The sequence below is a fragment of the Pempheris klunzingeri genome, chromosome 13, assembly GCF_042242105.1.
Source record: "Pempheris klunzingeri isolate RE-2024b chromosome 13, fPemKlu1.hap1, whole genome shotgun sequence".
Lineage (NCBI taxonomy): Eukaryota > Metazoa > Chordata > Actinopteri > Acropomatiformes > Pempheridae > Pempheris > Pempheris klunzingeri.
The window spans coordinates 17,738,779-18,027,136 of NC_092024.1; the positions used below are offsets into that span (position 1 = coordinate 17,738,779).

The 288,358-nt window shown below is 41.6% G+C and overlaps 8 protein-coding genes and 1 long non-coding RNA gene across 11 annotated transcripts; 7 read left to right on the forward strand and 2 right to left on the reverse strand.

Annotated features, from left to right (window-relative positions):
• Positions 1–6,787: 6,787 nt before the first annotated feature.
• fndc3ba (fibronectin type III domain containing 3Ba) lies at positions 6,788–95,623 on the forward strand. Its single transcript, XM_070842080.1, has 27 exons — positions 6,788–6,856; positions 30,032–30,177; positions 34,084–34,159; positions 49,960–50,036; positions 52,686–52,917; positions 53,618–53,789; positions 54,075–54,205; positions 66,641–66,699; positions 70,276–70,427; positions 70,538–70,597; positions 70,775–70,913; positions 71,529–71,582; positions 71,854–71,978; positions 72,993–73,167; positions 73,758–73,844; positions 75,440–75,575; positions 76,845–76,916; positions 78,260–78,378; positions 78,614–78,719; positions 79,403–79,575; positions 80,267–80,380; positions 80,803–80,952; positions 82,567–82,847; positions 86,001–86,225; positions 92,217–92,383; positions 93,343–93,470; positions 95,195–95,623. The coding sequence occupies exons 2-27, from the start codon at positions 30,061–30,063 to the stop codon at positions 95,504–95,506; spliced, it is 3,639 nt and encodes a 1,212-aa protein (XP_070698181.1). The 5' UTR covers positions 6,788–6,856; positions 30,032–30,060; the 3' UTR covers positions 95,507–95,623.
• Positions 95,624–106,773: 11,150 nt separating this feature from the next.
• On the reverse strand, positions 106,774–108,244 carry ghsra (growth hormone secretagogue receptor a). Its single transcript, XM_070842515.1, has 2 exons — positions 107,357–108,244; positions 106,774–107,087 (listed from the first exon to the last, which is right to left on the reverse strand). Exons 1-2 carry the CDS (start codon positions 108,186–108,188, stop codon positions 106,774–106,776), a joined length of 1,146 nt encoding a protein of 381 aa, XP_070698616.1. The 5' UTR covers positions 108,189–108,244.
• Positions 108,245–110,454: 2,210 nt separating this feature from the next.
• Positions 110,455–139,562, forward strand: pld1a (phospholipase D1a). 2 transcript variants are annotated; one of them, XM_070842005.1, is made up of 26 exons: positions 110,455–110,556; positions 122,283–122,483; positions 123,061–123,230; positions 123,417–123,559; positions 124,323–124,434; positions 124,680–124,745; positions 125,547–125,605; positions 125,869–125,961; positions 126,818–126,970; positions 127,810–127,959; positions 128,715–128,798; positions 130,836–130,917; positions 131,550–131,660; positions 131,776–131,961; positions 132,418–132,631; positions 132,794–132,922; positions 133,301–133,419; positions 133,868–133,981; positions 134,619–134,729; positions 134,848–134,936; positions 135,096–135,209; positions 135,383–135,432; positions 135,565–135,699; positions 136,264–136,417; positions 136,634–136,751; positions 137,081–139,562. In XM_070842005.1, the coding sequence occupies exons 2-26, from the start codon at positions 122,315–122,317 to the stop codon at positions 137,303–137,305; spliced, it is 3,150 nt and encodes a 1,049-aa protein (XP_070698106.1). In that variant the 5' UTR covers positions 110,455–110,556; positions 122,283–122,314; the 3' UTR covers positions 137,306–139,562. The 2 variants fall into 2 exon arrangements, with proteins under 2 accessions (XP_070698106.1, XP_070698107.1); XM_070842006.1 differs by lacking the exon at positions 110,455–110,556 and adding an exon at positions 112,158–112,307.
• Positions 139,563–140,748: 1,186 nt separating this feature from the next.
• Positions 140,749–198,327, forward strand: tnika (TRAF2 and NCK interacting kinase a). Its single transcript, XM_070842310.1, has 32 exons — positions 140,749–141,085; positions 152,528–152,593; positions 168,710–168,766; positions 169,804–169,929; positions 171,763–171,873; positions 173,431–173,521; positions 174,345–174,475; positions 174,571–174,625; positions 175,338–175,416; positions 175,538–175,713; positions 177,100–177,166; positions 177,258–177,456; positions 178,374–178,490; positions 180,762–180,980; positions 185,033–185,197; positions 185,811–186,077; positions 186,797–186,903; positions 187,189–187,304; positions 188,037–188,134; positions 189,212–189,280; positions 189,663–189,769; positions 189,963–190,065; positions 190,275–190,424; positions 190,540–190,639; positions 190,840–191,010; positions 191,223–191,366; positions 191,628–191,762; positions 191,976–192,076; positions 192,283–192,432; positions 194,457–194,616; positions 195,229–195,368; positions 195,961–198,327. Exons 1-32 carry the CDS (start codon positions 141,029–141,031, stop codon positions 196,042–196,044), a joined length of 3,918 nt encoding a protein of 1,305 aa, XP_070698411.1. The 5' UTR covers positions 140,749–141,028; the 3' UTR covers positions 196,045–198,327.
• Positions 198,328–199,251: 924 nt separating this feature from the next.
• Positions 199,252–206,287, forward strand: slc2a2 (solute carrier family 2 member 2). Its single transcript, XM_070842004.1, has 12 exons — positions 199,252–199,279; positions 199,866–199,961; positions 201,753–201,961; positions 202,198–202,322; positions 202,594–202,709; positions 202,846–203,008; positions 203,227–203,333; positions 204,179–204,259; positions 204,579–204,683; positions 204,833–204,934; positions 205,415–205,618; positions 205,749–206,287. Exons 1-12 carry the CDS (start codon positions 199,265–199,267, stop codon positions 205,950–205,952), a joined length of 1,527 nt encoding a protein of 508 aa, XP_070698105.1. The 5' UTR covers positions 199,252–199,264; the 3' UTR covers positions 205,953–206,287.
• Positions 206,288–206,291: 4 nt separating this feature from the next.
• On the forward strand, positions 206,292–206,492 carry LOC139211679 (uncharacterized). The gene is made up of 2 exons (XR_011585288.1): positions 206,292–206,353; positions 206,391–206,492. It is a non-coding gene; the product is annotated as an uncharacterized lncRNA (long non-coding RNA).
• Positions 206,493–207,935: 1,443 nt separating this feature from the next.
• eif5a2 (eukaryotic translation initiation factor 5A2) lies at positions 207,936–214,876 on the forward strand. 2 transcript variants are annotated; one of them, XM_070842114.1, is made up of 5 exons: positions 207,936–208,018; positions 209,085–209,252; positions 209,394–209,498; positions 210,335–210,466; positions 211,105–214,876. In XM_070842114.1, the coding sequence occupies exons 2-5, from the start codon at positions 209,091–209,093 to the stop codon at positions 211,165–211,167; spliced, it is 462 nt and encodes a 153-aa protein (XP_070698215.1). In that variant the 5' UTR covers positions 207,936–208,018; positions 209,085–209,090; the 3' UTR covers positions 211,168–214,876. The 2 variants fall into 2 exon arrangements, with proteins under 2 accessions (XP_070698215.1, XP_070698216.1); XM_070842115.1 differs by lacking the exon at positions 207,936–208,018 and adding an exon at positions 208,151–208,311.
• Positions 214,877–255,985: 41,109 nt separating this feature from the next.
• Positions 255,986–263,258, forward strand: slc7a14a (solute carrier family 7 member 14a). Its single transcript, XM_070842204.1, has 9 exons — positions 255,986–256,292; positions 256,690–256,926; positions 257,869–258,086; positions 258,232–258,378; positions 260,364–260,572; positions 260,671–260,818; positions 261,459–261,954; positions 262,052–262,288; positions 262,959–263,258. The coding sequence occupies exons 1-9, from the start codon at positions 255,986–255,988 to the stop codon at positions 263,255–263,257; spliced, it is 2,298 nt and encodes a 765-aa protein (XP_070698305.1). The 3' UTR covers position 263,258.
• A 7,648-nt stretch (positions 263,259–270,906) lies between these two features.
• Positions 270,907–274,438, reverse strand: cldn11a (claudin 11a). Its single transcript, XM_070842548.1, has 3 exons — positions 273,952–274,438; positions 273,559–273,723; positions 270,907–272,315 (listed from the first exon to the last, which is right to left on the reverse strand). The coding sequence occupies exons 1-3, from the start codon at positions 274,175–274,177 to the stop codon at positions 272,047–272,049; spliced, it is 660 nt and encodes a 219-aa protein (XP_070698649.1). The 5' UTR covers positions 274,178–274,438; the 3' UTR covers positions 270,907–272,046.
• Between the last annotated feature and the right edge of the window lie 13,920 nt (positions 274,439–288,358).

Here is a 288,358-nt window from a genome sequence, read left to right on the forward strand (position 1 = left end):
CGACAGGAAAAGTAAGGGAATCACCAAAGTCATAGTTCATCCTCTGGGCACCTTGGATATCTATACATTATCTTATGGCAGTATTTCCTCAGAAGCCAAAAATGTCAACCTGTAGGTGGCACTAGAAGAAAAGTCATGAAATCACTCTTCATCCATTGTGGACCATGAATGTTTGTAACCAAACCGGCAGTGTTTGTTCAGATTTTTACTGACCGTGCCATCCATAGAGCCATGGCACTAGAAGGATAAAACATATATATACATATATAAAAAATAGTTTTACAGCTGTGATCATTTTTGTTTCGAAATTTGGACTGATGAATTTCAGTTAGCATAGTTGACCTCAACTGATGAATCATTTTGGGATGAAGCCATTACACACTCTGCTTCCCACACGTCTATCTACCAGTGTAGATTCACACATCTTCCTACATAAAATTTATTTGTTTGTATGACTTATAAGAACTTCTCTTACACCTTTTCTTAGAGATGTAATTAATGGCAAAACAAGGATGATCATAGGCAGGCGTCTTTGCTGGGGGTTTATTGTTCTGAATGCATGGATTGTCCTTGGAATGGTGTAATACTTGGCATGCCACCATGTTGTGATTTGCACATGAGCAATTTGCCTCCCATCGAAGGTCAGAGTTGACTGGTCATTGTTTGAAATGGCACTTTGCTTGTTTTCCACAAATGTCAGGGACAAAGCAATTACCCAACCAGATCGCAGTCCCACCTCCTTGAGTCACAGGCATTCCACTGCCATGATTGCCACCACCCACCACCCTATGGTGGTGTGACCCGGCCTGTGTGATGTCATTACTGGAAGGTGTTCTGTAAGTAGGAACACATGACATGATTGGTGGAGCTGGGACAAACACTGATCTCCTCTGAACACGGAGCTTTAGATAAATTTGAGTGGGAAAGGCTGAAAAGAGTGTGAAAGCAACTGGAACCAATTCATCTTATTAAAGAGAGAAAGAGGGAGACAGAGAGATGTGTCTGGGCACTGAAAGGTCTTGAATCAGGCGGAGTGTCGTGATTGTTCCAGACATACCAGTGATACCAGAAACATGAGCTATGGATGAAAGCTGCCTGTAAAAGTCCTGAAAAGAGCGAGGAAGCAACTGGAAGCAATTTATCTTATCAAAGAGAGACAGAGATGTGCTTTGGCACATAAGGTTTTTGAATCAGGTGCCTTGCTTGTTCCAGACATACCCGATATACCAGATACATGCCAAAGATAACACAACATATCAATACCAAACATTCAAAGCCATCACGTGTACCTGTTTTAGCCATTCTAGCAATGACGATATGTCTGCCAGTCTGCTCCCCCACATTTTGCATCATACAAAATAATAATGTCATGTATTAAATCCTTTGCTTTGTTGCCAAATATATACAAAGCTAATCACATCCACACCAGCATCAGTGGTGCTCTGTGTCTGGTTTCAATAAGCACATGTTAACAATGGCAACCTAAGATGTTGAACATGGTAAACTGTACCCTCTAAACATCAGCATGTTAGCACAGTCACCATTAGCATTATGAATTTAGAATTCAGCTTACAGCATTACTGTGCATGTTTAGCCTCTCAGAGCTGCTAACGAGGCTTTGGGTGATGATTATACCAACTTTCAAATTGTTCAGATGATAGAAGTTAGAAATTAAACATTTATAGTGAAAATCGTTGGATTCCCTGCACTGCCCATTTATCTCAGTATCTGTGGGTCAGCCACAGTATATTTGATACAACCACCAGATAGCACAAAATGCAGAAGATTTCAAATCAAACATTTGCTTTTAATTAAGAATAACATTACACAAATGTAATTGTCAACCCCTATTTCTCATATATATTTGATATAAAGCATCTACATGTGACCCTTGACCAATTTACAACTGTCACAACATAATGATTCACTATGTGTGTTCCCAGTTTGTTAAAGTATAAGAAGTGGTAGATTGTACATCTTTAACACCAAAACAAAATATTTGTTTTGTTATTACATTACAGACACAGGAAGGGAAAATATTTGTTCCTTATCATTTTAATTTAAAGGGAAATATGATATGATTTAATGTGATGCGACATAATATAAAGCTGAATATAATGTAACCGTGTGTTTTGTTGTAATAGCAGGTGATAGGACTTGAAATGATAAAGTCACAACAGCTGATCGCATCCCAGATCACATCCAGCTTCTTTTCCTGTCTGTCCTGTCCAGACACATGTACACACATAAGCCCCTATATATTCCAACGAGATCCACTATTCAGGGCACGCAGGCACACACACACATCATAGAAATAGGTGATGTGAGTGTTTGATGGTCCAACCAGCTGCATTGCAGAACACTAAGAAAAAAGAGAATGGGGGTAGAGAGGGTTGACAAAGACACAGAGAGAGAGAGAGAGAATGAAAAAGAGATGCATGTCTGCTCTTGTTGGTGTGCAGAGGGCTTTGGGTTTACTCCTTTGAACTCATGATGAGCCAAATTCCATCCTCACATCTATAAGAGGAAGTACCTCTCTTTCTCTCTCTCTTTCTATCATTCTTTCTTTCTCTCTCTCTCTCTCTCACACACACACACTCACACACACACACACACACACACACACACACAGACAAGAGCATGCACACACCATCACGTTCCATCATAGTCCTCTCTGCTGCCAGACATCAGTCACCTGGTGTCTCAGACTAGCATTTCAGAGAACATATGCACACACACGCTCATGTAGACACAACACACACACATAAATACATACATAAACAGACACACACGCATGTAAGAACGATGCCAGGGCATAATTAACATCTAGAAAACCACAATGAAAAGCTGGCTGAAATCCAACAATCTCTTTTCCTGCTTTCTCTGCTTTGCTTTCTCTGTGCTGCAAGGATCTACAGTATACATGCTATCATATGGCTGGACACATTCCATTTACTTCAAAGACCTCTGGTGAACTGCGTGTGCATGATTACAGGGAGAGCTTGCTTTAAAGGGCCTCAGAGAGAAAAAAATCTAGAGGGAGAGAGACGAGAGAAAGAAGGGGAGAGAAAGCAGCTGGGTCGGTGGTAAACATCTGGCAGTTGTGGAGGCCTGGCCCTGACATACAGGGGAAATAGCAACATCGCTGTTCCAAGATCTGCTCCCTCCAGTCTTTCCTCATCCACTCCACAGATCTAATCTAATGCGACTAGCTGTCTGTAAAGGTCCAATACGTCACTCATGGTTGCCCCACTTTAGCTTTGTTAACAGATTTATTTGAATCAATAGGTGTGTTGTTGTTTTTTTCAATTCAACTGAGGAGATTAATAAGGGATGTAGATTTCCACATAGATTTGCGTAGTCCTTAGACTGCTCTGGGAAAAAAAAGAAAATTTGAACATCCATATTCATCATCCTGCTGCTGAAGATCATGTGATATGATTGAAAGCTCCGGAATAGATGCACTATAGATTGAGATTGTGTTGTCGGCTATAAATATTGTGCTGTGCCCTCTCACTGTACATCTTATATGTACTTGAAGGCTTGTGCACAGCTGTGTTTTGAATAAAATCCGCCAGCCGACTTGTAATTATACTCCAAGTTAAGATGAATTGCTTATAGTAACTATCAAAAAGAGAAAAATGTAATCAATTTTGTATCCCGATGATAGTTATCTGTGGAGAGTGATCACACTTGATGGTGATCTGTCCATTTAAGCACAACCAGACAATATAGACCAGCTGTCTGTTGAGCAGTACAGATTTTGCTATGCAGCTTCTAATGCGGTAACTATCCCTTGAATATCTCCAGCTGAACTGGGCCACTGAGGACAGTACTGCAAATCAATAAGCTGGACTACTTTATGCTTTTCTCATCAGTGCGATGAAGTATGTTGAATTTGAATGACTTTCTTAAGATTGCATATTGCATTGCTTTTTTGATCACTTTTATTTTGCCTAATTCAGTGAAATGGCCAAAAAGATGGACATCAATAGGTGGTTTTCTCATATGAAATTCCATTTTTCTTATCGATGCATTTTTCCCCCCTCTGCAGAGGATGAAATGATGAATGAGCAGCCTGTGCGTGAAGAGGAAACATCGTGGATAAAGAAGAGATTGCAAAACAAAAATGTATGAAACAATGAAATACTAATCAGCCCATGTTACAAAATTCAAAGCACCCCAGTTTGTTTCAGTGGTATCATACACTATGATTGCAGTTGGGGGGCTCCACTGTGTGTCTGTGGCCACTGTGCATGACCTGAGAGAGTACTTTTGGTGTGTGAGCATGATTTTTCTGCTTACCATACCAACTGCTTCTTGAGGACGATTAGTATCTATTGAATTGAACTAAATTTAATTCCTTACAGGCACATTGTCCTGATCCTGGGCCATTTTTTTCCTTCTGGCTTAGAATTACAGCAGTGGCTGTTTTCTTAGTGCAGTTGCTGGAATTTGTGTGTGTGTGTGTGTGTGTGTGTGTGTGTGTGTGTGTGTGTGTGTGTGTGTGTGTGTGTGTGTGTGTGTGTGTGTGTGTGTGTGTGTGTGTGTGTGTGTGTGTGTGTGTGTGTGTGTGTGCCACCAGAGAGAAATCTAGAACTCCGGGGCAATGAGTGTATTTGGCTGAGTCTGCTTGCTTGAAAATACAGAGAGAAAGAGGTCGACTATTGTTGGAGACAAACCTGCACATAACTGACAGAAACACAGTTGTTGATTTAACAGCTTGTTTCTGCGTTGTTTGCATCAGATCTTTAAGTAACTTGGAGATGTGTTATTGTAAAATCAAACAATGATCTTTAATGATCAACTGCTAAATGGGCCAAGGATTTGTCATGTCTGAAGGATCTGAGAGATCCAGTTGTGGGACAGACTGTCAGTGAGTCTAATGAGGGGCTTATTGTTCAGTCAATGATTAACATCTATACTGTTTTCTGCTGAGTGGACAATTCAACTCTCCGTAGTCAATTTGTTATTATACTTGATGTTGCATATTTTTATATAACAAAGCATCTGTTTTGTTTAAAAACTGGAAATTACTCAGGAAAAGTAGTTGGTCCTGTCATCAAATGGTGGATATGTGGCTTTGTAATGAAACTATTCTAACCATATGTTTGGCACCAAGACACTTGGAGGATTTAACGCACTGATCCTGCCGTGTAGGCTACTTGTTGACATTAATGTCTTGATTTCAAGCACCGGCACGCCAGAATAATCCCCTCCACAGATAAACTACTCTGTGTATAGATGCAACTGTGCTGTGATGCATCCAGTTAAAGGAGGCTGAATGGGTGCACTGATTACAGATCTATATACAATCTCATTCCAATACAGCATAACTAGTACAGTACACAGGATATAGTGGGCCTTTTTCTCGTTCTTCTTTTCTGGCATAAATCAGCTCATGTTTCTATCTTAAGCACCAGCGTCAGACCCTTTCCAACCCTTGGATCCGTCAGCTGAGGGATGCTGGGTTTCACTGCAGCCACCAGAGGGACTTTGGACCTGTTGTTTGAGTTGTTTTGGACGCACTGGGACCGAGCTCTGACCCAATTAACACTCTCAAAATCGTCTATAGGCAGACTATTTTTCTGTCTGTTCCTGTTCCTTTTCTGCTATACTGAGATTTGTTGTTTTTTCTTTTATCTATTTTCTTTTTTTTTGTAAGAGTGGAAAAAACACCAACGCGAGCATGGTGACACGGGTCAGAGCAGGTCATTTGCCTCCGTAGGTCCTGGTATGATGACTTTCTGTGTCATAAATCGAAGTTAAATGTAAACCAGCCTAAACGGGATTAAGCTTGCTTTTATTTGCAGAAGAGTGCACCCACCTCTTTGGACTGACATAACCCTTTCGGACACCACAGCTGATATGTAATGCAGGAGGATATGGTCTTTTAAGTGTGGCCTACATTAACTCCGAGAGTAATGATGAAAAAAACTTGTTTTCTGTGGTGCTTAGGAAGTCAAAATGAATGTTTCTTTGCATCTGGGGTTGTCAAAGTTCTGATGAATGAGTGTCAATTTAGAAAGTCAGCATATGTGATTGATGGCGGCACAGGAGAGATGCCCATGAAAGACAAAATAACTACAAAACAACTCTTTACTACATTACCCCACTTTATTTATCAAACATTAAGATACTAAAGAGAGCATAAGAAAGAAAGAGCGAGATATGGAGGGATTTTCATTTTTGGAGTTATAGGAGTTAACCAACCAGTATCAGTACCAGTATGATACAGTGCATGCTTTTTTTTGGTCATGTTCAGGGACCGTGCAGAATGTTTCTGAGGGCCGCCATTGGGCCGCAAGCCAAACTTTGGAAATCACTGCTTTGCACCCTTACAACAGCTTTCTACCTCTACCTGATCAGCGGATATCAAGACAATAAAATCATAGCTGAAAATTTGTGAGATGATACATATTTGTTCTGATGGCTGATCAGAATGGAACTGTGCTCACAATTTGAATATTGATAGAAATGTTAATATTGGGCTAAAGAATCACAAGCTGAGCCATATATTGTTCAGAGATGGCCGCATATAATCTGTCAAGTTGTTTTGATTGCTTGTTAAAATAACTACTCTGCTTGAAAAGTTCTCCTGAGGTGACCAGACAAACCCGCTGATTGTGAAGAAGCAGCTTTGCTCCCTGGCTTTATTTTTTCGGCCCCCTCTCTGCGCAGCATGTATTACGGTAAAATGGAGGCGGGCTCTGACCTACATGTGCGTCGCGTTTTGATTGACATGGCGGAGTCTCACAGTACGCGTCGCGCCGCGCCAGCAGACAGTCAAGACCCGACCCTGGGAATAAAAAAACGCGCAGCCCCGTCTGTTTGAAGATTATTTTATTGCAGCGAGGTGAGTTGTTTTACACTTCTTTCCCGGTACCAACAAAAAGATCGGGAATGGAGGCCGACGGAGGCGATGTTGGAAAAGTTTTAAAAGTGCGTGTCTGTGTGAGTGTGTGTGAGTTTGGGGAGCTGAGCGCTGACGCCGGCAGTCTGGGCCACTTGGCCAGCGCAAAGGAAAAAGGAAAACTGCTTCACTGGTGCGGAGGAGGAGGAGGGGGGTGAATCGAAACTTTTAGGCAAAAAATTTCCCCGTTTATTTAGAACCAAGCAAAACAGCGCGGATCTTCGTGGTAGTTCTCATTTTTTTGCGAGTGAATGCTTCGTGCCGTGTGTTTTGGAGCCCGCTTTGTGGTCCCGATTTCTCCGCTTTCACGAAAGAATGTGTTTTTGTCTCCGAGGACTTCAGATGGAGTGAGTGCGCAACAGGAGAAAACCTTTCCTCTTCGGCTCATTTCTGCAACAAATCGCAGTTGTTGCGCTGCGACGTGCGTTCTGGAAATAGTCGGCTGTGTTGTAGCTGCTCGAAATCAGGAAATGAGCACTTTTTATTGCTGGAAAATAAGTTGGAATGGAAGATGCTGAGGCAGTCAGATTTGACAGAGGGGGTTGCGAAATCATTGAATTGACGCTACAGGGGGTTATTTTGCTTTGGATAACTGTTGGGAAACATTACGGGGGCTGCGTTGTAGCGACTTTCCGTGGAGTTAGTGTGCGGTTGCAGAATGCAGGGAAAAGGCTTTGGAGAAGAAAAAAAAAATCTCAACTCCAGCATATCCTAGCATTCCTTCCAGCCAGTCTCTCTCTCTCTCTCTCTCTCTCTCTCTCTTTCTCTCTCTCTCTCTCTCTCTCTCTCTCTCTCTCAGAAACGACTACGTGTCTGTCTGTTTGTGCAGGGGAGACAAATCTCTCTCTCACAGCCTCACTGATGCAGACGTGGAAATCAAACATTGGTCTCCTGCTTGAGACGATCGATTATCTGCCTTCCACGTACCCACCTTTAAAGAAAAAGGTGGTGGTGGGGTGGGGGGAGAGAGAGAGAGAGAGAGAGAGGACTATTCTGCATTAAAAGCCCGTCGGTTCCTCAGTGAAGAGGAGGCAAGAGATGTGGCAGCAATAGGTCGGAAATTTTAAGATGCAAAAGATGACTTGAGATCCAGACTTTTTGTGGTTGTGCGTCAGTTTTCTTCAATGTAATAACAGGACTGAGTGGTTAATTGTCATGCTGTCATGATGAGCGGTGGAGGGGGGTATAATTGGGGCTGTGATTTGGGAATCCATATCCCCATATACCCTGCTGTGGGCTCTGGATCCAGTGGGCACGTTGGAGAATATAGGGGAAAAAATAACCCAACACATCACACACACACACACACACACACACACACACACACACACATGCACGCTTACTTTTTTCAGGGGAGAAAGAAAGAAGGAGAAATCCGATCCCAAATACATGACGTCAGATGACATTCCTTTGGTGAAAGGCTGATGTGGCCATGTAATTTTTTTTTTTTTTCTGAGAAACACTGATATCCAACTTTTTTTTAATGATTGGCTACCCGCTGAAAAGGTGTGTTTAGGTTTTAGGTGAGAGCGGAGGAATTCTGTCTGTGGTGCATGAATGGGCAATTTATTTTGCTTCCACAAGTCAGAAGCATCAGAAAGCCTCAGCATCAAAAGTTTAAGCTGTGGACTGTGACCTAAGGTATGAAGAGAGGGAAGCAGGTAAAGATGGAGAGTAGCTATGTGATATAGTGCATTTTACAGACATGTCTAAAGTTGTAGCACATATCAAATGTAAGTTTCTAGATTCTTTTTTGCTCTTAAAATCTAAATCTGGCCTTATCTCAGATGTCAGCAGTTACTTAACTCTTAGATTGCTCTACAGCCCTAGGACATCTCTTCTTGTGTCTTTGGTTTCACTTGAGGTTGTCTATCAGGGCCTGCAGCTGGCGATGAGCGTGTTACATGTGAAACAAATGCTGATGGTGCTGTGGGGTTTTACAATTGATCAGCTGGCGCAAAGAAATGGAAATGAAGGATCTCTGGGGAGAGAGAGAGAGTTGTCTGGAAGTGTTGGTCCGAGGATCCTGTGTGGCCTGAAGTTCAAGATGCTGAGCTGATCGCAAAGGATAAGAGCAATTTTTCATGGGCTAAGCACTACACCCATATCCCCATTAACACTAGCTGAACATGGTTTATATCGCTGTGCACCGTTCTCTGAAAGTTAAGCCTCTTTGGATTCAACATATATACACAATAAGAATGTAAACAAAGCTCAGAGGCCGGCATTGGAAAAACTATGAAAGCCCGCTTATGTTGTTCTTGTACTCATGGCAAATTGAATAAAAAGTTTGGATGAGAAGTCTTATGTCAGCACTTCTAATGCACTTTTTTTTTAGTTTTTATGTTTTATATTTGTGTTTAGTTATTGTGCAGAGCCAGGAATGTTGGTGCTAGAGGATGTTCAGCAGCATAATGTAAGCGGGGACTTGCACTCAAACTGATGCAATTGCAAGCAAGTGAATTTATTCACGCAGTTTTAGTTTGCCACTTGTAAAATACCCTTCCTCTGTGTACTTTTTTTAAATCAAATACTCTGCAGTTACATAACAGAGCAGAAAGAACAGTGTTTTAGACTGGAGTCAGGTTGAAGGAGGGTAGGTGTTGCTTTGGCTTTTCTCTGTCTTTCACATAAATAGACAAAGGAGTGAATAATGCTTTATATAAGTTAACAACCTGTGTTCTGTAACCATTACAGCTTTGTCACACAGGTACAGCCCGCTCAGTGTCATGGTGCGTCTTTGCTTGACATGAGCTCAGTGCAACTTTGCAGCTGCTTTGTTTGATCCCACTTAATCAGTTTGATTAATTCCACTAAAGTGCCTGAACCAGGTCTGGAGAATGGGTGCCAAGAACTCAAAACGTATCATCAGAGAATCAATTTATGGTGCTTTTTTTTTTGTCAGACATGATTTCTTGACAAGAAACACTTTTCGCGCTTTCCCCTCCAGGTGGAAATAAATCCTAAAAATGACACATACCGCCTCAGGTTTGACGGCCTGGTTGTGTTCAAGTGGAAAATGCTAGATGATTTGCCTCTAATATTTTGGGACAGGTTATTCTAAGCGCATTGAGGAAGTTGTTCCCATGTTTCATGAGGACTCGTGATGCCAAGAGCATCTAACCTCAGGCATAATCCCCGTTCTCTGTTTTCTGTCCGCACAGGCTTGTGGTTCACGTTTGGCCCAATAAAATCTTCAGGTACGCCTGGTAGAAATGGGGTCAGGGAAGGGGCAGGATGATGCTAGCCATTGTGTCTGTGATCTTGTGTGTCTGACTGGTAACCTAGAACATGTTATCCGAGGTGTACTGTTACTGAGCAGTGCTTGTGTATCAGGAACAGAAGCTGGAGCAGCTATAGAGTTACACAGACAAGACAATGCAGCTGTGGAAAGTGTGTGTGAACATGTAAAAGAGAGGACGAAGAACAAGAGGAGAGCTTCAGATAAACCTCTGCACTATGTTTCTTGTTACATCGGTTTTCCGGGAGTTAGACCTTACTTAACTGTACCATTTTGATGTTTTCAGACAGGTTATTGCCACTACTGCCAAACCTATGTGTTATACTGTACAAGTTTGAAGGCAGCGAGTGAGGAAAAAAAGCTTTATGCCATTAAATGGTAATTATCCATCAGATAAAATTCCAGATCTAGATACACAATCTAGGTCCAGCTTCTCAAATGTAAAGATTTGCTTTGCATATTTTCTTATTTTTTGTTTATTTTTGAGATACTAACATGAATATCTTTGGATGTGGCTTTGGCATCACCTTGGGCTGCATTTTTGCAATTTTCGGACATTTTATAGACCAAACAAGTATTCAGTTAATCCAGAAAATGATAATCAGATGAATCAATAATAAAAGTAATTGTTGGTTTTAGCCTTAGTCATTATAGGACCGTGGTGATTTAGCTGATCAAACAGGCGCAAAAGCCCTGGAGGCTAAGCCTCCATTTGTCAACCACCATTTTTGCTCCAGTGTCTGCAAATAGACCGTGCAAACGATCATCCATAATTACCCTCTATTTACTGCATATACTAATAATAACCATACACAATGGTCCTGTTGGCGCTGATCAGCTACCCATATTTGGAATATTTCCTCCCATTAATTAATATGCCGATTCTATGTACAGAACTAAACTGTGTCTGCAGTTTGCATAAAGTCTGCAATCAGTCATCTGTTCCTCCGAATGCAACAGGTGTGCTTCCCTGAAAGATTGCCGGTTTAGTCAAGTTAACGCGAAGCTTCCTGCTTCCTTGACTGCGATAGGAGTTTTTCTCATTGGTGGGTTGGATGTGTGGAGGCATTCTGTGGGGTCAAGGAGTTGACACCTTCAGTGCAGGAGGAGAGTCTCTGCAGTTTCTCTTCCTCTCGTCCCTGTAACCCTTCTGTCCCGATGATACGCTGCGAAGCATATGAGCTCTCCCTGTGGTGGTGGAGCAGACTGCTGTGTTTGCCCCGAAGACCGCCTCCGACTGTTATGACACATGATGGAGTGCAGGGGTGCTCGAGAGGGTTCACCAATATAAACTTATGTTGCCCAATGTTTCATTTATATTAAAAACGAGTGGCTCTCTTAAGCTGACAGAAATCTTCATGCAATAAATTATGTATTTATTATTACGGCTGATTCTAAATCTGTTATTCTCTTGATTTAAGGAATTAATCATTTAATCTTTAAAGCATAACATACAAGTTTGCAGTTGTTGGCACTGTAGAATGAAACGATGTTGAGTGTGTGTGCAAGTTTGGGTGTTTTTTGGTTCATCTTTAAGTGTATATATAAGTGAACACAGTCTCTTGCATTAGGAGTTATGGCAGGTTCCTGTTTCCTGTTTCATTTTAAAGTTTGGTGACACGAGAGGTCATATATTAGTAAAACTAAACCCACAGGTACTGCGTTATACCAAGCAAACAGGCACAAAGCAAGAGCCGCACGGAAGTGCAGAAAAAAAAATGTCCCATTTAATGGCAGCAGCTGGTTATCTGTACTTTCACTTTCCATTCCTCAGCTTTTTCCTCTGTCTCTGCTCTCTCCCTCTGTTCCTTGGTGTCTCTTTCTCTCCCACATGAACGGTGGCTTTTTGTTGAAGTATCCCAGCATCTCATGTTTGCTTGGCACAGAGCTGCAATGTTTACCCTCCTCCTCTCTTTCTTTCTGCCTTCCTCCCTCCTTCCCTTCCTCTCTCGTTCTCTAGAGCCCCGTCTCCCATTTTTTTTTGTCTCCCTTGATAATTTCCTGCATTGTTGACAGTTGATTTAGAAGAAGATAAAAGAAGCCTTTCAACTTCTCTTTTCCCTGTCTCCCTCCTCCCCTCTCCTTTCCCATTGCCCTCTACTCTTCTCTTCTCTTCTCTTCTCTTCTCTCAGAAACTCATTGACTCTGTAGCCGATATAATAATGATTTGTAGGAGTACACCTACTACTAATTTGCATTGTCTATCAATCTGTTGATTATTGCTTTGATGGATGAAGCAAAGTATTGTCTGCTTTTCTTGGTCATATATAAAAGTAAATCAAATATCTTTCTTGATTTCTCCTCAGGTGTGTATGTTGGATATTTTCCACAGTTATGTGGTGTTTTCTAAGCCAATTGATTAATCAGTCAATATATAGTGAGAATATTTGGTAGATTTAATGATAATGAAAATAAGCTGTAGCCTTACTTCTGTATCACAAAAGACAGACAGATATAATAATAATAATTAGGGAGATCTTTCATTAGTATATCATTCATTTGTATATAAAAGAGGTGGAGGCATGTATCAATTACTGCCAAAGTAATTTTTAGGCCAGATTTAAACCTGATCAGAGCTAAACAGCACCCAAGATCATCCAGGTAGTTATATGATGTAGTTAAGTACAGTAGGGTATTTTATAACTCAATGAGGGAATATAGTAGACGTTTTGTGCAAATATAAACAATATTTGTGGAGCCTTGATGCATTTGAATACTCAACATTGTTGTGGCACATGATGCAACCTAAAACTTTCACTTCTCCGGTGATTTGAGTCAGTGCTTATCACCTACTGTCGTTTGACAGCTGTGTTGCTGCAGCTGAGACGACAAGGAGAGTAGAGGTAGAATGGCACTGGAGGAGGAGAACAGATGATGAAATAAAATGATTACGACAGAGAGATAAAATGTTTGGAATCCAGAAATTGCGCTGTCAAGCTTCTCATCAAGTTCTCATCACTTAGTAAAGTTTTAGTGGATACGCGCACACAGAAAAGCTGGAAGGATTCAGATGAGCTGCGCAGCGCTCGGCTGCCCTGCCATGCTCGTGCCCTTCCACTGTTCCTCGGGGGTATCATCCATAGAAATAGCTTGTTGAAGAGCTGCCCCTGGTGTTTGTGTGTGTGTGTGTGTATGTTTGTGTGCGTGTGGTCAGCTGGCTGAAGGGATCAAGCGTGCACTTGTACACACACAGATCACTGACTTAACACATGCATGAAACATTCACACACACAGAGTTAACTTTACGTGCCTGCATTAGCATGCCAGGCGTGTTGGTGTTGCTAGTTGGCAGGCGCATGGAAAGTTCCGCCAGTCGTTAATGGCTGTTTTTATGCCTGACTGTGAGCATTATGAGTGTGTATCTGAAGGGCCGAGAGTCTGCTGTGAGCTGGGGTTCATGTGTGTGTGCTGGAGTGGGGAACTGAATCTGTAACTTGTTATATTTCTGATTATTATATGGCTGTAACTGGAATTGGAACTGGTGCATGCACACATTTTCACAAGTTTTTCTCTGTGTGTGTGTACACGTGTGCATGTTGCACACACTGGTCACATGTTGGCGGGTATGCAGGACCACAGTTGAGAGTTCTGCTCAAGGAGGAAGTAGGTGTTTTTTAATGCAAAGCCACATGTTTTATTGCATTCCCTTGTTAAACCACCTTCCTCCATCCCCGCCGCCTCCTCTTGCATGCAGACACACTTCAGTCCCTCCCTCCCCTTCCTACACTCTCTCTTCCCCCACCCGTCCCGGCTCCACATACCTGTCATTTCTCCTTCTTGTTCTTCTGCCACTCTCAGCTCATTTCCACACCGCTAATACATTTGAAAACACTAATGGACTTAATCCTCACTAGCAATTTTAGGTAGTTTTCAAAAAGAATGTCATCCACATTGAAATTCAAAAACATTCAAAACCACCACAACTAAATCAGACAGTAGACAGTAATTCCTGCACTGCTTGAAAAATCATAACTTTATCCTCTCAAAATAAACTTACACCATGAGCACATTTAGGTTAATGACAACACCTGCACTGTGTTATTGACTTTACCAACTTTCTAAATGAGTGAATTGGGTGATAAATACCTGTCCTCTTAATGTTACTGCCACAAGTGCACCTGGTCATGTCTTTGCAGACAGCACCATTTTGGAAAAAACTTAAATTAAAAAAAAAAAAAAATTCAGATGTATTCGGCTTTGTGTGGACATGGCCTCCCCTATTTTCCTTCAGTCCTCCCCTCCTTGCCCTCAAGCCAGACCCCCCACAAATCACTGAAACATCCCAAACACACATCCACCCACACACGCAGGCAGGCAGAAACACACACTACCGCACTCACACACCCACATCCCTGAACCAGTGTGTGAAATCCTGAGGCTGATTGAGGAGGAGGAATGTGACCTTGTGACCCCAGGCTGTGGGGAGGGGTGTTATAAGTGTGTGTGTGTGTGTGTGTGTGTGTGTGTGTGTGTGTGTGTGTGTTTGATGTTATGGAGCAAGTGATTGTATGCACACTGTCCACTGGCTTGCTATTCCCAGAAGTGTCCTGCCTCATTTTTTAGCCCATTTATGTTTTCTTCTAATGGATTAAACACTGCTGTCTGGTGTGACATGCATACATACACACACACTGCTACGCACGTCCACATTCATAAACACGACAATGTGTTGGTCACGGAATTGGCATGTAAAGAGCCATTCATTCATGATTTGCTCGCTCTGTTGTGAATTTTAAGGCTGCGTATGTGTGTGTGTGAGAGAGAAGAGAGTCTGTGCACTCATCTAAGACTCAGTTGTTGTCTTGTCTGTGAGAGAGGAGACAGGTTTCTCATGTAGGTGTGACTAAATAGTCTTTTTCTCTCAGCACACACACACACACACACCACCCACTGAGCAAGCTTTTTCATGGGCCATAAAACTGATGATCTGAATGTCTCTTGGTGGTTTGTCTGCATCTAGAATGTGAGTTTGTGCATCCGTCTGTATCTTTGTGTGTGTGTGTGTGTGTGTGAGGCGGAGAGAGAAAAAAAAAGGGGGGGTGGGCGTAGAATTCACTTCTTGACTTGGCATAGCTGTCTTAATTAAGACTCGTGGCATGCAGCCCTGATGGAGCTCGGCATTAGTGGCAGAGACACGCTGTGTGTGCAGGCCTGGACGGCAGCAGGTTCACTGGCAGTGAATGTGGGCTTATTGTCTGGACTATGTGGTTGTCCTGCTTCACTCGTCTTTACTCGCTGCTCGTAATGAAGAGCTGATTATGATGATTGTAGGTCATTGCATTGAAATGCATGGTAATGCAAAGGTCTTTGAGCCAGAGAGACATCTGGTCGGTATTTACAGCAAACTTCACAGCAGAGGTAAAACAACAAAACAGGTAAAAAAAAAAAAAGAAAGTTGAGTCCGGATGTCAGGATGGTGTGAAATTCTTCATCCAACTGACTTTACAGCAATATATTAAAACAGTCTCACTGGACACATCTCTTTCTTTATGTCTTTCTGGAGATGCATGCAGAATTATGCATCTGCACACTTAAACACTCGTGTGTATTGTGCCCACTGTCGGATCCCTGAGTCTCATTCTGTGGTACGTGTTTGGGTTTTTGGGGTTTGACTCCAGGGACCCATTAGCTGAGATGTTTATTGTGGATTGTACAGTTATGGCCCCACAAAAGTTTGACTTTTTTAAACTGGGTGTTACCAGAAGCCAAACTGTACACTAAATATGCTGAATGTACATGTGAAATTGTTCCTCGTGAGGAAGCATACAGTAAGGAGTCTTTAGTCCTGTGGTGTTTTATTGTGGAGTCTCGGCTCAGCTTTAAGTTTACTGGCAGGAGTGTAAGACTGAAACGCATTGTCCACTGCCTGCCAGGGTGTGCAATGTATTGTGTGTATGTCCGTCTATATATGTGCGCATGCTTGTTTTTGTGTGATGGAGTTCAAGCATGCCTGCGCACCCAATTGGTGTATGTTTATGTGGGTGTGTGCCCGCCTGTGTCTGTGTGCCGATGTGCGCAGTGAGGAGGAAGTGGCTGTGTTTGTTTAAACTAAGCACGCTCAGCCATGTGGGACAATTTAGCGGGAATGAGAACCCTGCGCAACCCCCACTCCCCTCCCTCCCCTCACCCATCCCCAAGCCTGCACCGCTCTCCTCCCCCACACTAACCCAAAACCTTCTGAATGGGCGGCTGTCTTTTGAAGGCTGAGGGGTTGTTTGGGAAGTTGGGCCAGTAGTGTGGGGGTGAGGATAGGGGGGTGCTAGTGAGGAAAAGAGGGGGCTCGGGAGCGCTCAGACAGGTCAAAGCTGAACGTGGGACAGAGGAGCGGTAGAGGAGGAGATGAGGGAGGAGAGGAAGAGGAGGAAGGCTGAGAGCGCTGGTGCATAAACATCAAAGTGGAACTAATGTTCATTGGCCAATGGTCCTTTCTTGTGAAAACCATGCAACCACGAAAGTCATACATAACACACACGCTGCCTTATCTGCCACTTGAAAAGGATCCAGTTCTGCGGACGAAGCATCATATTTGCGCTAAAGGGCTGCATTATATGGAACCAAGTGCATTTCATAGCAATAAAGGAAAGACTTGGAGGAGTTGGTGGGCGGAGCTAATGCAGAGCTGGTCCTGCATAATGTCATGCTAGCATAACATTGTCGCGTCTGGGATGTAAATGAATGTCTGATCTATGTGGAAGGCCTTCTGAGAGCTCACAGTGGGCATCATTTTGTGAATGTGTGTATGTGTTAAAGAGAGAGAGAGAGACGAAGAAAAAGACAGACGAAGAGGATGTTTGAACCTGAGTTGAGTTCACCCTGTCTTCGTATCTCCATGGTGACTGGAGAAAAAATGACACTAAAATAACGTGTATTTCTGAAACGACACATAAATATATAAAGACAATAACTCCATAACTGTCTGGCTTTTCTCCCCGTTTCTGTTTTTTCAATTTTCTATCCGTCTTTCTGGCTTTGTTATCAGTGGCTTGTTTCTGTGTTTGACTCACATTTAAAAATAAGTGTTAAAAAAAAACTCTTTTTCAATGTAAACTGCACTAGCTTGCAGAACACAAGCACGCCTGATGGCATGCACGTCTTCAGCATTTGGTCAATAGGTTAAAGATCAGTAGGGTTCAGTGGTGATGAGCCTGCAAAAATATTTGGGCTCTGGGCTAAAGGTCCTTCAATGCAGTTTGTAAGTAGACTTCAAACCGGACGACTCCAGTTCTTATGCAACATTATTAGTAAGCATGCTAAGCCAGCACCCAGATGGCTTGTGTGTGTCTCCACAGCTTGTCATACCACCTACCCACCAGTCAGCCCAACTTAGCCTTTAGTCTCCTGGCTTGAGGAACTAGCCTCCATGTGTGTGGCCAGACTGAGCCTTGGAGATCCAAGGTGTTAGGGAGGGGTTTTCTGTGAGCTCTCCTCAGGCTCAGAGCTCCTCTCTGGGCTGCAGAGTGCTCAGCCCTCAGCCTCTCTGGATATGATGGAGGAAAAAGTCTGAACTGTGGCAGGGCAAGAGTGAGGGAAGGAGGAAGGGAGAGAGAGAGAGAGAGAGAGAGAGATGGGGAGGTGGGGGAGAAAAGAACAAAAGGAGAAGAAAAATCTGGAAGCGCGGCCATGAAGAAGAGTGAGTCATGTTCATGTGCTTGTGGGAGAATAGCCACTTCCTCTGTATTAAACACTCACAAACAGCAATGAAATATCTTAAGGCAGTCTGGCATATTGACCAGAATAATGAAGATGCTGACTGAACCGATCATGAGGATGGCAGAGTTTAGACATTGATGAGGCTGACGGAAGTCATGAGGACAATGACAACAGTTTTAATGATGATTAGGGTGGGGTAGTTTTCTGTTTCTGCCGGTCTGTAAACTATTTTGTTGTGTGTGTGGTCACCAGTTTGTGGAACCAGGCCTCGAACATCTGTATATGTTAAAGGAGCTCTCAGTTGAAGGAAAGGAGTGAGAGTGTGGAGGTCCTGGCTGATGTAATTGGTGGAAACGTCAGTGTCTGTGACTGGGATAAACGGTATCACAGAGTCACTTTGTCTCCTTGTGTTTGACTGTTTGCGCTGCCTCAGTTTATGCTCTGACTCCCACACAATAACCCACTTTATTTCACTCGATTATTTTCTCCCTTCTGCTTGCATCTTTTTCTCATACACAGGAGACATAGAGAGACTATTGATCTCCTTTTCTCTCCTCTCTTCTGGAGTTACGTCGCTGCTGCGTGGCTACGTGGCAAGCATTGGTCTGTCAGGGCCTCTACTGTGGGTTTACTGCCTGCTGGCCCCCAGCCCAACCACACACACACACACACACACACACACACACACACACACACAGCCAGCCCACAGCCGTACAGCTGCAGGAGGGAGGGCTCACTGGCAGATGCACACATCTGCTGGAGCTAGCTGTGCTGTCCTAATGTGAAGCTAACGGCTAACATGGAACCCCCAGTGAAACACAGAGCTGATTGTAAATGCTCTGCCTTCATGAATAGCCAGGGAAAAAGTGGAGAGCATGTTTCAAACTCTGTTAGCTTGACTCTTTATTTGCCGGACTCATTCAATTATCTCTCTCTCTCTCTCTCTCTCTCTCTCTCTCTCTCTCTCTCGGATACACACACACACACACACACGCTCACTGCCTGCTGTCTGTGGTATGACAGGCAGGACTAATGTTTGTTCTGGAGCAATAACACAATTAGGATTCCACACATTTCTCTCTCCACACACACGAAATATGCTGCCCCCTCAATCCCCCTCCCCACTCTCTCCCTTCTCCTCTTTCCTCTCCCCTTTCCTCCTGTCTTCTTTCCTCCCCCTCCTCCTCCTCCTCCTCCTCCTCCTTCTCCCATCCTGCCGCCTTATCATTCTCTCAGTTAACAGATTGCTGTTAATTCTGCCCCGCACAGGCAGGCAACACATAATATTGATTTAATAACACCAAATTGCTTTTCTGTTTTGAAAAAAAGCTTCAGGACTGTGTCAGTCATGTGTGTGTGTGAACTTTATCTTGGCACAGTTCTTCTTTTTGGTCCACTGCTCTTCCGCTTACGGTTTGATGCAGGTGAACTTCCACCATACACCAATTAACCTTTCATTCTCTGCCTCACTCACACTGCTCTCCCATAGCTCCTGACCTGAGTGTAAAATAGCCATTTCCTCTTCATTTTGTTCACAAGGAAAACTAATGCCTCACCAACCCCTCCCTCCCTCTCTTTCTCCCCCTTTCTCAGCTTTTCTCTTCAAAAGTCTTTTTTTTCTCTGCACTCCCTCTACTGTCTCTTCACCTTTCTTTTTCTGTGACCCTGTTTTGTGTTCGGCTGTGTGTTGAGGGTGTTGTCTTGATCCTGTGTGTGTGTGTGTGTGTGTACAGTTATGTAACTGTAGTCTCTCCCTGGGAATGGACCGCTGCCTCTTTGAGCTCCGCTTTTACTTCCTCCCGCCCACTGACCGGGCAACAGCCTATGAAGTGAGCCGATTGCTTCCCGTCAGCCAGTAGGAGAGGGGAGCAGTGTTTTGACAGGGTGGTGGAATGTGAGGAAGGCGGGATCTTTCCAGGAAGTGGATGGCAATAGAGTCAGATCCTGAACTCTTTGGTTGAGCTACTTATTTGGCACCCTGGGAAAAGCTGAATGTCGATGCACTTGTTGAAACAACAGTTTTGTTTTTCAGTGTGTACAAGTGCAGTGCATGTACTCAAATATAAGAGGTGTTTTGATTCGTTTAAAATTATCTGAAGGGAAAGATGGACACACAGCATAAGATTTCATTACTGAAATCTTATGCTGTGTGTCCAAGGTTCAGTAGGTGAGAGGAGAAAGGAGAGGGAGAGGCCGAGCATGCAGACTGACTCAAAGTCACTGGGTCATCTGTTTTCTGGCCTGTGTTCCTGGAAACCAGGCTTGATGATAGGATTGGATGGGTGGGTAGATGGATAGATGGGAGGATGACAGGGGAGAAAGGCTTTGCCCAGGGTGCTCATTTTGTGTGTGTGTGTGTCTGTGGAGGGTGAAGGATGGATGTGGAGAGAAGTGCTGAGCCTGTCGTTTACTAGGCTGAGTCCTGACTTGTCGACGCTCCAGCTCCACACAATGATCTGCAGAATGCCTGGAATTTAGAGGAAACAGGGGAAAAAGGAGATAAGGGGAAAGACAGAGAAAAAACACAAAAAGAATAATTCTATGAAATTAGTAATCCAGGAAAAGAATTCATACACAGTGATGTTTTTATGCCACCTGATCTGGGACTGATTAAATGCAGCATAGCAAGATTTCATCACTGACAGCAAGATTAAGGATGTTCCTGCATTTCCTAGCACCAACTGCAGAGTGTGGACAGTTTATCATCCGCCTTTAGTTATGTGCAAGATGCAGGCAAATGACCGCAGTGTAACCTTGGAGACTCATTTGCATTCTGTAAAAGTGGAGAAATTCGCGTTCATGCGGGGAATGTGGGACGTGGCAATGACAAAACTTCCGAAACTGCAGCATTGTTGTAGCAGTACCCAGAGTTTGGAGAAAAAGCCTGTGGTGATGAGATGTTGCTAGTTTGAATCCCAGACTGTAATAAAACAGATTGTTTTGCACCCAGTTCATCTTGTTACACTTGTACAAGTGTCCTTGAGCAAGACGATGATAACTTAACTGGAAGTTCATTGTAAGTTTCCCTTGATAATAATAGTAATGCATCTTTACAATAAACTTTGCAGGAAACAGGAAACTTTGCCTCTTTTTTTTACCCCTGGTTGTCCAATGTGTGCTGATGGTAAATGTCGTCCATTGGAGCAATAAATACCTCCGTGCATGTTACACTGACAAAGAAAGTTGTATTATCCTGTGCCAGCAGCACCTACATTTACCATGATGCACTGCACTCAAACCTCTGTCTCTCAACCCCCAATATTTCTCCACTCCACTCTCTTAGGGTTAGCGTGGGCTACAAACAGCTCAAAAACGACAAAAACAGGACTCAACACACTGCCCAAGCTGAGTTCAGTGCAGCAGAACAGGCTTATTAGCTAAACTGATGGAGCGTTCAGTTCTTCCTCATCATCAGTGACTCAAATGACAGCACTGGTGGCCAGAAAGTTCAATAGATTTTGCTTCAGGAGAACTGAGTTCTCTAAGTCAATATAGCTCACAGTGAAGTATTTATTTTGTCAGTGAACTACATTTACCTACAACACTGATTGAACATCTGCATAAAATGTGGCAAAGTTTACTTTTAAAGAGACCAACGTTTTATCCAGACTTTATGATATGATTGATACAGCAGGGAAAAGACAACATGGTTTAGCAACATAGACGTATGTTGTTGCATTGAGGTGAATGTGCCTGAAGTTTTGAACGAGGCCTGTTAAAAATGAATTGAAAGCCAGAAGCAGCAGCTGATTGGTTGAGTCTTTCTTCCACCATCAGATATCTTGAGGCACGAGATCTCAAAAGGCCTCAGTTCAGGGAGTTGGTATAGAAGCTTGTTCATACATGGTTTGCAAGTGGAACGTGTGTGTGTGTGTGTGTGTGTGCGCGCGCTCGTATGTGTCCATTACATTCCACTCCACCCGTTCCGAGTTCTTCTTCGTGGATGACATATCATTACCGCAATTACAGGGCAAGAGGACTTTGACCATAGACACACACAGAGGCGTGCACACACGAAGGCACTGCACAAATGTACGTGCGCACATATGCAAGCCAAATATATGGAGAGCAAACTGGAACTCTTAATTTTGTTTCAGACACTTTGCCTCTGTCCCTCTCTTTCAGCCACTCAATGCACACCCTCTCTCTCACACACACACTGACTGCATATGTGCAGAAAGCTGCCCGCCGACGTGGGAACTCAAAGAGGTTCCATCTTTTATAAATCCCCTCTCTGTCTTCCCCAAATGTGTGTGTGTGTGTGTGTGTGTGTGTGTGTGTTCAGGCTCCCCTTAGAGTAAGCACAAGCACAGCATTCCTCTTTGCCTTCCTCTCCACCCTTCTTTCCCTCCCCCCTCCCTCCTTTTCTGCATCTCTCCCTTCTCCACTCCACCTCTCTTTCTCTCCTCTGGTAAAAAGGTACTCACTCAGCCTGTGTGTGTGTGTGTGTGTATGCGTGTGTGTGTGTGTGTGTGTGTGTGTGTGTGTGTTAGAAAGAGGGTGAGTGAGAAAGAGAGAGCAGGTCTCTCCTAGACTGAATACCTTTTGTAAAAGGAGCTGGGGTTGAATGGGAGTGGTGTTGGTGGCAGTTTCCCACCATATTTAGAAGCTACCCCCCCCCTTTCTCTGAACACACACACACACACACACGCACATACATATATCAGTGTCTGTGTGTATTAAATGCCAGCACAGATTAAAGTTGTCAGTTGATAAGATGGGTTTAAAAGGACTTGGATCAATCCCAGTCGTGTTTGGCGATGTTTGTGTGCATGTGTATTTCTGTGTGTGTGTGTGTGTTGCAGTGAATAGATATTTGTGTGTGTGTGTGTGTGCTGCAGTGAATAGATAGCCATTCAGTTCTGAGCACTGACACCTGAGAGCATTCCTCACTGCTTAACACACCCAGGATGAGAAAGAGGATACCTCCACTTATGTCTCTCTTTCTCTCTCTGTTATCTGTCTCCTTCTGTGTGACTGCATTTACATGCATATTACAAATCAGGTACACCATTGCTTTTTTAAAAGTTTGCACCAGGGTCTAATTTACTCTGTTACAGTAACACAGGAAATGTCTACTGTCTACTGAGCGTGCATTCAGTCTGTCTTTGACACATTCATATGAGACCACAGTCACGGGTTAATCTCCGGTCATCACCGAGATCAGGTCAGCAAAGGCAGATCCATACTCATGACTGTTAGTCACAGAATTACAAAGAAGAACAATACCAAAATTAAATCTCAGTTATAGTTTCAGATCCACTCTTTGTCTCTGTTAGCTCAAATTAGTGTTATATAAAATTCTCATTCCTAATTTAAACCAGGAAGTTGCAGACCTGCGTTCATCCAAGGTTACAAATGCAGGTTAAAAAGCTGCCATATTCAGACTAACCAAGTCGCTTAAAACCGCCATACTTTTGTATAGTTCAACTGTTAGTGTGAAATATGAATGTGCTATCTATACCTCTCCCTCTTTCACATCTCTTTTTTCTACTCCTGTCTGCATGTCTCAGATCTTCTGCCTTCCTCATCCCTCTTTTCCTCTTTTATTCTATCTATTTATTCTCTTTGCCAAAAGAAAAACTGTGGAAACTAGATGGGCAAATTTTGGGGATTTACAGAAATTTCTTTTTACACATTTGTGTCTGCATTCCCACTGGCCCACGGGAGCTGTAAATATTGAGCTAAATAGGTGGTGGGGAACTTGTGATGGGTAGCATCAGCACACAACTAAACTGTCAATAGTTGTTGTAGTCTTTTTATGCCTTCTTGCCTCTCTGTTTTTTTATATTCATGGTTGCTGGTATCTAAAAATTGTGGTTGTGTAAGATTCTTGCAAAGCTTGTGAGTGAGCAGTCATCAAAGTTCAGGAGTCCAAACTCCACCCCAGTATTTTGCAGCCCAATGAAAACTAGTATCTTGGTTGCAGGGCAGTTTTTGTGGTAGGAATCAAAATCAGAACCAGCTTTAAGTTCTTGAAAGAGTTCCCAAGTTCCTGGAAAAGTTGCTGGATAAAAGGGCTTAGGTTCTGTCTCTGTCTTTCTGTTAGTAGATGTAAATGCAGTCTTTAGCTGGTTATGCTCTCTGCACTAAACTGTTACCCAGGAAACAATGGCTCCATTTGGTGTACTTATCACGGTTGACCAAAAGGACACTGTGAAGGTTCCTATGGAGCCATGTTTGTTTTAACTTAGATGTAATGCTCTGACATAATGGGTTTCTTGGCTTTGTATATCAGTTGGTTTATGTATGTGGGTTTGATATCAACACATGCAAAGTTCTGTGACAGCATATGAATTTTCTGTTAATCCAAATACTAAAACAACACCAGGCAAAGACAAACAATTGAGCAGTTAATACAACCATGCAGTTTCAGTGAATTTGCTATTAAATGCACCACATTTGGTGAAAGAGTTTTTGCTTTCATACCATGTTTGCCAGTCTACCAGACAAAAGATCGGCTGCAGACACACCACACGATTTAACACAGATAGAAAAGCACTGTCCCGCCCATTTGGAACACACAGAGAGACACTTATTCCTCAGCTCCTAACTCATCTTGCAGATTAAGTCTGCTTAGCTCTCAAAGTTCAACCTGCTCTCTGTCCAAAATTTCTAGACTTTTATAGATTTCCATCATATCCACTGTCTGTCCCTTGATAATAGTTCTATGAGAGGCCAGCAGGATTGCCTCTGAAATCAATGCTTATCTCTTTTTGTGACACATTCCCTTCTACAGAGGACTTGCCACATCAGGCATGTGTGAACCATGTATTATCCTCCTATAAAAAGACTGACCAAAAGTTAAATCATCAGCAAAGATTTGTTGTAATGTCTGTGACATCCACCAGTGTGCTGTGGGTCACACAGAGGCAAATTCCAAAGTCTTAGTTAAATATATCAACCCGATGATTGGAGTCGAATCATGTTTAAAGCTGGAGAAACAATAAGCTGTTATGATACTCTAAGTGTGCAGAAGATCAACAGGAATTGGAATAATGTGATAAACAACCCTCTCTGCCCTAAAGGCAAACTGCAGGGGAAAGCTTCAAGGCTGCTTTGCTCCTGGAAATGGAACTTTACTGGACAATATTACTCCGTCTATGATAAATCGTCTACTAGAATTTCTTCTACTTTGCTGCACAAGTTGACCGCTGCTCTTGCAGTTGGGGAGATCAAAGTCAGGCTTGTCCTGGTATTTGCAATGCAGTGCACTGCTGCTGCAAACTAAATTATTATTGAATGACCAAGTAGAGATCAAGTTGTTTTAGTATTAGACAACTCGTGTCTAAAATTCTTCATATCTGAGCTTACAGTTCAATCGATTTTCAGCTTTTGTTTTTACTATTTATAGCTGATCAATCTTCTTACTGCTGTCATTAACAGCAGAGGAAAAGTACAAGCTGAGAGTCAGACATGCCGATGTACTGATTCGTCATTGCGCTGCATAACCAATACTAAGACATGGCTCACTTTGATCTCCCCAACTGCACAAGTGAAAAAGCAGCAGTCAGCTTGTGCAGCAAAGTAGAAGAAATACATGTATGGCCAATTAGCTAATGTTAGTGTTCCATCAGCTGTGGCTTCTTTCGCTGTGCTAGTAGAAACTGCCTGCTGTGACAGTGTTTTATTTTCTTTACGTCATCAACAAAATCTCGGTGGTTTGTGGTAGAAGAAGAATGGACATGTGATCACTTTCACTCTGTCTTGCCGGCGCGTTTGTTTTTATGAATAAATCATTCAGTTGCAGAAAAAGGGAAGGAGAAGTTGGCAAGAGCTCATAAGATCATTTGAAGTCTGTGTTTTTGTCTTATTTTCTTTTTTGCTGAAAATGACAAATTCAGTGTTTTCAGGTTGCACAAGTGAGTGTGTGTGTGTGTGTGTGTGTGTGTGTGTGTGTGTTTTGTATTTCTATGGCTGTGTGAATGGTGGTAGGAAAAGAGAGGTGTGAAGCAGACGACTGGAAGTAAGTCAGACAGTCTGTTAGGTGGTTGTGAATACTCAGTATGCTTCATCAGGATGGACAAACTGGAGTCATTGGGTGTGTGTGTGTGCGTGTGTGAATGATGAATGGCTGCATGAGTAATGACTTTCGTGTTATGAGGTCAGAACTGCCCCTGAATATCTAGAGCTTCTCTGTGTATGTGTTTGTGTGTGTGTGTGTGTTTGTGTGTGAATGTGTACATTACATCTATGTGTATATTTTACTCTATGCATCTTTTATGTTAGAGAGGCAGTTTCCATGCTTACACAGGTCTGTCTGTTTAATGGCACTGACACATGTACACACACACACACAACCACACACACACACACACACACATGCACAATTATACTCACACACATTCATATACTCGGACAAGTGGGTGATTGTTTTCTGGATTTAACATGGAATTTTTCAATTTAACATTTTATCCATGCTGGGAATCGACACCTTATTCCTCCCACATTCCACTGGGGAACGGAAACCACAGTGTGTGTTTGTGTGTTTGCATATATGTGTGTGTGTGTGTGTGTGTGTGCGTGTGTGTTGATGTCTAAAGCTATCAACAGCAGTATTCATCTGGTAATGATTCCACTGGAAAACAAAGGTCATTTTCATACATAGATACAACAAATTTCTAGTTATGTGCATTAGATCTTGAAGGAAACGCTACAGCTGCAGAGAACAGCTGCAAAACAAAAAACTATCTACATTTTCCCTACATTTACCTTCATGGCTGAGCCTTCCAAGGCACACGGTCACATTATCAGATGTGTCTAAACAACTGGATGATCAGTTTTTTTCCCCCCAAAGTTGCATCTGTAGTGTACAATTTCACATATCACTTGCTCCAAATTGATGCGAAAGGTTAAGTGTGTAAATTTAGAGAGTGCCAATGCCAAGAAATTAGATTATGAGACAGTTAGCTGAACACAACACATTTGTGTTTATCTGCGAGACCGGCCTACGATTGCTTTAAAGGAATAGTTTGACATTTCGAGAAATATGCCTATTCAAGAATTAGATGATAAGATCGATGCAACACTGTAAATATATGAGCTCGTAGAGGGGTTAGCTTAGCATGAGGGCTGAAAACAGGGGGAAACAGCTAGCATGGCTTTGAAAGAAGCCAAGAAAAACTGCAGCTCATCACAAATAATTTTTGTTTTATACAAATTGCTGTACTGTTCACAACTGTTTTCACGTCAAACTGTTTCTAACGTCGTATTTTTACTTGTGATTCAGGCTGACATGTATTCAAGAGTAAAAAGATTGCATAAATATAATGGATTTATTCAGGACACAAGGGGCTATTTTGAGAACATGGGGTTATTGGAAGAGATGTCTTGAACTGTCCTCGTCTTCATTCATTCTTTATTTATCATATAAGCCAATCCATCATTTACCCATTCCCTCTCTCTTCCTCCCTCCTTTCTTCTCTGTCTCGCTCTTCTCTTTTTCCTGGCAGAGCTGCGAGTGGTGTTACTGTCTGTGATGTGTCCTGAACGCAACTGTGTGTGTGTGTGTGTGTGTGTGTGTGTGTGAGTGCGTTCAAGGCAGGATGGCCAGGCTGAGCTGGGAACGGGGCTCACATGGAGAAAGAGGGAGAGTTTAAGACAGAGGAAGAAACAAAATCAAGAATTAAAAGAAGAGATAGAGTAAGAAAGCCTACAAAGACACAGAGAATGATGTGTGAGTGTGTCGGTGTTTGTGTTGCAATAGTATGAGCCACAGCTGTGTGATCTACTAACCCTTTCACAGACCTTGTCAGTGCTAGAAGACGACCAGCTGAAAGAACGGACACACAGTGACACACAGCTGTTTCCAGAGAGACGCTGTGTGTGTGTGTGCACATCTGCATACTGTGCATGTATGTATGTCAGACATGGGTATCTGAGATGGATTTCTTTTACTTGCTTCAACGAAAAGTAAATCACTGATGCATACTGCATGGTGTGTGCGTGTGTGTGAGTGTGTGTGTGTGTGTGTGAGAGTGTGTGAGTGTGTGTGCTAATAGCCATTAGTCAGCAGCTCTTCAGCAGTGGGTTCACTCACCAGTGTTGCATTGAAACACCTACGTCATTCAGTAATCTACCTCTGGCAATGAATCGGTGTGTTATGTGTGCATGTGTATGTGTGTGAGGCTAACTTTTGCACAACATTTTGGCAGGGCTTCTTTGTGGATCTGGTGTGAATCTGTGTGTATCCCCCCAGGAAACAGCACATGTATCACTGCTGTCCTTAAGTGTACACATGGGAGCTTCAGTGGATGAGTCGTGTGTTTATCTGTGTCGTTTATGCTGCGTGTATGTTTAAGCGTACACATTTTGACCGATACAATTCAGCTTGGCAGTTAGATTAAAGCCCTGTTGAGGACCAAAAACCCTTTTGGTTTTACTGCTTTTCTTATGCAAGCGAAGAAACCATATCCAAATTTAACTCTCGCTGAGGAATGCTAACACAATTAACCCCTGATGTCCTTAGAAGACGTCCTATTCTTGCTACGTGTTTGCGTGTATATATGAAATGTTTTTCTGCTGTGTGCTGTATGAACAAAGCTAACAGCAGGTGCAGCTCTCCCCCATTCACCTACCAAACTAAGACCTTATTCAATATTTCTTTTATCATTAATCCTCCAAAGAGGATATGCACTATAATCCCCCCTGTATTTTATAAGACTAGTATTGATGAAGAAGTGCTTTGAATTAGTCTCTCACTCTCATCTCTGGTGTCCTCTGCCTCTTTAATCTTTGCCTTTTATACTGACATGATATGGCTTGTATTTTACCAAAGCTAATATCCCTGTGCAAAGCCAATATAAGAGGAAAAAACAACATATTAGGAAAGTAGTCATTTCAGCCTGTTAGAAACGTTTGAATGATAATGTAATATATCTTTCTGTGTGTCTATTTTCTTTTTCTTGCACACAAGTCTTTCTTCTCTTTGTTGACCGTGCCAATAATCTCTATCTCTCCATCTCTCGCTCATTGTTCTGCCTGTGTGCACCTTTTGTTCAAATAAACCCTTTGGATTCTTCTATCTTGAGATCAGTCTATTATCCACTGTTAATTCAGTGTATCGGCCATGATTCACCTACACCTCTTTTATAAAAATCGTCGCCCATTTGAGTCCAGCTGGCAACTTTGATTGTGTGTCTTACACCCCTCTCTCTCTCTCTCTCTCTCTCTCTCTCTCTCTCTCTCTCTCTCTCTCTCTCTCTCTCTCTCTCTCAGCTGTTTCCTGTCTACCTTCACTGTTTCTATCCAATAAAGGCAAAAACCCAAAAAATAATCTTCAAAAGAAAAAAAAAAACAAGGATACCTGGCTTTTGATCCAAGTGTTTATCCTGACTGGCATGGAAACTGACCATAGTAAACCCAATGGAAACAGACAAATTTAATAAAAGCTCAACAAATCAAAAAGGTTTTCATGCTCAAATGAAGTGGAAAATTGTTTTGTCGATGAGGAAATTGTGCAATCAGCACTGATGGGAACTCACTGGTAGGCTGGCTCAGCATATTCCGGGATCATATTTCATTGTACAACAGTCAAAGGAATAATTTGACATTTTGGGAAATACGATTGTTTTTTGCTTGATATCACTCTCACTCTCTGTCTGTTAAATGTGAAGTTACAGACGGTTAGATTAGCCTAACATAAAAACTGGAAGCAGGGTGAAACAGCTAGTCTCATACAGATCAAACAAATAAGATGCAGTGTGTTATTTAGTGAGCTTTAGAGGTGTTGATCAGCAGATTTTTCACTTGTAAACACAGCCAGGCTCGCTTTTCCCACATGCTTTCAGCCTTTGTGCTAAGCTAAGCTAACTGGCTGCTGGCTGAGAATGGTGTGAATCTTCTTGGCAAGACAATAAAGAAATGTATTTCCCAGAATGTCAAGCTATCTTTCAAAAAGGTTTGGCTTTTCTTGAAAAGACACATTTTATACCTTCACCTTTGGATGAACGTTGGCAGTAGCACACAGTAAAAAATCAACAGCAAGTCACTCTTCAGTTTTTTGTTGTTGATGTTTTGTTTTTGAGATTCTGTAATCCTCTGTGACTGCTTTTAACCTGTACAGGAAAACACACCTAGTCTGTTTTGCATTACCACAACAACATTTCTATGTACTTTACATGATGACACAATGGAGATGTTCTCGTAATCACTGCATGTCCGTGTATTACTGAACAATACTGATGCTCCCTGTTCCTCATTCTCTCTTTGTCTTTGTACTTTCCCAGGTAGGGCAGTTCAGTGAATTTCTCCATGAATGTACGTCACAATGATGATGACAGACCACATTCCACTGGACTTGGCTCCGCCCCCCCTCCTGAACGGGGAGGTCCCTCTCATGCCTCACATGGTTAACGGTGACGCAGCACAGCAGGTAAACACTCTCACACGCACTTGCAAATACATTCAGATGTATGCATGCGTGCACCCAGAGACACAACACGCGCGCAGATCTGTCGCTCGCATTCTTACAGAATATATACGCTAATGCTTCTTTCAACATTTCTGTGTTGCCATACATACACACCAACCAGATGCATGTGAGAATGCACATCAGACAGTCATGCGCGTACCACTCTTTGTCATTTCGTCACATGGCTCAAGGGTTGTTGCCACAGGCAATGAGCAGCTGCTGTTACAGTAAAGCGTCACAACAGGAAGAAGAATGAACACAGACACATACAGGCACATACACTGGCATCATTCAATCCAAGAGACATTTTTTATGCAATATATAACAGGCTCCATTAATGGATCCCAGGTCTTAGCTTTAATTACTGTGGAAGATGATTCAGCTGCTTCTCTGAAAGTGACTGATCTTATCATAAGCCGCCGAGCCAACTGGATCACCTTCAAAGTACAAAGCCGTACCCACACTCTGCACAGACCAAAGGAAGCGATCAAAGTAATTAAAAGCATCATAGTTAATTGACCATGGTCTAATCCTGTTGTCACAGATACATTTTTACACCGTGTGCTTTTTGTAGATGAGAGGTGATGATGATGATGATGATGATGATGATGATGATGTTTATACATTGTCACTGACCTGTTCCCTTACAGCAAAGAGGAAACATGGTGGGAGTGTTTTGTCTGCGACACAGTTGGGGAGGGTTCTGGCTGTAACACACAGCAGTTAGGGAGCTCATTTTACTGTAACACCCTGCAGTTTAAACTAAGTTCCCGGTGTGAAATCAGGGTTCTAGACCAATGATTATAGTTTGACTCTGTATGCGTGTGTGTCCATGTTTGTGTGTATTTGTTTGTTTCTTACACTGTGTGTGTTTCATTTACCCCTTCAGTGTCTGTGTGGGCACACAAGTGTCTGTGTTGAGTCTGAGTACATACTTCTGTCTCCTTGATTGTCTATGAGCTTTCCTGTCTGTCTATCTGCGTCTACCTGCCCACACCTGTTTATGTGTGTGTTTATCTTTGTCTGTGTGTTCCGTTGAATGCGAGATCAGATACATTGTTAGTGGGTATATCATTCTGCAGTATTTAGGATTTAAAGAAATGTAATCTGCATTGTCTAGAGCATATATGTCAAACTCAAGGCCTGCGGGCCACATCCGGCCTACGATACAATTATATACGGCCCGCGAGATAATTTCATGTGACTATTAAGAATGGCCCGTCGGTAAACAGCACTCCCACCTCTAATACTACAAATCCCACAATGCACTGAACAGCTGCTGCCCCTCCTCCCGCAGGTATAATGACACACCGATCAGCGGATCAATGCATCGCTCAGCGCTGTTATAGCGACACTTATGGCGCGTTTCCACTAGTACCTACTCCGTACCTACGCCGAGTAGAGCTGAGTAGGTACTAGTGGAAACGGGCCATTAAGCTAGCCCCCCCAAAATAAATGGCTAAACGAAAAGTGTTTTACCTGTTTGTCTGTCGGAGGTGAACCTGTGTGTCTTGTTTGTGGAGCTGATGTGGCCATAATTAAAGAATATAAATATAAGACGACACTATGAGACAAAACATCAGGATAGTGCAAATGTTTGGCTGTTTAAATTCATATTTCTGGATAAAATATATGTTATTATTATTATATTATATTATATACTATAATAAAAGAGTCACTTTTAGACTCTTCACTAAATGTTGAGCCCGTTTGGCCCGCGACTTAGACCGTGTTTTAAATTTTGGCCCTTTCTTTGATTGAGTTTGACACCCCTGGTCTAGAGGTTCCAAAGAGCGAGCTGTAACTGTAACTCAATGGATTAATGGATTCTCGTTAAGGGTTTCTTTCATTTTCCTTACTGAAGAAGTGAAACTTGTTCCCAGGGTTTACTTTCATTTTCTACTAAGGTGCTGTACTTGTCAGTATTCAGTCTCTCCCCTGTCTTAATAGGGTGTCAAAGTGCTGCCAATGGGAGGCTCATTATTCATTTCAGCTGGGAATATAGAACCCTGTATATATAATGGCGTTAAATAATTCAGCCAGTAGGAGGTTCCATAATCTGTTCCATGTAAGACTTTCTATTGGCTACATTTTTTTTGCCCCGTTATGTTATATAGCTCACACGTTTGGTTGTAACACTGTACCACGGAGTGCTGTTCGTCTCGTGATTTTTGCTTCAGAGAATTCAGCACCCATCTTCACATAAAAGATTTGAGCGTCTTGATTTATTATCAAATGTTATTCCTTAACCCATGATATCCACCCAGACTCATCTAACGCCAATTTGAGTTTTTAAGTTGTTATCGAAGAAAATGTTTCTGAAATTCGGGCCTCCCTCTACATATCCGGCCACTTGATCAGCTTCGGCCTGTAAAGGTTGGTGACGTTTAATTTGCGTCAGATTGCATAATTGGATTATTATTTTGTAGAGAGTCAAACTTAAACCAGAACTTTAAACTGTAACAGCTGTAAACATACAGTATATACATAGATGCCACATCAGCTGCTGGATCGGTGGCATTTCAGTGAGTTGTTTTTATATTCAAGGATTCATTGAATAGAAAAAATGTTTATTTTTTTCTATTCCACATAAATCCTACACCCTTGAACACAAAATGACCCTCAAAGTCGATGTTTGTAGCTTAGCTGAAAAGATATCTGGAGCCAAAGTCAGGTTTTAGCTCTATATGTGACTTGACAAAACATTCATGTGTGAAGACATTCTCATCATGGCATCTATTTATTGTTTTACGTACACATGGACCAGCTTTCCAAAAAGAATAAATAAATAAATAACCCCACATAAATAACCCCACATACTATAAAACACAGTTTTAACATATTTTATGGATCAGAAACATTCCTTTGTACCAGTTAGATTTTATATAACATATGCACTCACTCTTAACACCCACCCACATGGTCTGATACAGGGGTTTTCTCAGTCCTTGGGAAACATGGGTCGCGCTGTACTATGATGGGGTTCCCATAGCAACAGCAGCCGCTGCAGTAGACAGAGCAGGAAGTGTGTGCGTGTGTGTGTGTGTGTGTGTGTGTGTGTGTGTGTGTGTGTGTGTGTGTGTGTGTGTAAGAGAGAGATAGATAGAGAGAGAGAGAGAGGGAGAAGAGCAGGTTAGCGCTGAGATGGGAGAGCATGCAGACACTACAGGAGGAACGCAGGATATGAGGATTTTACGACGGCACACCTGTAGAGCATAGACAGGGCTGTGCTTGTGTGTGCATGCATGTGTGCGTGACTACATGCACGTGTGTGTGTAATGGAGGGTCACCTGTTTCATGTATACAGCCATGTGTACACTCTCAACAATCTGTATGCGGAGAATATGACGGTAAGGTGCACGCACACTCCCCTCCGGCATATTCAGCAGAAGCACTTCAAACAACAGGGTCACATATTTTGGCTTAATACATGTTTACCACCTGCCTGTTTATTAATTGTGATTTATGCACCACTCCATGTGTGTAATATTTGTATGCTCTAATTTGAGTGGTTTTCTGCCAGTCAGCATGGTTAAGAGAGAAGAGAGGCTTTTCTGGAATCAGGGTGTTTGAGACGACAGTATTGTCTCACCATTAGCTTATCTAACACCTCATTCTTATGTGTGTGAACTCTCTGTGTCCGCCCTACTCTGGGATCCGATGGTTATTGTGTGTTATGTCACCTCTGCAAGCCTATTGGCTGCCCAGCAGTGACTCTGTCCTGTTTTGTGATTATTGAAGATGGATTATGTTTATGGTATTATGCGTGGCAGTGTTTTTTTCCCCCCTTTATTGATTAAAACTCAATTAATCTGATCAATCAATCTGATCTTTCATCTGTGTTTTCATTTTTGTGTGTGTGCACAGGTGATCCTGGTGCAGGTGAACCCGGGGGAGACGTTTACCATCCGGGCAGAGGACGGCTCACTCCAATGCATTCAGGGTCAGTCTCATGAGACATTATTTTATTATCATATTAACATGTGGCCTGGTGGCTGCTCTGATGTGTGTCACTTTGAGTATTTCCCATCACTTTAATTATACTGGCTGCATATGCTTACATGTTTCGTGGGTTGAAAATGCAATTTAATGATTTCACAAGAACTTAATTCACTATTTATTTGAATAACATCTACCAAAAAATTTCATGCAAGTTTTTCCTCCTTGTGTGGGTAAACAGTTGTAATTCCATTTTTGACAGAGTACAATGTGGCATTCATGTAGAGATTGCAAAAATTATTCACTTCTAGGAGCTAGATAAATATAAGCTAGATAAATCAAAGCTTTTTTTAATGCAGGAAACTACCAGATGATCCTCTTTTAACGACATTCTCCGTTATTACTAGTCTGGCTCATAAGCACATGAGCATCATATCAGTCCAGTCTTTCAACTGCATTACCATACGTCAGCAATGTGACCTTTTTAAAATCAGAAATTATGATAATCATGAATTACCACCTTCAAGCAAGTTTTAATTCACTGCACACTGCCTTTCAGAAACTGTGCAAAATAATGGTCTTAGGAAGGGTCAGCAGTAACGTTAACATTTGAATAACATGCAAAAACTCCAGAACAGCTCCTAATTGTAGTCTTTTAGGAACGCAATCAATACTGTAGCAGTAAGGATGAGGAAAAGGAAGTGAGGGGGAAATGCGTGCATCTAAGCGTGTTATCTTCCAAATAAAAAACACTAGATGAAAGCATAGTCAGTGACAGATTGGGACGGAGAGGGCAGCCATGGTCTCACTCTCTGGCTACATCTGATATGAGTACATGAGAAGAAATGTAAGCCACTTAAAGGCTCTTAAAGATGGAAGGAGGTGGCAGTAACATGGGAATTCCCCAAGTCTTGTGGAATCGCGTCTCACTTTGATGATGTCAGCAGAGTAAGCTGTTACTCAGAAACTTTGAAAGGGAGTCTTTGTTTTCTTCTGAATCTCTCTCCCTCTGTCCGTCTCTCGCTCCTTCTCTGTCACTCTTTCTTTGCCCTCTGTATGAAGGTTTTCTTTGAGCGAGAGCAGTTTTGGCTCTGACACCGACTCCCCCCCTGGAAAAAAAACACCCCACCGCCCCTCCATGCTCTATGTTGTACCTAATTACAGCCCGCCTCCTTTTCTCCGCCCGCCGTGTAATTCAATTTTCCCCTGAAATCAGAGGGATCGACCCAGGCAGACCTTAGAGGCACAGATAATGCCAGATAGAAACAGCACATGATAGGATGGTCGGATGCGCAGATAAAGTTGAGAAAGAACTTTGCTGATATGAATCAGTGACTTGTGGAAAAATTTATAAAAGACAGATGAAAGAATGGTTTACTGCCTACAGTGAAACGATAATACCACACACTGATTTGCAAAAATACAATGTCTTGATGTAGTTTGGATCTGGTGGTTGTCTGTTTATGTGTCTGCGTGCGTGTGTGCACTTGCATGCAAAATTTAGCATCGAAGGCACAGTGTGTATCTGTGTGTGCTTTTTTCTGTGCCTTTTACTACAGTTGACGACAGTTAATTGGGCGGGTGGCTGGGGGCCCGGGGTCATGTTTGAATGCACATATTATTAATGTGGAGGGCCACACACACACTCTTGCTCTCTCTCTCTCCCCCTGTCTCTCTCTGGAGGAGGTCACCAGGTTTAATGAGAGGTGGAGTGTGGCAGTGTGTTTTGAAGGCCAACTCAGTCGCTCTTTAGACAGAAACTCGGTGTGATTACTGAGACCTCAGAGCTCCGGCTGTGCACATGCTTGTGTACTTGTGTGCCTGCGTGTGTGTTTGCACTTCGGCGTACTTATGTGCAAGTGTGTGTGACAGAGAGCGAGATTACAGAGACCTCAGGGCACAACCAGGAACCAGCTTTTATATAAAGTAACCTCTGTTTAGCTGCTGCACTGCGGTGCATGCATGCAAACATGCATACACGTACACACACAGACACAGACGCTCTGCCAAGGCAGAACCAGCCAGGAGACGTCGACACAGCAGCCAAAAGAGATTCTTTCATACGAACCGTCGGCCCTCCTTCTCCCCTGCTCTCTTCTCCCTCATTTACTCCTCTTGGTTTCTTCTACTTGCTTGCTTTCCTTTCCTTCTTTTCCACTCCTCCTCATTTTTCTGCCTTTACCTTAAATCAAACCCGGAGCTGCAAAGAGATGATTGTATTTGTTGGATTGATGTTAAAGTGTTGCTCATTAGCCACACCACCACTAAATGCTGCAGGCTGAAGTGTGCTCTTTTATTTGGACTGAAAGTTTACATAGAATTTTATTATCCTCAATAAATTCCATAACCTCAAGGCACATGAAATCCTTTCAGAACTGCACCACATTCAAAGAATTCATGCTTGCTCTGAAAAATAGGACATTTTCAGTTGTTTTCAGAAGCTCTGTCACTTAAGCCGGTGATATGCTTTACATGCTGTGTCTGATTTACCGTTTTCTTTAAGAGGCAAACTGTTGTTTTGCTTCAGTGAATGGGACTTCCTTTGTACCAGTTTTGCAGCAGTGAATCTGTGTATCTAGATCTAAAATCCCTTCCGGTGTCTGTCTGTTACTTAGCATGGACTCTGTGTGAGAGTGTCTACAAGTCTCCATCCACTGTTTAAACAGACTGACCTCTTGGTGCTCTGGGGGTCAGCTTCAACTGACCCCACCCTCATCCTTGTTCCCAGTCTATCTCTCACCCTGTTGCTCTCATGTATACTCTCTTCTCTCTCCTTTCCCTTCCCCCTCCGTACCCCCCTCTCCCCTTTTCACTCCCTCCCCCGCTAAGACCATTCCCCTGAGCTTTCCCACACTCACATCAAAGGACAAGACTCTAGAGGGTGTGTTAGAGCACCCTGCTATGGAATGTGAGTGTGTTAATATGTGTGTTAATATGTGTGTGTGTGTGTGTGTGTGTGTGTGTGTATTTTACAAGGCTGTGTTGGTTTACTGTGTTGTTTGCTCTTTGTTGGACTTTTATGAGGGATGATGAGGCCAGGGGGTGAAGACCAGGAAGCTATGTCCTGCCAGGGAGGATGTGACATCACAAGTCTCCTGTAGAGTATTTGTACTACCTTGGTTGAGATAAAGGATGGTTAGTTGCTTTGATTTTTCCAATATAATGCAGCCTGTCACTGGATGTCCTGATCAACATCTCAATAACGTAGTGTAGAGATGGTTAATCTGTGCTGTATTTGCCTCGAAACTAATCATTTTGCCGCCAAACATTGTGGGGTTATAAAGTCACAACTTAAACGGTCATAGTTATTCCTCATGCTTGTATTATTGATGTGTTTTTTTTCTGCTTCTTTTTTGTGCCGTTTCATTTTGTGCGCGCGTACCTTGTTTTTCCTTTTCATTACGATTTAATTGGTTTCAAAATTAGTAATAATTAAATCTAATTAATAACTGTCTTATCCAGTTAAAATGAAAACAAACAATAGCTCGTGCAGACTGTTTTCTTATTAATTATTAACCTTTTCTGAACACAAAAAATGTTCAGTATTAAAGTGAATTGATTCCAGTAACAGTGATTGAGTTACTTTAGTTTTTCCGCACAGTCTAGTCTGTGAATGCAGAATACATGCAGTATATAGTCCATTCTCAATACTGCGTTACTGCAGTTGCATAATGGGAAATGTAGTCTAATTCTCTGCTGCAATCTGGTTAGCCCAGCCTGGTTTTCCGACAAACAGTGGTCATGGTGGACACTGCCTTTGTGACCTCAGTTACGTGGTCTCTCCACCAGCTGTGTGTGCACATGTTTCTTTGCATGTGTGTCATCTGGACAGAGCAGAGTGTGAATCGTGTCAAGGTCTGTTTTGTGTTTTAGCAGCAGATGCGTGTTGTTTGTTTGCACTCCCTCTTTGTGTCTCCCTCATTGTTACTCTCCCTCTCCCTCTGTAGGTACATGCAATTCTGTTATTTCATGTCTCTGCACTCTTGAAATCGATCAGGCCTATTGTCATTAAGGATGTTCCACTTACCCTATTTCTGGCGTAGATGGATGATACACAAGAGTGCCTTGGGTGGAAGTCTTTTATCAAGCAGGTACTCCCCACTGAAAATGTGTTAGTAATAGGATTCTACATGGAAACGCCATCACCGCAACATTGCATCAAATTACTGATGCCAAAATATTGTCAGATACACAGGTTGAATATTATTCCATCTGTTTGATACTGGATTATTGGGATGGGAGTGGTTATGTGATCTATTTTCACAAAATGGCTCAGCCACTAATTTTCTACACATTGTTTCTACATGTTATGATGCATCATCATACAATGGGTTTATTAAATAGTGAATTTATAAGTGAAAACAAATTGATAGATGCAGATGCAAACCATGCACATTTAGTGTCTGATCAGTAACGGATAGTAATTGATTCAGATGATTTGTGCTTCCTCCCCCCTTCTTGCATCTTTTCCTCGTTTCTATAGTGGGAAGAACAAGGGGAGTAAGGGAAAAGAGAAGATGATAAAAGGAATTATTTTCCTCTCAGCTTCTATTATCATTCAGCCTCTGAGTCCCTTTCCCTGTTTTCGTCTCACTTATTTGTCTCAATTTCTCCCTGCTTCGATGCTTGTCTCAGTTGGATGGACGATTCTGATGTTTCTCTTGCTGGTTTTGCTGCATCACTAAACAAGCATGCTGAAGTCGTCTTTCTCCAGCCTTCTGCTGGAGTGTGCACTTCTACACTCTGAGCCCTTTGATGTAAATGGAAATAGTTGGTTGAGAGAAATATGGTGGAAAGTCTCGCGGCCTGTGCTTACACCCAGCCAGATGGCACTAAACAAGCTGGGGGAGAAGACACAAATACACTTTTCTCAGAAGAGCTTAATTTAGATCACTGTCTCGGACTGTCCCGTTGCTGCTTGTAACAAGAGGTGGTTGTTTTGGGAACTTTTCAACCCTGCTTTTAAATCAAAACCTGCCAAGTCCCTCCTATATGTGTCAGTATGACAGTCAAACAGAAGGATTGAAAAACTGCTGTGCAAGTGGGAGGCCATTGGCTGACATCTGTATTCCCATTGTCCTGTCAGCTGTAAGAATTTACGGTATATTTTAGGTGTTATATGTTATGATCCCTTATTTTTTCAAACTTTTTGAAACTATTATAATCTTTATCCCAAATGTACAACAAAAAGTGTGTGTGAAACGTCTGTGTTTGATGTTTGCGTCCAATTGGTCGTTCCAGACAAGATAAAGTTCACCTTTACAAATCTGTTATATTCAGACTACAATGTATTCGAAAACAGCGTACATACAAAACGACAACCTTTCAGACGCTAAGAAGAACTGGCCTGTTTTCAACGTAGCAACAATTTTTCACATTTTCCAACAGGAATACTTTACAAAATTAACAAAAGTTGGAGATACCTGGTTTTCACTGGATTGCAGCATGCCACTGAGATTTCATTTTCAAAAATATTATACTGTTGTAGATTTCACTATGTGCATCCCACCATTACCTGCTGCTAACAAGCCAACCTATTTAGATCTCACAGAACTGTCAACTTGTCTGTCAGACCAGGAAACGGTATCATTGTTGCTACAGCAAGCAGCTCAGACAGCGGAGCCTCAGTCTTCTGTTCTGAAGAACTAATGGTAGATTTTCTTTCTCCCCATTCTGATTAAAATTGGTTTAAATTGATGACTGCTGAGTATGTATTTATGGAATATGCTTTGCTGTAAAAAAAAAAAAAAAAAAGACACATGGTGACGAGGAATCATGTAATAGAGAAAATCAGTGTGCGCCTGTGCGTGCGTGTGTGTGTGTGTGTGTGTGTGTGTGTGTGCGTGTGTGTGTGTGTGTGTGTGTGTGGTTTTTGGGTGCATGCATCTGAATGCATTTGCATGCATGTAGTTTTTGCTTGAGAGCCAGCCAGATCTTTTTGCAGAGAATTTTCCTACAAGTTTTTATATCCTGGGGCCAACTGTAAAACCAATTCTGGAGGTGCGTTTAGTGTGATTGTGTGTCTGAATTTTGTGTTATGTCCCATTGGATTTGGGAAACTGGTCACCATGGGAACTAACTCTCACTCCAGGTGGTGTGTAATGGAATGCAGCCCCTCTGGGCACTGTTTGTGTGTGTGTGTGTGTGTGTGTGTGTGGCATACCTGTCTTTTTTCTCTTTCCAGTATTTTCCACTCAAATGTACTTTGGAAGAAACAAAAGGACAGAGAGTATTGGTTTGGTTCATTTGGCACAAGGTAGTTAAGAGCTTGACTTTTGTGTGTGTGTGTGAGGCAGAGAGAGAGAGAGTTGATTGTTGTTGTATGCCCTGCCCAGTACTCACTTATAAACTCAATGCCCTCACACAGTAGGGCATGAGGAGGCAGAAGGAGGAAGGGAGGGAGGGAGGGAGGAAGAAATGGAGTGGAAATAAAATGATTGAATCAAGGAAGGTAAATAAAAAGAGAGACAGAAAGAAATAAGAGGGATTGAGTGAGAGTGAGAGAATTAGACGTTACATGTCTGGTCGTGTCTACTGGCATGCATTCCGGGCGAGGCCACTTCCTCTGTGTGATGACCCCAGCCACCCCTGTGCTGCTGACTTGGTCTGGTCTCCCAGCCCCAGGGAAGGCTGTATTTGCTGTCGGGACAGGCCCACTTGAGGCAACACGGGGGTGGGAGATGTTTGGGGCCGGGGTGAAAAGAGTGGGCAAAACTCCGTAGAATACTGCGTCTGTCTTCATATGTAAGACTGTGTGAAAGTGGATGTGTGTGTGTGAACAGCAGCTGTGAAGAGGAGAGTGCTTGCAGAATTTTCCAGAGAGAGAAAGAAAGAGAGCTTTTCCAGGGATGAAATTCTTGGCTCCCTTGAAGCTCAGGGTACAGCTGGAGCACTTCTCCCTCCCTCCGCCCTTGTTCCCTCCTCCTTTCCCTGTCTTTCCGATCTCCTTCACTTCCTCACTTGCTTTCCTGTCTCTCCTTCTCTCTGCGTTTCTTCCTTGTAGTATGTTTTTATTTCAGTCTTACCACTGAAATCGCTGGCTCCCCATAGAGTGCAGAATAGACATCAAGATACTGTTTATCACATAAAGGGCCCCACATGGCTTCACCCCTTCTCTGAACTTCTACATCCTTATTCCACCTCTAGGCCACTCAGATCATCTGACCAAGATCTCTTATTTACACCCCCTAGATCACATGAATCTGCAACTGGTTTCCAGGGTAACCCTTACCTTCATAACCCCAGTTTAAGTTTTGGTGATCTGCATGCTGTTGCCCTTTAAATGCATCGAATCCTCTCCACTCTTGCTGCCTTTCGGACTAGATCACATGTATCACCTGGAGCTTTTGTAGCTGCAGTTGGTGATGGGATGCATGAAGTTGGATTTAAAAAGGTGCCTTGGTTCCATAAGGCCTCCTGCACAGCTGCATAGAGTACACATGTGATTGTTTACAATTGATTTCAGAGGGAAGCCCCCTCTTTTTTTCTCTTTTGCTCTTATCTGATTGGATGAGGAGGGTTGTGTCAGTCAGTGGGAGGTCCCGACCACGGAGGTCGAGGAACGATCGGTAAAGAAAAAGCTATATTTTGGTGTAAAAGACAAGTTAGTTTGACCTGCATACTTTTCCTTGTTTCTCTTCCTCTCGCATATAAGCACAATCTCTACCATATCTGCACTTCCTTGCTTGTCTGATCACCCAGCAGCCATGGGACACACACACACACACTCATATAAAGACATACACACAGAACTGTGGAATTCAGAGTTGGGGAGTGGGGGGAAAGTCCCTGCTAATATAGGACTTCCAGTCTTGCTTCTTGCTTTCCACTGAAATTCACACGACTTCTCCTCTCCTCCCCTCATCCTCCCAACACACACTTTCTCTGCTCTTTGTGGTGGACACAAACTCAGTGCTGTTCAGACTGTGACTCATACACAAGGAATGCCCCACATTAACATGTGGAGAGATAGAAGGAGGAAAGTGAGGGGAGGACGGGAGAGGAGTACAGCTGGGCACAAACATAGCAGGTTGTGCACAGAAGGGGAAAAAATGTCCAAATGACTAAAAGCATTGCTGTTTCTGTAGTGGGCCAAGGTTTAAGAATTTGTTGCGTCTTGAGGATTCAAGAGAGTGAGAGAAAGAGAGGGGATGATTATGAGACTCTGGGTCTGTTTACACACCAACAGCTGTTGCACTTCTTTGCTCTCTCTCGTTCTCTCACTCTCTTTCTCCTTGTAGACATGTAGAGTTGATTAGCGAATGGATACAGTGAGTCATCAGTGTCTGGATTGTGTATATTTGCGTGTGCACGTGCATGCTTGCACATGTATGTCAGAGGTCTGCGCGTGTCCATGTGCATGCGTTTGTGCATGAATGGCAAAAGTGATAAGTGGAGTGTGTCACTCATGTGTTTCATGGTTACCAGTCCCAAAACAATTATATCTGTAAGTCCAAGAATGGCCTCATGGGATAATACTGGAAAACAGCAAGCTAGGGTGTGTGTGTGTGTGTGTGTGTGTGTGTGCGTGTTTGTGTGCGCGCATGTTTTCAGAGTTTTTCAAATGTATACATGTGTTCTTGCTTGTGTGTGTGTGTTCCATTTTGTTGTTTGTGACGAGGTGACCGTGATTTCTGTCAGTGTAAACTATTCTAATGTCAGTGTGCTCCACAAGTCAAGTGTGTATGAACAGCTGTGTGTGTGTACATGTCAGCCTGACATCTGAAGAGTTTATACACGTATGCCCAGGTGTTAATCAGGGCATGTGTCTGCGGTTTGAAATGTATTTATTCTGGTGTGTGTGAGCCACGTACGTCTACGCCTATGTGATTGTGTGTGTGTGTGTGGCTGCAAACGTACGTGTGTGTTTGTGCATGTTAAGATCTTGAGAACAAAGCATGGCTGGGCTCACTGTCCCTCCAGACGTTACGTTGCTCTCCACTGGAGCAGTCCCAGCAGCAAAAGTAGGTCGGCCGACAGCACCCCTCCTTAGGGTGGGGGAGATCTGGGCTGGGTGGAGGTATGGGCTGGCACTCAGGCTGCATGCTGAGCACAGAACAGATCTAGGCTTGTATGCTCAAGGACCATTTCCAGTGATCAACACAGGATAAGATGTAGGTTCTTAGAAATGTAATGTTTTCTTTTTCCAAAATGTTCTTAGATTGTAAAATTATTTAAAAATGATTCAACCGAGTGTCGTGTATCTTCGTAATGATGATCGTAATGTGTTTAAGTTTTTTCTATAAAACGGATGTATCACATTTGGGAGCAAAGCTTTCCAGTTGGGATTAAACCATTTTCAAAAATTAAAAAACAAAAAAGAAAGAAGAGGAGTGTTTGATTTATAATAACTTGCACATGTTCTTCATTGCTCTGGGTCTATTGAGTGTTAAACACTTAAAGCACTGCTTCTGTCTTGGCCAGTTCTCCCTTGTAAAAAGACAAAAACAAAACGTTGTTGAGCTCATTGGCACGAACTTGGATAAATAAATGTTACATAACATAACGTAAAAGTAATGAATAAAGTTTGAAAAAGTTTCTCAAATTCTTTTGGAACACCTGGAGACCAGCGCGGACCTGGAGAGACTGGAAGCTCCACACTAGAGGAAACATTTTTGACTTGGAATGTAAATCAAGCACCACAATAAGTACAGTTCAAATATTTAAAAACACATTTAGATTCATGAAATGTTTATTCAAAAATGATGTATCCACCGACATAAACATATTTGAAATGAGAGTATTTATAATAAAATGAAATGAAGATAATGATAAAATATAATGCTGGAAACCTTCATGTTCAGTTGACAAAATGTCACTTTTATTGTTATTTCAAGTCAGTAGTTATATTGAATGACTGAAATCTCACATTTATTTATTTTTGTATGTTCCTATCATAATAGATATATATGGCATTAACTCAGATTGTCAGATTTCGTTTTTTTTTCCCGGAATAAGATAAGAAATACATCTTAAAACCAAAGAATTAAAGTAACCCAGATGACTGCACTGCTCATTTTATCGATGGAGACGGTAGAGAAGCTGAAGAAGAAGGTTACAATGGAATTTAATCCCCTCGCCAAGCAGGGACGAAGATTACAACCTACTGCTACTAGCTCTGGGCAAACCACCAGGGATGGAACTGAAGACTTAAGTGCACAAGTCTGGCAAGTTTTCTTTTGCAGCACACTGCTCTACCATCAGGCCCCATATAGCATTTGACTTAAAAGGGAGATTTTGCACAAGCGAGTGTGGAAAGTTGTCCGCACTGTTATTGCAAACAAAGCTTAATACTTTTGTTTTTTTCACAATCTGTATGGAGGAGAGCTTGCATAATTTGAAATATGAGCCAGGGCCAGTGGGCTTGTAAAATACAACCTTGGTTTTACAAGCCCTGAGCAATTGTTTCTTCTTCAGCTCCTTAATGCACTGATGTCATATGAAGCAGTCATGGCATAATGGAGAATGCTTTCTCCTTGTTCTCTAATGACAATGTTATGCAACTTTTGAGCTTGGAGGCTACAAGTCGAGGGGCTCACTCGTCCTGAGGAATGCGCTTACACATGCCTGCGCGCGCACACACACACACACACACACACACACACATTTTGTATGTACAGTAAGACCCAGTATTCAAACATAGCAACTTTCCAGCTTATGTTTTACATTCCACAACAAATCAGCAGTCTGCTCAAATTACACACTGTCGCACGGCACACTCAGTATTAGAAGTGTGGGTCTCTTATGCACATGTGTATAGATGTCTGTGACATGCATATCTAGTACATCAGCTGTGTGTGTGTGTGTGTGTTGTGCATGTTTAGGTAAGTGCATTTAAGCACGAGTTAGTTTCTGCATCACTCTGCAGAGTATTGGTGTCGTTACTGAGGGCATGGTGGTGCAGGAAATCCTGACGACTTCCTCCTCCATCGCTGAGCCTCACCCTGCCCACGGCAAAACTGTTCACCGGACTTGACTCACCGGAGATGGTCCGAAGGGCTCTCTAGCGTGCGTATTTGTAGGTGTGTCTGCGTATGTGTGTGTGTAGCATCACACCAATCCAGGATGTGTATATACAGTACACTGTGCTATTTTAAAGTTGTCTCCCACATTTCCTGCAACAGCGGGCTCTCTCTCTCTCTTCCCTTGCCTATCTCACTCTTTTATCCTCTCTCTCTTCCACTCTGTCTCTTCCTCACTACACATCCCATCATGCTCCACATTCTGTTTCTCTGTCTCCTGTCCTCTCCCAGAGTGTCTAGTAGCTGTATCAGTTTACTAAAAGATCTATGGGGATTTGTTTCATATTTATATCTTAGATATGACAATAGGCCATGCTCTGCAGTGTGTGTGTGTGTGTGTGTGTGTGTGTGTGTGTGTATTGGCCAAGCAGTAGAGGAAGCTGTCGTGGGAGTGTCTTGCTCTTGGAGCTCTGAGGACAGATAACATTACCCTGCTGATGCTTACATAACTTCCAGGCAACGCCACGTCACAACTGACCCAGACACACACACACACACACACACACACAATGGAATACAAATACCAATCTAGATTGGACAGCTGCATCCATGGGGCTCTGACAGGGTTTAAATAGGTTGTGTGTGTGTATTTAAAGATAAAGTGAACATTTTTTTTAAGTCAGTCTGTTTAGTAATATTTTTTTTCTTCGTCTGTGTGTTTTTGGGAAATCCATCTGAGTCTAGCTGTTTTGTATGTAGGTCAGCTCACAAACAGGCTCCTTTGGTCTGATACCAACACCACACACACACACACACACACACACACACACACGCTTTCCCAAGAGGGTCTGCGTTTCCTTTCAATGTGGTGACCACATGTGCAGGGCAGAAATGAAGGGAAAGAGAGAAAGTGTTTCACTTCTGTCTAAAAGCTGAATACTGCCTCAGTCTGATGGACAGAAAACAAATGTGTACACACAGAAAACAAATGTGTATTGAGCTTCAATAATCACACACACTGTTTTTATCGATGGATGAGTATGACTGTGTTCATTCACTATACATAAGTTTGGGAATTATGAATGTAATTAATTGGGTGTGTTTGAAACCAGGGCTGTGTCCAAAGTCACTCCCATTTCTCATTCAACTTATTTACTACTCCTTATATGTTAGACACTAAATTGTTCAGTAGAGATCAAGATTTTGGACACCAACTAATCATTGTCATTTTGCGTGATCACCATCAGCAGCTTAGAGTCATGTAATTGTAGTTTTCACATCTTTAAAATGTGGAGCATTGCAACGTGGGATTGTTAGCAGAAAGAGCAGTTGAAGATATTTTTTTTTCGTTCCATTGTGGAATTTTTGAGGGGAACCATATAGTGGATATATTTACAGATCCAGCATTCGAACACTCAAATAAAATGGCAGAGGGTAAATTTAGTGCACTATATAGTGCACAGGGAGTGATTTCGGACACAGCACAGGAATCTCTCTGTGTCTGAGTGTGTGTGTTGTGCTTTGGGGGCCCAGTCGCAGCTGTCTTTGACAGCTGTATCATAGGAAACATCTGATGAAATGTTGCATCATCTCCTCTCTCTGTATGTGTGTGTGTGTGCGTGAATATGTACGGCCAGCTGCACAAAATCACAAGTTTGTGTTTCTTCTTTTGTTTTGGACTTGAGCATATGAAATTATCTGCTTGTCTAAGAATTTTTGTATGTGTGTGTGGTATGTAACAGGATGTTTACCATGGACATGTGGGTATATTTTTTGTGTATATCTTTGGCTACAGAAGTTAAACTTTCTGAGGTGGAACTTAAAAACTGTGTGTGCGTGTCTGCACATGTGGATGCGTTAAATGAAGATGTGGTTGCCTTCTTCTTTGACTGCAAACTTGTCTTCATGTTCTTTCTTCACCTGATAACAGTTTTCCCATGAAAACACCTGCCTGTCTTTCTGTTTGGTCTTCCCCTGTGTGTCATTGTTTTGCTTTGTCTATCATTGTTACAGTACTTTATCATCATTCCTGTGGTCCTCTTGGTTGCTCTAGACAGCAGCTCTTTAACAAATGCACATATGTCATTGACCCCCCATAAAAGTGCATTCATGGGGGTTCAGTGATGTATGTCATAGGCCATCAGTTTATTTCAATAGGAAATGCATTCAGGCATTTTATGGCAGGGAGAAACAACAGCTGACATCCAATTTGTGACAGGAAACAGCCGGGGTTATGGGATATGTGGTCTTACCGTAATTATGAGAAATACTGACACTAACAGTATTACTGATGAGAGTCTGCAAGTAATCTTGACTAAGGTCTCTTTTTTTTTGGCCACTTTAACAAGTTATAGGAGTTCGGTGAAAATGACGTATTCCTCATTTAGCTGGATTCCACCTTTGTGCCTCCCAGAGGGCCAGATTACACATCGAAATGCCCTCCAGTTGTCCAGGTAATACAATGATGTCACCCCATATGCAGGATATGACCTCATAACTGATCTCTGATCTGAACTCTGTGGCAGTCGGAAGCAGAAGAAGCAACAGATGGAAGATGAGAAGGGCCAGGGGGGGAAGGCAGGGGGTGGTGGTGGTGGTGGTGGTGGTTGTTCGCTGTGTTGTCTGGGATTCCAGCAGGATTAGGCAGAGGAAGTCGTGACTCTATTTGTGGTGCTTAAAGGGCAAAGCTGTAGGAAAGACCAGAGAGTGACGTTACCACAATGTGAATCGTCGACCACACTCACTTTTATGTGCACGTGCACACTCACAGACACAGTAACAAGCACTCTAAGACACAGGTTCAGCTGCTTGATTATCCTGAGCTCTTCTAAATGGCAAACAGACTAATATTATGTGACTTACAGTGGTGTGTGTGTGTGTGTGAGAAGGGTAGCAGGACAAAGAGTGTCTTGTATTTTGGGAAGGGGTTGGGGGGTAGTTAGGCCTGTTGGGTCCAGTCCTGGGGGCCAGGGATGGGAATGTTCACTCTAAGAGTGTGTGTGTGTGTGTGTGTGTGTGTGTGTGTGTGTGTGAGTGTGTGTGTGTGAGTGTGTGTGAGCAGAGGAATGCTGCTGTTTGCTGAGTGAAGAGCACAGAGGCAGCAGAGACTGTCCAAACACACGTCTGTTTGTCAAGTGTGTGTGTGTGTGTGTGTGTGTGTGTGTGTGTGTGTGTGTCTAAGAGAGGGTGACTGAGACAGAGAGAGAGAGTGTGTGTATTTGGGACAGTGTGAGCAATAGGGAAAGTGTGCTATGAGCAGTGATGGAAAGGGGTTTAGAGGAGCTGTGTGTGTGTGTGTGTGTGTGTGTGTGTATGTGTGTGTGTGTTCTCCCCATGCTATGACCTTCTACTCAATGAGGACTTTCATATCCACTCCTAGTCACGATGGAAGGGGAGCAGACAGGACTGAAAGAGGTCTGTCTCCTCATACCTGTGACCTGCTCACTACTCACACAGTCAAGCCCACACTGCAGACTTTGCTCAAGTTGTGTTTGTGTGTGCATAAGCGTGTGTGTGTGTGTGTGTGTGTGTGTGTTTACTGTACCTTTACCTGTTTGTTTGACTAATGAGAGGTGAGGAACGTGGGTGAGAGATGGAAGGAAAGAGGGGGTGATTTCGGGAGGTTGATGGAGGGAGGGAAAAAATCACAGGAAAGTAGTAAGGAGTAAGAAAGAGAGGAAAGGATCAAGTGAGTAATATTTGAAATGAAATGACAGAACAAAGGATATGACTAATAGGTGGAAACGGAAAGATGTAAAATCATGCAGCAGGAATTCCTGAAAATAGGGATGGAAGGACAGAGGAAAAGGGGGAATGAGATGAAAAAGCAGGATCAAGTGAATAAGATCAAAAGAGCAAAGGTATAGAAGAAGGAGGAAGGGATGAATGTATGGAAGGAGGAAGGATGGAAGGAGAGAAGAAATGAAAAGCAAGATAATTACAAAAGAAAAAAAACATACTTACTAAATTGTTATTATTATTCCAATAGAGGTAAATGAGAAAATTATATATTTTTTTTATTTGGGTGAAATGATCCTTTAAAGGATATCAGCTTTTAAAATATTTAACTGACATTTGACAAGTTTTACATGGACAGAAAATATTAGTATCATACTTATGATCGTAAGTAGTAAGGGTGTGTGTATGTGTGCGTGCATGCACATGCTTGTGTGAGTGTGTTTTTGTGTGCAGTGTGATTTATTCTGAGGCCAGGTCTGCCTCCAGCTGTCCCAACGGGGTCTCAATGACTTTACCAGACGCAGACCTCCATCACAGAGAGATGGAGGAAGAGAGAGATGGAGAGATTTTTGGGGGGAGATACGGATAGTGGAAAAGTCAACATCATTTCCAATCTGCTAATTCTATTAGATTTTCTTGCTTCTCCTCCAGAGCAGAGATTTTGTTTTTCAGTAAGAGTTTATGTGCCCTCATGTGTTGCACTTCCATCCATCATGATGTTACCGCGGAATACAGACATCATCGTCTCCAAGGGCTTTAGGTCTGTTTGCCAGAAATGAGAGGAAAAGACTGGCTTACATTTATATTTATGCTTGTGTGCTCCTTAAGGTCATGCCCGCAGATTTGAAGGGAAGAAAGTTCCCAATCAAGCAATTACCTTGAACATTTGTTTTAAACATAAACATACAGCTTGATTCTCTGAAATAAGGCACATTAAACAAGTAAGTGTTGCAAATCAGTGCCACACTTTACACACTGGCTTACCCCTCAGTGTGTGGCTGTGTTTGTGTTCCTGCCTGTGCACTGTTGATTGACAAATGTAAATGAGAATTTACTTAAGCATGAGCTGCCTTGTTAAACAAATAATTCCTCGCCTCCATTGCAGGTCCTGCTGAGGTTCCCATGATGTCCCCAAATGGGTCAATCCCCCCCATCCACGTACCCCCAGGATACATCTCACAGGTTGGTTTGTGTTTCCTCATTCTGACACTCGCACATGTTTTTGATGTTCATCATGTGTTCCCGTTATGTTGTTTTTATTTTCTCAGTCAAAACAACAGACAAATGTGTGACTGCATTTAATTAGCCTGAGTGTTCTTCTCTGAAGAAAGGGTCTGTGCCATCATGTGATCTAATATTGATTCTCAAATTCACAAGATAAGATATTCTTTTATTAGTCCCACGACGGGGAAATTTACAATATTTCTTATCATATTTTTCTTAGTAACAGCTAAGTATAAAACCTACCATAATTTAACATGTTCCCAAGGCAAATATATTCAGTTTTTAGTTAATTAAGTGTCTAGTTCACTGGTGCTAGTTGAACAGCCTGTCTTCTGGTTTGTTCCAACACACTGATACTTGTTTCTGAAAAAATCCTGAAATGCACTAAGGAAAATTAAATGAAAAATGAGTTGCATTGCAAGTATGCACAGTACTTGTGCAGTGTTTAATTTTGACAAAGAACTATCAGATATGGGTCATCATTAAAGAATGACAACCATTTATAATATGATGGTAGTCTGACTGGTTGTGGAGGGCTTATGCACCACACCACACAGAAAGCATGCACCAGGAATTACATCTATCTTTGCAGTTTAGAAAGACCAAGGCAGCCTCCTCCAGCAACAGAGCGCAGAGCAGGAATGTGCTGAATTTTGGCTGTCGGGGCATTTGTTTTTGTTTTTTTGACTCTGTGTCTGTGTGAGTGAGAGACGGAGAGATAGTGTGTTCTCTATCAGATGTCTTCACAAGAACAGCAAGATTAGAAAAATCTCCCCAAAGCGAGGTTTTTGTCTGTGGGCTTTTAGAAATAAGTTCGACATTGAAGGTTGTCATTAACAATTGAGCAAAGGTTAGGTCTACCACGTTAGTCATGTTGGGAGGGGGGGTAAAAGTTTGTGAATCAGCAAGAGCCAATGGTTTGTCCTCAAAAGTATTCAGTAGTGTTACAAATACATCTGTGGTCTGCATGTGGTGGGATTGTGTTCTTGTGCCAATGGAAGTCAGGTCATTGGCTCACCGTGGGTGTGTGTTTGTGTTTGCATGTGTGTGGGTGTGTGTGAGTTAGTAGGGACTGGGCCAAGTGTGAGCGGGAAACACTGTCACTGTTACATAAACAGATAGCGGAGACAGGCATTGGGTGGGCAGGTTTTTGTGGGGTGAGGGTTGGAAGAAGTGATAGATAGAGAAAGAGCACTGTGGTGGTGGAAAGTAGGGAACTGACAGATGGATTTTGCACTTGTGTGTGTGTGTGTGTGTGTGTGTGTGTGTGTGTGTGTCCCCTTAGTGGTTTGTGCTAATGGTTGCATTGTGATTGTGGATGTGTGAGAGCACATGTGCATATTTGTAGGTCCCTTCCTAATTTGAATTATTTGGAACATGTGTGTTTGTGTGTCTTGCCAGTAAATGTTGCGTGGGCATGTAGGTCGGACCCACAAGAACTCATGCAGGGACTTTGCCCTTGTTTTCCCGTCAACACTGTTTTTCTCCTCTGCAGCAGAGGAGGGTTACAGGGGCAGATAGGGGGCCTCCTCTTCTTCCTCCTCCTCCTCTTCTGTTCCCCCTCTCTCAGCTTTTCTCTCTCGGATTAGTTCTGTAACCCTGTTTTTCCCCTCCTGACCCTCTTTAATACCCTCTCTTCTGTCTTTCTGTCTATCGTATTCTGGCACTGAGTCCGTTGCCTCTCAACATGTATGTGTGTGTGTGTGTGTATGTATGCGTGGGGGGGATTTGTGTCATTTGGTGTCTGTGTGAATGTGTGTGTCTGTTGTTGTTGTTGTTACTGAGGACTTGCAGATAACTTCCCTTCTCTGCAGGGAGTGTGTGTTTGCTCTCTGCTTGGAATGCAGGCTGTGAAAGTGTCTGAATAGTTGGTGTGTGTGTGTGTTTGTGTGTGTGTGCGTGCCCATGAATGTGAAAGTGAATACATGTATGGAATCTATGTTAATTTTAGGCAGGTCTTTGAAACGTGTTGTTATTGAAATCTGCAGCCCATCTGAGGACAACACTGCAGGACTTGTTTTTACCACTTAAAGGGCCAAAGTATCCTGAGAGCACAATGTCTCAGTTGTTAGATAAGTTATGCAATTCATTTTTTAATCAGATATCCACCATTTGACAGATGGGCACCTGCTCTTACTAAATGATCGACAACATCATTTTGTTATAGCAGGTGCTGCAGGACATATGAATCTTCAAAATGGATAAAATAGATATAAAGAATTTTAAAGAACTACTTTGACAGTTTGGGAAATATGCTTATTTTAAAATGTTGAACTATTCCTTTAACACACTAGGCATTGTACGTACATGAAACCTAGAGTAGGCATTGATTTCCTCAAATTGATCACTTGTACATTGTCCTCTTGACTCAGATAAAATGTTGGTGTCGTGTACCAGATGAATTAAACTTAATTAATAAGAAAGTGCAAATTGATTCCTGAACCACTCTGAGCGAGCAGCATACAGAGAAACCTCAAGTCAACAGTGTATGAAGCAATCACAGGCTGTGTGCACAATGTCCCAAGTGTACCTTTAACCGTTGAATTCCAGGAACACATTTTATTCCTCTCACATTCCCCTTTTACCTCTTCTCTGCGTCTCCTACAGGTGCTGGAGGATACCACGGGGGTCCGCCGGGTGGTTGTGACTCCCCAGTCTCCAGAGTGTTACCCTCCCTCTTACTCTCCAGCTCTCTCCCCCACACACCACCTCCCCCCCTACCTGCCTCACCCTCACTTCATCCCCAACTCTCACTCTTTTTACCCCCCTGTCAGCCCTGGGGAGTTACCCCCCCACCAGTACTACCAGCACCACCTTCCCCCCATGTACGGCGATCCAGGTACTGACTGTGATGGAAATCTTTGATTCTGGTTAGCTCTGACTGTGAGGCAAAGCTCACTGGAGGCCTTGATAACTTATGCAGCAATGTTTATTAATGCTCCGCGGAGAAGAACACTGCCGGATGCCACCGAAACTCTGAAGGCTGCTTCCCGTGATCAGTCTTTTAACCCTACTAGGGGTGCCAAAATGCATGCCTGTACGAGGTCATTATACACCTACCAAGAATATGAGAGAAATGACCGTCCTGTTACCCCAGATCACGTTGTATGGAATCTCTAGGTCACCAGCACCATGCTTCTCCCACGGGAGACATGCTATCCTTCAATGTCCGGAGCACAGCACAGCTATCACCTGCGACCTTGGTAACTCCGACAACATAGCATCACTCCCTATTTCGAGGACGCCAAAGAACCCAAACAATCAGACAGCAAAAATGTGCTCCATAGACAGAAACGGGGCTTACTTAACTTTAAATTAGTTTAGTTAGTTTCACAGTTGGCCTGAATGAGACACCACGACCCAACGTGACCTGGGGAGACTCTGTGTGCAGAGGCTAGAGAAGGAAATTTAAAATTGAATTATTTATCCAGTTAAGTTGCACAGTTGCACAGATTTGTATTCTAACATAAATCCTCTCCTCTCCTCTCCTCTCCTCTCCTCTCCTCTCCTCTCCTCTCCTCTCCTCTCCTCTCCTCCAGAAATCATCCCAGTTTATGGGATGTCTAACTACATAGGCAGAGAGGAGACGTACAGTAAGCCACAGCCCAAAAAGATAAAGGAACAGAGACAACTAGAGCGACAGAATCGACTTAACTCCCCTCCCTCCACTCTCTATAAGGGCAGCCTGGGGCCAGCACACAATGGATACAGGTGACCATGCTGCTTCTGCGGCCTTTTGAGATTGGCTTTGATAAGACATATTGAGTGTATCTTTTACAGGTTAAATGATACTAATGAACTGTTTTTGTTTGAAAAACGTACTTGTTAGAGCTGCCTGTGTAGTTATTGCTGCTAGAAAGAGCAAAATACAAGAGAAAACCACGGTGTATTGGGAAATATGGGTTGATATTGATAATAAGGTTTTGGTTTGCATGATCATGTTTTTTCCCCCTAAATCTAACATAAAATGCTGTTGCACTTTTCTTTGTGATGCAGCAACAAATCACACGCCCCATCGCTTGGGTCGGTAGGGTCAGGGGGCGGAGGCAGCAGTCCAGGAGGGAAGAAGCCGGAAAGACGACTTCGCAGCAGTCCACGAAACAGTGAACCAGAGACACACACACAAGGTGGGACACACTCACAAAGCACTAAGAGAGACTGGCACACACTTTTGATGAACAGCTACCAGAAAGCATACATTGGGTTGGTGTTGTTTTGCTTTTATGCATCAAATAACACCCTTTTATCAGTAAGTGGCATTGAGCACTGACTCAGTTAGACATAGACACACACACAAGGACAGATGCAAAATCAAAGGTATTTTAAATTTTCTCCTCAAAACTAACAACAAGGAGGCAACTCCTTTTGCGTGGCCACCAGTCAGAAAGCGTTACTGTAAGGACTTTGTTGCTTATCTAGACATGCAACAAAACCAGTTCATATCTCCATGTGGGAGAATCGCTGAACTCTCCCACTGTCTCTATGCGCCTGGCTTTGTCCTCTTCAACCTTGGTGCTCCTCTGCATTCAAACAGGCCAGATAAAATGTGCCTCTGGTTCCTCCCTTTCTCTCATTCTCTTTTTTTCTCACAGAAAGTCACCCAAAAAAATGAATGGATGTATGCAGCCTCACTGAGGTGAAGGGATCCAGGGGGAATGGTGTGGTGGTGGTGGAGGGATTGAGGTGGGAAGGTTGGGAAGGGGGTAGGAGAGGTTGTCTGGGTAACCACATAGCTGAACCCGTCCCTGAGCGCTATCGTTTTACCCTTGGTACAATACCAGCCTTGTTGGTGAAGGCTGAGCCATGGGGGGTGGGGGAGAGGGGGGTGAGAGAAAGGGGAGACAGGAGGGGGAGCGGGGAGTTGCATACCTGTAGAGTCCTGCTTGAGATGAAGGAAACCTTTGAGTTCCAGGATTTAGACACCACAGCTCAGCCTTATCGCACACGCACATAAAGAAGTGCACATGTGCAAATGCACACACACACACACTTACATGTGGTAATGTTCCTCGTTAATAACATGTCTTTTGACACGTCAGATGTATGTCTGAGTTATTAAAAAGAGCAGAGTATCTCATTTATGTGCGAGCGCACACACACACACACACACACACACACACACACACACACACACAGGATTATCTGCAGAGGTGATGACAGAAAACATAAATTCACATATTCCCTCACTGCTCAGACTCTTTCTTTAAATTTACCTTCTTCATAAAAACTTCAGATCAGTTCCTCACAGCATGGTACCAGATCAGAGGAGTGTTACATCTGAGTCAGGTGTGGCTATATGTGTGTTTCCCACAAGTCATGAGATCAATGTTAAGTTTGAGCAAATCTCAAATGATCCCACGTCCTACATATAAAGTCTGAAAAGTTGGGAACATAATCAATGTTGTTGTTGTTGTTAATACATTTTTGTAGTGATAGAATTGTGTTAACACATATTTAGCATATTTTACATTGCAAAAGGATGAAAATATTATGGAAAAGTGTGTTTAATTGGTTGGTTACCATGCAGATAGTTAAAGTTTTATTTGCTTGTGTTTTATTTGTGTTTTTTTCCACCCAAATACAACAGATGTGAGTGGAATTTTGTTTGTCCTGCTTAGGGCATTGAAAAATAACATTTGAGAAAATCATCAGCAGCAACTGTAGTTAATCTGGATAATCCATAGAACATGCCCTTTTCAGTAGAAAGAGGTCTATTAAAGCTGTTTGCTAGAGCTGAGACTATTAGTTGATTTGTTAGTTGATTAACCGATTGATTTTGATAATGAATTCATTATTTTAACCATTTGTATGCAAACATACCAAACAATTTCTGTTTTCTGCTCCTCGAATGCAAGTATGGTAAATGAATTAATAATGGCAGTAATCATTAAAAGTATCTGTACACGGTCTGTAAGATATCGAGAGTAGTGAGGATATTACTTTTTAAAAGATTGACTTATTTGCATTGTGATAATAATTTGCATTATTTGCATTGGGGGGGTGATATCTGGTAACATGCAAATAAAGAACAAAAAATATCAGTATGACGAGATGAAAGTGAGAAAACATACTTTGTTTTGTTTTGTATTTGGTGAACTGACCTTTTGAATATACAGTATGTCATTCACCACACCGTTGCTCAAATGCATTTAAACCTACACACGTACACTCACAGACAGTGTGTGAGCAAGTCTGGACATCTGCCAATGCAAAACACACACATACTGTAGAGGCAGTGTTTGACTTCACTGCAGTATGGGAAACTGCACAGCTTCTTAGAGTACACACACACACACACACGCACACACACACACACACACACACACACACACACACACCCCATACTGTCATAGAAGTCATAACAGAGAATCATCTCAGATTTGTGAAAAGGAAAGCAAGGTCGACAGCCTGGCTTAAGAGTTCCATAGTTTCATGTGGCACATAGTGTAGTACTCAGACAACAGTAACACACATGACAGACAGGAGCATGTCAGCATGTCGTCGGTTGTCTGTTCTGGTCTGCCTGGGTCTCAGTACTGGGCTGGAGATCAGGCTGAGTCAGCTAGATGTACCACACAACACACACACACACACACACACACACACACACCAACACACTAACACACAGGCACACACATGCACAAACACCCCGTGACTGGGCTTCCTGTAAAACAATCAGAGCATGAGGGTCCAGAGGATTGGCGGGAGGTAGGGGGGCAACCAGAGAGAGGAGAGGAATGCAGGATTTGAATGACAGATGAGAGAGGAGGGAGATGGATGGAAGGTTTGTAAAAGAGAAAAAAAAAAACTGAAGCCGAACTCCAACATCACAGGGAACGGGGAGATGGAAAGACAGAAAGTTAAAGAGCAGAGTACAAACATTCCGACAAAGTTGCTCCTTGGCCCGGTGCATCCAAGTATGGTCCAACCCAGAATACCACACACACACACACACACACACACACAGCTGCCTACGCTTTGCCCTTGATGCCCTTGCTCTTTGTGTGCATGTGTGTGTGTGTGTGTGTGTGTGTGTGTGTGTGTGTGTGTGTGTGTGTGGGGCTATTGCCCCAGTGCCAGTAAGGCAGCAGGCTGACTTGGCGAGCACAGTGTCCATTCCCCGGTAAAGCCAGCTCTACAGGCCCTTTTCCTCAGAACTGAGCTGCTTGCTGAGGAGAAACAGATGTGGGCCCCGTCCCCTCTGTTCCTCCATCTTGGCTCTGCATCATCACCACCGCAGATCCTGTCTCTCACTCAGAGAAACTGGGCTTTCAGCAGAAACAGATGGGCCAGCACCCTCAGCTCCTCCATCGTTGGTTCTACGTCATTGCCGAGTGCTATGAATTCAGGAGAAACCAGATGTGCACAGTGACTGCTGTGTCCACCATGTTGGCTCTGTAGAATGGGATATGAGGAAAATAAGAAAAAGGGTCAAAGGGTCAGAACTATTGATTATTTATCTATCTATTAAACTCTTCTCTTTTTCCTGAAGCGCCCTTTGAGACTCAGAGGAATTCCTTAAAATGTATTTTCAGTTGCACAATCATCTTAGCAACAAAAATAAGGGAAAACATTTCCTGTACCTTCAGTGTTGACACAGTGAATCGAAACCACAGAAATTTTTAATGATTTTTCATCATTGCCAAACATAATGACAATGTGCCAAGAAGGATGTTTTGAAACAAGGAATCTCCCGTCAGTTTTTGGCACATTCTTTGAACTTTTGTATCATATTTATATGAAATCAGTTTTCCCTCCATGTAGTCATTTAAGAATATACGTTTCTCCTCCCAAGTACAATTTGGTCTCCTTTTTCTGATTTTCGGCACACGGTTTTAATAACCATATTATAAAAGTACAAGCAACGATACCAGCCATCAAGATTATGATTAACCTGAACAAGAATTGATTTTAGTTGTCGAGCTGATACTTTAAAGGTAAAAAGTTACGAATAACTGGTACCACTGACTAATAATGCACTTTTTAATGGATCTATAAGATTGCAACTAACAGCCTTGTTAGTGGTTAATAAATCATTTACTAATGCATTATCAGTCGTCACAGGCCATTAATGAGGGCATCTTTTGGGTTGCCAGGGTGGGAAAAATCTCTTTAGGTGGTGAGTCATTAATAGTCATTCCTAAACTCATTCATTATGAGTGTCTGACTTTCCAATAAGCCATTACATCTGCAGGTTTAATCTGTTTTTTCACCGTCACAACTAAAGCGTTCTTAAATCTGTGACTGATGGATTGCGGTTCAGATATTTTAAAGAAGGTCAGTGTTCAAAACATCAATTGGAGGATTTTCCAGATGAGCTTTAAGAGCTAAAAAAACAAAGCGACAAGACAAAGTGGAGGACAAACATCACCCAGAGGGATTGTCCACAACTTAGCAACAAAAGTGTTGTTCTTATTAATGGCTTGTAACTGACCTATAAAGCAACAGTAAACTATTTTAAACCATCAGTAAAAACCCTTTATCATAACCCCCTTAAAAACGGTGCTTTGTAAAAATAAGGCACCAAATAATTAAATTCCTATATTAGCAGAATTGCAAGGAAAGAGGGCATTAAAAGCAGTTGACTAAAAAAATGTAGGCAGATCCTTTACTGTGTCATGTAGACAACACCACCATTGTCTCGTGTATCAGTGACGTGGGTTTTGCTGTAGTACTATGTCTTGTTTTGCTATTTTTACCCTGACGGAGTTTCCTACTAATTAAGTTGCAGTACCAATGAACTGACAATTTTAGAACAATGGTGGCGGTAAAAGGAGGCTTATAAAAACACAATGTCCTGTAATGTTTTGGTGATGTCATCCTCATTAGCTCTAGTAGCCTTTGCCCGAGTCATGACTCAGCCCTTATATTAACATCAAACTCCTGTTCCATCTCCTCCTGCTGTAACTGTATTAACAGGACTGGAAATGTGTGAACACAGTCCCACCCTTCCCTTACTGGACTGTTTTGATGTGGATCGCCATGGCGATAATCTCAGCCCACAAACTCTAACCCCTTCCCACAAACCCAAATACGGCCATGTTTGTTGGGCGAGTTGGAGGGCAGCGGGGTGGAAGAGAGAAACTAGAAGAGGGATTGTTGATAGAAGAAAGAAAGAGATAAGACAAGGGAATAGGAAAGAAGAGAAATGATGGACACTGGGGAATGAAAGAGTCAAAAAGGGGGATGTCCAAAAAATGGAGAGCGAACAAGGGATTGCTTTACCAGCAGAGGAATGTCTTTCCCGCTGATATCATGTAACAGGACTAGTGGGATTAGAAGGGGAGGTTGTTCTCGCCAATCACAATGAGAACACCAGACATTTCCCCAACCAGCTGAATGAACCTTGTGATACAAGCGATAAACTCACCACACTATCAAACTACAGCACCCGGCCGCGCTGTATTAACCAGCACTGGGTTACATAATATATTAAGTCCTTTCATCTGCTTCAGCGGGGTAAAACTGAGTTTCACTTCAACAAATCACATAGTCAAACAGACCGAATGCACAAACCACAGACCTCTGAGGCCTACGACACAAGTCCAGTGTGTACGCTCGAAAGATTGAGCAAATTTAAAAGTTCTGTGTGTAGTATTTTAAGACCAATATGTGGCTAGTTTTGAGGAGTTATTGTGACTCCTGTCAACAAATCAGTGGGCCATAGAGCGGAGCCGCTTCCACCCTTTACTTTTTCACGCTGTGTGTCACTGTGACTGAGTTTTGTATTGTTTTAGCAGTTTGTTGACGTGCACCTTGTCATTTGAATGTAATGGTAATTGAACATAACAATCATAATGAGCACTTGAGCCACCTCTGCACAAATGGGAACTAAATGAGAGTCCTGACTTAATATCTTGTCATTAACTGCTTGTGCACTGTCAGACATCAGGATATAAGCAGCATTTATTCTTATAATGGGAAATGATGAAACTGGTGAGTGAAACTAAAGAGTGTCCCTATGCTCTCAAAGGTCCTTAACTAAATTAAGTTCACAGATTGTATGACAGGTTTGTTTCTCCTGTCCACATTATAACTCAACATTTTTTTTTTAGATTTTTAAAAAAAATTTAAGCACTTAAGTGAGTGAAAAAAATCTACAGCTTGGTGAGAGAGGGAGGTAAAACACACCAAAACACGTGTGCTTTGCATTTTTGAATGCAGTGGTGTGTACATAGTCCTGGTCAGTCTGTGCCCCGTCATTAATTCTACGTCCTCCTGTGTCTTTTTATCTCTGTTCACCTTTTTGATGGTCTTTCTCCATTTCTCTGCCTGCGTCACTCCCTCTTTCTACCTCTGTTGTCTGTCTGACTGACTGTGAATTTGTCTTCCACTCCGTCTGCCAGTCTGCAGTCGCTCTCGCAAGACTTTTTAGGCTGTGCAGGGTCGAATGGGGTCAGGGTTCTGGGAAACTCATCCCCCATAATCTCTCACTGCCCGGCCGGGTCGCTGTGCTCTTCGCGGCACGTACACATTACTTGCTCACATAAACGCACATGCTCATCCCTCACATTAGTGCTCTTCTTGGAAAAGTAGAGAATTTTTGTATGCACTGGCAGTTGGGACGCTCATGTCTCTCCGCAGTGAGAGGCTGCTGTGGATAAGGTCCCTCTGTCTTCCTCTGTCTAAGTTTATATGCACACATGAAACCCACTAATTGAGAGAAATCCAGTTAAGTCAGGGAATTGGAGAATGCAATTACATGTGTTTATACTAAGACTTATTTATTTTAGTTTCAGGTTAAGTTGGACATTCGTTTGATTATTTTGGACACAAGGACACATGAATAGTGATGTTCCTCGTGCATTTCTGCCGTAGAAATACTTTCTATAAACTTTGTTATGCTCATGCATACTTTTAGGAGCCTTTACACATGACTGAATCAGGTTTCTCCTGCAGAAATCAAGCTGCATTAACCAAATTCTTCTGGTTCCTCGGCCTGAAACTGGGTTTCTCATTTACATGAAGTCCAATAAATCAAGTTGATGCAGAAAGACAATAATAACCAGGATTCCTATTTGCATATCTGTCTCAGCCTCTCCGTTAAAGTTAAAGAGTTAGATTTTGAATTTTAATTTCATTTTATTTCTTTGCTGCCCTTATTTGCTCACTCTTTCTTACACTACTTCTCTCTGTGCCAGCCTCTCGGTCTGTCTCAACCTCTCTAATCCCCTTTACAAACGATCAGGGCTCTGGCCATGAGAACCAAACCTTCACCATGACAACCACAATTTCAGGCATGTCCCAACGACTTCTCTGGTGTGTGTGTGTGCGTGTGTATGTGTGTGTGTGTGCGCGTGTGTGTATGCGTGTGTGTGTGCGTGTGTGTGTGTGTGTGTGTGTGTGTGTGTGTGTGTGTGTGTGTGTGTGTAGCCCAGCTGTTGAACAGATGGAATGCTCACTATGCAGCAGATGATAATAGTGTGGAATCCAAGGTCTGTGCCCCTCTCCTCTACCTCCGTTCTCCTCTTCCCTCTCCTCCCTCCTTCTCCACTCTGTCCTCACTCCTTCCTCTCTTTCCTCTTCTGTCTGTCCTCCCTCTCATCTCCACATCTCTCTCTCTCCCCTTCCTTCCAGCTGAGTCTGTTACTTTGCTTTGTTCTCCTTGATTAGAGGCTCCTAAAGATGGGTATCACATCTCACTTTGTTCTTTTAGGACGGCACACACACACACACACACACACAACCTGTGGCCCAGTATGTGTGTGTGGAGTGGGGACTGAGTGAGCGGCTGTTGCCACATTTTTCACATTTTTTTCCTCGAGGCCTTAAAGGTCTTTTTCTGTCCCAGACAGACTGCGTCTCAGAACCACAGGCCGTCATGCAGGAGGAATGCAACCTCCTCTCAAAGTGACTCAGTTTTACTGTAGCTGTATTTGCTACTGCCACCACTAATCTAGCAGAGTGTAGGTGTGCAGCATTAACAATGATGTAAACATGTCCGTGTAGGACTGAGGGAGGGGGGGAAATTAGAGAGTGGAGGAAGGACATGGACAGAATTGAGCTCATTTTGAGTATTTCTGTGAATGTGCATTTTCTAATAATCCAGTGGGTGTTTTCCTACTTTGCTGTGTGAAACTGCATAGTGGTAGAGTTATGTCAGAAAAGTGCAATTCATATTTTATTTAAGGTGACTTGAATTTGGAGCACATAAGAAGCTGGGAATAACATGAAACATTCCTGTCTGAGTCATCAGTACAAAAATTAGACACTATGTTAGAAAATATCTGTTTCTTTCATGAAAAGAATTTTGGTGTGAAACTTCAAATAAGTAAACGATAATGTACAGTGAGCCAATTCTGGCGAAACGACAGGGGAAATGATTTTATTGCTTCATCTATTAGATCTGCGTCCAAAGCATCAGTCTCATCTCATGGCAACGGTCTGCTATACAGAAACACCAGACTGTAGAAGGGCATCCACAATACTGAAGTGACAAAAAAACCCTGATTTCCCAGAAACAAAGTTGAAATGGTTTACGCTGGTGGCCATAGACTTGTAGTATTGTAAATTATCTAGGTAACTCTTGTGTTTCTGTGTTAGGGAACACTGAAGATACCATCTAAAGGAAACATTGAAATGGAAAAATAGTGGGGAAAAATACTTTAAGATCTAGTGGCTCTTCCCTCTGCACAACAAACAAAGAGTCCAGTGTATTTTGGTGCCCTTTAGCAAAGGTTAGTCTCTAGTCACTGTCTAGATTTGATGGCAGTTACGAGTGATTACTAAAACTACTAGAACATCGAGATTGGTGGTGAGCATCTGAGCTGCGCCCACTGATGATGTCACAAAAGTTTGTGTAATCCTTGCCTCACATCCTCCTAAACCCTCTCCTCCCTTTCTCCTTTCATCCCTCCCTTTCTCCTCCTCACTGTTGATCCCTGGCTCGGTTTTTGTCTCTCAATTTCCTTGTGTTTTTGTACCTAATCTCTTACCCAGACTCCTCTTGCCTGTCCTCTCTCTCAGCAGTCTGTGCCTCGGTGTCTCTCTTTCTTCCCCTAAATCCCCCTCTCGCCTGGTTTTGGCTCGGTCTGCTGTCCCCCCCCCCCTCAATTCCTCATTCCTCTCCTTTTTCCTGCTGTCCATTGCGCTCCCTCGCTCCGTCTGGCTGTCCTCAGTAATCAAACACAGGCGGTCAGACACAGACAGGATGTGAGGTCAGACGAGGAGAGGAAGTGAGGGTGTGTGGGTAGCACATAAACAGAAGAGAGAGGAGGTGAGGGACAGCGAGGACGGAGGAGTGCGTGTGCGTGTGTTTGTTGAGTTACACTGGGATGAGATTCAGTTTCTTTTTCAGCTGTCAGCATCAGCTCCTTGTGGTTGTTCTTTATATTAAACACTTAAGCAGCTGGACTCAACAACCACAACGAGTCATAACACTCAGCGGTGAGGTAAAGCAGTAGTGTTTTTCAAACTTTATTACTGGTCTCCTGAAATATTAAATAAGTCTCTTATTTCTGTCCAAAACTGAGTTTGTGGATTTGCCAACTTTTTTTTTTAATAGTGCTGAACTATTAATCTCATTCAGTATAGAATTGTTTGGGCTGTGAGTATCTTTGTAATGTAGCCATTACATTTTGGGTTATTCAAGCTGTTATTTCAACCCAGACAGGGTCCTCCATTCGGTCCTAATTCAGCCCTCGAGAAATAGTGAGCTACAGGTTGACAGAGTTACAGAAAAGCATACATTTTCCTATAAATAAATATATAGAGGAAATGCCACAAAAACTGATATATTAATAGCCACTAATCTAACCATTCAGCCTGAAGACCAGTATGGAATTCCAGAATTGACTGGTTATACTGCAGTTAAACCACACAGTCACATAAAAAGTAAACATTTAAGATTGTTGTATATTGAAAAAAGTATCTTCATATTTCCTGTGGATTGAAAATGTGCCAATATAAATAGATTGCAGGTCATTTTCTATTATTTTGAAATCTGTCATCTGTCTCTGCTAAAAAAAAAAAAAAAGATGGTGTATGGCTGTCTTAGTGTTTAAACCTCATTCCTCTGTTATTCCTTCTTTTTATAAACTGCCAAATTTAACATTTCTAGTTTAAGACATCATCAACAGTCCGTTACAGTCTATACATGATTTTTTACCAATTTGCAGTCAGAGCAGAAAAATAATGTTAATTTCCCAAGAAAATGGTGAACTTCCAGAGAAGCTGTTCATCACCCATGCACATTGTTTGATTATTAACATCTGTTGTTTGCTAAACATGACAGCTGAAATGATGCGGTAATGGAATTCCTCCTCTTTACTGTGTTTGCTGCACCAGACAAGTAGCTACAGGACTGCAGCATTAAATGGGACATATTCTCCTTTTTCACTCAGCTGTGATGTATGGGTGGAGTAAGCTACGTCCTCCTGTGAGCTGACAGAGCTGTTCATGTCTGGAACTGTGTGTCTGAGTGTGCCTTTATTCCATAAAAGAGAAAAGTTCAGTTTAGTCCAAATGGATGAAAGAGGACAAGCATGTGTATGAAAAAAAAAAAAAAAAAAAAAGGGCACTAATGAGCCAATGTGTCTAGCAGTGATGTAGAATGTGTACTTCACCTGTTGAACTCTACCCACACTGCCGGCCCCAACACACGCGCACACACACACACACACACACACACACACACACACACACAGTAGCTTAACTCCCCTCCTCCTATCACCCATCACCAATCTCCTGTAACCTGATACTGGGACTCTGGAGACACACACACACACACACACACACACACGGCCTCTCTTTTGTGCTTGCTTTTTTATTCCGTTTAACACATACACATACACACACACACACACACACACACACACACACACAGAGGTCAATTTGAGGTTGTGCTTCCATGACATCACTGTTGCCATGACTCATAAGTGTACCCCCAGGCACACTAAGGCCCTCTCCTCCACAGAATCTGTCAGTGGGACTTAACCACTCACACACTCACTCAAACACACACATTTGCACACACACAATCTCCCATTCATCACTTGCTGTAGGTATACAGTGATCCTCAAAACACAAACTGCTTTTCACACAAGTATACTGTGCATGTGTGCTTAGGTGTGTATATGCCTATTTAATGCGAGCCGTCCTCCATCCTTTACCGGTGTAACACACTCACACGTCTTGTACTGCTGACCCTCAAACACACACGTACACATCCTGTGTGATTTACAGTGGTCAGGCTCAGATGGAGAAAGCAGGCCTCCTCTGGTTGGAAAAACCTTACTGTGGGGATCACACAGGGGGAAAGACTTCCATTACCCACACATGTGTACAGACACACACACACACACAGTCAGTGCCCTTGTAACAACCCCAATAAATCACCTTTGGTCATATGGTATCACAGGACCAGGCCTGTACACAAATGTGTGTTTGTGTGCATATGTTTATGCTGTGTGTGTGTGTGTGTGTTCGTGCGTGTGCGCATGTGTGTGTGCATGTGCGTGTGCCCTCACAATGGAATAGTCCACATTTACCGCTCCAAACACCCGACCACGTATGTGAATTGGCAGCTATATCTGGTCTAGTATACTATATGCCATCTATGTCAAATAATCAAATGAAATCAAACTAAATAAGGGAAATAATTGCAAAAAGCATAGCAATGCAGTCATTACATACATCTGGCATTGTGTCCAGTATTATTACATCCATAACTGTACTGAGGGGCTACAGTAACACTGCTGACGTCAGATCTTTCTGTGGATACATTTTCACAGGTGTAGGAACAACTGATTTGAAAATAATACATAATAATGATTAGGATGATGATTTCTATGACGAAGCCTCCAAGATAATCAACAGTTTCTATGTTCAGAACAGAATCGTCGCTGTGGAATATGAGTCATACTGTTTTTTCTTTGGTGATGCCCGTTTTAAATTTGCTCTAGGTCAGGAATTCGTGACTAATGCTATTCTTTGGAGCGCTGGATAATTTAGTGTATTTTCTCAAAGTGCTGTGTTCATCATGACTTGATGAGATGAAACAGACAGTTTCTGAAGAAGTGTTGCATCACACGTCATTAGACAACACACTTTTTATTCTATTTTGGGCTTTTTCTTTGTTTTTCTTTCACAGCTGACTGAATTACTATTAGGGTCAAATCTTTTCTCAGACAATGGGAGAGGTGTTTCATAATACATTTTAGCTGACCTTTTGACCGAATAGTTCCTTCTCTAGATGTAAACCTTGGCTGACCTTGGACAATAATAAGCCATAGATTTCAAGACATCACAATAACATGTCTTGGGGGAATTGGAAAATGTTGCCCTTCCAAAATTGCTAATTTGCATCTGTTTCGAAGCTTTAAATTGTGATTTTTTTATTTTTTTTTAGATGTATATAACAAAAAAGGCAGGAGTCAGAATCAAATTCCGAAATACAGGAATTGCCATAGTGATCCAACATGTGGCAACAATGCCCCGGTGATCTCTCTCTTTATATCACACCTACAGTGCCTGTCTCTCTTTTTAGCTGAGTATGTTAAAACAAATCCTCGTGTTGGTGGTTTTTGATAATAACTTTTTTTTTTCTCCTTCTGTCTCCTCAGATCATGACTCAGAGGGGAAGCGTGTTCAAGACATGCTGTCTACAATCGACAAACCACAGGTTGGTATGCATACCTTCTCCCACAGCTTTGCACACACACACACACACACACAGACACACATTTACTTAGAACCACTTTCATCAATCATCTTGTCTGATGCAGTCATAGCTGGCATGAGTGTGGATGGCTTTTCCATATTTTCATCCCGTCTCTGAGATTAACATGAAAATCAGATGCTTACACTGAAAATAATGACTGTGATGACTTGTGTGTGCAGTGCATCTCTCATTTTGAAGCCATTTTCCAGTCACAGGGACGGAAACTAGTCATTTAACCTTTGCTCACCTTGGCCACATGAGGGCAGCATCTGCTCATCAATGCCTCTCACTTCCCCACTATGCCTTCATCAGTAAAAAACACTGTAAACACTTAACAGTTTTTTTTCTTTCTCTAATGGCAATGTAATTGAATGAGCTTGGGCCATGCAGACATGGATTGGGAAAGAGAAATTGCTCACTTTACGTTAAAGCAGTTTGGTCAGCAGGCTGCGCAGTTTACCATACATCTGTGAGCTCCTAACAGGGGAAATAGACATAGAGAATAGAGTGATGAGAGAGAGAGAAGATGGAACGTAAACAGAGATAAGACATGAGTTTTGAGCCCGTCAGAAAATTAGAAGTTGATGTACATTAAACATTTATTTGCGCTCATGACCTCAAATGACCCCTGCACTGATGCGTCAAGTTTATTATAGTTGATATTGAGAAGGAAAAGAAAAGGGATGCATAAGAGAAAGGACAATTTTGTGTCATTAACCGCAGATGTGATGTTCTGGTACTCTTGACACTCCATTATCTTAATGCATTTAGGAGGCAGCACACCGGTATGGATTTTTACTGGGCAGATTGCATGAATACTCCTTCTTGCAACAGCAAAAGTGCCTCTTGATGGATTCGGCTGTGTACCATACAGACACGGCAGCAGGTGTTGCAGGGGCAGATCTTAGATGAGAAGCTTCTTCATTTTAGAAATGTTCACAATATCACCTTGTTTCGCTGGTTGTATTGTTTGCTTTCACTGCAGTAAGGTGCATCTGTTTCAGCTGAATTGACATATTAGAAGCAGTGCAGGGCTGACAAAGAAGTAAACAGGGGAAAAAGGAGCAATACGCTTGAGTTCTCCCTGTAGCAGGGTAAATCGCATTGGCCTCATTTACATACTCATGAGTAATTCATTACCGACAATATTCACAGCAAGGCATTACACCAGTTAAGATGTTAATGCAGGTTACTGATGAGACATTAATATTCCCCTTCACTATAGAGTGTCACTTTGTGTGAATCTCACTAATAGCTGTTGTGGGCTCTCTGCTTAAGGAGGAGGCGGGTATGACATAACAAGGGGCACACACTCCGCCAATCCGCCACCATGGATACCGTTAAATGCTTTGTTCATTCACCTTGTGAGTTAGTCTATCATATATTATCTCTTGTTTACCTCTAAATGTAGAAAATCTCCATAACAATCGTCGTGTGCCATAAAATAGGTGGTAAACGTTTAATGTGTTAATGTGTTTTATTTGGTTTAAAGCAGATCGCTGAAGGTCGTAGTTGAGTTAAGGGATATACGTGCTTTAAATACTCTTCTTTTATGAGAGAAAATGTTGAATATGACGGTATGAAGGTACATGGGCTCTGCCTTACTCCTGTTCTGTCCAAATTACATTATGACTAAAGCAGTACATGAATGTAGCCATTATATGGATATGTGAGTGTGACAGATTTTTTTTTACAAATAGTCATTGCTGGACAAAATGCATAACTCCTTTACTTGAGTCAAAGTATTGATACTGCTGGTCAGAGAATACTCCAATACAAGTGAAAGTTGTTTTTACTGGAGTTAAAGTAATGGAGTGCTTCTTTTAACCTTAAAACATGTAAAAAGCTTGTAGAATGTGCTACAAAGCCAATAGAAATGGCTACGGACAAGACCTGGTCCTAATGCAACAACTTGCCGGGCAAATCCATAAAAGAAAAATCATATGAATAACCTTAGCATAAAAACTGCAACTACTTCACTACTGCACAGACAACTTTGTTTGAAATGCTCATCTGGATATACAAAGAACTTGAATAGCGAATTTCTATTTCTGGTAAAAAGAGCAAATATTCAAGATGATATGAATCTTTCTTTCTTTCAAAAATCTCAAACATGGACTTCAGATATGGCCATGGGTGCTGTGGTGAGAAATCATCATCTTTATCTGCTGCAGTCATCTTTACCACCGCCAAGCCAAAATTGAACTGTTCAAAGTGTGCAGCAATGACTTTGAACTTGACAGACAGCGTAGGAAGAGAGGAGTAGTTTACTGTGATTGGTTTTTCTGCTGTGATGAACACAGTGTATGATCTGCCGTGTGTTAGAACAGAAAAGAAGATTCACCCACAGACTGTATGATTCAAAGTTTCTTTCATTTAAAGTAGCATAAAAGCCACAAGTTTGTAATAATAATAATAATAACATTCAAGTGAAGTACCGATACTTTAAAAATGTGTTTAAGTGCGGTATTCAAGTTAAGTTACCGTCCACACCTGCAAACAGTCAATAGAAGACGAGGAGTGATGATGGGTAAACTATAGATTCTCAATACCTCCCTTTCAGTAGCGTTTGCTCAGCAGGCGAATCATTTGTAGATGATGAACAGGCTGTCTCTCAGGATTAAAGGGCAAAAGGACCACAAACCTTTAAATGGTGCCCTTTGTTTTCATTTCTTTCGTTTCTTTGTTTATCTTCTTTCTTTTTCAGTCAATCTGTCTTGCTCTCTCTCTCTGTTGCTGTTTTGGACGTTAAGGTTTTGTTGCATTCATGATCACTCATCACACGGAGGTCTTGGCATCACATGTACATGTCCACTGTGTACGTACAAGCAAAGAGATTGATAGAATGAGTGTGAAAATGTGTGCTTTGTTGTGAATAAATGGCCAACAAAGGCATTCTGAGACATGTGGGCACAGTGATGTGATCTCATAAAAGCCTAATTATCATGATCAAAACTCTCAATAAAATGACATGTTTGTCTCTCTGTCTTTTCCTGTCCGTCTGTCTGTCTGTCTGTCTGCCTCATAGACAGTCTAGGCATGGTTGTTATTTGCTGTGCCCTCAAGGCACATTCATCGCCTATTCAGCGGATGTCGAGTCTGGAATAGCTGTAGACTGTGCTAAATCACACTAAATTGGCTCACCCACCATGTACTGCAACTAAAGCTCCCATAAACATGCACGCACTTGCAGGCACATGGACAGACATACAGTCAAACTCACAAGCGTGTAGATGTCTCTTTTTATCTTCATGTTTTTTCATTTTAATTTTCTGATGCGTTCCTAAACTCGAAAAAGCAACCAAATCTGGAATAAAGGTTTCAATCACAACCAGGCATACTCAAACAGAAAGACATAAAGAGCCCAATACATTCACAAACACACACATTCAGAATTAGAGCAGAACACACACCGTTAGAATAGAATAGATCATGTGTTGAGTTCATTGTCCTGTGTATATCTGCTAACCAAATGCCATTGTATTTGGCCTATTGTGTTTATAACATATAGTGTGTATGTGTATGTATATCTTATAGGTGTCCAATGTGCAGGCGCGGGCTGCACGGCTGTCCTGGGCCCCCCCGGCAGGGCTGGTGAACAGGCATAGTAACGGGATGCCTGTGTCCTGTTCCTTCGAGGTCTCTCTCTCAGATAAGGGACGAGACGGAAAGTATCGCCTCATATACAGGTAGGAGACGCCCTCCGAGCTAAAAGAATACAACTCGGCTACAAGAGTTAACCTCAAGAATCATCCAAAGTACACTGGTGTGACTTGTGGGCTTTGTGTGTGTGTTTCAGTGGCGAAGAATTGGAGTACCATCTGAAAGACCTAAGGCCAGCAACAGACTACCACGTACGGTAAGGACTTTGTTGTAGGAAGCTTTTGACGCATTCTTTTTCAATGTTATGACATTTTATACTACATACATACCTGTGGTTTTGTTACTTTTCAACAGATTAGATTTGGTTTGTCCTTATTTTTACATTCTGGCATCATCTAGCCATAACAGTTGTTGTCTGGTGTGTTTGCTGAAGGGTGTCTGCAATGTACAACTCGGTTCGAGGCTCGTGTTCAGAAGCCGGCTCGTTCACCACACACTGCAGCGTCCCCGACGTCCCGTTACCCCCGAAACTCTCCCACCGCACCAAGAGCACCCTCACCCTACAGTGGAAGGTACAGGCACAGATAGCTTCATGGTCAGACCCTCCTTTTTATCTCACAGCTCGTACAGTAAAACACTTCATCTAAATACCATTGCAGTGACTTAACATCTTTGTTTTTCTATTAGTTTTTAATGGTACAGTTGCAATTAAATGAGTATAAATCACTTATGAACACTACCAAACAAGACTCAGGTTCTCTCTGTCCTATCTCATGAGTCTGTGTCAACCACAGCCACTTAATTTGCACAGTGATAAATTTGGCAGAAAACCTTCATTCTTTGATGAATGTCAGCGGTATGTTTTGCTTCACCTGCTTTATCCTCTGGCTTGACTTTATCAGCCCTCCAGTGCCTAACAGAGAGGCATTCTTGCATTGTTGCATGATGCTGTCAGAGGGCATGCCTCCACCCTCTCTGACCTTTTCCACACAAGTCATTTTAATCCACTCACACTGCAACTGATAAAGAGTGACATCAGTCACCCAGACAGGATATGAGGCCATTCACAAAAACACGGCAGGTACTTTGTCTGTCTCAGCGTCAGATTCGTTTATCCTTGGCTAATCTCTCCGTCTCTCTCTTGTCTCTTGTCTGCCTGGCTTGGCCCCTTTCCCTGTCGTCCTCAGCTCGCAGGCGACAACGGATCCAAAATCACAAACTACCTGCTCGAGTGGGATGAGGTAAGTCCGTCTCTCGCCCTCAATGTTCATTATCTCCGCTTTCCCCTTATTTTTAAAAAGCACCCATCACAGATAAACAGATGTTAACATCAGCTCCTCAGACAAGATGTAATAAGTCTGTGTTTTATGACTTTCCAGTATATATCAGTCCCTGCTCTCCTTCTCCCTTTACTACCTTTTCACTCACTTTTTTGCTCTTCATCTATTTTACTCTTTCCTTTAATCTTCTATTGTAATTAATCGTATCCCTCTCCTCTCCTCTCCTCTGCAGGGAAAGAAGAACAGTGTTTTCAGAGAATGTTACTTTGGGAGCCAGAGACACTGTAAGCTGACACGACTGTACCCCGCCTGTGGCTATACGTTCAGAGTGGCTGCGCATAACGACATTGGCACGAGGTACTGTCGCCTGTTGTTGAATACACAAACATATGTGCTTTACACACATGCAAGTGAAATATATTCATGCACACATCATAAATAGCAGTGAAGGCAGACGCCAAACTCTTTCTTTCCTTATTCCTTATTCATATACTATAGAAGCAATACATCACTTTTCAAATGAGGACTTGACTTATGGGAGCTAATTGTATCAATGTCAGCCACAACACATGTTAAGTCTAAATAAATCTTTACACCTCACAATGATGGACAGATACGCATATATGCACCAGTCTGTCTGTGGCTATTATTCCACATGTGAGTCATCCGACTCTTTCTCATTTTCCCTCCATTTCCGCCCTCCTCCCATCTCCTCTTTGTCATTATGGCGGGGAGCATCTCGCCTGCAGTCGTTAGGGTGACAGGGGAAAGGGAGGAGGTGATAGAGGGGAATGAGTGCGAGGGAGTAGATATTAGCCCCTGGATCTGGCTGAACTCAAAGCGGCCTTAATGCATCCTTCAGCTTGATTCCCCTTTGAAGCCATGGACACACATACTCGTGCAAACATACTCGGCACATACAGGCTTTTGATTAATTGCTATTTTTTTACTTAAAAAAAACTTTTCCCAACCTCTCAGACCTTGGCTTCTGGTCATACTTTCAAATTCTTTCCCTCCTGCAGCTCATATTAGCCCCTCCTCTGTCTTTTCAGTCTGGCTTCTGATATACATATATGGTATTTTACCACTGACACGGCTCTTCCTTAAGTCCATCCCTGTTTTCACCTGCAACCTCCCCCACACACACCCCTGCACTCTCTTGAAATGAGCACTTTTTCTTTTCTTATTCACGTTTTCGTCTCCCATCCCTTTTTGGAAATGCTCCTCTCTCCGCCTCTGCTGAATTTGTAATTCATGATTCCACTGCTGTCCCTTTTCCCTCAAAAGTAATGATCCGAAAAGTCAGTAATTTGCTTCAGCATTTTAAGTAACAACAAAAATGCGAGTGAAATGGAAATGTGTTTTGTTCAGTGGCTTCAGCACAGAGGTGGTGTTCTACACCATGGGCACCCTGCCTGCTCTGCCTCTGGCACCGAGGCTGGTCAGGGCGGGGGTGTCCTGGGTGACCCTGGAGTGGGGGCGTCCTGAGGGCAGTCCAAGCGAGGAGCAGCTTAAATACACACTTGAGATCCAGGAGGACAACAGCGTGAGTACCACACACGCATGTGAACACCCAGAATAAATACCAACGTTTATAAAGTTAATGTCACTAGCAAAGATTCTTTTCCATTACATTAAAAACAGCCCTCATATATTTGCATGTGGCAGGGGCTGCAAAATCCTCAAAGTAAGCAATAGTACAATTGTAAACATGAAACCTTAATTTGGTTTTGTGAAACATACTGCTTTTCATTATTTGACTGAGCTCTGTGCTGTGCTGTCACTTGAACGCCACAGAAAGATAAAACGAAGATTAAGAAATCTCCACTGGGAAACTATGTATTTTAAGAAAACGAATTCTAAGATATTAAAAATTATATGCCTGCAAGTATACAGCAGATACACATAATCCTATAATACACAAGCATACACACAGAAACGCACACACACATATTTGTGTGACTTAGCACGAATATAAGAATGGAATTGCTCTCACACACTCCCTTTCCCCCCTCACACACATATATTGCGAAAGTCAGCATTTATTGGATCCATATGCTTAAAAATGCACACTGATGCAAATAGATGGTGAAAGAAACACACACATATAGATTACTAACAGTGCATCACCCACAGGGAACAGACTTTCATCCAAAGTACACTGGAGAAAACTTGACCTGTACTGTACAAGGCCTGAAGAGGAGTACACAGTATAAATTCAGGGTAAGTGGTGACTTGATGTGGATGGTGGTGTGTTTGTGTCTGTATGTGGTCTATCGGGAATCTTTGCATAGAAAATTATATGTTTTGTTTTTTTTTCTACTTCTGTACATTTTTCTTTGTTTTTGCAAAGATGCATACCACTCTCATGTCTGTACAGTAAATTTGAGGCTAACTTCACAGCAGTCTGTTAGCCTAACGTTAGCCAAGACCCAAGGAAATCATTGGAGGCGGCTAACCGATGCTTTGACAAATAGCCCCTGTAAAATTTGTCGACAATTTGTCGCTTTTACACCTTATTTTTGTGTATGAATTGCAAGATACAACATTTTAATAATGAGCTTCAGAGGTGCTGTTACCTTTGGAGAGAACTAGGCTAGCTGTTTCCCCCTATTCCTAGTCTTTGTGCTAAGCTAAGCTAAGCTAAGCTAACCGCCCGCTGGTTGTAGCTTCATATTTACTGTACATGAGAATAGTATCAATCTTATCATTTAACTCTCAAGCAAATGTTTGTTTCCTTGGTGTTGTACAGTTGGTGCGTGTATGTTACAATGATAGAAACTGACAATAATTAGCATGATTAGCATTAGCCGCTTTGGATTGTGAGATGAGTGGGATTTTCCATGTATAATAAAAACAGCAAAATGATGTGGTTTTCAAAGTAGGTTAAAGTGAAACTACTGAATTGCAGGTGTACTCTTGAGTACAGCTTGTAACACTGAAGACATCTTGTCTTTCTCTTGATCTTCATCTGCTTTTTACTCGATCAATTTCCAGTCAGTGATGTTCTCTTACTGTTAAATCAAAAAAAATGTTTCCTAGGATACCAACCTATCAATGTGGCAATACAACATCCATCAATAAAGGAAGGAATAGGGCATTTTATCACTATAATTGGCAGCAATCTAACTAGTAGTGAAACAAGGCAGTTCACCTGCCATTTAGCAAGAGAACATTGTCTCGCTCCGCTAAAAGCTGTGATAGCTGATCATAATATGAGGACACTGTGAAACAGACAGTAGATCTCTGTAAGCGTGCTTGCTTCTGTGTTAATGCAGGTTATCCCGTGTGTCCGGTGTATTATGATGCAATTATCTCAAACAGCACCTTACATGTACTTTCACACACACGTGTGCATGTCCTCACTCACACTCACTGAGGCGGCAGCTGTTGTAGGACACAAACACACATGCTCACACACAGAGAGCGACCTGTGTGTTCTTTGTGATGTTGTTGTGATGGAACAAAGCAAATTGATTGTCCCTTGGATGGAGTAATGGAGGGAGTAAACTGAGGAGAAATAAAGGTGGAAGAACCAGGTGAACCACAGATGAAGTAGCGAGATTAATTATTAATCAGGATAGTTCCTTTTCTTCTTGATGGATTTTTCTAACCAAGCTCACGGTGTCTCTTTTTTGTGCTAAACTCCCATTTTTTATTTCTTTCCTCCCTTTCTCTCTCTTATTCTTCATACAATCCATTTTCTGAATCCTCTCCTTCTGTCACCCGCTTCTGCACCTTATCTTGCTTCTTTCCATATCCTTTTGTTCACCTTCCACTCTCCTTTCTCAAATTATGCATTCCGTACATCCCTGCAGCTCATAGCATCGAACATGGAGGGAAAGAGCAGTCCCAGTGAAGTGTTGGTGTGCACCACCAATCCAGACAAACCAGGCCCTCCGTCTACACCCTGTGTCACTGCAGCAACGCCCTATGGATTTACAGTCACATGGGGTAAAGATGCACACCCAAACACACATGCACATGTACTATACACTGACACAAAGATGGACAATGTTCCCAACACAAACTTTGACATTCTGTAATACACAAGCACATTCAAGAGGAAATGCACCAACATGACAATTTCAAGTGTTTACATTCAGGAGTGTTGATGGATCATACATAACCCACTTACAAAAACCATGAATTTCACCCTCTAACATACTGATGCATTCAGAGGATTATATTTTTTTCCAGTCTAACAACTTTTCGTTGGCTATTCAGAACTTTAAAATCAAGATAGCCAAGAAAAAAGATAATTTTCTGAAATCGTTAATTAAATTAGTTAGCTAGTTTTCTGGTTTTCGTTCAAGCACATTCAGATCAATACTTTGAAATGGTGAAAATGTTAAAACCTTACTATGATCTGTGTACAACAATTCATTGGGCCTTGGCCCACATTCTCACCAAATTCTCCAAATCAAGATCTGTAAATATGTTGAACATAAAAAGAAAAAAACAAAAAAAACTTGTTCATCAAAAAACATGTTACAAAATAAAAGAATTGACTAAAGGCAGACAAACTGTTGCCTCTGGGGTGTTTTGACACTGAAACAGCAGCCGTTAAAGCCATCAGGAGTCAGGGCAGCCTGTCCTCTTTCAAATGCTGTAAACATGACACTGATCGGCATCCCAATCATTGATTTGACTCTATTAGCTATAAACACAAAACACCATTAGAGTGTTCAATGACTGTCTTTATCATGCATCAAGTAATGTGGTTTCCACACTAGCCACAGCTTGACCATTTCAAAGAGATATAGCTGAGCTGCATTCCCTCATTGTGTGCTGCATTTTTGCTTTAAGTATTTGTTTATTGAAGCAGCACTACCCCAGGGCATGTGTAACTGTAATTATGGCAACAGTGCTGATACATAAAGTATGAGATGGGGCACAGCCAAGAAGGTTGTTGCCAGCCGTACTGATTGCTTTATAATAAATCAGAATAAATCATCCTCAACAGTGTATTACTTTTAAGTTTACTTTACAGGAATAGTCATGAGTTATTGTATAATGATTTCAGGATTAAGGATGCAAAGGATGAATGTCAGTTGATAATGAATGTGTCTTTTATAACTCTTGTGCAGACACTGAGCCATTTTTAGCCTTTTGATACCTTTTCTGTAAGTCTTCAATTCCATGTTGGAAATTTGACATGCTTGACATGTTTATGCATGATATTAAAACAAATTAAAAAGAGTCCATCTGTCCCTCCAACAGATCCTCCCCAGGACAACGGGGGTTCAGAGGCTCTTACGTACCTGCTAGAGATCACAGAGGGATGCTCTGAAGGTACGACTCACATCTATCTGTCACTGTCTCCGTCTATCCATCCACCCATGCACCACAGTTATCTGAGCTGTCATCTGAGTGCTTGTTGTAGATTCATCTTATAAAAGAAAGCTCAGAATGTACCATCTGTCCTCTCTCTCCTGTGCTCTTTCTCTCTATGCGTCCATTTCCCTCACTTACTCTCCATAATTCACTCTTTGTTAGCATCAATCTAGCACATGGCGTCGTTTAAATTTCCTCAGATGTGCACTCCAGGAAACCAAATGTTCTCTTGTTTCTTTCAGCCCATACTGTAGGCAGAGAAAAGGGACACAACTTCTTTCTGTATTCATTCAATCACATTAAAGAAAGACGAATTAGTTGTTTATTAAAAACTTGTATGGGATATCAAAGAGCAGATGAACAGGATATCAAAGGATCATCTTCTTTTATTGTTGATAATGAGAGCATTTTTGTCATTGCATCTACTGACTAATTTGTATCAACAGCAACACCTTTAAGTTCAATGGATTGTCTAATTTAGCTTTAACTGTTTAATTCTCATTCTGGCTTGATTGTCTACAACTACTGCTGTTAAGATTAAAATATTTTAGGAGCAGAGAAGAATATCAACTTGTTAATGGACCTGAAAAAAGTATTTCTCTATGATGTTAAATATATATAATTGAATAAGCAACAACAAAAGTTCAGAAGTTCAGAAAAAAAACATCCATAGTATTTATTTATTAAGTGCCAAACATTCAAAAGCTGAGCTTATCGATCCCAACAACCCATCAACTGTCATCTGTTTCTAAGGCAAATGCTCCAGTGAGAAGAGTGCAGATAAAAAGAAAAATACAGAAAAGAAATACAGAAATATCTCACGTAAAATAGCCATCGCTCTAACTTTGGCAGAAAGTTGTTTGTTCATGCAGGATGCCTTTTCTCGTAGTAAGGTTTTCAAGGCTGTTTAACGGTTTACTTTACTTTGTGTTGTAGTCAGAGTATGAGTATATAGTGTGTGCATTACATAATCACAGTACGTACATGCCCCTCCAGCTGGGAAATGGCTTTCTGTGCTATGATGTAAAGAGGACCTGAGTTTCCCAAACACAAATACTGATTTATAAGTGGAATGATACATTTTTCCAAGCCTACGCAACTCGGCAGCACAACAAAAACAGCTACAGACAATTATGTGCGGGCACTGATTAGGTCAGTGGGATTCTGTTTCTTGGAAAATAATTAGGTCGAGTGTGGCATACATGTGAAACAGTAGGCAGTTCTGTGAATGTACTTATATTCATGTATGCAGTCGGTTATGTAATTGTGTTTTTTATATGTTCATGTGCTCGTGTGTGCAGCGAGCCAGTGGGAGGTTGCGTACAGTGGTCCAGCAACAGAATGTGTGTGTGAGCACCTGACACCTGGAACCTTCTACCGCCTACGTGTGTGTAGCATCACCACCGGAGGACACAGCCAGGTAAGATACACACACACGCGCGCGCACACATAAAAACAACTGCGGAGTGGTAATCTGATGAACATTTCATGAGTTGGGAGTGGAGCAACAGTGATGCATGAGTTTTGCTCAATCGGCACTTTGCACACACATAATCAACAAAGCATCCAAGAATAATTAACATTTCTGCCAATCATTAATCAAACTGATCTGAATCTGTAGTTCCTTTTCTGATTTCCTGTGTTTATCTCTGAAGTGCACTGTTAGTGTTCCGGTCCGTACATTAAGCATCCCGCCAGGGCCCTGCCAGCCACCAAGGATTGTGGGTAAAGCCAAACACAAGGAAGTGCAGTTAGAGTGGGGTGAGTGCAGACATACACATACACATTGTGTTTAGTTTTATTTACCAGAATGTTTTTTTTTTTTTCATTTCAGGTAGCTAAAACACCCTCTGGCTGCATAATAGGCTTCCCTGGCCAACTCTAATGTAACCTTAGTCAACCATGTTTAAGCCTAATTGAACCCTAATTTAGCCCATTAAATGCCTAACCTAGCCTCATATCTGACTCAACTCTCCTAATGTCCGTCCATTATTGCAGATTAGTACTGTTATCTGTTGGCAGGCAAAAGTCTCCCAGCCTGAAACGCTGAGGAAGTTCTTGTTTTAACCACTTTAATACAGCCAGTCATATCCCTAATCAGCTCACATTCAGGCAGTGCTGCTGTAATTACTGGCTTGAGTTGAAGGTCAGACAAAATGTATTGGGGGGGTTTTCCCCACAGTCTCTGTTATTTATTACTTTAACCACTTTGCAACCATAGTGGAGCAGCTGGTGCAAGAAAGAATCCCTTGGAACTGATAGAGAAATGTACCTGCTGAACTGATCTGTAAAACACATGACATCTAAAACTTAAACATAATATTGAGTTAATGTTAAAGTTATCATAAATCAGTTATGCTTGTGCATCACATATGATTTTGATTACATGTCGTCTCATCACGGTTCGATTGTAATGTGCTCTCACTCTCTCTCTGTCCCCGAAGACCCCCCTGTCTCTGAGGGAGTATGTGAGGAGTGTGTGTACAGTCTGGAGATGAGTGAGGGGGACACCAAGCCAGCAGAGGTCTACCATGGGTCAGAGCTACAATGCACTGTGGGTAGTCTGCTACCTGGTGCTACATACAGCTTCAGACTGCGGGCTGCCAATGAGGCTGGGGTGAGAAGTTCACATGCACACACAGCAAGAATGTGATCAATAATAATAAAAAAAAAAGGAAATAGAAAACCCATCAGCTAGTAATTCACCAGGTAAGACCATAAAACCAAAAATGCATTTCAATAAGTCAGCTTTTTAAAATGTAATTCTTATCTCCGCTTGGCAAGCATGCAGTTCTGTCTTAAATGCATCTTAAGGACATGAAATCTACTCAGCACATCAAGTCCATGAACTTTGGAACCTCTTGATCTGGTCCAAATATAAATAAAAAAACTTGATTCAGATTAGAATGTGTTTTTTTATTGTAGCCACACTCACAAACACACACAGACGCATACACAGGGCCAACATTAGGTCAGAGAGTCCCAGACAGACTAACAGCAGCCAAGTTTGGATGCAGAAGTGCTCCACACACAATGTGATTGGTTTGATCATCCACACACTCAAGAGCACTCGGACTGTTCGGATCAAATGCAGGCACAAACTCATCGCACACACACACACACACACAGCGCACAGGACACCGCACACATGCAGAGGGCTCCAAAAAAAGCAGATAGATAAACACAGGAGACTCACGTGTACACACATTCACAGGCAACCCATTGGGATTTGTGCTGCCTCTTTCCGCTTATGTCAGGTTAAACACATGTCTCATCACGAGCGTGCGGCGTCTCTTTCGTGCTTTTAGTTCGGAGCGTACTCTGAGCCAACGGAGGTGACGACTGCAGCGGGTCCCCCTGGCCAGTGTGGGGCGCCACTCATCACTCTGACCAGTAACACCTGTGTAACGCTCAACTGGGAGGTGAGACAAACACAGATACACTCCTGTATTTGCTGAAGGAAAGGACTAGTTTTTTTAGCAAAGAAACCAAAAGATGGAGGGAAAGAAAGATTCTCAAAGCTTTCTTAAACCTCCTGTTTTCTATCCTACTGATCAAAAAACCTGCTACTTTAAATTTGTCTGCCTGGGCTGTTGTGGACAAGTAGACCCAGGGGACTGCGTTATTCATAACAATCCATCCCCCGAATGATGTAATGAAATTGGAAAAAAGTCTTTGGCAATGTATCGTGAGCTGAATAAAGCCTGTGTCTATTCTAGCTCTCATTTCGCTTCAGCCTGCTTTAGTGTGGCATTATATTTTTCAATTTCTATTTCAGTAATTTTTAATTTCAAGTTTCCATTGGTTTCCTTGACCCGAATGAATGTGTTTCTATGTGCTGCAGAGTCCTGAGGGTTCGGGTACAGACATCTCTGAGTATCGTTTGGAGTGGGCGAGGGAAGATGAACCCATGGAGCTCATCTACTGTGGGTCTGCCACGCAGTGCGAGCTGTCAGACCTGACGCCTGCCACAAACTACTGCTGCAGGCTACAGGTAACACACACAAACTTACTTAGGGGCATGAAATACGTGCACACTTATCCATGCCTACACACCGATACAGCATTCATTCACAGGCACAGAGAGGTGTTTAAAAGAATGAGAAAGCACTAAACTATGCAGGACTTTAACACAAACTAGCAGAAACACAGACACATGCACAAGCAAACGCATGTGCGTAGTTGCAAGCATGACAAAGATGGGGCACAAACACAGACAGATGCACAACACTTACGTACAAATGTCAGCCAAGGGAGCTTCAAAAGCAAGAAAAAGACAAAGACTAGTGAAAGGTTGATGATAATTGATTCCATTTGTGTTCTAACTCTTAATCTGGTGCATAAATCTGCCTCTTTTCTTTTCTCTGTGTTTGTGAAAAACACACATAAATACTCTCTCTCTCTCTCTCTCTTCATCTCCCCTCCCTGATATACCCTCTGAAGCAATGAATCCAATAACAGCATGTTTTTATGGCTCACTTCTTTATGGGCCCATTTATAGTTTAGAGGACAGCACAAGGTCATCCTAATGTCCTAATCTGTGCTTTTGTGTGTGCACGCGTCACCAGTGTGCACATGTGTGTTCATATGTGTACTTATAGGACTGATGTGCCTCTTAGGAGGAGCTGCAAGAACACACCACAGCAGAGGCATCGACTTGGTTGAACTCTCTGTGACTCCTTACTGTATGTCCTGTACCTATATGAACCGGTGCAGGTTCACCTACAGTTGCATCGATTCAAATCTGCAGAGCTTGACGTACACTTGTTTTATGGCAACCCTTTAAATAGTCAGACATTCATGCAAGGATAACGTTCCTCACATTTCTTAATGTTTTTCAATTCTCACTAAAACATATTTTATGCCCGAAGATATATCGGACGCACTACTACAATATAAATTTTTTTGTCAAACCCTCAAAGTATGTAGATAGTTTACTGCCAAGATAAAGCAATAAGTCAAAAATACACACTGTCTTCTGCAAATTATGCCTTCTACTCCTTGATGTGTACTCTCATTAATGTTCCTGGACTGTTCTTGAACAGTGACTACAGTACATTTTTATATAACAAAATAAATACTCCTCATGTTCCTGGAAGTGCTATAAATTTTTTTACAGCTATATTAAATCCCTCTCTCCTCGCAGACAGCTTGTTTTGTCTTGCCTTACAGTCACAAAGTGATCGTTTTGCTTGCAATTTAGAAGAAATGCAGAGAACAATGTAAATAGTTATTAATGTGTTTGATTTTAGTTCAAGCGTTCAAAATGTAGCAGCTAAAAAGCTGGTATATTTTTCCCTGGTTTCCTGCTCACTGAGTGTGTGTGAGGTTGTGAATTCAACCATTTAACGACCATTAACGCTTGAGGTGAATATAAAAGTGTGTCAGACAGCACAGGAAATAGACTTCTGTTCTTTCACACCTAATTTGAATTAATCTTTCTCTGCTGGTTTCTTGTCTTCTTCTGTTCGTTGTGTCTTTTTTTCTCTTTTTTCATTTCACTTTTGGCTCCGTTTTTCACTGTTAACGGTCATCTTTTCTTTTCTTCATCCGTTCCCTCACCTTCGCCATCACTCTCACCCTTTCTGCATTTTTGTGTTCAACTCAGGCGGTGAATCAGGCAGGTGCGGGTCCATACAGTGAGCAGGTGGGTTTCCGGACCCCGGCGACAAATCCCGACCCGGTGTCCTCTCTCATCCTGCTGGACCTCCCGGCCTCGTCGGAGTCGGGTCAGTCTCCGTCTACCTGCCTCCTCCTGAAGTGGGATGAGCCAAACAGCAATGGGGCGGAGATCACCTCCTACGTCATCACCCTGGACGACCAGACCATCACTGTGGAATCAGGGACAAGTGACCTTGTCACAGGCCTGCAGCCAGACAGCGAATACAGGTGCTGACATAAAGTAGTAAACAACAACACTGATGTGGCATTTTTTTGGATACAAAGTGTGATTTATGTTGACATGGTTTAACTTACGACTGTGTTACCTTCTGTGCATGAGCAGAAAATAAATCCCAAATATACTATCACTGTCATAAATCGGAGGGCAGATGTCCACAGATGGCCATAAACATCGAATGTCAGACCAGCTGAAACATACTTCCTTTCTTAACCAGTATGCTGTAACATACATCCCTCCAGCCACATGAAAAGGAGCATTTCTGATAATTCTCCAAACACCGTTTTCTTCCCTTTAATGATGAAAAATTATTAATAATGCATTTTAAAAACATCATTACATCATGACGTATGACTAAATGTGATTTCAATTGGACTTAAATGTAAAGATATTGATCTAAGTTGCAGGTCTCAGATTAAAAAAGGAATGGCCAAAATTGAAGCAATTGAGATATCCTGACTTTTAGTCTCTGTAGGGGTCAATTTCCAAAAACACTGGATTCTGCATTTTCCATAGTGCAACTCTCAGCATATTTTCATTAGATCCTGCCAGCCTCGTAAATATCCAAGTCCAAGTCCAACTCCATGGCCAGAGTCTCAAATTTGAAGCTGAGACATTAAAAAAGGGTATTGTAGGCGTAGAGAAGAGTCTTTAGGCTCATGATGAGATACATTTTTTTATTATAAATTCACCAGTTAATCTTAAATTTTCTCAAATTGAATATGAAATGATCCAAATGCACAAAATACCAAAAACACAACACACTACAGAAACGTATGCAGGAACATAAGTGGTGAACATATATATTAAAAAGGGATAGCCTGTATGATGTTTGTGACGTCAGACCTTATTACAACTGAACAATAAACAACTATTTAGTAATCTGAATCAACATGCACTGTTGTTATGCCCCTGTAAGCAATTCTGTGATTACAGGAGTATGTGTGTGTTTGTGCTGCGACTTCTTTGAATTGAGGGGAAAAGAGGAGAGGACGTGCAAGGTAAAGGGGACATGTGAAGAGGCAAAGTGATCGCACATCATTGTTTTCATTCTGAGGTTGTTTTTGTCCCGCTGACACTCTGTTGCTTTACGTAATGGCTGCCACTCGGTCAGAATAGTTTGTATGCGGGTACAGCTGCCTGTGGGAGTTTCTGTGTGCAAATGACAGTAATTCTGTTTGTTATTTACAATAGTGGGGCACTTCAAATAATATTATTTATTTGTGCTTTGTGAAGGACCACAGTAAATGTTGTTTGTCAGGAGCAGGGCTGTGTGTGCTCGAGTGTAGGTTAAAAAGGTCTTCATTCTGAGGTTATTGTTGATAAATAATATAGATAATGTAATACGTTTTATATTTATAAAAAAAAATCTTAATAGTACACCTTAAACACATATCCCACTTTTGAATGTATTTTCTAATTACATTTCATGCTTTCTTTGAAAGCTTTGTAACTTTTACGTGTCCAGAGATTGTGCAGAGCATCTTTAGTTTTAAACAAAGTTGGCTGTACCAATAAAGTAAAGTCTAAGTCTATAGAGATTTATTTTCTCAAATAAGTCTGAAGTCTGTAGAGACACCTTAAAAAGATAACTGGCACACTCACACATTGTGGAATACATATTCACTCAAGTTGTACTGCACAGAAAGTGCACTCTTATACTGACACGAAAATCACAAAATGTCAGTAACTAACAAGAAGTAATTAAAGGAGAAAGTGCGTTGAATGTTGACATTAATTGCATTAGCTATTCACGTTGGCTTTTGATAAAAACACTTGAACAACAATTGAAAAAGATTTGCAGGAGGGTACAATTATGCATCTTGTTTCCCACTTGCAAAATAACCATTGTATTTACATTTCAGTAACTTGGCTAGCCATCATTAAGCTGAGCATGCGATAATTGACTCGGTAGGGGGTTCAGTGTTACCTCAAGCCTTATGTTTGTGCAGTGACCACTGATGTACCGCCTTTTGTTCCAAACATGTTTTTCTTCGACTTTCTTCAATGCATGATGAAACAAAAGAAAAGAAACTACACCTGCTCTGGATTTTGATATGTAAATCCCTACATAACCAAATGTAATTCCTCATCATCAAAAGTTAAGCTCCCTTGACTTTCATTCTCTTCTATCCTTCGTCATCTTTTATATATGTGCTTAATTACCTGGTGGATTGATGAAAGTTGCCCTTTCTCCTCTGTATTCACTCAGCTGCGAGAATTATAATGAAAGGTTACAATTACAGAGAATCAGCAATTAAATGTCAGACAGTAGATGCTGTCTGGTGGATGGCCTCTGATATGGATGCGAATCAGCTGATCAGACATTGACAGAAAAAGAGGGTGGAGGGGAGGGGGATTCCTAGAAGACAGGCAACAGGGGAAACAAAAATCCATTTCTAAAGGTTCTTTTTAATCAGCAGTACATTTGTGAGCCCTCTTGTGTGTGTGCATAGTATTTCCTATGTAGGTAGATATAGGCACAGTAGAAAACACATTTATTCCCAGATTTTTTTTTCTTTGTAACAAGATTGCACAGAACCCACTGTAGTCTGCCTGTTGTTGTTAATCATCTCTAGATTGGCTTTTTGGAACATAAACTTTAATCGAGGTGTACAACAAGAGAGAAATTGCTTTCTGTTGAAAATAAAAATGTTATTTTCAGTTAATCTTGTAAAACATTGTGCAGTATTGATTTCTCTACTGTGCTGTAGATACAGGGAAAAAAGTGGGCCAAGAAGTCTGACATATTTAGGTCTCATCCAGGAGAGTACATTGAATCGTAATGGGAGAATGGTAATGGGCAAAGGGATCATAGAAGCGTCCAAGGTCAAAGCTAATACACCACATCAGCCTCTTCACTGAAAATCACTCCACCATTAGATAAATAGGTCTGAAAACAGACTGAGAACATACAAGGTTACATAGTACATGTCCAGAATGTATGTAGGTGTCTTTTCCTGCACTCATTCTTGCTAAAATTATAGCATATGTTGCAGTAACACCATTTTTAAAGAAATTTCTCCCAAAAATTATTAAGCAGTATCCAGTCAATAAACATAAACTATGCTTTTTATCTTAGGGATTTTGACTGACTGACTGTCTGTAACAAACAAATTGCTCTCTTGCTTTGTGGCTTGCAGCGTACAGATCCAGGCGGTGAATGCCATCGGCTCCAGTCCCTTGAGTCCACCCCTGCTGGCGAGGACGCGCCCCCTCCCTCCAGCCCCGCCCCCTCTGGAGTGCTCAGCGGCCGGCCCTCAGAGCCTGAAGCTGAAATGGGGCGAAAACGCCAGCAACACACACACTCGCGCGCTACTTGCCGATGACATGGTCTACTCACTACAGATAGAGGACAAGAACCACAGGTGGAGTACGCACACGTCAAACTACACAGCTCTAACAACATTTTTTACCTCATGGGACAGACTGAGAAGGGGTCCTGCTCTCTGTGTTCCAGACCGCATGTACAGGGTAGATAAAATCTCAAACATCAAAAATATGCGTATTTAGACATACGTATCACAATACCAGCTTATAATTAAAGCTTACAACTAGCAAGAACCCCAACCATTCACAGCAGCTTCTGTACACACTACACCCTCTGCATTACTTCATAGTATACACTAAGCTTAGACCGACACTGGGCATGAAACGGCTGCATAGTGGATGCAGAGGTGCAGTCTGTACTTACAGTAGCTCTGAACAATCTGGTTGACATCAGGTTCAAAATATATTTTTTGTTACCAATATCAATATATATCAAAATACATCAGATGCTTACAAAACCACATATATTTATCAAATTGATGTCAAAATAAGACTAATAAAACTATTCATTACAAAACAAATTCTGGTTTTCTTAGAAATAATGAATTTAGACTGGGGGATTTGGCAAAATTCTAATATTCGTTAATATTCTCATGAGGCACTTCCATTTAATTCCTATTATTGAATAGGCCAAGCCCAAATTGTTTACTTTTATATTGTTTACTCTGAACATAAGCGGCAACAGCCAACAAGTGAAAAAGCCATAGTAATTTATTTTTTACATGAATTTATGAAGTTTGTATGTTTTGTAGATATTTTGGTCAAAAGATGCACTCATCAACACACTTCTCTAGAGACAAGGCAAGATTAGAGCTTTGTGCTTGGACTAAAACTGTGATGTTCCCCCCAGAGGATGTACTCTCTAAACCTCTTGGCCTGCCACCACATTTCTGAGACTCCTCAGCCCTCAGCTAGTCAATATAGCAAATCAGGACCCAGAAGGTCAATACTACTCACAAACCACAGACACTCACACACTGGGTTTCTTCTGTGTATGCAGTAACCAGATGTACCACTGAGCAGTCACGTTTAGGGCTTCTGGAGCCAGCCGGAACACAGCCTCCAACAATCAACCCTCCATTTAACTGGCTGCTCAGATAGGAGTCACAAAGAGAGAAACAGGGAGGTGGGAGGCCAGATCATGCTGGCGGGGAGTTAAACACACACTTAGAAGGAGGGCATTTGTCTTAATGTGGCGCTCAGAGAGTCTTTCATACACCCAGCAGGAAAAGTGGGAATTAAAAAAGGATGAACAGATTAGTAGGAAACAGACTAAACCGAAAAGCAGCGAAGAGCAACTTTTATCTGCCTGCCTGTCTGCCCACCTGTCAGATGGTCGCGCTCCCTCCCCCCAGCCAGCCCTGCACCATCCTGGTTGGCCGACTATCAGTGTTTGAATTAAGGCTTGGCTGGCATCGAGTTGGCACTTTGACACCCCTGGAATGGTAGAGTGTAGCAGGCAACAGATGGGGCCCAATCCGGCAGGCTGTGATCTGTTCACCTCTCCGGCACACACACACACACACACACACACACACGAACATAGAGGCATGCAAAAACACTTCCTGCTAGCCAAATGAAAACAGCTTTCACAGTTTAGAGAGTTTATTTACCCTCTACTAGCTGGCATGCATCTGTGTCACTGTAGCCATGCTTGGATGCAGTGTATATATACATATGTCTGCACACAACACGTTTGTTTTAACCTGCATATTTCAGCAAGTGCCTCGTAAAAATAAGTTACAAAAAATATCTATTTGATCGCTAAATTCTTTTTGTTTTTTCTCATTGTATGCAGTTTTATAGCACGTTATATTCTGTACACCCAGTCCTGCACATATATGGGTTAAAACAAACAATGCTAATCTGTTCACAGTCAGTCCAGGTTTCATTTTTACTCGTTGTCCTTATCATCATGGAAACAACAACACGCACACTAATGTATATAGCAAAACATAAATATTGCATTTATGTTTATTTTTTGACTGCACTTTAAAATATTATCTGTATTTTGGATAAAATGATTGACAATGAAAACAATCCGAGTGGCTTTTGTCATTGAATAAAGAGGAGAAGGAGCCAGGGTTTGTTTGTGTCCATTGGCAGCTTTTTATTTGGTCTAATAATAGCCTTAAATTGGTCAATAATTTATCATTACTGTGTTATTTCATTTCTTTTTTGAGTTCATATGTGGCACTCTCTGCACTCTAATAGTGGCTGATTAAGGTGGAGGTGAATTAAGGCCATTTCTGGATTTATTCTGATAGAAATGTAGATAATTTGATTGGTATAAATAATACTGCTAAAAAGAAAAATAGCAGCATGTCCATGCACCCCAAAATATACAAACATTATTTCACTTTCTCCTCTTCATCTTCCTCTTATCCTCCACGAGAAACTGTCCATAAACCCTGTAATTGACTGAATCACCCATAATGACAACGTGGGATTTCTGACTGATTCAACCTAATTGCTTTTTCTCAGGATTCATTACTCACAGCTACTGGTGGTTATGACAGGGAGTTCAGGTGTATAATCAGCTACATTACCGGTGTGTGTCTGTGTCTGTGTCTGTGTCTGTGTCTGTGTCTGTCTGTATGTATGTGTGCGTGTGTGTGTAGAAGATTATCAACAGATGAATGGACTAAGGTTCAGGGCTCCTCTTCCTATCACACTTTATTAGAATTAACTAGCAGGATTATATTTAGGGTGAAATCGCCATGGCAACCAGATGCCTTCATTGCTAATCATAATGTATCGAGGGAGATTGGAAGGGCAATTAAAAAAAGAGAGAGCGAAAGTATTGCATCTTAAATATTTGGCAGTGTAAACAAACATATTAAATAGCCAGCTGCAATTTCCGCAAATGTGATTTCTGATTTTGCCAATAAATTCCATCAGTGTCATTTTTTAACCAAATCACATTACTGTCTATTTATGTTTTTGACTTTGGCTGTCCCCGGCCCAGTCCCTTGATATCTCTCTCTCTTTGTCTCTGGTTAATCTAATTCATATTTATTCATCTCATTTTATTATTAGAAAGGTGAATCCACCTCTGGAGAACCTCTGGAGAAATGTGCGCCCCCTTTCATAAATTTCCTTCCTTCATCCCGTCTTTTAGCCTTTGCGGGAGTGTAAGATGTCAAAGAAAGCTGTTTTCTCGGGTCCACATTTCTGAATCCCATTTCTTTACTTCCTCTCTTCTCCCTCTCCATCCTCCTTTCCCCCATAGCTTTTTTTTTCTTATCTCCCTGTATGCAGACTTGTTGGTCATGCTCTGTCCTCCCTCGCATGTGGCTTTTTTTTTTTTGTTTCCAATTGTTTTCGTCATTCTGTTGATGTCCTTTTAAAAGCTGAGCGAACTTGTTTGCTCTTTCTTTTTTTTTTATTTCAATTTCTCCTCATGCGTATTACCCAAAATACCTTGTGGCAGGGATATTGTGAGTATAAGGACGCCATAGCAACAAGGGCAATGCAGTGCAAAGAAGGCTTCAACCTTCTGACACACTGCAGTAAATTAAACTGAATGCAGGCAGAAGAACAGGCACTAAGCATTAGGGGCAAAGCTCAAGTGTAGTTGCTGTCATTTGTCACAATTAACCATCCATGTGTCCATCACTATGTCTGTCCGCCCTTTCATCCATCTTTCATCCCTTTTCTGTCCCCCAGCCTTTCTTTTCATAAGATCAATTCTACCCAGCATGGCTTCTGTATCTCTCCATCCATATCTGTCACTCCCATTTGTTTATTCATTCGTCCATGTTCCTCATTTCTCTGTCCCTTCATTCATATATTCAGCCATGTCTTTTGTTCTGTACACCCATTTGTTTTTCCATGCAGCCAGCCGGCAAGCATTTCAGTCACTTTGAAAACAAGCTGTTTCTCCTACTAATGCGAACATTATCAAGATGTAGTCATGTATGATCCGTCCATATCAGGAAATCATTTCTCAAAAACATATTACTATACTATATGTATACTATTTTGACTATATTGACAACAACACACATTTATTTTGATCACTATATGCTGTTTCTGTGTGTGACTGATCGGAAAATTGATGGTTGAAAAAAACAGATGTCTTGAGTGCCTTGATAGCTGAGCTGTTACAGCACATGCCAGAGTCAAAACAGGGTTTTAAGAGGCTTGCATCCTTTATTGGCATTTACAGAAAAACTGGAAAGCAACTGTCAAAAGAATAACACGTCCTCGTTTCTGCTTCTGTGTCTTCATCTAACCACCTTCTCTGTCCTCCTCTGCTCTTTGTTATGGCTAATTTGTCGGCTGTTGGGCTCTTGACCAAGGGTGTAGTTCATCTCATTAACTGTGGCCTGGTGGTTTCGTGTGTGTGCGTGTGTGTGTGTGTGTGTGTGTGTGTGTGTGTGTGCTTGTTGTTTGTCCGTGCTCTGCTGAGTGTTAATTGTTTTGGTGATGGAAGTTGATGTGTTTACTATAGGAAAGAAAAAATGCAATTTTTTGGCCATATGCTTGTTAGCTGAGAGTCAACAAAGAGTAACAAGGCAAGGCTCTGATTCACATAGCATTTACATTGCACCACTGAACAATTTCAACCTGCTCTGGGTGTCTGTGTGTGTTAACCGTAAGGCCTGGCAGTGAGACAAAGGATTAACAACATCATATATCAGCCAGAGAAGAACATCACTTCTCTGTAGTGCGGCTACATAAAGAGCTCATCTGGAGTTATAGCCTTCTACTAAACCATGACCTCTCATCTCCTCTTTCTCTCTCACTCTCTTTCCTCTAACAGCAGATCCTCCGTCATTGTCTCCTCTCTTGTAATTACCAGTCACCTCTCTTTTCCTCCTTCTTTATTTCTCCTCTCCTTCATATCCTCCTGTGACTTTCTCTCTCCATCACCGCCTATCTTCTCACTTGCTCCGGCACCTTTATCTGCCTCTCTTCTCCCTCTCCCGTAACTTCCTTCCTCGCTCAGAATTTTACCTTACGTGCTGAAAAGCTGATAGCGGAGATAAATAACCCACGTTCCAGTGCAAATCCCCATTTTTCCCTGACTCACTCACTCACTCACTTATCATCTTTCCTCCACTCCATCAATCTGTCCATCTAGCCAGCCAGAAACTTTTTTTTGGTGCTCGTTTCCATCAGATTTGTGACTATGGGCTGTCAGTATTCATCCTCTTTGATTATAAATCACTACTATCTTTGTTAGGATGCACTCTCCTTTCTTCCCTCTTCCCCTCTTCTCAACCACTTATTTCTTTATATGCTTAGCCTACATATGCTTAAAGATCAAATGCAGACCAGTGCTTGAAGTAATAAGCATTTGTTTGGATAAAAACTGTGATTTGTTCACATATGGTTAGGTCATGCACCCAAGAACTATTAATAAGCACAGTTAACTGATAAGGCTTGCTGTGATGAGTCATACGTGTGGAAAAAGTGCATCAGTCAAATCCCAAACGCCATCTGAATCAGTCCCCCAAACTGGTTTACTGATTGGTGCAATCCAGTCAACAATCCTTCACCCTTCACTGCTCCCGTTATCCAAGATTTGAGTTTCCACTGTGAATTTTTCTGTTCTCACACGTGTCTCTTCTTGTTATCTATTCATAGCGCCATCACTCCTTCCTCTCACCTTCACCCCATTCCTCACCTTCTCCATTTTTGACTTCCATCCATGTGCGTCACACAGTCCCTCCCCTTATCCTTCCTTCATCCCTCTAATTGTTTTGTTTCTTTCTTTTATATCCTATCTGTTCATGTGATATTTATTCTTAATAAAACAGTGGTCATTTCAAGACCGTGTTGATCGTTGACTTACTCATAAAGAAAATGACTTTTCATCCTGCGAAAATCCCACATCTCATTTTTTTCGTCTGCTTCTTGACGCAAAGTTCAAACCGCCGTTCCTGCTAGACTTGCGTTGGGTCCCGTGAGACCCAATGGGTTTCACTCCCATTCTCGTTTAGAGAAGAACATTTTTCTAGGTTTCTAGATTTGGTATTCATTCTTTTTCCCATTCATTCTTTATTATATTCACTGTCCAGGTTTGTGACGATCTACCGCGGCCCCAGCCACACCTACAAAGTCCAGCGATTGACTGAGTCGAGCAGCTACAGCTTCAGAATACAGGCCATCAGTGATGCTGGCGAGGGTCCTTTCTCTGACACACACACCTTCTGCACCACCAAGTCTGTACCCCCTGCCCTCAAAGGTAAACTGACCCAGGCAAAGTTTGCATTGTGCAACCCTTTGTAATTTAGTGATCCATAAATCCCCAGTTGTGTTATCACTAGGCTAAGTTATTTAAGTTTGAACTTTTTTTAACTTTTGAAGAGCCATTGCAACTGGCCACAGCAGTTTGGGAGTGACACTGGATGGGCCAAAACGATACACTTACAGATCAGGAATGCAATATATTACAAATATTAGCATGCAATATATTTGTTCCTGTGTGGATGTTCGAGGCGGCATGTTTATTGTACTCTTGCTTGATTATTGGCTCCAGTATGTTCCTTAGAGGAAGTGGCTTATTATAGCTACAATAATCGCGGTAAAGGGTATCCTCTCAGGTGATATAACCAGAATGTATTATGGGCCATTGAGAAATCTATTAACAGGTAAATAACAGCCTCAAGGGTCCAAACAGCTTCTGGAAAACTGATTCCCTGCAAAACAGCTTTTATTCAAAACAATAAAGAGCAGGATGCAACAAATCAATAAATAGGTCCCTGGTTAGAGTTTAGTAAAATATATACTGTATTTAGCACATCAGTTAATGCACTCAGAATTGAATTATTTTCGGGGTAATGTAATGACATTATTCTCAAAGGATATTATTGCTTTGCAAAACAATTATCAACACCGAAAAACAAAATCATCGCACATGGACATGGATCTGTTCTCTTTGTTGTGGCTAACATTGCGGATGTTGCAGTACTTACACAATTAGTGTAAACAGCCATTAACACGGCTCCAACAATATTGCTGATATGAGGCATTGGATTCTGAATGTTTGGCCTACCGGATGCATTCTTCCAATAGTAAAGGTTGATTTTCATCATAGGAGAGAAAGTCCAAATTTGTTTATTGTAATACTTTTCCGAGTATGAAATCCTATTCTATTCTATTAATGTGACTGAAATCGTGTTTTATTGCCATTTATTTCAACAGCTCCCAGAGTGCTCCAGCTGGAGGGAAACGTGTGTGAGATCACATGGGAGACCATCCCACCAATGAGAGGAGATCCTGTGAGCTACGTGCTGCAGGTGTTGGTGGGGCGCGAGTCAGAGTACAAACAGGTTCGTCTCACACACATTCAGGTCATATGAGGATAGTGTTGAGAGCTCCTGTGTCTCTGTTGTAGTATTAGTGGTAGCCCCGTTTCAGTTATTTGGTTTATTCTCATTTTTGTGGACTGGGTGCATATTTTCTAATCTGCCAGCGAACAGAAATATTCCGTTTGCTCTGAGGGGATGGTATTACAGAGCAACCAATCGCCCACATACCTAGACACAAATTAGCTTACAGAAGAATGGAACACATATACACACACAGACACTGTTTCTCTCATTCACACTATGTCTCCCCCTCACTAAAAGATACCGCATTTTTCAGTGCCAACCCTATTTATTGAATTGAATGGTATTGGAGGGTTTTAATGAGAATTACAACTCGGATAGAATTGAAAGAAGATTTTGGCTGCACTTGGAAATATGGGATTGGGCGGCTGGGTGGCAGCGACGAGCAGACTAGTTGACTGTAGACAAAAGGACATTTGTCTTCTGCACCATTTTACTCTCTGTTATTGAATTACTCACCAATGGACAAAACCATGGCGGTTTGCATGTGGGGATGTGTGATGCATATTTGCTCCTTCCACAATGTGTAGAGAACAGTGAGTGTCTGTATGCATACACTACTGCTACTATTTCTGAAATCTAAAACTAAAAATCAATACACTAAAATACACAAAATTATGTGTTGGCTGCTGTCACAAACAGAAAAACCGTTTCACCATTTTTGGTCAGCTACAAGTCAAGTTTATTTATACAGCCCAATATCACAAATCACAAATTTGCCTCAAGGGAGAATCTTTATCTCATACCAGACTCTATCCTTCCTTATCCTTCAGATAAGGAAAAACTCAACTCCCCAAAAAACCTTCAATGGGGGGAAAAATAAAGGAAGAAACCTCAGGAAGAGCATCAGAGGAGGGATTTTTCTGTGGACAGACATAGAATAGATCACTACAAAATCACAGTATGAACAATTACAGTGACAAAATTATATATAGAATACATACATATATGAAGAATATGGGTCCAGGAGGACACCAGGGGAAAGGGGAAAGGAAACAAGCATACTGGCTGTCAAATGTCTGGTATTCTCACAGTTACTGTCACTTGATCAAGCTGATGTCTATGTGGAGGGTGGCCAATGACCAGCATCTCGGTCTCTCTATCAGAATTGAGGAGCAGGAAATCCAATGACATCCAGTTTTTCCCAACAGACAAGCAGGTTTCTAATTTAAACTTTTGGGAATGATTGTGCGCCTTTGCAGGCACATACAGCTGAGTGAGTATCATCAGCTACGAGCCAATTCCAATTATTTCTCCGAATAAAATGGAAACAAGTGCACATGTTCTTACCTGTCAGCATTTTTCCACAACACAGCCACAACAGTAATGGGGTGCTCTTGTGCTTTTTCGGTAACAAAATGAATTAGAATTGATACTGCGTCCTTGAGTTTTTTTGCATTGCATTATAATATAATTGTTGTTGTTTTGTGAGACGGGCTGAGAGCTTCACTGTGTGAACACTGTGAAAACAAGCAATCATAGACCACTGTGACCCAAGCAAGCATGCAGGTCTCTATTCCACCATCACACTAACCAACTCATTTCACTCACCTTTTTTTCACTAAATAAATCATGATACGATCATGAAGCCTCGTTAATGAGAAATCAACAAGCTGCACGTGGCCGTTAAACTTTGTTCTGTCCATCTTTCTGTCCCCGCACAGGTTTTTAAGGGAGAGGAGGGCGTGTTCCAAATCTCTGGTCTCCAGAGCAACACAGACTATCGTTTCCGCGTGGGTGCCTGCCGCCGTTGCCAGGATACGTGCCAGGAACTGTGTGGACCAATGAGCCCCTCCTCCTTGTTCACATTGCGTCGCCAGGAGACGGCATCATCGGGAGACCTGTGCGCCGTGGAAACAGGCAAAGGGGCGGGCCTGATCTCCAGCGACGAGCGCTTTGCTGCGCTTATCGTGTGCGTGTTCGCGGGCTTCTCCATCCTCATCGCCTGCTTGCTACAGTACTTCTTCATGAAGTGAGGGAATTTTAACTATAGGATAGAAAGAGAAAGCAAAATCACAGAGTCTATGAAAAAAACCGAATGAAAAACAAACAAAACAAACACTTGAGATATACTTCTAAGGCTATGTATGTTTTTTTTTAGTCAAAGTATCGATTCTGGCTTTCCTCACTTTGTTACTGTTGTCTTCAGCCTTCTTTCAGTTTGGTCTCATTTCTCTCTATGTATCTGTTGTCGTTGTATCATTGTCTGTCTCATTTGTTAAGGATTTCTGTCGAGGGAAGCCTTGTCTTAGCTGTACCTCGGTTGGGAAAGAAAACTGATAATCAAGCCTTAAAATAGCTGTGAGCAAAGCAGATGCTCCTCAGACTGACTTGCATGTTTTTATTTTGTATCTTTTTAAAACATATACGATTAGAGAACGTGTATATTTCTTGACGGTCATTGCCTTACTTTTTTTTTTTTCTTTCTTTTTTTCATTGTGTAATTTGCATTTTTTTTGCTGCAGTCTTTATTCATTTCAGCCATATTCCAATGTAGGCCTTCAAAGCTTTAGCCGTTCATACCTTATTATTCAGTTTGTTACTACTCTACAGGCTGTCGGTCAATTCATGCAATCTGCACCTGCTCTCGCACACATACACATACACTTACGTACACGCACACCACATACAATGACACTCATGCAATGACAGTGAGAAACACACATTTCCTCCTATGAAGTCAATCACACATTTGCTCAGCTTTTAACATTCAATCACTCACTCATTCAGCTACCAAAGTGATGCAATTCATGTGTGGTGTAAGATGCTGCTATCCTGTGATTTTATCTATCTAAGAAAGAATGGAAAACCAGTAATCTAATATATATACACACAATATATATATAAATATATATATATATATTATAACAAATATCTATGATGCTATAGAAGTGATGTAATATAAAGTGATGGCAATGTAAGGTCAGAACTACAGTGTGAAAGGGGAGTAGTCGACTCTAGGTGCTCACAAACAGCAGCTCTGAGGTCAGTTCAGCAGCTCGAAGCGTGAAGGAGCCCTTAGCACTGGTCTTGGATCAGGATATCAACCCTTGTAGGTTTTTCGAATGTTGGGCATAAACTGGCTTTAGCATTTAGGATGTTGTGCTGGGATCGTGATTGGCTGCAACTTAACAGGAAAGGGCTGGCCTGAGCGTTTGATTGGCCCTCGGTCAGTCCTTCCATACTCTACCATCTCAAGTACCATTGCTCCAGCCTATTTATCTGTAGCTTTAGTAGCGATATGCCCATAGCGTCACAGACCCAGAGGTGCTAACAGCCTGCCAGCTAGCCGCCCTTTTCAGAACTGTGTGCAACCAGGAAAGCCATTAGGAGTTAGCTTGAGCTTTACCCGCCCCTGTTATTTAGCCAACCGCCAGCCAGAGCAGTGCTGAAGCTGTAGTTTCTCCTTCCATCTCGTCTGTGAATCGATACATTTGAAGACTCTTCTTTTCATCTCTTCTCTTCTCTTCTTCTCTCATCTCCTGCCCATAATTATCTGTAATTACCTTTTGCTCTGGCTGCTCCTCTGCTGCTTTCGATCCATCCCATCTTTCTGCCCATGCACTACTCTCTCTCTCTCTCTCTCTCTCTCTCTCTTTCTCTCTCTCTTTCTCTTTCTCTCTCCCTCTCTCTATTAAAAGGTGCTTTATTGACATGTAATCAGAGCAGTAGCAAGTCTGTGGTCTCTCCTCAGACAAGACATGTTCTCTGGGGACTTGAACTAATGTTCACTAACCAAACAAGCCTTTGAACAGAACACAACTCAACAGAACAGGGCATTTTGACACATGTAACACCCCCTGACCTCCCGTGTGACTCCTGAAACCCTTTATCCCAGTCCTAAAAACAAAGCCAAGGTACAGCCCGATACATACCCTGATGATCCAAAGAAGTCACCCTGACCTGCATGATTATTGTGTGACATGTCTACTTTTGTCAGGTAGGGTGGGGTGGGGTGGGGGGGAGGATTGGGTGGGAAAGGGAGTTAGCTCTGATTGGCAGCCTGTAACGTACCTCAGGGATAAGGCCTTACAGAGGGGAGATCTAATCCTGTCATCCCCATCGCTGCCATCATCGTCATCATAATAGCCTCGCTTCCTCTGTTTCTTTCTGTCTTCCTCCCTCTCTTTTATCTTTTTCTCTCTTTTTTTTTGATGCTGTATCTTGTCCTCTGTCTATGCTGTGCCTTGCTCCTGTATGTCAGTAAGCAAAGTGGTTTACTAGCTCAAAATACCTTTGCCAAAGTTGATGGGAAAGTTAAGGTAGAGTTCTTTTCTAGGTTTTATTTATACTATATATTTGCATACAGTACTTTACATGCCAATTACAGTGCAATCTTCATTTATTTATTGTTTAAAGATTAAGAGACAAGTGTAGTTATATACTAATTTTTTTCCTTGTAGCATGTTTTTTTTTTTTCTTTTTAATTTTTTTAATGGATGTATGTTAGATTGTATGATTAAGGCCAGCATTCCTTATCTCAGTAACCCTTTAAGTATTTCTCTTACAGCTGTTGGGAACCTGTAGCTCATCAGTCCATGCATTGCAGTTATCATTGCCGTTTCAAACATGTAACCAAATGCCTATGTGTTTTTTTTTGTTTTTTTCATCTCCTGTTTCGGCCATGCACAGCTGAGCAGTTCTTGTAATGCTTAGAGAGACATGTAGCAAAGCCGGGCCTTGGGGTCACTTCAAGTCATCTGTATTGGGATAAACGTCGCTGCCTTTGGCTTTTTTCTGATTAGTGTTATAATGAAGCTTCTGATATCTTTTTACTATTTTATTGCCAAAGTGCAGGCTTCTTGTGTCCACTAGATGTTACGTTCGCAGTCGTCTAAAGGGTTCTGTGATGTTCTTCTGTAACGACACAGCATTACGATTATTATTATTGTTATTATTATTCTCTCAAAAGGAAAAAAAAACATTAACTTGATCTGTGATTATGCTTCTTTTCATATTATCTTTTATTATTTTGTTTTGTAAAGCAAAATGTGCCATTTTGAAATGTGTAGCCCCTTTTGGAGGAGAGTAACACAACCTGATTTCACAGAAGAAAGGTAAAAAAAAAAAAAAGGCAAAAACAATCATACGATGATTTCAGGCAGATGACGACAATAATAATAATAATGACGATTCCGTGTTCAGGCTAGTGCTGGTATAGCAGTAGTGAGTATTTTGTATCCAGTATTTTGCTAAGAGATGATATACAGAGATATCTATAGAGCTATAGAATGAGATGGTAATACATTATGACTAACAGAGTTGAAGCACTTTTTTATGCCGAGCATTAGTCTTGATGAGGTTAATATGAACGAGAGGGCACGTGAGGCCCTTCGTTCTGTTCCAAACACTACTGCCAACGCCGTCTGTTACATTCATTGGCATTATTCTGTCGTTGGCGTCACTGTGACATTGGCATTACTGGAGCATGGTTCTGTGCTTCTCAAATGGCACCTTGCTCCTTGCAGAATGCAAACTACGGCAACAGAGGAAGTGCAGTTCATAGGGAGTGCGGTGGCTCTCTCAGACTTGCTCATGGTGTCTACCTAGCCTGTTGCATTGTAGTCGACAGGTAATGTGTGAGGTGTCCTTTCTTTGAATCCCTGACGTTATGTTGCCCACCCACAGCCCCGTTATCCCCCCTTTTCCAAGCCTTAATGCCCCAGTGGGAGAGCAAAGGTTCGCCTTGGTCGAGCTCAGGCCAGTCGTGTTAGTGTTGTTCAGTCCGAAGTTAACACTGTTAACTGAAAGGCTGTGTGTTTGTGGGCAGGGTACTCCCTTTATGTGCTTTGTTGTTTTTGTTTTGTTATTTTTAAATGCTGGTTATTTTATGGACACCCCACCCTGCAGGTCCTGCACATTTGGAGGATATGTCAAGAATGAGAGACAATTTTTTGCCCAGCAACCCCACGTCTGTGCCTTCTGATCAGTTTATTTTCTTCTTTAATTTTTTTTTTTTTTTTTTTTTGTCATGTTTTGTACGTTTTACAGTAAGTAGAGATTTTGACTGAGAATTTGGCGATTTGACAAACATACAGAGACTCACAGGTATTTAACTATTTTTTAAGCGAGACAAAAAAGAAAACATATTTTTACCTCACGATTTAAAAACAAACATTCCAATGTTGTCATGGTCTACGAATTGAAAAAAAAAAAAAGAAATTCATGCATTTCTTCTTGTATTGTAAATGTTAGACAATTTCATATGCATTATATAAAAGAAACTGCCATATCAATTTTAATGTATAGATTTTTGCAAATACTACCCTATGTATGTAAGACGTAACAGTATCGGTAGCGTATATATAATATATTTATGCCCAATAAATGTTTTGATTTTTTTTCTGACTTTGATTCCACTCGTATGTTTTATTGTGTGTGTCGTTATTCATCACACATTTCTACATGCACGTACACTTTGTCAAGGTACTCAAGTCAAATTGTGCATTTGGATCTTCTTTTTCCAGCAGTAGAGCCACTGCCAACTTCAATGCAACTGTTTCCCTGACATTTACTGTTGTGTTGCAGTATTGACTTTTATCTTCAAGATTTAATGAGAGAATGATGGTCCTGCTCTCATCAGATACACCTTCATTTACCACTGTAAACATGGCTGAGCAATAATCAATATTCATAAAATTAGAGTGTAAATGATGATGACTGGTCTGAATTGTGTTTCAAAACACTTGCAATCCTTTAAGTAGATAACATTTGAAATGCCACAGGGTCTCATTTATGTAATTATAGACAACTATGTCTATAGCCACACAAGTTTTCAAGGATCTAATGCGAATGTGTGTCCTGTGAAGGTGTGTCAGATTGACTCTCCAGTGGCCTCGCTAGTGTTAAGCCAAATAGCTGAGGAAGGTATATGAAACGCACTTTTATCCTCTGCTGTCCCTGAGAGCGACCCCAGAGAGACTGCTGCTCTGCTCGCTCAATTCCCCGTCATCCTGCAGCGACCCAAGGACAGCTGGGAAATATTAACCTTTTAACTGTTCGTGTGAGCGTTTTGTGATCAGTGTAGACAGGTTTGTTTTAAGTGGTGTAGAAATACTATGAATAAATAGGTGAGAGCATCTTCCACTGTTTCACACCTGTCGTTTTTAATGAAGCCTTAGTGCAGCAATGATACAACAAACCTCTGTTTTGGGGATAAAACACTGATGAAGTAGTTTTGGTTGTATGTGAATCACTGGACAATGTGTGAATGTATTTTTTTTAAATCAAATATCATTATTATTATTCTTTTTTTTTTACCACGGGTTGTAAAAGTATTTACAAAAGAGAAGTACAGCAAATAAAAAGGAAAGAAAAAGGAAAAAAGTTAACTAACTGGAGACGGTGTACAGAAAAGATTATTCAATATGATTATTTCTATAAACTGATTCAGATACAAAGATAAACCATCCTGCCATAATGGTACCTCTAAATGCTGAAAAGGCAAACCACTCATCACAGCCACGAGACCCTGCTGTCAGTCCACAATGTAATTAACGCCTGTGGCTGGTTTCCTGCTTCTTCATTAACTGGTCTAAGTCCGAGATACTGCCTTTAACCCATTTTGACTGGGATGCTGAGTTTAAAAGCCAATCCAAAAGCCACACAACTCAATCCATTAACTCAGTTCTAATCAATTTTACCCCATTACTGCATAGCATCAAAGAAGTCCTGAACAGATGGAATAATTTCGCTCTCTGTGTAATTGGCTGCATTTCCATTTTCATTTCCATCATCAAAATAAGAATTCTATCGAATCTATTTGCTATGACTTCTGTTAATCCACCCCTGGGCTGGTTCTCAACCCATCAACTTCCCTGCATGGAAATGAAGAAGAGTAACCAAGCTGTGACAGTGGCAGCTCTCTCATGAACTTTGACCTTCTCAAACAAACAACTTTCCCCACCACTGTCACTATCTGTCCTTATACTTGGAAGGGACCATAAGAAAGAAGATATCTTCTACAACTTCACTATTAAAACTATGTTCATTTAAATCCAAAACATTACATTCACAGATCAACAAACTCTTTTCTCATCATGACAATACTGTGTCTGTGCCAATGCAAAAAACGGCCATCAAGCTTATACATAAAAAAAAAAAAAAACATCAATTGGATTTATGCAGCACTACCATCTCTATGTCATACAACTTATAAATCCAACTACTTCAGAATGAGATTCTACGCACACCACAAAATGTACCATATGGACTACACAGACAGCAAAACCTGTACACATTGTTCCACCACTTTGGCTCTGCACACCAGTTGAGCGGTTTTGGTCAGAGGTCATTGGAGATCATTGGAGGTAATTGTCTGAGGTCCTTAACCTCAGTGTCTCCCTCTCCTGCTCCATCTCTCTGTTCGAGGATCTCTCCCCACTCACACTCTTACAACATCTTCAGACTTTCAACTTATTAGTGATCACTGTGGCCAAGAAAAAAGAACATTACTCAGCTAGAAAGACAATAAAACACTGGCACAGTCTGTTAACAGACCGTGGACTCATATTAACCCTAAAGGACTTAATGATCTCATTCCGTAACACCTGGTCTCCTTCCTTGTTGTTCATCTACAGCAGATTCCTCCATTCATTATCGCAGCCACTCTGATCTTCACAACCTCAAACTCAACAAAACAACAAAATCTGTGGTGGTAGATGTAACCATTTCTGGCATCTTTGAAGAAGCCAACTTCTTGTGATTTTCACTAACAATATTGTCTAAAGTTTCCCAAGTACAATAGTGTGATCTACAAAAGAAGAAAAAAGAAAAAAAAATCAAAGCTGAAATAATGAATGGGTGAACCTTTTCGTTTACAAAAGCAGTAGCCATGGATATGCCCTTAGGTCTTCTTTTTCAATCATATGAAAAAGGTATGACATCAGATATTCTGTATATGTTCCTGATGAAACGTAATAACTTTGATGATCCTTGAACTTTTCATCTAGTGCCATAATCAGGTCAACATTTTAATTTGTCCTATGCTTTGGTTTATGACCTACTGCCCATAAAACTAATGACATACCCATTAGCCTCAGCTGGACTTAAGTGCATATTAATCCTCACTGTTGTTTAAATGAATGTTTCCTGCAGGAGTTTGTGTCACTGTCAGAAGTTGGTTCCAGAGATCTAATAGCGTCTATATCAGGGGTCCAATTTTCATTGGCCCGCAGGAAATTCTAAAAATGTATTGTAATACGGCCCACACATGGAACTTGCACTAGACTGTATTGCATTTCTTAGTGTCACCACTAGGTGGAGTAACTGTCTTGAAGGAGGCAGCTTCTCTATAAATTGAGCAATTGAAGAAGAAATTTGCTACAGGTGACCCAAAATGGTGGACTTATGGAAACGTAACAAAGCAAGTGAGTGTAGAAAGTTTCCGAGGCGGTGTGCGATGAGAGCACAGCTAATAACTAATGAAGATCACTTTTGCATTAAAGAGGAGCTGCTTGATGTTAGCAGTCTAAAGAGCACCACGACGGGTGAGGATGATTTTGAAGCTGTGCCAGGTGCAGTTGGCATGATTGGATTTACATGGGACAAGCTGTGTGGAGGTACGACGGATGGAGCTCCAGCTGGAACAGGTGAGCGCAAAGGAATGGCCTCTACGGTGTCCGCCGAGGGGCAAGGAAGTGGAGGTAAGACTGTTGATTCGAGCACCAGGGCTCTAGCACAGACTATTTCAAGCTTCCCTCTCAGATGCTGATGCTGGTGCTGGTGCTGGTGGTGGTGGTGGTGGTGGTGGTGGGGGGGGCTGCTCTACTATTCTCATGTACACTGGCTAAGTCGTGGCTCTGTGCTGCAGCGGTTTTATTCCCTGAGATCAGAAATGGACCAGTTTTGAAGAGAGAAGGAGCTCTTCATGAGCTCAGTGACCCTCACTGGTTGGCATTTTTAGTGGATCTCACTGATCACCTGAGCACACTGAACAAGAGGCTACAAGGCAAAGACCAGCTTGTACAACTAATAAATGAAAGCCCACTAATGGAAAGGCTGTTTTTTTTCTTGAATCATATTCAGTTATCAAGCAGCATTTACCTACATTTGATTGATTTTGCCAACTTTAATCCACTAGAGGTGAGGCGATATACATCACCTCTAGTGGATTAAAGTTAGTAATATACCTCACTTCTAGTGAGTGGCCCAGCCCTTTGTATGTTTTTCTGTACGTGGCCCTCAGGGAAAAAAGTGTGGACACCCCTGGTCTATATGAAGTCCCGTTCTGAACCCAGCGGAGCATTTCTGCACCACCGCAGACTTTCCAATAACTGTGTGTTGGAATCAACTCTTACCAAAACCCCTGAGGGACATATCCACCGCTTTGCTAAATTCATGCATCAAATTAAATTCCAGCTTCTGCGTGGACGCACAAGCATATGTGAGGTGTACATTCGTGCCTCTGTTTGTATGGATGGAGATAGATTTGAATTCCATCCTCCTACTCTTTGTCTCACAGTAATTTATTCACTCTCTGCTGCACAGCCCACACCTAAAAAAACTATCATGATGTCTGACTCATTGACTAAACCTCTCTTCTTTCACCTTTTGTTTCATTGTCTATTTTCATTGCACAATTTTTTTGAATAGGGACCTCTCGTCCTCAGCATTACCCCTCTTATTCTCCTCAGCCATTATCCACCCACTAACCATCTTCTATGAGATACCAACACAGATTTAACTTGATTAATTATTTCACTGGATTTTATGATCTTTTCAACGTTCCCAGCTGTATGAGCTTGAACTTTTTTTGAACCAAATCTTTCCTGCAGATTTTCTGCTGGACATTTTGTATGCAGACAGAAAGTGTTGTGATCAGGTACCTTAGGTTACCTTAAAGGTGACTAAGGGTTCCTTTTTAGCCCTGTGTGCTATCTAAGGGAGACCCTGCTGTCTTTGAAGTCGTCTTAGTTGATCGCGGTGCTATGCCACACAGCCACAAACATACAAACACCAGCTGAGATGACAGAGAACACACTGCTGTGTGGCCACGTTAAGATTGCAATCTCCTGTCTGATGTTACACCCCACTGAGACGAATATTACATAATGGGGTATCGCAGGGTTACACGGGGAAAAGATTACAGTCCCTGGGAAGGTGTAGCATTTCTACCTCAGTCCACTCTGAGCAGTGTTGACTACTTCTGTGGTGTCTGATGGGGTGGAAGTGTTAAGTGGTCTGTTAGTTTCACAGACCTCTTTGTTTACAATTAGCATCTCATGCCTGTTGGAGACAAAAACGTATCTGTGTCGTGCGTGTGTCAGCTTGCAGAATACAAATGTTTAGAAGAGAAAAGAAAAGAAGAAGTGAGTTTTTCCTTTTTTTTTTTACTTTTACAAGACTTTATCATCAACAAATACATTACCCAGCAGGAAATATTCACTGACATCTTTTAAAAAACATAATATGAATTAATTTGTACTCTTTTAATCGGTTATACATCCTGTAGATTAATGAATAGTATGTACTGACATCAGTATGTACATTCAGAGACATGAATTAATAGAGATACATTCTTCAGCGCCAGTAGGCCAAGTTTTGAAATCCAGTGCAGATATGTGGAGGCTGCTGCGATCATTTGGACTGCTGGAACTGTCTGAGTGTGCAGCATTACAAAGCATCAATTTACAAGGAAAAGCAAGCATAACATCATCACTTACAGACAGGTCACTGATCCTCTTTGTCCAAAACGGTGCATGATAGACTTTACAAAATTATTTTTTCCATTTCTTGCATTATCTCATACATATACAAAGGAATTTTAAAAACGTTCTTGTACAGTAGCGTTTTGACATCTTTGGCACCTTTGGCACATTAGAGTTCAGTTCACATGCGATCATGCACTGCAAAGCCTGCATGAAAGCATGAAAACAGTTTAAGATGCAGTCTCACCATGCCCTTCATTTTAAACAATTTAGAAATGAAATTTCTCGCAAATCAATAAACAAGACAACGAAGGCATACACAATATAACTTACACCGTGTGCGTTTGATTTAACAATTCCAGAAGTCACTCCGCCTTTGGAGTGGGGAACAATTCCTGCCAAAGATGACTGTAAATCTACAAGGCAGCTTATAGTCCTGGTTGACTGCTCCTGCACTTTTATGAAGATTTGAATGGTGAAAAATGTACTTGACCTCATGCTTTCAGTACTTACCAAAGTTGAACATTGCTTCCAGTGGCAGAACAAATCTTGTCAAATCAGACAAATGACAGAGTGACAAATCAGCTAGATGTTTTGTAAGATTGGATCCACAGATAAACCCATTCTGTAATTACCGGAAAAGGCCCTGCACTGTATGTTGTATGGAGGTCACAAACTTCAGTGCACCTGAGATGACTGAATTCAGCAATGCTTCATGATGCAGTCTAAACATTTAGGGATACACTCTCAAACCCTCATGTACATTGTTTTTTTTTTCTTCCCCCCAGATGGTTTCTTATAAGTAACCCCGAGCCTGCAGCTTGAATGATGACGATCATTTAACAAGAATGAAGTATAATTATAGAAATTAAAAACATAATGATCAACATCTGGGGAATGTTTGCAATCATCGTCTCACAATCCCTAAAAAAAATCTGCTTGCTTTGTAGCTATCCAAAACCTTCTTGGCAGCATCAACACAGCATAGACTATAATATCCAAGTAACAGGACATTCAGCATGTCAGAAATGAATAACATGAGTAACATAGTTCATTTACATATTCACACTCTCAAACAAATTACATAAATAACCTCCAAAAGCATGACATACATTACACATATCTCACATCTCTCTCTCACTCATACACACACACACACACACACACACACACACACACACACACACACACACACACACACACTGCACCTCTGTCCCTCTCTGAAGGAGTACAGAGCAGTGCCACAAGTTCTACAGTGCTTTCTTTGTCATCCAGAATATGAATGTAATATAAGGCAATTGCAGATGTCGAAGATATTTCTATGGAGCCTATGTGTGCGTGTATACGGGCATACAGGCCTGCTGCTGTTCACATTTGGATCAATATAAGCACTTCAGGCCAGTGTGTATTTTGCTCTCCACTGTTCTGGTTTGCATGTTGGCAAAGTGAATAGAGGTTTGCAGCTTTTTCATCTTCTGTTTGCTTTAGTCCCAAGTACACAACAATCTTCCCTCGGCCTGACAGAAATAATGGCTTTTAAATCAGTGTTAGCAACTCATGACTTGTGGTTCAGTAAATTATGACCAGTCACACGTTTAGAAGCTGACTGTGGATTCCGTCCAGCCGTTCGTGCCGTCTCCCTTCATGGTGCTGGCTGTGCGGCTTCGTGGCGGCTGACTGTCGGCGAGGCCGAAGAGGCGCGCAGCTGCGCCCCGATATTTCCAGGACATGGTGTTGTAGAGGATTGGGTTGATGGCGGCACTCAGGTAGAAGAGAACCACAGACACCAAACTGCAGTACTCGGACAGCACAGACAGCAGCGGGGACGGAGCGTCCAGAGAGCGGAACTGCAGGTAGCGACCCACATGGAAGGGCAGCCAGCACAGGACAAAGGCCAGCACCACCACCACTGGAGGGAGAGGAGAAAGGCGAGAGTGTTAGGAGAAGGGTGAAGAAGAGAAGGAGTGGATGCAGGGTGAGATTATAATTAATGAAGTTGCAAACGTGCTTTTCTGATAAATCTACATGTAAAATTTCCTCTTTATCGTATATACTATAGGCCAGAATTAAAACCCAGACCTTAGATTAGACTGAATGATGTCCACCTTTGTATATGTTGGCAAATTAAGCCTGTGCGAAGTCATGCCTGTGCGTTATTTGGACACGCTCCAAACTTACCCAGCATCTTGATGGTCTGCCTGTTGCTTTTGTCCCGGTGAGCCACACGGGAGCTGATGTTTGTCTCTCTGTGCCTCTGCCACAGCCGGCGGCCTATGAGGCTGTACAGCACCGTGAGGCAGAACACCGGCATGAAGAAGAAAACAGAGCTCAGCCACACCATGGCTCCCATCAGGCCTGACTCCACTGCGTAGTGCGTCATCTTACACTCCCGGGTGTCCTCCACGGAGAAGGCAGTCTCATTCACACCCGAACTGAAATTTGGCACGATGCTGTCACGCTCCACTCCCACCATGGCAAACACAGGTCCGGCGCTCAACAGAGACACTGTCCAGAGTAGAAGAATGAGCGCACGCACCCGCCTTTTGGTAACCATCGCCTTGGCACGCAGCGGGAAACAGATCCCCAGGTAGCGCTCCACTGACAGCGCGGTGATGCTCAGGATGGTGGAGTAGGTGCATGACTCTGACACGAACTGAAAGAGCTTGCAGAGCGCGTCCCCAAACCGCCAGGGCCTGTACCTCCACATACGGTAGAGGTCCAGTGGCATGCAGAGGAAGATGAGCAGGTCAGATACGGCCATGCTACACAGGTACAGGTTGGTGGTTGTGCGCATGTCCCGGTACTTACTGACCACCAAAATAGTCATGACATTCCCGGTCACTCCGACCAGAAACAGCAGCGTGCAGGCGATGGTGATGGCCGTGAGGAGATTGATTGAATAATAATTGAGAGGAGGTAGGCCAAGGTCAGCGCTCCTTGTGGCGTTGTGGGTCTCCTCCCAGCTGCAGTTATGGGAGAGGCACTCCGAGAGATTGGGCCAAGAGGGCATGCTGTCGCCGCGCGGTTATTCACTGGGCCGTTTCTGGCCCCTACTACTAAAGGCACCCCGGGTCTGGGACTCCTGAAGCCCCTTGGCGCTGTCCTTTACTCCCATCATTAATGTTTGAGTTGCGGAGGCAATGGCAAAAGTTGGCAGCCGTGCGTAAAACCAAAGATCCTTGCGCGCGTTGCAAACAACCCTGCTCACAGCGAGGGTGAGATAAGTCACAATTCTGAGGGGATAAATAACGTCTGAGATCATCCACGAAAGCGACAGACCTCTTCAGACTCTAGCACAAACACGAGGCTCCAGTTATCCACTTCATCAAGTGGCCCAACAATGTTTGGTGCCACTTGTTCAAAAGAAGAGTAGACATTAGTAAATTACATGCTGGATATTTCTGAGCCACACATCGCCAATTCATGCGGAGGTGTATTCCACTCAAAGCAGATGCAGCAGAAAAACAGCACAAGGATCTATTATCTAAAAATTATTTTAAAAATCTAACTTAAGATCAAATCTCCCTCATCCCTTCTGTTTGTGCGAGCTACCAGCAGATCACTGCTTTGGGGGAAATGAAACATGAGAATCCTTTATGCGCCAAAGAGTTCCCATCACTGGCAGCGCGTCCCTGTTTGCGCGTCAGACAAAAACAAAAGCAGCGGATCGGTAGACGAGTTGCACCGGGCATGTGATGGTGAGTCAGAGTCAGAGGCAGGGTCGTAATGTTGCGGCAGCAGCTGTGAACATCTGTCCTGTCCTGTCCACAGAAGAGCTCAAACTCACCCAAAAAACGGATAAACGACAACCACAGTGAAAACAAATACTGTATGACGGAGCGGAGACAGTTTTATAAAAGTCACAAGCACCACGATGGAACGACGCATTGCCAACATAATCATGCACGTCGAACTTCAAAGGATTTAAGTAAAGTGGCTGAGAGTGACAAAGAAATTCACCCGGGCTTTCCAAATGCGCTCCTCTAGTTATGGTGCATATCCAGTATGTGGATCCTGACTCCCAGTGCGCAAAACATCATATACAGGTGAAGTGGGGCTGCTCCGGGGAGGCTGGTGTGTGGGTCTGCAGTGGATTCAGTGTTGCAACGCCACCTACAGGTGCTCCTAGGGGAGTGGTGACTGGGGGTTAATGCTAACCAGCCTTGGACAATCTATTTAGCCAACCAGCAAGTCTTTCAGAAAGCACAGAAAGGGTAGAAGAGTGACCTTTCAGAAATTACTCTAAATGGGAGTCTGTCCTTGAGCAAGACTCCAAATAATTACCAGAAGTCTTCCGACATGAAGTTACAAGTCTTTGCAGCTTACCCTGCAAGGGGTGACGGGTCAATTTAGTCATCAGCACAAGATTCTATCTGGCATTTTAAAATGATTTTTTAAAAGAGCCATTTGAGGTTAAGGTTTTTAAGTTTTAGTTAGTTTTTGCTCAGTGGTGTAGACAATCTTTGATGCTCGATATCTCCAAATTGCCCTCTGACCAGACACAATCATATAATTCCACAGTCACAAAGACTGAAATTGCATTACGGTCAATCTAAAACCCAGATTTAATTCAAGGCTCCAATTCGCCCTCTTCAGAATGAGGACAGGGGCCGTGATGCAGCATTTGTGAGTGTACACTGTACTTCAGAGAGTGCTTTCCCAAATGGGTCAAATTACACTTGCTGTAGAGTTTTTGTTTTTTAATGAAGAACATTTATTGCATGTTTAGACATATAGCACCTGATCTGCACAGTATATACAGACTATTTACATTTCAGATTAATACTGATTGATACTGCATAATGAGGCTAGACCAGAGTTACTTTAGTAACATGCTCAACTGCCACTAGAATATAAAATATATCACCCCCTGGCAAGATGATTTGCCTTTCTGCCAAAGGCAGCGAATAGTTACATCACATGTTTGAAGACCCATAGCCAAGCTGTGTGACATAACAATTAGCTGTAAAACTATAATTCGATGACTATAATTTATTTTATTTCCTGTTATTTTCTGGTCGACAGCTTTCCGGAAGCTTCACTGGTGAAGCAAATAGCCGGTTTCAACATCAGTGTGATTTTCATCATTATCAGAATTGTTGAGTTTCTATTTTTATTGCGCAGATGTAATTCTCATGCTTCAAATATTGTTATCTCTCTGCCCTTTGCGCTCTGTTTACCACTAGATACCATTATGTTTATGACTACTGAATCATGATGTGAGAGAGAGAGAGACAGAGAGAGAGAGAGAGAGAGAGAGAGAAACAAACAGAAGAAGGAGCAAGAGACACTCTAATTGTGGAAAGAACACGAGCAGGACACTTTTTCAGGACCGTTGTGTCTTTTTCAGCCTCTGTGACACCTGTTCATCACATCTGGTATGTATCTGCCTGTGGAAATTTGATGTGTTTGTGTCAGTTTGGAGATGTTCGAGTGAAATTAGACTTTTTGATTTTCAGGGGACATTTGTATTGTGTAATTTAACTACATTCAAGTGGGCCTAAGCACAGTGGTGCAGTGGTTGGCACTGTTGCCTCACAGCAAGAAGGTTTGAACCTTCATTTTGCAAGTTTGCAGTTTGAACCTGCGGCCTGTCTGTGTAGAGTTTGCCTGTTCTTCCCGTCTCCCCGTGGGTTTCATTCTGGGTACTCCGCCTTCCTCCCACTCCAAAGACAGGCGGGTTAGGTTTATTGGTGACTCTAAATTGCTCATAGGTGTGAGTGTGACTGGTTGTCTGTCTCTGTGTGTTGGCCCTTTGATTGACTGGCAACCAGTCCAGGGTGTACCCTGCCTGTACCCCAGTGTCAGCTGGGATTGGATCCACCCCTCAGAATAAATGGTATGGATAATGAATGAATGCATAAGTGGGCCTACACTCACAACAACTGTGGTAGGGATGATAATAGCCAGACAACATGCTGAAATCACTGCTATTTACAAAGATGAAATGCCAAAATTGGACTGTTTCTGGGACAACAGTGGGTAATAACAGCAATAATAATCTTCACTAAAATGGCTGTGTTTTCGTGTCAGGAGAGGTGTTTCTGTCTAGTTATGACTGTGAACCATGTGTTATGTATATGAAAGACCGTGGAGAGTCATCTCTGTGTTTGATGTTTTTATGGTTATATTGCTGTGTATTCTATACATGCAACATTCACCCCCGTCCTGTTTCTGTCCTGTTTCCCGATGCTTCTGGGGTGTGTCTGGTAAACGTGTTTTTCGGATGTCATTTTATCTGAATTATGCTTCCAAGGTGTGGCAGTAGAGCTCAGGGTAAAGTCCCTGTCTGTCATAAGGACACACACACAGATTTGAGAGCTATGTGCAGGAGTGTGTTTGGTGTGTGGGAAGCGCAGTACATCCCTTCATCCACAAGATGGAGAAAGAGATCTCCTCTTTCTGTACTTGAACTTGTGGACACGTAATGTAAAGTAATGAATGGTTGTTGTATTTCTGGTGGAACATTCACTTCCTTCTTTTTTCATGGGTTTTTTTAATTAAATATTACAAACACCCATTTTGTTTGAAACACTTTGAGTGTTTAATTGCTTTGTTGCTTATGCATTTCAGTAAACTCTCAAAAAGACTGAACACACAAGGCACATGCAGTCAGACATTTTCAAAAATGCACAGAAGTGACACAGACAGATGCATGCACATAAAATCCAGAGACCCATAGAAGCATACTTGTACACAGACAGTTTGGACAGAACAGGTGAATAACAGAGAGAGAAAAAGAGAAAGTGTTAGATGATGAGATAATAGATGAGATCAGAGTCATGTATTTTCTCCCCAGGGGACTCCTCCTACTTCACCAGGAGTTCAGAACATTTTTCTTTTTATCCAATGAGAAAAGCCTGTGGGAGGAACCGGTTTCTGTGATTGGTCTGGAGTTTCAGAGGCCCCTCCCTTCCTGAGGAGTTGGAGAGAGTTCACTGTTAGTTTTTTCCTCAGCCCCACAGAGTTACAGAACAGAGGGAGCAGATCACTAGCTGTCTGCTGCTGCCCAACACTTCTTTGTCCGCTCAGGTGGGGAGTGTGTGCCTCACTGTTGTCGTCCATTCAGTGAAGCCAAGTGGATTGATCACTAACCAACATGTGGGCTGCTCGTCCACAAAAAGAGCAGGTTGGTAATGTCTCCCTCTGCCTCTCTGTTTGCCTGTGTGTCTGCTCTGTTCTATTTGCGTCCATAGGCTGGGGGGAGATATGCGTCTCTGTGACACCCCTTGGGTTTGGGTTGTCAGTGGGATCGTGTAGAAGAATGTACAGCATGTTTTAACTCGCCATCAAACTTACTGCTTTAGCATTAGAAACAAACCAGGAGCTGAGTGTAGCTGTTGTCTTGCTGGAGAGAAGATATGTACTTGACATGGAAAGGAGTAGCTGTGTGTGTGTTCATGGTGGAAAGATGAATGTCTGTGTGGAAATCCTTGCTTAGGTGGGTGTGAAGATGAGCCTCTTTGTCCGTCAGTTTATCTTTTGTGAAATACAATAACAAGTAGTGTGTTACCTGTTGTCAAAGACTGCACAGGTGTGTGTGTGTGTCTGTGTGTGTGTGTGTGCTGGCCTACTGACCCCCTTCTCACAGCCTGTTGTGAAAGTTAGTCGCTGCAGCTGGAATGTCATGGGAAGACTGGAGATATTTTGCTTTTCTTTCTCTCGCCCATAACAACACCTCCCCACCCCTCCTCTGCTCCTCTTCCTCTGTTGTCTTTGAAACTGATACACACGATACTGACCTCTGGCATTCAGCAGTCTTCTTTTTGCACGGGCAGCGGCAGAAGCATGACCTCAATACTTTTCTGTTGTGGTGCCAGCATACACTTTCAATAAACTTTATCACCGTTTTTTTCCTGCCTCAGGCTTTAAATGCGAGCGTGTGTGTTTAACAGTATCGATCCGTTCCATGTGGTGCCGTCCTGCTCAGTTTGTGATACATATCAATCATTAATCTGGACAGAGGGAGAAGTTGAAGAATTTTAGTCCACAACCACCTGCAGTGCTTTAGTAAAGACATAAAGTTATGTAATAAGAATTTTACCTTGCTGCTGTGCTCTTCTTCCCAGAGTGGACTGGAAGGATTTAGCGTAGCAGGCAGATTACAGTACTACAGTAAATTTATTCCAGATGTGGACCTCAGTCTCTTATGCTTCTGCCATCTGGTGCACCCTTGAGAAAAACCCGCAAACTCTGTTTTGAGTTTCCATATGACTGATTAAAACATTATTGGGTTATGCAACAGACATTGCCCCTCTGCAACTTTCATTGTCAGTCTGCATCATAAAACTGTTCATAGCTAATATTGTGTATAAGTGTATGTGATTCACCAAATCCTCAACAGGAACATACTTTCTCAATGATACCTCCATAGGTAACAGGTTTAAATCTAATTAGAGTTACAGTGTGCAGGAGATAGATAATGACCAAGCACTCCTGCTTAGACCGGAGAAGATGATTTATTTATATAGTGAAAAATGTCACTGTGCCATTTGGCTCTCAGACTGTCATTTGCACATTGTTTTGCCTGTGGATCTATTTTTAAAAAATCAGATTAGCTTATTTTTAGCCCATATACAAGCATGATTTATGTCCTGTGTTATGAATTCTCAGGTATCGAGGTCCATATTAATCAAGTGACAGAATTTTCTTGCAAAGACCCAATTAAAAAAACTCGTATTTTACTCCTTGTCGTTCGTGGTATCTAGCCATGCACATAGTCGTTGTAAGGTTTTCTGAGATTTTGGCATTTCTGCCTACTCCCCTAAATAAATGGAGGTAAATGGAATTTTGTCTGTGGTGCTCATATGATTTAAAATACATTAAAACGTTGCTCTCATTTCTCTGGCTAATCCATTAGTTCTCAGTGTAATTTTTCTTTATTTCACCACAAACAAAACCCTATTCGACCCCATTGTGTTGGTGTGAGGATAGAAATCTAAGCCACAGGTATTCTCAGGGATTCCACTGGAGATGGAAATTTGGGTAAACTTTCCGTCAAGAACACAACTATCCTCTACACTTTCTTGCCCTGCTGCTGTAATCATGGTGATTCAGAGTCGCTTGTGTAGTCAGTATGCAAGTTATAGTTTGGTCATTTCCAGGCTCTGACTTGGCTGGCTTGGTAGGGCTGAGTCAGGCTTGGCTGAGAGAGAGAGAGAGGGAGAGAGAGAGCAGTTCCATCACTCCTTCAGTACAATGATGCCTTGTGTTACCGCCAGCAGAACGCCACTCTGGCGATGATGACGATTGCTCCCTCTCCTTTTCTGGCATCTACTGTATGTCTTGTTTTCTCTGCCTCTGTGACCATCCCTATCCCCCTATCCATGGTGCGAAGGATTAGATAATAGGCAGCTTTAGTGTGGGCTGAGAAAGAGAGGTGCCACAGAACTCTCTTGTTGCTTCTCTCTCTCTCTCTCTCTCTCTCTCTCTCTCTCTCTCTCTCTCTGTACCATCTGCGCCATGAGGAGCTTGGCACCACACAATCTATAAATGCCAAGCTACGTTTATGTTATTTATTGTATTTGTGTGTGTGTTTGTGCAGTGTTATGCAAAGATGGTGTTTACATGTATGTACGGTCTCTTTTAAACTATTTAAATCATTCACTGTGTGTGTCGAACTTTGTAAATGTCAAACTTGGTGTCACGCATCCAGGAATAGATGATGCACCTCACAAGTTATCCATTTTTTCACGCTAAGTGGCTAATTAGTCACAGCATTGACATAGATGTTCCACCTCTACTGTTATCTTTAATAATTTGACACTTTTCAAAGATGTATTACAGGCAAACCTGCTGTAGAGGCACAAAAGTAGGAATATCAGGCGCCTTTTAGAATAGACAGACAGAGTTCATTTAAGGAATGGTAGAAATAACTGTGCATACATTTCTGGAAAACACTTTTTGGAGAAAAGAAGAAAGTGTGACAGATTTTATCAGTGCTGATACAGAGGTTGATAGTTGATGTACACTGATAAAGAAGTCTGGCTCAGAGGTGATGAAGAGCACTTCCAAAAAGGAGAATTCTGCTTTGATAATGATGATGATGATGCTTAGGTCATTCCACAACTTTATGATGAAATGCGGTTAAACTTTTTTGTGTGTCATTTCCCATGTTTCCCAGAAAGACCAGCCTCTGTTCTCAAAGTATAACTTGTATTTAAGGCTGCACAGACATATTCTGATTTCAGTTTGGCAAACTCATACATAAAATAGTCAAACCGGGAATTAAATGATAAGATGTGGTCACAAAATGAATTTACTGAAATTCAAAAAACAGTAATTTTGAATTGTGTATATATTGCGGCTGCATAACTCTCTGGTCTGGTAGTTGCTTCACATTGTTTTTTAAGTGTGCAAGGTCAGATTTTCTGCTATTATATCCCCAAAAAAAATCTTGATCATCACCTGGACAGGGGGAGAAAGAAGACATGGCATACAAAGAAGAAAATGATCTGTATGTGCTGTCCACTTTAGACCCCTCTAACATCAGGATGCCCTAAAGCAGCAGAGGAAAATCATTTTCTTTAGCGTATTGGAAATATAAACATTCTCCACCCAGCTCGGGGTGCAGACAATACCATTGTTTCCCTGTTCAAGGCTTTTAGGATTTCATTTAGGTCTCCTGCAGCCAGCGCAACTCAGCTCCCAGCAGTCGCCACACCATGGCATCTTCCCACCTTTCATACTAGATCGGACGACTGTCACACCAATTGACAATGATGTGACAATTATGTGCAGTATAGACCAGGAAACAAGCTTAGGTGACATTGTTTATGAACATGCCTGCAGATGTGGCCAGGGTGACTTTGTCTCTGTCCCCCCCGTGATCCTCATGGATTCTTGTGCTGCTACTGCAACACAACTTATAAGTGATACACAGATATAAGAAATGAATAATTATGAATGTTACCAAGCTAATGTTTCAAATTTGTATCATGTTTTTGGTAATAAAAATCTAATGTTGAATGTTGATGGAATAGTTTAACATTTTTGGAAATATATTAGCTTAGCATAAAGACTGGAGACAGCAGGAAATAGAGTCCAATGTGTAAAAATCACAATTTGTCATCTTGCAGAGGATTATATAGTAGACATAGATAGATAGATAGATAGATAGATAGTGCTTGTATGAATTAAACAAACAAGGTATGATGAGTTAATTAGTGAGCTTTAGAGGTGGAAAGTGGATTTAGTTACTGTTGGACAGATCAAGACTTTTCTCCAGTGTCCAATCTTTGTGCTAAGATAAGCTAATAGGGTGCAAACAGACCTAAGAGTGTCTCAGGTTACAAACTGTCCATTGGGCCAGTCTATTTGAAGTGTCCTGCTCAACCAGAGAGATTTTATACCCATTTCTTTACCAGGACAGATGTATCTCAAAGGCTTTACACTGAATTTGACTTAAACATCACATTCCCGGTAATGGATCTGGTCTCATTATAGCTTATGAAATTGGTCCCTGCATGCAATGCGTAGTAATATGTTTTTAATGGCATCATGAGAGACTAAATTTCCTGAGTGTGACATGTTGAAAAGATTGACGAGTCCCCGTTTTGCTTTTATGATGCCTCATTTATTTTTCTCTCTTTCTGTGCCACACTCTATCGAACCTCCGCAGTTCCTCTCCTACTCAACATTCTTCCATTTCTTCGTGCGTGATTTTTACAAAGCATTGATTCCAACTAATTGACATTTAAGAGGGATGCTAGCACACGGAGAGAGAGGCGGACGCTCTTAGCTGCCTCCGTTGATATTTAAAAACAAGCAACTCGCTGGCTGTTAAAACTATCGCCATGACAACAGGACAGGAAGCAGGAAGTTGGCAGTGTTCCACTGGAAAGGAGTAGAGAGATAACTCCCTTGCAAACGTCAAGTCCCATTGCACTCTCATCACCTCTCTGCTTTCTCATTCGATTGCATCCTGTAGACGCAGACACCATGACCAGTGCGTTTGTGCATGCATGTCAGTGTATGTGTTTGACACCTGAGTCCACACATGCCGACGTTCAAACCATAGTCAGCATTCCCATAGTCCCAATGCAGTTAACCTCCTCCTGTGAGGGTCAAGCCTATTGCGGGTCATGGATATTCTTAGAGCAGGGAGGGCTGCTGTCGTAAATACTCCACTTGCAAGATTTCCACATTCTCACAAAACATATGATGCATTAGTCTTTATTGGTGTAACAAAGTGTGTAATGGTGTGATGGCCAGACTGACACACTGATGCACAGTAAGTGTTCATTGATGAGTTTGTTGAGCTTGAAATTTGGAGTCTTTCGGTCTGGATTCAGTCCACCTAATAAATATGTGGTTTCCATATTGTACTATGTGGCACACCATTCTTAGCTGTGTGCCTTTCCCACACTGTTGTCTTTCTGATTTAGAGTCAGCAATCAACATCATTAATTGTAGTGAAGCCCAGTAACATAATCTGATTCTCTATTTACTATCTTACATAAGCATCCTTATTCAGAAAGGCAGCGAATGAGACAACGATAGGATGGATGAATGAAGAGACTAAATGGTTTCAAAGGGACAACAGGAAACACACAGACATGCAGTCACTGTAGGCAACTGGTGACTGCCGGTGACTCTTCTGACTGTGTGAGCGTGTTGGATCTTGTTCAGTGGAGTGGGAATGTTTACTGTCAAGCTGTTATCTGTTTGTGTCTACGTGTTCATGTGCTATTTACTTGTCACGAACATTTTTAGCTCCAAACAGAAGAATTTAGCACTTTGTAGAGAAAGGATGCACCTGTTTCTCACCAAAGAAGGGTGTATTCTTAGACTGGGTTATATAGGCTCTGATCATGTTTGACTTGGATATGATACATTTCAGCCTCACAGGCAGTTTATGTTGAGAATGAAGCTAATGAGTGGAAAGTCCCCAATGGTAAACCTCACTAAGTCTCAGAGTGTCATTTATTTTGCCTTCACTGACTGTAAAGAAAAATAGTATCTGTATCCATGTAGGGTTGGAAATTGAAAGGATACCAATGTCATTATTGATTTTGCTTATCAGTCCGATTCTTTTTTGATTACTTTACTGATTCCTGATCAATTTTCTGTTCTGAACAGTGAAACTGTTTTATTATGTTTTGGTCATGTTAAAATAATTACTCTGCTGCTTTTTTAAAAGGACTTAACTTGATATGGTGTGAAAAGTAAAAAGAAGCCAGGCTTTCTGCCATGTCTCCTTGCTGCTTGGTTTCCAGCCGCATTGACAAGCGAGTTTGATGTCATTGTTTTGCAATGTGCAACTATCAAAAAACATGCCAGCATCAATAAAAGGTATTGATAAGCTCAAAGGCATATGATTCCAATGGTGTGGACAATTTAGAGCTGGTTTTCAACTGGAAGCGGTTCTCTAGACCCATTGCAACACGTGTGTGTTTGTGTGTGTTGTTTCTGCCCTGACTTGCCTCATAGAAACAGTTCTAGAAATTTGATGAATCACCAAAACGTCATCCTTTGGTGCTGCTCCACCCTGTTTACCTTATGAAATAAGAAGAAAAAGAGACACTGCCTCTGTTTGCTGTATTTCCCTAAACTGGAGACAGTGTTTAAGTTGTTCCATTTGTAACTTTTTATATGTCAATATATCACTGCTAGACTCATCACAATACTTTGGATTGTTCTGTCTCACGGCGGTGTTATTGCTATATCTGAAACTTTAGGCCACATTTCCTGTAAACTTTTTTTAATTTCTTGTGCAAAAAGATTTATTTCTATCAGTCACTGCTTGCTGTCTGCCTTAATCAGTCTGTTGTCAGATGTTAGTATGAAAAGATGAGCACTGTTAACACATACACTTTGGATCACTGTGAGCTCGGGTGAGATACGCAGGACGTCTGCTCCCTGCTTGTAAACACACACATCACTTTGAGCATTTTGTCTCCAGAATACATTTTCAACTGACGGGCCTTGTTGACATCCTCTGGAGAAACGTTAATTATGTCCCAGTCGAGCCCCTTTTCAGCAGCGTCTAACCTAAATTACACTTGACAGCATTTTCATCTAAACCATTAATGTCATTTGTATTTGTATTTGTAGAGCACCTTTCAAAACACAGTTATAAAGTGCTTCACAACAACAAAATAAAAAATACAAGTACAAAAAGCCAAACAGAAAAAATAAACTAAAATAAAGTATGCAAATTGAATAAAGTAATATTAGAATTGATTTTAAGACATACACAGCAAAGAATTAAGTAAAGGCACATTTGACGTGTGTTTTTAAAACGGATTTAAAAGGGGACAAAGATGTGGTTTGCTTGATCTCCTCTGGCAGATCAGTCCAGAGCGACTGGGCCCAAACAGCAAAGGTTCAGTCACCACTGGTCTTTGATCTAGAGCCACGAACGTCTGAACCCACTGGACCCACTGAAGGAGCTCAGGCTACACTTGGCTTCATATGGAATCAAACTTGCATTGAGGTACTCAGGGGCCAGCCCCATCTGGGCCTTACAAGTGATGATTAAAAGCTTAAAATAGATTCAAAAAGTGCACATGGAAGCAGTGTAATGAAGCTTAAATTGGGCTTATGTGTACAATAATAAGGGAGTGCACAGAATAATCAAAAACCCCAATCACAACTAAAATATCCTTTAATGAAATCTCTTTTCAGAATCTTTTTGCCGAATCAGCTGCTTTCTTTCCTCCCTTTCCTTTCTTCTTCTCTCCTTGTGTCTTATTCGTGCCTACCTCAGAGGGAGGTTTGTTAATGGGCTACATCTCTATGAGGTGGTCTTGGATGACTTTGTTTTGTGTGCATGGGTCCTTCTTTGTGAGTCTTTTTTTGTGCATAGAATGCTGCACTTGAAAGATGCAAGCAGACCGCTGTAGAGTTTGCTGCAGGTCTGTTATTTTCTACACCCTCCCTGGATCCTGTCTTAGTAATGCAGGATTTTACAGATGACTGCTCTTGGAGCTAAAATGAAGTGGGAGCAGCAGTGTAGTAAGCACATGAGAAGCATCATTTTAACAGGTTTAACAGGTTTTTGGCATCACAAGTAGTATTTATTATACAAAACTCAACTGTTCTCATTGATGTGTACCAGTGAGGTGATAATGAAACTGAAATAGAGAACTGAGCACAGTTTCTTCATAATTCTTTGCTCAAAGTAAACGTCCACTAAACATCACACGATGCAGCTTGCTGTTTGTTTACATGTGTATCTGCCTAAAAGGTGAAGAAATACACTATTTTGACTGTATGTGCATGTGTATGCTGTCTGCCTTTGTGTCATGCACAAGCACTAAAACTAATGTAGCCTGACTGGCCAGGTGTCGATGCATGTAATGCTTAAAATTAATTTTGGTTCGTATGGCTGACTGTGTCCATGTGTGTGATGCCCAGCTTCGGCAGGTCTTACTCAGCATCATGGTTTAGCATGCAGCCACTGTAGATATTATAGATTTGCACTGAAATCAACCAAAGAACCCATGGTGATACAGCCTTAAATAAAGGACATGAATATGAAATGATCAAAATCAGACACTATAAGATTAAAGAGTAAGTGAATAGGACATGGAGTTTTTTTGGCATTTGAGTCTTTTTTGTGCAACTAATACAAAAGCTCAAAAATTGCACAGGTTGAGACACAGCGCTCGGCATAAAGGCCAATTTAAGACTGATTTTGGCACCAATATATGATTTTTTTAAATTTACTATCAGTTATGTTACATATCCACTAAGCATTTTGGATCTCTTCCATATTAAGGTCGTTTATAGTGATCGTGTTTTTAAAAAAAGTTTTGGTTTTTCATGTTGGCTCCTTGATGTTAGGAATAGTGTGTAATATGAGGAAAAGGGAACAATGGGACTCTTTGTCTAAGACCTCAAGGTCAAGTTAATATTGTTGAGAAATGGACTGAATGTTTACTTAGAATCTTCTATGAAGAAATAACAAAATTGCTCATGTATGATTGGTGAGTACATAGTAAGTCATTGAACTCATGATAACACATTTATAGGATCTGGAGGCGGAGGAGGCTGTCAGCTGATTTCTTTTATGTCATTCATTGTGTGGTTCAGTAATGAACAATTGAATTCCGGCCACCCAGTTAGTGTGTCATTAACTGGATTAATGACTGGATTAACTCTTAGGAATCTCTCAGAAGAATCTCAGACCACTGAAGTTATGGGTGACAAATGCTTTATCCAGCAGCAGTTTCCAAAGAGATATATCAGCACTTTATAGGTGCTGTAGAGGAAGGGTGGGGTGGGTGTGGGTGGGTGTGTATGACTTCAATAACGCTGAGGTAGCACAAAATCATTAATTGAATCACTCTCAAAACAAACTATTTTAAGTGCTGCACCCAGGTCTGATGGGGCGTCGGAGAGAACAAGACATACATGCAGTATTTCAAAATTTTCCTCATAGTTAAAAGGGCAAACATTTCTATATTCTTTTATATTTATTTTTCAACATGTCAAAAAGAATGACTTATGTAACATATTACTGACAGAATACTGCATAGACTTGTTATCCTGCATGGTTTATGACTCCAGGGACAATAATCAACATGACGGTTTGTCTGTTAGGACACACATTCCTTCAAACAAATGCAGATGCTTCGGGCTCACCAAACAACTGTTGACAATTATATGAATCAGAAGCTATGTCTGTCGCAGTAACCAGATCTTTGGGATCCGACAGATCTGATGGGAGATTCAATTTGTTTTTCACCCACCACAATCATTTAATATCAAATCAGGGAATATATTTTGAAAGATTGGTGTTTATGGAGTTGTACAGTGCGGCTGAGCGGTGCCCTCATGCGACCTTGAAACCTGTTACAGTTGTGTCTACAGTATGTTTGTCTGTTTTTTTTGAGTATGTCTGTAAAGAGCCTGCATACTTGCGGTCCTCATGGGACTCTTGGAATAGAAAATCAGGGTCCCAGTGGTGATCTGGATATGGTTAAAGGAAGGTTGAAAGTCAAATAACAAATCTCTGTCTGTGGGAGTGTATGTACTCTCAGGAAACGGCCATCTCATGACATGGACAAGGACGTGGAAACTCTCACGCACTCAAGTTTGCATTCGTTCACTTTTTGAGGTTCGTTTTTTTTAAATTGGAAACTGTCGTCTCTTCTAGGCTCGCCCTGCTCTGGGGGCTAACTGCTGAGCATGCTGGGTAATGCTCCACCCGCGACTAGTAGCCTCAACCTGGTGAACTCCGAAGTATCCCCAGACGCTCACGACGGTATCAAGATGGCTGACCTTGTGGAGAGCCTAGATACCAGAGAGCTGGACTTGGGAGAAGGGGAGGAGATCGACTATGATGGAAACTATATAGGTGTGTGGTTCGATGTTTTCTTGCAGTGTGATTTTGCCATTTTTTCTCCCAGGAATATGATGACACCTAAAGGAAAATGTGACAATAAACAAAATAAATTACCCTAAGTAGTACAAACACATACTGTACTGTGAGTGTGATCATTGTAAACAATATATCTGAGGAATACCCAGCAAGAAGTCAATTATTCCAGTGATAAACAGTTCATCTGGTAAGATTATTACTGTCCTCTTTGGGTTGTGCCTGGGGTCTGTGGGAAATGTAGGAAAATCAAGGGGTTGTAGAAAATTGACAAAAAAATACATGAAGAAATACTTGGTGAGCCTTCAAACTGGTATCTAACAGTGCAGGAGTAGGAGGGTGGATTTTTCCTTTACATAATTTAGATCTCACAAACTTTACAGGAGAATAAACAGACACATTTGACCTAACAGTGCAGACTAGCAAAACATCAAAATCTTGAACAAAGGCCGACTTTTTCAGTGATGCAGCCTACTCACTCCCAAGCAGCCTGAACAACTCCTACAAGCACAGGCAGAAAGGCCATGCTAACCATCCGCCTCTCTCTTTCTCCTAGGGGACTGTCGTATCCCATTTTCAGCGGTTTATGCCACAGTGGGCTTTAAGGAGGCCACTGCTAAGGTCTACCTCCCCACTGTGCCCATCACTGCTCGGATCCTGGAGGTGGAGAGATTCACCACCGCGCAAGACCGCTTCAACCTTTCCCACCACAGGAGTGTCAACAAGGTTACTGCACACCCAATATTCATGGAAGCATTTTACAACTATATTTTTAACAGTTTCTAAAGCAGCTAAAATGATTTTAATGTTTGCCCTACTAAATATTAAGCTCATCGCTTCAATCTCAAAACACACTGCTACCCTTCCCCCAATGTGTTGTGTGTGTGTGTGTGTGTGTGTGTGTGTGTATAGTCTCTGCCAGCAGTGTTTAGGATTGAGCTGAAGCATGGTGAGTTTACCTGGGTGGTTAAAAGGAAGGAGAAACATTTCATGGAGCTGCACAGAGAGCTGAGGACGTACAAGACCTTCATGAGGATACCGCTGCCATCACGGAGGTTGGTGCCTACACACACACACACACACACACACACACACACACACACGCATAGATTTATAAGCCCACATGGATATGCACACTTGTTTGTGTCACATTGCATTGACTTCCAATCTTTTCAACATTCTTAAACATTTTAAAAGAAGAAAACACACTTATTGGGTTCGTTGCCAAGAAAATCAATAGTGCTTTAGTGTCTATGTACTAAATATGAAGCTTGAACCAGTAGAAGTCTCTGCCTTTGTTTTCTTCTTTTCTTATTATTTTTCCATCTCTTTCCCTCCCTCTCTCTGTTTTTCATCCTCTCACTGGAAAACAAAGGAATGTTGCCCATGGATATTAATAGGATTTACATTTGCCCCACCATCCTCTTTCTCTCTCCCTGTCCTTGTTCTTTTACCTGTGGAATAATCAGTCTAAATGTTATCAGTGAAACAAATGTTCATTTTACCACTCTGCATGCCTGGTTGACATAACACAACAGTTAGTCAACGTGCAAACAGCCAGTTTATTCGGGCTTTTACATTTGCCCATCGAAGCACCTGCTGGCAGGAAAGGTACACAGGAAATTATATGTTTTATTTTTGGAGCAGTGGCCTAAATCTGTTTTTTAGCTTTGGAAAAGGGTTGAACAGAAGCAGCCATTGCACAAAGGTTTGAGTGTGGAAACACTGTGTTATTTGACAAGTGCATTCTGGAAAACCGTGTTCAAATAGCTTGGACTCTTTAATTCAACACGTTATTTCCTCCCTCTTTTATCTCAGCCACACAGTGAGGAGAAGGACAGTGAGGAAGAGTGAAGTGAGGGAGATGCCCTCCCTGCCGAGGGGAGGGGGAGACGAGCTGGTGCGAGATGAGCAGGTCTCCAGCAGGAGGGTACGTTCCAACAGCGACTGTTTTCCTGGTTGGAAAATTCCCACTTGTCATATCTTAACTTAATGGCAAGTAGCTCTCCTGGCACCCACTTGTTGCCATGACACTGAACTCCTTGCCAGCACATTCATCCTCTAAACCCCCTCTTTGACTGTGTGCGCATGTGTGTGCATGTTGGTGTTTATTTGCATGGATTTTGTCATTAAAATACTCACAGTGGCCAAAATATAGTGTGTGTGTTTTTACAGAAACAATTAGAAGACTATTTGAACAAGCTGCTGAGGATGGCCATGTACCGCAAATATCACCACACTGTGAGTAACTGTACTGAGCGCTGCCAGTTGTCACTTCATCATAATCTCATAATGCCTGCCAGCCAATAAGTCTAAGTTTGTACTAACTTTGTGTGTGTATTCTACGTTTCTCTAGACATGAGACAAATATATCATGTCAGCTACAGTTCATACCTGAGATGCAGTGTTAAAGTAAATATAATTAACAGCATTTTACTGCACTCTACCTTTGTGGTGGAACATTGAGTGTTGACACAGATCATTAATGTGTTTACCCATAGCAACTGTCTCTGCTTAAGGTTGACACACGGAATCTAAGGAATTTAAGCATGTTATTACTTCTCATTCAAGCTACCCTTATGACTCAGCGAGACACATAAAACGTCTCCTTTTTTTTTTTTTGGAAGTTACTTAGAAACAACTGTATTGATTTATTGTATTCTTATTTTTATTTGCCTATTTCTCATTCTTAAAAACAGGTGATGCCAAAATATTGAGGTGACATCTTTTGGCCAACAAACACTCTTCAGTATACTGAACTTTACAGCACCCTTAATTACTTTACAGTTACTGAGCTTTAAAACCGCTTTAAATCAATACTATGCTTAGCCAAAGCCTGTTGTGTGATCATTCTGACGCATTCAAAGTTAATATCTGAGGTGACAACATGTGCTGAGCTAATTTAAGACAAGCCGCATTGCACGCAGGTGGATGGTATGTGTAGATGTAATAGTTGCCTGCTGATATGTTCAGTATGTATCCAGTTTTTTTTGGTCTGTCCATACTGGAGTCACTGCATTGTCTCTTCCTGTCTATTCTCAGATGGAGTTCATTGACATTAGCCAGATGTCTTTTATTCATGACTTGGGGCCCAAAGGACTGTGAGTATTTTCACTTCTTTCAATCCCTTTTCCTTCCCATCTGTACGAACACTTCTGTCAGTATTGTGTCAGGTAGGTAAGTGCTGAACTGTTTAAAGAAGACTGAAGCACTTGACGTGAAATCTAAAGGATCAAGATGAAAATCCCATGTCAGAGTTGTTGTGAGACAACTACGTGTACTCATTTCTGAACTACCAAGTCTTTTGTTTTATACTCTCCTGTAGTACAGAAAGTATTTAATTGTCTTTTTATGTCACTCACAGGGAAGGGATGATCTATAAGCGCTCAGGAGGACATCGTATTCCTGGCATGAACTGCTGTGGCCACAGTCAGGCCTGCTACCGCTGGTCCAAACGGTATGTGGTTACTTCTATGCTTGTGTGTTGCTCTGCCTGTCTCTCTTCATCGTTGTCCTTCTGTCAATGTTTTTATGTTTGTGTGTCTGTTATTTCCCTTGCCATTTTTTTTTAGCTGCCATGTTCACATCATGTATATTGCTACTCTTGGCTGTTTTTTTTTTCTCCTTGTAATGACGCTGTTTCATCTTTTTTTTGCAGTAACTTGATGGTAGCTAAACAAACATGTTAAGTTTTGATTTCTTAGTCTCTTGCAATTTTGATTTCACCACTACAACATGGAACTCTGAACATGTGAACTGATAACAAGGATTGAAAAGAACTGGCAAGTTTGTCAAAAATGTAGGTGTGATGGATGCTGTATTCACATTTCTGGCAGGAAGTTGTATGAGTGTGGGTGTTAAATGACCAACACAGTGGCCACCCATTGCATATTTAAAAAGATAATAATGATATCATCTTGATAAGTGTTAGTTTTGTCTCTCCAGTTTTTGGCTACTTTTCTAACAAAATCTTAGTAGCATCTTCAGCACAGCTGCATCGGCACACGCTTCCCTTTCTCTTCATCTGTTTGTCTGTTTCTCTTTCTCTCCATCACAGCCAAATTATTATGTGAGCAGTTTTTATTGTTATTTTCTAAAGACAACACAGAAAAATCCCACACGTTTGAAACGCTCGGCCCATCCACCTACATCCCATGACATGTTTTCTACCCACTTCCTTCTCTTAACACGAGAAATATAAGAAATGAATCGCAACAGTCAATCAAGCTCTGCAGACTTTTACGCAGACACACCAATAATCAGAAATCCTGATGGTGATAATAATGAGGACTGTGTGTGTATGTGTTGTGTAGCTGGCTGGTGGTGAAGGACTCGTGCCTGCTGTACATGAAGCCAGACACAGGGGCCATCTCCTTCGTGCTGCTGTTGGATAAAGAGTTCAGCATCAAGATGGACTCCAAAGACACAGAGACCAAACACGGAGTCCGGATTGATAGTCTCTCCAGGTTATACTTCTGTGTATATGTGTGTGTGTGTGTTTGTGTATATGTATGGTTGAACGTTTGAATTTTGTAGCAGATGCCCAAGGTGAAAACGTATAACATAACTAATGTTATTTCAACACCGGTTGAAAAGAAAATCCTCTCGTGGATTCTGTTACACCGTTCGATAAAATGAGTTCAGCATGTAAAAATGTATCTCAGAGGGTTATATTTTGACAGCTTTCCTTCAGCCTGCCTAATTCAGTTCTTACACAGTGAACAGAGAACAGGCGTAAACCTGTTGCATCCAATTGTGGTTTAAAGTGTAGGTGGAGTGCACTGAGCAATAGTAGGCATAGTGAGAAACATTTCTGTCTTTGCTGAAAATTCATTTCATTCAGGTTTGCTGATTTATAATGTGGTGAAAACCAGGTGTTTACAAGTATTTGATCATTTTGGATGGCTTAAACATTTTCTTTCTGTTCAGCTTGCATTTCAAATCACCACCAATGTTCCAAAAATGAATAAATCACCAATGGGCTCAAAAATCACAGCTTAATTTCTTAATGCTGTCATTAACAGACTGCTGTTACAGGATGGATTGTTTCCTTTAGCTCCTTTTCATTCCAACACTATTAATCCAGAGCTTATTTCATTTTAGGAATGATCACTCTGTTGAGCTCTGTTATCTCATAAAAGAAAAAAAAAACAATGCCTGCTTTTGTAAACTGATCAGCTGTGTGTTAAGCTAATGGCTTCAGGTTTTGGCACTAGTGTGGTTCAGACCACAGCCAATAGAATGACAACATGTACCTGTAGGCATGTCATTTTATTTCATTGAATCTTTCCGCATCCTTCTGCAGGACTCTGGTGTTTAAGTGCAGCAGCTACAGACACGCGCGCTGGTGGGGTCAGAGCATCGAGAGCTTCGTGAGGAGTTATGGGAAGGCTTTCCTCAGAGATCACCGCTTTGGATCATTTGCACAGGAACAGGAAAACATCCCAGCCAAATGGTAACTTCATTCGTGATGTTGGTGTGTCAGGGAAATGACTTCATGCAAATAAACAGACTCTGTCTTTTTTTTTTTTTTTTAATTTGTGGCTTTTCAAACCTACAAAAGTAAAAAACAACAAAAAGGAAGCCATAAGTAAGCTGCACATTTGAGAGTAAACTCATTTTATCTTATTTTTTTCTCTGCCTCTGCTGGTAACTATGGAAATGTATGAGATGACTGAACAGTCAACTCTCTCTTCGCCATCTTTCAGGTCTTTTTTTGTATTATCTCCCCCTCAGCTGGCAGATCCTGTGATATTGAATCATTTGTGTGATAATGTCATTATGTAGTCTGTGTACTCAGCACAGAGCCTGAGGGAAAAACATGCTGCGGTCCTGTGAGCTCATGGGAAAATATTGTTTAAAGAGCATTTATGTCACAATGACACGGCCATGAGTGTTGCTTGAAGCAGGGTTAATAAAGTGGGAGAAGTGAACAGACAAGAGGGCAATAGTGTCTCTATGGCTCATTCTGCTTTGACCTAATTGTGGTTTATGGGAGGTCTGAGGCAAGTTGTGACAGAACAGACGAATTTAAATAAGCAGAACTAGTTATTTATTGACTTAACACGGTTCACTCAACATGAAGCACTCCGTATGCGTGTTTACCTTTGTGCATATGTGTGTGTGTGTGTGTGTGTGAACACAAGCACATGTGACTGTGATATCTTTTTTTCACATGTTACGCTGAGTAACTGTAATTTGTCTTTGCAGGTATGTGAATGGAAAAACGTACATGGAGGATGTGGCTGATGCTTTGGAAGAGGCTAAAGAGGAAATCTTTATCACTGACTGGTGGTGAGTTTCATTGTGTCTTTGGTGATAAAAATGTCAGTACTGACGTGTGAGAACCCCAAAATGACCACCTCAACATCCAGTGAAGCCTCAGCTTTCTCCAAATCTTACAGAATAATAATCCTAGTAAAGCAAAATAACAGAACTTCATTGACTCTGTTAACTCTGGAAATGATTAAGGGATTAAGTATTTGTTTTATTTCATAGTGACAATTTGATGTTTTTTCACATCATAAATTATTAGGATTAAGTGATGCACCTAAAAACAGTTCAAAAACGAAGTAAGATAAATTCGGCTGCCAAGGCAGAGACAAAAAGTCTTGATTGTATTTCCGAAAAAGGGGCTGAAGAAAAGTCCAGCTTGCTGTTTATCACCATTCATTATTATTTGAAGTGTTTTAAACCCAGTGGATACATGCAAGTGCGAAAATGTTTATCATGTCAGTGACTTGATAATCACAATGGCAAAGTGATCTATTTATCTATGAAAATATCTGTATTGTTGTTTATTACTTGTTGCTTTATTGCACATTCCTAACTGCTCTGATCTGATTGGCCAGTATGTGGGCTGTTCAGTCCTCTGAACTGAAGCTTTGGTTAGTTGTGTAATAAAGGTTACTGTGGTGTTCTGGCCTGATTAAAAGTGAGCCAGCTAAGTCGAAAAGCCCAAATTAGAGGCGCCCTCTGGACTTTCCTTTTTGTTTACATTCAGTATTAATTACTAAAGCACAACATTTGCAAGGCTGATTTTTCTTTGAGCCTTTTGAATTTGAGCCCTCCATTGTTTATATCCATAATTACTTGCTAGCACTCTTCTTCTTTGACTTTCTTGACGCTTTGCTGGGTATCTGGGAGCATTACGGCCATCATCATGACTCCTTCCAAAGATAAGCTTGGCAACTTGACATTCTGATACCCAGTTAGTCTAGTGCATGTTGTTACACATTACATTATGTATTACAAGCCCTGGCACTCTTGCAGGAAATACAATAGTATAGGTTCTAATTACAGTCTCATCCATACACCCAGAATAGAAATACACGGACAGAAGGATGCAGTCTTCATACAGTACCTGCTACTACACCTCCTTTGTCTCTGTAACTGTCTTTTTACCTGTGAGGGCTCATGTTCCTCACATAAGAAGTGATTACATGACCTGTCAAGTTAAATGAATCTGTAGTTGTGTCACTCTGCACTTTGTATGCGAGCTTGCATGTCTGTTTTTCTGTCTGTATGTGTCATCGTTCTATGTGTGTGGCATGTAATCCCGGTTTATAATGAAGTTTTTGTGTTAAAGATTAAAAAAACACTACAGTTTCTGTTCAAAACAAAGACAAACCTTATTTGTTTCATTAGAAACCTGTTGTCAGATGACAGTCACTACTTACCGTACCCTGTTCCCTGAGGATACACTAATATAGTACAAAGATGCAAATCAAATCAAATCCAGCTCAACTACTTTGCAGAGTAAAGTAATTGTTCTTGCTTGTATTTTATCTGAGGTGCAGTCAACATTCTACTTTTCACACCTTGAAGGGTGTTTTCTAATGGAAAATAAATGCTCTATTTGTCTCCACTAACAATGTTTATGATTTTCAATGCTCTTGACAGTGTAATTTCAAATATATTAGTTCATGGTCCCTCAGTGCCAAGTGAGCCACTGTTTGGCATGGCTGACGTCATTGTGTTCCAAGGCAGTAATCACTGGGCTTATGGTCTTAACCAATGAGGTTTTAGTTGTGTGCAATATGAGCCAATAGCACTGTAGACATTTAAGCACACACTGCCAATGTGAATAACTCATGAGACTAAATTATTATTTCATGTCTGTCATATAGTGTGTAAAATGTGTTTGTAGCTCTGGGGGATGAATCTAAACATTGATTTTCTCTGTTATCAAGTTTAAGTAGTGGTGAAGTAGTAAGTGATGCATGCATGAATGCCTGAAAAAAAAAACTACATCATTTTCTCTTATGGTTTGCATCTCCCTCTCTGTCCGTCTGTCTACCTTGCCGTCTGTTTCTGCCTCTTTTCCTCCAGGCTGAGTCCAGAGATCTTCTTGAAGAGGCCTGTAGTGGAGGGCAACAGGTGGAGGTTAGACTGTACCCTCAGACGCAAAGCGGTAGGTACAAACATTATGGGTAGTCAGTGTTGAGCACTATAGACTGTGTGAGCAGACCCACATTAGCTCAGAGGAGAAAACAATCCTTCTGTACACCAGAATTTTTTTTACAGCCCAAGAAACGAATGTGATCGGCACCACTATTTATTTGCAAACCATAGTTCGATGTTCACTGCTCACCATTTGAATGAGCATACTTCATAATCTGGGATGTAGAGCAGGATAAATTACCTTTGTATATCCACCTCTTTATGTACAGAAAATGTATACACATGCATTTATGATTACGCTGATATAAATCTTTACAATATAAATTCATGTACAGTACATCAGGCTTATATTTAGTATTTACGACTTTACCCAATTTTTCTTATTCCGCTTCACTGTCTGCCCCCCCTGCTTTTACACATTAATCTTGAAACATCATTTTCAAAAGTAGTTTACTTCAGTATTTTGGCATAAATAAATGCCATATGTTAGTTAGTCCTGTAACACCATTACATTGAATAAAAATAATCAGGTTTCCACTTCAGAAATGATTCACACTGCATTGAAACCAAAGTAATATGTCAAATCTGTTAAATGACTAGAAATGTGTATTTAATATTGCTTTTTCCGCTCCGTCTCTACAGCAACAGGGAGTGCGGATCTTTGTGATGCTGTATAAGGAGGTGGAGCTCGCCCTGGGCATCAACTCAGGCTACAGCAAGAGGACCCTTATGCACCTGCATCCCAACATCAAGGTGAGTGAAGAATTACATAGTAGAAAATATACTTGTATTTGTGATTTTCTGCAGTTCTCACAACTTATACAGTCTTCGTCCATATTTTACTGTATTTCACATGTTTGTGGTTCAGGTGATGCGTCATCCAGACCACGTCTCCTCCTCCGTCTATTTGTGGGCACATCACGAGAAGATTGTTGTCATTGACCAATCGGTAGCCTTCGTGGGTGGGATCGACCTGGCATATGGTCGCTGGGACGACAGAGAGCACCGGCTGACGGATGTCGGCAGTGTGACGCGTTCTGTGGCCCTGGAGCAGGTCAGACGCACAAACACACACACACACACACACACACACAACTTATTAAAATGCTTTGTCCACAGTTTGGAGTTATTGGCAATAAATGTGGTTTGAACCTCCTGACAAATGGTTCAAATATGAAGTGAAAGGGAGGAAATGGCGGACATTTTTCATTAAAACTCACACAGTCGAACAGATCAGAGACTCCATCATTGAAAGGCTCATCAGAGCATGCAACCACTTTATTTAAACCATTTGTTTGTTTGAATACTATTTGTGATTAGTTATAGATTTTCTTTAAACATAATCTTCAGACAAACCTGTTTTTGTGGTAAAGACATTTGACAAATAATGGCTCATGAAAAACCTGTGAATATTAAATGTTTCCACGTATTAGACTGCGTTAGTTTTCACAAGGTGTAGGTAATAAACTAGCAACTGAGTGCATGTCCCCTTTTGTTTTCAACTTCCCAGGCTGGGCCCACCAATACTCCATCCAGCAAGGGTGTGTCCTCTGCCGATGGCGTCTCCACGAGCAATGGGCGAGGAACGCCCCCCAGTGATCCGGTGGATTTGCCCAAGCTGAAGGGAATTGGGCGGAATAGGAGGGCTCGCTTCAGCCTGTACAGACACCTGCACAAGCACACTTTGCAGCATGCAGACAGTGTCAGCAGTGTCGACAGCGCAGGTGTGTTCGTATGAGAAGAAAGAGAGAGAATATGTGGGAATGTTGGAATATGAATTGAGTGGAAAAAGAGGCACACTGCTATACTGTATATATTTACTGTGAATGCAATCTATTTACCATAATATTTTCATTCTGTGTGTGTGTGTGTGTGTGTGTGTTCAGGGAGCGGTTCAGTACAAAGCCTAAAGACAGGTGTTGGAGAGTTACAGGGCAACACACGCTTCTGGCATGGAAAGGACTATTGCAACTTTGTCTACAAGGACTGGATCCAGTTGGAGAAACCTTTTGATGGTCCGATACACACATATACACACCTAGACACACACTCACACTAAGATATTCGCACACTCTCTGAAAAATGACCTCTCTTGCTAGGTCTAAACTGTTTTTGTTTATTTTTAGTATACAAAGCCCTACTTAATATTAATCTTAGTCTCATGACTTTTTCCTGTTATACCACCTTGCTGGAAAATGAACGTGAAGTGAAACTGAGTTCCATAAAACACTTTTTTGTTCCATTTTTTTTCTTTCCCTCTCTCTGCACCAAACTCTCTGACCCCGCTGTGCTCATTTCTTCCATCTTTTCCCCTTCTGTCCCCTTCCTCTCTGTCCGTCTCTCACCACCATACTTCTTTCCTGTATTACCTGGGTTTCCTCTACTCTGTGCAGACTTTATTGATAGGTACACAACTCCCAGAATGCCTTGGCATGACATTGCTTCGGTGGTTCATGGCAGAGCTGCCCGGGATCTGGCCAGACACTTCATTCAACGCTGGAACTTCACTAAGGTACTGTACACACACACATTGTGTACATTAACAAACCTACACAGGGATGTAGAGCAGGATGAAAGCTTGAAGCTAAACATGTTTAACTAGGATTATATAAGACGAAGCTTGTTTGTTGGCTGAATTTAACCTAATAATTTAACCTTTTTAGACTGATAGCATATTACTTGCAATACAAATTCATAGTTGTATAAATTGTGAGTGGTAGCTAAGTAATGTAAAAAAGTGGAGAAAATCATGATTTGTTGACTTAAAAAGTAAAACGGGACAATAAACACGAACCTGGCGAAAACTTAGGAAATGTTCAGGCTGGAAAAGTGGAAAAAATACCTTCATTCTCACACTCATGCTTTCCATGGCATCAGCTTTTTCCTCCCGTTCTCCAGTTTTGACTGTTTTCCACTCCTCCTCTGACCCCATACTTACCCGAGCTCTGCCTCCCCTACAGATCATGAAGCCAAAGTATCGCTCTCTGTCTTATCCATTCCTGCTGCCCAAGTCTCACTCCACCGCCAGTGAGCTCCGATACCAAGTCCCCGACTGTGTCAATGCCAAAGTGCAGGTAAGAGAACTGCACGCACCAACTACCACTAATTTATATTGTGGAAAATGTTCTTTTTCTTTCTTTATAATTATATAAAATGAGAAAACGGTGCAGAAACCGACCATTCAAACTTAAAAAGAACCACTGGAAGAAAATTACAGAGAAAATACAAGAACACACGCAGAATAAACTCCCACTACTCCGCACTACTTTCCACATCCTCAGTCTGCAAGCACTGCTGGAAAAAGATAAAAGAGAACAGCGTTAAAAAACTCTCCATGGACCAAAAAGTTATATAACTACAAACATTTATACTTGCGACTGACACTCAGGGGTTTAGCCGAAAGGAACTGACCTTTGAGTGAAAAGCTTGACTAAAATAAGAAGTGCGTGATGTTTTGTTCTAAGGCAAGGTGTTCTTTTGTTTTCTCTGTGCCATTTAATACATCTGTTTTAGTATGTACAACTGCTCCATATATATACTACCACTACCACTAATATTACACAACTATATTATCTAGAAATGTTAGTTAGTATTTATATATACAGCATTGGAGAGTATTAGCCACACATGTTCGTTCATATGGTTACAGCTATCATGAATGAGGTGCAAAATGTTTTACTGCTGTAATAATCCTTTGCCTGTGTGTACGAGGTGTTGCGGTCAGCAGCAGACTGGTCGGCAGGCATAAAGTACCACGAGGAGTCCATTCATAATGCCTACATCCAGGTCATTGCCAAGAGCAAACACTACATCTACATAGAGGTAAACCAGCAGTGAGGCCAGCATATGAGAATAAAAGATAAGTACTTTAATATGATTTCAGAAGTTTTTTTTTTGTCACTTATAATTTGTGTCCCTCCTTTCTCTCCCCTCCTATCAGAACCAGTTCTTCATCAGCTGCGCCGACAACAGGACGGTCTACAACAAGATCGGAGACGCCATCATCGAGAGGATCATTAGGGCGCACAAGTACTTCTCTTTATTCAAACCATTTGTTTGTGCTCATGACCATAGGAAGGATGTTTCATGTATATGCACACAAGATTAGTCCTCTCTGTTCTTCTACTTCTGCTTCTCACGGCTTGACATTGGTGCCTTTATGTAACTGGCGTGTGTGTTTGCTCACAGGGAGGGTAAGAAGTACCGAGTGTATGTGGTCACCCCTCTGCTTCCTGGCTTTGAGGGAGACATCACCACAGGGGGAGGGAACGCTATCCAGGCTGTCATGCACTTCAACTACAGGTGAATCACGTGACACTTTAATAAGTTATATGTTGAATGAGGAAGAGAGAAGGGAAATGAGATAGTAGATGTGAAAGTGTCATTGGAATCCCTTTGTATTAAATATCTGTCAAGGATGTACTTATGCAATATTCATTTACTTTTTGATGAGTTTTTATCTCCTGCCTCCTCAGAACCATGATCAGAGGAGAATACTCCATCATCTCCCAGCTGAAAAAGGAGAGTAAGTACAAGAATGAATTATAACATCAAATCTTTTTATACCTAATATTAAAATTACAGCTGATAAACTGTTAATTCTCCTAATTTCATCCTCCACTGCTCTGATTTTTCTGTTTCTCCTCTCCTCTCCCAGTGGATGACCACTGGATGAACTACATCTCTTTCGCTGGTCTGCGGACTCACGCCGAGCTAGAGGGACGTCTGGTCACAGAGCTCATCTACGTCCACAGCAAGATGCTCATCGCTGACGACAACACAGTCATCATCGGTTAGTCTCTCATCTGCTCTCTCACATTCTGTCTCTTTTTTTTTTTTCTCTTCTCATGTTGTTTTCACTCACTGCTATTTCAGGCAAAAAGCCTTCTCTGACTTGACACCATGGAAATGTGATAAACCTCTCTTTATTTCTCTATCTTTGACCATGTGTGCAGCTAACAAATGTGCATACAAATACTGTTTAAATATGCGGTGACTGCTGCAGTGTAGCTCTGCTGTGCCCTCTGCTGGCTGATAATGCAGAGCTCGTTCTCTCAACAACAAGCAACAAACCAAGAACACACCAAAAAGCTGAAAGACTCTCCTTTGCTTGTTTTCTTTTCTGGACAACTGTGTTACTTTTCTCTCTAAGTTTTCTAACTTTTCACTCTGTATTCACCTGTATTTCTACAGGCAATAATAATGAGTCAAATAAAGATGGCTGTTGTGTATGACTGTGTATGGCATGCAGTCTCCAGTGGAAATCCATTACTATATAAGTATTAAATTTGCTTAAATAGCTTAAAGAGCTTGCTTGATATTCAGTTTCCATCCTTTGTTTGTGCGTTTGTTTCAGGCTCTGCTAACATCAACGACAGAAGCATGCTGGGTAAACGCGACAGCGAGGTGGCAGTGATTGTTGAGGACACAGAAAAGGTTGCTGCGGTGATGGATGGACAGGAGTATGAAGCTGGACCCTACGCGCTCCAGCTTCGCCTCGAATGCTTCAGGTGTGTTTGTGAACATGAGAGAGGAAGAGAGAGAGAGTTGTGGTTAAGAAGATCCGATGGGAGTCTTTATGCAAAAGTTTTGTTGTTTTGTTTTGGCTCCATCTGACAGAAACATAATGTGAATAAAGTATCATTTTCTGTATAAGTTTATTTTCTTTTTAACTTTCTTTTAAATGTACTGCATTTCTTGTTTCTATTCTCTTCCTCCCTCTACAGCACTATCCTTGGTGGACACACTGACTCCAGTATTGACCTGTGTGACCCCATCAGTGATCGCTTCTATAAGGAAGTGTGGATGACCACAGCTGGCCGCAACGCCACTATTTATGAAAAGGTATGAGTGGACACGATGGTTACTTTTTCAAAAAAGAATTAAGTCTTCAGACTGAGGAATTAGCACATGTGCCAGATGGTGTCGAGAACATTATGACAAGTACTGTAATTTAGACATCATTCACACATATTGCCTATTTAATAAACATATATAATAAAGCCCAAATATCATTGCAGCCCATCCAGTAGCTTATAATATATTTCACCATCAACCATGACAGTCCAGCTAAACACCCAACAACCCAAGAGGCAAAAATAGCTAAACACATTCGCTTCAGTTAAATACAGCAGTATGTTTCCGGTACATAATGTATGTACTTTTTGCCGCAGGTGTTTCGTTGCCTTCCTTCGTCCCTGGTGAGGAACATGTCCGAGCTGGAGCAGTACCAGTCCAAACCAGGCTTGGCCCAGACTGACCTGGCCCGCGCTCAGGAGGAGCTGCGCAAAATCCGAGGCTTCCTGGTCCAGTTTCCTCTGGACTTCCTGTCTGAGCAGAACCTCATGCCCTCTGTTGGAACAAAGGAGGCCATGGTCCCAACTGAGATCTGGACATAAAGGATATACCACGCCTGCCAGCTACTCACACATCTGAATTGAACTGTTTCTTGAGCGTCTTTAGTGAAGTATCTGGATTGTGGCTGTCATCAAATGTGTAATATTGGACACAAAGGATCACCTTTTACCAGAGATGGGAGGCAAAGTCTCCTCTGGGCTTTATATGACTGCTGGGCACTGACAAATCTCTCAAATCTGTTTCTAGTGAAAAACACTAAACAGTAGTTATAGCTCATTAGGCTAAGCACTAAGTTTTGGGATCTATGAAGAAAAAAAAAAAAGACATCACCCTTGAGGACATATTTTATGACTGCTCTCAAGCTTTGGAGATGAAAAACAGGCACATGAACTTTGGGTTTTGGGAATCAAACTCAACTCTGGGCACTTAAACCTTTGGACTGTTGGAAAAGCTCAGCAAGGATTTCTAAGATGCCAGGGTGAGGACATTTCTGACAATGAAGCTAACAAATATTCGGCTCAAAATGATCACTAAGCACGCAGCGATGGTTATGCATGTGACTTACTGACTTTGTGATGTGTTCTCGTTAGGTGCTTTAGCGCTATGTATGCTGTTTATGAGCTCGCAGGAGACGTGTTGAGCCTGAGTACGAGCTGCTTCAGACAAGTTTAAAAGCTAGAAATCTCAGACGCATCTTTAGGATCCTTTCTGTAAAACGAATCCGAAACACGTGCTCGCTCTTTGCTGTGTAGTACATGCACAGAGACAATTTTACTGATTCAACAGTGGTGCATGATTTTACTAACTGTGCTCAAATCTTGTTAACTTGATTGCTATAGTGGATGTACCAATCACCTCTCTGAAAGCCCCCCTCAGAGACTTTATATTTTCTGCCAGGAGTGTTTTGTGATAATTATCACACACGACGTCTGAGCTTCACTGCTTATATCAAAGTGAACTGTGGCAAGCTGATCGAGGTTAAGAAAGCTAATTCAACTCAGTTATATCATACTGTGTTCTGAGGGGTTAGTAGAGCATTATTATGGCTGAGGGTGTGTGATCAAAGACTACAGTGTACAACAGTGTGTTCAGGGGCTGGATGAGACAATCGGCCCACAAATTCAAGAGTCATTTCCTCTTTGCTCAACAGATGGTGCTAGCTTCTCAAATATACAGTTTGTGTACAGTTGTTCAGCTGTCCAACACGGACCTGCAGTTCTCTCTGCTATTTTTCTGCCTATTGAGTGCAGAATTAATGTCTTTGAAATGATGTAAGCCATGAAAATAAAAAATATAGTATACAAGTGGTCAGGGGGCAAAGCTTTCATATGAAGACACAGTTTGAAATTTCATGTTTCCTGGCAGTTCCAGAGCTTTTTACTCCGAGTGAAAATACAATTCTCCCTCAAACCATTGATTTCTCTTTTTTTTTATGTAACACAGCCTGTGTCTGTCGGGGTGAAATTGAGCTTTTTTTTATTGCTGCTTATGGTATGTGACCCATGAGGCAGTTGTTGTAATTTGTATGTGTGAATGTATGTCACCTGATTTATTTTCGTTTTAAATATTTGTCAGAGTATCTTGTTTGATCACAAAACTCCAGTGAATGTGAAGTTAAAGAACCACTTCTTTAGAATCCAGCTGTGCTCAGTTATTGCATCAAACCCAAATGTCACTGGAAGTAATTGGTGAAAGAAGAATAACTGGTATTGCAGCTGGCAGCGATCCTTAACTTTCCAATGAAATGGCCACAAATCCTTTACTGCCTTTGTCACACCACACCCAACAAACGAATCAACTGGCATTTTTAAAAGGAATTGCACTGCATGGGAACTAATGAAAAAATATAGATGAAGATTTTTTTGAAATGGGACCAGGGAAATGATGAATGTTAACTGAAGTGATACTGTTTGGAAACATTATCCTATTTGTGTCTACAAATACAAAACATTCAACATTTCAATTTTTACTCATTTTGACAATACTGTCTGTGTTGTTCATCCTTGCTGTATTTGTCATGGCATTATTAATGGGATACGAATCATTTAACATTATTTTTTAAATGTATGGCATGGTAGTATTGTGGATTTATAACTAAACCTCTGTGTCTTTATTATAACTATCATGGAGAAGTCTTTTCTGTGGACCCCCTGGACTCAATTTAGCTGGTCTTACTTCCACTCTGTTTCTGTACAATATTCTCTTTGTATTTTTTAGCGTATATCTAATTTCTGTCTGTTCATTAAATTAAATGTTATACATAATTTAAATGGCAAACAAATAAAATTATCTTTGGAATTTTTCCCTTATTATCCCATGGAAATAATGTCGGAGGTGATACATTGGTGTCATTACGATGTGTGATTGGAGACAGCCATACTGCAAGGCTGCTCCAGTTTGAGGATCTCATGTAGTGTACTACAACTGTGTCTCTTCAGCTTCAACTAGCTCAGAGCAGACTTTTTTCCGTCTTTTGAAAGTGGGCCCTTGAATCTAGTTATCAACACACTTTGATTAAGCATAAAATGACTTCTGTCAAACAAACAAAAAAGTGCCAAGTGAGGCTCAGCAGCAGTTACAACTGGTTTGGAACACGTATTGGAGCAGGTATTCATTTACCTGCATTTTATTCCCATGTATATTCACATGTGCCAGGTAACTCAGCTCACTCTTTCTCAATGAATTGCTTGCGTTTATGAGATTAGTATCGCAGAAAACCCTGTAAAAGATTATTTTTTACCAGTGAGTTTAAATATCTTCACTCTTTATCATTTCCACTCTTATCAACAATCATTTCCTTGACCATAATATGGGTAGGAATGTTGTCTTATACAGAATCATTTTTAACTGACAGATGGGGGAGAGCTTGTGATAAGACAACCATTTTACACGAGAAATTCAGTTTACTCTAAGGAATTCTTGTAGAAAACCTGTTGTGTTATGCTTATGTGGCTCTGAAAGGAGCTTTTCAAAGTCTGAAAAAAACAACCCATCTGTAACTTAGCTCCACTTGACTTTACAAAAACATGTTACAGATTTTTTTTTTTAATATAAGCAGAGTTATTGTTAATAATTTGTATTTGTTTAGAATTTAAAAATAGATAAATAATAGTAAAAGATAGATCAGTCTCAAAAGAAATCAATAAGATAAGTAGCCTAAAATAGTTTCTTACTCATCTTCATGTTTTTGAATGACATAGCAGACACACACACACACACACACACACACACACACACCAAAACAGCACAAACACATTGCAGATCTACAGTCGGTGTGTGAAGGGGGGTCATTGGAGAGAAACAAAGTTTGGGAGTCCCTGCTGCCTCACCAAATCCCGCCCAGTAACAGGCGTGGTTTGCAGCAGGCAACGCTCTCCCCAAGCCCTCCCTCCCTCCCTCCCTCCCCCCTCGGTATATTCACTGGCTGTCACAGCAGCGGACACAGCACGAGCACTAGCAGCAATCCACACTCCACGTCGCCTCACCTTTTTCTGTGCCGTCTCCATCCTGCAGACATGGACCCGCAGGTGCCGATGTTCGCGGCGCTCTCGTTTCCAACCTCGTTTGCGCTCTAGCCGTGCGCTCCCGGCCCGAGGCACGTCCCGCTGCCGACCAGAGGGAGACTTGTTCATATTTTGTTGGTCGCCGAGACATCACTGTGCAGGACAGCAGAGACTGAGCAGCAGAGAGGACCACACAGTCGTGACAGCAAAGACCGTGTCAGGATATCGGGCAACTGAAAGCGGCTTTTTGTGCCCTCCATCATGGCGAGTGACTCTCCCGCTCGGAGTCTGGACGAAATCGACCTGTCCGCTTTGAGGGTAAGGTTATTTGACATCTTCCCTTTTCTCAAAATGTAGCTTCATCTGAGAGAAACCGGCGTGTGCGTGTCGTTGGTGCGTGCGTGCGTGCGTGCGCGTGTCTCCCCCTCTCCTGCACCTGACAGCGCTGCCTGAATAGCAACCAGCAGGAGAGCAGAGGAAGCTGCATGAGGCGGATGTGTGGGAGACGGGCAGCCAGGCCACAATGTGTCAAATTATAGATCAAATTAAACATAAACATCATCTAACATGACAGCTGCCAGCTGCATCAGTCTGAAGCTTTGTCTTCATTCAAGTCAGTAACGGGAGGGTTGATGGTGTGTGATGCTGAGCTGAGGTTGTAGCTGGGATTCTGCTGACCTGGATAAGGGGGGGTATGTGAGTGTGTGTCTGTTTTTTTCCACTGGGACAGCCTATTATAGGCCCATCAGCCTTGATTCAGACTTTAACTTATTTGTCCCTCACACTGCTGATCCTCCTGGCTTCAGTGTTGGGGCTCAAGACAGAAACTGTTCCTTGATTTCAGGCCTGTGTTGTTATTTATGCAGAATTCTGTTAATGGTTAACTAGTTCTCCACCTTGTTTATTTTTGGAGCTATTTACTCTGTGTGTGTGTGTGTGTGTCTGTGTGTCTGTGTGTGTGTGTGTGTGTGTGAGGGAGTGCCAACCTACCTGTAGTCACTGTAGCCCACTCACTATCAAGCCAGAAGCTTTGCATGCTGCAATAGCCAGTTCTTTTGTTCATCCGGTGTGTCTGCTGCTGCAAACCACAACACACACTCACACAGACAGAGAGACAGACATACACACAAACAGCCTCCTGCGCTTGTGTTTATGCGTGAATGGCCATGTTTTCGCGTCGCTGGGCATGGTGTGTGTTATTCTGAGTGTGTGTGTGTGTGTGTGTGTTCTGGTTCTGTAATGTGTGGGTGTCTGCTGGGCTGATAGTCTGCTGCACACAAGTAAGGGATGCTGCACATGAGAAAAAGGGCATCAGCTAAAGACCTGTTTGCTGCTCCAAGAAACGAAACCTCATCACAGCCTACCTACCTGTGTCCTTGTCGACTTGATTGTGCCTTCTTGTCCATTTTAATGCCATCTATTCTGTCTGTCTTTGCCTGTATGTTTCTCTCTGTTCATGTCTATTGGCTCGTCTCTGTGTTTCTGCCTCAGTCACAATTGTTCATCCATCTACACACGTGCAGTTCCTCCCATTTCTGTCAATTTTATCGCCCATTTTTCCTGCATCTTGTGTCTCTGACTGACTGACTGACTGAATGTACCTCCCTGTCTATCTGCGAGCCGCTGTCTGTCTCTTAGCATTATCTCTCTCTGCCCACCTCCCTGCCCTGCCTGCATGAAGAGTGATGTTCACAGGGGAGGTGAATGAATTATCAACAACAAAATGCTACTTTTGAGGTTTACACCTACAGCATGTAGCGTGTTTTTTTTTTCACCAGTGTGGAGAGCAGAACTGGGGGTAGGATGGAAAAAAAAGAGAGCACGAAATAAGACGAGGGGGAGAAAGAGACATGAAGAGGAATGAGGAAGAGGAGGGAAGTGTCTCTGCATTGGGAGTCAGCCCATGCATGTCCTGTCCTTTCAGAGGCGTGATGTCGAGCGCATGTCTCTCACTGTGACTCAGGGGCAGCCACAAGGACACAGGCACACATACTAATGCTCACATTTGTTTTTACATGGTCATGCCTTTTGAAGGTATGCACATTTATGTGAGCGGTCTCATCCATAGTGGTGATTTGACGCCTCTTTCATTTATATGTTCTGCATGTTTGTATGTGCACACCCACATCTTATTACCAGAAAGAGAAAGATCCCAAACCCCTCAAAGAACCTCATGGTTTGCTAGAATATGATTTTTTTTTTTTTTTTAGAGGAATGAGACTTTCATAAAGTCCCTTCGGAGTCTTGTGGGAGTCTTGTGCTTGAGTTTTTCCTACAGTGTAAATAGCACATTGCTTCAATCAAGCGCTTGAGCAAGTAATAAAAGAACAGAACAGATGATGTTTCCAGTCTTAAAGCTAGTTAGGGGAAGCAAAGGGCTAAAAATGTGAGACAGTGTTTATCAGTGTGTAGTGTAACTATATAACTGTTCCACAGAAGCGTTCTCTTGTTGCACCACCTACACAAACATGCAAGACAGGTTAGAAGGAAATGTTTTGTCTACTAATGACATAATATCTCAAGGTAAACACAGATTCCCGCAGGATTACCGAGGAAACCCAACACGTGTGGACAGTACCCAACTTGTTTTTCTACCTTTCCCTATCTCTGTTCTGCGTCAGTTCCCGTCCTTCACATTTTTCCACCTTTTCATCATGTTTTTTAACTTATCATGAGTCTCACATGAGTGTACAGTCAACTGCTGGACTGGCTAGACAGGAAGTAGGTCAGCTGGCTCTGGCGAGGTGGGTGGGGGGTGGAGGGGGTGGGGGGGGGTGATTATAATACAGGCATGGGTGAGGGGGATTGTGTTATTGTCTGTGTGTATGTATGGGGGGGATGGGGGGGGGGGTTTCAAGAGGTAGAGGTTTCTCTTGCACTTGGCTGCACCAAGGCACACTGACCATCTCTCACACACACACACACATACACACACACACACACACACACACACACACACAGACAGACAGACAGACATGACTGAGAGGGAAGTAAAGTGGAAAGAGAAGTGGCTTTTCATGTTTGCTGTCTCGGTACTTTTCCCTTTTTCTTTTCTTTCTCTCTCGCTCTCTTTTCATATGCCTCGTTGCCTCTCTGCGACATTTGCTGGTGTCACACATCAACCCCGACAGCACCTCTACAGATGTCGCGTGCTTCACTTGAGTGAGAAAGGCCAGAGTCAGAGGCAGGCACAGAGATGTCACCGCTGTTTCCCATCTTGGCGTGACTCACAATGATGCCAAAAGACCAGAAGAGGTCGAGACGCTGTGGTTTTTATACAGACAGTGGTTTTTATGTAAAGCGATACACACACGTGCGCACACACGCAGGTCAGAGGCGTCAGGAGCACGGGTTCATCCAGTCAGCTGACGACAGCAACAGATGGTAAACCAGCAGGAAGTATAGTCACAGCACCACACACACACACACACACAGACACACACACTGCCAACAGACAAATGTGCTGTGCAGGGACTCAGGTGTGAGGTCTGAGATGAAAGAGAAAGCAGGTGAGGATGAAGGGATGGTGACCTGGTCAGAAAAAGTCAGAGATGGACGCAGAGGGAGAGAGCCAGAGCAATGGATTCTGGGAGAGAAACAAGATGTGGGAAAATGAATGCAGCTTAGACAGACTTAGAGGGACAATGAGAGACAGAGAGAGCAGAAGGACAGAAGAAGAAAGCGACAGAGGCTGTACTCAGGCTAAAAGGTGGAGATGTGACCAGTGACTAAAGTAGTCCAAAGCAAAGACCCCTCTCCAGATCTCCCCCCTCCCTCCCTCCCTCTCCATCCCTGTTGCCCAGTAAGGCCACATTCCTCAGCCCCTCACCATGGACGCCATAGTAACGGGGCCACAGCAGTGCCCAAGGCTTACACAGAGCTTATTCATGAATAGTCTATATACTGTATGGCAGTCTGTCGCTGAGAAATGCCCCTCTCCCTCCCACCCTCCTTTCCACTCTGCCTGCCTGCTTCTAGTTGACCTATTTTCTCCCCCCCAAGTCACTGATGGAGCCGCATCAACTCTTTAATTCTCTGTTACACTTATACAAGCACTGAGATGTATAAGTTGGCTCTGTACACATAAAACTATGACATTCTTTATCTTACTCTGGCAAATTAAATTAGTATTCGCTGATGGTTTTTTTTCACGGTGTCCTGTTTGGTACTTGAGAGCACCAGCTGATTTAAACAAAATAGTGATGATGAATAATGATTCATCCTATGCCAAGTAAAGGAAAGTCTGATCTTCTGTTGAGGTTGAGGACAGGTTTTCCTTGGAACATTGTTTAATGCACAGGAAGTGATGTTGTTTATGTTGTTTGTAAGTAGTGAAAGCAGCGTCTCTGAGCAGGCAAAGAAAATGAAATTCAAAGAAATCACAGTGTCAGCCACGCTCTTTGATTTCCAAATGATTTCTTAGAAGTGTACAGAGCATAAACAACACAGCAATCAGCAAAGATGATGCCAAAAGCTATGATCTTAAATTATAATGTATTATGTTTCAGCATGCTTTAGAGACATTTAGGAGTACATCAAAACATGAGTATTCACAATACCACGCTGTCTAACTCACTCCCATGCTATTATGCACAGCGCACACACACACACACACACACTTGATCTGAAGTGCTTGAAGGAATCATGAGCATGTAAACAAGTCCATAGTAGGAGCTGAATCGCTCCGTTGTGTCTGACTCACGTGGTGCGGGGCACGGAGACAAGAGAGATGGACTGAAATGACAGAGGGAGAGAGCAGCAGGCAGAAATTGAGAAGAAAAGATGAATGATGAGGGGGACGGAGGGATGGACGGAGAGATGACAGGAAAAGGTGTGAGATGACAAGCTGGCAGAGACGGATGGAAGGCGAGAGGCGAGGAGCGGATGGGTTCATTAGCATTGCAGAGGAAACTCTGCAGCACGGATCGTCTTCGGCGGGTTGTAAATCTGTGATTAAGAGTTGACTCCTGTTAATGTACTGTACATGTCTGGGTGAGACGTACTGGGAATTAGGCTACCACAGCATCTCCTTGTAAAAGCAAGCAGTGGTGAGCCGTGTTGTTAAGTGTAAGTGGTTTTATGAGAGGCAGACCCGGCCCCAGCATGACTTCTATCATCCTCTTAGGGTCTCTAATTCAATTCACCTCACTTCTGTGTAATTCACTTTCTATAATCACTAACTGCATTCACCTGGCTACTGTCTAGTGCACAGAAACATGTAGGTCTATGTTAGATACATATATGATCTAGAGAAGAAGCAGCCTGGGTACGCTTCAAGAGAATGCTTAAAAGTTTTCCACGTTCTTGTTCTAATGTCTTGAGTCCCACATAATTGGGCATTTTACTGCATCAAGACAATTAGTAGTGCTACGGTACCATCACTGTCTAGAAAATATGCAGAATCAGCTCTCAAAGCGGCATTAATAGATTTTTTGTGGCTACCTGGGGGAAGCAGAGCAAGCTTTAAACAATGTGCACATACAATCAGCTTAGACAGTTTGAGGACTGTAAGTCCAACATTCACTCTCCTTTAAGTTCTGTTTTGCTGTGCACTAACTTTGTAGCTGCTAAGTGTTCCACATTCTTCACTAGCTAGCTGCTATCTTTGTCTCTTTGCTGTTAGGTGCCAGGCAAGTAGCATACAGTGGGTTTATCAGGGGCTACCGGCTGGAAACTAGGTTGATGAGAGCGCACTGACAATGAATAAAACATTCTTCTCAGGCTGTAAAACCAAAACCGTGAGCTAAAAGATGGTAAAATGCTCCGTAGAGCTGAGGGGAGTTGCACAGTCATACATTTTTGTGTGGGTTTGTCATTATGAGTGACCCCTCTCACATTACATACACATTACATGCTGTAATTTGAGCCACTGTTAATATGAAGCTATTGATTTAATTGTAATTATCTTCTAGCACCAAATTACACCACTCTGTTGCAAACTTCACCTATTTTGTATCTAGGTATGCTAAAGGAAATCTACAGTATAAATAGTAGTAATGTTTAACTCAGGTTCTGGTTGATATAGTTATGACTTAACTCCTCTGTGAGGAATGTCTGGAAAAATCAGTACTTAGTATTCTAGCTTCTGGAACGCATGAACACACTGAAAACCCCGAAGGGAAGAGTGTACGATTAGTGCTTACAAATATCTTTTGGAAAAATGTGTGACATTGCTAAATATAAACGGACACAAAGTTGTTAATGTTGAAATATTTAGTTGATTAATCTCATAGTCGATCCACAGAAAATTGACAGCTACTTTTAAGCCATTTCTAGGCAAAAATGCTAAGTAATTGGTTTTATCCTCCAAAATGTCAGGATTTGCTGTTTTATAAAGATATAAATTGAATATCTTTGGTCATGGATGGTTGGTTAGACAGCCAGGATTATCAAATGGTATCAATATATAAATGAATTATTGATGAGCACAAAACAGAATCAACAGATTAACTGAAAATAAAGATCCGCTGTAGCCCTGTTGTACATACAGACATACATGTACATGAAATACATGAACAAATTGCTTTGTTCTTTTGTCCGTAATGAGTGCAGTTGGTTTTGAGATTGTAGTTTATCTCTGTCTTTTGTGCCACTGTGTGAATATAACCTCACAGATCAGGTTTCCTGCATCTGCACTGATTCCGTTTTATTTTAGTGGTAGTCTGATATTCATTCTATTGGTGTTTTTTATTACATTTTATTTTCCCGTAATCACGCCACATGTTGATATTGTTAAAGAGTGTATTTGTGTGTGTGTGTGTGTCTGTTTGATGGGTGTGGATAGAAATGTTTGGTCTAAAACTGATAAGAGAGACCATAACAGGCAAAGATCCCATGCCAAGCCTCTGTGAAAATAAATGTTATGTCTCTGGTAACAAAACCTTTTTTGATCTGCAAGTTAAAACCGGCTCACAAGTATCCTACAACTTTCTCTTTACATTCTGCAGCACTTTTAGTGTTTTCAGAATTAAATTTGACATGACTGACAAGACTTGGCTGACAAAAGCAGAAAGTAAAAGTACAAAGTTAATGTTAAGATGAGGATCCAGTTGTTGGTTTTATACACACACACATCAGTCAGTGTTCTTGGTATGAGATTAAGTACTTACAATGAATCAGACACTTGAGTGTCAGCCAGAGATGACAAAACAAAAATGGAGAGTGCTAAACTGGCTCTTAAGAGTTGGAGGATTGTCTCAAGTGCTCTTTGGAATCTGACAAGTCGAATTAGATTAATAATTTATCTAAACTGCTCAGCTTCCTCAATCAACAAGTCAATCCTTTAGTTGTAAATTTAAAGACATTCAAAGCACTCTAATGTAAGTTAAGTCTTTTATTAAGGCATGAGGATGTTTTCCGTTAAATGCACGACCATGTGAGGAACTGCCATTTGATCTCAAAGCTTACCTGGGTCAAATTGACCCATAGCACAACATACGGATTAAAGAATGAGGAGTTGTTGTAGGAGTTGATCAGGAGAAGAGTCACACCTCTGATTACTCACCAGTGTTTACTTATCACGTTTGCAGTTTTTTAAGGAAATCTTGACCTGAAATGCTTATGTATTCATTATGGTCATCTGTGTCACTCCTCTCCTTCCAGTGTGGTTTTGCCTATGGATGCATTTTAATGCAAGTCATTTTCTCTGGTTTTACAGTTCAGGTTAGAACTAGGATTAGCCTTTGGTTAGGTAAGAGTTAAGGGTAGGAATGTAGCAGAGAGGACTACCGTTAGGTTGAGGAATGAAAGAATGAATGCAGTCAGTAAAGGTCCTCACACATGTTGTAAAGTGGCTTTCACAAGAACTGCAGCCCTGCACTCTAAAACCCATTATTTCTAATGGCCTATGGTGCTCGTGGACCAATATCCCCTGTTCAAAGAAAAGAGCGGATCCCTTGCTGCATCCATCTGAGTGGCCTTGTGCCCAAAAGTAATCCTACTCCATCCTACTTTTGTACAAAATCATTCTATGTCAAGACAAAATGGCAAAAGAATAATCAAAAAAAAAAAAAATGGACCAAAGCAGAATTTTTATCTGTGGATGTACAGGGACATCAGTAAAATGTTCTCTTCTTGCAGTATGTTTTACCAGCTTTGTAAACAATAAAATTGGGGATAAGCTATTTATGACGATGAATGTCATGCTGTTATTGTTGCTCTGAATGCCAGCAGATAACATTGCTCTTCTTCTGACTGAGGTTAGGCAAAACTTGTCTTATCTTAAAGAAACTTATGATAAATGTATTTATTTCATTCTCAAATAAAATGATGGACGTTGTGCTTATTTGTGGGTTTGGAAAATTTTAAGATGTCTAGTCTGCAGTACGATAATTTCAAAAACTGGTGGATTAGGTAAGAAGAAGTGCTCCGTCATCAGTGTTAAAGTAAATCTCTCCTGAAAAATTGACATTTTGAAGAAATGATGTGTGTTTTTGCATCGCATCTCAAATGATTTCATTTTTACTTCTCTCAGCACTTTTGGGTAGTAGTTATATTTAACGTGTTACTGTTAATGAGCAGCTTTGTGCAGACAAACACACACACACACACACACACACACACACACACACAGTGATTCATCGGCAACCAGTGAGGTCATGTGGCAGTCATGTGACGCTGGCAAATGCTCAAAAGGAACACAAAATGAGAAAAGGGGAAGGGAACAAAATTTCTCCAGTCATCGGGAACTCTAAACCACTGTCACATAGACGTGCACACACACACACACACACACACACACACACACACATGCAGGCGCTCTGACAAAGCCTGGCGCACGCTGAGCTCATTCTGCAAGTGGCCTATAAAATATGAATGATATCGTGCTATATTTTTATCAGGGAGCCTAAGGACATGTATGAACTGGAGCAGCAAAAATGCACTGTTTCTCTAGCCACGGCACTCATTCTGTATGTTGTGCATGTAGGAAGCTCCACATGCATGCATACATCCTGTGTCTTCCAGTGCTTGAGGTGCCTGCATGGATATGCATTTACGGCACATGCGTGTGTGTATGTGTGTGTGCATGGTTTGTTTTATTATCTGAATGCTTCTGTTGTGTAAAAACAGAAAGCGAGTGCATCCTTAGATGTGTCTTGGGAGTTGCTGTCAGAACTTTGTGTGCAGCTCTGAGAGTTAATTCACACAGCTGCCAAACACGAAGGCACCTGGAGTGAGAGAAAGGAAGTAAGGGGAGGAAAAAACCTACCTGCATAAGATGAAGGCCTGATAGGAAGGCAAGCAGTCACACTGCTTGCAGAATGCTGCTGTTTGCACTGTTGAAAGACTCTTTTTCACACATACAAACACATTTAGTTAGACACACACTCTTCATTTTGTGCCCACTCATTCTCGTTAGAACATTTGAACACTAGCCCTTGTGTAGGAGTGTGCTTTTGGCACTGTGTGTGTGTGTGTGTTCATGAGAGTGTGAGAGAGCGAGACAGCGGGAGGATGTACTTGAGACAGAGTGTGAGAGAATGAGTTTGTCTGCATTTGTGTGTGTTTGTATGCGAGGGTAAAATGCATGTGTGTGCGTCTGCAGCGCGCACAGAGAAAGAAGGGTGAAAAAAACGACAGGAAAAGGAAGGAGTGAGCAAGAAAAGCACAAGGCCCTGTCTTCAGAACCGGCTGACAGGTTGACAGGTCTGCTGAGACTCGCAGAAACAAACATATAGAGACAGGGAGGGAGACAGAGAGGGAGAAACTGGGGAAAGAGAGGCAGGGAACGCTGAGAAAGAACAGAAAATAAATACATGAATACACAAATGCGGACACCTTTAGCATGTACACAGCATCATACTGTAGAGCCCAAAATGCACTTGTAAAGTTTTCTCTCTTCATTTTGGCCATATTCCATGTCATTTGTTTCTCTATGGGCTGTGAGAGCACACATAGAGCTGCGTGTTATTCCAGCAACGTTCGCTGAAAATTCTCAGACATGGCATGAAAGAGCAGTGCAGTAAGTGAGAAAGTGAAAGCAACAAAGAGGGCAGACAGTCAATGAAAGACGCAGGAGAGAGAGAAGTGAGGAGGTTAGAGATGAGAGACGGGGATGGAAATAGAGAGCGTGTGTGGCTTTTCAGAGCAGAAATCAAAAGATGCTTTATTGAGAGGGGAATTGTCTGTGAAAAGTGGGTATCGTGTAATATTGTCAGTTCTCCAGCTTTGCATGAGTCTCAGCGCAGATCGACACAATACCGTAGTTTATTCTGGTGAATCAGCAGTGAAGTAAGCCTCTAGCTTTTATCCCCAGTATATCTCGTTTTAAACTTCTTCCTTGGCTCATTTCTAGATGATGATCGTAGAGCCATCAAAAAAGAAAAAGTGACAGAAAAATGACAGAAATGACTGTGGACATTCGTTTATTTTAGCTGACCCAGTAGAATCGACTGGAAGTTCAAGGTAATCCACATTATAATGAGTCTCTCATGAGAACTGCCAGCGTCAGAGCCACATCACCCTACAAAACTCAGACTTCATCGTGTTATTAGATCATTTACATTTTAGGATTGCTGATAATAGACATTGTGAATATGAATTTCTTGAGTGAATGAGAACCCAACACTAGCTCTTACATGTCCACAGGCACCTCTGGCAGAAAGAACGAGAGAGTGATGTAAAAAGTTGAAGACGGTTAAGACTGACACAAAATAAATGATGAATGATGTAACGTTTTCAAAACTTTTTAATGGCAAGAATGCACAGGGAGGAAAGAGACATAACAGGAGTTGTAAAAGTGCCTCGCTGATTCAGGGACTCTGCTGGAATGAGAAGAGCGTTGGAAAGAAAGACTGGTCCTGGGCTCTGTCAGGAATGAAGGAGAGAAAGAGAGAATGTGTAGATAAAAGGGTGAGAGAGAGACATAGATGGACTTCGGCTGGTTGGAGAACAGAAGCTGGTGGAGCAGAGAGAGTGTGAAAGAGAGAGAGAAGGAAGGAGAGGGTGAATACCAGCTATTGTTGGAATGCCGTAGCAACACGCGGCAGAGAGGAAGGGGGAGGTGTGTGTGTGTGTGTGTGTGTGTGTGTGTGCGCGCGCGTGTGTGTGTGTGTGTGTGCTGGGGTCAGTGGGTTTTATGCTCCTTGTCAGAGATGCGTCGGGTTCTGTGTTGGCAGCCTAGCGACTGTGGACTTAAATTATTAGCTAGTCTGGACACAAGCCTAAAACAATCCAGTACTGCATTTCAGACCAGTGTATCAACACCCGAGGAGCTCCGTTAGTAGAGTGAACTCACACCATTGTTAAAAATTATCCAGTAAAGTATCTATTGTTGTAATTTGGATAACAGGGTCTGCAGACACGCTAGCAGGTCTGTAAGTCTGTGCTTAAACACAGTGAGGCTTTGAGTTAAATACTAACATAACCATGTTGACGGGTTCACAATGGCAATACTACTGATACTACTGAAGTCAGGGGATCATCAAAGTCATTAGGATTCATCCACTGCGGATCATGAATGTATGGGGACCACAGTACAATCCATTTAATATTTGATGAGGTATTTCTTTCTGTACCCTTCTGGACCGACTGACAGACCAACCTGGACTTGAGCATCGCTAAAAGAAAACAGACATGTAATGCTTTGTTAAATATGTGATTTCTGTCTTAATCTGATTCAAGTTACACTTTACATAGTTGAAATAAGCAATTCTAATATTTTGAAAACTTTTTAAAAAAGATCATTTTGAGCTGTATGAATTAATCTCTCTTTTTGTCCCATTCAAACTCATAATCGCACTGTTTCGTTTGTTGTTCCAGGATCCTGCAGGCATCTTTGAGCTGGTTGAGCTGGTGGGAAATGGCACCTATGGGCAAGTGTACAAGGTAAGACACACACATAAACAGACTTTGGTACATATTTCTGATAGCACACTCTCCTCCCCTATCTTATCAGCTTTGCTTCATTCTCTCCAAGTGGCCTATACGGAATAAAAAATAGAAATGTGCGCTGTGACTGAAGGAAACGGAGAAGACAGGAGATAAAAGCAGCGCACAAGCTTGAGAGAAATGGAGCGAATGTAAAAGAGACTTAAATGCAGAGAGGAGAAGCAGAAACTGGGGCACATTAAAGTGCTTTTAGGAGATTTTCTCTTCCTCCTGTTTCTTCACTTTCTTTCTCCTTCCCTGCTGTATTTGCAGTTCTTTATATACCCCCACAAGGGTTGACAAAATTTCCCCTCTAGATGAGGAATTTCAGGAAGTTTGTCTGGGACACAGAAAGTGCTTGTGCTCAGCTGGTGTGACGTTGTGACATCACTGTGGTTTGAGGTTTGTGCTGTCAGCTGGACTCAGCTGTTTCCCGCTGACTTTTGAACGCTATCTCTCAGCCCATGTCCCTGTCTGAACTTCCTCCTCCCTCCATGGCGACCCACCGTTCTCTTGTCCTCACGTCCTTTTCCTGTTTCTGTTGCTTTATCCTGCCACTCCGCAGGATGTGGCACCAGCCTGCGTCCCTTTTTAATCACCTCTAGCTGGGGTAAACATGCGTTTTGTTTAAACATGTGAAGGTATGGATTTGCGAAGGCCTCTGTGAGTGCGTATATTTTGTGTGTGAGAGAGTGTGTCTGATGGAGCAGAGAGTCAAGGTCAGCTGGTGATGGAGAGGAGCTGCTGATTGGGCCAGAGGAGGGGTCAGGCAGAGGTCGGACATGCTTCTCCATGCTTCTAGAAATAATCTGACATCCTCGTTCGTGTGTGCATGTGCGTGTGTGTGGATAGAAGGGAGGAAAAAACACAAAAGGAATTGAGAACAGGAGAGTTATGTGTATCCATTTATTGCTGACTCTGCTGTCTTGGTGAAAGTCACGGCTCATTTACTGGCTGAAATTCAGCCAGTCTGTTCCTATACCTTACTGAGCCACAGAACGCCTATGGCAACAGCACCAGCCTGTTGGGTCTGTGGCCAATACAGCTGATCCGTACTGGTGTGGGATTGGTTGTCACACAGTTTATAATACTTAATGGAGTTGATTCTATGACTGCTGTTTGTTGACAGATCTAAAAATGACATTTCTACTGTTGCTGCTATATTTAGCACATTTCCTATTTGTGCTTGACAGTTTATTCTTAAAGTTTCCTCTTGGTGCTAAATATAGTAAACTTTTAGCCTACAATGTATTGCACACATTCAAAACAGTAGAGCTGAAACAACTGATGAGTGGAAACTATTCTGACGATTATGTGTTTATTAAGATAAAAGGCTCCACATTCTCTGGCTCCAGCTTTTTGATTATGAAGTTTTGCTGCTTATTTCTTTCACAAGAAACCAAATATCATTAGGTTTTTGGTTATTCAGAAAAAAGCAAGCACTTAGACAATGTGGCCTTACTTTTTTGAGAAAGTAATCATTAGATTAATGAGTAATGTAAAGAATAGTAGTTACTTGCAGCTTTAATATGAATATAAGTCTTCAATACAAAATGTTTTGAGGCAGAAAATATGTCAAAAATGCTTTGTAGTCTTTCAAATATTGCCCCTTCAATGCTGTAAAAGTGGATACAGAAAAGATTGGATTCATATTCACAGATAAGGAGCAGAGCACTTGAGCAAAAAATGCCATCTATTTGAAATTCCTCATGTGGTTGAGGTCCCCCGCCCAGGCAAAGCCGCCTGAAGAGGATCACCTTCTTGTGAGCAGGTGAATCTCTGACTCATTGAAATGATAAATTGACCTTCAGCCTAGTTGGCACTAGCGAACTGGAATTGCTTCAGCTCCCTGAACCATTTTTAGAAACTTGTTATACCAGAGAAATAACACATAAGAATACCATAGTGTATATACCTTTGGACTGTTGTATTCCCAGTCTGGATAAATGAGTACATTGTCAGTTTGTGGTGGAGTGAACTCTGTTAGACTTTTGGCTCACGTGTAAAGGTTAGAGTCAGGCAGGCTGTAAACATGATTTTACTCCTCGCTTTGATTCCAAAAATAAGTCTCATTTCCTGAGTGGCCAGGGGCCAGTTTTGCTCTGATGTATATGTGATCATAGACTGCAAGTTGTGCCTCGATATTTTCTTTCACACCAGTGTTCGCTGCAGCACTGTGAAAACTAGACAAAACAACCAGACAACACTAAACCTATCCAAGCTATCTTTTATTTTGTTCCATGTTGAATTTTATTGTGAAATGCATGCATATTATCAGATTAAACTGATTCAAACTGCAACATTAGTTTTTTTCATTTCACTGAAAATGAATTATTCATTTCAGTGGATAGACAAATTTAGGCTACCTTTGGGCTTATTAAAACTTTAATAAGCCTGTCGCATGAAGTGGAAAGAAAGCGTCAGGTACAAGCTAAAAACAGCAACATTTCCTCGGAAGTTGACATTTTTAAGATAAAAGATTTTCCTCAGCAGAAATATGATATGATATACAAATCTTTCTTTTGTGAAATCAGACCCTTTGGTGTTCTTCCTGCGGCAAAAGCACGACTCTAAAACCAGTCCACTGCATTGTGCTGCAGTAGGCTTTACTCGGTGTGCTCTGTGTAATGAAGCTGGAGATGTGAAGGTTTATGTGTTCCCATGCATGCATCCTTTAGTGTGTGTATATGTGTGTGATAGTAATGGCCAGCACAGTGTTTTATGTTATTGGTGATAGAGGGCCAGTAATGTGCCAACATAGCTGCAGTTCTCTGTGTCTGTGAGTAAGAGATAACAGGTTTATCAACAATTCCATTACCCCATCTAGTTAAATGATACAGATCTGCTCCACAGTGCTCTTTCCTCTCCCGCCATCTCTCTCTCTCTTTGTCCTCTCTCACGCGCACCCAAAATCTCATCTCAATTAAAAAAACGTTTCAGGTTGTTGTTGTTTTTGTTGCAGTTTCCCTGTCAGCAAAAATAGTTTGGCCAAGAACAGTGATAGACGAGTCGCCGCAGAGAAAAGATAATTTTAGCTTGACTTCTCTCCCTCTGTCTCCCTTGCTCATCTTACATCTCCATGGCGGTTCTGTTTCCTTGTTTTTCCAGTTCTGTCAATTCACCCCCCCTCGCTTCTTCATCTCTCGCTTCTGCGCATTTCTCTTATCAATATGTAATCACGTTTTTCTTCTTGTTTCTTCTGTTTTTTCGGTTGAAACTTCCCTGGTGAGCTGTACTTAAGTGAGCAGCCTGTGCTTACAGTATATATGTATGTATGTATATATAGCTTCTACTGGCTGCTCTAAAAGGGCCATAAATAGAGAACATGGGTAATGCTGAATAATTAAACACATTCTCTCTCCACTTCTGTCTCTCTCCATCTTCCTCTCTCTCTCTGTTTCCTCCTTTAGCTCCCTCTCCCTCAACTATTGTAACTCTCTTTGTCATCATCTCTCTCTCCCCTCGTCCCTCTGTCCGTTCCCTCATCGGTATTTCCCTCCTTTATCATGCCACGTCTCTCTCCTCCACTCTCATCTCTCCAACCCAACCCACCCTCCTTCCACTACTCTTTTTTTTTCTTTTTTTTTTTTATCATGCTTCTGTTTCTGTACTGTCTCCCCCTTATCTTTTTCTTACTGATGCCTGTGAATATTTGATGGGGCTTATAGGAATTGCAGTTCTCCAAATTGAGGAGGCGCTCATGCCTCACACAGTGCCACGGCCAGGGGCGGGAGCGGGGACCAGCCCTGGACAGTCTTTGGTGAAAAACACGCCCTGTCTGACTGACAGGACGACTTATTGACTGACAGGATCATTGATTGGCTAATTGATTAATCACAGCTCCTCGCCATTCCCGCGGGAGAAGTAATTTTTCTCCGTGATGGATGCAAGGACAAGTTGAGAGGGCAACTAATCATATCGCGGTCACAGGAACACAAACACAGCGCCGACACACACACTCGCACACACACACACACACACATGCACAAACACGTGAGCGATGACACATTCAGCCCATCGTCTCATCGAGTGTCTCCTCGACTTTGGCAGCAACAAAACATTTCCTGTGTTTGTGTGGGTTCGTGTGTGCGCGAGTGAATGTGTGTCTGCTCTTTTCACATTCACATACTTTCTCACCATGACTCTGCTGTCACCACGCAGTGAAGGAGCAGGAGAGAGAGAGAGGGAGAGAGAGAGAGAGAGAGAGAGAAGAAAAAAGGAGGCAACCAATCTTTTCCTGTCTGATGACAGAACACATCCACTCTGCTCCTCGTCAGCCAAAGTGCTCCACACACTCTTTAAATATTCACCAGTCACTCTGAGACACACACAAAGGGACAAATGGGGACCTGGGCTGTATGGGCTTTTATATGCTCACCCACAGTACAAAGAGCAGCTGTGTGGTTCCCACTTAGTGCATTTGGTCCACGTTCAAACCAGCGTGTGTGAACAAGAGTTTGAAGGGACATGTATGTGGTGACATGCTCTCATTGCGGTGTGTATGTTTGTGTCTTACTCTTAGCATAGGTTTCTTTAAAATTGATGAACCGATGAGACCACTGAACGCACAATGATCGGTGGTGTGTGCAGTCACAACCTCACATCTTTGCCTGTTTCTTGTTTCTTTGCCTGTGTCTTATTAATCTCGTTACCATGGCAGTCCTGGGTCTGTGGATGTAAACAAACGCACAGGATATAGATCAGCGTTAAGCTCAAAGAAATCCATCGTGTTAACCAATCACACCTCTATCTCTTTGTCTCTCTCTCTGTGTCTATGTCTCTTTATCATTTTTACCTGCAGTGTCTCTTCCTGTTTTGCACTCAATCCCACTTCTCCTCTTCCTCCTCTTCCTCTTCCTCTTCCTCCTCCTCCACATTCTCCTTCTCCCTCCTCAGCCCTCTTAAAAACCAACTAAAACTTCAAAGTTGTTTTTTTTTTTTATCTTCCTTATCTGCTGGAAGTCACGCTGCAAAGGACTGTGGGAGATTTTTTTCTCTCTGCATGCCCGCCACAGCCATTCCTCTACCACACACACACACACACACACACACACACACACACACACGTATACATCTCTCAGACAAGCAACTTAAAATATGAAAGCCTGGTATAAGGGATAGAAAAAAGATATTAGAAAGAGTGACGTCATTTCTTCGTTGTTTGATGTTCTAAACTCCTCCAGCTAGTGTTTCTCAGCAGGGAAGAGGATCAAACAAGCAAGCATATAGAGTGTGTATCTCTTTGAAAGTAATCATTGGTTATACTAAATGGTAACTCGGCAAATCAGAGGTTGGTATTACATTTTAGTGTTAATTATTTCATACATTATTTCTTCCTCTGTAAATAATATTTACAGACACAGTTTTTGTATCATCACTCTTACTTTCCATATTAACATTCATTGCACTTCAGTTGTTCATAGTGCACAAAGGGAGAACATTACTCTCATTACTCAGCCTTCCCTTGAAAATGTATTTGCTAGTTATGCTTGCTGTATCAGTAAATTGCAGTTAGTGCGATAAGCGGCTGGCATCAGTAAATGGATAGAGAATGCACTATTGTATGGTAGCATTAGCACTAATGGGGATGTTGCCAGAAGGTCTCAGCTCTCAGGGATCATGTATGGTTTGTGTTTACGTGTAAACAATAAGGGGATCTATGAGTGGGTTTGCCTGTCGCCATATACAGTACGTGTCCCGAGTGTCGGGGCATTGTTGTGGTTGTTTTCTGTTTGACATTGCCCTTCTCTGTTGCTGTAGTTTCGTTGTTTATCACACACACTGACACACTAACTTACTAACACACACACTTCAATCTCTCGAGTCCTTCTGAATGAACTGCGAACCGTGACTGAGGTGGATGTTGCTTGTTACCGTGGGAACAGCAGATGTGCTCGTTCCGCCCACATGCAACGACACACACACGCGCACCCACTCACACCTGGCAGTGTGTTCATTAGCCTACATCCTCTCTCTGTCTTCCCCAAGGCCACATGCCCTACTTACCCACAATGCATTCCTGCCACCCAGACCAGGGTCAATTAGCCATGCTTGATGTCAATAACAATCTCTCAGTCGCTCATTCCCTCTCTCGACGGTATATTTTCCTGTCAGATCCCTTGCACTTTAATTGACAGTGTGTGCTGTAAACAGCTATTTAGCCAAGATTTTTTTTCCCACAGTGTGAATTACTGCTCATCAATAGTTAAGTCAATAATCTATACCAGCTCTGCTTCTCTCTATTATTCTGTACTCCCTGTCCTCTCCTTTCTCTTATGAACGTGTTTTTTCACAGCTGTTATCTCCATATTTTTGTTTTTGATCCCTGCTCTCCTTCATCTGAGCGGCCTCTTCCATTCGTCTTTTCTGCCCTTCCCCGCTCCCTCGCTCAGCTGTTTCTTTCTCCTGCTCCCTTCCCTTCCCTCTCTCACCTCCAGTCTGTACAGTAAATCAGCTCGGCTGTTCGTTTGACCTCCAGAACCGCCGGAGCATGATGCTGATGTGCTGAACCTGCCGCTTTGCCTCTTCGCAGCAAACCCCCCTCCTCCTCCTCCTCCTCCTCCTCCTCCTCCTCTGTAGTGCTCGCTTGCTCCTGCACTCTTTCCCACCCTCTTACTCTTTCTTCCTCCAGTTGTGTGAATGTTTTGTTTACTTGCTCTGCAGACGTTGGAGAGTCAAAGGGACCGTTTGTTTCTCTCCGACGTGACTGACGACGTTTAGGCAGTTTGATTTGACACAAGAGATTAGCAGATAAGTGGGCAGGTCAGTGGTTAACAGAGTGAATCAATCAGTTGCATTAGTAAGTCAACCTGTGCAAAAGTTAGTGGCTCAGTGAGGTAATGTGTGGTTGGTGTGTTGGTGTGGAAATACTGTTGTGATGGGATCGAGTTAACAGTTTTATAAGAACAACATCGAGCTGAAAGGCAACAATAGTGTACAGTGCATCTGTTTATATGTGACTTTGTATTTCAGTTAATCTGTGTCAGCCTCCACTATAAATATGCTTTGGACACACACACACATGTTCATCTAGGGAGTGGTTATCCTGTTAGGGTTGATTTATTTCCATCGCATCAAAGGCTGTATTATGAGGACAAGCTTTTACTGTTTTCTGACCTTCTACATATGCATACACACACACACACACACACACGCATGCACACGCATGCACACGCAGGCCAACAGATCCTCTTTACATATATAACATTAAACTAAATCAGATTTCTTGTCCTATGATGATGGACTGACCCAGCTTTGTGTATTTGCTTTGTCCCTTCATTTATTTTAAGCACCATCACACAACCATAGGGAGTGACAGATGTGTTTGCTTGTGATCAAATTTGTGTGCATTTGCCTGTTTGCAGACTTCTGTTTCTCTTATTCAAACCGTTTTGTGTGATTATGTAGCGCTGCGCCAAATCCTTTCCCTGACCCCAGATTAGTGTGTTTCTCATACATTTGTGTGTCCACTGGCTTGTTAATTAGCTTGTTTTACTGTGAGTGGACAGGTTAATGAGCGGCTATATTTCAGACCGCTGATAGATTATTATTTCAAAAGGCTTTAGCCGATAACAGCGGTTTATTCAGAGTGGAATCAACACTGGCTGTCTGTCGCAAAAATCAGCTTCTCTTTCCTGCACCCCCCACCCTCACCCCCCACCCCCGTCAATAAAAGCCCTCTGGACTGTTCTACAGATCATTGCTCTCATCTTTCTTCCTCTCATCTTTCCTCTTTCTTTCTTTCATCACCTCTGCCTCTCTCCTTTTACTACCTTCTTCTCCCACAAACTCCCTGCTTGTATATGTTTCCCTCATCTTCACTGGCTCCTGTTATATCTTCTCTCCTTGTAAATCTCTTCCTGTCTCAATTTGTCTCTCTCCTCTCCTCCTTTCTCATGTGTGAGTGTGAGAGCAGCCTCAGGGTGCTTCTATATTTCCTGGGCAGTGCAGTAGTAGATTGGAATGGAGGCCTTTGTCACTTTTATTTACTGCCTCACTGATCCCACAACAGCGTGGGCGCGTGCATGTGCATGCACACTTGTCTGCGTGTGAGCTGTGTGTTAGCACGTGTGAATGCGGAATGATTGCAGGTGTTTGAACTGCAATGAGGTGTGTCTGGGAGTTTTGCCCTCTTATTTCTTTGGGCTCCTTCGAGCAGATCTGTTTTTCTATCGCTTGCTCGCTGAAAGTAGCTTTAATTCTGCATCACAGCTCCAGCACCATGCTGAGCATGCTGGGATTGTGAGACTGCAGACTAGAACCAGTGGTTGTGTTGATACGAGGATACAGACTGAAACACCGTTGAACTACAGTTCGGTGTGTGAGTGTGTGCGCCGGTGGACAGTCTAGGATCCTGCCTGTCAGAGAGAGACGGACAGAACGTGAAATGTACAGAGTGAAAGCCCAGGGACACATCCCATAGCCTACTTTTCCCCTATGATACTGTTACCATGCCAACAGGCCGTATGCCAGGAGAGAATAGTTAGATGCCATTCAGTCAATTCTTGCTGATGTCTGTGTATGTTTGTGTTTGTGGGTGCGTGGATTACCATGACGGCACAGATTAGGATTATAATGTGACCCATTTCCTTTTTACAGAGTTGGCTACACAATCTGGCAATATGTGTTCCAAGCGAGTGCGAATGTATGCATTCATATGCTTTAACATGTAGTACTTTTGCTTCTTCCCTTATCCAATATAAGTAGGGGACAAAATGTATGAAGGCGGTAAAACCATGGTTGTAAAACATTGCTGAGTCTTAATGGAAATTTGATTTTAATTGGATTATTTACTTTTTGTACTTTTACATTACTAAATATGTTAAGTTGGCTGCTGAAAACATGAAGTGAGCCAAATTGAAAACAAAGCCTAGTTGACAAATTATAAGCAAATAATGGCGCAGTGAAAAGGATTATTTCAATTTCACTGTTGTTTGTATTAAAAGGTTCCTATTTTGGCCGTCAACTCTGATTGTCAGATGCCACATCCGGAATTTTTGTGCAATTTATTGCTCCCAGTTTGTTTATCTTAAACAAACAAAAACATATAAAACACAGATAAAATACAAAAACTCAAAAAAAATATCACACTGATGATGTAGAGGTCTCAAAATGTACCAAATATGATACACTTGGCGTTAAAGGGTTAACCTAGTGAACAATTTCCTGGTGGAAACTCTTCTCTTCTCTGTTAATGTGTTCAAGGACAATGTAGCAAAAAATATACCACTTAAACATTTTTTGTGATTTGTCAGAAGTTTCAATAAACACTCCAGTTTAAAAAAAATTGAATTTTCTGGCAATTATTTCATGGTTCAGGCATTAAAGGGTTAATGCTTCTCCAATGATCAATTCAGTCAGTACATGATGGTCTAAGGAACAGCCACATTTATTAAATGTATGTCAATTTTGTGAAATATATATCATAAAAGTGTTTTAACGTTTTAGTTAATCATCTTAAACATCTTAGTTCATTTTCAAGTCTCCTTACAGTTGTATAAAGACCGTTAGCTCCATAGAAATCAATCTTAATATGGTAGGTTTTTGGAAACTGTCTCCAGTAATGGCATTTGTTGTTAACAGGCTACAATGTGCAGAACTACCAGTGTATGTTTTTAAATGCTGATTAATGTAAAGGACAGGCTTAAAATCAAATAAGGATCCATTTTTCAATCAGAAATCTCATTCACTCAGTCATTTTCAAGTAAAATTTGAATGTTGTCATCTGACCTTGCAGCTTGGCCACACAGCGAGCGCACACTGAGGACAGATGCACTGTGAAATTCAGCTCCCTCACTAAACTAGTCCTCTGCTCATCCCCTCCCTCCTCTCAATCACTTCTTCCTCCTCCCTCTCTTTTCCTCCTTTCCTCATCCCATCTCTTCCCCTAAATAACAACTCCCTCCCCCCATCAGGACAAAAGTCTCTTATTTCCTGTTCTCTCCCGCTCTTTGTATGTTTGTGTGTATGTGAGCGTGTAAATTTGTGTATGGAAGTTTAAGTGTCCTGCCCACTGTACTCTGGCCAGCCAAGACTGTTGCTAGGCTACGACAGGAAGTGTCCTGCATAGTAAATGTGTCCGAGGGGGGGGGGCTGTGTAATTGACTTGGCAAGGGCATAGATGTGCACGCAAACAAACAAATACACACACGCTGTAAAAGCATTTCTCTCCTGCTCTCACACACACACACACACACACACACGTAGAAGCCTTGGGTATTATGATATCCACCGGCAGGTTGTATTAAGGCAGTGGTTAGCAGCTTGGTCTCGCCTAAGTGAGGCTGCAAGCTGAAAATGATGAAGAGACGCTTCCCTCTGCAGCTTGCCAGCCTTGTGCGTGCATGTGTGCATGTGTGTGTGTGTGTGTGTGTGTGTGTGTGTGTGTGTCTGCTTGTTCCCTTCATCATTGAGCTCCATATTGCAAACACACATATACACACCTTCTCTTCTTCATTCTAAGACACACGTGTACTTCCACATCATACAAAGCAGTCCGCATGCCTGCGTACCAAGTGCTTTACTCTTGTTCTACTTTCACTTGGCTGGTGCAATTAATCATAATTATGTGTTGATGATAATTACTGTTCTTCGTGTCAGTCTGACGCCTTCCTCCTGATACACATGGAAGAGGACAGACAGAGATGGAGCCTTGATATTAAATCAAAATAGTGTTTAGTAAAGATAATAGTTTGAGTGCTGCACAGTAACAAAGTTCAAATTCCATAAGAATGATATAATTCAATGTACAAAGACAAGTATTTATACTAGACCTGAAACACCTGAAAATGATTCTCCCACAAAGTAGTTAATCAAATAATTAAAGGTTGTACAAAACAAGCAGCTGTCACCTTTGGCTCTGGGAAATTATAAGGAGCATTTACAGCATTTTTGGATGATTCATTGAGTAAATGAATCAATTGAAAAATAATGAATAGAAAGGTGAGTAAGTAATCAGGTTAAGAGCTGAAATGATTAGTTAATTGACAGGAACATAATTCATTTCTCGATCAAAATGCCAAATATTCCCAAGTTCCAGCCTCTCAAATGTGGTGAATTTGCTGCTTTTCTTTCTTATGTTTGGGAGTGTGAGTTTATCAAAACAAGCAGTTTGACAACATCACTGTGGGCCTTAGAAAGTTGTGATTGACATTTGTCAGATACTCTGATATGTTACTGACCAAGTGATCAGTCAATTACTTGAAAAAATAGTCAACAGAGGAATGAGCAGTGAAAATAATCATAATTTCCAGCAGATCAACACAAATCAGCACTTGCAGTCCCAACTTGCATATGAAAAATTTTACATTTTAAGTCATACGGAAGAACTGTTTATTGCAATGTTTAATTGCATTAAATTACAGGTGTTTGAAATATTGTGTTTCACCGTGTAATCATCACTCCGCTTTTGGACCAATTATCACAAAGTAAACAAAACAGTTTTGCCTCGTATTCATTAAAATGTAATCGCTGAAAACATCGCACACAATTAGAAGCTAAAGTAATGGAGGGAGAGGAGTCTATAGACTTTTACCTTTTAGTTAATTGTGTAAGAAAATTAAACGGCAACCATTGCACACGTCAGTGTTCTTTTAAGATGACAATTTTACAGCAGATATTCTTAAACCTGGTTTGTCAAAGCATATTCCCATTTTGTTCGGTGGAACCATCCGAAAAAGACCTACAGTCCATTTTACATTCCCAACCCATACAGTGGTTTAAGTAACAGTGACCTGCAGGGATCACGTCGAGTAATGACTCCTTCGTGATGCAGCTGCCTGAAGGCTGATTGGAGATCAGTTTGGTATCAGTTTGCTGTCTCCATCACAGCATGGCTATCCACGCGGAACAAACATAGTCAATTTGGTCTGTTATCGCTCACACACACCTGGCCCGGCAGCATCACAGCTCCTCGTGGCTGTGTGTGTGTGTGTGACTGACAGATGTTTTGCTATCATATTTGCTCAGAATATCTCTAAAGAATTAAAAAGGGAAAAATAGTGGATTGGACGTATGTGAAGATCATTTCCTAGACCTAATTTGAGAAATGTCACTGTAATGATTGAAGTTCAAATGCACGGCATTCTCACCATAATGACAGTTTGAAAGTATCAGATGAAAGCCTTTGTGTTCGTATACAGCGCGTGTGGTTGTTTTGCTTTGCAGAGACTCTCAGGTCCATGTCAGTGCATTGTGGTTGGCAGAAGGCGCGAGATGCATTAGCAGAGGCAAACTGAAAGGGTTGCAGGGAGTCCTCAGTTTGTGTCACATTTGCTTGTCAAGCTCAAAGCCGAGTGCTGTTTCGTTGGCGTTAGCGTTCAGCTCAATCATGTTCATGTAGGACCCACTTTTCACAGGCTGCTGGTCTGAGCTGTGAGGCATGAGAAAGAAAAAGAGACAGAAAATACAAGGGACGGAAAAGTAAGCGAGACTTCTAGGGGGAGGAAGAGAAATAATGAGAGCCATATAAAGAGGAGATTGTGAGAAGTTAAGAGGGTTAGATAATGAGAGGGAGAGAATCAGAGGGATAAGAGAGAGAGAGGCAGAGTGAGAGAGAGAGAGAGGGAGAAAATGCAGATCTAGGTCAGAGAGGCAAAGCAGTCAACAAACGAGTGGAGGAAGGGATGAACAGGCCTGTGTCACTCAAAGCTCCTTGTTATGAATGGGATGTATCGGGGAGAGAGGACTATGTTTACAAGAAAGAGGCAGAAGGAAGATGACAAAATGATTTTGATACCGTGTGAAGTCTTCCTTTTCCATTGTTTGTCATTCACAGGACTGCAGCAAACATTTTATTTTCATTTTTAAAGGGAACACTTGAGCATTTTCTTGCACAGAGTTCGATGAGAAGATCATTACCACTCTCATGTGCGTTAAGTATGGGTCTGAAGACAGGAGGTGATGAGAGTAGTTTAGCATAAAATAAAATCTGGAAGCGGGGAGAAACAGCAAGTTGTTTGTGACCTTACTGTGTAATTATTTTATCTATCTGGTCAAGTATTTTGTCACTCATTGGATTGTTTTGTCTAAAATATTAGATAGCAGTCAGGAATGCAATTTACAAGTTTCCAGGGCTTAAGAGACTGAAACTAAACAATCATTCAGAAGAGCCGTATGCATCATTGGCAACATTACAAGCATGTTGGTGCAACGACAATGTATCCGGTGAGTAAGTTAGGAAAGCAGTGTTTAAGTTAAGCCTGATGCTGCTTTACACAATAATTATCTCAGTCTCTTCCACAAAGTAAGGCATCTGTCTTAATAATTAAACACTTGTATTGGATTGGTACTCTTTATCAGCCAATACCCAGAGTCCAGGGACTCGGGTATCGGCAAGGGACTGAAAAAGTTTAGTTTGCAATGACATGGAAAAAGCAAATCCTGACATTTTAGACGCTGAAACCAGCAAATATGTAGGACTTTAGCTTGATAAATCACTTTTGATGGGACAATTAAATGAATCACTTTATCATTTCTTATCCCGGATTGTGTTGATGCTTTGGAAAAACTATTTTAGTTGACATTCATATATCAAGATCCATCCCCGTGCCATATTTGAATTTGCAAATAAATGAACAGGGAGAGATCAAATAAAGAGCAAGCGATGAAGATGAACCAACAGTGCTAATTCATTTCTGTTGCTCCTTTCACACTTGGTCATTTAATAAGGCTGGATGACATTACTGCTCTTGGAGGGAAGGAGAGATGGAGGAGGGGAGGTTGTCAGGTGGCTCAGAGTAATGAATCTTTATCCAGCTCTGATGATGCCCGTGTTCAATATCTTTTTGACACATTCTCTAGCTTTTCCTCTCGTAGTCATTCTCTAGCTCCCTCAATCATCCCCCTTCATGTCTCTGTGTGTCATGTGTGGATGTTTGTATGAGTTCCTCTGTCCTTGTGAGTACTGGAAAAAGTGAGATCTTTTTGTATTGCGTGTGTGTGTCTGTATTTTTATGTGTGAGTTCCTGGTTTGTAAGTGGCTGTAATTCTTTTGTTGGTCTCTAACAAAGCCAGTCCTTGTGCTTGTGGAATTGGGGCAGTCTGATCCTAATGAGAAATCCCTGTTCAATCTTTCCAGCTCTTTTACTCTCACAGAATCTGGACTGTGTGTGTGTGTGTGTGTGTGTGTGTGTGTGTGTGTGTGTGTGTCAAAGAAAGAAAAAGAGAGACTGATCACAGTGTTCAACCATCCAGTGGTGCTTAGTGTGCATTGTGCAGTGCAGGATTGTGACACAATGAATTATCATATTAAAACCCTAACTTTCTTTTAGCAATAAATCAGCGAGTTTAAAAGTTTTTCTTTTTTTTTTTTTAAATTCAAGCTGTTTAATGAGAAATGCAACTCATGGCTTTAACCCCCCCCACATTCTGGGACCTCAGCTGATGTTAACAGTACGTCAGGGTTAGGCTGTCATCTTGTGGGAACCCACCAAATGTTTTGTTTGAGTTTTGTTCTTACTCACAGCCCTGAGAACATCATTGCTTCCTCAAATTAGAACAAATTGGGGTTTTGTGACTTTATTTATTTATTTACATAATGTGCAAGTGAAGCATGTTGTTTGTGAATGTACCTGCAATGTTGCTTTTTTCTGGAGTTCATTAAATGAGTCTTTAATTTGGCATTTGACCTCCAGTCTAAACACTAGGGGACCTAAAGAGTTGTAGGCTCTAATATAGAGAATTAATCATATCATTATGTTGACCATTGACCAGTTCTGCTACTTTGTAAATCGGAGTGTAAAGGAACAAGTAAGCTATTGAGCTGCCTCCATTATTTTGCAGTTAATAACTGTATATATTGAACAACCTCCAATGCATAAGCTATTCATCAAGGAAAGTGAGTTTTGGTGAGCCTGAGAGTACAATTGATCCGTTAAAACGACATAAAAATAGAACGTGAAGCAGTGAGAATGACTAATGACCAGTGGCTACCGGAGTGCAGTGACTGTCCTGTTACTGTAAAACCGCTCCTGCAAATGAATCACAAAGAAATAAAACCATCAACTTTTAGCCATAATGTGTGTTTGGGCTTATTGTCGCGTTGCTTGCCTCTGTTTTGGCTGGAGCTCTCATTATCAGAAAGGCACTTCGATTTAAGCCCTCAGGAGGTGCTTTCGAGCCTGACCATTAATGCCATCTGGTTTGTAACAATCCCACCAGAAAACAGTCCTGCCCTTGTTTTGAGTGTGTGTGTGTGTGTGTGTGTGTGTTGGGATGTGTGCACGAGTGTATTTGACTATGTGTGTATGTATTTGTTTGTTTGTACCACTGCAGCTAAGCTGTTCTTCTCAGACTGTAACATGCTAATCAGTTGAGTCCAGACAGGTGGAAGTAATAGCCGTCAGTGGTTTTAGCGTCTCTTGCCCTGTTAGCTTCATTAGCTGATCACAGCCACAGATGCTCTGTTGCAAACGAACCACTTGGGTCTTCCATTCGCCCCTCAGCATCCAATCTCTCGGTTCCTCGCCTCCAAGCTCCCCCAGGCATTCGCCTAGCCTGGATATTATACAACACAGTCAAGTCTGTGGACACTGCCAACTGTGTTATTGACCACAATTTGCCATTTTTAGTGTTACTCTGATTGGACTGATGCTGCAGCTACAAGTCAAATCACAGTGACATCGTGGGGTATCAAGCAGTCTAATGCAAGTCCTGTCGTGTCCTTGATTTAAAATCGGCTTAAGGACACTGTATTTTCTGTTGCTTTCTTCTGGCAGCCACCAGAACCCTCAATACACAATGGGCATGTTAACTTTAAATTTGGAAAAAGTTGGAAAAATGTCACACACTTTCATTCACCAATCAGGATATAGTATTTTTATAGTATTGTTATTTGATTGGGCCATCTCTGGGAATTCATGTGTACTACAGGTTTTTTAATGCAGTGTTTGAGTCATAGAGACAGATGTCTGGCATAACTGTGCATGTGCTGCAATTACCTGAGGAAACTGTGAACTGTTACATTGACATTGGCGTATTTCCTCTCTCGTTTCTCCTTCCGTGCCTTCCTCTTTGCGCTGCTTTTATTGTCTCCCTGTGTCTCTGACTGTTCCGCTCCTTTCCTCCTTTCACCAGGGTCGCCATGTTAAGACAGGGCAGCTGGCAGCCATCAAGGTCATGGATGTCACCGGGGTAAGACACACATATACGCGCATACACTCTCGCACTCACACTCACGCACGCACCCGCATGCAGCAAATCATCTCAAGTGATTATACCACCGTCGACCATGTCATCTAATTATGAGCGATGAGTCAGTGCAGGCGTGTGTGTGTGTTTGTGTGCGTATGTGCGCACGTGTGCATGTGATGTGGCAGAGAGGAAATGAGGACAGGCCTATTGCCATGGTAATATTAGCTGGAGGTATTAGGACAGCAGTGTGGTCTCAGGCGTGTCTGCAAAGCAGGAGGGAATCTCAGTTATATTTAGAGATCCTCTCACCCTACGCCTCCCTGTCAGCACTCAGCTGCCAGCAAAACAATGGAGGACTGCAGAAATGAAGCAACAAAGGAACTGGTGAATGAATGAATAGGAGCATTAATGAATGAAGAAGGAAATGAACCCATGCAGATGTATGAGGATGAATGAATGGATGAATGAACAAGTGGTTAAAGCAACAGAAGTATTAACAATGAATAAACAAACAAATGAGATTGTGTGAATTAATGTGCATGAAAAAAATCAGCTTAAATACAATACAGATAATTGACTGTATTAATTAATGATTGCTGATTAAATGAAGGGCAAACACAAAATTGCTAACTAAATGAGCTGCTACTGAACAAAATCAGCTTATGAAAAACAAGTGTTTTTGTTTTCATGGCTGATGAACACTAAATTGAAGTAATCAAGGCATAATTTTCTGACATTGTGCATAATGAGTAAGAAATTACAGCCACCATAACAACTTGTTTCAAACAACTGTTTTTGGCTTTGTGGCAGTGACCCCCTAAAACGAAAGTAATTAAAAAGTAATGCTGTTATTGTGGAATATTTGGAGCCCAGCTGTGTGCTTTGCAACAACAGTTTAAATGGATTCAAAATGCAAATCCAGAAGCGACTGCGCTCCCTTTGCTCTATCACCATCCTATTAAGATTTCAGAGGGGTCACAAATGGAGGTTGTGGTTTAATACCTGTTGATTTTGCTCTTCTTGTGTGTGTGTGTCAGGATGAGGAAGAGGAGATTAAAGCAGAAATTAACATGCTGAAGAAGTACAGTCACCATCGGAACATCGCCACCTACTATGGAGCCTTTGTCAAGAAAAACCCCCCTGGCATAGATGACCAGCTATGGGTAAGGCATCATTTGTGTGTGTTTGTGCATGCCTTTGCCTGTTTTGCAACCCTGTGTGTGTGTGTGTGTGTGTGTATGAAATGGAGCGTAACACAAAGAGAAGATGGCTGCAGTCTCTAAGAGAAACAGAGCAGAGCAGAGAGAAGTGACTTTTCCATTTTTCACTGTTATATTTATGTGAAAGGAATGAGTGTGTAGTTTGTTCATGCACACAGTGACCGAAGGTTTGTGTGCACTGGAATATGTATATATATATATATACTTAATGTGTGTGTGAAAGATATAAAGGATATGAATGAGTGTGTGGCTGGCTGGCTGCAGCAATAAATCATGTGTTAACACGATCTAAGGGAGCTCTCTCCTCTCTGATCGTGTAGCATTCATCACACAACAATGAGAGGACACATACACGCAAACATATGCATATACACACAGCAGCCAGATCTACTGCCTGCATAATTCCCTCTGACTCAACAGCTGCCTGTTTTCCCTGTGTGTATGTGTGTGTTAGGTGCCTTCTTATGTTTATGCATGTATGAGTATGTTTCTTGTGTGTTTGCATGAGGACACGTGCATAGCCTTGATGAGAGGCTTTGGCTATTGCTCGCCAACTTCTTCTCCCGCTATAATCCAGAGTGATGATGAGGGGAGCTTGAAGCAGAGCCAGAACTGACCAGCTGAACTTTTGCCCGCATATCTCCACGGATGTAATGCTGGGGTGGATGATTGAGGAGAGGAGAGATGAGGGCAGGAGGCAGCTAAGGATGGAGAGAAGAGAGAGATGGACAGAATGGACACATTGTGTTTGGGTCAAGAGATGGTCTGATTTACTAATGTGATATCATGACCCCGTTGAGTCAGTCTATGCAGAAATTTATGTGGTCTCTGTTGAGTGCGTGAAGAGAGTCCATACCATTGGCTGTGTCTGGTTAATGTGCAGTGCTTTCAGTATTACTGATGCTGTTACAACAATGTGATTATGTGTATTTTCTTTATAAAATGCATAATGGTGAAGAAAGTACTTTTTTATTCAGTACACATGTTCCAATACGGTATTTAAAAAATAATACATCATCAATAGATATTGGAATTTTGGGAATAATACAAATCCATTAAATATATGTCAAACAGTCAGTACTTTTTGTGATAAATATATGTCAGTTAAGATATAAGATATAAGATAAGAACGAAAATAATAGGCAACTAATTTGACAATGTGTTTTGTGATTTCTCAAGCAGAAAAGCCAAACAGTTGACAGTTCCCTTTTCTTAAATGGGAGAAGTGGCTGCTTTTCTTTGTCTTACATAACAGTGACATTTCTTTTTTTTAAATTTTTTATCCTAAAACAAGAAGCTTGATGATGTTACCTTGATCGCTTGAAAAGTTTTCTCTGGTTTTCACAAAGCAGTTTTCACAGTTTCCGATGTTTTACAGACCAAACACTTAATCAGTTACTAAATAATTAATGGCATTAATAATAATAATTAAGCTAATTAATCGCTATTGAAAATAATCATTCATTTCGGCCGTATTTTCAAAGATGTAATGGACATTTATTTACAGTAGTTATTTAAAGTAGTTAAAAACTTAAACTTGAAATAGAAACATTCTCTCCAAATCGATGTATTTGTAATAACTTGATATAGCACATAATATCAAAGTTGCTGATTTATCGCTCAGACTTTAGTACTTTGATAATATGACTAAGCACAAAGAGAAACCTGGTTATCTCGAGTTGCTGTATGGGAGTCACTGGTTTGTTTGGAGCAGATCCCAGACCAGATTGCTTCCTTTTTGCAGAACAGTCAATAATTGACCTTGTGTGTTTGCAGCTGGTCATGGAGTTCTGTGGAGCCGGCTCAGTGACAGACTTGATCAAGAACACCAAGGGCAACTCTCTGAAAGAGGAGTGGACCGCTTACATCTGCAGAGAGATTCTCAGGGTAAGTCACCATGTCGCCAAGTCAGACCTCGAGCCTCTATGAAAGTCACAGTCAAGTTACTGTGTAAGTAATATGCCTTGTCCTCCATGAGCAAACAATTATCTGTGGTGAGGTTTTCCTTCTGAATTCATGAATAAGACTGTGAGAGCTGTGGGAGGAAAAACAGTGGTGCGATGATTCATAATCGCTGTTCACAAGTGTATAGTTCATTTTTCCAGGTAGACACAATTTATGGAAAAGAACATTCTCAAATATTTTTCAGTTCCACGTTGTAACCAAGAACTGGTTAATGTTCATCTACTCACAAACCAAGGGTACAAGACATTACTAGTCTGAATTCTCAGCTCAGATAATCAAGACTTATAAGTTCAGCCATACAATACAAAGATACATTAGCACACGTTTTTGTTCCACCATAAACATCATTCTCTATTGTTTAATTATTTAGTGTCCCTAACTGCATCCCTATTGTGGTGCAAGTACATTGACTGAATCAATCAAATATTGATTGATGCAGGTGAGGCAGTAAATTTTGCCTTCAGTTTTTGTTTAAGTTTAATAGCTTCTTCACACAGTATTCTCAGTTCATCACTATTACATAACTGACATAGACCTGGACTATGATAGCAATCATCAGTTGTTTGTGGTCCATGACAACTGTTTTTTTTTTGGAGTGACGTGAAGCAATGAACTGAATCTTCTTGGGAAATCTTATTCATTCTCCCAAATCATATCTCTACTATCTTTTTTTGTGCTGAGGGTTATAGCCTCAAAGGGAGAGCAGCAATATATCACTGCATCTTGTCAGTTATATGCAGTGCTGCTCTGAACTGAAGCAACAATGGCTTCCTTTCATCCACTTTTATTTATTTTTCACCCCTCATCTCTCATCTTATTTTGTGCTCTCTGCTTTTTCTCCTGCTCTGATTCCATCTTCCCCTTAATCTTTGTTGCCTCTGCCCCTTTGCATATTGTCTCTCTTCTTTCCCTTTGTTTTTCTTTTTTAATCTATTTTTTCTATTTCTGTGTCTTTTTCCTTTCTTCCCTCTGTCCCTTTTAGCATTGTTACCTCCCTGTCTGCCAGCTGTCTTACATTCCCCTGTGTTTTATGTCAGCTGTTTTACAGTCAATGCAAGAGGCTTCACTAAAATGATAATTAATAAACTTTCAAAGCACAAATATCTGACACATTACTGTGTATTGCTTGGATATAATACACCAAAGTTCCTATGTATGTGTAGATTTAATTTCAACAATAAAACATTTACAAACAGGCTATGCTAGAAATAATACTTCAGCTGGTGTAGTTGATGCACAAATACTGTTGCTACTACATCTACTTCTCTGACTACTAAACTAAAATTACTAATAAGACTTCTTATAGTACTTCTATGGCTGATGCTCTTGCAAAGGTCAGAGGTCAATGTCAGGTGCAAGTCCCGGTCAAGGGCACTTCCTTTTAGAAATGAGCTCTTTATGTTATGATAATAATAATCGTGACTTGGCACATTGCTGCAGTGGCATTGCTTCACTGTGTGTCTCTGTCGCTGTCTGCAGGGTCTGACTCATCTCCATCAGCACAAGGTCATCCACAGAGACATCAAGGGACAGAACGTCCTGCTGACTGAGAACGCAGAGGTCAAACTAGGTCAGTCTGTCATCTAAGCCCACTTGACAAAACGGCTTTAGGACTGAGAGGGCAGCAGGTTTCAGATGTCTGTGAGGGTCTGTTTGTGTGTGTGTGTGTGTGTGTGTGTGTGTGTGTGTGTGTGTGTGTGTGTGTGTGTGTGTGTACCATTTATTACTCAAGTTGTGGGGACATCAATCAGTGTACACAGTCACAGTGTGGGCACTTGCCTTTGTATTGAGGGCAAAAAGTCCTCGTAACATAAATCATATCATTTGAGGATGAAGACCTGGTTTAAGGTTAGGATTACATTACGATTAGGGTAAAGGTTAGGTTTAAAGGTTAGGCAAGGCAGGTCTCCAGGAGATGAATGTGAATTAACGTAATGTCCCCTTAAGTAATGGAAGCGTGTGTGTGTGTGTGTGTGTGTGTGTGTGTGTGTGTGTGTGTGTGTGTGTGTGTGTGTGTGTCTTTTCTTTCTTCTTTTATGCTGAATCCCAGCCTACTCATCTCTCTGTAGCTCTGCCACTGTTCATGGTGCAGATTGCTGAAGAAGGAACTCTCTGTCTCGCACTCCCCCTAAAGCCCAGTGGGGAGGGGATTATAAAGTGTGTGTGTGTGTGTGTGTTAGTAAATCGCGCCAGCTATTGCAGGTTGGGTAATTCGTTCCTGTTTAGAGTCCATAATAGAATTTGGTGAAGCCCACCGGTGCGCTTGTGCATTAGCACACAAATATATACACACACACAAACAAGCACACAGTGGAAAAACAAAGATTCAAATAAACTGCAGACTATATCCTGAGTTATTTTGTTTTCTGTGTGTTTGTGTATTTGCTCTGTAGTGGACTTCGGTGTTTCAGCCCAGTTGGACAGAACAGTAGGGAGGAGGAACACGTTTATAGGGACACCATATTGGATGGCACCAGAGGTTATTGCCTGCGACGAGAATCCTGACGCCACCTACGATTTCAAGGTGCTTCAACAACTTCTTGTCCTCTCAGGAATTTTGTCACTTGCGCTTTATTTGATCATCCAGAGTATTTATGCACCGTGTCTCTGCCATTACAGAGTGATTTATGGTCACTGGGAATCACAGCAATAGAGATGGCTGAAGGAGCACCACGTATGTACCCAGTCAATAGCCCTCACCTCTCCCACACATCATTCCTTGTTGCTGCTCCATTAGATCACCATAATCAGGAGTCAGATAATTTTTCATTCCTGGCCAATACATCTAATTTTTAGTTATTATTTTAATGAAGGCCAAGAAACTCTTCCCATTCATTACAGTATTCTTAGAGGTACTTGTAGACAGTCATTATGAAGATTATCATAATGACATCGTTTAGTTTTGTCAAGGTTGTTCAGTTCTAGCTCCAGTCTTCGGTAGTCTAGTGCTGCATTTTGAAAAGAGACCTCTAACTCGACGAGACTATTTCAGTGTGTGTTTTAGAAATTGAACATATATTGATGTAGATTCAGTAAACGCAAAGTAATCATGTTAATTGGTGAACACTACCAGCAACGTGGCACACATATGACAAGCTAAAAGCTGTGAAAAAAATGTATCCAAAACATCTGCCACCTGGCAAGGTTTGACAATGTGAAGTTTGAATATTTAAGACCCTAAATTACCTGAAGTTATAGCAGTCCATGCACAACTGTCTTTTTGTGAAATGGACAACCAACTTGGATACAAGAAGACAAGACCTAAGTGTGCATGTTTTTTGTGTGTGAAACACTGATGGAATGGTATCAATGATAAAGTTTAGCACAATTAGCTAGAAATATTCACCCTAACTCACTTATGTTTGGTACTTGATGTCTGACTTCAGCACTGTGTGATATGCACCCAATGAGAGCCCTCTTCCTCATCCCGCGCAACCCTGCGCCCAGACTCAAGTCAAAGAAGTGGTGAGTGTGTATCTTGAAAAGTGTGTTAGCCATGTGTATTCGCAAAGAATTCAGATCAACCTCAACAGAAGAAGGATAATCAGTTCAGACACTTTTTTGTGTATGTGTTGTGTGGTTTTAGGTCGAAGAAATTCCAGTCGTTCATAGAGAGCTGTCTGGTGAAGAGTCATGGCCAGAGACCCAGCACAGAGCAGCTCCTCAAGCACCCGTTCATCAGAGATCTGCCCAATGAGAGGCAGGTCCGCATCCAGCTAAAGGATCACATTGACCGCACCAAGAAGAAGAGAGGAGAGAGGGGTAAGGAAGAACATGTGCTGTAGACGTACACGTATGGATTCAAACACATATGTACATAGATTTACACACACACGGCAGGTGGGGCAACAGTTTCATTAACTAGTTACGTATGATAGGTAGCAGTGTTAGTGGTATAGCAAGGGCGGTTTATTATTACAGCAAACAGTTGTTTAACAGAAGAGCAATTGGTATATTTGTTTACAGTGCAGCCAAACAAACCCACAGTGTTTTATAAAGATATTAGTAAAGGAAATCATTCCATTAGCATGACCCTAACCATAAATAAATTTCACGTGGCACAGGTGTGAGTGAGAGAAAATGAGCTTTCCTGCTAGAAAATCTGTTCTACTTCCTGGTTACCAGTGCTGTCACTTGAGTCAGGGAAGAATTGATGACTGATTAGGATTGATGGACTAATGACCTGGAAGAACTACAGGCTTTGTCAACTCAACTAATCAGCAAATTTCCCTGCAGTGAATTTCAGCGTGGGCAGTTTTTGTTGAACCTGCTCTGTGAGCAGGGTTACTCAGCTATCTCACTCAATGTAGTACACACTGAGGTATTATTACTTTTATTTTTTTATTACACCATTGATTGGACATCCGCATGAAAAGTGGCAAAGTTCCCTTTAAAGCTTATAACTTGAATGTGCAACATGCCCAACCTTGACATTCAGTGTGTGGCTGAACTACTTTGTCTCACATACAGTATATGCAAAGCAAAAAAATATTGAGATGTAATGCTCTTTCAGATGTGCATACACGCAAATTCACACACACGAGTGCTGTCACATTTATGGTTTTCAGTAAGGCAGGAAATAAAAGTGACAGACTTCCATTATACTCCACCAACACACACAAACACACTCTCCGTCAGAGTGATCGACTGACACTCGCTCACAGAACTGCAGCAGAAAGAACCACATTAGCCGCTTCAAGAAACAACATACTGCAGGGCAGACATCGTGATGATGTATAGAAATGTCTTGTCATTGTAGAGACTGTGGCTTTCTCCAGCTGTCACTTTGTCACATTCAGAGGACAGGTCCATGTGGATGTGTCTCAGGAAGAGCTGGGCCACTTGTACAGCCATTTCGATTTAAGCCCTGTGTGACTGAAAGAGCTCCGAACTAATGTTCTCCACCTCGCTACACACAGTAAAATTACAATTTATACTCTTATTCAAAGAAGCTTAAAGAAAGTGCCTTCAAGAAGTCTGGGAATACCAAAACTGTGGCAGTGTAGTAATGAACAAAGGTAACTCAAGTGAAAAATGAAAAATGTGAAGTGGAATGGGTTTGCTCTCTGCTGGTTATTACCTTTATTCTTTTGTATTGCTTTTCTTCTTTTAAAATGTTTCTCTCTCTCTCTCCTCTTTCTCCAACAGATGAGACAGAGTATGAGTACAGTGGCAGTGAAGAGGAGGATGAAGAAAGAGACATGGGCGAACCAAGGTCAGTGCCACAGAACAACTTTTTGCCAAACAATATTTAACATCTTTTCATTTGCTCAGAATCGTTCTGGTTCATACCGCTCCATCCTCAGCTCCATAATCAACATCCCTGGAGAGTCGACCCTGAGGCGGGACTTCCTGCGCCTGCAGCTGGCCAATAAGGAGCGTTCAGAAGCACAGCGGCGGCAGCAGCTGGAGCAGCAGCAGAATGAGGAGCACAAGCGCTTACTGTTGGCCGAGAGACAGAAACGCATAGAGGAACAGAAGGAGCAGAGGAGGCGGCTGGAGGAGGTAAACAGGAAGGGGTCAGAGAGGAGGCTGTAACCATGACCTTTGACCTTGGCGAATACATTTAGCTACAGCAGCTTACATATAAAAACATACATGAGTATATACATTTTAAACATGGTCAGCCTGAATCTACCTCTTTACCTCTGAAGATTATACTGGGTAATATCAGTTAAATTATTAGTCACAGAAATGTATCAGCATTGTAATCTTATTTAACTGCTCTCTCTGTATTCACACACTGAAAGCCAATGGAAGCCCTCTGTTCGCTCTCCAGGCTTTGACTTTAAGTCCTGTTTGCAAACATAACTAGTCCCCTTCTGACAGTTCAAACACACAAAATCTTTCATTCACTATTTGATTGTGGCTGTAGGAGAGAGGGAGAGCAGTACAGAGACAGACACACACACACGAACACACAGCCTTTCCCCAGTGAGGGACACTCTTAGTTCCAGAGAGCAGGCTTACAGAAAGAAATCCTTAGCCCATAATCTGTGCGCTCTCTCTGGGTTCCCAACAGGGTTTGTCTCCGAACGCACGGCTAAGCGCCATGACTCAACTCAACTAACATGACCTCTCCACTCAGGGCCAAGTGTGTGTCTGTGACTCTGTGTGTGAGATCAAATACACATATGTTTGTGCAAGCGTGAATGCATATGTTTGTATTGTGTGTGAATGTGCTACAATTCTTCCATTATTAGTAGAAGAATCTAAGCCAAGACCCATTGTGGAAGGTCTGAAATTTAGTAAAAAGAAAAAAAAAAAAATCGCACAGAAAGAAAAAGGATCAAATAAGTTCACATATCAAAGTTTAAGCATTTGTGTGAGAGTCTCTGTTGAGACACGATTTCTTAATTTGTGTGAAAACATGTGTGTGTATAATGATCCTGAATCTTCTCGTGCCTCTGTTCTCCCGATAGCAACAGCAGCGAGAGCGTGAGCTGAGGAAGCAGCATGAGAGGGAGCAGAGGAGGCGCTACGAGGAAATGGAGCAGCTCCGCAGAGAGGAGGAGAGGAGGCATGCAGAGAGAGAACAGGTTCATACACTTACTATGATAGTAATTTAAAACATGCATACTGTATGTAAGCAGACAGCATAGTACCACAGAAATCTGTAACATGATGACAAGTCAAGTCCAAAATCCCTAATTTGCCCTTTTGTTGTTTTCTGGCAACATCTTCCCCTGTCTTTCTGAGTCACTCTGATTTTACTTGTCTCCTTAAATTACCTCTATGATGTATTTTCCTACTATTTTTTTTTTAGGAATTCAGTTTCAGATACACACAACCCTGACATTTTAAATCTGAGTATACATTGGGTTTTTTTGCCCTTCCCCTTTTCTTGTGACGTTATTATCTTCTACTCAGCTCCTAGATCCTGCATGTAGACTACTTAAAAACTGCCACCTCCTTCTGATTATGCCCATCCTTTTTATCCACATGTCAGTTAAACTGCTTATCAAATGTTATTGCGACATCTTAAATCTTTCAGAAAATAAAATGCAGAAGAGAGATGCCTCCCCTCCAAGAAAACCTGTGTGTAGTAAGAGATAAATAATTTTAGAAGAGTTGTTATTGTCTTTAGTGTCAGCGGTTCGCAGAGGGGAATAATCAAAACATGCCCTTGTCAATATTAGCTGGCTGTATTATGAATTATGATAACGGCTGCTCTGCCATAATCAACTCCAGTGGGTATGAGAATGCTGATAGTTTTAGTGGACAGATATTTAATGGTCAAAATATACAAAAACATTGCTGAGTTGCTGAATTATTGTTATTAATTAGGTAATCAATCTTTTCAGCTTAACTTATTGCATACTCTTAGCTAAATATTTTCGACTTTTTTGGTTCTGCTCTCTATTTTTGTATTTTGCTCTGCATCTTTCCCTGGACATCTTTCCTGCTATCTTTTAACAGTTCTTTTCCCTAGTCCTTTCACTGAACTTAAGCTGCTCTGGTGTGTATTTTCTGTCTGTCCTGTTCCTTCTTTAACGCTTGGTTGCTCTCCTCCTACGCTTTTCGAGTGCTTTGGAAAGATAATTTCGTACCTCTTTTTTTCTGCTGCCTCTTTGTCATGTTTCCTTTGTAACACATTACAATTGTTCGAGAACACGGTCCTCTTAGCTTCATCTGGCTTTTGACTGTCATCTTCTGTCCTCATTCACAGCCAGCTCAGGAGATCATGTTCTCTATTTCTCTTTCTATCTCTGTCTTTCCTGTCTCCGTCTGTATTTGGATGTTCAGATTTCCTGATTTTTCTCTCAGTCTATTTCTATCTCCTTGTGCCGACATGCTGCTCAGGAGTATATCCGTAGACAGCTGGAAGAGGAACAGAGGCAGTTAGAGATTCTCCAGCAGCAGCTACTACAGGAACAGGCGTTACTTCTGGTAACCATAGCCCTCCACGTGCTATTACTACTCCCCATCTGTGCTGTGTGGCCCCCTATCCCCACTGCATGCACCTGAGTGGCAGTTGTACAGAGGAACTGACTCTGTGGGAATCCACAGTCTGAGTCATTCAACCTCTTAGCTACAGATTAGAGGAAAAGTAATGAATTGCGTATCTCCAGTGCTTGTGTTGAATTTATTCAGATCACTAATTGCATGTACGGTACAATTAAGTTTGCTGGATCTCAAATGATTCCCCAGAGGATGCAGAAAAACCGTTTTGTCACCCCCAATCATGTTGGCCCACACAAAGTGGGAACATCCAAGAGAAAATAAACAGTTTTATTTTCCACAACAGGGTTTCTATCAGTGCCCAAGTCTTGTCTAGGGTAACAGCTCTGTGCTTTATTAGTGCAAGGAATTCACAGTATGTCTTGTTGATATTTGGCCACTGCTCCCTGGATCCTATTCGAAGGCAAATTTGTTGAAGGAGGCACATAGAGAGCCTGAAAGGAAAACTTTTGAGATCCAGCCCATGAAAATGCCAGAGGCCACAGCAATGACTTCACTCACCACAACCCAGGGATGTGTTGTGTTCAGACAAATGGCGTGCTCCCATTCCCTCCCCTTGTGCCATCATTCCTGCCTCCATTCTTCTTTCCCTCTCAATACCGACCCTCCTTTCACCTGTTTCATAAGATTTGCCAAAGCCTTGTATCTGGTAATTTCATTGTCTCCTTTATCCATCATCTGCCTCACAAATGTGATTGTAACTGTGCAAAGTGCGTGTTCATGTTGCATATTTGTGGTTGCAGTTGTCAATATTTGTTTTTATCAGGTCTGTTTTGTATGATTTGTGAATGCACGACTCTGCATATGACATTAGAAACAGTCCTGTCTCTCTCTCCCCCCCCCCCAAGGAGTACAAACGTAAGCAGGTAGAAGAGCAGCGGCAGGCAGAGCGGCTACAGAGGCAGCTCCAGCAGGAGAGAGCCTACCTGGTGTCTCTACAACAGCAGCAGCAACAGCAGCAGCAGCAGCAGCAGCAGCAGCAGGAGGGAAGGCAAGCAGAGAAGAAACCGCTTTATCACTACAAAGATATCATCAATCCTAGTGACAAGCCTGCCTGGGCTAAAGAGGTAAGTCACAACATGCATGACGTACAAAAACATGCATGTACTTATATGCACAATATGTGATGAGTTATTTACCTAAATGTGAGGAAATGTACCAGCTCTTAGGAAACTAATGTGCAACATATATCTATGTATTGGTGTACAATGTACACACCCAGTGGCCTTATTGTGTTGATAATATCTTACTCAACAGGAGTTACTAGATGGGGCAGTCCTTTGAAGAAAGCAGGACGGGGGAAGTGGGGAGACTTCACTTTTTGATTCTGAAGATTCTTGATTCTTGATAATTAATTAATGCTGCTGTTCTGATAATCACACCGTGATGTCTGCTTTGTGTGTGTTTGTTTTGTTGCTTACCCTCCTCTGACTCTGACTCCTAGGTCCCGAAGCAGCAGCATGTTCAGGGTAATCCGCCCCACCCCCACCTACGACATCACCAGTCATTCAACCAAGCGGCTTCACCCCCTGGCTCTCATGGCCAACACAGAGCTCAGGCCCCTAGACGAACCCCGTCCCACAGTGCCCAGCTCCTCCCGACCAATGTCCCCCATATTCGTATTTCTCTAGACCCCGGAGAACCCCTGGATCCAGGGCTGAAGCAGGAAATAAGTCAGCAAGTCAGAGAGTTTAGGGCTCAGAAACTCAGTCAGAGGGGCCGTAGCCCGGGGCCCATTCAGAAACATGACCAGGCTGCTGGCCAAGGTCCCAGTAAGGGATCTAGTAAGAGTCATAAAGAGCATTCTAGTCAAGGGCCAGTCAGCCAGTCTAATCCAGTACCCAACCCCTATCATCCATCCAGTAATCAGAAAGAGAAGCCCAGAGACAGGCCTCTCTCTGTCCCCAGTCAGGCAGCCCTCCAGGGGCTAATATCTCTGGACCCACAGCTTAAGGCCCTGCAACCTCATCCTCAGTCCCCTGGACAGGTCCAGAAACCCCAGTCTGCATCTAACCCTGTTTCCAACCATGCAGTCAAACTGGTTAGTCACCATCGTCGTGGCAAGTCTCACTCGCCTTCCTGTAGAATAGATGTAGATATAGAACCGGAGTACCAGGGAGGGTGGCAGAAAGGGATAAGGCCAGCTGTCAGCCACGACAGCCTTACTGTGCCCTCAGACTGGGAAATCACAGCATATGGCCAAGTTGACCCCCTCTCTCAATCCTTCCCTGACAGTGCTCTCCACTCGGCCATATATAGACAAAGAAACTCCTACTCACCTGCTTTCAACAGTGACAATCTTATTCAAATCCCTGACAGCAATCGCTGCCTTTTCCCTGCTTCTGGTAGGGGTATAAGAGGAATGAGGTGTGGGAATGGAATAAGCAGTAGCTCCTCCATGTGTGACCTTAGTGCTTCTGCCCCAGCAGGCGCCCTCAAACAGGTGCTGGCTGAAGGCAGACAAATGAGTCACTCATGTGAGCACAGGATATCCAGATCTCAAGACATTCCAGCTCCTTGGTTGGGCCTTTCTCCTCGCACCTCGCCACAAAACTCACCCTCGTCCTGCCCAAAGTTCTTAAGCATGTCTTCTGTCAGTACCTTGTCCCCTCCACTTTCTCCTGAAAACTTTGTGTCCAACATGGCCCAGGAATCTTCTACACTTATCCACAGCCACCTCCTCTTGCCCAGCCACAGCTACAGTCCCTACCTCATCTCACCTGCCTCTAGCCCTCGCTGCTCCCCATATAGCTCTCCCTTTGGATCCCAGACCCAGATCTGCATCAGATCTGTAGGGGCAGAGGGCTAGACCCTTGCCCAAAGCACAAATATGCAGGAACACACACACACACACACATTTTTGTACTTCTATATTTGTATGACGGAAGTAACGCCTTCCTTAGTCGCAAAACCTAACCTTAACCATCATCAACTACATGCTGAACTCTTATCTTAATTATTGTACCCCATCTGTCTACTTGACATATGATTAACTCACAATTTAAAAGGACATACTGTTGATTACATACAAATCAGAAAATCGACTGCCTCTTCACTAGAATCTAATCCTAAGCACAACCCCTAAAAACCAAATATTCAAGTATGTCCTCACTTTTCAGAAAATGTCCCCATCTCTCCAAAGATAGGAGTACAAGAGCATACGTACATACTGCGCATACACACACACACACGCATGCACACAATGTAAATTAAATTTCTGTAAATGTATCTACATTAGTTTCTACAAAGTGTGTTCATTTTCTTTTTAATTTACAACTATTTTTGAATTTCATATAGCTGCAGTTTTGTTCTATTTTTTTATACTGAAAATATTTTATTCTGGGACTGGGATTCAGAGGATTCTTGCCGATATTATGGGACAGTCTCTAATATCACCCCTAGTCGGTAGCTTAGTTCACCAGAGCTCAGGCCCAACCCCCCACCCTGCCAGCCACATTGTCATCCTAATCACCCAATGCCCCACAAAGCACCATGGCACAGCCGCTCCTGTCCATATTGGTGTCGCTGTCATCAGGGAAACCCACCCATCCCAACTTCCTTTTAGGTCAGTCAAGCAGACAATTGAATCCCGGCTTGATGATGGGTGCTGGCCAAGTGGTGGTGGGATACTTCTAACAAACCTGAATCCTCAGAGGATTCCCTCTGTCCTCCATCTGCTCTCTCATCTTTTTCTGTCCTTTCTCAGTGTAGATGCAGCAGTTGGCCATAATTAACTTCCTCTGATGCTCTGTTTTACCCCTTAGAAACTCTGCAGTAGTAGAAAGACTTTTTGGGTGGTAGTCTGGAGATAAACCCACTGCACACAAATGAAGCAAAATGAAGAATTTAGCAATACCACCCAAAAGGTTTTTCTCCTGTAAAATAACCTCATAATAGTAATCTCTTTTTCTTTTAAAGGTTAGTTGATGCTCATCCTAACCTTGATCACATACTGCTTCCACAGATTGTTTCTCATGACGCATCAAATGTGTCTTTTCCATTGTACTTAGGTATTGTGTCTACAAATCATTCCTCCATCAGTACTGAATCACTAATAAAGTTTTTAGGAAGTTTTCTGCCGCCACATATGTCATAGTTGTCTTATTGTAGTTGACTTCATAGCAGGAAACTAATATGAAGCTAAGATATGAGGAATGACACAGTATTGCATAGTTGTTCAGATCCAGGTCATAATCTTGAATAATCCCACTAGATTATGAGCTCATGTGGAATTACAGAAAGCCTCCAAAGGGGATAGCTCTCACTGCACATGCATGTTTACCTGAGGGGCTATTGACACTATGCCCTGATTGAGCCATGACTCAACCCAACCTCACCAACCGATGAGTAGATTGTTTAAAGTGGAGAAGTGTGATTTGGGCAGCTGGGAGCATTCCTCAGAGCCCTCTCTCCCTGCACGTCAGATAATCTGATAATCTGATTACACTGGCAAGAGGAGCTTTCTGCCTTCCCCGCTCAGATATTCCGTGCTTGTTGACATTGACACACACGCACACTCCCACAAGTCTGTAGGAAAAGTCACTCGAACTCTTATGTGCTCAAAGTTTCATACGTGCGCACGCACTACCTTTGCACGTCTTCAAATCCATAATTCTGATTTTGAATGTGGTGTCGGCTAAAGAAGATTAGGGATGATTCTTGACCTTTCCCCTTAGCCATCAAACACTCTTACTCCTCAGCCGTATGTGGGGCATTTAGACACGCATAGACTTGTATGGGACAAACAGGGAAACATATCTACAAATACGTCATGTGTGTTTTGTGCCCCACCTTATCATCCATTCCTTTAAGGGTTTCTGTGGAAGTCTGGATTTTGTTCCGCTATGTAATTTGCCAGAGGAAGGCCAATAAAGCAAGTAGAACAAGTCAAACTGAAACTCTCAGAGCAGCAGGAGTCATAAACATAAACACAGATGTACAAATAAAGGAAAGCACAACATTTGATGTGAGAAAACGCACAGCATTGTCCCACATGGCTGAGTGATAAGATTGTCTAGTGGCTTGTAGGGGTGCATGGATGCCCACAGGGGGTCAAGTGTGGTGATTGGTTGTCCTACATGCTGGGTTGTGAGTGACAGTGGTATGTGACCTATCCCAGGTGGAGGAGCGCTCTAAGCTGAACAGACAGAGCTCCCCAGCGCTCCAGCACAAAGTGTCCAACCGCATCTCCGACCCCTCCCTCCCTCCCCGCTCCGAGTCCTTCAGCAGCGGGGGCATGCAGCCCGCCCGCACCCCACCCATCCACCGCTCCATTGAACCACAGGTGTGTGTGTGTGTGAACCACAGGTGTGTGCGTGTACCAGTGTGCAAAACGAAGCATGTGAATGTGTGGTGTGTTTCCCACAGACGAGAATATCCAAACGTAAAAACACAAACCTCTTCGTTCCTTGTACCATGAACTCCTTCAAAAGTCCATGACTCCATGTCAATCTCTCTCTCTCTCTCTCTTTCTCTCTCTTTCATTTCTCCATTTTCTTCCTTACTATGTTCCCCCTTTCTATCTCTAATTTTCTTCATCTCAATCCATTCTCTGCCATTGTCTTCCCCTATAATTCTTCATTGTCACCTTTTCATGAATTTTATTCTGTTATCTCCTCCTCTTCTCCTCACCTTTTGTTTTCCCACTGTGTTCAACTGTCATCCATAAATTTCTACCCTATTTTTTCCTTCTTTCCCCCCCTCTATGTTTGAAACTTCAAATGTTTATGCCTCCATTCTTTCCATCCCTTCCTACTTTTCAATACATCCTTCCTACCGCCTCCCTTCTCTTTCCTCCTTTTTTCTTCTCTTCTATCTGTGCACCGTTATCGTCCTACCATCAACCCGACTCATTCCCCTCATGCCTCCTTCTATCCTTCTCTCTGTCCCTGCTTCAGATGGCTCACCTGGTTCCAGTGAAGACCCACTCCAGCTCAATGTCCGGTTCTCAGTCTCTGCAGGACCAGACGGGCTCAGCTCTGGGTGAGGGTGTCAGCACGGGCTCCCCCAGGCCCGAGATGCCCCGCCAGAACTCAGACCCCACTTCTGACACCCCCGGACCTCCACTGCGCGTCACAGGCAGGGAGGAACGGGATCGGGAGCGGGACAGAGACAGGGATCGGGACAGGGCCGCCTGGCTGAGAGAAGAGGACATCCCACCAAAGGTCAGAGAATTACAGTCAGAAAGGAAGACTGACACTCACTAATGATGGTTTTCTAGGAGAAGAAATATTTAAAAATGTTTTTGTTTTTTTTATTGTTTTGATTTATTCTTTTTATTAGTTGAAACATTATGGTTTTTCTATTATGTTTTTATGTTGTAGCGAATTTTGTGTTTTTAATTAGTTTTTTTTACTTATAACTCTTATAAACTCTTTGCATCAAAAGCATCAAGGTAAACACACACCATCATCATTCCAATCGCATTTCAAATCTGATTGGATTAGGCTTAGTCTTTCTCGTTTCTTTGGTGGTTGATGTGTAACCTTGCATACAATGCGTGAAGTAACTCTAGTGAACTCAGAAAATTGCCCACTTTTTAATCAGCTTTTGCAAATCTTGAAAAGAGTTGGTGGACTTAAACCGTTAACTTTGGTACAAGAAAATACAAACATGGCACAAAAAGCATGCCTTGCGGAGCAGTGGCTTTATTTTAATTAGACTTTTTTTGTCATTGTTAATTGTGACAGGCGTAACACTACAAGCCGATCAACATTACTCAATAACCGGGCATTTAGAGCACCACCTGCCACAGTTTAATGGATCAGACTTTGTTTTTTGTTTTGTTTATCAATTTAATTTTTAAAAGTTTATTAATGATATGATTATAAAAAAATATTCTGGATACAAGCTTTGAACCCTTTGCTGTGCCGTGTGTGTTCAGGTCCCCCAGAGGACCACTTCCATCTCGCCAGCCTTGGTCAGGAAGAACTCCCCTAATGGAGGAGTGGGTCTGGGCCCCCGAACAGGTTCTCAGCTCATACGGGCCAGGTAAAACAAATATGAGCACAGTGTCCACCCCTAAACTATCCCTTGCATTTTTGTTGTATGTCTTAAAATATAATTTAATGCCATTACAAAAAGTGGTGCTGTATAGACTGATCTAGATGTTAAATTAGATTATTTAGTAGAAGCTATTGATTGCACATATTCCATCATACATATAATCACACATATATTCCATCAAAATTGTCCAAAATATTTAAAAACATGACACCTCTACAGTGCATATATCTGCTTTATATAAGTATGTCAAATGTTTTCCTCCTTTTTCAGTAACCCAGACCTGCGGCGGTCGGAGCTCTCTCTGGATGCCATGCTGCAAAGAACTTCCTCCAATTCGTCATCTTCCTCCTCCCCTTCATCTCAGGGAGGCTCAGCTGAGAGGAGAGGTAGAGAAACTCATGTACTCACTGAAATAAAAAATGCATACACACACACACACACACACTCACTGGCACACAGACACAGACACTCTTACATGCAAACAATTAAAAACCAGTGCATGTTCTTGCTCTTGCATGCATGCAAATGCAGCTAAAGAAACACACAGCCATCCACATACACTCACAGGGCTTCACAGAGTTTCAGAGGCTATCAGCGGGACATTGTCAGTCACAGTTCTGCTCTGATCAACCTGTCTGATGTGCCCTGTTACTCTCAGCCTCCGGAGAGAGATAGAAGAGAGGAAATGAGAGAGGGAGATAGAGAGAAGCGTAAAGGGATGTGTCAAACAACAGGCCAGAGGGATATCTAAGATATGCATGGCTCTCCCCTTGACAAACACATGGCAGAGAGAGAGGTTGAAGTATGGTAGGATCAGTTTTCCTTCATGTTTGTTGGTTATTACCATTTTTCTATGGGGTTGACAGTAAATATGGCAGAAATGTAAACAATAAAACAGATATTATCTAGATATCGTAACAAAATATGAAATTGTTCCAAAATATTTGAAAAAATATTTGGCAACATACTTTCACCCACAATGTAATGACAGGATGATACAAATTTTGAATTTAATTTTCAATGGGACGCCTGTCATTTCTTTTAAGAATTTTCTTTTTTCTGATGATGCCTAATTGTGTTTGTTGGTCAAATGTGTAATTATTACCTCACTCTGATAGGTCAAACTAAGCAGGAAGGATCCCCTCCAGGAGCCAATCAGGAGGCAAAGGTCAAACAGGAGGAGGGCCGTGAATCAGCCAGGCCTAGCAGACCTGCAGTGAGTTACACAACACACACTCACACATTCACTTTCTATCACAGCAATCTCCTCTCTGGGAATCTTCTACAGGCCTCTTCTCCTTTTTTTCTGCTATTCATCTGGTTCTGTATTTCTTTCTCTGCCTCCCTCTCTTTGTCCTTTCATTCTTCAGAGCTATAAGAAAGCCATAGATGAGGTTAGTAACACCCGAGTCCCATTTCTTTTAATCCGGTTTTCCTTTGCCTCAATCTTCAGAGCCCCTCTTTTTCCCCTGGCATGGTGGCGTAAATCGGTTTTCATAAGAAAATTACACTTGTTTCTTTTAACTTTTAAAATATCGGTATGAAAAGGCATTGGCAGTGCACGTGTGCTTCTACACACATACCTGACAGAGTGTATGTGGACGCGTGCTTGTGCGGATGTGCGTGTATGCATGCATGTGTTGCGTGTGTGTGTGTGTGTGGGTGTGTGTAACCTGAACTGCCAAGCACCTGAACACTCTCTGAACCTCTTTTCCTATTTCTCTGTTGTCACGGTTACTGGTCAGGAGGAGCTGGTAAGCCCACCGTGTATGACGGTCCTCCCCCCCGTCTGCATGATTTGGTCTGATCCTTCGGCCGGGTTGAATGGGGAGGGAGAGGAAGGGAGGAACCTCGGGCCAGTTGGCATGGGGTTGTTTGGTAGAAGGGATGCAGATTGACGCTGCGCTGCAGTAGTACATCAAGCCTGATTATCTTTCTTCCTCTTTTCTTATGACTCATCTAAGTTAATATGTTGCTTGTGAGTGATCAAAAGTGCTGATCTGTGATCACTTCTTATGTCATAAAATGAAAATTCGGGTGTCGCTACAGAAAAAGTGGTTTCAGATAAGCACTCTTGTTCCCGGACACCTATGTTTACAGGCCCGGATGTTTGTGTGGCAACAAATCAGTTCATGATGCTGATGGTTCGTCTCACTCTTTGCCCCTCTCTGCTCCCCTCATCCTTGTATGTGATTTGGCCTCTCAGTCCTCAGGTTCTGAGACTGATGATACTGAACCGATGAAGTAATTGACTTTGGTTCCTTCTCGTTTCCTATTCTCTTTCTCTCTGTAGGACCTAAGTGCATTGGCTAAGGAGCTCAGAGAATTGAGGGTAGAGGAGGGCAGCAGACCTCCAGTCAAGGTACAGTGACATTTGTAATAGTGATGATGAAATAAATAAATAAATAAAAAAGATAATAAAGCTAAAAGCCTATTTTCATTGCGGTCCTCATCAAAAAGGGAAAGGCGACAGGTCTTCATTTCAGGTTAAAAAACAAAACATAAAACAAACACTTATTATTGACTATTGTCTACTACGACTACTGCTGGTTTAAAACTCGACAGGGTGCCTTTAATTTCAATAATTTCACTGTAAAGACTACATAAGTCATTAACAAGAAATGAGTCGAAGTGAGTGAATGAACATGAATTGCTGTGTGAAATAAAACTCTAATAATTTTCTCTAAAGAGGGTTTCTTACCAGTTCTCTTCATTTTGCCTCTCCCGCTTGCATTCTAATAAAGGTGACTGACTACTCGTCCTCCAGTGACGAATCAGATAGCAGCGATGACGACGGCGAGACAGTGGGGCATGATGGGACTGTTGCTGTTAGCGACATCCCCCGCATCATGTAAGTTGTCTAATCTGTTTTTGTTTTCCCTGCTCTCTGTGTTTTTTCAAGCTGGACTTGTCAGTGTTCATTTGTGTTGAGATATGCATTTCTTTGGAATATGCACTATGCCAGTAGCTTGTCAGTATAGTTTTGGCAGAACTGCTTTGTAAATAATTGGGTCTGTGTGTGTTTTTGTGTGTGTGTGTTGCAGGCCAGCAGTGCAGAGCAGCGGTGAGTCGTATGGAGGGCTGACAGAGGACTCTTTGGGAGATGCCTATAACAGCTCCAAGGACGGCACTCTAGTGATGAGAGAGGTGATGAATGTGCACACGTACACGCACGGAGCAGAGAAAATGCTGTTTCTCCTTCACATTCTACAAACTGAGTTCATTTTGCTTCTTTATCGCCACTTTATCTTCTTCTACTGTCCTCACTTCCATGTAAACTCCCCTCTCAACCTCACATCTCCTCCTTCCTTTGTTTCTCAACTCTTTTCTCTCTCTTTTTTTTTTCTGTCTCTCAGGCAGAGGAGAGGAGGAGAGGTGGTCACACTGAGAGTAATGGGTTTGGGAATCACAGTAACCATGGTAACCTCCCTGACCTTGTGCAACAGAGCAACTCTCCCTCAGCCACACCCACCTCGGCCCTGCAGGAACTGAGCGACATGGCTGAGGTCAGACACACACACACACACACAGAGACACACATACACACACACAAAGGCAACTTTGGTAGTGTGTCTCTGTAGGCTGCTGCTGAACAATTCCTCCCTGTATTCTGTTTTACAGTTTGGTGTGGGCGGCTCCAAAGCGTCCTTCACCCCATTCGTTGATCCACGTGTCTATCAAACCTCCCCAAGTGAAGACGACAATGAGAACTCAGCAGCAGGTAAGCAAAGCACAGTTAAGCTCTGGTCACCCATTTTACATGTTCAACCCTTTTTAACTTTCTCTTATTGTCAGACAGTTTGTTTAGTGAGACAGGTGACTTTGTTGTTTAGGTTTGGGCCAATAATTTCTACACAAAACAAAAAAATGACATATTTCTTTCTCTTTTCTTTACCTTTCTCTTCCTCTGTGGTATCCCAGCCATGTTTGCTAATGAGCTGCTGAGGCAGGAGCAGGCTAGACTAAATGAAGCCCGGAAGATCTCTGTGGTCAATGTCAACCCTACCAACATCAGACCCCACAGTGACACACCAGAAATCCGTAAATACAAGAAACGCTTCAACTCTGAGATCCTGTGTGCCGCACTCTGGGGTAAGAGGAAACATCCTCTCTCCTAAATATCTCCATCTGTGTTTTTTGGGTATCTTTCTTTGTCTCTGACACTTGTGTGGATGTGTGTGTGTGTGTGTGTGTGTGTGTGTGTGTGTGTGTGTGTGTGTGTGTGTGTGTGTGTGTGTGTGTGTGTGTGTGTGTGTGTGTGTGTGTGTGTGTGTGTGTGTGTGTGTGTGTGTGTGTGTGTTTAGGTGTGAATCTGCTGGTGGGGACAGAGAATGGTCTAATGCTGCTAGACCGAAGTGGACAGGGAAAAGTCTACAATCTGATCACCAGACGGCGCTTCCTACAGATGGATGTGCTGGAGGGGCTCAATGTGCTAGTCACCATATCTGGTAGGTCTAACACAGACACACTCACATTGTATGCACATACACAAGTACATGCTTATGTACACATCCCACACCCACAAGAGATACTTCTTCTACCTTCTTCAAAGTACAGTACAAATCAAGGTCATCAAGGTCAATCACAATAGCCAAATAATCCATTGTGTGCCGTTTACAACCAAGTAGATAAAGTGTTTGGGGAAATTTTTTTGCCTCATTCCATTTAAGTTGATCTCAATTCTTTCTCCCTTTGTCCGCCCCTCTCAGGGAAAAAGAACAAGTTGCGTGTCTACTACCTGTCCTGGCTGAGGAACAGAATATTACACAACGACCCGGAAGTAGAGAAGAAGCAGGGTTGGATTACAGTTGGGGAGCTGGAGGGCTGTGTGCATTATAAAGTTGGTAAGGATGTGTATGTGTGTATGTGTGTTTGACCATGTCACTGCATTTTTGGCTATGTATCTATCTATCTATCAACTTTTGATTCATCAAATGTAATATACACTATATGGGTCAGGTTGTTAAAGTAAAAAATTTTAGACTGTACATGTTTGAATCAAGCCACTTTTAACTCAGTCTGTGCTCAACATGTGTGTGTCTTTGTCATGTATCCAGTAAAATATGAGAGGATTAAGTTCCTGGTGATTGCTCTGAAGAACTCTGTGGAAATTTATGCCTGGGCTCCCAAACCCTACCACAAGTTCATGGCCTTTAAGGTAGGGGAGCACAATGTGCATACTGTACATATATTGTATGACCACAGACCCAGCATCTTTCACAGAATCAATGATTTCATTGTTTATTGCTCCTCACTAGTTCCTTTACTCCATCATCGTCCTCTATCCCTGAAAATCTTTGCTTTCCCCCCCTTCTCTTCCTTCTTCATTAATTTTCTGTCTGTTTCTCTCTCCCTCTCTGTCAGTCGTTCACTGAGTTGCAGCACCGTCCCCAGCTGGTTGACCTTACTGTGGAGGAAGGTCAGAGGTTAAAGGTCATCTACGGCTCCAGCGTGGGCTTCCATGTCATTGATGTGGACTCGGGCAACCCTTACGACATCTACATCCCTTCACATGTAAGTGCAGGCCTGGACTTGTATATGGGTGTGTACCAGGCTTTCTGAGTAAGGCTGATTCAATTCCAGTTAATTTGAATGAAGAACAACACACACACGTGATGCACATGCACGCAACGGGGAGGGAAAACCGTTTGGTTTTTTTCTGTCCTTGTTGTTCCTGTTCTCCTTTGCCAAGGTCAGAAGTGACTGGTGCACTTTCTCATGAGAATTAGCTTTTAAGAATACAATCACTTTACCCTGACAAATTTCCTCTGTGATTGATTTCCTGTCGTGCAAGTAAAAGATTGATGGGTATTTTACCTCTTCTATCATTACTTTCTTTAGTTTGCTAAGTATGGTGCATTGAGCTTGGACTATCCATGTTAAGTACACACATTGTAGCTCAAATTTCTGAAGTGCTCATATTACAGACCATCAAGAAGTTGTAAATACTGCCAAATTTCCCCTTGCAACAAAGGTCATCCAAAGAGCACAATTGTCAAGAGGTTAGCATATTCTTTTAGCATACTTCTTTTCCCCAAGGCAGAATGCAGTCATTTATAAATTCTGGTCACTCTATCATGCATGGAAGCTTGGTACACCATCAGTAGTTGTCCATTTGCGTGCTTGAATGTGAATCAGTTTTGGTACTTACATGCAGATTAGTTTGTTTCGTGGTGGCTTCACTAATCACATGCTTTTTACTCAAATCAAGTTGAAACACAGTTCAGTCAAATTCTTTATTTAGTTGCAATATTTCAGTAAATATAAACCACTGAATTCAGATGTAAGGACACCTTGAGGTAGCCTGTGTTGATGACACAGAGCAATTGAGTTCATGCACTATAAGACTTATAATTAAAGAATATTCCTAACCGCTTGAGGTGATTGCCTTTTCTAATTTTTGCCTTTAATCCGTGCTTCCTCTCTCTCTCCTTCCCTGCCAACTTCTCTTCCAGTGTGCCAAACAGATGAAGGTGACATCCTGCCATCCACCCTTTAGACTAGATCGATAGATCTTTAGTAAAACTCCATAGTGGAAACACAGAAGTACTACGTGTCTATGTGCAGTCACGTCATTAGAGTAGAGATTAATGGATAATTTAGCTAGAAATAGGTTTGCATGAATAAATTCATCTTACCCTCGGGACACATACCAGCAAGATGATTGGTCATGCTGGATCCAGAACACAAAGCTGCAGAATTAAAGCCTAATTCCACATGTTTATTACAATAATTGGTATTACTTTCATTTGAATTGCAATTTCATGTAATGCTTTGCTGTCATGTATTAATCACGCACACATCATATATTCCAAAAACTGCACTTGGCCTCATCAATCAACAACACCACGGCCCGATGCAGTGGTTTCGTAAGGTTACAGTGCTGCTGTTTTCATATCTTACACAATGTGTGCATTGCTTCCATAAAGTAGTCAAAGTAAGCACAAGTGTGGCAAGAAGTGCATGCCATTCAGCAGAGCTCCTGTGTAAATGCAGTTTCTCAAGGGTTAAGATGAGTTTTTTTCATTGCTGTGTCACTCACTTGTTTTACTGACATGATCCTTTGTTGTGCTTGTCAAGTGTAGTCTTGAGTCAAACCTCAGGAGAGCCTGCAGGCCAAAATAATGGGGTTAGTCTCTAGGTTACACTTTTGGTAAAGCGCACAGATTGAAGCTAGGTCTGTGTGTGTCGCTGTTCCCAAACTCTTCTGATGTCATTTCTGTTAATTAAGGTCAGAGAAAAATGCTATAGTTTGACAACTCAGTTATTAAACAGAACAAGGCTTCTCGGACAACAAGCCAAAGTCTGAACCAAAGTCTGATATTTGACAGCCTTGTCAGGGTCCACAAACTTGTTCTTTAGAGGATTACAGAATGCAGGCCGGTCCAAAAAAATGCCAAAGAGCCAGCCAAATTCTGTTGCATTAAAAGACCACGATGAAACCTCTGTAATATTTTAATCTAATGTAGATTATGATTACATTTGACGGATTTAATTAAAGCCTCTGAAATATTTGTGCGTGTGTGTATCTGTAATAGATCCAGAGCCAGGTGACGCCCCATGCCATCGTGGTGCTCCCTAAGACCGATGGAATGGAGATGCTGCTGTGTTACGAGGACGAGGGCGTCTACGTCAACACCTACGGTCGTATCACCAAGGACGTGGTGCTACAGTGGGGAGAGATGCCTACCTCTGTTGGTATGTTCCACCCATGTGTGTGTTTGTGCACGTGTTGATTTAAATAGATTTTTAGATCAACACCAAAGTCATTAAAACATCACAAAAAATAGCCAGTTCAAATATGTAAATTAAAAAAACACCAAACTTGAAGTTAAGAGGTTCAAATAACTACAGTGATGTATGCCGGTGCCCACTTTGGCGCATGTGTGTGTTGCAATGCAGATCAAAAGTGGTGTGAATTCTCTGAGAATTGATCTTATGAGGGTTCACTTAAGGTTTAACTGCATTCAAAAATCAGTTCATAAGATCACCCTTCACAGGAAGGCCTACGGACCTGCTGAGCAGGAACAAGAAAAAAGAGGTTTGAGAAAAATGGAAAATTGATGTAGATGATCAATAGCAAAGGTAAAAGGTGTAAGACAAAGAGAGAAAAAGAGAGAGGGGGTAACCAAGAGCCTGGAGTCCAACAAAAGTGTTGGAAAAGTGTACTGCTTGTAGAAGCACTGCTTCATTAGAAAACGCCACTACTGTCCTCATGTGGCAATCAGATGTATTACACTTTAAAGGCTACCGCTATTTAGGACAATCAATCTAGATTCTATTGTCACTCTTGTGTTTTCTCTTTTCCAGCCTATATCCATTCTAATCAGATTATGGGCTGGGGTGAGAAAGCCATAGAGATCCGGTCTGTGGAAACAGGTCATCTGGATGGAGTCTTCATGCACAAGAGAGCCCAGAGACTCAAATTCCTTTGTGAGCGGAACGACAAGGTAGAAAACACCATTGGAATGCATGCTCTTTCATTCTCACTTGTACTTATCTGTTGCTTGGAAATGACGATGAGTACATTCACATATTATTTACAAAAATATTTGACTTGCTGTGGTCTTGATTTGTCCTCCGTCTTCAGTAGAGTGGTGTTGATTGCAGCACTGAGTCTGTGCACATAATATAGAAAAAAATACATGCATATAGACGAGCTGTTAAAGCACTGATTGTGAGCATGAAGTTTGGTATTATTTGCATAGATGGCATAGAGGCCCATAGAATCAAAAAACAAACTTTTAATGCTATATCAGGTAACACATTTTAAAGTTTTGCAGATTGTCATACCTAATCAAATGTGCACAGAAACACACATAAATAAAATGCTTTAAATGCATGACGAGTTGGTTCCAAAATGGCTTTTCCATAGTTTGTAAAAGCTGACACATGAATTGCATGAACATGATAGAATTATTTGACTGTAAATAATATTATTAGTCAGAAAAACGACGAAGTTAACAACAATTATTGGTCATCTATAGTTATAAAAATAGAAATGAAACCTGAAAAAGCTGGTACAATTCTCTGTCTCTCCAGGTATTCTTTGCATCGGTGCGTTCGGGAGGTAGCAGCCAAGTTTTCTTCATGACCCTCAACAGAAACTCTATGATGAACTGGTGATGGCTCCTCCCACTTTCCACTCTGCCTCATGCCCCCATCAGCCAGCCCTGCGACCCACCTTGGCCCACGGCACATCTCACAAATGAACCCGGTTGACCTTGAGGCCATAAGTGAACTCTTTTAACACTGGAGAGACTAAAACGGTGTAGAAAAAAAGTTATCGTAGAGAAAAACAACAAAGACTTGTTCTCAATGAAGATACTTGTCACCATAGATTATGCCGGGTAATGCAGAAGCCATCGTATCTCAGCTGACTGACAAACTGGTGCCACTGACTTTCCAAATATTCTCTTCCTCCCACGTTCTCTGTCTCTGTCTGTAGCACTTTTTTCCTTTTACTCTCCAAATGGACCAGTGCATTCAAGTGTTCAACAACTGTAGAAATACACATTACACCTGCCTCCTCCTATCTCACCTCTTCTTCATTTTGTCCCCCCTTTTTAACCCTCTAGATCTAGTCTTCACTTTTTCAATCCTTTGACACCGTCGTCCTCCATTTTCCTCACTTCCTATCTGTCCTGTGTGGTCTCATTCTCAGAGAACTACACCTCAGAGGCTGGAGAAATAGATGAATAAGATTTCAATATAAATTCAAATACATACTTGTGAATATGATGGCATAGGGAAGGCAACTGAGGGATGACAAATCTATTCTGGATGTCGGCGGGGAAAAGCAGACAGCCTGATTGATTTTCTTTTTCCTTTGTTACTCCCCTCCTTCTCCACTTCCTGCGCTTGACATTTTTTCAGGCTCTGAGTAAACTGAACTGTAATCTAATTTTCGATCGCATTTCGCTGATAGAGATGCGGCGACACACTCTGTCTGCTGTCTTAGGCAGGTTGTAACAGTATGCAAAGATGATGTCTGTGTCCCTTTAAAATGAACTCACTGGTCTTGTCGTCCCCTCTCATATTTTCCTCTTCTCCTCCTCCTGTCATCATCACACTCATCTCTCTTTTTTCACTCTTAAACTCTGAAGGTGCTGCATCAGATATACTGTAATATTAAATGAACAATGAGAGCGTCATTCTGTTCATTCTCTTCTTTTCTTTTTCTGTGACTGAGTCAGTCTGTCTATGAAGCTTGATGAAATGTACAGCACATCTGTGTCTCTGAAATCAGGAGTGTATGTTAATGTGTGTGTGAGTGTGTTCATAGGTGTGTGTGTGCGTGTGTAAGCGTGTGTGTTTCACTTCATGTCAAAATGAGTCCCATTCAAATCAAGTTTGAATCAAAGTGGGATATCGAAATCAATGTCCAGAAAAAGAGTCAAGTAATACAGTCTCTGTGTGTGAACTTTTACCTTAATGCAATTGCAGCAACATTGAGTGTGTTTACATGCAGGTTTATGATATTATCTTCTTAGTATGAAGTTTATGAGTTGGTGTATTTGAACACCAAGCATTTAAGACTAGGCAATATGAGTGGTTAATGTTTTGGAGTATGTTTCTGTTTCCTTAAACACAGTAGCGTTTTGGCTATTCACAAATACAGCCCTGTTGCTGCCGGGAATGTGAATATGCATTTAAGCAGCTTATCCTGAATACAACCTCAACAGGATATGTGCTGCGATCCAGAATACTGTGTGCATGTGAAAGCACTCATTGTTGAACGCTGTGGTGTCCTTCATGCTCCTCCCTGATTGGTTCTTCTGATTTTGGCTCCTAACTGTTTGTACAGTGCCTAGCATGATGTAAGCAAAACAAAAATGGAGGCGGAAAGGCTCATGTTATGATTAATAATTCTATTGCCTATACGGTTACTTTACACAGTTTTCTTTTGTGTTATTACCTAACTTTAACACATTGCTGATGATATTTGTCTCTTCTAACAGAGATGTACGTTAACACTTTTAAGATTTGATTTATTCTTTGAAAGGAGTAACAGAGAATATGGTATGATGAAAACCTCGCCATTTCTTTCTACATATTTAGCACAGCTCAATCGTTAATACATACTGTATTAAATTTATAACACTGATGGTTGACTAGTTCATGCATATGCATCCATGTTGGACAGCGATGTAACGCAGATCAGTCTTTTACTGTAGATTTGGCAGTATGTTGTAAGGCGACACACGAAAAAAATAATTGCTCATTGCCCAGTGATGTAATGATCATTTGAATCAATTTTTTCCTGTTAAATTATTAAAAGTTTTCTGATATATTTTCAAGGTGTTTTTACACATCCATGCAGTAGCTGTTCCTGTTATGGGGGACTGATCTCTGTTGTGGGGAGCAGGCTAACAATTTAGCAATAAAGAGCCGAGCTGAAGAAACCAATGTCTTCCCTGTGTGTGCTTGTTTGTGTGTGTATGTGTGCGTGTGAGGGCCACACATGCATCTGTGTGAATGACTAATGCGCCAAGTGTGGCTGGGGCATTATTACTATACTATGTTTGTCCATCATGGAATTCACTCTTCCCATTGGAAATGCTGATGGTCATTACACTGAGGACTCTCCTTTCAAAGACGAAACCACTGTATTCTTTATTCTGTTTATTTCTTGTTTTCTTTATTTTGAAAGAGCATTACTAATAATGTCTTGTTTTGGGATTTATTTGTTTTGTAAAAGAGATGCTGTAAGAGAGAAATAAATGAAACTAGAGCATTACACTGCTGGAGTTGTGTGGAGTTTTTTTTGTGGATAGGTCTGTGAGACAGTCTGTTTTTTTGCATGCATGCACATTTGTATCAGCTTCAACCCTCAGACTTTGTCCTGCCCCTCAAGTATATCATTGATAGCGCACCTGTGTGTGTATGTGAGGGGGAGATAGTGTCCAAATACCATTATTACTACCAAAGAACACAACTTTGAATTTGGGCAGCAAAATACACTGTTTGGCAGTAATTTTGTATGAATGTACAATATATCAGTGTCCATAATCTGCCAGCATGATATGGTTAAATAGATGGAACCAGATTTTTCTCTGTTTGATCATTGTATAGCTTCTCTCCAATAGTGTGTGTTTGCATATAGGATAAATAAGGGTTCTGTTAATTTATGTGTAAGAGTTCTGTCAGTACTATGTATATATATATTTATACAAAAATGTATATATAAATTTAAATATGTGTGTGTGTGTGTGTGTGTGTGTGTGTGTGCGCGTGTATCCATGTGCACGCATGTGTTTGCAGATTAGTGAGTGGACACAGCGTGATCAGGCATGCAGGTTTCATTGATCATTACCAACCTCCTGGCTGACACTCTGGACCCATCATGGAGTCGGGGAAGGTAAGATAGCTCTGACAAGTACGGTCTTTATGTGTTTCATAAAATGGTTTTATACTCAAAATCATAAAACCAAGAACAAACAGGTGGCTGGTCACTATATTGCATATATTGCATCAACATATTGGAGAACTTTTAGGTATGTTGAGGGTTGCATTTACCATTGAGATCTGATGAAACAATCAACTGCTTACTCATCAGTGTTTTCTGTGACTGTGCGTCATTGTACTTAGGAGATTGTCGTGAATTAAATTCTGATGTGTTCCGTCTGCCAAGATCTCAGTTCAAGTTCTCATTTTAACATATGCAAATGTCTCATTTCAGCATTATTATGTAACTTTTGTAACATCTGTGTGTAAGCATTCATATGATTTTCAGAAATTGTGCATAAAGCAGTAATAAAACCACTGATTATGCAGATAGTCTTTTTTTGTCAGCTTTTGCACTTTTCTATATTTGTGACAGTGTACCATGAGAGAACAGCTGAGTGACTATTTGCACACTCTGGTTTGTATGCATGTGCCGTGTTAAATTGTGTGTGTGTGTGTGTGTGTGTGTCCCTCTGAGTGATTATCTTTCACCTCTGCAGCAGCTAACAGGCACATTGGCCGTGGCTGTGTTCACTGCAGTTCTGGGGTCCCTCCAGTATGGCTACAGTCTTGGTGTCATCAACGCACCCCAGAAGGTAGGCTGTACTACAACACAGCCCTTCCCTCTCTTACTAGGCTATATAATTGCCTCTGTATACTGATATTTGCCTGCAATCAGCTAGTCCAAATAAAATCACCCTACAAAGCAAGTGTAAGCTCTCTTTATGCACTTCTCTATAGCACTGGATATAATACTCTGATAATACTCTGAGAGACCAAGGCAGAGATTTACCCTTTCTCAGTGACTGAATAAAAAAAATGTTTGTGTAGCCAATCTGAGAATTGTTTCATCTTAAATACTACAAGCTATTTGAAATCTCTGGTGTATAATGAGCAGCACTTTTAATGTAGAATGGTAGACAGGTCAGAATGTAACCCGTGCTAATATCTCTCTGCTGCAAGCTGCTGGAAGAGTTGTCAGAGTTGAATTCCCTGTTGAAAGACAACACTATGCTCACCATAGATCACTCTGATGGGGACATCTTCCAGTCCAGTTCTGTTAAGATGGCAGTGTACTCTTTTACTGCCCCTGCAAACTACCTCCTTTCTAAACAGAAGATGGTTGGTATTGAATTCTTCTTTCATTGGTCCCACTGTGGATTACGTCTTGGACTGTTTGGAGGAGCTTGGAATAGGAGATCTTCCCTCTGTGCTGACAGTCTCAGCTCACAGCATGTGGACATTGTTGACAACAGATCTAAATATGAAATTCTTCTCTGACCCAGGCTGGCCATACCATGCTGTATCTAGTGAAATGTCTTGCATCTCTTAAGCAGGATTTGCTGGTTATCAAAGCACTTTGCCGCCAGCAGGAAGTTTGTTCTTCAGCTACTAACCAACTTACTTAATCATCTTCATCGCCCTCCATCATTCCCTATTATTGGGGGCGTCCAGGTCTAAGTTAAGTTGATCTTGACCAACTCATCCATCATAATTCTGCTCCATGTCTTTATTGACCCTTCAGGTTTTGTTTTGCCTGGATTGGTCCAATTCAGCAAGACGTTTGAGTTACAATTTGCCTCCATTTGAAGCACATTGACCTCACCATTGCAGTCGCTTCTACCCTCCCCCAGCGATGATATTCCTGCTTTTGGTTTACCTTTAAAAGGTTGTGATCTTGTTAGGCCAAAACATGCCATTGTCATGAACTTGTCATTGCTGTTATGTTTATGGCCTTGATGTTTTTCTGTTTCCTGGATGTTCTCCAAAAACTCAAATGGCTCACCATTTATTAAAAGAGGTACTAGAGGTGTTTTATTATAGTATATTATAATATTATATATTATATTATATTTCTTATTATTACATGTAGATGTTGAGACTTGTCTGACTTTTCTTGTATGTTTTTGGTGGTAAATTCAGAGTCCTGCTGTGTTGCTCATATAGAGCAAGGGGTCATAGAGTAAAGAGGTGTTGTATGTGCATGTGCACATATGTCAGTGTACTTGGCAACTGGATGCTTGGTTAAGCCAAATAAAGGTTATGTAAGGTTGACAATGTTTACTTGAAACACAAAATTTGGATTTATCTCAGACTGCTGACCACTCATGTATGAACAAGTTGCTGTGGCACACTTGATATGAGTACACTACCACTGCTTGTCACAGACCTAGATAAAACTGAATTGGAGTAAATTGGTATTATTAATGATATCTCTGTTGTTCTTCTGCTTTGTCTGTTTACATTTTCTCCAGTAGAATGTAATGCTGTATAATGAATGTTATAATTGCTATGACTGTTTGTGAAATATGATTTTAGCAGAATGGATCTATTCTGTGTGTGCAGCTGCGATTGTACCTCTTGATCCATAATAATCTGTGTCGTAGGTCATTGAAAAGCATTATGGACGGTCCCTGGGAGTGTGGGACGAGAGGGCCACTGACCTGTCAGAAAACAGTTCAGAAGAAGGAGAGTTCTCAGACGCAGGACAACACCCTGCCGTCGTCATGTACTGGTCATTGTCAGTGGCTATCTTCTCCATCGGGGGCATGTTATCCTCCTTCCTGGTGGGATATGTGGGCGACCTGAGAGGGAGGTGAGAAAGGAAGGATAAGTCCACAATAGTGCAAGAGTGAAGGTTAGGCAGAAAAAGGTGATGATGGAAAAATGATGGATTATGGAGAATAATAAGGGGGAATGATAGAGAAAGGTGGGGGTTGAAGTTAAACCAGGATCAATATGAATGCAATGGTACACATGCACTTATCCATTGCTGACGTTTCTCTGTATCTCTCTCCGCCACCTTCTCCGCCATCTCTTTCTGTCTAACAGGGTAAAGGGAATGCTAATGGTCAATGTTCTGGCTGTAACCGCTGGACTGCTGATGGGTCTTTGCAAGATGTGGAAACCTCACATCATGGTCATTCTCGGCCGTGCAGTTATGGGCCTTTACTGTGGTGCGGTAAAACACGTGTTATAATCTCGAATTAATGCTCATACACACATTATATACTACAGAAGAGGCACGTTGTTCTCATCATCATTGGGAAAATTCCCCTTCATGATGATATTAAAAGCTAAATATTTTGTATTTAAGAAGAAATGAAGGCCTCCTAAATTGCACTTCGATAAAAGAGGAAAAACATAGTCCTTTCTACACTGTATTGTCTTATATCCAACAGCAAATGGTTGTTTAAACTTAGTTAGCACATGATATGTGTGTGTCAGGGTTGACATCTGGGCTTGTGCCTATGTACGTTGGAGAGATTGCACCAAAGGCTTACAGAGGGGCTCTGGGAACATTACACCAGCTGGCTATCGTCATTGGCATCCTAATCAGCCAGGTGAGGTGCACTGACATGCACATACACATTCACAGCAGCATCTTTGCTTGTTGGCATACTGGACATATAACCTAAACTGTGTGTGTGTGTGTGTGTGTGTGTGTGTGTGTGTGTGTGTGTGTGTGTGTGGATGTAGGTAATAGGCTTGGACTTTGTACTTGGTAATGATGATATGTGGCCCCTGTTGCTTGGCCTGTCTGGAGCGCCAGCAGTATTCCAATCCTTTCTGCTGTTCCTATGTCCTGAGAGCCCACGGTACCTTTACATTGTACTAGGCAAGGAGCAAGAGGCTCGAAAAAGTAAGAATTACACACAGCAACTCTCTATGCCATCCGTTTTCTCACTTATTCAAACATTAGATGCTCAATCACTCAGAAACATGTTCAAATATTTCAATTCTGGTATTACATTGTGGTGCTGCTACTTTTACTTGGGTAAAGGATCTAAAAACTTCTTCTGATGCAAATAAATCATTCATTCAGACTCTTGCCTCCTTTCGTTCTGTGCTTTGTGGCAGGTCTGCATCGTCTAAAGGGAGCATATGATCCAACTCCTGATCTGGAAGAGATGAGGAGAGAGAAAGAGGAGGCAGACAAGGAGGCCAAGATCTCTATCCTTTCTTTGGTAAGTGTCTATACAGGAAGAGGGTCACTTGAGATATATATTGTACAGCTACTTAAAAATGATCTCTTGTGAATTTTAACAATTACAGACTTTGGGGTTTTAGAATAGAACAGCTAATAAGCTCCCTGAGCCACAAGAACACACTCATTACATTTTAACTATAAAAGTCCTGAGAAATCACCATTAGCTCAGCATGTTTTCTAGATATTGAACTTGTAATGTGAAGATGAATACAACACTATCTTGTTGCTACTGTTTACATTCCCCCACAGCCAGATTAAAATGCAATACAGAGTTATTTTGTGGGTATATATGTCTCTATGTATATAAATGACGGTATGTATTGTTTTAATTCCTATTTTCTTTTCTTTTTTTTCTTTTTTCTATTCTAAATGTTGTATCGATGCTCTATGTGTGTGTAGCATGAAGGGACTGCAACTTGCATTTCAATATGAAGCCCTGTGTTGTAAAATGACAAGTTAATGACCTTCATACCTTGATAAAATTCCTCTTCAGGGTGGACACAGACGCCCTGTTTTGACGCTGTAATAGTTAATGTGAAATCATAGTTAAACAAGTGATGTAATAATGATGTAAAGGTAAAGGAGTACCAGTGCAATAGTGAACTTAAATATCAAACTAGTGCCCCTACAAACAGGACAACTGAGGCTAGATCAGCTTTCCGGAGCCTGCCTCAAGTGATAGAAATGTTTAGTTTAAAAATGATTGAGTTATGGGAAATACACTCTCTGACATGAAACCAAAACATACATAAAATACATGTGTAACATGTAGGGCTTTACCCTTGCAGTGACAATCTTTTCCTGGTCTGTATTCTTTCCAAGATCCGCTCGTCTGTGTACAGACAGCAGCTGCTTGTTGCCCTCATGATGCACCTCTCCCAGCAGTTGTCTGGCATCAATGCGGTGAGTGGCAAAATCCATTTCAACTCTGTCTTTTTCTGTTAAGATGACAGGATAATCACGGTTTCACTGTCAGAGCATACTGTATGTGCACATCAGCAGCAGCTGGCTCAAAAAACAATAAATGTATAATACTTTTTCTGAGATTTGATTAATTTATGTGCACGAAAATGTACAGGACATGAGACTTGTATTGCTCTGTTGTACGACTATAAAACACCTTACTTACTTGCCGCTCTCCCTAAGCAAAGCACACATATAAGCTACTCCTTTATACTTGACTTTTAATCTATGGAAAATCTGCACTTGTTTTGTCTTCAAGATCTTTTATTACTCTACGGCTATCTTCGATCGGGCTGGTGTTGGTCAGCCAGTCTACGCCACCATAGGAGTCGGAGCCATTAACGCATTCTTCACCTTGGTGTCTGTGAGTGGCTACACCTACATCAAATACAGATGCAGAATTCACAGATGCATGTACACACATATTGATATTAAACAATGAACATGCACTTGTATTCTCTTAGTTAGATTACACACAATAGACAGAGATAGACAGTGTACTGTATGTTCTAGGTTATGCTGGTGGACAAGGCTGGCAGGCGCACTCTGACTGTGGCTGGTCTGGCAGGGATGTGCTGTTGTGCAGTTGCCATGACAGTGGGCCTCAGATTCCAGGTTTGTCCAAACAGAGTTTTAGTCCATCACACCTGTAATAACTCACAAGAATGTTGGGCCCCAAATGTTGTATTGTTCTTACCATATTCATGATATATTCGATATTATCAGTCTTGGAAACATCAGTTTGGCAAAAAGAAAACTTAACTCAAGGTCAACTTGCCAGTTTTTTCTGGAGCTTTCTGCATCTCATGGTCTTCATTAGCAGCTCAGCTGTATTTTGAACTCCAGATCATAAGTGGACTTTAAAGTCAAAATTGGTATGCATTTGAGACCCAGAAAACTATATTCGATATAATAGGTATGGAGGCAAAAGTGGTTAATATGTAAACATTTAATCTTTGTCACACTTGAAGGTGATGAAACAAATAGGACAATGTAGGAAAGAGACCCAGAGATGTGTTTCAAACTAAGTAAAGTAATCAGGGAACTGCCAGGACAGGAAACTGTTTCTTTTGACTGATGTCCTCTTTCTTCCAGAGTGAATATTCGTGGATGAGCTACGTCAGCATGTCAGCTATCTTCCTCTTTGTGAGTTTCTTTGAGATTGGTCCTGGTCCCATTCCGTGGTTCATAGTTGCTGAACTGTTCAGCCAGGGACCTCGGCCTGCGGCCATCGCTCTCTCTGGCTGCTGCAACTGGACCAGCAACTTCATCATCGGCATGACCTTTCCTTACATACAGGTAGGCAGAAAGCACACACACACACGCTGTAAACTTATGCAACACACATGCATGTGGGCTGAATCAGGCAAAATCAGGCACACTGACACTTCTGCTCTTTTTGTGTGTGTGTGTTTTCTTTTCTTTACAGGCTTGGCTGGATTGCTATGTCTTCATCCTTTTTGCTGTGCTGCTTCTCGGCTTCACTGTGTTTACTTATCTCCGGGTCCCTGAGACCAAGGGCAAAACGTTCGAGGAGATTGCTGCTGTCTTCCAAAAGGGACGCAAAAAGTTGGCACAGAGCCCCAAAGAAGCCACTGAACTGGAGCAGCTCAAAACATCCACAGATGCTTGAAGTAACAGTTATGTGTTTGTGTAGTCTCTTTATATGTACGTGTGAAAGGTTGTCACCATCTGTCAGTATTTCAAATGTCAAGTGTTTATGTACATTTATCCATCTAGTATTTTACTAATTAGTGGTGAATTGAGGACTAAACATTTAATATATGACAGTTTTTTAGAATGTAAATATGAGCGCTATAAAAAACAAACAACAATACAGTTTTTCAGTTATATGGAGCGGTGTTTACATTCAATCATTTATATGACTTTCATTGCAGTATTGTGACTTGATGGTTATAGCAGCAATAATAAATATTGGATCACATGACCATTTGTAGGTGAAAGGGGTCACTTCTGACACAACTTTGCTTTATCGCATCTTTTATCGTGGTGGTTTTAGACTTTAGTGTTTTGGTTTCAGCCACATGAGGCAGATGTTTTCAGTAAAGAGGCTCCAAAGGCCCAGTGTATGCTATGTGCCCTGCACCAAGTGGCAGACAAAGTTAGCAAATAGCTAGTGAGCATAGTTGGGCATTTAGGTGCCTGAGAGCCAGATATTTTTCTGGAGTGGAGACCAAAAAAACTGAGTGAGTGCCATCCCGAAGTGGCCAAAACTAAAATCCGTTACTGCTGATTTGCCACTAAAAATTTATTTAAAAACTAGAACTACATAACTAATGAGCTAGGAGATGAAACAACAGAACTTCCTGTTATACTGTAATGATATTTGTTTACTACATCTGGATATTACTTATCTATGAAATTACACCACCATTCTCGGTCTTGAATTGTCTGGCTGTTTTCTTTATTGTATTCTTCTGCTTGAAGGTAACCAGAGTTTATGATGTGTGTGCATTAGCATCACTTTCTGGCATCCAACTTACAAAAGCGTGTTATGGTAATACACTGCCAGAGGACTTTTAGGTGAAGTAGGAGACATCTTGTTTCTGCCAATTAAACTTTTGAATCAACAAATATCTGCATAGTCATTGATTTTGCAGTTTGCAAGAAGGGAGACACAGTTGATGTCATTTTAATCATATTAATGAGGGAAAATATTAATGAGTTATAGCCATAAGATTTTAAGATTCAAACAAACACCAATCAGGGAGAGCATAGAGCACACGGATGGTGAAGAATGTTTCACTGATACCAGAGGAAATTTACTCAGCTTTAGGACAGATCTGTTTACCCACAGACACAGGGCCTGTTACACAGCCCTCGGCCATGCCCCCGGACAAATTCAAGACTAATTACAAGTTGGCTGTACCATTTCCTCGTGAACGCTGCATTTTTGCTCGGAGCTAAGCAGTCATAAGGTGTGCAGGAGTACATTTATTCATCTCTGACTGTAAAAACAAGAGGCTAATAATAGAGTTACAATATTTTGTTGTCTTGTACACATTACTCATAACAAATAGTGAGAGAGTATCATAAAGATTCTCTATTGCAATTACATTTTCTGTCTCTCTACTGCAGTTATCACGGCTGCTGTGTGTACTGGTGGTATATATGTGTATATATAAAAGGGAAAACTGGACTTTGTGAGTGAAAATGAAATCAAAATGAATCAAAAGTATAAAAACTCTTGTTATACAGGTTACATATTACCATTATGACATATTTATATAACTGGATTATTGTCATAATTATCATGATGTATTAACATGTACAGAGCATGTTTATAATGTACCTGCATATATAATTATGCATTATTAAATGATAATGTGTTTTTTTTTAATGTAAAATCTGAATTCATACAGACTAGTACCTCAAAATTATACTTAATTACAACAGGCAACTTACATGATTATACTTGTCCACATTGCTATCTGTTTTGCTATCACCAATTAGCTTAACAACTCACCGGCTACACGCTTACAAAGCCCTTTTTTCTCGGTGCTGCACTGGATAATCATGTTCAGGTGTGTGTGTGTGTGTGTGTGTGTGTGTGTACGTGTGTGAGTGTGAGTGCGCGCGCGCGCGCGTGTGTATGCGCGCGCCTACCTTCCCTCCTGCGCTACAAAAGCTTTACGCATGCGGAGTGACTCTCCCTCTTCGGTGTAAGCAAGACACAAGGTAAGCAAAACGCAGGAGCTATTCAGCAACATTTTTCCAACTGAGCTAACGTGAACAAACCTATTGTTTTGCGGTGTTGTGACTCCTTACCTAACGTGTAATACAGGGAGGCTGCTGTCCTCTCGGTGGCTAATCAGTAACTTCTAGCTGAGGCGACGTTTGGTTAGCAACTGGAAGAAGTTAGCATACTTTAGCTAGCGTTAGCAATAGTATCATGAGCCTGTGTCAAGTGTCAGTGGGTGTGGGTCGTGTTAGCAAGATTACGTAGCCACCGTTGACAGAAGACACACGAGGTGGGAACCTGAAGCTAGCTTACTGTTTAAGCTACCCTACAAGATGCTCATGTGGCCCAGCTGCCACGTAACTTAGCTAGTTAATGGTTGCTTTTTTTACCCTAAGCAGCCCCAGTCGCTATGACGCTAACTTCAGTCATTACTTTTAGGTCACTTTATGAAGGCAGGGAACTAATAAAGTTAAGGTAGATAACGTTAACATATTTATCCCATTACCTTATTCCGCCGAACAGCGTGTGAAAGAAAGTTTGAGAGGGTTGTATTTCGACATATTAGCAAGAATTGTTAGCTGTTAGCTCGTCGGATAGTTAGCCAGCTAGTTATCGGTGCACCACCTTCGATAATTGTTCGTGCAGTAATGTGGGGGATGGATGTCAACATTATAACAAAATAGAGCCTGGATCGCTAAAATGTGTATATCAGCATCAGCTTAGAAAGATACATTTTACCGTCGAGCAATGCGCAGCAAAACACCTCGAGTGTCCCCTCCCTCCTGATTTCAGGTTATTGATTTTGAATCAACCAACCGTTGACTTCTCTTTCTGACAGCTGTTATGATCAGAAAGATTCAGCTGGTCTTGTTTGTAGTCTAAACTCTGTGTTTATGAATGTTGTGTTACAAACCTACTGATCAGCTACCACACAACAAAAAATTGATTATTCCTCTTTTATATTTGCACTAATGGTTCTTAATATCATGCTGTTCTTACAAGTAACTATTTAATGTTTGTCCTTGTGGGTTTTTTTTTTTTGCTCATCTGATTGGGTGACAGACCATCATGGCGGATGTTGATTTCAACACTGGAGACTCTGGGGCCTCCACAACATACCCCATGCAATGCTCTGCATTGAGGAAGAACGGCTTTGTCATGCTGAAAGGACGTCCCTGTAAGATTGTTGAAATGTCTACTTCGAAGACTGGCAAGCATGGGCACGCCAAGGTAAAACCTCCATGTGCATCCTTTGGAATGCAGAGCTCAAACCATCGTTGTGATTTCGCCTGACATTTCCCAGTTTTACAAGTAACCCACAGTGCGTACTCTGTCAGAGGCCGGCTCTAATCAGTTATGCTGTTTTCACAGGTTCACCTTGTTGGAATTGATCTCTTTACTCAGAAGAAATTGGAGGATATCTGCCCTTCTACTCATAACATGGATGTCCCAAATGTAACAAGGAAAGACTACCAGGTGAGATGACCCTACTGGATCTCTTGGTGTAACCTAGCACCAAGGGAATCTGTACTGGATATTTTGTCTATCGAAACAAGTCTGTTAAGGAAGTTAATAACGGTTTCCCTAACCAGCACTGAGTGTTTTTGGTATTTGCTTACGCAACAACTACATCAATTTTATTAAATGGATTTTCCATAACCTAATACTAATGATGTGAGAAAATGACTGCTTTTGAGATTGCCAAACAGGTAAGTCATGAGTCAGTGCTGGGTTTTCTTCAGTGATTGTAAAAGGATATACAGGTTTTAAACTGGCTGAACTGGTTTTGGCTTCCACATCTCCTCCTCCTTAATTAGAGGCCTCTTTTGGGAGAGCAGTTCTTCGTAACCACACAAAAATGTTTTATTAGTGGCAAGACTCGATTTAATTCTGAGGGGTTTTGTTCAATTGAATTTGTGCTGTTTTGTCTATATTGTATTTTTTATGTGGCAAAAGATTCTTCATCATGTTCCACAGTGGCTGAGAGGGATCATTTCTAATCACAATTTTTGTTCCTTACATATTGTACATGACCTATACCTGTCCAGGGAAAACTACTGTATGTATAGCTTTGGTACAGCTTAAAAAATGTAAGCTTAAAATTTAAAACTTAAAAGTTCTTCTGGTAGTATTGACAAGTATGTGATGGAGCTGAATATGAGCTTGAATGGAGCTGGTGTGTACAGCAGCACTGACTAGAACCAAAGTTTCTGCTCTTTTAAATGGACAACTAACACATCTCAATCACATACAGTAAAGCCTGTGATTTAACTATTTTCCTGCTTTCATTTGTTGCCTAATGCAACATTTAGGTAATTGACATCTCAGATGGTTTCTTGTCCCTGATGGATGACAATGGAGAAACCAGAGAGGACCTCAGAGTTCCAGAGGGAGACATGGGAAAAGAAATCGAGAAGAAGTTCAATAATGGAGAGCAGTTTATGGTAAGTTTCTTCTGCCCCAGGGGTGAATGTAAAATCTCCTTACCTCTGTTAACCTGTAAAGTGTTACATTTTTGAACTATCCATTTGATGAACAATTTATCAGTTCTTTTAACATGTTGTATTTCCATAGTTGAACAGTAAATATCCAGAAATTTGCTATGTTGACCGTGTCCCTGAGCTGCCCCTGACAATACAATTCATGGTTTTGTGCTTACTGTGAACTGCACTATTACATTGATTTTCATTATCTTTTTTTTTTAGTTTTTTTCAGGTAAAACTAGAAGATAAATAAGCTGTTAATTACCTGCTCAGTTTATGTAATGGCATTACTGCAAGTATTACATTATATATCATCATACTTTTCACTGCAGACAGCTTCTCTAGACAATATTTCTTGCTTTTACTGGGGCTTGTGACGGCGCTTCTTTTTGTTTGTTTTAAGTACAACTAGTCAAGAAATTCTTCTCTAGATTTAAAAAAAACACCTTTTTAAAACAAACCTGTTTGCAAGTCATGTTAGCCCAGCTCAACAAGTTGGCTATTAAAGTTCAGGCAGAGTAAAGGGACCATTGCTTTACAGAAGAACCAAAGTGATGCGAGACAACTCTCATATTTTTATTTTTCTCTTCCCTTTTCAGGTCTCTGTATTGAAAGCTTTGAATGAAGAGAACGTCGTTGGCACCAAGGCCATGACTTCTTAATAAATCCAGGGCAACACTGAAGACCTCACACTATTTTCCATCATGGCTTTGAAGCTTCCACAAAGCTACTCGCCTTCACCCCACATCTCTACCAGGTTTCCCCCGCTGGTCAACTGAAATCTGCAGACTGGATTGGGTCAGGTTCTTCAACTGCTCAGGGCTGAATGGCATTCTCTTCAATCAATGAAGTTATCCACCTTTCACCATCACAGCTTAATGGGCACGTATATAATTCAAGGAATACTCAAAGAATATTCTGGCAATTCATAGCTTTTTTTATAGAGTATGGCTGAAATGCTTTTTTCTGTTTTGCATTACATTTTAAATCATTCCTATTGCCCTTTTTTTTTTTTTTTTTTTTTTTTGAATGAACTGTAGCGCTTTTGAGTTGGCTGTGAACATGTATTTTAAGGTTTGTTTACAGTTGACTTAAATTACTTAAATTCTCCCCTAAAATGATTAAATCTTCTACTTGACTTTACACTCCAGCTGTACTTTGTACATAGTTCAGAGAATCTAAAAGCATAACTTCATTGATGGCCGGACTGTGCCTTTCTGCCTTGGACAATTAAGACATAGGCATTCACAGGCACACTCATAACAGACTTGTATACATGCGTTAGCAGCTTTGAGTTTGCGTCGATTGAAAATTCTGATTAGCTCTATATTTCAACTGCAGATCCTACAGCAAGATTTCTACTACATCTAGTCAGGCCTCAATAAGATGGGCCTTCAGTAGCAGGGAACTCTGCTGTCTCAGCCGTTCTGAAGCCGAACAGGCCTAGACGGGTGGTTGGGTGGGGCCATTTTCTCTTCTGTGCTACGAAGCTTTTTTTTCCTTTCACTTGAGGCCTTTATTAGCTGACATATGTATTGAAAATGATTTTGAATGAACAAAACCCCTGCATCCCTTTACTATTATAGTCCTAAAACAATATTATCTTGAAGCTTAATTTCAACAATTACGCTTTGTTCAGAAACAAATCTGGCATCATTGCAATGCTAAAGATAAAGATGTCTTCTTGGAGTACAATAGTGGAAACAAGAAACCATTTCTGTCTTATAAGACATGGCCAAAGCTAGGTGGTAATTCTTCTGCGGGCTATTCTTGTCCTGTGATGGAATATGTTGGTGCCCAAGAACAGAACAGAACAGATTGGTGTTACGAGCTATATCTTGTGTTTCAGGTGAGGCAAGGTAGCGGTAGAAGGCAAATTTGGCAGTGGTACATCAGTTTGCAGTTTCATGGGATTTTTAAGGGTTTTGTGCAGAGTTTACATATTAAAATGGATAGTCACTCACATAGATTTTTTTGGAAATTGTACCTAATGGTTATTATTCTGTTTACATCCACACAAAAAACTGCTATTAGGAGACATTGGATAAGTGCAGATATCAGAGTTCACAAGCACTGTATTAACTTGCTTGCTGTAGAATCTGCACTACCTCCTACTATAGAATATAAACTGTAAAACTATTAGTAATAGTTTTACAGTTTATACTGTAAACTATTAGTAATAGTTTTACTATTAGTAATAGTTTTACAGTTATAATGATGTATTAGCAATATATTTGAAGCGGAGCAGCCTGAGTTTCTTTCTTTTTTTTTTTCTCTCTCGTTTTTTGTGATCTGAGCATTTGGACTGATGGTGCAGAAAGGAGGGCAGACTCTAGTGAAGAAGCCAATTTTTCCAGAGTGCACATGTTAAGAAACTTACAAATAACTTGCTGTTCAGCCGTGGAAACTGCTTATTTAGACTTGCTTGTTTTAGTGTTGGATTTCAGCTACAAGGGTGCACCTCCCAGAGTTACATGACCTTTCCACCTTCTGCACAGTTGTCATAGCAATAGCTTTCCTATTTCTGGTTTTGATCATTTACCTTTGCTTGTGTAAAACCTTTTTAAAAACTCTTAAGTGTGTAGTTGGTTAAAAAAATAATCTGATTTCTCTTGCAGAAATCTTTCAATCCCTTACAATGGGTAAGGAAAGTGTTTACATGACATTTATGATGTCGGATTACTACCAAAACTTGACAATGATTAGATTACTTAAATGCATGGAAACACACAGACAGTAATATTTACATTGGAAGGTATTCTGTCCAGCTTTCATGTTGTCCTTTGTACAAAGGCAGCCAGTCTGTTATTTTTGGTCTGACTTTAATCCACCTAATGTATTTTTTACCTTTTGTCAAGACAGCAGAGTAATCCACTGAACAAATAGTGCTACATGAATTTTGTTTCTTATCATTCTGTTCTTGTTGTTGTCTTTTGGGCTTCTAACTCTGACAGCTTCTCCTAGTAATCTAGATTTTGACTTATTGTACAAAACAGCACAACAATAGTACTCTGGACTGCAAGGACCAAAGATGGAAGCCAAATGACTGTACTCACTTTACACAAGGTGCATTTCATATCGTGCATTCTTTTTTCTTGTTTGTTGTTTGAGGAAAAAACATTTGACCTGCAAATGAACATGTTGAAGGCAGCAGTATAGTAGAAACACTGACCTCGCACCATGCAGGTCGTTGGTAGGACAATTCTATGACAATTAGGGGCACATGCAAGACATTTTGAAGCCCCAGCTTGTCTTCAGAAGCACATAAATCCTTCAGCCTGCGGTGCCTCGACCTGATATTATTATTCTCTGGCAATAATGAACCCAAAAGAAAGTGTGTGTAGAATGTAACCTGTAACTTGCAAATTAGGAAATGCTGTTCTGGGGTAGTAAATAAAGCAGTACCACAGTTAAATTGGTTTGACCAGTGAGGCATCACACACTGTGGCATTGTGCTCTGGCCTTTATTTTGGTTGCTAACATGCCAGTGTGCCTGTGAAAACTAGGTCTTGTTCCTAGTATACTGCTGGCCTTGATGGACTGCTATATTTCCAAAAGAGTCTGAATTCTAATATCTGATCAGTAGTGCAATTTGACAGTTATGATTTGAGGTTTCTATGCTAAGCTGTTCTCCCTCTGTCTCCGCTGCCCTAACCGATGACGACAGTCTTCCCTAAGCCATACTTGTTCACTGTTACATGTGTCTATAAGCAAGGTCAGATGCAAGAATATTGACACAGCCTCAGTTCCCTCCAGTTACTAAGCTGCTCTGGCCTCTGATATGTAGCTCTAATTACTAACACAGATCCACCTTTAGCTGTCGTAAAGGGGTCTCTCACATATAGGACTTACCTCTGATTCTCTTTGAGAAAATGTTTACACTGTTCGGGAGATGTCCTGTCTGCGTTGGCTTCACATGCTGATCTAAGATCAGAGACTGTGAGGGACAGAACTGCAGAACGACTGAGGGTGGATTTTCTCAGGGCTCCAAACAGAGTGTTGGGAGGTGTGTTACTTTAATAAGATAAACAGTGAGGAAAATAAGTTAGATTATTGGAATAGTTTTTATTTTTATTCATTTGCCTTCAAAGTCGATTATATAGATTAACTGGTTTTGGAGACTGTTAATTTCTTTTTTTCCAAGGGTCTATTCATAGGGTATTTCCCGAGCTTGGCGCAGATCTCTTTCTCCCTTTCAATATCTAATCTAAACAGTTTTAAGGGGAAATCTGACCTTGAGTCTCTTCTTGAACATAAAGATATTTGGGCTTATTTCTCCTCTATCCTAATGTATGGCTGCTGTCTTAAACATCACAACAGTTTGTTTTTATTGTGTAGGCAAAATAAATTCAGATGTTACTGGCTACAAGATATTTCGTCCAGTGTTTTTACTTATTTTGTCCAAAGTGGTAAATGCCTCATTGTAACGCATTACTATATAGTGTTTCTTTTTCTTTTTAACCTGCTGGTCAAAATAACTACACAATAACAGTAAGTTGCTCAAAATACAGTCAAGAAAAGAGCAAATTGTGAGCATGTTCACTGAACAAACCTATGAATCCATTGCTTTGTGTTGACTTTAAGCTTAGCTACATGTTTTAGAGTAGGAGGATGCGGAGGAGGCTAACGAGAATTTACAATGAACATATTAATAGTCTACATGAATGAAGTTCCATTTGTGGAATCTGTACAAGAAACTAAAAATGTCATATACAAACATCCATATACAAATAGTAAAGCTTCGTTTGTCTATGAAATTAAACCAAAAATAAACATGAGTTTTTATTATCCTAGAGTGAATATTTCTATGTACAGTCTTTGTCAATGTGGGGAGCATACAGGCATGGAAGTCAAGGTCATGCGGTGGACATTGTTGGTTGTCAAATACTAGAAGAAACAGGAATTATTCCGGTAATCACAGGATGCAGATACGTTAAAGGCTCAGTAGGTGGCAGTAAAGCATCATCTGAGGTTTGTTCTTTATTCATTCAGTCAATCTAAAGTCAGCTTTCATGAGGTGGTTTCAAAATTAAATCACATGCGTATGGTAGCTCAAGTACAAGTCAAAACAATAGTGGCAGTGAAAGTAGTTTAGAAAGCCATGCACATGCTTTGGCATGAAAGAACCCAATGCACATGGATCAGTGTATGGGCTGCAAAGGTAAGTATTTGGCAGCTGTGCATGATAGCACCCACTGATGGCAACCAGAGATATGAAATGTTTCAATTATTAGACTTTAGCACCTGGAGATGTGATTTGCTGGAGGGATGTCCACTCTGACACAGGTTTTCCATTTGGAAAGCACTGTGTGAATAATCACGGGGCACCTTTCTCTCAGCCCGGCCTCTTACCAACCTAAACAAATAATTTGTGTTGGAACAAAAAGAAAAAGGTTTTGGTGGAAACCCATCATCCACAATATTCCACCAGCCTCTTCATGGCCGTTATAGAAAAACCTCCAGTGCTTCTTTCCTGCGCAAGTTTTTCACTGGGAATCGTCTGAACTCATTCAAGGCTCAGTGTGGAGATCGAAGCAGAGATTGTGGAGGGGATTGGCAGAGGTTTTATTGGTCATTCCACAGTACTCCAAACCTGTTGATCTAGATCGTGAAGTTGCTGGAATCCTTTTTTCGATTCGATAAGAGTTTCAGGGTAGAGGGCTTTTCTCTTAAGTCAGGGAAAACATTACTCCAAATACACAAGCAGGCTACATACATCAACGCAGGGGCAGCGTCAAGTGCAGAGCAGGGCCATTATGTAACCGCAGGAGCTATGTCTCGAAACAGCATGAGGTAGACAGAGAGAAGAGATCAAAGCATTAGTGTGAACCGTGTGCTTTTATTGAAACTGTATGGGATTAACTTGGCCTGTGTGTGTGTGTAAAAATCCCACAATCCCACACATAACTGCATTATGCATTATTAATGGTACTTTATTTCTATAAGATCACTGTAATGTTAATTTAGCCTATTTGGATATTTACTATTATACATGGCAGGTATGACACAAAATATAATCATATTACATTTATTATAATGAACCCATATGTAACTGCCACAACTTTCCTGAGAACGGTCATATGAGACACACCACCATGCCTTCATCTGTAAGAGAGACAGGAAAAACAAACGTCACCACACCATCATCAAAACCATACAGAAATATAGGTTCTTTATATAGCCTGTAATTGTGAGAATCCATACCTAGTCCTGATTGAAAAGAGGTAAAGGGGAATAAGAGAACATCTTTATCAGTACTGCCTCTGATGAGTTCCCAACTTCCCATTTGATTTGTTGGGTTATACATGTGCTCTAAGTGCTATATTGTGCTTCATATTCAGGTCAGATTTGTTTGCCAGTGTCTTGTGTGCATGTGCATGTTTTCATGTCTGCGTGGGTCTGATTGTAAGGCGGACGGTTGTGTGTTTGTAGGCAACTGTCTGAGTGTGTGTCTGCCTGAGTAACTCTGCATGTAGCCTAAATATGTGTGTGTGTGTGTGTGTGTGTGTATAGAGAGGGGTGCTCGGAGTGTTTTTTAAGATCAGTGGAGTTATTGAGTCCAGATTTTCCAGATGAAGAGCACTTCATCTCAGCCTCTGACAGGATTTGGAGAGCTGATGGAGGACAGAAGGAGGTGTTTTGTCCTCCTTTCATGTGCCAAATCCCACTGCGAGAGGAGCAGTAGGGAAGGGTTCTATACGTGTGTGATGTTGTGTTTGTGTGCAGAGTGGGGGCAAAAGCACGAATATTGAAAACAAATCCGACAGCCTTTTGATGGATTGTGAGGTGCAGAAGTGCCCATGTCTCCCTCAGTTCTTATACTATTTCATAGCTACGCCGAGTGGTGAGGCTCTTGTAACGGCAACACTGGCCCGTCGGTTGGTCCACGTCTTTGGTTTAAACTGAAATATCGTAACTATAAAATGGATTGCCGTAAAAGGTTGTGCAGAAACTCACCTTTCCCCTAACTTCTCCTCTAGTATTGCCATGAATTTGGGTTTTGATTGAAATGTCTCTGCATCTTCTCAATAGATTTTCATGTAATTTGATTTCCCCCTCAGGATGAATTGTTGTAAAACTAGTGACTCTCTGACTTCCCATCTAGCGCCTTATTTGGATCAAAATGTGCCAAATTCTTTGGTTTGTGACCAAATCTATGCAAAACAAAATCCTACTTTGTACTTATGTGCTTATTATCAAATATTAGCATGCTATCACGCTAAACTAAGATGGTGCACACTGTAAACATTGTGCCTGCTAAACTACAGTATATTAGCATTGTTATCGTGAGCATGTTAACTTGCAAATGTTATCATTTAAAGCAAAGGCAAAGTAGCGCTATTGTGATCCAATTATGTCAGTAGCAAATATGGTTGACTAGAAACACCATCTCAATTTTCATTTTGGGACTAAGTCTATATGTAGGTTGGGAAAAGTGAGAGCGTTGTGCATGTCTGTCTGTGTGGAAGCCTTTTGTGTGTGCACATTAGTACAAGACTGTGATTGAGACCAGGAGGACAGGGGAGTGTTCTCCCTTTAGAAATAGCTATGCTAACAGATGCGTTCATTGGAGAACGGGGCTCACAGCATGTACTTTCTATTTTAGCTTCTGTACACTTGTGCTTCTGGGAAGGCCCTCTTGTCTTAGAAAAATACAGAAGACTCTCCCTGGAAGAATTAGTGAATGACTTTGCAGGACACTAGACCGTTTGTCTTTGTGTTGCTCTTCTTCGGTAGAACAACTTGAATAACAAATACGTGGCTCTCTTCCTAAGATTCTGAGAACATCTGGGCCATTATTAACGGAGCTAAGTGCAAATATAAAAAGATGAAGTAAGTTAACATATTACATAAGAAGTTAACAAAAGAGTTTAAAGCAACACACAAGAAGTGAACATGTACAACACATTAATACAAAATGCGTCTGTTTTCCTGGCCGTAGCTGTGGCCTCCTGGTCAAACACAGTGTGTTGTTTCTAGCCACCTGCTCCCCTCTGGCACAGCTTTGAACTTCCTTGTGTGTGTGTGTGTGTGTGTGTGTGCGATCCACAGTGTATGTGTGTATATTTGTAGGGGCTGTTAGCAGACCAGTAGTTGGAATGTTGAAAGGTTGCCTTCAACATCTGGAGGTTGACTCCAGCAGGAGGTGGGGAGACAACCGTAAAGGAAGAGCTGATGGGTGGTGGGCTGGGGTGGGTCATTATTCAAACCAGATGAGGATAGCTTCTCATAGCAGAGGAATAAAAACACTGCTTTTCGTACTTCACTTGGACTTTCTTTTCTTTTATGTACCCTTTACTTTGTCCACAGACAGGCACTGATCAGTATTTCAGACCCCAAAATGATCACATCTTAAAATCACCTCATTAATAAGTTTTTTTTTTTTTGAAGATTCTCTTCATCACTCCTCATGCGGACAGACTTGCAGCTGTGAATTCCTGATTCCTTTCAAACATTACATGACTAAAACAAAGTAGATAGTACATTTTCATTTTTTACACATTGTAGCCAGGATAAACATGCAGAAGGACTACAAAGAAAAACTAAACAACCACAAAGAGACACACAGCTTACAGGAGGGTCTACTGGGGTCTATTTATTACACTGAATAAATAATGTCACTATTAATAATGTACCATTTATTATTGCCAAGAGCCAGGCCTTACATGTCAGTCTTAACCAGGAATGGATGCATAGTGGAAGTAACAAATTACATTATAGGCTGCTCCCATGTTTTATGTATTTTATTTATTTTTAAGAAAAACAAAAGTAAAAGTATGTTTTATCTCAAGTATTGTTCATGTCAGAGTAAAAGCAAATGCAAAAAGCAAATAAATTAACCTCTGTTATGATGCACCACCCGGCGAGCACGCTAAGTGCCAAATCCAAATCAAACACACCCTTTAAATATTGATGACCAACAGGTGCATGCTGGGTATGGCTAACATGCTCCATGCTTCCGGTGATTTCTACATTTGTTACATAGGAGCCTTTACCTTCACTGAGGAACGTTTGAGGCATTTAAGGTGTTTTTTTTTTTGTTTGTTTTTTAACAATTTCCATCACGTTGTGACTAAAGAGCGCCAACCAGCTGAAAATGTTTGAAACGTCTGAGGGGGGCAGCGGGTCGGAGAGGCCCGGCGGACTGGAAGTAATGTTGACTGAGACTGAACGAGCAGAGGAGACAGAGGAGGACTTTCATCCGACAGGTGAGAGGTCTGCAACACTCACTGTACGCAGAGGGACGTAAACAACCACGGCGTCCCCTAGCAACACGGCGTCCTGTACGTGTGTGGGTCTAAAAGCTACTCTTTCTTTCTCTCATTTTAACTTTTTTTTTTTTTCAACTTATCTACCCCTCCTTTAAAACTATGCCACAGTCAGCATCTTAACTAAGTGCAGTCCCTTAAAAGACATTACTAATATTACATAACCACTGGCTGTGTAAAAGAAGTGGACGTAGCTTCCGGGTCTGAAAAGCGAAGCCAATGCGGAAGTGCTTTAAACCTGCATTCTTTCCAATATCCAGCCGGGGGTGACTCCACTGGCTCCAAAACGAAGTAAGATTGTATGGAGGTCTGTACGAAAATTACAGCATGGTTTTAATTTAGTAAATTATGGTCCCATTTTGAGTTAAATAGAAAATAAAGCAGGATTCTGACTAACCAATCAGAGGCAGTCTTCTAAAAAATCACTTCGGGCTCCAAAAAAAACAAAGATGGCGATGCCCATGAAGCCAAACTCTGTGTCTACGGCCACTTCTTACACATGTAAGAAGTTTATGTCTCGTCAATGTACATAACATCGGTAATGCTGCAAATAAATACAATGATGTTGACAGTAATTACTTTCACAGAAGGATGACTGTCTGTATTTGTCTTATTACTCATACTCATGAATTAAGGCAGATAAAGGCCTCATGGGAAGTTCATGGGAGTGGTGGAGGAATGCTGAGGCGATGCTATCATACAAATAAACAGGTGTCCATCTGCTCTCCTCCCACTCTTATCAATTTCCAGGACATAGCTGGACCCATGAGGCGTCTGCTTACTGGACATGTTACATAAGAAGAAACAAACAATGTGTGTGTGTAGGTTTCCTGTAGTGCTGGGGTGGATTGGAGTTTGTCAAGTGGTCAGAGAGATTGTTCACTGACTTAAGCGTAATATGTTTTGATCCATACAACAGGCAGTGTATGAAAATGTGCACACATTGGTGTTTATTTGGAGAAATACTAGTAAAAGTAATAAACACTGACAAAAGGTTGATAGTGAAACTGTGTTGGCAGCTATGAGAAGGCAATTTCTACTGCCCTGTAGCGTTGATACGGAATGAGCTTGAGATGTGTTTTATATTTATTGGATCCAAAGATGAAATGAATTCTGTGTCCTGAAATAGCCTCATTTCCAGTTTGTGTGTGAATGTGTGGGTGTGGATTCCAGCATAAACATAAACTGCCCTGAAAACAGTCCCAAGGACACCCCAAGAGAAACTCTTCGCCAGTGTGTTATGTTTCTTTCTTTCCACTTGTGTTTTGTCTCTCCTCTGAAGAGAATGCCATGAGAAAATGGGTTTACTGCTGACGATGAGGTCCTATTTCTTCCCGTGGAAGTGAAACAACAGTGACTAACACTGAGCAGTCACCCACTTTAAATAATCAGCAGCCTCAGCTTACACTGCTGTTGGACTGACTTAAACTATGAAGAATGGTGATGAAGAAACACTCCTCAAATTGCTAAAAAATGCAATGGCCTATTATATACGCACTGTGTGTGTGGTATTTTGGAATATTTTTCTGCTTAGACTAGTTTAGACTGCCCAGTATTAATGTTGGTATGTGTGAGTGTGAAGAGGTTTGTGTGTGCGTACCTGCAGAACAGCACTCATTTCTGGAATAGCATGAAAAATCTTAGACAGCACTAACTTAGCTAAACAGTCATTTTACATTTCAGTATTGAGTTACACTAGTGTGTGCATGAGTGGGTGAATGAGTGTGTAATGTGGTACATATGTTCTTTGGTTCTGTATGTTTGTGGACCGAGGAGAGGGAGCGGTTATGAAAACAGCATTACCCAGAGTACAGTTCTCCTGGATCACAGATTACTGCCCCAGGGGGTTGTGGGATAGGCTGGGCCACTGTAGGGAGCGGATAAACCTGACAGTGACTCCCAGAGTGTGTGTGTGTGTGTGTGTGTGTTGTTGACCGCAAAAGAGCGGGAAGTGAAGGCTGATGTAAATGACATCATGCTAAAGGAGAACAAGCTGTTTTCAACCTGATGCTATAATCACCACTGACATTCCTGTTTGTGTGTGTGTGTGCGCGTGTCCACAACCAAGACCATATGTTGTAGAAGTTAGTCACAAATGCATCCCTTGGCCAAATGCCTGTCATCTTCAATTTCAGGATGTTGCTCTTAGTAGAGTAGATGGCTTAAAAGGTGGATTATTATAGAAGGATGGAGTCTGGTTTCCATACAGCAGGTGGTGCCACAAAGTCTGAGAAGTTGGCAAAGATCACCACGTTCAGCTCCCCAGCAAACACTCATCTGTTAGTATTTCAGGGAAGTGGAGATAAAACTTTTGGGTACATTCTGTGTCCCAGAAACATTAGCATTTACGTACATGATACAAAGGAGCCTTTTTTTTTTTCAAATCCCAAATCATCCTGATTTAATGTCTTTAATCTAGATAAAAATGTATCCTCCTCTGGTCACATAACCACTGCACATATTGCAATAAAAAAGCCAATGAACATTTTGAAAGCAAATCTATGGAATGTACTTCTTCGACTACCTGGATCAGTATTTCCCCACATGCTCCTTAGCTAACCTCTGCGCTTCATCCTTTCTATTTTGCCTTCGCTTTCAATTCTCTCTCTTTCATCACCCTGCATGATGCTCATAATCCCTTCCCTCTTTTTGTCGTTATCTTACTGAAGCCCTCATACTCTGCATCATTTGGTTTTTACAATGCTCTCTGTGCTTTTCATGCACTCTTATTCCTCCAGACCTTCAAGTAACATTATAGGTCTTCACATCTGGGATGCACCTGTCACGTTGAGGAGTCAGCTTTCCCATGAGACGTAAGTTCCTGCGAATCCCACTGCCCATTTAATAAGAGATGTTCTTTGAGCTGTGGTTTTGCTCAAGACTTCATTAACCGAAATGTGAAAATTGGATGCAGCACAGAATGCACGCATAATATATTGACAACAGAAAGGATAAGAAGAGAAAAAAAAACACTTTAAGACAAATGAACAACTTGAAGATTAAGAAAATGAATAAAGAAGTAGGAGTATAAAGTGAAGAGGCTGTTCACGTTTAGCAACAACATGGATTACTAACAAGTTTTTCAGAATTAAATGAGAAGACATTGCCCTCCAGAACAAGACTTTAGTGTTTTCTGATCTGATGCCCCTATTGGTCGCAAGGCATCATTTAACAGTGTCTTCCAGCACCATTACAATCATTGTTGCAAAAATAAAAACACTTTCTGATCTGACAACACTATGGTTAACATTTGTCTAGGTTTATGCACAGAAATATATATATTGTCTGTCGGCAGGAAACGGGAAGGAAGCTGCTTAGGCATCTTTTGACGTATAAAGCTGACCCTGAGCTCGTCCCTCAGCTCGTCCCTCAGCAGTATTTATGGTGGCAGATGAGTCATATTTCTTTCTTCCACTAGAGGGCTTTGTCACTTGAATTTAAACATGCAGTGTGTCAGGCTTGCTCTGGAGCAAACCTTTGTAACTTCTTAGTTTTGTATATTTCATGATTTAGTTTGGCTTCTATGGGTTGAGAAACCAAACAAAAGGTGTATAAAGCCCATAATAAAACCAATTACATCAGCAAAAACCAATGAGACTTGGTGTTTGGTTGCCTGTGAGTTCCAACAAACACAACTTTAGGTATGAATGGGTGGGAAGCCAGTGAGGGAACATTCGTGACTCTAAACACTGCTTGTGTCTTGGATGAGTGGACAGTTACAGGTGCTGGAGGACCTGGGGTACAGTAAAGGTTATATATGTAATAGAAAGTAAAATTTATGACAATAATGCCAACCTGACTTCTATCTTCCCCTAATTATCACTTACAATGGTTGCTTCATATTTCAACTCGCTCATCTGAACTACAATTCCCTGCAGGTTGCACTGTCTATGGCACCGTGATTCACTTGGTACATCTACTTATTGTTCATTTTCCTGCCCATGCAAAAAAAAAACTATGGTGAGTGTGCATTTTGTTTTAATTGCGTGTGTGTTGTAGTCTGTGCGATAGGCTGGATCACCCTTAGAGCCCCTGTGAATCAGTGTTTCCACAGCTTGTTGCCGTGGCAGCGAGAGGACTAAGGGATCTGACCAAAATACAAGCTCATAAATCTGCACTTAAAAGGGAACTGCCCCATGCTTCGTCTTTGTGTATGTCTGTCTGCGTGTGTGGGCGTTTGCTCTTCGCAAACCAACCTTAAAATACGATGTCTATCCAATATGACATTGAATTTGATTACCAATGTATTATTGGTGATGTGGAGATGGCGTGAGCATTTGCTATAAGCATTAAGAAGGAAAGGCTTGTTTATTGATCAGCATTGAAAATCAATGCAAGCAATGTCCCTTGACTCTCCTCTGTTCTCCTTTTGAAATTATTTCCTCATGTCCACGCCATAGAACATAAACCTGACAACCGTGAAAACAGATAAAGATAGGGAGACAGAAGGAGGGCAGGGCACAGCAAAGTGTTTCTATTAAACCGAGGCCAGAGCATTGTTCTCCAAAAGGAAAGATCCAACACATGAGGCCTTATTGATGACTAAGATAAGCTGTCTCTTTTGTTCCATGCGTGTGCATATTTGCACACAACCAGCGACATGCTAATGTACAAAATGTCATAGCTCTGTGCTCGCAATGGAAAAGGTGGAAGTTACACATTGATTGGAAAGCTGCTCTCTGCCCTGCTCTATTGTTGAGCTGCCAATCCAATAATAAACATCAGTTAGAGTGTGTGTCTGTGTGTGAACTGGAGGTCACTGAGCAGCCTCTCCTTCTCTTTGTCCAATAATAAACATTAAGGAGGGTGTTTTAACAATCCTGAGACACAAACATCCTCACACACTCGCATATTCACAGGTCATCCATCTGATGAGGTCTCTGCCTCTTTGCCTTCTTCCCACAGTCCTGAACGACTGCAGACGTGGGAACGGGGCTGGAATACGGATTAACTGTCTTACACACATGCCCACACAGAAACACATACAGCCTATGTAACTTAACAATTTGAATCTGTATCTAGTCCTTCAGTGTCAGTGATGTTGTTCCCATACAGCTGTTGGCTGGGACCACATGTAAAGTATGTTGTTTAGTTCTGTATTTGCTAAATTTGCACTCTCGACATGCCTCGTTTTTTTTTCATCCCGAAGACAATCTTTCTTTATGATGGTCCTGGTTTATTTGGGCAGCATCTTTGGTTACAGGGGCTGACAGGAAGTGTATTTACTGGGTACTTCTGTGATTTACTTTTGCACTTCCATAAAGTTGGGCCACTGAGAACATACATATTTAAAAAACAATGGCCAAAATAAGGGCTGAAGGATATGGAAAAATGATCTAATGGTGTATTTTTAGAACAATATTGCAACTGCGAAGTCGCATATCTTGTGTATTATTCACCATACCCGGCAAAATATCATTCTAAAGTATGACTAACACAACATGTTGATTTGACGTGGAAATAAAATCCCCTAACTCCCCTAACACATCAGAGGCACAGTGTGAACATTAAATTTGGTGTTAAAAACTAATATCTGTCTTACTGATTTCCAGTCAGTAACAGTATTGTAACAAATCACATGAACTAAAGCTCACACTGACTATTGCACCACTCGCCTGGGTAATTTAGAAGTCTATTAAGAGTTATCCTCTCTAGCATTTCAGTCAGAGATCCCTGCCCGGGTGGTAGTTGGCCTTCTTGACACACTGGTAATCTGGTTCTTAGCCACGCAGTCGTGATGCTTGTTTAAATGAACAGATAGTGGTGCGAGGCCCATTCTCCCCAATACCTGACACTGTTGAGCATCGTCTTGTCTAAACCCAAAATATGTCCATACAGCTGGCACACTGTTCCTCTGTAACAGTCAGATTGTGTGTTTTTTTTTAAATTCAGATCTGAAAATTGCACTCATTACACACATTGCGATGTAGATTTGAATTCTATTAATCAGTCAGATCAATAGAATTAATCAGTCAAAATGCAGAGGAGAGCAGAAGCTGAGATTTCCTTCTCCAGACTTTCTTTCTGACTGACTCTTTTTGGCATGGCACGTATGCACATATAAAGTCGTACAACTTAAAAAGTTTTGTCCTCGGCCTCCATTTCCACTTGAAGACAAATTAGATATATAAAATGGAAACGAGGGCGAAGGAGCAAGCTAAACTTCTCAATTCAAACGCAGAACAGTGCGGACTGAACAGTTCCTTTGTGATTCTCCTATAGCTGCAGTTAATTTTGTTATATTCTACTTTGACAGTAGTTTACTGATTCTCGTCAGGCCAACAAAGCACCCACTGAAGAGAGGGAGCGTGAGAGAAGACCATGTTGCAGACAATGTAAGGGATTTGGCACGACGGTAATGTGTGTATGAGGATGAAAGAGCACTGAGATGTGGGAGCCAGATTAAGAAAGATGGGAGAATGTCAAGGGGCTTTCTACTGTGTGAGAGACCTAATTGAGTTAACAGACATCCAGCGGGTCACGACTGGGAAATGAGTGGGAAATGTAAGGGAAGTTATACCATTGACTTTCAACAGCAAGAAGGTTACTGTCAAAGTACTTTTTATTGGAAAGTAGCCTTTGTCAGAAAGTATTTGGTTCCATTTTAGCCAAAAAAAGATTAAAAAGAGAAAAAGATTCAATGCTGAATGGTGCAAAATGGTTGCAAAAGATTCCTCTTGGGAAGATGTTAACAAAATATGCTGTATTTGGAGGGGGATGCTCACAGTTTCTTTGATGGCCACACTCCATCTGCTGTGTTCAAAGACAAGTCTGAGCTGTAATTTGAACGGTATAACTCCATCTGGATCTGCAAGAGGAAGACAGAGCTACGGTAATGGTACCCCCTCATAATTTCAGTCCATCACATAAGGGCGAATAATGTGCCAGTCTGCGAGACTTTATCTTGCTGATTTTGAGCTTGGATATTTCAAATAGATGCAGAGGCCAGCAGAGGGTGTGCAGGTGAAGCTATCTGATTATTACTGACAACAATCCCAGATGGTTCTTGATTCTTCATTCCTTAACATCTTGTCAGGAGCTGGTCAACACAAAGGCACCTGTATAGTCTACTGCAATTCAATACAACAGCTCTGCATAAATTCTACCGTTGTGAAGCTCATGTGGTTAACTTTTTATTGGTATTTCCAGAGTTTTGACATCTTTCATATTCATTCATTCATTCATTCATATCATCATTTGGTCAGTTGTTAATGTAAAAATATTGATTTGATGCAGCTTTGAAAACAGGTGCATCAACAGTGAGGCCAAAACTATTAATATAACTAACATTTCTCTTTGGAAGAATGTAATGTTGCACTGAGTCAGGATTTGGAGCTAAAAGGGCATCCCATGCAGAGTGTCTGTTTTCAGGGATTTTTATTTGTGGAGCAGGACTATCTGTGCGTTTATGGAACTGTGTGTGTGTGAGCTTATCTCAACATGCTCCCTATGAACATAACCCTGTAATTCAAAACATGTTTTTCACTACTGGGTACACATGAGAGAGAGAGAGAGAAAGAGTGGGACAGAGAGCACTGGCACACACACCATGGTTACCGGTTAGATCATAGAATCCACTAGTGGTCTTGCTTACTTTGGCCTGTGTCTCTTTCTTTGTTATCCCTCTCTCCATCCCTTTACTTTGTTATCCATCTCTCAGTCCATCCTCTCCTCTCCTTACCCAACGTCTGGCTGTCTTTTATACATGATCAAAGGCTCAACCCCTTCCTGTGAACACTTATTTTCATCATACCATAAATAACAGAGGTATGTGCGGTTCTCCCAGCGCTCCCACTCTGTCTGCTGTGCACACACATACACACCAGTGCATGCAAAAACATTTCATTGGAATTGTTGAAGCTGATTTGTACCAAATATGTGTATAGACACACACACACACACACACACAGAGTATGTTCTGAGGTGTGGTGGGTGGGTGTGGTTCATATCCATATCTTGTTTTTAGTCAGCAGACAGAGTCATGACTCCCTGGAGACTGTGAAGACCATCATTTTCTTCATATTCTTTATCTCTTTCTGTATTTTTCACTTCATGACTTTCTTCTCTTGTCCTGCTATTAAACCAACTTCTGGCTCACTCTATAAAAACAAAACCTTTTGGATAAGTCTTCACCATCTGTTCTGCAATCCCTTCAAATTTTCCAAACTTGCTCGTCTCTTACAAACCCTGCTGTTCTCACTCAGTCATAAATATAACATTATTTCAATTTTAAAACTTATTTACTCGCTGAGTCCACAGCAGCTGTAGTCATCATAATGTGGATTACACACTGTTTTGGTTTAATGTAAGTTTTAATGTTGATAGCTCTCCTTGCTGCACTGCATGCTCATATGAGCAAATATAAAGGTGGCTTAATGGCTCACATAAGTGGTGCAGTAGTATGATTTGAAAGATGCTAAACCCTGGAATACCATCACCACTGATCCGAACTAGAAATACTGTGATGGCTGAATTAAAATCAGCTGCATTCGTTTTTTGTTTTCTATAGAAATTGACTAATTTCTCTGCAAACAAAACTGTAGGCCAACAGATGACCTTAGAAATAGGTCATAATAACATAAACACTTTACAAATAGTGGCATATTGATGCAATATGCTGGACATACTTTTTAATTTCCCTGAAATCGGTAAATTATTTGTAAGCAATAAGTGGAAAAACACAGAGAAGCTTAAATTCTCCCATAGAAATAGTAGAAATATTGTGCACTCCTCTTATATTTGTATATATCTATGGGCCCCAGTGCGTGTGTGTGGATAACCAGATATGGCCAGTATTCAATGTGAGTTAAACACAAGACACCTAAACACACATGCACTTCTTGTGATCTGAGAGGACACTGCATTGATTTGGATTCATTCTCTAGAGTCTTACACTAACATCGACCATAATGACTGCATGTCTAACCCCAGACCTCACTCTAACCTTATCCTAATTATTCTAACCATAACGCAACTCTCAATGTTAAGAATAAATGGTTAACCTCGTTTTGTCCCAACAACTGGATCCCATCAACCAACGAACCACAAGCCGTACACTAGACTACAGCTCTGGCTTCCACTGTTTCAGCGGACTGGTTTTGTTCTGAAAGCTTCCTTTCAGGTTACCTCTTGTGAAACCTGCTCAGAGTTGAAACAGAATCACACCCTGCTTGATTCCCTGACGAGGTTCTTACAACAGAGGGAATAATTGAGCCAACAATTTTAACTTAATACAGTAATCTTGATAAGCAATCATGATCCAGGCTTTCACTGCAGGTTAATAATACTCCTTTGTCTGAGGAGTGTGAGTGAGTGTGTGTGTGTGTGTGTGTGTGTGTGTGAGAGGAATCTAGCACTCAGCAGTGGTGATAGCATCTGAAGTTGGCAGGCTTTATCTTATGCCTGTCTTCTCTGTGTGTTTTAGTGTGCCATTTCCATTCAAGTGTTTTTAATGATTTTTTTTGTTGTCCATAAATAAATATATTTATATGTGGGTATTTTTGTCTGGGATTTTTTTTGGGAGGCTCATGTGTGTGGGTGTTAATGCGCATTTTTTTGGTCCTTTCTACGGTGTGTGTTCTCTTATGGTGCATAAGTATGTTTGTGTGGGTTTATATGCACACAAAGTGTGTGTGGTTATGTTGGCAGGGTGTGTGTTGTGCTAGTCTAGCTCCAGTGGTTTTACGATGTATATCAGGCAGCTGCTTGGTCCAGCATCCAAAAGATCAGAAATAAAGCTGTTATTCTTGCAAAATGGTAACTGTGAGATACAGTTTCACACACGTACACCAACGTACTGCACATACACAAGTGCACTGTGCACTCTCATAGATGGACACACGCACACACCACCAGTTGCTTCTGTTGCTTGCTGTCTCCCTCTCTCGATGCATTCCTCAGTCTGCGTTGACCTTTAAACTGAGAGGTCAGATAACATCTCAGGGGATGTACTCTACCGGCTGAGTTTTCCTTGAATTGTTGACTTAGCAACAGTAATTGGTCTGAATTGAACTTCATGGAGGCATTTCACGGAAAGGTATTCACCGCAGATATTCCTGACTTGGAGGCTTGGGGGATTTCGTTCCCCAATATTTTGGCTTTACTCCCCACCTCAGGCTGTTCAAAGGAGGAATGTACATACATACATGAGCGCACACACAATTATTCTTCTGCAAATGTAGTGTTAAGTCTATGGAGTGTGCTATAAGTGATATGTCCTTTTGTTTGTGTTCAAAGATAAATGTCATAAGTCATAAGATAGCCTTTCTTGCCTTCACTCCTGTGGAGGGATAAAAACAACAGCAGATACTGCACTTCTTATCAAAAAACAGCAATATCTGTGTGCACAGACAATAGAGCGATACACACATGGACCCACACACACACACACACACACACACACACTGCGCTACAAGTCATGTCTCAATCAATGTAAGCTGATCCGCGTCATCTGGTTTTGGTTTAGATAGAGCCCATTTCAAGACTGATTTGATCTAAGTTCACCCTGTGGTGTTTCTGTTCTTAGAAGGCCTATATGACTCACTCACACACTGCTTTTCTAGCTGTACGCTACACACACAAACTCACGTACTTGCACCGGTAGTCTAGAGAAGAAGAGATATTTCCTGCGCACTCCTGTCACTTGACCCTATGTCCCAATATGTTAATAATTTCCTGCTGTATAATCCAATGAAACGGTTGAATTGTCTGATTTATTAGATTAGCCAGACTGCTGTCCATGACAGCAGGACTGGATGTGGAGTCAATTCAGTGTAAGAATGCTTCCATTACAAACTTTTACCCCTTATTTTTTTTCAGTTTTATGAAATGTACGTACATTCTTTCCTCCCACTTAAAACCCAATGAGGTAGTTGTTCAAAATCTCATCCTCCCAGCTTTAGAAATTTAGAAAACTTAGATCTAAATTTAGATTTAGAAAACTTTTCCTGAACTTTTCAGCACGGGAGTCTAAACAGTCTTGTTTAACCGCTCCAAAGATGCAATGAGATGAGATGCATCTATCACAATTCGCTGTAGAATATGATTGATGTCAGGCAATGTTAATTTTTAATGATCCCTGTTGAAGCAAGTCTCTACAGCCATGCCAGGCTCTGCAGACTGTGCTGCATCAGGCTGTGTTTCCTTTTAACTATGAATGTCCGTACAAAATTTATGACAATCCATAGTCTAGAACAAAGTGGTGGACTGGCCGACATTGCCATCTGTACAGCCACACTGATGAAAATGCAAATATGTACGATTCAGTTAGGATCAATATAAATAAGCCTGTAGTGTCATACACTAAATCAAGGAAAACAGCACATCTAGCACTAGCGTGGTGGAAGAAAATGTATTAATGGAAATGTATTTGGCACAATAGTGTGCAGCAAAATGAAAACAGAAAACGATATGATGAGCACATAGCCACTGTGAAGTTAATACTTTAGAAATGTTTGGCCACTGGACGTGTAAATGTAATAATGTTAATAGGTTGTTTTGTGGGACATTTTGAACCCATAATCTTAAAAAAGGCAAACATTTAAAGCATATCAATTCAATTCCAACTTAAACTTTTGCCCTTTTCAGGAGTGGGCAGAAAAACCACTGAGAAATGCGTTAAGCATCCATATCAATTTGCTTCACATTTAAACTCTGACCCTCACGGTGCATTCCCTTGACCTCAGGGACAGCCCAAAATGTCTTCTTCCTGTCTGCTTGCCCTAAACAGTAATTGGGGCTCCAGGTCTGATGATCCCCTAGGCTAAAGTAGAAAAAATTGATATGTGGTCATGCTGGTTAACCTCCATAGTACAGAAAGCCAAAACTTGGACGTCCCGCACAATATGAATGGACTAACAGTAACTCAGAGAATGTAACCACTTTTTGCTTCCTCAGCTGTAAATTCTCCACTTTCACTTCTCATTTTTCCCTTTCTCTCTTAGTTATAATGTTCCCCTTCAATTCTTCTCCAGCTCCAGCTGAACAACCACACAACATCATTTATTCATGCCCTGTTTGCAGCACTGAGATCCCATTGGCCACTTGTCCCTTTTCAGGCCAGGTGGTAAAAGCTCCATCAGATCTCAGAGGGATGTGTGTATTGGTGTATTTATGTGTTCCTATGTGTATGATGTGAAACTTTGAGAGCTGAAACAAGCAAAAGAAAACATAAAACAGAAGATGACATTTAACCAGAGGAGGGAAACAAAGAAAATTGAGAAATGGAAACTCAAGAGTGGGTGAAACAGAAAGACAGAAAATGGGTGTTCGCTGTCTGGCTCTATTCTTGGTAATGAGATCCTGTCAGCTCTTTGTTTGTCCTCCTGCACCTGGTTGGGGGTGGATATAGGCCTAAGAGGCAGATGTTGAATGAGCTTCCCTTTGTTTCACAGTGTGTCTGTGTGTGTTTGACTATGAATATGTGTGTTTGGAAGAACGTCAAGTATTTTGAATTCTGTGCAGAGATATTGCAATAGGGGGAGTTAAAATACGGCATGTGTCTAGGGCTGAGAATTGATAAGAATTTATTTATAACAATGTCATTATCGACGCTGTTTATTGGTCCCCGTGCAGCAAGCGTGAAAAGATTTTTCTTGCTCGGAGCTGATTCTTGAGTTGAGCTAGCTGTAGCCTGATAGCTAGCTGTAGCAACAGATTGTCATCGTCATCTAAAATGGATGAAATAAGACAATATTTGTACAGCATTAGTTTTCTTTTAGGTTTTCTTAGTCAAAGTAAAAATTCTGCCAAGACTGCAGAGCGGTGCTAATGTTATTATAACATAGGATATTTGCCCTCTGTAATGCATGTGTATACATAACATACTGGCTATTTAGGGCTGTCTGTTTACTTATGCTGCCAAGGACAGAGCTTTCCATCTCCATAATAAAGCGAACACAGCAGGTGACCACATATGTACTTATTATTTGTCTTTATTCAATAAAGACAAAACTAGAACACACACATACAAAACAAATCAAACTGTTCATTAAATTGAAAGGCACGAGTGCAGAAATAATATTGTGTCTTAAAAAATGTCTATTCATTTTGCAGTCATTTGTATCTTCGGCTCTGTCATCAGCTAACAGACATACAGACTTTTGTTTGCATTATTTTGTGACAGTACTGTATGTGCAACTGATGCAGCCAGTCTTTCAGGTCTCAGGGGTCTTTTCTACAGTGAAGTGATCGAAGACATAATTCCTCTAGCTGTAACTGCTATTTCTTTTAAGCAAGAAACATTCACCAAGGCCAGGAGCACTTTCACACGCAATGACAGAGCACAGAAGCACTGTGTATGAATGGCAGAAGAAGTCTTCCATACCTACCCTTAGGCTCATAAAGAATAATAAAGTGCTCACCATCTCCAATGGAATAGGTAATAAACTGATTAGCTGAGTGTGTTTAATTGCCTTCTTTGGCTCTTTGCCATTTTGGAGAAACTTAAATGGCTGGCCATTTTTAACCGGGGGAAAGAATATACACATATGTGCAAAGACAAGTACATAAAGGCACAGGCACTCTTACACTTATCCATGTCTGTTAAATGTGTGAATAATGAGTGAGTAATGTATTACTGATTAGAAAGTCATAAGTATTAGAGGTCTTTCTATCTAATGGTAAAAAATACTATACTACTATGCTGTAATGCCACCACACCAAACTCTTGACCTCACAAGAATACAGGAGAGCACACACATGTTCTGTTGGCACACACTAAATAAATCCAGCAGTTACAGGATATGAGACACATATTCACAACCTGTGTGTGTGTGTGTGTGTGTGTGTGTGTGTCCATACAGGATATGAAACCAACTGATATAAACTGACCAAGGAGATAAGGTGGTACTTGCTGGCTGAGGCAAGGGATGAAAGCAGACTGTGGTTTCACACAGTGGAATTTAAAATGGCATTGTGGGATACAGTACTGTCCTTTGTGCTCTGGTTTAAGGGCATCGAAAGCTAGATGCTGGACTTTCCCGACCGGACAGTTGTCATATGTGGCATTCGGCAGGTAGCATACAGTCAAATTATAGCTTCGTGTTTTGTTTTGTTTCTTTACTGAAAACAGAACTGGAAATTAGAGTGAAATTTGTAAGCTGTACCACCAAAACAAATGAGCTACAAAAAGCTACATACAGCTGAAATTTGACTAATAATTCTCCGTGGGTTTGTCATTATGAGCAATGCTTTTACTTGAAGTCATTTGATTTATGGTTGAAATTTAAAAAACTATATATATTGATCAGGTAAATTGTGATGGCAACTGTGAAAGGATTATGGTGTCAGTCCTACACTCCTCTATAAATATCACTGAATTTTCCCAAAATACCAAACAAAAGTTTGTGAAATCAGTTCTGACAACCGGAAATAATCCAAGCAGCGTTTTTTCTATTTATCTCAGATGACCCTTTAGATGGGAGGGGAGGGGGGGGGGTTCTCCTTGGGACATTATTATCTAACTGGGTTGTTATGATTGAGGGACATTTAGTTTTATTTCAGGATTGAAAGGTCAAAATCATTTTGCCATCCTTCTCTTATGTAGCGTAAAGATGCCAAATTGGTGGTGGAAAAGAAGATACAGCCAGTGTTGTTGCAGGATTAATGACCACAAATAGAAATGTATTTAAAATGACCCTTGATAACCTCATTACCACCCACTTCTAATTACTATAAAAAGAAGTGTATCTGTGCGTAGAGGACATTGTGTCATCACCCAGGGTAAACACTGAATGAGTCACGGCTGGCCTTGGGTGGATTTCATTAACCGGCGACCAGCGTCTATCTTTATCTCAGCAATCTGAGAGCGAGGTGAAGAGACAGACCCGGTAAGAGAGGGAGGAGAGTAAGGAGACTTAATGATGATGTCGAAATGTGGCGACAAGGCAACTGAAAATTGTGCAGACAGAGTAATGAAGATATTAGAAAAGGGAGCAAAAAAGGAGATAATGAAGACGAGGAGACGGGGAGGCATCAGCACTGTTTTGTCTGCATTTTCATAAGGCAGAGCACAGCCCCTCCCTCCTCCTTCCATCTCCATGGTGATCTGCATGTGTGTCTCTGGGGGGGGGGGGGGGGGGGGGGGCAGACGCAGATGAGAAAGAGAGAGGGCAAAATTGAGGGAAAATATTAAAGAAAGAGTTCATGAGCGCAGAATGGTCAATTTCCCCCGAGGTAGAGGCGGTAAATGAGTCTCTGAACTTAAAACAGCGACTGCAGTTGATGCACATGTTCTCGCAAACACAAAGAGGTGCACATGCTCGAGCACAGATCTTGCTTCCTTTGCAGTTTGATTCAGTTACAGCAAGCTCAACAGCAATATTAAAATGCTTCTGTGTAATATGAAAAATAATTTCCCCCTAATTTCCTATTTGTTTTCTCACTATCTCTCACTCTGTTTCCTCCTCACATGGCTGCATGAGCCCCCCCCCCCCATAATTAATCAATTGCTTGTAAATTAATAACTTGACCACAAGATGTTACTTGTGGTGAAAGAATATGGGTTGTTTTAAGGGTTGGAACAAATTAACAATTGAGAAGAGAGGGGATCGTTTTCACCTTGAAAATACACCTTGAAAAATTGATATGATAATAATTCAAGCTAACCACAGCGACTGTGCATTTCTGTTTTCTATGAAGAATGGAACTGCAAACTTTAACAGATTTTCACTTTAATCTGCTTCATAGTTGCCTTTAGACAGCCTTTCCACGCTATAATAATATCGCACACTGTATTCTTTTTCTGCCTGCTCCATTCATACCCCACACAATGATGATTTTCTTCAGACACACATGGGTACTGACAGTAATTTGAAATGGATTTCTGCTGATTTTAATGTGGAAGATGTTCAAGAATATCCTCTAAACAAACTGATTAGCATCAGGAAGGAGTTAAATAATCTTAACCTGAGGCAATGTTTTCACTGCATCAAGAAAAATCAGATTTTAAATCTAGACGGGATAAGACCATCACTTTTCAAAATGTTTCCTCTTGACTTCATGGCACTGTTTCACTTTCCATTATGTTGAAAATAAATGTAATGTAGTCACACTCTATCCCCTGCATTTGACTCACACTTAATTTATTATTCAATTATCACTTGCGCAATTGCTGTGATGTTGTTAAGGTTCAAAACAAGACTAAATGTTTTTAGAAGTATTTTTGCTGCACAAACACAAACACAGACTCATAAGACAACAGCAAATATATACTGTACCTTTATGTCTGTGTGTGTGTGTGTGTGTGTGTGTGTGTGTGTGTGTGTGTGTTATTATGTTTCTGCCAATCTCTAACACACACACACACACACACACACACTATATTCAATGCATGTAAAGTTGACAGTTATAATAATTATTTGATTATTGGTTAATAAGTATTAAGTGGTCTCCCGTGGACAAAGTACGTAACTGACACACTTATACGCACCTACTATACGCCAACACACACACACACACACACACACACACACACCTACACACACAGTTACCATGGTTACCCCCTCAGGGCGCTCTGTAGATGTCTGTGGTATCACAGATCATCTGCATTTCAGAATGTTGGAGGCAATTAGAGTGAACCTGCCCTCACACACACAATAGCTGAATCACTTCAATGACTCTCCTACCCATTAAGCCCAGTCTGAACTAAAAGTTTAAAAAGTCATTAGCATTTGTCAGAGAATGAGGCTGGTCCTCTCTCACCTCTTACAAACTGACGCCCTGGAGATTCAAAGTTTTCATCTGACAGCAATGAACTCATTTTAGATTCAAATTCTCTCTCTCTCTCTCTCTCTCACACACACACACACACACACGTTCCCATACACTCCTTCTGTCTGAGCTGCATTTGAAGCTGAACCCTGTGTATGAGAATAGATCTGAGATACTTTTATCTAGGAAATGTACAAAGTATATTGTTGTATGTGTGTGTGAGTAAAGAGTAAGAAAGAGAGAGAGACAGAGCAAGAGGGAGAAAGGCAGAGAAGAGAAGACAGCTAAAGGAAAGTGAGGGGAATGTGAAACAGGGAAGCTGCAGTCTGAACATCAGTCCATCCAGTGCAGATACTGCAGTAGATTATGTCAGGCGTGTGTAGTGTGTACAAATGCGTGTGCTTGCATGTGTGTGCTTGTATCTGCAGGAAAGAGAAATAGTTATGATTATTCTGCCATCTGCTTTATCCATCTATCAATATGAGATACGAATCATAAGCACTTTCAGAATCATTGCTAATACTACAAATTGGATTGTGTTTTTTTCCTCCAAATCATGTTCCATTTTTAAATCCCTCTTCATCTCCCTATACCTCCTCTGTCTTTCTAACATTTTAAGGAGCGAATAGGCTCGGCAGGTTCCTCTTGGCTGAATTATGACCGCATGGGGAGACATTTGTCAGACTAAAATGCACTGTTGGAGCCAGCTCTCTTGCTCCTTAGGTGGAAGCACAGTGTGCTGTTAATCACCTCTGAAGGAAATACTCCCTCTATAAACAACCTCATACACAATCCCACAGACACACACATACCAAATGATACACAGCCACACACACACACATACACACACACTATTAGGCTAGTTTTGGTTCAGCAGTACAGAGTTGTTTGTCTGTTCCTGCTGTGCTGCAGAAGCTGTTCACTGGGTCTATTTTGTGTGTGTGTGGGTGTGCAGCTGCTGCATCGAAGCACTGGTGGAAGCCGCTGCTAATGACCTCATCCGTGGAGTGAACACCTGTGGGAATGGCCGACCTCAAAAGCGCTGCAGAGGATCATGGGACTGAGCCCACCATGCCTCAAAGAGACTCCAGAAACCATGGCATTAACTCGCAGCACTGCTAATTAGGGGTATGATCCTCCCTGGCCTTTTTCAGTCCAAATTGTATTTGCAGAAGCTTAACAAAGTTTGTTTTTAACAGAAGATCATTACTATGCTCATATCTGTGTATCAAGTATTAAGCTGGAGCCAGGAGGTGATTAGCTTAGCTTAGCATAATGACTAGAAACGGGGGGAAACCGTTAGCCTAATTGCCTGAGCGTATTGCCTCCTGGCTGGCTTGCCCCAAGCTGCATCTGACATACAGACATGAGAGTGGTATCAATCTTCTCATGTATCTCAGTGCAACAAGGCAAACAATTGTATGTCAAAATATATCAAAACATATCGTTAAGGGCTCTTCAGTTTCATCTCACATCCTGTTTGAGTGTCTGTTGCCAAAGATGAACTTTGTTCTCTTGTACCTGCACTCTATAGGCTTCTGAAACAACCAGTAGATAATGACACTAAATTCAAATAATTAAAACAGGAATTCCTTAAGGACGGCTTTAAGCTCCTCTTGGGAGCCTTTTAAGATGTAGGGGGGAAAGCTGCTATATTTCACTGTAGGATGAAGGATTGATTTTATCTTTAGGTATCATTTTCTAAATCAGGTCCTGTCAGACTAAAAGGGCAAAAGGATTCAAAGGAAGACCGGACTGCAGTGTGCTCAAAGCAACTTCACAACCAACCTGTTCAAAACATCTCACACAATCTATTCTTTGCAACTCACTCACTGTTTGTCTTTATGCCCTCTTTACAGCCCTCACTCTATCCTTTTTTTTATGGCTCTGTTGCTATCTTTCTCCCTCTATCTTATGTCTTAACTCATCAACCTTCCATTTCTTGCTTCTTTGCTCTCTTTTTCTATCTTGATCTCCCTTTTTCAAACGCCGCCCTCTTCTCAGTTCTGCTCCCTCCATTCTCCTCTACCACCGATGTGGCAGAAGGAGTGGCATAAAGAGAGGAAGGTTACTTTCTGGAGATTGTGTTGAATAATACATGCCTGTTAGAGCGGTGCCGAGGAGGCTGACATGGATTGAGGAGAGACTATTGAGCTGGATATAGAGTTTTGATAGCGTGTGAACGTAGAGCATTTATTATCAGAGTGGAAACATTCAGTAAATTTATTAGATTTACACTTGCAAAAGGGAAGAGTGTGGCAGCACACATTTATTTCTAGATGCGCACACGTTCCTAAATGTGCATACAGACATATCCATCAACACGTTAACAGCCACAGCATTGTGTTAGTGCTTAAACTTCACTGCCATATATGTGCTGGAGGTATTGACCCTACTCTGATCTGACATATGAGGAAGCAGGGTGGGTGAGTGTACGTGTGTGTGTGTGTGTGTCCACTCCTGCAGGTTCACATCTGACTGATACGAGGGGTCACTCCTGCCCTGTAGCCCCTGACCTCATCAGACAGTGTTGAATTATGGGTAGTGGCACTCAGGTCTCACATCTGTCTCTCTGCTTGGGGCGCAGTGATAGTGAGTCATCTCGCTCTCACACGCACACACTCACAGAAACTCCCACTCTCACACAGCAGCCGGACTGCAGGGTAGCTGACATTTAGCAGAGGAGAAAAAAGCAACAACAGAGCTGCAGCCATGATGGTGTCAAACGGCGTGGAAGCACAGCAAGCAGAAGCTAAAGTTGTGTTCAGTCAGTGCCCTGACTACTGCTGCACCAAACTGAGTTTTACTTTATGTTATATCCAAAACAAAATGAACTCATTCTTAATCAATTGGCAATTAGCTTATCTCCAAATGACAACTGCCACTGCCACATTTTATCAGCTCCAGCTAGTAAGAGTAATAACCTAACATTACCTTATCGTAAACTCCATGAGTTGTCTAAAAATGCTGTCACCGACTGACTTCTGGGAATCTTGGATTCATCGTGCTAATGGTTTCATCATGCCAAGAGACAGATGCTAAAGCAGCATGTGGCAGGCAGTCAGCATACTCACAACTGATTATCCATGCAGTGTGCAGCTTTTTAGTCCGAGTGTTGGTTAAGTAAAAATCCTAGGCCATGGAAAAGAAGTGGACTTACCTTCAGAGTCTGAAATGTGAAGCCAATGTGAAAGTACCTTAAACATGCATTCCTTCTTATGGCCAGCAGCTCCACTGGTTGCAAAAAGAAGTCCAATTGAATGGAAGTCTATGAGAAAATGACCCTACTTCTCACTTGATTTAGTACCTCAGTAAACACTTAGCTAATGAGTACATGGTCTTAAGGGTTTATGGTTTTAAATGTAGGGTGAGACTATTATTCATGCTTAACATATATTTTCTTTTTAATGATTAAAGAGAAAAGTCTTTCAGGACGAAGACTGACCAATATTTTTGGCAGATCTAATGCTACTTTGGGTAATGTTGCTGAAATTAAAACTCTGATAGCATCCAGCATCTGCCTTCACACAGTCAGGAAATACTACAGTGTAGCAGTCCTGAACAGGTTTTTTTGTTCATCAGCTCCTTGGCCATGGAAGTTACAGTCAGTAACTGCAGTTGGTAGTAAGCTAGTTCACCTGAGTCATTGCTACGAGTCTCTATTTAAAGCAGGGATTTAGTCTAGCCTATTGAGAGGCTTCACGATCCTTGATTGTTTAAAAAAAACAAACAAAGGCTCCACTGGAGAGAACAGAGATAATGCAACTCTGTCTCTACAGTGCTCTGGTTAGGCGTATGCCATTTTTTATTTTCCTCATTTTTGAAGAGCAACAAAAATGGCTGCCATAAGCAACAGCGCCACTGCAATAAACACGTGAAAGCAAGAGACTGGAATTGACAAAATGCCTTTGAATTGTCTACCAGAGGGTGCGCTTGTGGCTCAAAAATCTCCAGTTAACCCAACTATGCCGGTGTAAAGGCACAGTCTGCCAGAGTGAAGAAATGAACACATATACCAGTGTTCTTCAAGAGATGTTTTTTCTGTGATGGATGACGACTCAAAAACACTCCACATATACACACACAGATGAAAATATCTGAGACCTGATTGTGGTTCCTCTGGGTGGGTTGAACCGCTGCTCACTGCTAATGTTGATTAATGTTCCAAATGCAACATTAACACACACAATGCTGCTGACATAAATAGGCTATTTATGGCAAATAACATGGCCATCTGCTGAATATTTGATCACAGTGCAACACAGGCTTAATAATTTAGCAACAGGCCTTTATGGCTCCAGCTACATCTGCCTGTGTAAATCAGTGGTGGATGGTAGGACTGCATTTCTTGTCATTACATTAAACGCCAACGTTGTGCCCAAAGATCCCCTCAAGTCATTGCATCGATGTAAAATGTCACATGCCAAGAAAATGTCCAATCGCTGTCTAAATCTGACATCATTATATTTGACGGACATGCCCTGCGTGACCTATACCATTCACTTTCCTGAAGCTCTGTGTGGCAAATTCACAACCTATTGATTTCCTGTGTGACTGTAAAGCAATTACCAGGCAAATTACATGGTCAGGTATAGAGAATAACGCTTCAAGTGAAACAGTGAAAGAACAATCTATGCACCATTATTTACCTCAACCACCATAATGGCAGAAGACAAATCAGGAGGAGTTTTCAGGAGTTTGTAGCTCACAGTATAACTCTTTTTTTTTTTAGGTGAGGATGTTACTGCTGGCTATATCCTCCATGTTTAGCCTTTGTAAAATACTTTAAGGGTGTCACATTTATTTGGCACAATCTTTGCATTAAAAATGTTTGTGTTCTTTGATTGAATTTCATGGATAACATAACATAAATAACTAAAGGCATTTATAAATCGCCCCTTGACTTTTATCCAAATTGATGTTAGATGGGTAGTTTATGACAGTAATTTAAGACATTTCTATTGATTACCAGAAATAAAGCAGTAATAAAACTGAATAAAAATAGAACTTAATTAGTTTAAAAGTGTGTAAAGTACAAACTAAGTGATGCACCACTATGAAGGCTAGTGAACATAAATTCCTGTGATATTGTGGGCACATTGTGGTGATAATCCGTGTGTCATGGCCGGATCAGGGTAAATCACGGGTTGTGGGCTGGAACAACGACGGGCCCGGTCAGCTCGGTGTCTCCTGGCCGGTGGAGGGGCCATCGGGAAACAAACCGGATGAATAATACACCGTGTCGACGGTCACATGTCGTGCAGCGGGCTCCTGAATGATTTAAAGCTTTTTACATCATCGCCCTTCCCTCCTCCACCTCCCTCCCTCCCTCCCTCCCTCCCTCCTCCCATCCCTCCCGCGCAGGCTCCCACTGATGCACCGCGCAGCCCGGAGATGCTGCTGCTGATGCTGGTGACCGACTGCAGCATCCGACATGGGCATCCTTTAATCCGGCCGTGCCACAGTGAGTGTTTTTCCTCCACTTTTCTCTCCCTTTCATCCACCTCGTTATCTCCAACTAGAAAAACCCCTCCACTCTTTTCTCCCCTAGTGACTCCCCTCTCACTCCTCCTCCTCTTCCTCCCCCTTTTTTTTTGTTGTCTTCCTTTGTGCAGTTTTTTTTTTTTTTTTCATGAGCGATGGCGCATAACGCGGCGGAAACCGTGCGTCCTCCTAGAGGTGATGTTTGGTGAGTCCTCGGAGGGGGCGGAAATGTCGGGAAACGGTCCCTTCCTATATGTCCACCGCACCTTAACGGCGCGCGTCTTTGCGTGAGAAAGAGAAGGTGGAGAGAGAGTTTAGGGCGGGTGTCGCTACTCCCACCGGACTGGAGCTGCAGCAGGCTACGTTTGGAGGGTCGAGAAGAGTGCAGGAAGAGACAGAGGCTGGGACTCGACTGACAAAAGGGTGGGACGTTTGATTAAGTGTTTTTGCAGGTGAGAGCCTGTGTAGTTCTTTCTTATTTGGACTGTATTTAGGCGTGTCCGGGGTGAGGAGAGAAGCAGAGATGTCATGGTGAAACTTGTTGTCTTTATGCTCAGGAAAGGAGAGCGAATATAATTCTCTAGAGGTATAGAGTTTCTTTTCTGTACTGGGTTTTCATGCTACTCTAAAGGGGTGTAGTATGATACATGAGCTTATACGCTAAAATAAGCTTTTTGCAAGGGCTGAATTTCTATCTGATGTGGAGGAAGATTCACATTTATCGCTCCTTTTGCTCCGTCAAGCAAATACAGTGATATCTATCTATCTATCTATCTATCTATCTATCTGATGAGGCAACATAACGTGCTGCTGGATGCATGTGTGTGTGTCTACGTGAGGACAAGAGCACTCAGACACTGAAAGCCTCAAGCTGTGGAACTGGGCTAATCCCTAATGACATGGCCAGATCTCTCGCTCTCTGCCCCTCTCTCTCTATCTGCCACGAGGTCTTGTCTCTCTTTTTCCCCCCCCTCCTTAATTCTTTTTTCTCATCCCTCATGCTCAGCCGCGATGACGTGCTGTCCGTGGTGCTGAAAACAGTCATCAGCAGATCACTTGCTAATATGTTCAAGCTTGATGGCCCTGTCAGCGCTCAACAGGTGCCTATTACTAACTATAAAAGACAGCTGCCAGGAAATAGGCAAAGCTGATTATAAATTTTAACTGAGTGACTTTTAGGTGGATTTTGTTTTTGCATCCGGAAACTGTGGGAAGTTGCATATTCGCCACACAGAAAGTGATTACAGTGCCAGCATAGAATTATTGGTAGCATGAAATTCAAAACAGTGATACTTTTTAAAGAGCAATAGTCAATTCAAGTCTTCAAAAGTCTTCAAGGCTACAAAATTAGAACACTTACTCATGCTGGGTAAAGTTTATAGTAAGCTATATATTTTAATGTTAAGGTAATACTAATTCAGAAAATAACAAATGAGAATAAAATTCTGGGAAGGTCTCTGCATGACCCACTGCACATATAATCACAATAATGACATGAATACTGCTTTATTTTTTAAAATAAACAAGGGTAGAATATATAAAGGGTCAAATTCTAGCCTACCTTAGAATAACATTATAGCAAATATGTATAAGCTGGATGTTATAATGAAAAAATAAACTAGAACTAGATAGAATTTGTCAGCATTTCAATCAAAAAGCAGTTTTACTCAAAAACAATGAATGCCAAATAGCTAGAAAAAGAAAAAAAAAACATGATGATGATGGTGCTGGTGCCGGTGGTGGTGATGATGATGATTGTGATGATGCTGATGGGGAGGGTAAAAACAATAACAATAACAAGTAGAATCAGATGATTACATAACTGACCAATTTAGCAACTGCAGTTTGTCTTCCTGCATATCCCTCCTCACACACACTCTCTCTCTCACACACACACACACACACACACACACACACACACACACACACACACACACACACACACACACACACACACACACACACACAGCCCCCAAGACGTCCAGGTCTCACATCGGAGGACTCAGAGTCACATGCAGGGCCACACCACTAGAGCAGCGACTTGCTCCTTGCTAAAGGACACTTCAGCAGTTACAGTGGACACAAACAGAATGAATGCGTTTTCAGCATAGCAATAAAGTAACAGTTCTTTTTTTTTTTTACATCGATTAGATATTTTCACTTTGCAGAGGTGTTATCTTTCTTTTTCAGTGTCTGGTAGAGTTCCAGAGTTAACACCAAAGGATTTTGTCTCCAGCACTTTCTGCCTCTGGTAGAGATGGTGGAGAGATGACAGGAAGAGAGGGAGAGAAATGCGACAAAGGTCCCCAGCAGGGAATGGTCGATATCTTAACCCGTATGCCCCAGGGGCTTGCCGTTCCTAACACATGTACAAACTAAAAATGTTCTCTCATAGGTTAAATAAAGGCAGAAAAGCTTGCTAAGTATAGTATCTCCCTTGTTCGCCCAGCTGATGAATTTATGTCCAGTAGTCACTCTCTTTTAGCTCCGTCTTTGGTCTCCACCAGCTCCTGAGGAAAAAAGCGACTTCTTTGGCTGCTAAATGCTCCACTATGTTCAGCAGCTAGTCCCTGTGTTTACCTGCTGTTTGATTTGAGCAGATAGATGGTTTTTAGAGGTTTTTCTCAGAAACTAGCTGCCTGCAGCGGCCGAAAATTACCCTATATTTCAGAGACTAACTGTGTAACTGCAGGGTTTATGAAACACTACTGGATTCTCATCTGTATTTGGGATAATAGATTTTGAGTGAATGCTTGTGTGTGCATGATAGGACACTAGAGAGAATCGATGCTTCTTTGAGAGATGGAAATATTTATGTGCCTGAGAATTGCAAGAATTCTTTATGGGAGATTAATACGTTAAATGTAGTGATGTCATTCGTAAACTCTTATTGTAAAATCTATGTGTAACCAATGCAGCAGAAACACACACGCACACAACCATAAGCTTTCATATTTATGAATGGCTGGATGACACCTACCATCCTTTCCCTATCAGATGCAGCTCAGCACTGACGTCAGTGAACCTGCCTGCGCATAAAGGCTAATATAATATAACACACAGACGCACATGCAGACATTGTCTCTTTGTTTGTCTCTGCCAGGAGACACACACACACACACACACACACACACACAGACACACACACCTCTGGCTATTGGCTCAACAGGCGCTAAAGAGAGAGAAAAGAGAAGGACAGACAAAAGGAAGGAGACAGATAGAAAGAGAAACAGAGAGCTACTGGAGGGTTAGTGTGTGGGAGGGATGAATCATTATCATTACAATGTAATCTGATCTCTGTGTGGCTCTCGTTTCCTCCCTACAGGTATATCATTGGTTTTCCATATCCTTAATTTTGAGCACTTTCTCAACAAGATGCATCAGTCTTCACTTTATTATATTGATAAACAAGGACTGACAAAGCTGAAAGCTTTCACATTTTAGGTCGTTGCGTCTAAGCCTCCCTCTAAAAGAGCCGATGATTATAATGGATGATAGCATGATACCTGTACGTCATTTGTTCTCTGCTTTCTACTGTATGTCCAATAAAATGGCAGATAGATACATTATGTTTCATTGACAGGCGCAGTCAACAATTTTAGAGATGCCTTGAGTCGTTCCAACCTGTTAAACTCATTGTATGTGTCTCTAAGGCTTTGTCCTAATTATCCCCCATAACATCCCCCTTCTGTCCCCTCATTTAAAGTGTTGCTTTAAGACAGCTCAGAGAGGTAGTGAAAAACTAACCTGGCATTTGCCCCATCGCCTCTCCCAGAAGACAAAAATATTGAAAGATGGTCCCATTGAATTGGTATCACGAACTGATATTGCACAAACCCTCCAGACATCTACTTTATAGCATGATGTATTACTTTTGTCAAGGCACCAGGAAACAGTGTGCGTACAACCTGACATAAGTCTCACAAAATGCAACAAACCTCTACTAAAGTGTGGTAAACACAAAATGGTAATAAATGTCAGAGGAGATACAGATTCAGCACTTTCTATGGTTTTGTGGAGTTGAAAGTGAAACTTGATCATTAGTTAAAAGCTCATAAAACCATTAGTTCCTGTGCTTTCACTGGTAAAATATGTATTTGTCTGCAGTTGGTTCATGGCCAGCTCAGCCGTATTTATGTGGCACTTTACAGTTAATCTGAAGTGCTTCACACAACACACAGAAGAAAACAAAAGACGCAAACAAACACAATAGAGGAGAAGGGAAAACATGGTGATGATGAAAGACAGATGGTTACACAGAGCCTGTAGTGACGACACAGACTTAATGAGGCTTCAGGGGAAATACCGGAGCCGGTTAAGTCAAAAGCTAATGAGTGGAAGTGTGTTTTAAGATGACTCTTGAAGATCTCAACAGTGGGGGAAAGTCTGATGGTGGGAGGAGAACTCTATAGTTTTGGAGCAGGAATAGAGAAAGCCCTGTCCGCTTAATACTCAGTCCTGGATCTCAGGACAGGCAGAGGTCTTTGGTCAGACAATCTCACTTCTCTAACGCTATGAAAAGGAGACAGGAGTTCTGTCCCCAGGAGAGGCAGCAAAATCATTTAACGCCTTGTAAACAAACATGCAAACAAATAGGATTTCAAAATCAATCCTGTAGCTAACAGGTAGTCAGTGCAGGGAGGCAAAGGTAATGCGGAGGGAGTAATGCGCTCCCTTTTTGTTGACCTTGTCAAAACCCTTGGATTTGGGATAAATAAGACAAAAGACAAAAATATAACGACCTGCAATAATCAAGGCGGAAGGATAAAAAGGAATGGATTGTGTTTGAGTTTGGACCTGATGCAGAGCTTGCAGGTGGCAGAATTTTACTACTTAACTTCAATCTTGAATCAAATATGAGCCCACTGTTTTTTGCATGTGATTTAACAGAGGGGGGCAATGGGCCAAGATGAGGAGAAATAATGTTGGTCAAATAATGTGGTCCAATTTTATTCTCATCGAGTTGAAGGAAGTTTGGAGCCACCCAAGACTTGGTGACTTGAAGAGAGTTATTGAGGTCACTTGGTTACTTTGTTGTAGCTTAGAGAAGCGAGTTTCAACCACTTTATGTACAGTTTGATCATAAATCAACATAGAACAGCAGAGGTCCCGACTCCTCGCAAGAAATAGAAGGTAGTTATCCTTTTCCACTGCAGCAAAGTTAAACTGTTTTAGTAATACTTAAGGGCAATCAGTTGGATGTTTTGTTTTTCGAAATAAAAGACAAAATGTTGTTTTTTACCTTTATTTTCTTACCTACCCAAAACTGTGGTGCATACCGAACCATGAGTTTTGTGTACCGTTACACCCCTAATGCTGATGTCTCTATCATAGACCGAACCCTAAAGACCAGGCAAATATATGTTTTTTGAGACTTTATAGAAAGCTCTCTCAGCTATCACAGAGGGACAGTACTGCCTGCAGCAGTAATGGGGATTAGCAAATCAGATCGATAGAGACAATACTGTGGGGGGAAAATGTCTTTTGGCAACCACTGGCCATATTTTCTTTCTCCATTATCTCTGAGTGTTACCAATATCTTATGCTATTGGAGTTGCTCGTTAAAGAAATAGACACCAGGATGAGTCCACAACCAGAATCAGTTTCATGGCCAGATTTTAAGCCTCGTCTTAGACTAAATGTCTTCAATTGAGGATTATCTATCTTGCATCATGGTAGTTTCCAACTGAGTTTTAGTGCCCGGGTGTGCGGAATGACCCTGTTATTTTTTTGGAGCTTAAGGCCATACAGACAGAGATGTCATCGATACGGCTGGTTACCCAGGAAGCCTGGAGGGAGCGACACCGTTGTTTTTATTTATCTTGGAGTCTGGAGCCAGACACAGTGGGCTTTCAGCTTCAGGCTTCAACTGCGCTGCATTAGGGCATGATAGATGGGGATGAGGCAGGCCAAATTGTGAGTGATCTGGGCTGGCTGACAGGTCAGTCATGCAGAGCAGTTTGTCTGTAGCCTGGCACCAGTGCCAATAGTTTCCACCTTGGAATCCTCTGACAGACAGAGATGATGCACCTCAAACAGACAGTTCTTCTTTCTGTTTACTCATTTGTTTTCACCATATTGTAAAAACATGTTTGGGCTTAATGTCAAAAGAATGAATCAGCATCATCAGCAAGCCAGAATAGAAGCCAGTCAATCAGCAAATGACTAAACTGGCCAGACAGCCAACTGGGTGAGGCAGAGGGACATCCCTGTTAGGGTATATATTTGTCTATTACCAGTTCCAATAGTGTCATTAAACTAAGTCATTGGACTAAGTGGCTTGGAATGACAGCATGATGGAGAGCATGCAGGCACTCATTTATTTGTTTATACCAAATGTTGACTTTGTAGAACCCATTTTTTCTATGTTTTTCCTTCATCTTGAAACAGTTTTGCCAGTACTGGCACACTGATTATTTTTATTTGCACATGTCCCAAGACCACTTACTCTACCAGGATTTTCTCAGTTTTGTGGTCAGTCTTGTGGTCCATTTAATTAAGTAATCTAGTACACTTACACGTCCAGGAGCCAAAGGAACTGGTGGGTGTTACCTAATTACCATAATCACAGTTTTCTGTCCCTCTGCAAATGGAAAACATTTCCTGCCATCGTGCGCCCATGGGTGCACAACAAAGACACCCTGCTGGTCAGTTAGACCTTACAGATAGTTTGACATTAGTGAATCAAACAAAATATCTATCAGCAAATTACCAAGCCAGTCAGGCAGCCTGCTTAGTGAAACTGATGGGAGCATTTCTTTAAAGAGTTTAGACAGACAGGGATATTTAAAGTGTCACGTGTGATGAGTCAGGCAATGAAATGAACCTGGCAGGCAGCAATTTCTCTTTTATGTCAAATAAGAGATCAGATTCGTTTGGCTTGTCAGACTGAGATACAGTGGTCAGTCAGCCACGGCACTGAATGGGCCAGACAGTCGCCAAAGTCAGTCAAGCAGAGGGAAAAGGAATGTAGGACACACATCCACATATCCACTTTATAACCAGCCAGTTGCTGCTGAGACCCCTCAACTGGATCCAGGATTTTAATGAATGGTTTTCTGGTTGTAATATGCTGCTTTGGAAGACATGCCTTAATCTAGTCAGTCTTTCCGTAGATTCTCTCAACAACTGTTCGTCCAATCGACTTCACTCTTAGCGGGTGTATTTCTGAGGACCTAAAAAAGTGCAGTGTCGAGTGCAAGCTCTTGAGATCTACACGACATATTTATTTGTAGTGCGTTATTACCGCCACAACTACACAGTGGGTAGTGTGTTGAGAGGGGATCCTTTTAACTGTTAAAGCGCTGAACGGCATGCTGGGTACAGCTCACTCTCTGTTACGCACTACAGCACACTCGAGAACAGATGACAGAAGAAAGACCGGAGATGTTACCTTGTAGCATACTCAAACATTTCAAGCATCACTTATGTACCTTTTGGAATGAACACTTTTGTTCCCAGAAATACCCTGGTCCCAAACAGCTAGCTAGCAATGACTATGTAAATTAAAAATGCCAAAATAAAAGCTTGTATGCTAAACGTATTTAGATGAGCGATTCCTGAGAAAGCTGCAATCTGCAGTACCTGAGGCCAAGCAGAAGGCACCCTTTGAACAGGCACTGCACTAGTGTTAACACAATAATACTGTGAAGGTCTGTGACCTGAAAGATAGTGGACCAGACTGCGTTAAACAATAAGGCCTCCTGAAATGGAAGTAGCTGTGATTAAACGAGCATGGATATGCTATTAGTCACACTGATTGATACCAATTCATTATTGTGTTCAATATTGGACTGCAGACTGCATGGTGCTCTAAGCACTGCTGTGTAGCAGTCTGTAGAGGCTGGCCTCATAAATCATAACACTAAGAGGCACCGAAGTAGAGCTGTGCACAAACATGAATAATACATATTCATTTTTACTCATGCGCTCCGTCTGTCTGTCTGCCTGTTTGTCTGTCTGTCTGTCTCATCCATCCTATGTCCTGGCAGATATATTCTAATTTGCGCTTAAAAAAAAAACACAGTACAGCTGAGGTTTATGTGAATGTCATTAGTTTTTTAAGAAGTAGTCAAATTAGAATTCTGTCCTGATGATTGTGTTACAGGGACTGTTAAGTGATCACCACAGTGTTTTCAGAAAAAGAGGAAAACCATTCACAAAGTAAGACAAATTTCCCTGACTCAGGTATTCTACTGAGCGGAGTTAGTTCCTTCCTGTTCTGTCTGTGGACCATCAGAACGGGGCCAAGGCCGCTTGCCAGGTTTGGTTTTTGTCGAGGCTGAGGCCACGCAATGCAGGCCAGTTGCCAGGTTGGTTTTGAGTGAATCAGAATGGCTCTCAGCCTTATTAAGTCAATGCAGCTTTTACTGTAAAGGCAATAAATGCTCAATCAGGTTAGTCATCCAGTAATTCAGACGCAGGCAGGGGCGGACACAGAGACAGGCTTAGTCACGGATGATTAGACACAAGGATGGATGTTCTGACAGCTCTCTTATCTAGAGAGGAACCACACTAATGCTAAAATGCTAGAGGTGGTGGTGACGATTATGATGACAACTATTAAACTATTGATCTTTCAGCGGCAGCACTCTGGCAGAGCAGATAATAATTGTTTGTGTAGTGCTATGATATTGGAAAAAGATCTTGCTCGAAATTCTATTACACTGCTTGTCTGTGAAACAGAGCTGCTGTAAACTCTTACAGCAACACACACTGGTAATGTGCCTTTTTAAGTCATTTCTCTTACTCAAGGCTTTTTTTTGCTTTTGTGTTTTACTCTTTTCGTGATGTTTTGTTCACCTATACGCCTATATTTCCAATGTCTCTTTCTCTTGTAATGAAACGACAAGAGCAATATGAGTAATTCTATGGCTGGATGTTGAAATAAATATGAAATATATTGCCTACACCCACACTCTATTAAATAATTCAGTAGTGAACGTCGCCACTGGCACTTTAGTTTGTGCTCCGTACAAAGGCTCAGAAGAACAGCTCTGTGCCTGTTTCTTCTTGTTCTCAGAGTCGGGATGGTGCACCATGCAGACGTTGCTTTGGAGAAGCACCACCTGCCACTGTCTACATTGTGTGTGATGTAGTGAATTATTAGCACTGAAACAGGTGTGTATGTCTGATTTCATTTTTAGCTCAAAGTGTAGTGATCTGACATTCATTTGATGGGACTATCGGTGTGCAGACATTTCAGGCAGTGATACCAATTTACTTTTTTTGCGTATTTAGATGAGGAGATGGGTTCTCGTGTCTTTGCACTATATGCATATATTATTTAAGTATGGAGCTGAAGCCAGGAGATGATTAGCTTAGCATAGACTGGAAGCAGGGGAAAACAGCTTACCTAGCTCTCCCACCTGTAGCTTAACATTTTTCCAATTTTTTAAAATCCAGAAAAAAATCAGAAATATAAAATCAGCAAAATTAGATTTTTGCAGGATTTTACTTACAATTTTATAAGACCTACAAGCAGCATTTGTTATGCCACTGTTGATTCAATGACAGATGTAACTCATGGTTGCTGCGTGCCAGTATTAAATATTAGCCCAGAATGGCTAGCATAGCCTTCATACCCTGTAAGACAAAGTTAGAATGACCAAACCATAAAAATTGTAGCCAATCATAATGACCGAGCCAGCCTAGCTGCTTCTCGCCTTTATGCAAAGCTAAGATAATTGCTTCTTGGCTTTGAGCTTAAGAGTTGTATTGATCTTCTAATTTAACTCTTGGTAAGAGAGCAAAGCTATAATCCTAAAATGTCAAAGTATAATTAATAAAAGGCCATCTGCACCAGCCGCTGCACTGTTAATGTCAACTAGAGATCATGCAGACAGTGAATATCCTGCACGGCTGCACAATTCTCATTTTTTAATTAGAAATGCTTGTTTTACACATAGTGACAAAACATCAGGGGTTCATATGTCCTTTTTCCTTCAGTAATTGAAATAGTTCACGAGAAATGATTTTGAAAATTCATTGAAATTTTAAAATTCACTTTAAAAATTCTAAAAATCATTTAAAAGTTTTTTTTTGTAAAGTTTAATTCTAAACACATTGTAACTTGTTTTGCAATGTTTTAATGATTAAACTTTATAAATAAAGTAATTGTTAAAGTAATGCCGTTGATATTAGATGTTCACATGTAAACATGTAACTTAGTCAACTTAGTCTACAAGCATCTTTGTAGAAAATTAGGCTTTTATCATTTTATCCCAGGGATAATAAATAAACTGAAGTCAGTTTTTCAGCACAGAGCAGCTGAAACACCTGCTGCCACAGTGTTTTACGCTGCTCGGTTTTGTTGATCAGCGACTGTTCAAACAGCTCCCGCTCAACATGGGGCAGGTGGTGGTCACTGAAACTAGAATATTAAATGTTACAGATGTTTTTGTAAAGCAAGCTGCTTGCATGATTTGATTTGTGATGTGGAATAATGAAAAGCTGAGCTGTGTGTGTGTGTGTGTGTGTGTGTGTGTGTAATAATACGCATCCCATAAACACAACAATTTTAAACTGCCTATTTTGTTCCAAGCTGACACTTGCTGAGTGTGATTGGATACGTGCATAGATGTCAGTTTCTCCAATTAAAGCATCTGTTTGGCTATTACACACACACACACACACATTTAAGCCCAACCGGAGGATCAAAGCTTAGGACTCAGAACAGATTTGCTGTTTTTCCTCCTCTTCCTTTTCTTCTAATCCATTCATCTGTTTTTACAGCAGTGTGAAAAATTATTTTTAAGTAGTTAATTTGTGTTTCAAGGTCGATATGAGACTTTGTTTAATATCTCTTTTTTGTGCGATCACTAGTTGACTGAAAATGAGCAGTGGACTGTCTAACTTATCTAATTGTAAAACATGAGAGAACTTAGTACCATGATAGAATTATGCTGCTAAATTAAACAGAAACATGCCTTTGAATACACGTGGGAATCTTTGGGAATATCACCGTTAAATTTTAATTCAGAAGTTTAGACTTGATTAAGTGAATAAAATGGGTCACTATTTTTGGGTCGCTACTCTAGTGCATGTGCCAATCCATTCATTCATGTTTCGGCCGTTGAATTGCAATTTGAAACCTATAGTAACTGGCAGTTAAGCTAACTGTTCTTCTCGATGAAGGTCATTGTATTGCCGAACTAAGAGGTGTTTTGGGAGCACACTGCTTTCTTGTTCAAAAGTGTTATTGCAAGATATTAGATAGTTTGATGTGTCAAAACTGGAAAGGAAGAAGTGATGATTTTCTTGGTTTGTCATGAAAAGGGTTTATACCATGGAAAGTGTCTTCTACCTGTATAAGAATAATGAAAGTGTACATGACTACTGGATTTGTAGATTTGTAAGTTTATTTTTGTTATTTTTTTCCCCTCCATCTTGCAAACCATACATGTTGTGAGAGTTATGTCAAGAATGCAAATGCTTGCCTTAATTTAAGATAAATGACTCTGATGCATGTGTGCGCACTGTGCCTTCATGGCATAGCTTCATACATAGCAAGTAGAAATCAAAACGTTATAAACAATGTACAAAAATCAATTTTCAGAATCGGGGAATGATTCCTATGTGCACTGAGTCTCCCCCCCCCCCACGCTCACTTTTGAGTTTGATAAGGCTTGAATCATTGTGTGTTTGGATCCATTTGTCACATCTTCCTCAACTTTCCCTGTAGAAGTAAATTGTGAAATGAAATTTCATTACAGTAAAATCAGGATTCCTGTGAGTCAGCCTGGTGAAGGGTTAATAGCCCATGCCCAACCTGACACTCACCATCACACACAAATGAAATCACCTCTTTGTACCTCTCCTCATGCTCAGACTCCCACTAAGTGCAGCGACAATTGCAGCTCCGGCTTTTTCTGGTTAAACAGCGAGGTAATTGCAGCCATTTGAGTGGCTCATTCTATAGCTGAGAGGCGATGTCGGTGCGCTGTATGCGAGTGTGTATTTGTTTAGTAACTTGCGCTTGTTGCCCAGAGTGGACGAATGTTGAGTGTTAGTTCACCGCTGTTAAGAGAGAGAGGGCTGGACTGTGCCACAGTTGATGAGTATAATAACTGTCTTTTCAAAAGCATCTATCATCACGCTGTTACTCATATGACATCAGTTAAAAAGCTGTGGAAAGGTATAATAAACCCTTTGCTGTTTGAGTGTTCTATCATTGTTAGAGCGAAATACATCATTGTTGTAAATATTGTGAACTATAAGTCCCCATTTTTGTTTGTTTCACCAATTGCTGTGATTCATATTCAGCTACTCAGCAAAGCATTTTCAACTTGTTGATTTAGTATAGTTTTGATATGAGGACATATTTTCTAAACATGGCCAAACATATTAGTGGCTTTTTGCAATGTAGCTATAGTGTTATTATATGCAGTTGTGCGGAATCCTGTACTTAAATAAAAGTAGTAATACAACAAAGAAAACATTCTCAAACAAGCCTGTATTCAAAATACCCCTGTGACGACAATATTACTTATACACTGTTGCCCATAAAGTTGGAATAATTGTTCAATACCCCCAATTTTGTTAAAGCCTGAATACACAGTTTGCAAAGGTTAATTGTGGTTTAAGTTTCACTGTGATATGTTTGGAAGAGTTTGATCAATAAAGTTGAGAAGATATATTTATCAAGAATAAATCACATTGTCACAATCATTTCATGAGAAGAGGTAAAAAAAACATTTTATTTCAACTTTATGGGCAACAGTGTATATTGTTATTTTATTATTATTATTATTGATACATTGATTATACTGACTGTACCATAAATTATTTTACTAATATTAATTATGCACTACTTATGATCAATGTAAGCAGTGTAGTAATTGGTTAAAATTGGCCAAATTTCTCTACTATGGGGTAATGTACATTACACACACTATATGCACACTGTATGTTTTGCCTAAACCCATACATTATAAGCCAGTAATTGAATAATAATTACATAAACCAACCAAATAAACAAACAAGATAATTTTTAGCAATTTTGACATCCAAGGGAAATGGCTGACTTCTGGTCTAGAGGTTTGCTATTTTGTTAAGTAAGTTAATTACTAAAGTTAAATCAAAAATCAATAATTACCAAGCACATTACTTTTTAATTATTTTATTTTTTGAAACTTTTTTGACAGTTATTGATTGTAATTTAATTTTTGTATTTACATGATAATTATTGTGTAATTTCTGTCCTGTAACTTACGGGTTTAGTTTTGTTTGTATGATCTCAAACTCCAAGACTAGTGACTATTAGTGACTCAGTAAATGCTGTACAGTAAAAAGTATGTTTCTCTGTTATGAAGCAAAGGTATAAATGATCTAAGAGTTGATATACTAAAATAAATTACAAGTTTCTCAAAGATGTACTTAAGTATTAAGTGCCACCGAAGTGAGCAGGATATGTGGCAATTAACGAATCTTTACACAGTTCAGTCGAGGTTTTGTATGATTATATGAGCATATACATATAATTACACATACTGCTCTCTCTCCCCCTTACAAACAGAAAAAGGGTTTAGCATCCATTGCAGTCACTAATGAGCTTGGCTACTGTAGCAACAGTTCTACAGGGAGAGCACTGCTAATTAACTGTTTCCTCATTCAGATACATTTCATTTGTGAACAAATGTGTAATGCATCTCCTTCGTGTACTCAAAAATAAGCATTGTGTCAGAAGAATTAGACAAGGCAGTGTGCTGTGAAATGCTGCAAACATAAATCATCCTGCCTTCGTTTTTCAGATAACGCTCTCTTTCACCATGTTCCACTAAACCAGGACAAGAGGGTTGAGAAAACAGAGCTGAAGGCAGCAAGACAAAATCCGTCCTTCTTGTGAATCTTCCACCATTGGGATAAGGAACAAGTCTTCTTCCGGTGCTGTGCATGATTGTTTTCACAAGGACCCTGTGATAGCACAAGGCACAAAGTCAGTCAAAGAGAGAACATCCCACTCTTTCTTGTGAAATTCTTCACCTTGACTGTGACCCTTGCCCTTTTAGCCCTCAGTATGAGCGCTCTGGTAGGGAAGCTAGACCCTCGGAGAGTACAATGGCGCTCGACATGGAACACCTTTGCATCCCGTGTCCTGAGGACCAAACCTGTGGAGTCCATGTTGGATTCGGCCATGTCCGGCACCAGCTCACATGGGACCAGGCTGGCCCGGGTGTTATCTACAGTGGACCTGGTGTCTCTGGGTGTGGGCAGCTGCGTCGGTACGGGGATGTATGTGGTCTCTGGGCTGGTTGCCAAGGAGATGGCAGGTCCAGGGGTCATTGTGTCCTTCATTATCGCCGCTGTGGCCTCCATACTGTCAGGTGAGACTGGAGCAAACACACACGTGCATTTTGTGACTTTTCTGCTCTCTTAATGCCTCTCATTCTATCAGTAATACACACACACACACACACACACACACACACACACACAAGGCCGGCTATAACATACTATAGGCCACAGTATTAATGTTACTGTCATTCTTATCACCATTACACTGATATGATTTATATGAAGAGCCTCTAATAACTATGCAATGATAACCAAGGCAAGGACATACGGGTGAAGCTATAACATAAAAAGCACTCAGGGGATATCTTAGTACTAACTTAATGCTCCTCAATTACCTTCGCCTCAGTCTTTCACTTCAATGATAATGCAGCCATATAACTGATGTGTGTGTCTGAGTCTGTGCTGGTCTCCCCCTCTGTCCCACAGGAGTGTGTTATGCAGAGTTTGGCGTGCGGGTGCCTAAGACCACAGGTTCGGCCTACACATACAGCTACGTGACTGTGGGCGAGTGTGTGGCATTTTTCATTGGCTGGAACTTAATTCTGGAGTATCTGATTGGCACAGCGGCGGGGGCGTCGGCTCTCAGCAGCATGGCGGACTCACTGGCCAACCACAGCATTAGCAACTTCATGATTATGCACATTGGAACGCTCAATGGCTTAGGTGAGTGGGGAAGGATGTACGCCTGCAACAGCTGTAGAAACACTACGATTTCCCTAAAAAAAAAGAAAGGATTAATAAACTGTCTGTTAGCTTTCATTCACTATTCTTGCAGTAATGTTTGTAATGCTTGTCCTCAGTGTTATGAGTTGCCTTCTCAACATGTAACAAAAGCATCATATCTTCTCTATGACAGGAAAAAATTTGTGTGACACTCTCTCAGTGGGCTACTGTATTTGAATGACAGTACATATTTGAAATCCTAACTCAAAAAATGAAAGTAACACCAACTGGGAAATCATTCAACCCGAATCAGATTTTTTCATCCAAACGATGTTTCACTGTTTATCTTGGAAATCATGTCACTATAGGAAAATCCAGCAGCCCCAGCATCTTCGATTTCCAAATGATTCACGCAAGCACAGTTTTCCAGATCATAAAACACATCATGCGGGGAAAGCCTGCAAATCTGCCGTAATACTATAGCTGCCAGCTGTGTCTATCAGGGTGACACCACCCTAACGGTCTCTTCCTGTTGGACACTGACAAAGTGTTGGTAGTGGTCACACGATAGGCAGCATGTCCAACTGTTCCACAAGATAATGGAAAGTTAATGTTTCCTTTTCCTGCTGGGGAAAAGCAGCTGTTTCTCCACATCGCTGGGATAGTGTGGAATGTTGCTCAAAATATGTCTCATTACTTTCTGTGTGTGAGTGCGTGACCACCCATGTATATTTAGAAACACTGAGTTCCTGTGCATGTCGAGTTGGGTTGAATAGTGAGGATTTGCTTCTTTTCTCTGATGTGCATCAATTCCAATTGAATATATGTTGTTTGGATTTCAATTTGTGTCACCCACCACCACCAATGTGCTTAAATGTGACAACAAAATTTCTTACATCTATAATATCCGTGTGTGTGCTAATCCTAACCCCTCTCCTTTAGGTAAAGGGGAGCAGTCGTACCCGGACCTGCTGGCGCTGCTGATAGCGCTGCTGGTGACAGTGATAGTCGCTTTGGGAGTGAAGAACTCTGTGGGCTTCAACAACGTGCTGAACGTCATCAATCTCATAGTGTGGGTGTTCATGATGATCGCCGGCCTGTTCTTCGTCAACGTGGAGAACTGGGACGAGGGAAGATTCCTGCCCTTTGGCTGGTCGGGGGTACGCACACACATGCAAATATACCAAGTCGCAAGTAAGCAAATTAAAAACAAGGTTGGAAGCCAGTTGTTCTGGTAGATGAAGACCCCGTCTGCTTGTGTTCCGTGTGTAAGGTATCATTTCCCTAATTTCTGTCGTGCTCCAGGTGATGCAGGGAGCAGCCACCTGTTTCTATGCCTTCATCGGATTCGACATCATTGCTACAACAGGAGAAGAGGCCAAGAGTCCCAACACCTCCATCCCCTACGCCATCACTGCCTCACTCATCACCTGCCTCACTGCCTATGTCTCTGTGAGTTTTTAATTCATACACCCACATAAGTTTTTATTAAACATTGTCATTAAAATATGTGATAGTATAATGTAATTTAAACCATTGTTTAATTTAAAACAATACAAAAGTTCATGTTTTGGTAATATTTTGTGACAGGATCCTATAGTAAAGTTTTACTATAAAGATCCACATCTTCCAGATTATTTATCGTGCTCCATTTTCATGCATTTTGGGTTGTTTTTGAATACAAAAGTGTTACCCCACATTTTGAGAAGCATATGAGAGAAGGATGGAAAGATCAAACATCCACATGCTTCCCCCTGCACTCAAACTGTGTGGGTGTGTATCGCATCTCTGATCATTACATATTCAGCTTGCACACAGCCTACTAGATCTCTCCATTTGACACATTTGTGCTGGATGATTGTTGCTATGGGTACCACGTTACATCAGGAAGAATAATTTTGTGGGATTGCCTAGGGCCAAAGATTGCGTCAACCTCAAAACTTAAACATTTCTCTTTGAATAACTCGTCTTTCTCTTTCTCTCTGTCTCCCAGTCACATCTATTTCTCCATATCACCCCTCTCTTGTGGTATAATATGTATTTTCTCACCTTCTCATAATCTCCATCTGTCTTTGGTCGATCTCACATCTTGGAATGACTTTTTTTTGCTTCCATTAGGATCCTTTAGCTGCTGCAGTTCAAGATTCAGGAATCACTTTAATCAGCAAGCACATTACATCTGCACAGTGGCATAATTTTTAGAGTGAGACACCCCAAAATTGTCTAAATTGGAAGGCCTCCTCTTTCGGTGCTCAACCTCGACTATTTATTCATGCTGAATTTTTTCAGATCGATGCTCTTAAGTGGGTGTAAGTACATATTTACCAAAGAGGGCAGTTAGGGAGAGAATCATGTTGAATGATTTTTGGACGGTAGGGAGTCATATGAATGCGCACACTGAAAACAAGCGCTGAGATGTGTAGGGTGCAGTTTTGAATCAGCTTCGTTCTCTCAAACAAATATGTTTAACCAGGATTTGTTGAAAGATTCCCTCTGGATTAGCGTAGACCCCTGTGACTGATTTACACACACGCACTGTCAACTAGCCTGTGCTTTGATTGCACAAAGGGTTGAAGGTCACCAGGCTACTAGGAAGAAACTGACCTCTTTATCTTCATCTCTGTGAGGGTTAGTCTTTTTCTCTCATTCTGCAATCTGCTCATGGAAATCCCTCTCTTTTGCTGCACAGTATCCGTGACAGATGGCCCCGCATGATTTCACACGTCAGATGCAAGGATCTAAATCGCGCATGCACACACACACACACACACATACACACACACACACACACACACACACACACACACACACACACGAACACATACGGTGAAAGAGAAGCATGACTAATGAACATTTTGCATGTGGTGTGATGTGCGGTGTGCTGAGCGAGTTAGCTGTCTAAAGCCAGACAGTGAGAATATACCTCAACACTTTATGTATAATTATAGTATCAGTCCATTTATTCTGATGAGGTTGAGAAAACGGTTTCATCACAAGGTCCATTTAGAAGCTGTTCTGGGGTTTTTGGTCACATGATATGGTCTTCATCAGCAAATGGAATTTGCCCATTTGTCCTTGAATTGCAGATGTTCATTTTATTTTTTTTTTGTGAGCACTTGTTGGTGAGCTGTGGTTCAAAGTTCCTGGGCACGGAAACGATCTCTCAACAAGGCCCATTTAGTAGCTGTCTTTCCCCAAGAAGAAATACAGCATTCCTATGAAAACTGGGGAGTTTTATAGCACCACAAGGGCCACCAAAATCAGAGAATTTCCACATAGAGTGGCCTAACCCTAACCCTTTAGCGCTATTTCATGATGGACATCAGGTTAATTTTGTTTTGTGTGTGTGTGTGTGTGTGTGTTTTTTAAATTTTGCAACATAGATCTCTTTATTAATTAGAATACTCTCTGTCTGTATTCAACCCTCTTCTGTCCAGGTTTCCGTGATCCTGACTCTGATGGTACCATACAATGAGATTGACACAGACGCCCCGCTCATGGAGATGTTTGCCATGCATGGCTGTATGTTTGCAAAGTATATTGTGGCGGTGGGCTCCATTGCCGGACTCACCGTATCCCTCCTGGGGTCCCTGTTCCCCATGCCCAGGGTCATCTATGCCATGGCAGGGGACGGCCTGCTATTTAAGTCAGTCCACACAGTTATTCAGCACTGTTTGTTTTTAATTTCAATCTAAATTATGTGCGCCACTGAGTCTCAGTCTGTTCATTTTCATGGGTGTTTAGGTTCCTGGCCAATGTGTCTTCCTACACCGAGACCCCTGCTGTTGCCTGTGTGGTGTCGGGCTTTCTTGCTGCCCTGCTGTCCCTCCTGGTCAGCCTCAGAGACCTCATAGAGATGATGTCCATAGGAACCCTGCTGGCCTATACCCTGGTGAGTGGTGGATAATGACTGTGGACACATCCATATAGGCCATATGGATTACTCACTATATTTAGCTCACTGTGTTACATAGATTTGTCTGATCTTTATAACCTTTTTACATACAGGGCCTCCAGCAGACACACAGTAGGCTACAATCTTTTGTTGTATTTTGTGCTTAGCCCTTTGATTTATTCCACAGTCTGAGAGACTTACAATATGTCAGGGAATTAATTTGTTTTTGCAAATGTTAGTCAGATTTGGCAAAAAAAAAGGCTCTGCTCTTTGATGGAGCTCTCAATTGTGCACTGCAACAGGGATTTGCTGGAGGAAATAATCCCTCCGACAAATACTTCATACAGCATTATTCAATACCTCTAAACATACATAAACAGAAAATCCTAGCAAAGTCAATGACGCCAAAAGGTTTAACATGTAAACAGAAGGTTGTGCTGACGGAGGGAGCAGACGCATGAAATGAAGTGCCGTTGGCCTGTCTGTCAGGTTCATAGACATGCAAGGGCACTGGCTACAAAACCTTTCAAACAAGTCATGTTGTGGGAAGACAGGATTAGTAGAAGAAAAGTAGTGACAAGGGGGTTAAGCCTTTCTGCTTCTAAAAGAAATAATTCTTCCCCCTTCTGGTCTGCAGGTAAGCCTGTGTGTACTCCTGCTGCGTTACCAACCTGAGGGTGACATCCACGGCTTTGTGAACTTCCTCTCTGAGGAGCAGAACAACAAGAGAAAAGAAGGCGTTCTGGCTGAGTGTGAGAAAGACGCCTGTTCACCAACCAGCGAAGCAGATGACTATGGAGGTCCGCCCACTAACACCTGTGGAGCCAAAAACCTGCCGTCGCTGGGTGACAACGAGATGCTGATTGGCAAACCAGATAAAAACGCCTACACTGCCAGCCACCCAAACTATGGCACAGTGGATATGACCACTGGCATTGAAGCAGAAGAGTCAGAGGGTGGGATGTCCCGGCGGTTGAAGAAGCTTATTGGACCACGCTACTACACCTTGAGGATCCGATTGGGCCTCCCGGGAAAGATGGACAGGCCAACACCAGCCACAGGGAAAACTGTAACAGTGTGCGTTCTGCTCCTCTTCATCATCATCTTCGCTTTCTGCTCCTTCATCATTTTCGGTGAGAACACGTGAACAAATCGAGGCAGGAATTCACAGTGTAGGGTAACCAGGAATTAATTCTTTCTTTCTTTTTTACTTGTTTCCTCTCTTTCCAGGATCAAGCAGTATTGGGGAGGGTCGCTGGTGGGCTTTGCTGCTATTAGTCTTCTTCATCCTCTTCATTGCACTGCTCATCATCATCATCCTCCAGCAGCCCGAGAACCCTAAGCGGCTGCCCTACATGGCGCCCTGTGTGCCATTTGTTCCTGCTTCAGCCATGCTGGTCAACATCTACCTCATGCTTAAACTGTCTGCCATCACCTGGATACGATTCTCAATCTGGTGCCTCGTGGGTAAGCAACCACCTCAATGAAAAGGTTTTTTCATTAACACAGGATTTATGTAATTTCTCTCATCCTGGACAGATGGGAACTGACCATGTTTTGATCTTAAACCTTGATCTTAACTCTTGATGTTAAACAATGGAGCGATACATTTCATTACTCTTGAAATGACTCATTCCTCATTGGCTCAGTGAGCCAGTAATATTTAGTCTCTAGTCTCAGTTACTTGCTTTGTTTGTTTTTTTATGGAAGAACAAGGAAGTCTCAATTCACTTTTATTTCCTGTCTGTCCGTACATCCGTATTTATCTGTGTGTGTGTGTGTGTGTGTGTGTGTCTGTGTGTATTCTCTGGCCATGTTGTTCATCTCAACATTTAATTCCTGTCACTTTTTTTGTGGTTTTTACTGCTTATGTAAAGACAGAATTATTGCAGACTGGTGTCCAGCAGAGCTGTTTTGTTCATTTACAAACACTGTTGGACATCTGTGCATTTTTTTACTATGAGTAGGATTGCTGTATTGTTCTGACTCACTTAGAGTGGGATGAATTGTTTTTAAGTTGACATAGAGTTTACTCCTTGCTTTTAAATTTGAGTTGTTGAAGTGGTGCTCTAATCTCTACCACACTGTCTGTTTTTGTGGTTATGTATAATCAATATTTGTCACTGATCGCCCTCAGGTGTGCTCATCTATTTTGGCTATGGCATGTGGAACAGTACTCTGGAGATCACCGCCAGAGAGAACGAGGTGCACGCATCCACCTACCAGCGCTACGATCAAGGTGTGGACGAAGGCTTCTGCGGCTTTGACGACGATTTCTACCCGCCTACCACTGACCCGTGGGGTGCACCGGAGGGGGGATCGGGACTCACCCCGCCCCCTGAGGTGAAACCCGAAAGTGACGGGACCCCATCAAAAGGTGGAGGCAGGACCATTGCCAATCACGGCCTCGCAGAGGAGGATCCGATGGATTTCTGAAGGGACTGACTCTGTGTTACCCTGAATGTACTGCCTTGTCTGCTGCCTGGGGGGAAGGGAGGGGAACAGTAGTGTGAGTGCGCGAATGATTGTTTGTGTGCGTGCCTGTGTGTGTGTGTGTGTGTGTGTGTGTGTGTGTGTGTGTGTGCGTGCGCGCGTGTGTGCATGCCTGCATGTGTGTGTGTGTGTGTATTTGTTTGTGTGTCTTACCCTTGGGCTAGATAGTTTCTTGGCAGTGGAACAGGTTTTTATTCACCTTACTCTACCACACTTGGCTCCCCAGCTCACACAGCAAATGTGGGAGTCAAGGTCACAAGTGTCTTGTCACAGTCGCTTGTTATTCACTTACTGGACTCCACATCCCACACAAAGAAAGACCTGATAGAAAAGTGCGGACGTAGCAAGAGATAAAATATAATGTGTCTCACTGCACTGTGATCCATGATACATTGTGTATAGAGCAATCGGTTGACTGCTTATATCTAAGAATTTATGGGATGCAGGAGAGGAGGGGGTGATGAGTGAGGGACAGATGAATCAGCACCTCTCTTCCTATTCAACCTAGACAGACAGGAAATTATATGACCGCATGCCAAACCCAAGCGATTTCCTATGTACAGGTCTGACTTTGTCGCTCATGACGTTTTGAACAAATGGGGAAAAAGCTACACATCCTAAACAAAACTCAAAAATTCCAAATTCAAAAACTTTCAATAACTCCCCTGACCCCTAACATCTAGCCCAAGGGATTAGGGACTGGATTGGGAAGAGGGAGTTGATGTTTTCTGTCACAAATAGTACTTGGACTTTGCTTGCAATAGTGCCTTCATCTACTGTATGTGTATGTGTGTTTCTGATTCTGTCTGTTTTCTACTTTAATTTTGCCTGTGTATGTGTGAGGGTGTATGTGCAATCAAACTCCACCTTTTACATTGATTCTCATGTCTGTGTGTGTAGATATAAAGTGTGTTCTTCAGGTTGTTCTACTGTGTTTGTGTAGGTATGTGTTTTTTCGTTTTGTTCTTCCCACTCCTTGCCCCAGCATGAAGCTGAAAATCAATCCACCCGCAACAAAGCAACTCATGGTGCAATATAACACTTGCTTGTCAGCTCATCGGTGAACCTAAAAAGACGCAGAAGTAGAGGGTGTAACAGAGAGAGAGAGAACAGGTTGAATCCTAATTGACAGCCTGCATGGTTTATTGTGATGAATGTCATATTTTCTGTTCAGTGCTTCTCTTTCTCCGTCGGTGCATTTCTTGCTGTTTACCGCGGTTGGGAAGGAATTAATTTTCAGTTCATTCGATTCAGGCAATGGATTTACCTCCATAGCTTGTATCTTTTCTCCTAGAAAACAAAAATGGGGACTGTAAAAAAATATTTTTGAGGAAAGAGTCAGATAAGCAGTATTTTTGTTTTTTTTGTTGTTTTTTTCCTGGAAGGGTGTTAGTTTGAGTGACTTTGGAGAGTGGGTGATGGTCTTTATATTTTATTTCAATTTCCTTATTAAGGTTATTAATGATGAATCGAGTTGGAGTATCCTTTTATTTTAAAGAGAGAAAGGTGTTTTAACCCCCTTCTCTATGCCAATTGTGGTACAGTCCCTAACAGAGAAGGATTATGTTGTAAATAAATTTTTAGTTTTACTTTTAAAATGAGTGAGCTGAAATCTAATCCCTCCTCTTCCAACTCTCTCCCTTTCTCCTCCCCTGCTTTGCTTTTTACACCCTCCCTCTTGCTCTAGATTTTTGGATGTTTTTATCCTCTTCTTCCACCACTCCTTTGCTCTTCCAGCCCAACTCTTCCTTCATCTATTTGCCACCCTCACCCTGCTTTTGATATTCATCGGGCCATGTCAGAGGGGAGTTGCCACTCTTAGTCCCAAGTGATGGAGCCGCGATTGGTTTTCAGTCAGGATTTGAAACAGCAATCGTGACCTGACAATCCATTAACTCCTGTTTCACCTCAGTGTGTCTGCTATCGCTCTTCTGATTTGCCAGCGGAGTATTTACTCCTGTCCCAGAGGTTCTGCTCCAACCCAGGCCCAGAGTGGTCTGTTGTCTGTACCTCAGTTTTTCATGCATGTAGCTAGTGTTGAAGTCCCACTCTTTACATGTTACCTACACTATTGTTGCACCGCGAAGGGATATTGTGAAAATCAATCAAATCAAATCATGGTCCTGCTGAGTTCAGGGTGTAGGACGTGTAAGCTACTGCTGCCAAGGTTAGGGGTTTGATTCCATACTAAGAATGTATGCACTCATGGCACTGTAAGGGATTTTGGCAAACACCAAATAGCAAATTATGTTGAGGGTGGGGGCACTTCTACAATAGCTGCTGCTGTATGCCCTTATTGTTCTCCTTGTACCTTTTCTTCTTGCCCCCTGTTGCTGCATCTCTCCCTTCCAGGGAAGCCTTATTTGTCTAATGCACTAAATCTAAGGATGCCACGCTAAACCCCCACCCTACCTCTGCTCCTTCACTTCCATCCACAGCCAAAAAAAGTTCATATAGTTATAGGCCCTATGGTCACAACCTGTGAAAAGACTGTGATACCCAACCTGAAAAACGGCCCAGTATCTGCAGAAATTGCAATCATATTGGACGATTCTGCAGCTTTCCAATGCAGGTGCCCTTTCTGTGGTGTAGTGACACGTAAGGGTATTGAGGGCGGGGAGGTGGATGGGTGTGGCCCATCTGACGTTAATGCAAAGACTTGAGTATCCATCAAAGACCAACCATGGCCTCCATTAAGAGCATGTCCTCTGGAAATCTGGGTGGTATAGTGACCTGCGGGGAGTTATAATTAATAGTTGCACATTCTGTGTATTTTTTTTATTTGATTCCAGTATTTCTAAACTCAGTTTGCCTACATTTAGAGTAAAATATTAATTTTGTATTTCCCCATTAAAGTTGTAGGTATTGAACGTGATCTGAGGTTTTGCAGAATTGTCCAATATCAAGGTTTTGTCTGGTGATAGGGTTGGAAAAAAACAGCACATCCTGAAACATTTGCACACTATATCCCGCACACATCCAAACATGAATTCATCCAAAATACCTTCCCAATCCAGACCCCCCCACCCCCACCACCATCACCACCACCCCACCTCAGCCAAAAGAATCCAGCCGCTTTGCATTCATAGCCCAGCCAAAACAAGACGGCAAATTCAGGCGTTGCCATGCCTCTGACACTGAACTGTACAGTCAATTTACTATATTATCTGCTCTGTGTGTATGCATACGAGTGCGCGAGTGCATGTACAGTATGTGTGTGCGTGTCTGTGCGTTTATGGTCCACTCCTGCGCCTCAATGTGACCGTCTGGTGAATGTGTAGCATGCTCTCATGCACGAGGCCCAGACTGTAAATGTTGTACTTGCATGTGGTGACTGATCGCAACGAGACATAATAGAACACGAAACCAAACCAAACGCAGGCTTAGTTCTTATACCTGGTAACGCTGGCCTGTGTGCTCTGAGAGGATTTAACAGGTGTATTACAAGTGAATCAGCTTCAAAAGCATCACTGCTCAAGATCCATACCAGTGAATTGAACTGAAAGGTATTGCATTCATTGCACACACTTATGATTTCTATTCAAATTCAAAGCGAAACCCTTCTTATACTTTACAACTCAATATTACTTTAAATGAGAAACGAATTCTGTGTGCTAAAAGAAGATTACTTGCCGGATCCAATTCTAATCTTCACCTATTCTCTCCTATATTTCTAAACTGATACATTAATCCCCTCAGCCAGGTATGGGAACCAGGGCTCTGTTTGAAAAGGGAGTTGAACATGTAGCAAACACAAAAGGTGTGGGGATGACTTTTCTCACATTCTCCCTCAACTACTTACAGTATGCCTACTTCCTACCTTTCTTCTCAACCACAGCCTCTGCAAGCCAAAGTTCACAATGTTTGTTTACTTTTCACATACAGGAGACTAGTTTCTTCAAAGTGAACACAATACAAGATATAACAAGATTTTTGTCTTGGGGGGGGGGTTCTGCAAATAAGCTGCTACAGTCAGTTTACCACAAGAAGACAGATTTCTTTTTTTTTCCTCACACTGACTCTACAGTCAACAGTGCAATTATCATTTTTAAAATCCTAGTTGCAAAGTATTTCACTGAGAGATTGAAAGTATTAGTCTAGACTCCATTGACTACAGTAGATTCATTTGTCCAGTGTGGACAAGACGCAGTGAAAAAGTACAACACTGACGGAGAAATGAACTTAAAGAAAAGTATTTTTCTACAGCTGTCTCCCGTCCACAGGTCCTCCTCGGTTAGGTGTGTGTAAGAGAGCTGGGTGGAGTTTTCAGCCTTCACTTTCTGTGTTTTTCTTTAATCACAAGGAGGCATGGGAGAAACTGCTAAAACTATATTTTTAACAACCGTAGTCTCTCTAGAATGCTCATTTATAAACCTCAATCCTTTCCTTTGAGGGATTTTGAAATGGTTGCTCTAGATGTCATTAGGACCGTAGAAGGTTTAGGAGGAGAACTTCGGAGAACATGCAGAAACTATTTTAATACAGTTCTATAATGGGTAAACTACAAGCATAATCAAATATTGCCACTATTGCTTTTAAAGCCAGTCACTATTTGTTTATTTTGTCTCGGGGAAGGTGTGCCATGTTCTTCCTGTGCTCTGTGTTCGCTGTGGCCAAGTGTCCAGTCAGTGTGTGTCGGACTTGTTGAGATTGGCTTCTCTTGCGACAACTAGATATTCCTTTTCTCTTCTGTAAATTTTTGGCACAAAGCTGTATAATGTAGTTGTTTTTTATGTTCATTTTTTAATGGTTTCTTCCATTACGTGTGGTTCTTTTGCTCCTGGGTGCACTGTTTTTGCTGAGTTGTTGATATTGCTTCCATGCAACAATGAAAGTTATTTATTGCAAATACCAAAAAGAGGCTTGCTTGTTTTTTTTTTAAGGTTTCCTGTTCTTGATATTATAATGAATGTTATAAAATTCTGTCACATTTACGCATTTGCAAAGGATATCTACAATTGTACAGAATTATGCTGTGCTGTGTGGCTTTAAGTGTGGATGCAAAGATGGAAGGACCTCCTAAAAGAAAAATGGTTCACGTCCATTTTTGGCTGATCTGCTATCCAAAAATTCCCTCTTAAGCTCTTGAGATCCTGGCACTGCAATATTTAATACAACCAAATTCTTCACTGGAATTGCTGCTAACTAGCAGCAGATATGCTTGCTGGAGCAAAGTAATAGCTTTCATGAATTTTGACCAACTAAATCACACATTTTACTAATAGCAGTAACAGTGTTATCAGTAGCCCTCTAGTTGCGTTGCATCGTCCACTTATAAATCACCCTGTTTGGTTGGTGACTGAGCTAGCTAGCTTGCCGAGTTAGTTGGGTCGGAAACCCATGTTACTAAAAAGCCAAAGCATGTTCTTAGCTGGCTAGCATGTTAGTGGTAAACTTGCCAAGTTCATAGTTTCTGAAATAGCCATGCAAATAGTCACCAAACTTGTAGCACCACAATTTTGCAATGACGCACACGTTAAAGGTTCCCATTGGAGTTTTTGACCACTATTACTGCTATGGAACAATGTTTTAATCTGTGGGTCCCCATTTTGTTGTTTCTCCTTCAGGAGTATGCACATGCATGCAGGTGATGCAATACACATAACAGGCAGCGGTTTCACACCATTCCACTGATCATCTTGTGGCAGTAGGTCAAGAAAGACCAATCTGTGCCAACAAAGGCAGTGAACACGAAGACTTCAAGCCAGTACACATGGAAGTAAATTATGCATGTTTCAAATGTTACAGAAAAATTGGCTTTGCGAATAATTTATAAGGTAGGAGATGTATTCAGTGTGTCTTGATAATGCTGAATGTTAACAGAAACTTTGCTTACAAGAAAACTCCACAGGGGACCTTTAAGTTTGCTGTGTCACCATCAGGCTCGGCCAGGCCTTTAAACAAAAGCAACAAGTTGTGCTATTAACCTTTCTTGGTCCATTTTGTTATTAACTGGTCAAACAGCCTGTAGGCCAATTCTCCCACAGATAGTATTACATCACTTTGACATACATGCAGCGCAGTTACAATGGTGCTAACTGGAGGTTCAAGCAAGTTTTAGTGTCTCTCCCTCAGAATCAAACAACAGGGGTTTCTTTTGGCTCTTGGCAATGCAGCAATGATCAACAATCAAACTGTGTGAAACCCACAGAGGCAGAAATACCAATTCCTCCACCAGCAGTGTAGCTTCAATAAACCAGAACGCAACTCCGCCAAAAGACACACAGCGTTTTGATCAAAGGCTCGACTCTCACCCTCTCTCAACTGTAAAAACTTACTGTATTGCTCTAACATAATTGCTATCTCTCTCCACCTACATAGAAATACACAGCGGAAGAAAAAAACATTCATGCTGAATGGCATTCTGGGAAATTAATTGGAAATTTGAACTGAAGCAGAAATAGACAAGCCAGGTTGATGGACCGTGGATACACAAAGAAAAGTAGAATAAATATGCGATCAGAAATAATTGCTGAAAAGGATCGAATATCACAGAGTTATGGTGTCGGTGAATGATAGTGAGCAGGTTCTCTTTAAAAATGTCATCCTCTGTTCAAAGATTCTTTCAACCAACAACAAAGTTTTGTTGATAGATGGCAACTTTAGAAAGCAACATTGCGGCATAGCATACACTCCCACCATCAGTACCAGTCTTTTTCAGCTGTACAGGACAGCTTGGATGCCCACAACCCTCCCACTAGCCTCCTGTGGACTGGATGGCTCTATGCCTGAACAACATCACATTTCAGGGAATACACACATTGAAAAGATCACACACACACACACACACACACACACACACACACACACCTGCACACATGCCAGGAAAGACACAGACATGTACTATGAAGTGACAGAATGATGTGTAGAAATACAGTAACTGAGTGGAAATCAGTGTGCAACTAGGACAGATGGTGTGTCTGCGTGTGTGTGAAGATAAGCTGGGGACGATGAGATAGCACATATTGTTTCAGAAGTATCATGTAATAGCAATGATATGACTCTGTGACCTTGATATGGACAGAGGAGCACACAATCAGCCACTGGGCACAATCGTTCCTGTGTGCGTGTGCGTGTGTGTGTGTGTGTGTGTGTGTGTGTGTGTGTGTGTGTGTGTGTGTGTGTGTGTGTGTGTGTGTGTGTGTGTGTGTGTGTGCGCGCGCGCATGTGTGGTCGGCAGGGAGGGCCGGTACAGTGTGCGAGTGTCTTCAGGGACAGGCTCTTCTGTGCAGGCTTAACTCAAGGTCACTTAGTCACTTTACAGATATGATACATCTGTGAAAATTCATGTTTCTCGTTGTCCTTAGCCTACATTCACACAAATGCTGATACATATAACGCACTCAGACTCACGGAAGTCAGTCTACAACAAACTGCGTCACCTTCAGCTTGTTCCAGGGCAGTGATTACCGTATATCACACGCAACGTCTACATACAACGTCTGCTTCATGTCTGTCGTGTTCGCTTGTGTCAAATTTAAACTAAACATCCAGATAGAGGAAAGAAAGGGATGTGGGATGAAAACATCTTATAAACACAGAGGGACAGACCTCAAACGAAGGCAGTTTGCGTTCTTTCTTTTTTTTGCCTTTATTATTAAAAATCAAACAATAGCACATCAGTGAAAAAAAATAAATAACGAGCTAATGTTGCTTCTGCGTGGATCTGATTTAGAAATATCAGGTTCCATCTGTGTTCAGAGCACTTTAGAGAAAATTCAAGTCATCACATTCCTTCAAGACGAGCTAATCTACATAATACTTCATATTTTTTGTGCACTCTAGTAAAACATATTTTTAGCAACAGACCTATTTAAGAGCTACCCTATTGAGAAAGGCTGACTAAGATGTTTAATGAAAATATATAATTCCATAGTTACAAGAAAAGCTGCTTTTCTGCCACACAGTTGTTATTCAAATTAAACAAAGAAGCAGGATAGTGACATTAAAAGTTTTGGATTATGAAATATTACTATAAGCTGATGGAGTTACTCTGTAATATGTTATTTTTGCTGAGTAGTACACATATTGTACCAAGACTCTTACACAGACTGTAACACTGCTGGCTAAATGTGTGTTCCCACCATTCTACAGTAATCATGCAATGCTATGCTTAATACTTAAGAGGCAAATTCATTAGAGAGTTGTACAATACTGTAAAAGAAAAATCAATGTACATAAACAATGTTAATGAACACATTTAGTTCCAAGCATAATACTGTCATGCCCTGCTCTTATCAGAACAACAGATCATATCATATGACTTTAAAAAACATAATCTTTCACAAGATAATTTGTATCCAAATAGAAAAATAGACGTAATATAGAAGATCAATGCTTCAGTCCACAAGGCCTCAGGTGATTAGGACCTCAGGCTGCTGTGCAGGCACACACTAAGGATCTTATGTAACAACAGGGTGAGTCCACACCACGCCTGACATGAGGAGGCTGGAAGATGAGCTCTGTGGTACAAAAACAATCCATCTGCGAAAAAAAAGGAGCTCCAACAAAAACAGCCTTTGTGTGTTTGGATGTTTGTACGTCTCTTTTATGTATGCTTGTGTGCTCATTCAGGAATTTATGAATCAGTGTGTCTTTCTCTTCCAGTATAGGTTTGTAACTGTGATCATGTGTGTACATGTGTGTTGGGGTGTGTGTGCTCGCGTATATGTCCCTATATTCAAACTACAGTCTCCTACACATCCACTTGGGATTCAGAATCTCTTCCCCGCTTAGACGTGGGCGCTCTTGGCGTGATTGGCGGCGGGGGCTGCTGGCGGGTTGCCACCTCCTTGTTTGGAGTAATAGAAACGGTTGTTGTCTTGGTAGGAGCGGGATGAGGAGGAGGAATCTGAGGAGCAACAGGTAAGAATGGATCCGCCCAGCAGGGAGAAAATAGTGCCCATCCATCCAGTGTATAGGGAGAAGCCGAATGACATGAGGCCGAGCTGCTGGTGAGCGCCGATGGGAAACCAGACCGTGGACACCATACCACACAGTGCTGAGGAGAAACAGACAGAAAAATTGTTATAATACATGGCACCTCACAACACAACATATACACATACAGTGTGTAATTAAAGTGGGAAGGCCAAACGGTACTGCTGATTGCAACAAATACACACAAACATTTTGTATTAGCTTTGAATCACAAGTGACATGAACCTAATAAAACTGGATGTGCAAAATGGTGCAAACGAAGGCAAGCTAAATTAAAAACCTATAAATTCAAACTTGAATAAAGTGTAATTAACATGGTGCAGTTGAAAGTGAAAATTCTGAATGAGCATTGTAGGAGTACACAGTCTGAGTAGCTGTACAAGCCTATACCCCCCAAAAAGATCTGATAAGAAAGATAATGGATAGATGGAAGAAATATTTCGCATTTTAATGCTTATCTTTGAACTACAGAGATGGCTAAGGCTAATGTAGCATAAATGTATTAAATAATTTTAACACCAATAAAATTTGAGGACAAAATAATTAAAGTAGGACTCATTGGACTAATTGTTGCTTAGCTGCTTTTGCTGCCACTGTGGTGGCAATATGATGAGTGGATTTTTATTCTGCAACAAGAAAGCAAATTCACAAAAAAAAAACAGAAAATCTGCTCACTAAGTCAGGGCTCTACTTTTTTGTATGGATGTAATGATGATGTTTGGGACTCAGGGATACATGGCACATGTTGGGTTAGTTAATTTCCAATGAAAGACAGTGGAAGCAGTGGAAAAGGCAAACAATGGACACAGGTGCTGAAATTTCATTTGAGAGGCACAGGCGTTGGAAAATGCCGCAGCACCAGTCAAATATTTATAAGCACAGTAAACTGGGCATTTGAGGGAGTGAGTTTCCATGTGGTTGAGGACAAAGGCAGGGTGTGGATGAGAGTAGGTGGAGGAGAGGAATGTGATGGAGTCTGGGGGGGAGGGTTTGGTGCAACAGGAACATATGAGTGTGTGTGTGTGTGTGTGTGCAAATGTGCGCACCCCAGGGAGGAAGACGGTCATATTCAACATCCTCTGCTCTCAACACCCTGTAAGCATTTGAGGTCGGGTTAAAAGAGGTCATACTCTGGAAGATTGTGAGGGATCTTGGTGTGTACATGTGAGCACGAAAAAAACAGTTTACCCCACTCTGGATTTCTGCTTACACGAAACGTTCGTGTGACCACGACACTCAGCCACTTTGTCCACTAATTCATTCTAGTTGCATTGCATGAACAAAAATAAGGGCGAGACTCTTACCAACTATGAGTATAAGCACTCCTCCCAGGACGGTGCGTTTGTTCTTGGAGCCCTGGGGTTCATTGCCAAGGCTGATGCAGGGCATGGACATGAGGATCATTCCCACTGCTGGGAGACCCAGTATAGAACCTGTGATCATCAGGGCACGTGTTGTCTGGATGTAGGCTATAGAAACACATATGAAAACACAAATGGGAATAAATTACTGCCAAAAAAAGGGAAAAAAGCAAACTCTGTATCAGAGTTAAGGAGAAGTGGTGGAAATAACACTGTAAATGAATTTCATAATGTAAGATACGATAAGAAAAAAGAAACCTAAATGTATCTAAATGAGTGCAACCACCGTTGTTGTATTCATTTAGACACCTGGGATGTACACAGAACGGTATCTACCTGGCAGGTCCAGGATCTGCGTTAGGTAGACGCAGTGGTAGAGTCCTGTGGAGATGACACATTCCGCCCAGGGTCCCCTGGTCTCCAGCTCATCCATCTTCTTGCAGGTGTTCAGACCATATTTGCACATATTCACCCAGTCATTGGTGGCTGTCGCGATCACGATGCCCAGCCAGCCGAGGCAGCTGACGAGAAAGCCGCTTAATTGAAGACACGAGTTCGCCATGGCGCAAATTGTGCGTAAAGACCACTTGTTCTGGGTTCAGAAACTTAGAAAAAACAACTTAAAACTAAAGTTGTAGAGTTTAACAAAATGAACCAAAATGTGGGGTGAAGACAAGTCGTCTCTAACCTAAGAACTGATATTCCACCGTACAAGTTAATCCACTGTTAAAGTTTACTTTCCCCTCGCAATTCAGTAATTCCATCAACTGAGTTGTGTGGCGCGCCTCCAAAGAATGAAGCTTTCACTGCATTATAGGTTTTATAGGGGGAGTCCAGTGAAGGAAAAACTACTTTAAAACGGACAACCAACCAGAAACTTGGACACAGGAAAAAAGAAAGCTTTAAACAAGGGGGGGAATCACAGCCCATTTTTATCGCCTGTAGAAAAAGTAGGTGCGCACTGCCCCTTCATCCGCAGACAGAATGAAGCCTGTGCAGTATTGACTGGGAGCTCAGATACTATGTAACAAGAGATCTGCTGCCATCTACTGGCTACATTGTAGTTCGTATCTTGAGTGTCATCCGTGGCCATCTTCACCAGCAGAGATCACTCATTTAAGGCCCCCCACCCCCCACCGGTGAGCATGCCACGTGACCTGCATTAAACACACCCTAGACCTTGGGCCACAGGTGCAAGCTAAAACTACATTTCCGTGCGATATGTCTACGTTTGCTTGGGAATTTCTTCCTAAAGTGAAGCGTGAGTTTGTATAAAGAATATCTGGCACAGTTGTGGCTGCAGGGCGCTCATCCAGCTCTGGATCTGAGGTGAACTGCGTGGACTGGTTATATTGTGCTTCATAAGTCAGTGAGAAGAAAAGTGGAAAGTGGAGCGAAATGTGGACAAGGCTCACTGAGTGGCATCCAGAAAGGTGAGTACAACATCACACTCGCCGTTTAGTGTAATTTGTCCAGTGTTTGGCACGGAAGCATGGTGCTAATGTGGTTTTGACACTTTTGGATGTGTGTGTGTGTGTGTGGTGCCTTGTGCTCAGGGGCCTGTGTTTGTCTACTAGTGTATTCGTTGTTTTTCCATTTTGGGATATCTCCCCAGCGTTGTTTGTGAGATGTTTGTGCTGTTTATGTTTGATGATGATGTATTGTGCTGTTAGGAGATGGTGTGTTAACATGCCGGAATGATTTGTTTGTTGGTTGCAAATGTGTCTGAATAATTCCTGGGGGGGAAGATGAGTCATGTAAATGACCAGACACCAAAATCAAATATTCATTCACTGTATTAAGCACTGCATTGTCCAGAAACATAGCAGTGCAGGCTTTGCTTTTGTGTGTGTGTGTGTGTGTGTGCCTGTGCCATAGCTGCTTCTCAGTCAATATTATCTTTACATCTCTGTGTGGGCTGCCTGTGTGTGATGCTTTGTTCTGTGTGATGCTTTATTCTGCTGCTGAAGTTGCAGGTCATCACATTTCTGTAGCCTAATATTGCTTGTTGCTCCCTCTGAGGTTTCCATCACTTTGTTTCCATCTATTACTGCTAATTTTTGTGAGTTTTTGGGGCTCTTTTCTGGTTCATTCTTAAGAGGCTGTACTATGTGTTTATCAATTGATGATCAGCTGTATGCGCAGGCTGCAAATGTCCGTCAACAGAAAAACAGGTTATTATTGATTTGAACATAAGAGCTTGGCTGGAGGGAGGGGTGATGCTGCTCCACTAATGTATATGCTGACATGTTAATTCACTTCATTTTGTAGCCTAGATCCGCTCTTTAATTCAATAGCTCTTTCAAGGAACAGTACTTAACTGATTAAGAAACTTTAACTATATGGCCAAGTCTGTGTTGAACTATCAAATTCAGCAAAGTTTCTTAAGTCATCATATACTGTATTTTTTTAATGTAAAATCTTAATCTACACACCAAGTACTAACTATAGTTGTTTGATAAATGTAATGGAGTAAAAAGAACAGTATTCGCCATAAAAATGTAGTAGAGCAAATGGTAAAATGTAGCTTAAATTAGAAGCTACAGTTTTGAAAATTGTACCAAGAGTAAAGTAGGTAAATTTACTTGTTTCACTATCTGAATGTGTCTGATAAAGTTCTGTCTGATCTTGAGTTTCTTTTACTTTTGTGGGTAAAAAAAGCAAAAAAGTGTGAAAAGTATAACTGAGCCTGTTATTCTTCCTATGGACACACATGTCCAGGCTATTAATCATGTTTAGGGCACTTCGCACAGCAGCTATGGATGACCTTGAATGTACAGCAGCATTCTGCTGGTTTGGTCTACTGTCTTGCCATATGGCGGTTTCCTACCTGGGGACATAAGATTAATCTGACATGATGATTAATGATTTTATGTTTGTTTTTTCTTAATTTCCTCCTTTCCTGTTGAAGTGGCCACAAACAGAGGACATATGTAATGACGAAGAGATAAGATTTTGTTTCGATAGCGAGGGTCATAAGCAAGAGTTTGGGAGTCACTGCTAACCGGCTCATGGTCCTGTAGCTTATCAAAACTAACTAAACTACACAAAGTAGTACTTTCACTTGCTGAAGAAAAGTTATGGTTGAGCACATCTAGTTGAACCCAGAGAGAAAACTGATAAATCACAATACAATTTGAGCTTTCACTGCTGTTATTTGCTGACCCATAAATCTCAATTTTGGAACCACTTTTTTTGTATTCCAAGTTACCAACAGAGGGCGATACAGAACAGCAGTGGTCTACAGTTGACATTCAGGTATTGTACATGTGGGACGTGTTTCTTTCCCCCTGTCCTTGCTGGATGGAGTTAAGTGAGTCCTCCATCACTCAGTCTAGTGACGTGGCAGCAGCATAGCAATCAGTTTAAGAGGAAGGCAGAGACAGACGGAGACGCCTCAGATAGTTCCACAAGGTCGCTGACTGTAATGGCATCTTTGACCTACTTCTTCCTCTCATGTTCAGTCCATTGCTCTTGTGTCCTGTTGTTTGTCTGGTCATATATAAGGCGATGTTTACACTGCCCAGTAAAAGTGCTACAACTTTCTTTTCTGTTTTTGGATTAGATACTGAAGGTGGTTTTAGATGTGCTCCCATTGGGCCATAACCACTGCTGTTGAAAATCAACAAATCGCCTACTTATTACATGTGATTCAGATCAGGGATGTGTTATGGCTATCTAAACAGGTAAAAATGGTATTTTCATATCTGTTTTGTTGTGTAGACAAAAATAAATAGGGATGAGAATCAGATATATAGAAAAGCAATATTCATCTTAACGTAGCTATCACATTTTTTCAGGTCATTGCAATTTCTTTGGCGAGCCTGCAATTTTTCACTTCAGTGATGTTTCCCAACAGAATTACCTTACCTTACCTATCAAAATCTAACGTGGGCAGCATACGTATATGTTTTTTAATTCAACCAGCTGCAGTGAGTAGGAAAAAAGTAAGGAAAGAAAAAAGACTACAATGTACCAGCAGGACAAAAAGCTGCTGAAAAACAAAAGTTGGAGCCAGCACATGTTCTTTGTTAATGCATGCTCGATATTTCCTGCAGCTGCTTTTAAAGGTAAAAAACAAACAAATAACGTTCCATCGAAGATAATCACTCGTAGCTTGTGGTGTGGATCCATTGCAGGAGATGTTGAGTGGTAGTCATCCAGTGTAGCTTTGCTATGTTTAAAAAGGGTCTACAAGTGGCTCTGAACTGCAGATTAGTTCTTCTCAGGTCTGTTGCTTCGATGGACAGCTGTGGGCACTTTATGCAATTAGAGAGCTTTAACACATGATCTGCAAGCCCCTGACACTGCAATGGTCAGCCCTCTAGCCCTTCCACTGTCCCGCTCCCAGCTGAGACTCAAGCATGGATCATTATCTGTCTTTTTGTGGTCATTGCAGATGGCTGCGCTTTTACAGAATGTCAGGCTTGTGTCTACAATTTATTCATGTATGCATTTGGTTTCTGTGGAGTGTCAACAAAATAGAAAAAAACACAACACAAATAGAGGCAAAAAACTGACAACATTGTATGATGACCTGTGGATCTGCGGCCCCATAGTGAGATGTTGTCTGTGTGTGGGGTAAAAGCAGTGAGACACAAACACGCTATAGATCATTGGGGTAAGTGGTTTGAGCTTGTCAGCCATGCAAACAGCCAGTATTACCCTTCATCTCTCCCATCATTAGTCTGCATCTCATTCATACAGCTCTCTGTTTCCTTTCCACCTCTCTCATTCACCCCTCTAATAGAGTGGTCTTCATAGATAGATAGATAGAATGTGTGTGTGTGTGCATGAGGGTGAAAAGCGACTAAAGAGAAAGTCACAAGAAGTAGACTGAGCGTGAGTGGGGCATGTCCCACTATGATTCCCAGAGCAGTTAGTCTGATACAGGAGGAGTGAGGCGGCAAGGGAATGGGAATATTATGCTAATGGAGGGAGGATTGCAACAGCGAGACTGACATAGAGGGATGATGGGATTTTAGCCCTCCTGGGGAGGGAGAGAAGGTGCACGTAGACTGTGTGTGTCAGTGTGTGGATGGGGCATCTGAACACAGCATTAAGTTTAAAGCATAGTGGAGCAGGAGAGAGAGGAAGCACGGCAGAGTAACTCTTCTCCTACCCTTCATGCTGTCAGAGCTGTCAGTCAGGCAATTGAAAGAAATGAGGAGCAACGAAACACTCTTTGTCTCGGCAAAGCAAGATTAGTGGTCCAGTTCAGAGGTGGGGGTGCAGTCGAAGAGAATGAGTTATGTGTGGGGAGGTGACGAGGAGATATGATTAAGTGATTGGAGGAAGAAGGGAACCTTTTTAGGCCAGCCCACTGTGATGGAGTGGCAGCCATACTGGATGAGTCATCCTGGCCGAGGGGAATGATGGGTGCTTTTTCAAATAGTTGTCAAGTCACATTCTGTGATTAACAGGATGCAGAAGCCGAGGAGAGGAGGATCAGTTTATGCTACAGTTCAACATTGACGTGACTTGAACTAATGAGGATTCTGTCAAAACCCTTCACAGTCCATCTGGTGAGGGGGGGGGGGGAAAAAAGAAACCTATATATTCACCGTTTAATTCTAAAATGCACATGGCATCATCTAGTCAAGTTTCAGTAAGCAGGTAGAATGTCATGTTCTTTTGGTGTCTCATTTAGGGAAAAACTCTCAAAAACGTCTCCATGCAATTGCTATATCCTGACACAGACTCTGGATCAGTGTTCTCATAATTTGAAACAAGAAAATCAATTCAACATGCAGGCTATGATTCTTTCTTTCCACAGAGGTGGTCTCTGTTGGACCTTTGCGGGTGCTGGTGGTTATTTGAGAGCATGTAGTTCACAAAGAACTTCTCAATATATAATGATGAAGTTCTGTGGGGCAAAACTGAAGCCTGCTTAATAGAGGAATTTTGCCATAGTTTTTGCTGACATTTCTCCATTTGAATGTCAGACATTGTCACACATGAAAGACAAGTCTAAGTGAGTGTAAATAAAATGCTTACCTGCAAATGTACTGCAGCTCAGAGATCCCACCAAATTTAAGTCGCTTCATAGTTATATTGCTGAAAATTATTTTATATCCCTGGCTCTATGGCTGGTTGTTAACATGCATCTCTTGTCTGGATTTTACACGATTAAGATGGATTATACTTACATCCTCTCCTCTCTTGCAATATGCATATCCATTGTTCACATCAGTACCTGTCGTATTGTTGCTATCTGAGCTATCGGCCATCTGTTTTGCATGCATGATGCACTTTGTCGTTGATTTTTGTCTGAACTTTTGCACAACATCTTCATTCTTAAGAAGAATGCCCTTTGTGCTTTTACTTTCCAAATTGTCTGTGCTGATTAGTTTAGAACAAGTAACGGAGCAAATGCCCTACAGTTAACTCTAGTTCAATGTCAGTCAGTTTGAATGTTTAGGTTGTCAGACTGTGGTTGCCACAGTTTGGAACAAAACCCTCCAGTAAAGCTCACGTCTAACTAGTGGCCAAAGTGCTGCTTTACGGTCCCACACACATCCCTTTCCTTTCAGACCGCAGATGACTGAACAGACAGAGTGTGCCGCTGCATTGGGAGCCCAGTTGCAACTTGATTTGTGTCTAATCCTCCAGTGTGTCTGCGATGTAGCAGCCATCACTCACCGCTAACTGTGTTAGCCATTAGTATCAATTAATCTCAACAAACGCTGTTGGCCATTACACTCAATACATCACCACAAGCTCTGCTAACTATATACTGCACAGAAGATAACAGAGCCGCACAGCCCGGTCGCTCTGTGGGAGAAGATGAGAGATACATGTGTCAGTCCCCATATGGCTAAGTGGGGGAGAAAGAGAGTTACAACTCGAAACGGGGAAGGAGACAGAAGCAGGGAGAAAGGAGTGAAAAAGAAGGTGATACATAACTCATTCTGGCTCTGTGGGACTGAGGAGCGCAGCCTCTGTCAACACAGTAAATATGCTCTCGGTATTTGTCATAATAGTTCATTAGTGCTGAGAAGAGATTTACGTATGTAGCTAGGGTGAGGAGAGTGGATTAGGAAAGGGGCATTTTGTTTTCAAAAATACATGTTCTAAAACATATTTTAAAGCTCTCTGACAGCTGGCACCTTACTACATCAACTTATTTCCATTAAGCCTTAACTCCCTCCTTCTCTCTCTCTCTCTCTCTCTGTTTTGCTCTCTTACTCTCTTTGTCTTGCATTTTCAAACTGCTTAAATTAGCCTCCTCATTATTCTGCTCTTTATAATCCTCCTCTCCTTCCCATTTCCCCCACTGTTGTCACCAGCAATAGAATAATCTATTGCTCTTTACATTGTGGGCTGTGCATTATCTAATACAGGAAGAGAAGGAGAGCGAGAGGGTGAGAGGGAAAGAGAGAGGGAGAGGGAGAGGGAGAGAGAGATGTGTGTCATGGGTCGTATATCATCTTGATGAGAGGCTCTGCAGTACTGGACTGAGTTGAAGTTGGGCCATGTGTAGACCATAGAATTACATTACATTATTTAAAGGGATAGTTCAACACAAATGCAAAAAGAAAAATGTATGATTTTATCCTTATGTGTAGTGTGGGCCAGATACAGTGAGCGAACGTTTTGGTTGTATTCTCTGTGGCTTATTAGCACCAAACCTTAACTGTGAAAACAAAACTTTGAGAAGCTGTGCAGCCACCTCACACAGCTTTTGTTCACTGAGAAAGAGATTAGACAAAAGTCGTCAGTGTTAGAGGGCATCTTGGGCAGAGCCGGGTCACCTGCCCCCTTCTGCCTCTTTTCTTTATTCTAAGCCAGGCTTAACATGAACTGCAGCTCCTTAGTCCAATGCATAGATATATATCATCTCAGAAAGTAAAGTGCAGGATTATCTTCTTAAATGTTAGAATGCTTGGAAACTGCAGTAATTAATACTGTTGTATTAACAATGGTCAAGTGACTATGTAATGTGAAAGTGATTGCTCAAGAGAAAGAATTATCATTCAACTCTGCAGCTCCTCGCAGCTCTGTGAAGCGTTTCAGCATCGTTCAGCTCATTGGTTTTATGGCCACAATTTAACTGTTTGGTTCACTCTCACTGCTCTCATCAATTTCATTTTCAGTCACAGCAAGAAGCTGCTTTCAGCAAAAAGCTCCGATAAAGCCACTGTACGCTACTTACCCTGCACCAAACAACAGACACAGTTTGAGACTGCTCACCATCGTGGAGAATTTGATAACTAAAAAGCTAGATATTTCTTAGAGCTAAAACGAGAGTAAATAATTAGACTTGTATCAGTCAAGCGTGCATCAGTGAGTGTCTGCTGGATGTGTAAATAGGCAGCTAACAAGTTCAAAATACCAACTTTGTAAGATGATAACATGTCGATGATGTGTTCAGAATTTACAACTGTGGCTCCCATGTGGGGGAAAAACCAACCACTCGTGCTTTGAAGGCTGGCAGACAGAGACCTTTGTCATTCAGGCACTTCAAACAGCTGCGCCTGGTCTGTGGGAATCAACTGGCTTTTGCTGCCTTTTTTAGGGAGGCAGCAAGCAATTGACACTGTGTAGTACGAGTGCAGACACTTTGGCATGAGTGCCGATCAGCTCCTGGATTTCCAAGGTGAATTTCATTATTTATTTTTCCGATTAGATTAACTATAATGGACGGGGGTCAGTGACCCAAGAAGATCATTACTTATCCACTGACTCAGGCACCGGCCCATACCTTGCTATTCCTCAATTACCAGCTGACAGACAGGCCCGTGGAAATAGGGTCATGCCAAAGCCCCAGTCTCCCCACGTATATTAGGCTAAATCTCCTTCCTCTCACCCCGCTACCCCTCTCTGGGAATCTCCGGGGAACGAGGAAGAGATTGAGTGCTCCATTGTTTCTGCTAATGCGCTTTAGCTGCCTGTCAAAGAGGCAGTTGGGAACTGCTCCAGTCTTAACCATCAGCTTGTCTGTCACTGTTACCATGCATGTATGTTTGTGTGTGTGTGTGTGTGTGTGTGTGTGTGTGTTTGCTTGCGTGTACATGTTAATGCACTTTAGTGTGTTGCCCTTAGTACAGTATGTACACATGAATCCTATACATTTCTGCATGTATACATGCAGCTGTGTATGTTACATTACTTGCAGACATTTATTTCATTGCACCTTCTTATCAATTCTTTCTCATGGTGCTTTGCTTTATGTTGCTCTGCCTCTTTTATCCCGCTTCTATCCTTAAAAACTTGCATTTATTGGTTTCTCGCTAACCCCCCCCCCCCCAACCCATTCCATATGTATGCTTAACCATACAAATGCATTTAAATGTATTTACCCCCTATCTGCCTTTGCTCCCTGACTGCCAACCCCGCTTTCCCCCTCTTAAATAAACCAATTTAATCATGGAGGCTTCTCTGCCCTTGTGCATTTCTGTGTGTGTGTGTTTCTGTGTGTGCGCCTAGAAGTGACTCAGTGTGTTTATGTGTGTGTGCAATAGAGAGAGAGCAAGATCCCCACAGGCATGTGTGTGTTTGCAAGTGTGCACGTGCATCCTCCTCTTCCCCTGTCAGTGCTGGGTTCAGTGATGCCCAGCATACTCATCCAAAATCTGTGTGACCTTGCCAGTCAGCCAGTCAGTCAGCCATGGCGGGGCATCTAGTACACCTGCCCTCGTATGCTGTTTTTTGTACGCGTGCGTGTGTGTTTTTGCATGCATGCGCATACAGTATGTGCATGTATGGATGATTTTTCCTCTTCCCTCCTGTCTTATTTGTGTTTCTTGAACTGTAGCAGGCAAACAAGACCCAATTTTGTCGCCCAAGATCAGCTGATTAGCATCTGATTGGGCCTTTTAATCCTAATGAATTTTTCCTCCACGCTCTTTAAGATCAGAATGGCTTTGTCGCCAAGTTCCAGCCAATAAAACATGCTCCCTTCATGCCCGTCCCGAAGTGACAGCAATAATGTCACATTTTGAATGTCTTTGTATTTGGAGAGTAGCCGCTTGAGATGGCATGACAAGCTTGAATGCATGGGCAGAAAAAATGAAAGAGTAAATGCTCTCCTTTCCCATAACAACTGCTATCCAGACGTCCTGAAGCATTTATCTGGTGCTTGGTCTCTATTTGATTCATCAAAACTGTTCAGTAGCTGACAGTTTATAACTAATTGTTCTTGAAAATGCCTAGATGTGAATGTTTTTTAACTAGCTTTATAAATATGATGTGAAGTGTTGCTGCAAAAGAGCCTAAGTGCTGAGTAAACCTTTCCTGGATAAATAGAGATTAGGAACACACACACACACACACACACTAGCCAGGTCTTATGTGAAATAGACCAGGCTCAAGGCAAATACCAAACAATGCAGCAAAGAGCTGTTATACTGTTATTTCAGGACAGGCCAAAGTAATTCTGCCAAAGGAAATCCTGATCTTGCATCTCATCAATCATTTCTGTGTGAACAGCAGCACCTCTGTGTGTTTTGTTCTCATTCTGTTCAGTTCTGTAGACTTCCTGTCTCCTGTGGGGGGACATTGAGCTTAATTCATTTCTCTAAAGAAGCAATCTGGCTCAGGGCCCTTCAGTGGAAAACCAGAGCAGCGTCTCCATCATCCTAATATTAAAATGGCCCGCATCCCTCCCTCTGCCCCTCATCTGCTGTAGCTGGCACGCCCCAGAGCCGTTTGTCACACAAACAGCGTCTCATATGAGAGTGGGGTTGACATCAGCCCACCAGGAAAGATAGATGACACATTTCACTACACCTTTATACAATTGCAGAGGCTTGTCCGTCAAACTACCGCAGAGAAGAGGAATCGGTAAAACCCAGTGGTTCAAGGCAGGAATGAAAAGGATTTTGGTTCCGATGCTTAATTTTCTCTGTCACCTTCCTTCCTCTCTTCATTTTTTGTGTCTATTATGTCTAATGAAGAACAGGCAGAGCGACAGTCGGCTCAGAAGTCATTACACATACAGGCTGGATGTGTTCTTGGATAAGACAATTTGTCTTTAATAGTCTTTTCTAGTCCTGGAAAATGTAATCTCGAAAAACACTTGAACTACAGCATACTGAACAGTAGTGGCTGGGTATTTTCTAAACTGATCACCACTGACGTCTGTATCAATCAACAGGCTTTGCAAAAACCTGCCGATCCATACTTTTGAGGTTTTGCACTATCTTGATTGCTTGCCTTGTTCAACAAATGTGTCAGTGGAAAGACTGTAATTACACACCTCATTCAACACTGATTTTCCTCAGAATTCAGTTTTGCAAAATTGTCAATAATTATCAATTACTGAGTTTATGTAAATTCCCTACCTCTTATGTGATCAAATACCTAGGGTAGCTATATAAAAAAACTGAAATGGTGCAAGACCAAAAATGTGAAACCTGAAGAATTTGAAACAAGCATTACTCTTCCTGGTGTGCAGGTGACACAAGTTTGGAGTTCTTTTTCTGTCTTTTCCTCCCTTTTTCCTCCTCCCTCCCTCCCTCCTGCGGGCTGAGATAACTGTTGGAGGTGATTTAGTATCAGATGAGCTGGTGAGGAGGAGGAAAAGGAGCAGAGGGGGAGTTGTCTAAAGGGGTGTAATAGATGGACGGGCAGGGATCACGAGGGGACACATGAGGGCTGCAGAGCTGACATCAAATTGTCTGAATCAGGGTTTCTCAAGGACTTTTGCAATTCACAGTTTGATCTTGGCCTGGGGGATCGCGGGGCGACTAATGGAGGAAAGGTGGAGGGGAGCAAAGGAGGGAGGTGGAGGAGAAGATGTAAGGGAGGGAAGGGTTCTTACAGAAGCTGGAGAAATTGAGTGTACAATCTGGGAGGGGAGATGGATTGGTATCTGATACAGTGCAACCATAATGACAAATGGACCCTGTTGTTTTCAGAACTACAGAAGCTCAGGTGAGACTTAGTGCTCCTCTGATAAAGAAGTATGTGGAGAGCTGGCCAGTGCTGAAAATTAATGAGACTGAGGGGACTGTCCACCATAAGAGATTAATGTTGGATATTCAAGCTAGCTGAGGATAAATAAAGCCTCAAGCTGCCAATATGAACTGCATAAATTACTGAAAGGCTGTGGAATGCACTATTCACTCAAAAACAATTAAATTGTTACTTGGCACACCTGTTACAAAAGCACTTGTTTAAGTGGCCACTGTGACAACAAGTGACCGATCATCATACTAATTCGATAGTGTTCTCTGTTTTAACTGTGCTGCAGCAACTTTATTGATTGTAAAACAACAAAGCACTAATTGTCTCTTCAATTTACAGTGTGTTTAAGTCTTGAGAGGATCGCGTTCTTATCAGCGCAGAGCCAGGCACCAGGAAATGGCACTGGAGGCTCAGACAAAAGCACACTCCAATGAGTGTGTATACACATATAACTACACATGTGAACTGCAAACACAGGCGCACACATATGTTCACAAAAGTGCATACACACACACACATATGCCTACAAGGACACCCACACAAAGACACACATGAACACACACAGCCTTACCTGCGAGTGGACCACCCCAGAGGCCGTTTCATCTGTCCAGTCATGCATGTGTGTGTTTGAATACCTCAAAGACTCGTGCTGTAGCCCGCCACTCCGCTCGCTCTGCAGCCCTAAGCTGCGGGAGGCAGAAGAAAAGGGATTTGCGAGTTCACCACTGGCTGCTGAAATGACTGCGATGCTTTGGCGAGTTCTGCTTATGTGGGATTTAAGTGGCTGAGAAATTCGAGGACAGTTTTTACTCCTCTGATTCAATCCACTGACTGATCTGTCTTTGGCAAATTTAATACACGAATGCAAGATTTAAAACCTCTGGGGCAAAAGAAGCTCTTGACTACTTCCCCTCAGCGGGTTGTAATAAAAAGTGTCATTGTGAGGGAAACTACACTCCATAACCCTACGGGTGCATTTTACAGTATATTTGTATATCATAAACTGTGCATGCACAGCCAGTCCACAAACTCAAATCACAAATGTTTAACACTATGTGTTTACGAGGCAACTATACAACACATTGTGAAGTAGCAGAGTTAATCATTTATGGTTGCAAAAAATTCTACATTACAATTTTTACTAAATCTTTCCAAAGTGTCAGTTCCAGTGGTTTCCTTTTGCTTATCCTTAAGCCAGGACCGGCTTAGACTGATAAGAGGAGGTAGCCGAGGGTCATCAGCTGCTTAGGCCTGTGTGTGTGTGTGTGTGTGTCTCTCCATATATGGACACTGGCATCCATGCATTTCAGTATGATGCAGTATGTGCATGTTTAGTTGTCTGCATATATGTGCGCTGATATTCATTATATGCCAGCATATGCACAAGCATTGTGTGTTTTGTCAGCAGTGCTGATGTGGACTGTATTTATGCAGAGGTATTCGGAGAGGTTGGGGATCTGCTTTATCTCAGCTACCCGTTGCTGGATAAGAAATCCTTCCCTGACCACATTCAGGGGCCAATCCTACACACAGCACCTGCACTGAGATATGGTCATACAGTACAGGTAAATTATATTATGGCTGTTTCAGTATACTGAAATGTACTGTAATTGTACTCTGTGCTGTATTCAACCTTTGAATTTTACTTACTACTATTGCACGTTATTATACTATAATCAGTTCTTCTGTATTCTAATTCATTCAGAACTCTAATTCTCTATTGTACTATTCTTTCTGCTATAGTATTTAGTTTGCTCTGTTTCTCTCTTATCTTCATGCTCCTCACACTGCTTGAATTCAATAGCGGGGTTAACAAGATGATGAAGATGACGAGAAAAGTGTGAACAAAGTGGGGACAAATGTATAATAGTTTTGTTCTGGCCAGTGCGCACACACTGTGTTAATTGAGACATATGCAGCACCTCTACTTGGACCCAAACTTATTTGCTGGTGAGGAAAAATTTGATTTTGTTTTGTTTGGAGGGAGCAGGATAAAGTCAAGCAGAAAAGTTAGATATAAAACAGCAGAGATACAGTTGGATGTCTTTGTGCCACACCAGTAACATTATGTGAGGAGGACTGTCAGTAAGAATCAAATGGCTGCAATAGCAAGCAGTTCCAAGATCTCATTATCCCCTTTGTTTGCAAAACAACTACTTTTTGTCACCCAGCGTATAGTTGAATATAATTATTAAGCAATGATTTTTTTCTAAATATCTCATTTAAATGTCTCATCTCCATCCCATTCTAATGATTAATGTAAAGAAAGAACTTGAAGAGGATGTTTACCAATCTGCCTCACCAACATGTGATGGGGACTGTAAGTACTGTAAATGGTTCTCTAAAGGGGTAAAGACACAAAGCCGGACTCTACTCTGTTCTGCTTTACTGTGACCTCCTGAACTACACACTATTTAGCTTTCCTCTACTCTGGTATATGTTGTGAAAGACCTGTCTTATCAAGTGTTACCACTAGAACAAAAGACAACATCCCATGTTCACAATGTAGTTTTCTTGTTTTAAGAATTGTGCACCACAAATGGCTATTTTAAAACAGGGTGCAAAGCAGATTATTGTATCAAGATGATAATTCTAATCTCAACATATCTGCTGATTTTTCAGGTTGTTTGTTTATACTAGAAAGTCATCGGTCCCGGCCAATAAATACCGCAGTGCATCACATAATCCCTCGTAAAACGGTAAATTATGCTTTTACAAAACAAACCAAATGTAATGTGTTAGTTAGTGATATTCAGTGGTGCAGGTAGGTGAATTTTATTCCCTTTGGACAGTCGGGTTAACTGTTTCCCCGTTTCCAGTCTTTATACTAAAC

Coding starts and splice junctions, on each gene's coding strand:
- fndc3ba (XM_070842080.1), top strand. CDS start 30,061: ATGTACGTCACAATGATGATGACAGACCACATTCCACTGGACTTGGCT. Junction 71,583..71,853: donor ACCTGCTCGAGTGGGATGAG/GTAAGTCCGTCT, acceptor TCTCCTCTGCAG/GGAAAGAAGAACAGTGTTTT. Junction 79,576..80,266: donor GGGCTGCCAATGAGGCTGGG/GTGAGAAGTTCA, acceptor TCGTGCTTTTAG/TTCGGAGCGTACTCTGAGCC.
- ghsra (XM_070842515.1), bottom strand. CDS start 108,188: ATGCCCTCTTGGCCCAATCTCTCGGAGTGCCTCTCCCATAACTGCAGC. Junction 107,088..107,356: donor GCAGACCATCAAGATGCTGG/GTAAGTTTGGAG, acceptor CTCTCCCTCCAG/TGGTGGTGGTGCTGGCCTTT.
- pld1a (XM_070842005.1), top strand. CDS start 122,315: ATGCTGGGTAATGCTCCACCCGCGACTAGTAGCCTCAACCTGGTGAAC. Junction 125,962..126,817: donor TGCTACCGCTGGTCCAAACG/GTATGTGGTTAC, acceptor TGTGTTGTGTAG/CTGGCTGGTGGTGAAGGACT. Junction 135,700..136,263: donor CGACAACACAGTCATCATCG/GTTAGTCTCTCA, acceptor CGTTTGTTTCAG/GCTCTGCTAACATCAACGAC.
- tnika (XM_070842310.1), top strand. CDS start 141,029: ATGGCGAGTGACTCTCCCGCTCGGAGTCTGGACGAAATCGACCTGTCC. Junction 174,626..175,337: donor GATGGCTGAAGGAGCACCAC/GTATGTACCCAG, acceptor GTCTGACTTCAG/CACTGTGTGATATGCACCCA. Junction 185,198..185,810: donor ACCGCTCCATTGAACCACAG/GTGTGTGTGTGT, acceptor TCCCTGCTTCAG/ATGGCTCACCTGGTTCCAGT.
- slc2a2 (XM_070842004.1), top strand. Junction 201,962..202,197: donor GTGGGCGACCTGAGAGGGAG/GTGAGAAAGGAA, acceptor TCTGTCTAACAG/GGTAAAGGGAATGCTAATGG. Junction 204,684..204,832: donor CATTCTTCACCTTGGTGTCT/GTGAGTGGCTAC, acceptor TGTATGTTCTAG/GTTATGCTGGTGGACAAGGC.
- eif5a2 (XM_070842114.1), top strand. CDS start 209,091: ATGGCGGATGTTGATTTCAACACTGGAGACTCTGGGGCCTCCACAACA. Junction 209,253..209,393: donor GCAAGCATGGGCACGCCAAG/GTAAAACCTCCA, acceptor CTGTTTTCACAG/GTTCACCTTGTTGGAATTGA. Junction 209,499..210,334: donor TAACAAGGAAAGACTACCAG/GTGAGATGACCC, acceptor TGCAACATTTAG/GTAATTGACATCTCAGATGG.
- slc7a14a (XM_070842204.1), top strand. CDS start 255,986: ATGAGCGCTCTGGTAGGGAAGCTAGACCCTCGGAGAGTACAATGGCGC. Junction 258,087..258,231: donor TGCCCTTTGGCTGGTCGGGG/GTACGCACACAC, acceptor GTCGTGCTCCAG/GTGATGCAGGGAGCAGCCAC. Junction 260,573..260,670: donor GGGGACGGCCTGCTATTTAA/GTCAGTCCACAC, acceptor ATGGGTGTTTAG/GTTCCTGGCCAATGTGTCTT.
- cldn11a (XM_070842548.1), bottom strand. CDS start 274,177: ATGGCGAACTCGTGTCTTCAATTAAGCGGCTTTCTCGTCAGCTGCCTC. Junction 273,724..273,951: donor GCAGATCCTGGACCTGCCAG/GTAGATACCGTT, acceptor GTGTTTCTATAG/CCTACATCCAGACAACACGT. Junction 272,316..273,558: donor AGTGCTTATACTCATAGTTG/GTAAGAGTCTCG, acceptor GTTTCTCCTCAG/CACTGTGTGGTATGGTGTCC.